Here is a 282,494-nt window from a genome sequence, read left to right on the forward strand (position 1 = left end):
ATAGGGCTCTAGTTTCTTGAGGGCCCACACCATGGCCAGGCACTCCTTCTCGATGGCCGCGTAGTGTCGCTCCCGGGGTAGCAACTTCTTGCTCAGGTACACGATGGGGTGTCTCTCCCCCTTTTCATCCTCCTGCATTAACACCGCCCCCAGTCCCGTGTCGGAGGCGTCGGTGAACACCACAAAGGGCTTGTCAAAGTCTGGGTTTGCTAGAACTGGGCCACTGACCAGAGCCTCCTTCAGCGCCCGGAAAGCCTCCTGGCACTGCTCGGTCCAGACCACCTCGTCTGGCTTCCCCTTCTTGCATAGCTCAGTGATGGGGGTGGCTATGGCGCTAAAGTGGGGCACAAATCTTCGGTAGTATCCTGCCATCCCAATAAAGGCTTGGACCTGCTTTTTGGTGTGGGGAGCGGGCCAGTCTCTGATCACCTCCACCTTGGCCGGTTCTGGCTTTAGGCGGCCGCTCCCCACCCGATGGCCCAGGTAAGATACTTCAGCCATCCCCACCTTGCACTTCTCCGCTTTGACAGTCAGCCCAGCCCCCTGGAGTCGGTCCAGCACTTGTCTAACCTGGGACACGTGGTCCTCCCAGGTCTGGCTAAAGACACAGATGTCGTCAATATACGCCACGGCGAAACTCTCCATCCCCCTCAGGAGCTGGTCCACCAGGCGCTGGAAGGTGGCCGGCGCTCCCTTGAGGCCGAAAGGCAGGGTCAGAAACTCATAGAGCCCCAGAGGGGTGATAAAGGCCGATTTCAGCCGGGCATCTGCATCCAGCGGCACTTGCCAGTAGCCCTTTGTAAGGTCCATGGTGGTAAGGTACCGAGCTCCTCCCAGCTTGTCTAGGAGCTCGTCCGGCCTGGGCATGGGGTAGGCATCCGATACAGTGATGGCATTGAGCTTCCGATAGTCCACACAGAACCGGACTGACCCATCCTTTTTGGGGACCAGCACCACCGGCGAGGCCCAAGGGCTGGCCGATGGCTGGATCACCCCCAAAGCCAGCATGTCCCGGACCTCTCTTTCCAGGTCCTGAGCAGTTTTCCCTGTGACTCGGAAGGGGGAGCATCTTATCGGCGGGTGCGACCCTGTCTGCACCCGGTGGACAGTCAGATTAGTGCGTCCAGGCTGGTTGGAAAACAGCTGTCGGTACGGATGCAGCACCCCCCTGACCTCGGCTTGCTGGGCAGGGGTGAGCTGATCCGAGAGGGGGATTGTTTCCAGGGGGGAACCAGCTCTGGTCCCAGGGAATAGATCTACTAAAGGGTCATCTCCCTGCTCCTCCCACTGACCACACACAGCTAACACCACATTCCCCCTGGCATAATATGGCTTCATCATATTCACATGGTACACCCGGCGGTGGTGGGCCCGGTTCGACAGCTCCACCACATAGTTTACCTCATTGAGCTGCTTGACGACCTTGAACGGGCCCTCCCAGGCGGCCTGTAGTTTGTTCTTTCTCACGGGGATGAGAACCATCACCTGATCCCCGGTGGCGTAGGCACGGGCCCGCGCCGTGCGGTCATACCAGACCTTCTGCTTCCTCTGGGCTCTGGCCAGATTCTCCCTGGCCAGGCCCATGAGTTCAGCCAGTCTCTCTCGGAAGGTCAGGACATACTCCACCACTGACTCTCCATCGGGAGTGGCCTTCCCCTCCCACTCGTCTCTCATCAGGTCCAGGGGGCCCCTCACCCTCCTTCCATATAACAGTTCGAAAGGCGAAAATCCGGTAGACTCCTGGGGCACCTCCCTGTACGCGAACAGCAGGTGAGGTAAGTACTTGCCCCAATCCTGCGGGTGCTGGTTCATAAAGGTTTTCAGCATCATCTTTAGCGTCCCGTTAAACCTCTCCACCAGCCCATTGGACTGGGGGTGATACGCTGAGGCCCAGTCATGCCGGACCCCACATTTCTCCCACAAGCACCGGAGCAGGGCCGACATGAAGTTGGAGCCTTGGTCTGTCAAGACTTCCCTGGGGAACCCCACTCGGCTGAAAATGGTCAGGAGCGCATCTGCCACGGTGTCTGCTTCAATGGAAGCTAAGGGCACTGCCTCAGGGTAGCGGGTGGCGAAATCTACCACCACCAGAATGTATTTCTTCCCCGACCGGGTCGTCTTGCTGAGAGGCCCCACGATGTCCATGGCCACCTTCTGGAAAGGCTCCTCTATGATGGGCAAAGGTCTCAACGCCGCTTTCCCCTTGTCCCGGGCCTTCCCCACCCTCTGACAGGGGTCACAGGATCGGCAATACTGCCGGACGGTGGTAAAGACCCCGGGCCAGTAAAAGTTCTGTAGCAACCTCTGCCGGGTGCGCCGGATTCCCTGGTGCCCTGCGAGGGGGATGTCATGGGCCAGGGACAGGAGCTTGCGGCGGTACTTCTGGGGGACCACCAGCTGCCTCCTGACCCCACAGGACTCCCCTTCCCCTGGGCCAGGAAGCACTTATCAAAGCTCCTTGCAGTCTTGGGTCCCCCCTCACTCACCGCAGCCGGGGCCCCACTGCTCCTCAGCTTGGCCAGCTCCAGCTCATGCTGTCTTTGTTTCTCCTTCTCCTGCTGCTCATGTTGACGTTGTTTCTCCTTCTCCTCCTGCTCATGTTGACGTTGTTTCTCCTTCTCCTCCTGCTCATGTTGACGTTGTTTCTCCTCATGTTGACGTTGTTTTTCATGATCCTCCAGCTCCCTCATTTTCCTCTCCCTCTCCCATTCCAGCCGCATCCGCTCCAGGGATGGGGAGCTCCGCTGGGAGGATCCCCTGCTGGCTGCTGGGGTCAGGGGGCTCTCGGTATTCGCTGGGCTTCCCACAACCCCTCCCCCAGGCATAGGTAGGAAGGGTCTCGGGGTGTCCTGGGCAGCAGTCTGACCCCTCCCAGCCTGGTCAGGCCCCAGGGCCCACGCTGCGTCCGCCGGGCGGCTTCCCTCAGGGACAGGGATCGGGTCATCCAAGCGATCCCTCTCCTCCAGCTGGGCAATCAGCTGTTCCTTGGTGGACCTCCCGACGCGCAGCCCCCTCTGCCTGCACAGCTCCACCAGGTCGCTCTTAAGGCGTTTAGCGTACATCTCCCGGCTGGCCACTCGCAGGCCGGGCAGCTGTCCACGGTTTCCAGGAAAAGCCCCTAGTGTGCCAGTCCTTCTTGAGGTCACCACCTCTTTGCCAGGGTCGAGCTGCAGACTCCTCCGCCCCTGGGACCGCTCGCTGCAATCCCCCGGGGGACCCTGTTACTGCAAAAGTCCTTCTCTCTGGTCACACACTCCCAGGGGTTAACCGCCCCCTGAAACCGTCTCTCTCTGAATCTTCAGCACGCCTGGTCCCCGTCAATCCCCCTTCGTTTTACTGTTCCCCAGTCACTTACTGCAGGAAGCGCCGTTCACGGGGTGCAGTAGATCCCACCACTGCCACCAGTTGTCACGGAGTGTGGGGGAGTCCAGGCCCTGCACCCCTCTTCCTGGGATTCACTGAGACTCTCAGCCAGCCAGTAAAACAGAAGGTTTATTGGACAACAGGAACACAGTCCAAAACAGAGCTTGTGGGTACACCCAGGACCCCTCAGTGAAGTCCTTCTGGGGGAGCAGGGAGCTTAGACCCCAGCCCTGGGGTTCCCTGTGTTCCTCCACCCAGCCCAAACCTGAAACTAAACCCACCGAGCAGGTTCCCTGCTGCAGCCTCCCTCCACATTCCTGGGCAGAGGTGTCACCTCCCCCTCCCCCTCCTGGCTCAGGTGACAGGCTCTCAGGTCTCCCGTCCCCAGGGCACATTCCCAGGTCAACACTCCCCCCCTCCCTGCTGCGTCACATCGTCACACCAGGAAATTGCTTCTCCCACCTCACTCCAAGGCTTACTGGCTGGGCCCAGCTCTCCTCTAGCCCCCACCTCCCCGACAGCCACTCTGCTGGCCCCTGCCCAACCCTCCCCTCCCCACTGACCCCTGCCCAACCCTCCCCCCTCCCCTGGGCTCTGCCCCACAACCCTCCCCTTCCCGCACTGGGTTCTGGCCCCTGCCCAACCTTCCCTTCCCTCCTCCCCGCCTCCTCCCCTGGCTTTCCAGGCCCACGCCCACCAAACCTCACCCCCGCCCCCAACACTCACTGTGGGTCCTGGCCCTGCCTTCCAAGCTCTGGGCTCCTGTCAGTGGGTTTGTGCTTAGTCTGGGATCCTGGGCAGGGTGGGAAGCCCCCACCAGCTGATAACCCTGCAGCCAGCCTGAGCATGGGTGCCAGCCCTGTAAAGCTGCTGGGACTTTCCATGCCTGGTGCGGGGCTGGCTGAGCAACCTGCCCAGTGAGTCACAGCCTGTTGCGGCCCCTGCCGGATGGGCATCGGTTTGTTTTCAGGAAGAAGGCACCAGACATCCACTGATACCCTTCCCCCTCCAGTCCCGGGCCTGGGCAGGTTCCAGCGAGTCACTTCCAGGCCCAGAGGTGAGTGCCCAGGGCCCCAGCTTCTGGGGTTGCCCACCCTTACTCCACCCGGGGAAAGCACAGACCAGCAACGCAGGGAGCACTGAGCTGCCCCTGCACAGGAGCCGGGGGGAGGAGGGGGTCAGCTCTGCTTTCAATTCGGTCACATCCAAGACTTAAATTAGTCCCCAGTATTCATTCCATGGCAAGGGCAGGAACAAGTGACCGGGGGCAGGACTCTGCCAGCACAGCTCGGCTGGGGCCGGCCTGCCCCTTCTCCAGGGAATTACTTGGGCACAGGACACCCCCTGACAGCTTCTGCCCAGTTCCTTGACTTTATCTCTTGTTGACGTGGATTTTCTTTGGCTATGAACCTGCAGCACTGGGTGCAGATTCCCAGCGCCAACCTGCTCCCAACGGACCGGACAATGCCTCTTCAGAGCAACAGACCTGCTGAGGCCAAAGACAGCTCATGAGCAAAGGCCGATTCCACCAGCTGGAAAACTGATATCTAAATATAGACTCTGGGAGAGGCGACAAGGGCCAGGACTTTGCCCTGCTACACACACAACCTCGAGTCAGCTCCCGCGGGGGTACCCGACCTTTTGGTTCCAATTGCATCTGCCCCTGCCACGGACTCCTTCCAGAAGGCAGCATCCTTTCCCTGTCCTCCTGTGGCAGGGCAGCTGGGCCCTTTGCATTCCTGCCTCTCTCTGGTTAGCTACCCAAACTTCAGATAGGAAAAGCCAAGCGAGGGGAGGAGAGCAGGACCTAGGCAACCCCAGTAAGTGGGTTTGAATTGCCCTGAGCCCGCTTGCTAAATTCATTAAGGCAGCCCAGAGGGGAGTCTAGTTCATTTAACAGTAATTAGTTAGCAAATATTATCATTAGCTAAGCACTAACAAAATCAACCACATGCATTGACATCAGCCCAGCCCTCTGGATTGCATTTCAAGAGCCCCCCAGCATCTGCTTGGTTCCTTGGTCCATGAGGTATTTGGGACTGTCCAGAAATAAGGGATTGGGAGCAGCTGATTCTCCCCAAGCTCAGGGATGGGGGATTTCCCGGCCTCCAGCCCCTCCCAGAAGAAAAGCCACACCGGAGGCTGGGCAACACCACAGGGATTTATTGTCAGTTACAGACACAGGGGAAGAGCCCTGTCCCCCAGCTCTGCTATTCCCTGCAGCATTCCAGAGCCCACTTTAACACGCAGCCCCAGCCTGCTGCAAGGCGGCCTGTGCTCCCAGGCCCAGCTGGAGCAGAGAGACTTGCTCAGGAAGGTGCTGGCTGCTCCTTCTCTGTACACGGAGACATGGCTCACTGAAGCCCCTAGCACTAGGACCTGGGGCACCTACGGTCTGACCTCAGTGACGCTGAGCATCTCCAGCTCCCCTGGGGCTCAGCATGACCTACCCCACCACAAACACCCGTCGTTAGGCACCCTCTCCTTAGCAGAGACCCAGGCAGGGCTTCCCCACCCCTCTCCCCAGCAAAAGGGCTGAGACCCCTTTTCAGTTATGAAGCAGCAGCAGTGGGTGTGACATGTAACCAATTCTGATCGGTTTCCTCAAGGCAACATGGGGTATAAATAAGGTACAAAACCACCACCTCTCCTCAGCGAGTGGGGAGAGCCCCCAGCTCGGAAGAGGCAGCGTCCTGTTGCAGCACAAGAACAGAACGAGTCTGCCCCTGCTACTGCAGGACAGAGCCAGCAATACAAATAATTGACATAAAATGTCTACAGAAGATAAGTAACAATACTTACTGATACAGTGCTCCAATCCCCCCCACTCCAGCCCTCCCCCGGGGGCTGCTGGACTAATGCACTCGCAGCTGAGCTGGCCACCGGGGGATTGGAAAACCTGCCCCCACCTGGGACGAGCAGAGGCCCCAGGTGGCAGTAATCCAGCCCAGCTGCTTTTAAAGGCTCCCACGTGATGGGGGAATTTTGCAGATCGCCAACAAGGCAGGTCTCCTGGGCCGTGCCACCCAGCTGCCCGTCCCTTTAAGGCTCTGTGCAGAGGTGTGTTGTTTCCGGGGGAGGCAGCATTTTTGGCGAGCATTTTTCTTCCTGAGTTTGGCCACACAGGCACGCACACAAAGTGCCTTTTTCAGCAGAGATGGCAAGCCCTGGAGTGAGGCCCCTAGAACAGCTGCCATCTCCCTGGGGTGGCTTAGAGTCGCTAAGCAGACTGGGGGCAGGCGAGGGACCCGGGTATGGGCAGTGGGGAGCCCCAGGGGATGCTGAGCCCATAGGGAGCACGAGAGGAGTCGCCCCTCTACTTCATCAGGTGCTCGTGTTGTCGGGTCAGCACTGAGCACAGGATGAGGCCCCTCAGCTCAACTCTGATCTGGCTTGGTCCTGAGCCCCTCCTCCAGAGAACCCTGGGCATTGACACTAGGACCAGCCCGTTGCTGGCAGTGTCTCCTGCCCCCGACGCAGGTTCGCAGCATCCCGCACAGGGAAATAGGGCCAGAGCGGTGAGCTGACTGGCCCAAGGTCATGCCCTGACTCAGCGGCAGGGCCCAGGGGACTGCCTGGTGCCCTAACTAGCCAGGAGACACACTCCCTTCCTTAGCCAATGGGATCTAGGAAGCTGCCCAAACTACCAGCCGTGGCGGTGAGAGTTAGCACTAAGCTGTCAGCAGGTGCTCCAGCCCTCCTGGGCTTCTCCTGCAGCCCCCGCACTGGGCTGCTCCGTGGTGCTCAGCCTAGCTATGGCTGCTTAATGCAAACCAGTGCGGGAACGCTCCATGCCCTGTTCCTGGGGCTGGCTGAGCAGGGTTTGATTTGCAAACCTAGCAGGATGGGGGAGGGGCTTTCCATCAAGCCCCCGATTCCCGCCTCAGAGGGAAAGCTGGGGTTCCGGGAGAGGGCCTGTTGCGTCCTGCCACTGGGCACGGCCAGGGAGGGCGCAGAGGGCTCTCCAGGGCCTGCGTACTGGGGGGCGGGGGTTCTGGAGAGGCCCGTTTGGAAATGGAGCCCAGCTGGGGCTGAGGGCCGGGCGAGGGAAGCGTGACTCAGCAGTACAGAGGCAATGATGCTGAGACCGATCCTCTGCCTGCCTTGGTCGGCTGCCACCACCAAGTCTGTGGCTCCAGGGGTGCATTGCTCCCCCCGCTGTCCTTCGCAGGGTGACCCCCGGCACAGCTCTGCTGCCATCCGCATGCCCGGCGCCTCGCGGGCGGAGATGTGAAGCCAGGTGGCACTTGCAGGCTTTCCTTACAAGGGGAGGGAGTGGTGCTGCCCGCTGTGTGTCCCCTCTCGTCCCAGTGCCGCCATTGTGCAGAGGGGCCTGCGCTGGCCCCGGGCACAGCACTGCTCTGGGCATTCAGAGACCTGCCCTCCCGCTCTAGGGGCCAGGGACGCAGCTTCCTGGCTGTAGAGCAGCAGCCAGACCTGCTCCTCCAAGCGCCAGGCCACAGCAGGCCCTGCCCACAGCGACAGCAGGGCTGGCTTCGCTGGCCTGGGAGAGGCCGTCTCCTTCCCGTCCCAAGTCAGAGCCCATGGCGGGGAGCCAGGGAAGCCAGCCCTGGCTAGCAGCCTCAGCCACTCGCTGCTGGGCAGGCTCACGGGCACCTCTGCAGCCGCTGCCTCAGCTCCTCAGCGCAGCCGGCCAGCTCCATGCGCTCCAGGGCCGAGAAGATGGACTCCAGCGTGGCGTTCTTCTGCTGGTACCACCTCTTCAGCATCTCGTACTGCTGGTCCCGGACGTGGGTGAACTCCAGCTCCACCACCTCGATCTCGCCGTCGTGCAGCTCCAGCACCCGCATGAACTCCTTCCAGCGCCGCACGGGCACTGTGTTGATGATGTCGTACAGCTTGCTGCCCTGCGGGAGAACGCCAGGGAGGGGCCCTGCGGGACAGCGGAACAGAGCGTCAGCCAGAGCCCGGGGCACAGCAGCCCTGCAGAGAAGGAGGGGCTGACGGGGAGCCCGCGATGAGCTGTCTGATAAGCCTGTGCCTCGGGTGGGGGGCTTGGATGTTGGCAAGCCGCCAGGGCGGCTGTATGTGCCGTGGCACAAGGCACCTTTCTGCAGTGCGTGGCTCTTACTTGCTGCGTCCTGGGGCTTGGCGGGCGACTCCCAGGTGTCCTGGCTGCCGAGGGGCCTGACTGGACAGGCGTTGCCGTTCATTTGCGATGCCTCTGTGATCTGAAGGTGGAGCAAACCCTGCGACTCCAGGGGCTTTTCTGCAGTGCCAGATGGACACGCTGAGACCTGGAACAGAAAGAAGCCACCGTTTGCGAGGGAAGCCTTGATCTCTTGGCAGGCGGGGAGCCAGCAGCCTGGTGCGGCAGGGCAGGGGAGAAGTCTGCCGAAGGGGCAGCTCCCTATCGGGCCGGGGCTGGGGGTGGGGGCTTCCTGGCTGGGCAGACACCCTGGGCCAGGTTAAGTTGCTCTGAAATAAGAGGGAGAACGTGCCTCATCCATTCAGTCCCCAGCCCCTCTGCTGAGGCTGCCAGTGAGGGGGCCTTGAGCTGGGGGTGGGCACCTGCTCACTGGGAACTAGCTGAGACCCATCGAACGCATCTCCTAGTGCCAATGACCAGCCTGCAGGGGAGAACTACAGCCCTTCACCTGCATCCAAACTAGCCAGAAATGGCTGCAAATGCCCCCAGCCTCCAGGTCGCAGCACGAGCAGGGCCAGCAGCCACGACCATCCCAAGCAGCGTGTGGGGGGGGGTCAGCATGCTCAGTGCATTTAGGCCCAGGCCAGATCCTGTGTGCCCGGCCTGGGCTCTCACCTGTTGCAGCCTCGAGTCTTTAACTGCTGCGGCCTCACCTGCCAGGAGAGAGACGGAGCCATTAGTCAACTCTGAGCACAGGGCCTCCCTTAGCCCAGGCCAGGGGCTCTGCTGTGCAAGACTCCGAGTCGAACGCGCGGGGAAGGCTAATTGCTAAGACATCGCGGGGGTGGGTTACCAGCTGCTGGGGAATCCTTACTGAGCATCTTCCTCTTGCGGTAGATGACGAGCGCTCCCAGGAAGAGGGGCCCCATGAGGCCCAGCAGGACGTACTCCAGCCCGAAGCCTGAAACAAAGACGCAGGGGAGGTCCCAGCTCAGCTGCCTGCAGCATGCTCTGCTCACCTCCCCCTTGAAGCCCTGGCGCCAGGGACAGCCTAAGCAAGGCTGGGGTCGCTCCTCCCGGTGCAGCTGCTTTGGGGTCTTGCCCAGCAGAGCCGGAGTTCAGCCTGGCCGCAGCTCCCGGCACACACTGCCCTGGACACCAGCACAAGGGGCTGCCTGGCTCAGGAATCACAGGGCACTTACTCAGACCAGGCCCTGCCCCAGCGAGCCGCAGGAGGGGGCGGGATGGAGCCGCAGCGAGGTTAGCTGGGGGCTGGTGACGAGCATGTGGGTTCCGGGGGCTCGGAACCACTGCTCCTGGCTAGGCAATGGTGCGAGGAGGCAGGGCCTCCCCTGAGCGCTGAATCCCTGCAGTACCCGCCCCAAGCCACACCCCCCGCACCCCCCCGAGTAGACCTGCGTTCGCCCCTGTACGCCAGGCAGAGCCCGCAGCCCCTTGAGCACATTCTGGACCAGCGCCCGCCCCTGTCCTGACACGCCCCCCGCCATGCCATGCCATGCCAGCACCTCCCCATGCGCCACCCTCCCACCTACCTTGGCTGCTGCCACCACATGGCCTGCCGCACACTTCTCCGCACTTCTCGGGGCTCTGGCTGCAGAGGAGAATGGTGAAGAGAAACAGAAAGTGGGTGTCTAACCTGTCCTTTCCCAGAGCGCCGGGAGAGCGAGCGTCTTGGCACTAGCTCCGGTGTGGCTCGGTCAGGGCCAGTGTCCCACCGCCAGCCCTGCCACGTTCCATGGGCTGCTTTGGAGATACCTTCCCATGCCCCCTGGGGCCCAACACCAGACAGCTGTTTGGTTTGACTAGGGGCTTGTCTACACATGACAGTTAATGCAGTTTAAGGCAGGGGGTGAATGGCAAGTGTACTAGCTGTGCCTGACCAGCTCCATGTGTGGCCACTCCGATTCCAGACCAAGGAGTTGTGATGAAGCGGGACTGTTCTTAATGTTTCCTCTGAATAGTATGGGGGTGCCTCAGTTTCCCCTAGGCAGTTCTTAAGTATCTAGGTAGTGGGATAAGGGTGTATGATCATTGCAGAGTCCTAGAGGGCAGGTGTGTGCAGGGGTCTGGACACAGAGAATGGCCGACACCCTGTTTCCTGGTAACTGATGGCCTGGCCCTTCCCCCCTGCAAGGTGAGAGCTAAAGGGTTGGAGAACAAAGGAATCAGGTGACCTCCTGGCCCGGGGAAAGGAACAAAGCCCAGAGGAGGAGGGGCTGGAGGGGGAGTCAGTTTGGGGCTGGCTGGGACATGGAGTGAAGTGCAGACGTGGTTGTCTGGCTCACTGCCCCCCAAAATGGACCCAGCTGAGGGATCCGGTTCTCTGCACCTACAAGCTCTGTGTTAGACCATGTTCCTGTCGTCTAATAAACCTTCTGTTTTACTGGCTGGCTGAGAGTCCCGTCTGACTGCGGAGTTGGGGGGCAGGACCCTCTGGCTTCCCCAGGATCCCGCCTGGGCGGACTGGCTGTGGGAAGCGCACGGAGGGGCAGAGGATGCTGAATGCTCCGAGGTCAGACCCAGGAAGGTGGAAGCTGTGTGAGCTGTGTGTCCTGCAGACAGTCTGTTCACAGAGAGGAGACTTCCCAGAGTCCTGACTGGCTTCGTAGGGAGCAGTTCCAGAGCATCGCTCGGGGACTCCGTGACAGGAGTTAATCAGGAACAATGTGACATGTAGACGATCCCCATGTTATCTGGAGTGTAGCCCTAGTGTCCGTTCTCCAGCCCGTCACCCTGGTGTCTGCACATGGCTCCATGGCTTGCACACACAGGCTCTGCTGGATGGGTCACATCCGTTTCACACCAGGGGGTTTTGCGAACCCCAGGGATTGGTATTTGCTAGTGACAGTGTGAGTGGTCAGCCAGTCACCTGAGAGTGCTTCTGCTCTTGGATGGGATGACTGAACTGTGGCAGGTGATCATCGCAGATAAGGCACTTCCCAGCCTGAGTTTGCTGACAAACCATCACTGTGAAATTCTGGGGCTCATAACTATTGTCCCAGCCTGCAGGAGGGCCCCTGCCCAGCGGGAGGCATGGAGAGCACCAGGGGCACAGAGCTCGCCACATTTACAGCTGGACTGGCATCTGCAGCCAGTGTGCTGAGATCTGCCGGGTGAAGCTGCCCTGCAAATCCCCTAGGATGGTGTCTAATGGGAGAGCTGTAGGGGGAAGCAAACCAAGAAAGCCCAGGGTAGTTACGTGGCACATGCTCGGCACTCGCTGCCCTCCAGGTAGAAGCCAGGCTGGCAGTCCCCACACTGGGCATCCTCCTCTGAACCTGAAAGACATTGCACATAGCTAGCGCCTGCCAGCGAGGAGAGGGGTGTGGCCTGGGGGTAAGGGAGGCAGGCCTGTCCTCGGGGGGGTGCTCACAGTAGGTAGGAGGGGGTGCCTCTTGGGACGGGCCTTCCACCAAGTGCCTAGTCTCATGGCATGGACTTGTTGGCGGGAGCCCAGGGCAGCAGGGTGCTGACGGGGCAGGCCCAGGGGAGCTGGTGCAGCAGCAGCCGAGTGGCCCCGGCACGGGTGGCCGTGGGTCTCTGGTGCGGCTCCCTCGCGCTGGGGATATAGAGGGGCGTGAGAGCGGGTTCGCTGGCAGGCTGCAGGTCAGCACGGCTGGCGTTCGGCACGTGCTCCTGGGCTAGACGGGACTGGGTGCTGCTCAGTGTCGGCCCAGACACCGGGCGCTGAGCTCACACCACCAGGTGCTCGCCTAGGCAAAGCTTTTCCCTTGCCCCTCGCGTGGGCTGCAGGCCGAGCGGGCGTCGGAGAGGGCAGTGGATGTTCTCCCACCACTGAGCAGCACTCCCTCAGCCAGCTGGGCCATGGCCTGAGCCGGGGGGGGGCAGGCACAAAGCAGCGAGGCTGAGGGAAAGCAGGGCGGGTGTAGCAGCTTGAGGGGCAGTGGGGCAGCGGGGGGCAGTGCAGGGGGCAGCGCAGGGGGCAGGCGGGGGGCTGCACGGGGGGCAGGGGGCAGGCACAGCAGCAGGGGCCAGTGCCAGGATCCAAAGGCAGGAGGCAGTGCTCTGGACACTCACAGTTCTGAAGGGTGACCCTGCCCTTGCACCTGCGGCATTCCTGGCAGGTGAAGTCTCTGCAGGTCGGGTCCGTGCACTGCCGGAAGTGGCCGGCCCCACAGCCGCACTCAATGTCGCTGGTTGCAGTGCAGTTCTTCAGCACGACCTGGGAAGCTGAACACAGGACAGGCTTCCTGAGCAGGCCTCTGTGCGGAGGGGAGGGGAAGGGGGCTGCTTCCTTCTCAGAGTGTGGCCCAGGTTCCCCAGGCTCTCTCCTGCCCCTCGAGGGCCCGGCAGGTGGGGTGGGGAAGGGCTGGCCGAGAGGCTGGCGGCTCAGTGCTAGGGCGGCTGGATTCCCATCCCAGCGAGGGGCCTGCCCAGCGCCTTACCTTGTGCGTGGCACTCGGAGCACTTTCGACATTTCCGCTCCAGGTTCTGGAAGGAGAGGTAGGTGCCGTGCGGGCAGCTCTCGCAGGCCGTGTCATAGCCACGGCTCGTGCAGGGAGCCCTCATAAACGTTCCTGCAAACAACACCAGCCGGGGTGAGCGTGCAGGTTAGTCGCAGGTGCTGTGCAGGTCGGGGGTGGCCCGGGATACCCAGGGGCTCGGGCTGGCTGACTGGGTCGGTCCCTCCAGGCCAGCAGCAGCCTCTGCGCGCCCCGTGATTTGGAGCAATGCCCTGCCCCTGCCCCGCCATTCCTTCCTGGGGGGGGGGTGGGCCCTCGTGCCGTGACTAGAGCAGGGAGCCCTGAGTCGGGTCCGGGCGCTGCCCGTGGCGCCTCTGTAACCTCAGCAAATCACTGGCCCAGTTCCCCGGCGCACGGGGCCGGACTCGCTCCTGTTTGCAGAGCGCTGAGTCGGGCAAAGCCTTGGGGCTGGGCTGGGGGTGTGCCGAGCCTCACCTGCCGGGCACTTCTGGCAGCAGATTTTGTCTGCTGAGTACCAGAGCTGGTCAGCTGCACAGTTGTTTCTAGCCACGTGTCTCTTGTGCCGCGGGTGATGGTGCAGCCCCAGTGCAGAGTCAGCCGGGCTCCTCGCCCTCCTGGGCTCGCTGGCAGCCCCGGCCGCTCGTGGCTTCGGGGTGCCCAACAATGGGAACCCACTGCCGGTCAGCAGCAGTGCAGCCAGAAAGCCCTAGGAACAGAGAGGGGAACTTTGCCAGGGACTGGAGCTGCTGCACCCGCCAGCCCCGCGCCCTCTGGGAGCCCAGAGCTCAAACCGAGGGGCGGCCACAGGTCAGCAGCAGCAGCCAGGCCCCAGCTCGCAAGAGGAGCCTTCAGCTAACGCTTCATTAGCTGGCCCTGGTTTGACATTTGTAGCTCGTGCCCAGCCCTGCACCGAGCGCTGGGGCGCTGAGGGTGGGACAGGCTGACCAGAGCCCACTGCCTTGTCCCACCCAGGCTCCAGCGGAGTCCAGAGCAGCAGGTGCTGTGATCGCTGCCCTCCGGGGGACCCTGTCGCACGGGAGCCTGGGGGAGGTGTAACCAGAAGGAACCTTGGAGCATCCCCCACGGCAGTGCAGGAGTCAGATGCACTCTCGACTCTCCCAGGCCAGTGGGGAGGGCTGGGGCCTGGGACTGAGGGGGCCTAGGTGCTATTCTTGGCCCTTCCACACCTGCTGGGTGACCTTGGGCAAGTCACCGTGGAACCAGCTGCACCCTGTGCCTCAGTTTCCCCTCCCACCCTTTGTCTGCCTCGGCTCTGTGGGGCAGGAGCTGTCTCTCACTAAGGGTCAGTGCATGGCCTGCTATAATGGGTAGGGGGCCTGGGGGCTGATCGCAGCTGGTGTACGAGTAGCAAGTGATCAGCCCTTGAAACCAAACCCACTTGGCTTAGGTGAGGGTGCCCCAGCTCCTCCGCTAGAGGGAGTCAGTGCATTGCAGCTGCAAGGGGCCTGTGTCCTGGAACAACCATGGTCCTGAACCTCCCTGGGAGATGCGGCAGGAAAACCCCGCCCCCGTGCCTGGGGCTAGCATGGTGCTTAGCCCACCCAGCCACCCTTGCTCCCACCCCCAGGCTTGCCCTGCCTGTCAGCCTGCGTGCTGTCAAACGCAGAGCCTGATCCCGCTGCAGGTGCCCAGCTGATGTAAGGGCAGGGCTAGCTGTCCTGTGGCGTAGCAGGGGTGCCAAATACCCCACTGGGGACCACTCAAGGGGTCAGGAGAGAAAGCCGGGCTGGGGCCATGGGTGATACGTGAGCCCAGCTGGATTTAGGGCCTGAGTTTGACTGAAACATCCCTACGTCAAGTCCCAGCCGCTGCAGCTGTGGACTGCAGTTGGGGCTTGTTTCCAGGCGCTGCCCCCACACCCAGCAAGGCAGGACACTTGCTGGGTTTGTTACTGAAAGGTGAGCTGCTCAGCAGTCACTTGATTCTAGGAGCTGGAGCTTTAAGAACACACCAAATAGCATGAGGTTCGTGCTAAAATCACCCAAGTTGACAACACTGCTGGGGCCAGCACCTGCATGAGCCAAGCTGCCAGTGAGGAGCACTGCACGGAGCCCTTCCCGGCAGGGCGGCTGTGGAGCGCACTGCATGACTAACCCACCAGAGCATTCAGCCCCCTCCCCCTGGGAATGCCCCCTGCCATCCCCTGCTGGGTATTTTCCCCTGCCTGTGTCAGCCACTTGGCGTGTGGCATTTGCGCAGAGCAGCCTCTGGCTCACCGAGCCACTGCAGGGAACACTGGGTGCGGAGGTGCCTGGCCGGAAGCAGGGGCGACCTCAGGCCAGGCTCCTGCCATAGGTGCAGCTTCTGGTAAAGGAGGAGAAACGGGCCGTGTGGTTAACACTGAAAGGGCACCGAAAAGTGTTGCATAAGCATCCTGGGGCAGTTGTTCCTGTAAGTGGCTCTGAGCTAACCACTTTCCTAGGAGTCAGCGGGCACGGTGCTCGTGGCAGCAGGCTGCTCAGCAGAGCGGAAGTGGGGCTCCCAGCCCAGCTAGCGTGCTGAGGCTGTCGGCAGGGCCCCGCCCCCCCACTGCCGCGGCTCCAAGAAGGATACTGCTCAGGCAGGATGCGCCCGCCCTTCTGGGCCTCCAGCACTCCCTGCATGGCCGCCCGACAGAGCCGAACTCAGTACCGGGGTGGGACCAGACCCATCTCCATGGGGGTGTGATATGGAGCAGCGGGGCAGGGTTGGGCACAGGCAGGACTGGGCTGGCAGCGGCCAGGCCAGGCCACGAGCAGCCTCCTTTCCGCTGGGAGCCAGGCAGCAGCGGGGCCGGCCTCACGGGTCCCATCCCAAGAAGGACTGCATGTGGTCTGGCAGCAGGCAGCTCCCTGGCATGGCAGCGTACTGGCGCCCGGGTTGGGACGCTCCCGTGTCCTGGTGTGGAGACAGCCCCCTGCAGCGCCTGCAGGCCCAAGCGATGACCAGGGGGCGCTGGCAACCCTGCTCAGGGATCCCCTCCCACGCACAGGGACACCACCCAGCTCGTCAGCCCCCGGGGTCCAGCCCCCTGTTGCCACAGAGCCACAAAGCCACTGCGAGAGCCCAGGGATCCCCCAGCGCAGGCCCAGGGCCTGGCCCATCCCCGGGAGGAGCCCTGGTGACGGGCAAGCCCAGCAGAGAGCAGGTGGTGGGCCCCGTCAGGCAGGCACAAGGCAGGGCCCTGCAGCCCCAGCTCAGGGCAGGTGCACTGGTGCCCCTGCACTGAGCTCAGCACCAATGAAGGCCAATGGCATTTTGGGATGTATACGTAGGGGCATTGGCAGCAGATCAAGGGACGTGATCGTTCCCCTCTATTCGACATTGGTGAGGCCTCATCTGGAGTACTGTGTCCAGTTTTGGGCCCCACACTACAAGAAGGATGTGAAAAAATTGGAAAACTTCCAGCAAAGGGCAACAAAAATGATTAGGGGACTGGAACTCATGACTTGGGAGGAGAGGCTGAGGGAACTGGGATTGTTTAGTCTGCAGAAGAGAAGAATGAGGGGGGATTTGATAACTGCTTTCAACTACCTGAAAGGGGGTTCCAAAGAGGATGGATCTAGACTGTTCTCAGTGGTAGTAGATGACAGAAAGAGGAGTAATGGTCTCAAGTTGCAGTGGGGGAGGTTTAGGTTGGATAGTAGGAAAAACTTTTTCACCAGGAGGGTGGTGAAGCACTGGAATGCGTTACATAGGGAGGTGGTGGAATCTCGTTCTTTTGAGGTTTTTAAGGTCAGGCTTGACAAAGCCCTGGTTGGGATGATTTAGTTGGGGATTGGTCCTGCTTTGAGCAGGGGGTTGGACTAGATGACCTCCTGAGGGCCCTTCCAACCCTGATATTCTACCTCAGCAGCTTGAACCTAGCCAGTCTGAGCTGGGCATCTCTGGCTGCTCCTTTACTTCCTGGCCACCCTGCTCTACCCAGATCAGGGCAACCGGCCAGCGCCGCGCCCTGCCTGAGTCTGTGGCCAGGCCACGCTGCGTGGGGCAGTCCTGAGACACAGCCTCAGCGAGTGCGAACCAGGCCCCATGGCTCTGCTTTAAAACGAGAACTCGATACGCTATTATGGCTCGATGGCTATTAGCCAGCACGGGCGGGGATGGTGACCCCAGCCTCTGTTTGCCGGAAGCTGGGAATGGGCGATAGATGATGGCTCACTTGATGATGACCTGTTCTGTTCATTCCCTCTGGGGCACCTGGCATGGGCCACTGTCGGAAGACAGGATACTGGGCTAGATGGACCTTTGGTCTCACCCAGTCAGGCTGTTCTTATGTTCTTTCACCAGCAATGTGGTGCCATGCAGAGATGGTGCCCAGGCCCCTGCCCCTGGGGCACCATGGGCAGCTTCTGGGGCTGCTAGACTGCTCTCACATATGCCCAGTGTGTGCCACGCAACCACAAGCAAAGCCCCGCCTTGGCCCCCCTTATCCCCCTGGAACAGGGCAGGGATGTGTGTGTTGCTGCCCTCCCTACAGGGCTGGAGAGCTGCGGGTAGCATCGTGGCCAGGTCCTGCCCAACAGCACTAAGTGCCTCACCAGGGACAGGCTTTGCCTCTCCCCAGGGCCCTGTTCCGCTGGCATTGACTGCCCCCCCACGGCCCCATCTCCTCGCTGAGGCGGCTCCACCTCCCTGAGCCATTGGGGCTGCTCCCAGCTGTTCAGCTCGCTGTGGCTGGAGCTAGAGGCACCCCGGGGCTGCAGGGGCACCTGGGGGGGCGGTCTCGTGCTGCCAGTGATTTCCCGGCCCCCCCCCGGGGCCACTTTGGGGAAAGGGGGCCTCTGCAGCTCTGAGCTCAACCACTGGCATGGGACACTCAGCGGGAGTGACAGCACCAGCCAGCATGTGTGCCTGGCATTGCGGGATAGCGTTGGGTGGGCCAGCCCCCTCCACACGGCCACTTCCACTGGCCCCAGGGGAAGGAGGCGTCGCCCCGTCGGCCTGGCCGCTGGCCTTCAGGGCTGGGCAGCAGGGAGAGCCCAGGGCCTCCCATGGGACATGATTGTGTCACTCGCTGTGCCCATGGGCTGGGGCACTCGGGGCTCCTTGCCTCGCCTTTCCCTGCCCCACCGTACCCAGCCCCTGCCCCAGAGCTGCTCTGCTGGGTTAGGCTGAGACCATGGCTGGGGGAGGGGGCCACGCTGGGGCGGGCAGGGCAGCAGAGGGTTAATGTCAGTCTCCTATTTAATCTCTGCCGTGGTGCTGAGGTGATTTCCTCCCTTAGAGGAAGCCGGGCCCAGCTCCCCCTCGCCTCTGATGGTATCGCACCAAGTACGTGCCGCCCAAGTAGGTCAGGGCTGCACACCACCTCCGGAGCCGCCGGGGAGCGCCACACCCCGACAGCCCTGCAGGGAGGGGAGCAGCATGCCAGGGCCAAGGCCACTGGGCCCAGCTGTGGGCTGGGCTGACCCCTCCGCGGGGCACCAGGGCACTGGTGGGTCTCGCGCCCTGGTACTGCTCAGTGTTTAGTGCCCAGGGGCCACCCTGCGGCTCAGGGCCTGTTGTGCTGGGGGCTACATGCACGCACACACGCACCCACACACACACATGAGCGCACAAGTGCGCACACACGCACCCCCACCCCCCAAGAGCTGACGGTCACCAAGCCCTCAGTGCGAGCGCCTCGAGGTAGAGGCTTTGTGTTGCGCAGGCAGAGCCTGGCGCAGTGGGGCCCTGACCAGGGGGGCAGAAAGGAGGGGGCTCCAGGCACTGCAGACCAAAACACAGCCATACGAGCCAGCTCCACAGCGTGGCCCACCAGCTCCCTGAGTGGCTCCGGCGGGGCAGCCAGCCCACACTCCAGCACCGGGCGTGGGGCCAGCCGATGGGCTCTGGCCCTGACTCCCTTCCTCCTGAGATGCATGCCCAGCCCACCGGCCACGGCCCCTGAGTAGGAGGGAGCCTGCCCCAGGCGAAGGCCACACGCCCGCCCCCCAGCCACCACAGAGCCTGATACATGGTGTGTTGTCACTCTGGGCAGGGACGCCACAGACATGGGACAGCTGGGTCTGGTCCTGGCCCTGGCGCCCATGGGCTGTCCTGCCCCGGGTCTGGTGCCCAGGATGTAACGAGACCCTGCTGGCTGCCCGCCCAGCGCCTGGAGATGGTGGCTGAGCACAGGCCCCGCTAGCCCACGGCTCTCCCCGCCCACGCACCGAGCTCCCGTGGCACCAGGCGGGTCAGCGTCAAGCCCCCTTGCTCTCCCACGCGCAGCTCTCCAGAGCCTGGCCCCACAACCCCCGTGCCAGGGCAGGGGATGCCCTTATCCCCAGAAAGGCCCTCGGCCACTCCACAAAGGGGCTGCAGGGCCCTGCCAGCCCCGCCACGTGGGTGTGGATTCCTGGAGATTCTGGCCCGTGGGCGGAGTTCCGGGTGAAGATAGCCCCGATTAAAGGGCTGCATCATTTTCTCTTAAATCTGTCACAGCTGTGCTGGAACCTGCCCATGAACTCACCCATTTGCATAGCTCCATGATCAGATTGGGCCTGGCGCTGGCAGGCTCGGGAGGAGGCCTGGGCCCCTCCTCCCGCCCCCCTCGCTGAGTCAGTGGTGCCTTGCTGAGTCGAGGTGCGATCTTCCCCCGGGCAGCTGCTGCGGCTCCCACTGCCTGCCTTCGTGTTTCCCCTCTGGGGAACGGGCCATGTGCCCGCTCGGTGAGGGACAGGGCAGGGCCCGCTCCCCCAGCCAGCTGCACCCATCTCACACACTGGGCTGCCCTGAAAGGAGCCTCGCGCCACACGCCATGGCCACGCTTCCGCAGGCTCACACCTGTGCCCCCTGTGGCCTTGCAGTCCCCCCGTGGCTGCACAGTCCCACCCCTCAGCCCCTGTCACCCCCTCGCACTCCCCACTCCGTCACCCCAAGGTGCTGCTCAAGTGAATTTCCAGCGGAGAGCCCCGGCCTGAGCTCTCACCCCACTGCAGGCAGTAGCAGGCCAAGGCCCCCACGCCCCTCCCAGCCGAGTGCTGAGGGGACGGGGAACCTGTCTCCTCAGCCTCCCTGCTGAGCTGGCGCCTGGTGGAGCCTTTTCGGCCAGCTGCAGCTGGCCTTGTCCTGGCGACGCCAGCCAGCTCGTTGCCCCACAGGGTGCCAGCATGTGCCCATGAATGAGCCACGCTGGGGCCCAGTCAGCCACTGTCTGTCAGAGCCAGATACAGAGCCGGGCTCCTGCTCTTCTCCCCGTTCTCTTGGGGCAGAGAGCTGCGGAGAGGGGAGCTGGGCAGGTGCTGCCCTTTTAAAGAAAAGCACTTTCGCCTAAGCAGGCCCAGCAGGGCGGCAGGAAAGCAACCGGGCCGGAGCAGGGCTGGGCGGAGGTGAGGAGCAGCACCCGTGGAAGGGGCCTGGAGCGTCCTGCCCCGAGAACAGCCCTTCCAGGCTGGTAGCAGGGGCTGAAGTCACAGCCTATCTGTCCCCCCAGCGCGAGCGGCTGTGGGCCCAGTGCGCAAAGCAGGGAGGGGCTCCAGGCCAGGAAACGCAGCTGGTAGCCCCAGGCCCTATCGCCCAAGCAGAGGCTGGACAGAAGCACCCTGGGAAGTGAGCAGGCCCCAGCCACGTTCCTACAAGCAGGCAGCCAGTGGGGCAGAGCCGGCTGCTTCCCTCCCCAGCCCCAGGCAAGTGAGCCCAGGGTGGCCCCCAGGCTCCACAGGCACATGGCTCGGCCGGCACGGGGAGCACGCCGGCACCCGAGCCAGGCTGAGCGCAGCCCCCTGCACCAGGTGACCCCGGTCCCACCCCACCGTAGCTTGGTCTGAAGTGACCTTTGAGCAGGACACTTGATGGCAGCCCGGCACGCAGCCCTGACGGCAGCCCGGCACGCAGCCCGCTGGCCAGAGGTGGCACGGGTGCCTGGCCAGGGTGTGAAGTGATGTAAGGCACTAAACCCCAACTTCCTGCCAAGCCAGTTAGAGTGCAAGCCCTCGCTGCAGCAGGATGCAGGACTCCACCAGGCCCCCCAGCACAGCCCCCTTTCTTCGGCTGTAAGCGCAGGACTCGGGCCTCAGCCCATGGGCTCTGACAACAGCAGCTGGGCTGCCCACGAAACACCCCATCCCGTGTCCTCAATAGCGCCTACAGTCGCATTATTGCTCATGTGAACCATGATGGCACTCAGCAGCCAGGGCAGGATGGGCTGGGTGCTGTGCACACATATGGGGTGGAGACACGGCCCCTGCCGCCAAGAGTTTGTTCAGCCTGACACACAATACAGCAAGCTTTGCTCTCTGCTGGCTGGCTCAGTGTGCTTGTGCACTGTTCAAATGCTACCACAGCGCAGCCCAGAGGTGGCTGCATTTTAGGGTTGGGGAAGTGATCCTGGCATACCTAGTTTGTAAAGAGCTCCAGGGCCCTCGGGATGAATGAATTTATGATTATTGTTAACTTGGGATGGCTCCCCCACACTTTCATTTTCTCTCCTCCCTGTCTTCCCTTTCCTGGAAAGGCCCTGGGGCTCTAAAGCAATGCCTGCATCAGTGAATTCAGCTGCCTTCCTGTAAACTTCCCAAGATCTCATGGGGGCATCAGCAGTCCACTGACTGGGTCCCTCATGCCTGCGATACCAAGCAGCAGCTCCGCCCGAGAAACCAGATTTTGGCCTGTAGGAAACAAACTAACCGATGCAGAGAGCTGGCCCTCATCCCCAGCCAGATCTCCTGGCCTCTCCTACTTCCCCCTAGCTTCCCAGAGCAAGGCTGCACCAGCCCTGGGCGCTTCCTGCTTCACTCTAGAGCAAGTGAGGAACATCCCAGAGTGAGCAGGACTTACCCCAGCTGCCTTCAGGGCCCAGCTCTCCATCCTCGAGCCCTAGAAAGCCAGCTCATGCCGGGGCGGGGTACGGGGGTTACTCGCGGGAGCTGGTCACAACCCAGCGGCAGAGCGAGGCAGCAGCTAATCCATGCTCTCAGTAACCCCCTGGCGACGAGTGAGCTCACACCCGCTCAGCTGAGGCTTTTACACCAAGCCCTTGTGGGAGGAAATCCATTTCTGGAAATGAGTCCGGGGGGTGTGAAACCACGACAGCTACCGAGGGCGGCGCGAGCGCGGGGAGGGGCCTAGCTGGCATGGAAGCAGATGGGCAGGGGGAGGGGCGGCACAGCTGCAGGGGCTGGTGCTCCTGCCCCTCCCTGCCGGGAGCCAGCCCCCTCCCACATGTCCCATAGCCGGTGAGTCCCAGGCCCAGAGCCTTCTCCCAGCGGGGCCGGCCTGGGGCTCTCCTGCAACCCGCCTCTCCAGGGCAAGCACTGCCAGGTGGCAACTAAACATCTTCACAGCCCAGCCAGCCCCAGCCCCAGCCCCAGCCCCAGACAGTGAGGGCCGACCCTGATTCCCAGAGAGCCTACGGACACCTCACCTTGGGGCTGTGGAGAAAGGGCAGCTCCGTCCCCAGCAGAGGGCAGCGAATGCACCCGAACACTACCCCTCAGCCCAGGGCTCCAGCCCATCACCCTGGCTTCCGGCACCACAGCCCGAGGTGGGGCCGGGGCCCAGCCCCCTCCCACCTGTTGGCTTTGCTCTCCAAGGCCTGGCCTGGGTCCTAGCACGCCGGCCTCTGCCCGCCTGCCCTCACTAGCGATGGCCAGGGAGGGCTCTGGTCCCCATTTTTGGCTGGAAACTTGGAGCTTTCTGTGGAATGCAGGCACATGTCACAAAAAGGGGTTGAGTTGAAACCCCAAATTTCAGGTGGGGGATGGGGCCTCACACGAGGGCTGGGAGTTTTCCCAGGGAGCCATTAAACCCCCCAGGCCAGCACAACCACAGCTGCCCTGCCACTGCCCCAGCAAGGGGCTCGTGCTGCCATGGAGCCAGGGAAGGGGGAGACTCTAAAACTCAAGAGAACCTGGCAGTTTTATCAGCCTGCCTCGTCTCATAGTCCATCAGCCCAGAGCCCTGGCCCCGTGCTCCCGCGCAGGGCTGCAGAGAAGCAGCCGAGGGTTCATGCCCTAGCCTCTTGCCAGGGACGCTGGCACCATGGGTATAGTTTGGGGGGCAGGGGCATTGCCCCCCAAAACTGCAAGCCTTGGGCAGGCATGGAATCCCCCCCCACACACACGCATGGCCCAATTGACCTGCCTGGTGCTGCTGCCCCGCCCCCAAGTATAGAAGTCAAACCACCCCTGTGGCCGGCACCTGGAGCAGAGCCGTGGGCGGTGTTCTCCCGCAGCAGGTGAGCGAGGCTGACCCCCCGCACTGCAGGCCAAGCTGGCACTAGCCACACGCCACCCCTACACCAGCTTCTGCTCCTTGGGCCTAGCGCCATGGAAAAGCACAAAGGCTCATGGGAGAACGGCTGGAACTGGACCCCCAGGCTGGGGCCTGCCCCATGGTGCCTAACCCCAGCTCTGCCACCTCCCAGCATTCACGGGACCCAGGCAGCTCAATGCCTGGTGCTCTGGAGCCGGCGTGCCCGAAATAGCAGGGGCTGGATTCCAGCCATGCCAAGATTTCTCACCCCTCTGACCTGTGGAGGGTACGGGGCTGGAACAAGGCTCTGCACCTCACCCCGTGTAAGGGGCAGGGCTGGAGGGCATATGCGATGGCTGCTCTGGTTTCCCGGGGGGCCAGGTCAGCTGCTCTGAGCTGGACTGCGGCAGTGCAGTGTTTTGCATGGCCCCAGAACACAGCCAGCCACCCAAGCAACTGCCAGCCAGCAGCTGCAGGGCCCCCACCGCACCCGCACCCTTGTTAAAGGACAAACAACAACTGAGCGCACACGCACCGTCTTTAATGGTTCACCTGGGAGGCAGTGGCGGCAGGATGGGACAGCACAGCGCAGGGATAATGTTCAACGGACAAGATGGACTAGCCCCAGAGCCAAGAGAGGACTCCTGCTTTGCACCCCCCAGGGCAGCCCGGGGCCCAGCCATTCAGCTACAAGTGGCAGGGAGGAAAAGGAGAGGCAACGCTGCTTCCCTGCCGCAAACCAGCCAGGACGCAGCTTCAGAAAATCAACACCAAGCTTAATAAATATGCAACTTTATATACACACATCCATGGGTGAGCGTGCCTGCCCGCGGGGCTGGGAACGACCGGGCAGAGGAATCTGCCACCCAGCCGCCGTGTCCCTTCCCACTCTCTGCTGCCGTTCTGCAGCAGCCTCCACAGCCTGCTGGCAGCCAAGTGTAATGAACTCCACCGAGGCCAGCAGTGCCCTGCCCTCTGCCATCCAGCCAGTACTGGCCCCAGCTGCCGAGGGCCTAGGCTTAGTGCAGGGAGCCCAGCCAGGAAGGAAAAGTGGTCCCCCTCCCTGGGGCTGCAGTGGGAAGCGTTGGGGTAAGAGCTTATTGCCACTGGGTGCTCGCTGCACAAGCCTCCTGCTGCTGCTCCAGAGACCAGCTCTGGTGGCCAAAGCGTTGCCCCGAGGCAGGGGTCTGAGTGAGGCCTACGCAAGGCCCCCATGGCACTGCCCCCTCCCCAGCACAGTGTGCACTGACCAGTGTGGGAGAGTGGCAGGTCCAACGCTCCCTTCCCACCTGTGGGAACACTAGCCAGCATAGGGTCCTCCGTGGCCCCCCGCTCCCCACAGGCTCCTTTGGTCTCTCCCACACACCTCCATGCTAGCCACTCCATACACAGCCCTTCCTGGCCTGGCTGCCTGCCCAGGATTCCCTGTAAGCCACCAGCTGCCCGGAGGACCCAGCCCCCCAGGAGGTGGGGAGCCCCCAGCCGCACCCCTGCAGGAGCAGCGCACCCTCAGCCGAGCAGGGCAGCCAGCAGGAGAGGGACCCTGCGGCCCAGCCCCCAGCACCACTGCCCCGCCTTTCCTTCCCGCGAAAGGTGAGGCCGGGAGCCCAGACAGCTGGAGCTGGGAGGTGTGGTGCTGATAGGTCCAGCCATGCCCCTCCCCAGTCTGACATCACCCCCACTCCCCGGCCTGCCCCCCCGGTTTCCTCCACCTTCCTAGCCCCTGTGACCTTGCCACGCCCATGGCCAGCAGGACACAGTGTCCATGGCAGCACCCCGCTGCCAGTGCCTCTCACTGTAGCTCTCCTCCCTCTTCACCCACTGCCAACGTTTGGATCCCTTCCTCAGTAAGCCCATCGCCACTTCCTGGAGCCAGTGCCTGAGATACCCAGCCCACTGCCTCGGTGACAACGCAGCCCCCCAGGGCGTTATCCTCAGTGGAAAACCACATTTCGGGGGCTTTAGTCATGCAGGAAGAAGCAACTCACCCCAGCAGGGAGCCGACAGAGCAGCCGTGGTGGCTGGCGGTGGGCAGGGGCTGCCCTGGTCTGGCTCCTTGCTGCAGTACTGGAATTTAAAGGGGCTTTTGCTTCTGGCTCCTGCAGCACAACCCCCTTCGGGACACAGCTGCCATCCTCGGGAGAGCTCCCAGGGTGCCCAGGCCGCAGGCCGCAATGGCATGTGAGCTTAGAGGAAGGGGAAAAGTTCTGGCTATTCCCCTCTGCCCCTTCCCTTCCAGCTGTAGGTGCCATGTGCCGCTGCAGGAAATGCAGCTTACCACAAATAAAGTGCACTCCGAACCCCCTGCTCCTGCTCCTGGGCAGGTTTCACCCTGCAGCCCTTGCGACAAACAGCTCTCTGCAGAGACGGTTCACAGAGAAGTGGGAAGCTCGACGATGGGGTCCCAGCAGGCGGGAGGTCCCAGTCTTTGCTGTAGTGTTTGGCTTTTGCTGAACCTGATGCAACGTGGCTTGTGTGTCTCCCCCATTGCAACAGGCCAGCGGTGCATGGAAGGCTGCAGTCACACCTAGCTCACAAGCCCCAGCCTGAGCTGCCAGACCCTGGGGTGTGGGGTTGTGAGTTCGGAGCTGGCCGCAGGCCTGTGGTAGGACAGGCGAGTTCGGAAGCCCAGCAGAGCCCTCTGGACCAGGGGCGCTCCAAGGGTGAGGTGGTAGCATTGGTCCCTGCTCACTGACTGTCAGGAACTCTCCGAGCACCGCCCAGGCCAGCAGTGTGGGGCTGGGCTACAGCGACCGACGTCTGAGAAGCAGAGGTCCTGTAGGGGGCGCCCTCTGCCCAACTTCGGCTCCAGAGTTCTCAGGCGTGGCTGCAGGGGCTCCAATGCAGCCGGCTCCCGGGATTCAAAGTGCAAAGGAGCAGCTCCCGGCCAGCCCCGGTCCTAGGAAGGGCTCCCTGGCCAGCCCAAGCGCGTCCACCTTCAGGGAGGAACCCAGGCCACGGCTCCATGGAGTCTGTCCCCAGGCACGCCACACTCCCACAGACGCACACACACGTACATACTCCCCACACGCGCACCCACACGTGTACATGTGCACACTCCGCACACGTGCACACACACACTCCACACACACACGCACTCCCCACACGCGCACCCACACACACGTGTGCATGTGCACACTCCCCACACACGCACACTCGCATGCACTCCCCACACACACACACTCCCCACACGCGCACCCACACACGTGTACATGTGCACACTCCCCGCACACACGTGTACATGTGCACACTCCCCACAGAGACATGCACCGGCGCACGCACACCCTATGTCCATACACCTGTGCCCTGTCTCTCTCCCATCCACACGCAGCCTTGACACGCTCCTGGCCGCTGCTTTTGGGGCCTGCAGCCTAACATCTCCCAGCGCCCTGGGCGCTCATGCTCCATCGTTGGGGGTTGGCGGAACTGGCAGCCCTGCTCCTCTCCTGGAGCCCCTGCAGCTCTCAGACCTCCCTGCAAGAGACAGGCAAACAGAGGCACTCTTAGCCGGCTGCTCTCGGGAGCACACACAGCCCCAGGGCACCTCCCCCCACCGCTGAGCCACGGGGCTGCCACTCAGGGAAGGAGATTGACGGGAAAAGCCAGACTTTGCCCCATGCATGTGCCCTGCCACGTGGGTGAGGGAGATCTGCAATGGCCCAGCCCCTGGGGCTGCTGGCGCCAGCTGGCTGCGGCCCAGCAAGCGTCCTTGTGACTGTGCAAAGAGGCCCATGGGCTCCCCCCACATGCCCACCCCGGCTAGCCCAAGCGAGCCCCGTGACACTCACGAGGCGGTCAGCGTGGAGTTGAGGAGCAAAGTGGTCCTGATCCTGTACAGCTGAGCCAGTGTCAGCTTGCGGTGCTGGGCCGCCTGCGGGTCTGACAGTGTCCGGTGCGCAAGGGGCAGCTCCTGGCAGCACTCGGGAGCCCCCTCAGGCCCTGCTGGGGGAGCGTCCTGCCCAGGCTCCGCGGGGGAGGCGTCGCTGCTCTCGGCTGGGCAAGCAAAGCCCTTGGCGCACGCCAGCTCCTCGGGCTCGGAGAGCTCTGACGAGGAGCCCCCGCTGCTGCTGCTGCAGGTGCTCAGGCCCAGGCTTCGGCAGTCCGACCGGCCACCCTGGCTCCGGGCGCCCGCCCTGCTAGTCCTCTGGCAGCCAGCCGGGGCCTCGCGCCGTGCACGCCCTTGGCTGGGGCCTGCCAGGAACGTGGCCGGGCCCGGAGCCGTGAAGAGGTCGCAGAGGCTCTTGCTCTGGGCAAGGAGGGGCGAGGCTGGGATCAGCTGCAGCAGGCTGGCCTCCGACTTGGACTTGAGCGCTTTCCCCTTGCAGGGCAGGAGCTGCACGGGCGTCCTGCGGCGCAGCTTGGGCGAGGGGGCACGCTGCGCCTGCGGGGGCCCCCTATCCTCCGCCCCTGGCGCCAGCTGCTGCGCCTCAGCAAGCTCCTGGATGGAGGTGGGGGAGAGGGTGCCGTAGGCACTGTCGATGGACGCCGACCTGCAGCCGCTGGGATCCGGCGTCAGACAAGTAGAGCTGAGGGGTGCCCGTGTCTCTGCAACCTCCCCGCCCTCCTCCAGCAGCTCCCGGGTGGGGGTGGTGGACGACGCAGTGGTGCTGATGGAGGTCTCGTCCGACTGCGAGCTGAACGGCCCCACTTCCAAGTCCGGGAAGGAGCGCTCCTCGCTGGCATCCACCACCACCACCGAGATGGTCTCCGTGGAGCCGCCGGAGGGGCTGCAAGAGCAAGGGGAGAGTCAGCCAGGGATGGGGGCTGGGAGGGACGGCTGGCTCCAGGCTGCGGCACACTGGGGCGGGGCAGGAGCGAGGGGAGCAGCCAGCACTGGGCGTGATGAGTGCTTGGGGCCATGATGGCACGAGGTGCCAGGCTTCTCCTGCAGGGCCGTGCAGCACCTGGCATGCCGCATTTCCCGGCTGGACAGTCTCCCCTGGCCCGCACTGCGAGTGGCCCCTGAGCTCTGATGGGGGGGGCGGGGGGGGTTGTACCATCGTTGGGAGTCCAGGCTGTTGCTGCTCCTGCGCAGGATGGTGGGCGAGCTGGCTGCCGAGGCCCCACTCTCCCCGTCCTCTCCCTCCTCCAGGCTCTGCAGATGCTGCCCTTGGCTACGCTGCTGCTCCTGGAGACGCAGCTGCTGCAGGAGGTTCTGTGGGGAAGGGGCAGGACACAGCGTAGGAACGGGAGAACACGGCCGGCCCCAGCTGGGGCGCCGATCCCCATCCTAGACCAGGGGCTCCACACCGCTCAGGGGCTGTGTGCTCACCGGGACTGCCCCGGCAGGGGCCCGGTTCCCAGCAGCCTGCACACAGCCTGAGACATGCTGCCCCTGCCCACATGGGTCCGCTGGCTGTGGAGCAGAGACGCAGCACTGCCATTACCGTTCCCCTCCCCGGGGCTGCCAAAGGAGGGAGATTCACTGCAGGGCATGACAGCTTGTGGCACTGGCCCTTCCAGGGGGAGTGTGCACTGTCCGAGGCTGTCTCCGCTGCCGAAAGCGGAGAGATCACAGCGAGATAACCAACGCCTGGGAGTGACTGTGCTTCAAATGCTCCTGGGGACAAGGTCACCCTGGGGGGAGAGAGGTGACACCTCGGGCAGTGGTCGGGCTGCCTGTGTCCCTGTGTGCACCCAGTCTCTCTGCAGGTCTGCCTGCTGCTGGCAGAGCTAGGAGTGCACAGGGCAGGCCTTGGCTGCGTCTCCATTTCCTTGTCTGGCCCCCTCTCAGAGAAGGGCACGTGCTCTGAGCTGGTGTTGGAAACCCCAGGCTGGTGCCGGCACTAGATGAAACGCCCACCGCCTCTCAGATCGGGGATGCTGCAGCGGCTCAGCACTGGCACTGTGGATCCCAAGGCCTGGCGGAAAGGTGCTTTGCCTGGAATGCAAGTGTTTGCTCCTGAATCACCTGTGCATTGTACAGTGCCTCGATCCAGCCACGGCACAGGGACTGCCCGCTGGCCTGGAAGGTGTAGGCTCCCACGGCGCTGCGCAGCTCGTTGAGATAGATCAGGAGGAAGGAGCCTGCAAGGGGGACAGGAGGCAGCAACCAAACATGAGCAAAGGCACCTCCCACCGGCCCGGGCGAGTTACCGCAGACACGGTGAGTGCCCAGCACGGGGAAGCAAGGAGACACGCCAGCTCTCGGGACAAGGCCGGGAAGGCACCAGAGCAGCAGAGTGAGCAGGGGCTCAGGGTTCGGCCATGCGTAGTCAGAAGGGGCCTAGTGCCCAGGCCCCAGGGACAAATCACGCTGCAGCCTCTGTCCGCGCCAGAGCCCCGGGGGCGACGGTGCTGTCGCACTGCAGGAGGGCAGGGTGCAGAGGCTGTAACAGCCCAGACACGAAGGGCAGGAGCCGAGCCATTTGCTCCCCACACTCCCAGCCCTGGGGTTCCTGGGGCTGGGAGCACTAGGGGGTCAGTCCCTGTGGGAATGGAGGGAGAGCCCTGTGCCCTGGCCGCCTCAGTCTGCCAGCAGGGAGCGGGATTCAGTCTCCTGCCCACAGGCTGGCAGGACAGGGGGAAAGAGAGAGAGAGGAAGCTCCTCCAGCTCGGAGGGGCTGCGAGGGGCTACGGGAGACGCTCTGAGGAGAGGAGCCCAGGGGAGCTACACAGCCAAGGCCCGGCTCTTGGATCCCAGCCCCGCAAGCTCACCGGGGTCCTTGAGCTCCCGGCAGACAATCTTGTCCACGAGCAGGGGCTGCCGGATGACCTTGGTGCGCTCAGCCTTCTTCACCGGCTTGGTGATGAGGAACAGGTCCGTGAAGAGGAAGCAGTAAACGTCCATCTGGAGAAGGCAACAGCACAGGGCTCATGGGATCCTGCTGAGCAGCCAGGCTCTGGGGCAGGGGGGCAGGTGAGACCCTGGAAGTCATGTTACCAAGCCATGCCCACAGGAGCTGGTTCCCAAGGCCAGCCAGCTGCGGGGCGAGGACGGACGCCTGCTGCACCCTCCACCCCCAGCTCATCAGGCAAAGGAAGCCCTGGCTGAGGTAACTGCCAGGCCGGTCCCGGGGGCTGCTTGGGAGCTCTGCTCTGGCCGCACTGCTCACCTTGCTGTCTTTACCTTCCTTCATTTTCAAGCTCCCCTCCAGGAGGAGCTGCCGCGTGTCCTCGGGGGAGGTGCCCAGGATGGGGGCCGTCAGGTCCAGGCGCAGGAACTCCTTCAGGAGCTGCCAACAAGAGAGAAAGGACGCAGTCAGGGGTCATGGGGCAGGGGCCAGCCCGGCTTGCACGCCCCCTGCCACCACAGTCCATACCTTATCCACCTCCTCCGTGCTGCTGTCCACCACCTCGTAGGAGTCAATCCGGCTGAGGATGGCCACCAGCCTCTGCTGCTCCTGCCGCTGGCGCATCCGCGAGTTCACGTGATTGATAAACCGCTCCACGGAATTGATCTGCCACAAGGGGAGCGGTCAGAGGCGCATAGGGGAAACTGGTGGCTGGCAGCCCCTGGCGCAGCAGGCGTGATGAGGAGCCCTGCCCCAGGCCCCGTGCCCCACGCCCTGGTCCAGCAGGCTTGGCAAGGAGCCTGCGGAGGCAGGAGGCAGAGTCTGGGTGACCCTGCCAGGCACAGTCAGCACTGGCTGCAGACTGGGGACACGGCTGCTTGCTGGGCACCGGTCGCCCCGGCCCTGGGGAAAGGGCGCACGGGAGCCCGCGGCCAGCACCAAGGCACGGCAGGGACGCAGGCTGCACGCCCTCTGCCGCTGACTCGGCCGGCAGCCGTCTACCCGGGGAGGCATGGCCCATCCGCCCGCACTCCCTGGCAGGTTACCATGGTGATGACAGCGTCCCGGGTGCAAGGGTCGTCCGTTTTCTTCAGCACCGACTTGAGCAGCAGCGGGTACTTGGTGAGGCGCTGGTGCGGCTTCACCAGCATGTCGCTGAGCTTCAGGCGGTTGCACTGCTTGTGCTTCTCTGCCCACTGGAAGCAGAGACGGGGGCGTGTTAGCGACTCGGGGGCGGCGCGCGCCGGCACCCGTGCGCCCGGCTCCAGGCCTTACCGTCACGTAGGCCCGGAAGAGGTCGCTGTCCCGCAGCAGCGTGCGCATGTACTCCAGGCAGGCCTCCTCCTCCATGCAGTAGTGGATGTAGGGCTTGAAGAGGGAGCCAAACTGCAAGGCAAACCAGAGCGCCCGTCAGAGCCCAGGGCGCCTCCCCGCCAGGCACAACCATGGCAGAGTGAGCGGCACCTGGGGCCTCACACCCACCATTTTGAATCCCTTCAGGAAGTCCACAGGGTCCAGCAGCGCCTTGGTTTTCCTGGCCTTCTCCAGGACGGGGGCCATGACGCTGCCCCACAGGGCACGGTGCAGCTGGATAATCTCCTGGATGTTGCTGAACAGACGCTCAGCTTCCACCTGTAAGCACAGCAAGGGGGGCAGTCGGGCTCTGGTGACGCCCTGGCGGTTCAGCCCTGGCAGGACAGTCAGGGGCAGGGTTTGCCAGACTGAGTGGCTGGGATCCCCATGCAGCACTGGGATCCCCTGCTCCTGGGCCTCCAGGACAGCTGCCCAGAGCGGCACAGCCCGCGTTGCCCTGCCCCGGGGAGACGGGCTCGCTGCAGGAGGCACCGGGCACACCGTCGCCACACGCCCTGCGGTGGGTGTGAGGCCAGGCCACCGCGCAGCTCAAGGACCGTCCATTAGCTCGAGCAGAGCTGCTGGTTCAGGGTCCAGAGGGCCAATTCCTCCCATTAACGGGCGGGGGAGTCCCTGTGTCTCTGCTGCAAGCTCCCAACCTCACCACACGACACCTTCCACCCTAGGGCTCCATGTCAGCCCCAGTCCGACAGCAGGGCGGGGCCACCCAGAGAGCTCCTCCCAGCGCAGGGCGGGGCCGCCCACAGAGCTCCTCCCAGCGTGGGGCGGGGCTGCCCAGAGAGCTCCTCCCAGTGTGGGGCGGAGCCACCCAGAGAGCTCCTCCCAGCGCGGGGTGGGGCTGTCCAGAGAGCTCCTCCCAGTGCAGGGCGGGGCCGCCCAGAGAGCTCCTCCCAGTGCAGGGCGGGGCCGTTTGGGGGCCGGGGAGCTCCTCCCACCGTGGGGCCGGGCTGTTTGGGGGCCGGGGAGCTCCTCTCAGTGCGGGGCGCGGCAGCCCAGGGCCCCTCGCTGGCCCAGAGCGAGGGGCAGAGGCTGGGACTGGCTTATGCCTGCGAGGACCCTGCAGGCGATGATGGACTTGCTGCCCCCGAGCCCCGGGGGTAGCTGGGCCCTTACCTCACCCAGCAGCCCTGACTCCTGCAGGTTCAGCAGGCAGCAGAGGAAGAGCTGCAAAGAGAACAGAGAGCAGGCAGTGCAGAGCCGGCACATCCGACCCTCCCACTGCGCACGCCCATGCCCCACCGGGCCACCAGCAGGGGAGGATCTCAACAGGCCGCAGCCCTGGAAGGGGGTGTCCCTCCCTACTGGGGGCCGGAGGCTGCATGATGTGCAGGCCGTGATGGACACCAGTCCGACCCAGCCCAGCTCCAGGCTGTGGCTGCGAGCCAATGGCTGGGCACAGCTGAGACCAGCCAGCCAGGGGCTCTTGGATGCTGCACTGGTGAGCGCAGCGTACAGAATAAACTAACTGCTCCTGGCAGAGACGGAGCCAGTGAAAGCTGCCCTGGCTCAGCCCTCTGCCCCCGGAAGGGCACGTCACAGTCTCCTGGCCTCCAGGAGTCACTGGCCTAACACCTGTCGTGCCCCCCACAATGGCTTGGCAGGAGCCTGGCTCTGCCCATTCCCAGGGCCACGAGGCGGGCAGGGGAGACTCACGTCTGTGATCACTTTCAGCTTCCGGATGTAGGTGGCTTCTGTTTGCAGCAGCTCCCAGATGGCCTCCTGCTGGTGGCACTGCCGGCGTGTCAGGGCCTGGCGAAGGGCAGAAGGGTCAGCACCATGGGGCTGCGGGGGCCGGGGTGCTGAGACCCCTCAACAGTGCGATGTTCCCACCGAGAGCAGGATGGACAGGGAGCGAGCCTCCTGCCTGCAATCGTCTCCCGCGCACGAGGAGCCTAGCGCCTCCCCCAGCCAGGACGCGAGGAGAGGCCCTGTCTCATGGGCCCAGCAGAATCCCAGTCCCACAGGGCAACATCCCAGAAGGGGGAAAGAGGCCAAGGCACTGAAATGTGTTTGGGGGAAGGTCTAGCTCCCTCCTGCCTGGCCACCTGGGGGAACAGGTGCAGTGGGCCCCGGCCAGCAGCCCGTGGCAGGGAACAGGAGCAGTGTGGCTGGAGGAGAGTTGCTCTAGCCCAGCCTTTTGGGAAATCTCACCCCAGGACCCCAGCACCCTGCTGGGATGTTCTGCACCAGCCAGAGCCCCCTCCCGACACACGCCCAGCATTACCTCCGTGCCCTCGATGATCTCCTGCCAGCTGTCTTCCAGGCCCAGGCTGGTGTCGTCCTCCTCTTCCTCCCAGGAGTCCTGGTCAAAGCGGAGCTGCTGGGGGAGCTTGGGGAGGCCGAAGACGCTATAGCTGTGCAGCTTGCTCTCCAGCTGCTCCATCTTATCCATCTCCTAGCGGAAGGGAGCACAGCTGGCTAAGAGCGCACAGCGGTGGGCGAGGGGGTTGCTTCCACTCGGAGGGTCCCTCTCCCATTGCCAGCGCTGCCCGCTCAGGAGCTCACAGACCCAGCTTCCCGCTGGGAGAATCCCTCCCGCCGAGGGGCTGCAGGGCCTGCACCAGCGTCCTGGAGCACAGCACCCGCCCGGCCAGGCAGGAGAGGAGGCTAACGGGATGGGGCAGGCGGCTGAGGCCCCAGCATAGGGGATTCCCGGCCTTTGGCCATCACTGGGCCTCGTGCCAGGATGCTCGGCAAGGAGCCCCAGGCCAGGCAGCTGGCGTGCAGCGGCAGGCCCCTGCAGAAGGCCTGAGTGACTCACAGTGGGCACCTGCGGGAGCCTGCCTCAATCCAGCCCTGGGGCTGAAGGCCACAGAGAGGACAAAGGGCACGGAGAGCTGAGGCAGACGGGAGGTTGCCACTCCCTCCCCAGCTGTGCCCCGGCTCAGCAGCAGCACCGAGCTCTCAGGCAGCAGCCCCTCGTGGGCTCCGGACCCTGCTGCTGATCTGCTGAGCTCTGCCGCAGCCAACACACCCCACCACACCCCTTTCCAAACCCAGGCAGCTCCTGGCTCTGCACAGGTCTCCTTAGCTGGGCTGAGAGCAGCCAAAGAATCCCACCAAGTGGCTTGTCCAGGATGTGCCTGCCGCCAGCTCTGGGGTTAGGCCCATTTCTGCCAACTTCAGCAACCTCTGACCTCCTGTCCCAAACTAACCCAGCGCCCCAGCAAAGTGCATGGACCGGCCTTGCCCAGCGGGCAGGGGACACAGGCCAACACCTGCCAGAAGCTTGGAATGATGCTGCCCCTCCCAGACACAGGCGGTCAGCGCCATCCCCCCAACAGCCCACAGCTCTGCCCTGCAGAACCTGGCGCCCAGGAATTCCTCCCTGGGCAAACAGCCCCAGATGGCAGCCAGCAGAGACTATGGGGGGGGGGGCGCTGCTCCTAATTCCACTCAACAGCAGAAATTTGGGAGCCAAGAGCCCCTGGCAGCAGGGACAGGCCCAAGCCTAGTGCCAAGCAGCTGACATACCCGTCCGAAGGGGCCGGTGCTAGCGCCGGAGCCAAAGAAGCCACTGAAGCGACTGGCGGCCCTATTCTTCCACGTATCGATTCCATTGCTGGGCAGGGAGCAGCTGAAGTGCTGCAGGGGGTCCTGGCCCGGGATGCTGGAATCACCCAGAAACTCGTTCATGTTCTTCCGCTTCCGCCCGGGGGCCTGGAATTCCAGAGAGAGACACCTTAGGGGCTGCTGAGAGTGGGGAGAACTCACACAAACAGCCCCGGGCAGGGGCCAGAGCTGCCCCATCCAGCCACCAGCCTGGCCTCTGCACACCTCGGTGAGCCAGTAACCCTCCAGCAGCAGGTGAAGGAGGCGGGCGGCAGCTCAGCCTGCCAGGAAGAGGGCGCAGTGCACAAAGCCCCCAGGGCTGCCCCATCCCTCCCCAACCCACAGCAGGGTCTTGCTAGTCTTGGAGCAGGATGGCCACAGGGGCTCAGGTGCCACCTGAGTGACACCCTGGCTGACGGTGCACAGAGCCCTGCACCAAGGCCAGGCGTGCGGGCACCAGCCCCAAGACAGCCAGGCGTCCTGCCAAGCAGGGCTGACATGATCCCAAGGGCTCTGGGAAGGGGGCTGTGGCTGCAGCCCAGCGCCCTGGGACACTGGCTACATCTGACCAGAGCCTGCGGGAGCTGCATTCGCTACCAGGAATCCAGTCACCCACCGGGCAGAGAAACGGGCCAGAGAAGAAAGCCAGGCCCAGAGCTCTGCTGCCATGAGGCTGTGGGAAAGGACTGGGTGGAACTGGCCCTCCAAGGCGGGCAGCGAGACCGCTCACAAAGCAGAGCGAGGGATGGGTGAGCAGATGGGCTCAGGTCTGCGCAGTCAGCCAGTGCGAAGCTTGGTCCTCCGAGCCCCTCACAGCTCCGAGACCCCTCGGACACGGAGCGAGCAGCCCAGGGGCTGCACAGCCTCACCTTGGCCGGAGCAACCCTGCGCTCATCCCAAGGGTCTCGCATGCAGGACAAAGGCACCGAGTTCCTTCCAGAGCAGCAGCTGCAGCTATGCAGGCCAGAGAGCAGGTGAGGGGGAGCCAGCCCAGGGAGCTCTGAATGCCCAGCCCCATGACTCTGGCTGAGTGGGGAGAGGGGGAGGGCTGCTCTTGTGTCAACAGTATGCAAAAAGCCTCCAGTCGTCAGGAGCGATTGCATTGCTGAGTGGGGAGTTCGTGATGCCCCGGCAATGAGACATTCCTCTGGCCGGCACCTCCTGGAAAGCCAGGGCCTGCAGCCATCTGCAGGCATAGGACAGAGGTGCTAGGAAACCCCTGTTTATCCCACCCCCCCAGTGCATTCTCAGCCTGCCTCTCAAAGCTGGAGTTAGCTCAGACCAGCCCTGAGCAATCATTAGCCAGAAAAGAGCTGCCAGGGCTTGTCTGTCTCAAGCAAGGCTCCATCCTGGCTATCAACTCCTAGAGATTATCCCCAAGGAAACTGCCTGGGGCCAGCCCCGGTAGGGCCCGGGAGCCTCAGCCGGCTCCCTTCCCCATGCCAAGCCATGTCTGAGCCCAGCTCCGCCTGGCTTTCCAATGCCCCCAGCAGGTTCCTCTCCCAGCTGCAGGACCTGGCTACACAGAGGGGCGAGCTCAGCCGGAAATCGGCCCCCTACCCCTGAAAGCTCAGCTGGTTCCTCATCCTTCAGACCCTTTGAATGCCTCACTGGGGTGGCCAGCGGGGCCTTCCCGGGCAGCCGCTCTGCCTCCTGCGCAGAGCACACCCCATGCGCCCAGACAGACCTGGCCTCTTTCCCCTTGTCTGCTCCCGGTTCCCTCGCTCAGCAGCAGAGCACGCAGGAGCCTACGCGCACACGGGCAGGGGCACATGCGTGTGTGCACAGAGGGCACGGGTGTGGGGCCACGTGCACACACACACACACATCCCCCAGTGGTGCTCGGGTGGGCTGTGTCTGTTCCATGCGTTTGCTCCCACACCGGCTGCTCCTGGGGTACGTCCGAGGAGTCAAACACTCGTCCAGACCCTGGGCCATCTTTTCATCACCCTCTGGCAGCTCTGTTCTGAGCAGCCCAACTCAAGCTGCCGGGGGCCTGAAGGTGCCGCATGCCCGACGGCTGCCCGGGGAGCTGCAGGTGCTCAGCCCTCTGGAACCAGGCCCCAGGCGGCTGGAGCTGGGCTCCAAACAGGCACCCGAAGGTAGTGGGCACGTGGGGAAGGTGGCTCCAGCTGGCTGGCTGTGTGAACACCCTGGTCTAGTCTGTCGTAGGCTCTCCTCACTGGGTCCCTGCTCTCAGCAGGGCGGAGACTGGGCGCTGCACCCACACTCCCTGGGAAGGGGGGCACTGCACCTCAGCAGCGCTTGCAGAGCAGGGTTCTGGGCATGGCAGGGACTGGAGCCTGGCCTTGGCTTTCTGCTCATCAGAGGAGCACTGGAAAGCCAGCAGCGTGGCGCATGGGGGGGCTGCTCTGCAGTCCCCTAAAGCCCCACGGCAGCCATGAGCTGAGCTCCCTAGAGGGCTCTGCTCCCTGCATCTGTGACAGCCCCACGCAGTGCAGAGCAACAGCTGACAGCGAACCCCTCTGGGGCACCAGACTCCCAGCCGCCTTCCCGACCCAAGGGAGACACCCAGAGCTCGCCGTCACTCCCGGGCACGCACAGTGGAGATGGCAACACTCTGGCAGGCTGCAGGCTCCCAGCCCTAGCACAGGCCAGGGGTTAGACACAGGGCCAGGCGAGTGGCCAGACACGAAGCCTCAGCCAGCTCAGATCAACCCAGCGCACTTCAGGCTCCTTCCAGTCCCAGCCACCTCCCTAAGCTAGACCTGCAGCTCCCCCAAGTACACAAGCTTCTCTATCCTCCTCCAACTCTCCCTGCAAAGCCACCGTCCACCCACCCCTTTGCTGGTTTCTTGCAGCTTCCAGCAGCCTGCCGTCCCTGCCGGGCCAGCCCTGGTATGTCTGGTGCTGGGAGGCCACAGGGGCACGATCCAGCCAAACGTCTCGGCAAGTGGGGGCCAGTTCACTCCGGGGGCCCGGCTGCCCAGCTGTGGTAACTGCACAAGCCCTGCTGCCTGCCCCTGCCACATTCCCATCTCCCCGCACACAGACACAGGCCCAGCCAAGCCCTGGATCAGCCCCTCCAACAGCAGCAATTGTGACAGCAGACCCAGGGCAGAGTTCTGCACATGGGCCAACCCCCAGCTTGGAGCGTTCAAGCTATGGCCCTGCCCATTGGGGCGGCTCACCCCGATACGTGCCATTGCAGCCAGCCCGGTGTGTGCCTGGCCAATACACGCCCAGCAAGGGGCACCGCTCAGCAGAGCCCTGCCCCTGCTCCACAGCCATGCTCCTGCAGGGGCTCTGGGGTGCCAGGGGAGCCCGTCCCTGACGACAGCTGGCTGCATTTCCTCCCCCTGGGGCAGACGTGCCCGTCACCACAACGTCTGAGTGTCTCCACAACCCAGCTGGGGCGCTGAGGGGCCACCCAACGTCACAGCGAGCCCGGGGCAGAGCCAGGAAGAATTGTTTGTTTTGGCTAAGGCTGACCCAGGACTCCTTTGCACCAGGTGCTGTACACACAGAGATCCTGCCCCAAAGACCTTACAGACTAAGTAACCCAGATGTGCTGAGTCCCCAGGAGCCCACCCTCCCTCCTGGCAGTCCCTGAGCACAGGGCAGGGTTCCTGCTGCTGCTGCGTCTGGCTCTCCGCTGGGGTCACTGCAGCCCTGGACACTCTGCTGAAATCCAGGCAGATACCCAGAACATCAGCACCCTGCCTGCCTGCCGCCCCGGGCACTCACCTGGCAGCCCACGTCCATGGGGCACACGGACACAACGGCCACGTCCCTCTCACTCCCAGAACACAGGTGGGGCCAGCTCTTCCCAGCCATGAGTCGGCCAAAGGCCATGCTGATGCTCAGGGGCTTTTCCTTCATGCCAAGCGGTGTGGGGCAGGGGCAGCCCAGTCCACGCAGAGGGCCAGGCAGCGCAGGAGACGATCCCCTCTGGGGACCAGGGCTCCCTCCTTAGCACTGAGGCAGAATGGGAGAGGCCCAGGGAGGCCCTGAAGGGCAAATGATCCAGCCACAGGTCCACAGTGCAAGTCTCACCGACAGCCCGACCCCACGCAGAAAGCACCCACCCGTTCTGAGCATGAACTGCAGGGGCCGGGGCTGCCTCTGACAGCCACACCCTGTCAATCAGCCTGTTAGCCAGGGGAGGGACACCTGCCCTGACAGGAGAAGCCTCTGCTGCAGGGAGAAGAGCCGCCCAGGGAGCGAGGTGCAGGCCCGGGCCTGCAGTCGCAGCAGGAAGGGGAGCTCTGTCCTTTCTTGCTCTAGAATGGCCCCTGGGGCAGCCAGGCCAGGGCGCCCCCGTGACCACAGCACTCCTGGCCCAGCAGCTTGTCAGCTGCTGCGAGGGCTGTGAGAGAAAGGATGGAGAGCCACACCTAGGCAGCATACGGGGAGCAGCCCCCGCTGGAATTTCCCAGCCTTCGGGACAAGCCGGACACACCAAGGCACCTGCCCATCCAGCCGCTTGCTGGCGGAAACCCCATGGCGCATATGAATGGCACACACAGGAACTAAGATCCAAACCCCACCTCCTCGCCCAGGGATCAGGGAGGGCTGCTGCCTGCCGGTACACAGGTCTGTCACCGGGGCAGCTGGCCCCCCACCACAGCACTGGGGCAGCCTGCTCCCCTCTACCCTGCTCCACCCTCCCACCCAAGCACATTCCCTACCAGAGGTTGCTCTACCAAGGCATGCAACAGGAGATCAGGGAGCCGTCCTGTCCCTTGGCAGTGAACGACTTTGTAACAGGTCACCCCAAAAAGCATGGCCCAGGGAACAGAACCAACCCCGTGGCCATGCTCTGAGCACACGGCTGGCACCGGGACGCCTTCACTCAGGCTGAGCTGAGGGCATGCCAGCTAGGGCACTTCTGAGCTTCAGGTGGCATGTGACCAGGAGTCCTCATCGAATTTGGTCCGTTGGTTGGATCAGCAGCTTCGCGGGCCCAGGCTGGGCACTGACGGGGAGCACGATGTGAACACTGACCCATGCCCCCCGCTCAAACCACCAAACCAAGTGTGGTTGTGTGGCAGGGGGCTGGCCCCGGGCTGCGGGGCCCTGGCACATCTCAGCCAGAGTCGGAGCTCCTGACAGCACTGACAGTCTCCACGCAGCTCGTGGGCGGGGTATTCCTCGGGCAGGGACCACACTTCAGAACACAGGGGCGTGGCTGGGAAGTGGGTGCTGCAGGTGCAAGGGGAGTGCCAGCGATGTGGCAGGGGCGAGAGCAGGCGATGAGGATGCCGCAGGGGGAGCCCCAGCAAGGCGGCATGGGGTGGGGGGGACCTGCAGGGAGCTCAGTGTGGACTCGGGGAGCAGTGAGCTCCCTGCAGAACCTCATTTAGGGTGTGACCTCTGCCTATCATCTCCCATGTGTCCCATGTCAGCAACTGGCCGCTGGCTCTTGCAGGGGAACCGTGCTCCTGCAGACACCCGGTGAAGGGGCCAGGACTCAGCCACCCGCTCACCCTCTGGCCCAGGTGGGCAGGGCTGCATCCCAAGGAGGTCACTCACTTTCTCCACGCATCCTGGGGCCTCCAGTCCCAGGTGACCTCCAGCCGTCCAGCAGTGCACTGACTCTGGCCCTTGCATCTTCACCCTCCAGCCTGGCCTGGGGCTCTTGTTAGTGGCTTTGCTTTGGTGCCCAGCCCCCTCCTGTCCCGCCAGCGCCTGGCGACGCCAGGCTGTATGTGGCCTGGCCATCGGCTCTGGGAGGTGAGCCTGCCCCAGCTGAGCATTGTAGTGGTGGATCCTTGCAGCCACGAGCCCTGGAGGCACAGCCAGCTCTCTGGGTTGCGGGGTCAGCGGGGGCTGACGCGGGCGGGGTAGCTCCTCTCTGGCAGCTGGTACTGGCCTTGGGTGGAGGACTCAGCCCAGAGTCAGGTGCAAGGGCGTTTTGCTCCTGCTGGTGCCTGGCCCCGCAGGGAGAGGCAGGAGAGTCCTGTCGTGCCCAGACTGATGGCTCGGGAGAACGTGAGCAGCGCCTGGCTCACACACGCCGGGCTTGCCTGGGAGCAAGGTGTTTTCCAAAAAAGGCCCCAAAAACAAGCTGCAGAAACATCTTCAGGCTGAATCCACGTCCCCCGTGGCAGCAACCAACTAGCCGCTCGTGTCTGGGAACGGAGGGGCAGCACCTGGCTGGGACATGCTTGCTCGAGGGGGGACAGCAGCAAGCCTTCTGCACAGAGATCTCACTTGCCGGGGCAAAGGTCTGGGAACGCGGCTCCACGGGTGCAGCTCACCTTTGATACCGAACCCAACCTTGGGAAAACCGGGCACAGACCTGGAGAGACAGTTCCTGTTTGCCCTGGTCTACGTCAAGTCTCAAGACTCCGGGGCACGCCCACGAAGGAGAAGTCACAGCACAGGCCCGCAGCAGCCCCGGCGAGGCCAATGGGAGCTCAGCTTATCTCGCACACTGCACGCCTGCGGCATGGAACTGCCCTGGCAGTGCACGCCCAGCTTTATGGGGCTGCACATACGCATGCACAGAGGTTTACGTAGCTACACACACCAGTTTATGTGGCCATATGCCATGAGCCATGCAGATAAGCTGAGCCCAGCCCACAGTGATGGTTGGGGTGATGAAAGGTGCTGAGTGATAGCGCATTACCCTGCAGGGTGAACTTAGAATCATAGACTATCAGGGTGGGAAGGGACCTCAGGAGGTCATCTAGTCCAACCCCCTGCTCAAAGCAGCACCAACGCTGACTTCCACTACATTCCCCTTGAGGGGGTGTGGCCCCGCCACTGGGAGATGTTTTGTAATACCTGGGCCTATCAATTTAACCTCATTGCAGCTCAGCTGTAGAAAGGGAGTGAAAGTTCCTAAGAGGTCACAATAACCTGTAACAAATGTTGATGGGAAAAGGGAGACAAGGACAGAATTAGTCGGCTGCTGGTGGAACTCCGGGGCTGTGTTCCAGTCACGCCTGGTGGTGTGTTGGGAAGGAGATCGACCTGGTGACCAGCATAGTGAGGGGATGGTTAGTCCACCCACCCCTCCCTTCTGGAGCTCTTCAAAGAAAAGGAAGACTTGGGGGGTGGGGGGGATTATCCCAAGGAGCTGTCTGCCGACACTCACTGCCGTGAGCTGACCGACCCCCACCCTCATCCCCGCCGCCTCCTGGGACCATGAGATTTCCCATAACACCTGCGTCTTTGTCATCCTAATCCTGAGAAATGACTTGGCCAGGCCAGAGAGGGACCCAGATGACATCACCACCTCCGCTGGCTCCCACTCAATCCCGAATACCCCCTGGGATTTGAGACGGTCGTTCCCACCCCCCACCCTTGTGTGTTCTGTTCCTTCCCACCTTACTTTTGTTCTCTCCTATCCCTCGTCTTTTTCCTTCTGTGTAATAAGAGTCTGGCTTAGTCAGCCAAGACTACGTTCGGCACCCCGCAGCAAACCTGGGACCCAAGAAGCAAGTAAAAGCAATGCCCAGAACAGCCTGAGACTGGTACAAGTTTGCCTGGGCTTGGAGTGGTGGATAAGGCCGTGGGCTGGGCCTGTGGTTTTCCAACAGCCAGGCTGCGAGTGCAAATCAGCACCAGAGCCAGAAGCCACGTTTTGTTTCTTTGCTGGGCTTTTGTCTCCCCTTTCGCGGTTTGTCTGGTTTGTCTTTTAGGAAATGGGAACAGACTTTAACAGAAGTGACAGCTCCAGCCCATCTCAACTAACTTCTTCTCTTTCCCCAATAGGACGGTCATCCCATCTTTAATGCCATCGGAGAGACTGCCAGGCGGGGGTTCCTTTAAAAGGTCTCCAGTTAACAGGACAGGGAGCCAGGGCTGCTGTCACAATGACAGTTTTATTTAACACTTAGCATGTTGAATGCTTTACCTCTTTTCCCTTCTGTATCTTTAACAAGGGCTAAAGGCTGTTCACTGGGGTGTTTGCCATGGGAGCAAGCAGCTGAGCTCCCCGGATACCAAACGCCAACCTAGTTTAACATTGTTTCATGTTGGACAGTGACTGGGTATGTTACCTCCTTTGACTATCTGCGCCCATTTACTCCATCGTATGTTCTCCCATTCCTCGACACGCAGCCCTGGGAACTCACTGTCTGATTTCCCCATGGAGCCTGCTGATCAGCGGCCCAGATGTAGCGTGGTTGGGGCTGCACAGAGAGGCAAGACCACCTCTCATGGCAGACTGAAGGCAGCCACTTCCCGTCACTCCCTGCTGGCCTGGGATGCACTGGAAGGGGCAGGCTCCGGTGCCACGCCCCACTTCCAGCCCCTCCAGGACACCCCGCCCAGAGGTTCCTCCCTTTACTTAGTACAAGCCCCCTCCCTGCCCCATGTGACTTGTCTCAATAACACCCCAGAGGGGCATGTGCCTGGCCTGCTACCTGCCGATATTAGCTGCATGTGAACTGACAAACCCCTCTTCTCCATAGCCCCTTCAGCCTGCCCCAACTCCTTACACTGTATCCAATTCATGTCACTCATGGCTCCTCCCCATGAAATCCTCCCTCACCCCCCCAGCCAGCAGGACAGCTCCCCCCTTGGGCACTGGCATCACACCGCCAGGAGCAGGCTTTGGTCCAAGGCTCAGGAGCAGGAGGCAGCCCCGTGCTGAGGTCAGGTGCAGAGGAGCCGTGGGGGGTGGGGGGACATGCTGGGGTTTATTCATAGGGCGATTAGGGGTGGGAAAGCAAAGTTCCCAGAATCAGGGCCAGCCTGTGCTGGGAAACAGGCCCCGAGCCATGCACCGTCCAGCGGGCTCTAGCCGCGTCACGCTGGGCTGACTCTCTCACCATCCTGCGCACGGCGGCTCCAGCCCCCCTGGGAGCATGCACCTATCGCCGCTCCCGGGTGCAGGTTTCCCAGAGGAGGTGGCACTAGCTGGGGGGGTTTGCTTTGGCAGGGACTGGGAGAGCCAGCATGGGGGCTGCCCCAGAGGCCTGAACCCCCACAACCCAGGGGACACAAGGCACACGGCCAGCTGTGCTGGCATGCAGAGCCCAGTCAGACATGCCCCTGTCACCGAGTCACACTCACACATGGCAGAAATTACACACACTCAGGTCTCAGTGTGGCCAGGAAGAATGGCTGGGACTGGGCCCCCACCCCCATCTCATCCGACTCACTCCTGAGCCCTCCCAGGTGCTCCCCCCAACGGAGGCTGTGCTGGGAAGACCCACTGACCAATGGGGCGCTGGCCTAGACGGTCGTGTGCCCCAGCACCACACGGTGCCGCACGGGCCCCAGGCTAGCCAGGAGGCAGAGCCCAGCCCAGATGTGGGGGAGACGGAGCTGCATCACCAAGCTCTTGGGGGATGTGACCACAGACACACGCTTCCTTCTCAGCTTGGAAAATGCCAGCTGGGTTAATGCCACGGCTGAACCGGGCTGGCTCCTCGCTGCCCTGTGCCCCAGCTCTTGCTGTTCCCCCCGCCCCACTCCCAGCCCTGCCCTCACCCTTGGAACTTGGGAACCTCTGCTGGCACTCACACTGGCCCCCCTCAGCAGCGCCCCCGACACTGCAGGGGGAGCAGGTGCAGACGCCTGCCTCAGGCTCCTCTCAGCAGAGCCTTCGCTCAGCAACCTGGTTCCTCCTGGGACTGTAACTCTGGCAGCAGCCAGCTTGGGCACTTGCCTCTCTGGGCTGCAGGGAGAGGAAGCTGCTCCAGCCCAGCTCTACCCCAGATTCCCAGCAGAAGTCCCAAGCACCTCACACAAACCCAAACATCCTCCCCAGCCCCAGCATGGCTGTCGGCTGGAGACATTATCCTGCCCCAGCAGGAATCTCTTGCATCGTGTTGCTGCTGCATCCCTGCCCAGAGGCAGCCGCATTTCAGGGCTCAGTGTGCACAGAGGCTGCGGAGGTCTGTTAATGACCGGAAAACAAGCCCATATGTCAGGAGGTGTCTGCGCCCTGGAAACCATGAGCTGATCCACGTGAGCATCATACCGCCTGAGCAGCACACACCTAGCACTACTGCTGGGCGGGAGATTTTCTCCAGAAGTTTTTCACCAGAAAAAGCTGATTTTCCTGGACAGGGTCAGGTTTGACGAATTGACATTTTGAAACTGCTGAAAGATCCTGTCCCTATGTTTTCAAAATGAAAAGTTCTGGTTTTCAGCTCAAACTGACGTCCCATTTCGGAACGTAAGTGCATTCATAATTTTTAAAGTGCTCAAAAAATGAAAAAGGTCAAAATCCTAGCAACCCATTTCCACCGACAGGCGCCACAGCCATTCTGACAGTCCATTCCGATTCCCACTGAGAACCTTGTCTGAAATCTCCAATCCTCTCCATTTCCTGCCCAGCTCTGCCTGGAACCCTGGGCCTTTCCCTGTGCCGGGCAGGGCCAGCTCTCCCCAGTCAACAGGGGACAAATGCTGCTGATTGCTGGATGGAGGAGCTGTTTGTTGACTGAGATTCCCCTTATCAGGCAGAAGGCTTTGGATAAGCTGAAACCTTTGCTTGCCAAACAAACAATTGCCCATCAACAGCTCCATTTATTGTCTATATCTGATCTTATCGCTTTGCTCCCTGATAGGGAGAGACATCCCCGAGACCCAGCCACAGTGCTCAAGGTTCAGCAGAGAGGACGCAGCACCCCAGGCCCCAGGAGACAAAGAGGGCCCACCGTGATCCGAGCACCCGACACGGGCTGGGCCACTCCGGTGTTTCCCAGCAAGAACCCCACAGCTCTACAGAGAAGCCCCGTTGTCCACGGAGAGGTGAGCCCCGCCGTCTCAGTGTCCTGCAGCGTCAGCTCCTAGAATTCAGCTCCCCACTGCTCAGTACATCGGACGGACTGGTCTCAGCAAAGTGCTTGGTACGGGGCCATACACAGTCACCTCCCCACCCCACCCAGGTCCCAACAACTCCGCTGAGCCCCCAGCCCGGCCGCCGCCCAGGTGCCACGCTGGCCCTCGCTGCTGGTCAGCCGCCTCCCAACTCACCAGGATGTCTACGCTCTCCCGGCGGAAGGGCGGCTGGTCCAGCCTCTCGCCAGCGGGGGTGAAGAGGAAGGTGGAGGCGGAGCCTGAGGAGCGCATGATGGGCAGACTCAGCGATTTGAAGTCTTTCACGTCCTGCTCCACCTTGAGCTCATCGCCGGGTTTGGCTGTGAGGGGAGCACAGGGCAGGGGGTCAGCCGACGGGCACCAGCCTCAGCACCCAAGCGATTGCTATGGGTAGCGGAGCGACCCCCCTGGCTCCTGGCCCAAGGGGAGCACGGCTCACGCAGTGTCCGTGGCACGTGCCAGAGGCACACATCCTGGGCACACGGCTCTGCAGGCTGCAACAGCTGCCCAGTCCCAGCGGGTCCCCACCATGGCTGGGCCTGGCAGACCCTCCTACCTCCCCGGGGGCTGCAGGAAGCCCAGGTCTGTCCCAGTCCGTTAGCCTGAAGCCTAGCCGGACGGCAGCACAGCATGCCCAGCCCTGGCAGGAGCCCACTGGGCACTCGCCCTCGCTGCCACACAAGCAGAGTGCCCTCCAGGGGGGCTTCATCCTCTCCAGGCGCGGACGCTGCGGCACTGCTCAGACGGTGACCCCTGCTGGACACTGCAGGAATAACGCTCTGCCCTGCCTTCCTCCCCGACTCCCCCAGGGGATATGGAAGGGGACGAGCAGCCGGGAGCCACTTTGAGTGAGGCCTGGCCCCCGCCCCCAGGTGCAATCTCAGCCGCCCCCACCCTGCAGGCTGGAAAGGCTGCTTGCGCTGGCCCAAGGGAGCTCAGCACCGCGAGTCCTTCTCTTGCTCCCTGGGCAGAGGCTGGATTTGAACCACGCCAGCCCTGACTTGGGCTGAATGGGAACCTGCGTCCCAAGAGGGGAAGGTCCCAAACCCCATTCCCTATGCAGCCCAGGACGCCATGGACCTAGAGCCTAGAGGGCAGCAGAGCCAATTCAAACATCCCCCCAGAGCCACTTCCTGCAGCGCCTCCTTTGCTGCAGGGCAGTGCGTGGGCTCTGCGCTGGGGGCATCCCCCCTCCCGCCGAGCCATGGGACACACGGGGCCGGACGGGGCGCACCTTTCACTCTCAGGTAGTGTCCCCCAAAGCGGTACGCTTCGAAGCTGAGCGACAGAGGCGTGTTGGACTGATCCAGATAAATATCCACCTTCGCCAGCTCGATGCCTTTCCTCTCGAACCCCGGCAGCAGCACCTCTCTGGGGGCAGCGAAAGAGACGTCGGCCCAACTTCCTCCCTGCCCTGGGGCTGGGCTCAGGGAAGAGGATCCCCCACCCACTCCGAACGGGAGCGCTGGCCAGGCACACTGCGTGGGGAAGGAGCTCGGCGGGCAGCGCTGGGGACACGCACAGGGCTCCTGCTGCTGCCACCACTCACCAACCTGCTGGCCTGAGAGCTCAGCGACGCTCTCCCCAAAGCAACCTGCCTGCGAGCAGGCCTGTGCCGAACACTCAGCTCAGCTGGGGGCTGGGGAGCAGCCACAGCTCCCACACAAGGGCACCGCTCTCGGCTCTGGCCAGCAGCTACTCGGCCTCAGCAGCTGGCTAGAGCCACAGACACCCCACTCAGAACACATGGGAGGAGAAGCTGGCAGGGGACTCTGCAGGGTAACCCGTCACTGCTCCTGGGAGAGGAGGCTGTGGAGATGGCTCTGAGAGATGATGCCCATGGGGAACAGAAGGGTGGCAGGGACCCAGGTGCGGCACGGAGCAGGTTTCTCCATGAGCGCGTGGCCAAGTCAAACACAGCAGCCTCCCAGGCACCCCAGACAGGCACAGTGGGTGACAACTCCCTGATGCAGCTCCAGGACACCCCCCAGCAAAGCACCACAATGGGCGGTGCCAGTCCTGGGGCCCCTCCATTGCTCAGTGCAGGGTGAGCCAGCGAGCCCTGGGCAGGGCACCTATGCGCTCACTAGTCAGCAGCACCCGCCTGCGCCCAGGGAAGCCAGGGCAAGAGGCCAAAGCGAGCAGGGAGCTTCGGGGAGGCGTGGAGCACTGGGCAGTGCCAAGGGCACATCAGCTCCTGGATCAGGGTTAGAGTCCACAGCTGACCACCCCGGGACCCCGAGCCTCTGCACGGCACCTGGAGTCACAGGCCCACTCTTTGCCCCACCCCAGGAGCAGTCCCAGGGTCTCAGCCAGTCTAGCTTGGTGGCCACAACTCACCCCAGCGATTTCTTCTTCATGGCTGGGACGATCTCTGTTTCTATGTCCACATTCAAATCGAACTTCAAGGTGAAGCACTCTTTACTGGGGTCCTGGGGTAGGGGGCAGGAGTTAGCAAAGCCATTGCCCAAGTGCCATGGACCCAGAGCCAGCCCTCCATCCTGCAGGGTCGGTGCCCCCAACTTTCACCTGCCTGACCATCAACCCCACAAATCTGGGCAACTCCATGGCCCCCTCCTTAGTCCCGGCCTGTCTCCTTTCACAGCTGTGCCAGAGCTGGCGGGGGAATCCACCCCTGGTAGGGGGTCCCACAGACAGCACGGTTGGCACAGGCCTAGCTATGCAGTGAGAGCCACTCCAGCGGGAATCCGGGGGATGGAGCCCTCGCTAGAATTGGGGATGGGGGCCTGTCACTGGGGGGGTCACCCACACTCTGGCTCTGTGAGGAGCTGGGACAGACAGACAGACTGAAGCAGGCAGGCTACGCTCCCCTGCTGCCCTTCAAACCAGAGCTGCTGAGCGTCGGACCTCACAGCATCCCAAACGGCTCTGGGCAGCAGCCAAGCGAGGCCCCCCTGTCCCAGCACAGGACACTTGCTCCAAGGCTCTGGTTCCATGCCCAGGCCCAGCAGCCCATGCCCAGAGCCAACTGCCAGGGCCCCATGAGTCACAAAGCAAGAGACAAAGCCGGGCTCCTTACATCTGTGTGTCTGCGCCGGGCTTTCTTCTTGGGGAGCTTCAGCGCTGAGCTCTTCTTGTCCCTACACGGCACAAACACAGTTACAGGGATCGCCTGGCACACGGAGCCTGGGCCTGGCACACAGAGCCTGGGCCTGGCAAGAGCAATAGCGGTCAGAGATCCCCACCCCACGCCGGGACCCAGGGGCTGAGCAGACTCCAAAGCCCCAGGGAAAGCAGCAGCTGCTCCTCCCTATTACTGCCACTGGAGCCCGACTCCCAGCCACATTACACCAGGCCCCTTCACCCCATGGTCACCCCAGCTACAGCCAACGGGAGCCGAACTCCCTCGCCTGGAGTAACGTCCCATACGGCCCCGGCACAGGGCTCTGACCCACTGCGCAGGATCCACGAGTTAGGGATCAGCAGCAGCGAGAAGGGAGGGGGAGCAGGGCAGGGCAGCAGTTGGGGCTGGAGAAACGAGCAGAGGGTCTCAGGTGACCCCCTGCACAGAGCAAGCCAGCGCTCTACAGTGGTTCATTCAGTCTTTGAGACAAGCCCCCGGCCCTGGGGAGACATCAGCGCATCCAGACCATACTCTGCAGCCTTAGACCTGGTGTCTTGATTGTTAAGTGCAGCTGCCCAGTGTCCCCGTACCCAGGTCCCCCTGCCCCTTGGGCCCCGGAATCCTGCTGCCTCTGGGACCCATCTTGTCTGCTGCCCAGGAGACGGAAGCACCACCGCTAGCCCTTCACATGAACATACTCACCCTTTCCCATCCACTAGCCCTTCGTCCTCCTCCTCCACATCGGAGGCAGGGCTGGTGCGTGGGGGGCATGACCGTGTGGATACGTTCCGGGCCAGAATGGAACCTGCAACCAGGAACAACGGATGAGTCACCCAGGAGACCGAGCCCCGTCAGACCCCGGGCACAGGTCGACTCCCTAGTCCCTAGGCTCAGCACTCCTGCCCGGCAGCTCTAGGGCTGGGAGACTGGGGCCTTTGCAGCCGCATGGGGAAGCCTCTCCTGCTGCCTCTGCCAACAGGCCCATCACTGCTCCCTCCGCTGACAGGCCGCGCCATGCACGAGGATCCGTTCTCCTGCCTGCCTGGTGCTCTGCTGGCAAGAAGCCCTGCGGAGGGGCATTTGGCGTGGCAGGGCTTGAGGGGAGCATTCTGGGAGGCTGAGCCCTTGGGAACAGGCCCCCAGGACGAGAACAGGGCAAATCCCCGCAGCGGGGAGGAGGAGCCCCTGGGACGAGGCCAGCTGAGGAGGGAGCACCATCGCTGACCGTGCCCCACGGGGAAGGAGGGTTATGTTCACCAGGCCCCAGCCACCCCCAGGGCCAAGGCTCTCACCTTGGGGGGGCAGGTCGAAGCGGATGTGCCCGTCAAAGTGCATGGTGCCGTGGAACTTGTGGTCACAGGCCTCACAGAGGTTCAGGGGACTGCTGTGGTTCACCTGCTGGCACTCGGCATGGTGACATACCTGCAAGAGGTGAGAGGCCATTGGACAGAGCCCTGACCCGCTACCAGCGGGCTGGAGATGCAGGGTGAGCCAGAGACCAGGCTGCTGCTGGTTACACCAGGTCCCTTCACTGCTCCCTGCAGTAAAGGGGCTGCAGTGCCAATGGATCCAACCATTGGGATTTCCCCAGCAGGCAGAGCCAGACATCTTCCCTGGCATACCCCCCGTGCCACCCCCGTACAGGTCCCAGGCTATGACCAGAATGGGCTCCAGCTACCTCCCCCCCATGCCCGGGGGGCAGGGCAGCCAGGCACAGCCCAGAAGCGGTTCTAACTCACAGAGAGGGTGCTGGGACAAAGAGGTCCAGCTCCTGGGCCTGGCAATGAGAGTGGAGTCCAAAGGCCCCTGTGGCTGCCACCTACAGCCACTCCCAAGGGAAGGAGCATCACGCCCTAGTGGAGCAGGGTGGCAGGCCTGGGGCCAGCCAGCCCTGGTTACTAGGAGCCACACCTGGGAGAGGTCAGGTGATTTCCCGACAACTGCAGCAAAGGGGAAGTGTGCACGGAACAAGTCAGGGCTAGCCGAGTCTCCTGGGAGTTAGGTCGGGCCTGGGAGTGGCCTGCCAAAGGAAGGGCCCTGAGAGACACCTTGTTTGGGGTGGGCTGATGGACAGACTTGATTCTGGGATTTGGAGTTAGGTTTGGGGTTTATTTTATATTAATCAACCCAGCCCCCAAGGATGGGTATTTTTGACCACAAAATCCTGGGTGAAGTTTCATTTCACAAGTCCAAGGGGGGAAAATGAGGCAGGCTGCCTGTAGCATGACCCGAGTGGACGCTCAGGAGGCCCACTTACACCAAGCCACAGGAGCTTTCTGGGCATCTGCAGTTAGTCATCTCAGCTCTGTCTGCCCCCACAGCCTACACTCACATGAAGCCTCCCCCAGGGTCAGGTCAGGCTGGGCCAGGCCAGGCCACCTGCAGCCAGCATGGGAGATCAGGGCATAGCTCAGCCCTCTGCTCACAGGCCAGCAGCGACCACAGGCAAAGGGAACTTTTCTCTCTCGCACAGTCAAATCTCCCGAGCTGTTAGAAACTGCCCGTCCATACGACACCAAGCAAAGGCCTGGGCCATCCCCAGGGCACTGAACCTGAGACAGAGAGACAGACTGAGGAGCAGGGCATGGGCTGTCCCTCTGCAGAGGCTACTGCCTCCTGTAGCCACTGGGCTAGGAAGTGACGCTGCCTGGTGTCACGGAGTCCCTGGGCGATGCTCTGGAACTGCTCCCCATGAAGCCAGTCAGGACTCTGGGGCAGTCTCCTTTCTATGAGCAGCCTGTCTTCAGGACACAAAGCTCACAGTTTCCACCTTCCTGGGCCTGACCTCGGAGCATTCAGCATCCTCTGCCCCTCCGTGCGCTTCACACAGCGAGTCCGCTCAGGCGGGGCTCCTGGGGAAGCCAGAGGGTCCTGCCCCCCAACTCCACAGTCAGACGGGACTCTCAGCCAGCCAGGGAAACAGCGGTTTATTAGACGACAGGAACATGGTCTAACTCAGACCTTGTAGCTGCAGAGAACCGGACCCCTCAGCTGGGTCCATTTTGGGGGACAGTGAGCCAGACAACCACGTCTGCCCTTCACTCCATGTCCCAGCCAGCCCCAAACTGAAACCCCCTCCAGCCCCTCCTCCTCTGGGCTTTGTCCCTTTCCCGGGCCAGGAGGTCACCTGATTCCTTTGTTCTCCAACCCTTTAGCTCTCACCTTGCAGGGAGGAAGGGCCAAGGCCATCAGTTGCCAGGAAACAGGGTGTCGGCCATTCTCTGTGTCCAGACCCCTGCACACACCTGCCCTCTAGGGCTCTGCAATGATCATACACCCTTACCCCACCACCTAGATACTTAAGAACTGCATAGGGGAAACTGAGGCACCCCCACACTATTCAGAGGAAACATTAAGAACAGTCCCACTTCGTCACATCTCTCCCCCCTTCCAGATCAAACTGAGCGGGGTCGTTTTAGCCAGTGACCTGGGGAAGTTCGAAGCCACCAGCGTTCCCATGGATGCCCCAGCATCTCTCCCATTCTTTGGTAGGAGTTACACCAGGCCCTTCCAGTTTCACGCCCTCCCTTAGGTCAGGGGTGGTCGACAGCACTCGCAGGCCGCATGTGGGAAGGTTTATGCGGCCCGTGACCTATGGCCACCCCCAAAACCCCAGGAGGTCAAACTGGGATTGGGTCTTCTCCCCAACAAGCTGGCCAAACACAGCCACTTGGTTATAGGACTGTTTAACTTTCTTAACAGCTTTCACTGAGACCTTCTCAAAGCTCTCCACACTGGATCTTTCAACAGGGAAGTCAGTGGATCCATTCACAACAGAAAATTTCTGGCTGTTAGGAACTGAAACTTTCTTGATTAAATCACTTTCACACCCTTCAGTTGCAGTAAACTGCTTGCAAAGACTCCATGAGGATTCCTTTCCCTAGGGCTTTTCTATGCAACAATTCACCCCTCACAGAAATTCTGCTCTTACCCTCTTTAACGAGGGCTTGCTCTAGAGGAACACTTTCCTGAGCAACAACAGACTCTTTCTGGGTCTCACTTACATCCAGAATCACCTCTGGCCCATCCAGCGGATTCCTACACAATCCCCTTTCAGGCAAACTGACAGACTTCCTAGATAAAAGGTCAGAAGCATTCTCCTTCTCTTTGCCACACGTTCAGGAATCTTTTCCTTCTTGCTACAGGTTTCCACACCCTCAGTAGGTAACACAATCACATCATCTTCATGCTCTCCTTGTGCCCTGGCTAGGATCTCACCCTGATTAGACAGAGTTGCGACATCCTTTCCCAACAACACACTAGCAACAGGCAAAATACAAGCACCAGAATTGTCTGGGCTCTGGGATTTTACATTGACACTAACTGGATGCGACCTAGTTACAGGGCCATTCTCCCGAGCAGACACAAACTTAGGACCCTTCCCTTCCTGGGCTTTAGCTGAATCCAGAACAAACTCTGAGACAACTGCACGACCCTCAACCGTCACAGGCTGAAAGGCCCCTTCTGTCTGCTCCACAGACAAAGAAGAGCCGGACACACTTTCTCCTTTCCCAGACACACAGCTTGGGATCTCTTTCCCCTTGTCCCAGCACACAAGGCTGGTCACAGACAACTGCTTGGAGATCAGGGTAGCTCCCTCCATAGGCAAGTCAATACCCCTGACAGACACAGGCACGTTTCCTTCACTGTCCCAATTCTCCACCCAGCTAACAGGTAAGGTCCAGGGACACTCCTCTTCCACTCTCCTCGCCTTCCCACCCTGCTGACTGGACAAAGCCATCAGCTCACAAGGCTGCCTAGGCTCATCCAGACTTTCCTTACCAAGCACCTTGCCACTCCCAACAGATCCCCTGCCCTGCCTGTGTCTCCCTCACTCAGCTGGGGTCTCAGCTCCCACTGTGCTCAGCGCTGCCCTTGCTGTCCCAGTGGGGGTAGGCAGCGAGCTCCCTGCTTTCCTCACTGCATCAGAGCCAGCGTGAGACCCCCTCTGGTGTGCAAGGGGGGCGGGGAGCATCTCTCAGTCCCACCCAGCCCCAGGGGTCTAGTTACAGGCAGGCAGGTAGCCTGAGCCTAGCCAATCCTCCCCCCTGCCAGCCAGGTCATCTGCATTTTCACTGACCATTTCCCTCTCCGCGGATTGGTTCCCTGGATTCAAATTCAAACCCTTGGCAGTTACCGGAGCAGGACCTGGATCCTGTCCCAAAGAGACACAGTCACCCCACATCAGGGTCTCGCAGCCGATATCCCGGAGAACCCCAACAACCAGCCAGCCCCACCCCTCCTGGGTCTGCACAGGGATCTGGGCCATAGGCAGGGCGAGGGGCTTCGTCCCAGGACCCTCACCCAGCTCACACAGCCCCTCAGCATCTGAGGCTGCACCACCCAGGGCCTGACAACAATTCTCTCTGTCCCCGGATCTCGCCACCCCAGGAATGTCTCCCCATTGACCATCACCTTCTGCTCCCACTGGAGGTCCGAGGGGCTTGGCCCCAGAAAACTCCACACAGACATATAGGTTGGGGTCAGGAGTGGGAGCCTGTCCACCCCACCACCCATCGGGCTGATGGAATCTATGGCCTTGGGACCCAACAAGGGAGCTAGACACCGGGGCTTTTCCGCAGGGTCCTTCTGGTTCAAATCTCCAGCCTGCTCAAAGGCAGTCAGGTGGGCATCCACATCCTCCCCTCCTCAACCAGGGGCAGCAATTTAGTCTCGAGGTTCCCTGCGGAACTGGCACCCCGGGGTCTATCCCCACGCACCCCTGGGAGGTCCCCTAGGCCTCTCCGCTCCCCCATCGCCAGTTCATGCTGCTGCTGCTGCTTCTGCAGCTCTTTCTCGGGCTCTCGCTGTCTCTTACAGTCCTCTGGCTCTCTCGGACTCAGCTCCAATCCCATCCATCTCCGATCCCCCGATGGGGAACCCGATCATGAAGACCCCCGTCTGGTCGGGGACAGGAGTCTTGGCGATGCCTGGCTACTACTCCAGCTGCTCCCAGATCCTGCTATAGCCCCATTTGGGGTCAGGAATCTGTTCCTTAGAGCGGTCATCCTCCTCCAGCTGCACGATTAACTCTGCTTTGGTGAACTTTCCAATGCTCAACCCTCTCTTTCTGCACAGGGTTACAGTGTCCTTCTTAAGGAGACGGTGACAGACCATCACTCCGCTCTTCCCAGATTGTTGTGGACTCACAGGCCTGTGTGCTCTCAGCTCCCCACGGTTTCCAGGGAGAACCCCTCGTGTGCCAGCCCTTCTCGAGGTCACCACCTCTTTGCCAGGGTCAAGCTGCAGACTCCTCCGCCCCTGGGACTGCTCGCTGCAATCCCCTGGGGGACCCCATTCCTGCAAAAGTCCTTCTCTCTGGTCACACACTTTCAGGGGTTAACCGCCCCCTGAAACCATCTCTCTCTGAATCTTCAGCACGCCTGGTCCCTGTCAAGCCCCCTTCGTTTTACTGCTCCCCAGTCACTTACTGCAGGAAGCGCCGTCCACGGGGTGCAGTACATCCCACCTCTGCCACCAGTTGTCACGGAGTCCCCGGGCGATGCTCTGGAACTGCTCCCCATGAAGCCAGTCAGGACTCTGGGGAAATCTTCTTTCTGTGAGCAGCCTGTCTGCAGGACACACAGCTCACACAGCTTCCACCTTCCTGGGTCTGACCTCGGAGCATTCAGCATCCTCTGCCCCTCTGTGCGCTTCCCACAGCGAGTCCGCTCAGGCGGGGCTCCTGGGGAAGCCAGAGGGTCCTGCCCCCAAACTCCGCAGTCAGACGTGACTCTCAGCCAGCCAGTAAAACAGAAGGTTTATTAGACGACAGGAACATGGTCTAACACAGAGTTTGCAGGTGCAGAGAACAGGACCCCTCAGCTGGGTCCATTTTGGGGGGCAGTGAGCTAGACAACCACGTCTGCCCTTCACTCCATGTCTCCAGCCAGCCCCAAACTGAAACTCCCCCCAGCCCCTCCTCCTCTGGGCTTTGTCCCTTTCCAGGCCAGGAGGGCACCTGATTCCTTTGTTCTCCAACCCTTTAGCTCTCACCTTGCGGGGGGAAGGGCCCAGGCCATTAGTTGCCAGGAAACAGGTTGTCGGCCATTCTCTGTGTCCAGACCCCTGCATACACCTGCCCTCTAGGGCTCTGCAATGATCATACACCCTTATCCCACCACCTAGATACTTAAGAACTGCCTAGGGGAAACTGAGGCACCCCCACACTATTCAGAGGAAACATTAAGAACAGTCCCACTTTGTCTCACCTGGTTTCTGCCCCCTCTCTCCGAGCCCCTGCTCCACTCAGCACTAGAGGGTGAGACCAAGGAGCCATCCCCATGGCCCAGCATCCCTGGGAGGAGAAATGTGATCAGAGGATGGGAGGGAGGCAGACGGACCCTTGCTGGGAAAAGAAGTGCTGGCCCATCGCACTCTTGTCCTTTCCATCTCACCCCTCAGCACAGATCCCAGCCCCCCCCTCCCTGCCTACAGCTCAGCACACTCCTGCTACCCTCCCCACCGTACTCACGGCTCCCAGCTGCTGGGCCAGGCGCCCCCCTTGCTGCCAGCTGGACGAAGCCCTAGATCACCAGCCTCGCTTTGCTGGGCCGATAGCTATTGTATCCCATACACCCAGCACGCAGAAGCAGCGGCCGGCTCGCTCTGGAAGCTGCTTTGTGTTTGAAATATCGGTGTCCCCATAGCAGGACTAAGGAAACAAGTGTCTGCAACGAAACAATGCTCGCGAGCCGACCCATTTCCTCCGATTGTGCGCTGGGCCTGAGCCTCCTTCGGGCCACGACACGGCACGGCGAGAGGGGTTATTTTTAAACACACGGCTGAGGCCTGACCATGCCACGCAGTCCGGGTCCCTCGGAGCCAGCGCTCACTTGTCTGCCAGCTGTGGGGCATGGCACCTAACATGCTCAACATGCGCTTGGGCTCAGACCCAGGGACTCCTCTGTGCGAGGACCCTCCTGCCGGGGGCTGTCCAGCGAGCATCCTACCCTCCTTGGGGAAGCACCCCCAGCCACATGCCGGGTGTCCGGACTGGCCCAGCCCCACGGTCCCCCCCATTCAGCAGAGACAAGCCAGCCCGACCTGCCGCACATGGCATCTCTACTGCTGTGTGGGGTGGGATCTCTCCCCTGCCCCCGCCCTCCCCACAGGGAGCAGAGCAGCAGGAACAGGCTCTCCTCCACTGGCCACAGCCTGGACAGCCCCAGCAGCACGCAGGCATGTCATGCCAGGGCATCCCACCGTGGAGCAAGGTGCACAAAGGGCTCAGGCCTGCACGCTGGGCGACGGGCTCATAGTGCTGAGCTCCCTCTTCCTGCCAGCAGCTGCAGGAACAGCCTCAGCGGCTGCAGCCAAGGGAGACCGGTAGTACACAACTCACAGTCTGCGGGCAAGGTCAGGCTGTCCGCGCAACCCCCGCTCAGCCCAGACAGCAGCGACAGGGGTAGGATATGGCTGGCGAGCCCCCAAGCACCTCCAGCCCCGGGCACTGCCCGAGACACCGGTGTAGGGAGGCAGGCTGCAAGGGGCTGTGCAGAACATGGCCTGGGCTCAGGGCTGGGGTACCCAGCAGCACCCTGTGCCTATGGAGTTAATCCCTGGCATGCTGGTATATCCCAGAGAGCTGCTCAGAAGAGAATCCGGTGGAGGGAGAGACTGGGCCGGGGTCTGCCTGCAACAGGGCCAGGGGTCACCCTTTGGGCTGGGTGCCAGGTCTGAGACATGCAGTCAGGGCTTAATCTGTGCCAGGGCTTGGCAGGGCTGAGCCCCGCAGGGCACCTCTCGGCTTGCTGCATTCTTAATGAGCCCTGGCACCTCTTTCATTACAAATTAACCTCTGCCTGCTGCTATGGCCAGTGCTGTGCCCCGGCGGAGGGACCCCTCCCCATGTTGGGCTGGTCTGAGCCCCTGCAGCCCAGTTACCTGCACAGCAAGGAGGTCCCCGTTGCAACCAGCTTGCTCCCCTCCCCCACCCTAAGCTCGTCTGGGGGATCCCCCAACAGGCCTTGGAAGTGCCACCAGCTTTCATTTCACGAGAATTCACAAGAGAGCTGCAGGATTTTCACCATTCTTCACTACAACATGCAGATTTGACACCTGGGGGAGAGGAGTCAGGCAGTCAGAGGTGGAGTCTGCCTACGTTCATGGCCGCTCGGGACGTTTTTGGCCTCAGAGCCGTTCACGCTGGGGCTCCCGTCATGACAGCTGGAGAAGATGACACACAGCGAGGGAGGCAGGCCCAGGCAGGGGCCAGACAGAGGACACATATGGCCCTTGGGAACACGCAGGATAGCAGGAATGCTCAGTCCCATCTTCCTGAGGCAGGACTCCCCGGGGGGAAGCAGAGGGGGCCTGTGGGTCTATGGAGTAAGGCAGGGGAAGAGTCCACCCCACACACCTCCAACCCCACCCCAACTTCCTGCCCTCCTTCCGATCCCATAGGTTCCCACCCCACCCCCCACCCTCCCACTGACATCAGGGCTAAGGTGCTTTCACGAGTCCAGAGGCTGGTGCTGTGATGAAGTGGGACTGTTCTTAATGTTTCCTCTGAATAGTGTGGGGGTGCCTCAGTTTCCCATAGGCAGTTCTTAAGTATCTAGGTGGTGGGGTAAGGGTGTATGATCATTGCAGAGCCCTGGAGGGCAGGTGTGTGCAGGGGTCTGGACACAGAGAATGGCCGACACCCTGTTTCCTGGCAACTGATGGCCTGGGCCCTTCCCCCTGCAAGGTGAGAGCTAAAGGGTTGGAGAACAAAGGAATCAGGTGACCTCCTGGCCCGGGAAAGGGACAAAGCCCAGAGGAGGAGGGGCTGGAGGGAGTTTCAGTTTGGTGCTGGCTGGGGATGAGGAGTGAAGGGCAGACGTGGTTGTCTGGCTCACTGCCCCGCAAAATGGACCCAGCTGAGGGGTCCTGTTCTCTGCACCTACAAGCTCTGTTTAGACCATGTTCCTGTCGTCTAATAAACCTCTGTTTTACTGGCTGGCCGAGAGTCATGTCTGACTGCGAAGTTGGGGGGCAGGACCCTCTGGCTTCCCCAGGAGCCCCGCCTCAGCGGACTCGCTGTGGGAAGCGCATGGAGGGGCAGAGGATGCTGAATGCTCCGAGGTCAGACCCAGGAAGGGGGAAAGCCATTTACAACACACACTTTGCTTCTCTACAAAAGAAAAAGGACACTAAACTTTCTAAACTACTACATGCCACAAGAGGCCACAGCAATGGTCCCCTCAACCCACCCAACAATGTTGTTAATCTATCCATCTATACTGTTAGCCCAGCAGAAGCAGCTGTCCTATCTCAGGGCCTCTCCTTCTGCCCCTCCACCCCCACGAACATGATACAGTTCTGTGGTGACCTAGAATCCTATTTTCGACGTCTCTGACTCAAGGAATATTTCCAACACACCTCTGAACAACATACTAATCCACAGAGACCTCCCTACCAACACTACAAAAAGAAGGATTCTAGGTGGACTCCTCCTGAAGGTCGAAACAGCAGACTGGACTTCTACATAGAGTGCTTCCGCCGACGTGCACGGGCTGAAATTGTGGAAAAGCAGCATCACTTGCCCCATAACCTCAGCCGTGCAGAACACAATGCCATCCACAGCCTCAGAAACAACTCTGACATCATAATCAAAAAGGCTGACAAAGGAGGTGCTGTCGTCATCATGAATAGGTCGGAATATGAACAAGAGGCTGCTCGGCAGCTCTCCAACACCACTTTCTACAAGCCATTACCCTCTGATCCCACTGAGAGTTACCAAAAGAAACTACACCTTCAGCCCCCAACTAAAACCCCTCCAACGCATCATCAAAGATCTACAACCTATCCTGAAGGACGACCCATCACTCTCACAAATCTTGGGAGACAGGCCAGTCCTTGCCTACAGACAGCCCCCAAACCTGAAGCGAATACTCACCAGCAACCACACAACAGAACCACTAACCCAGGAACCTATCTTTGCAACAAAGCCCGTTGCCAACTGTGCCCACATATCTATTCAGGGGACACCATCATAGGGCCTAACAACATCAGCCACACTATCAGAGGCTCGTTCACCTGCACATCCACCAATGTGATCTATGCCATCATGTGCCAGCAATGCCCCTCTGCCATGTACATTGGTCAAACTGGACAGTCTCTACGGAAAAGAATAAATGGACACAAATCAGATGTCAAGAATTATAACATTCATAAACCAGTCGGAGAACACTTCAATCTCTCTGGTCACTCGATTTCTGATCTCAAAGTGACTATCCTTCAACAAAAAAACTTCGAAAACAGACTCCAACGAGAGACTGCTGAATTGGAATTAATTTGCAAATTGGATACAATTAACTTAGGCTTGAATAGAGGCTGGGAATGGTTGATTCATTATAAAAAGTAACCTATTTCCCCTTGTTTATTCCTCCCCCTCCCCCCCCAACTGTTCCTCAGACATTCTTGTTAAACCCTGGATTTGTGCTGGAAATGGCCCACCTTGATTATCATACACATTGTAAGGAGAGTGATCACTTTAGATAAGCTATTACCAGCAGGAGAGTGGGGTGGGGGGAGAGAAAACCTTTTGTAGTGATAAACACCCATTTTTTTCATGGTCTGTGTGTATAAAAACATCTTCTGTATTTTCCACTGAATGCATCCGATGAAGTGAGCTGTAGCTCACGAAAGCTTATGCTCAAATAAATTGGTTAGTCTCTAAGGTGCCAGAAGTACTCCTTTTCTTTGTGTGAGCTTTGTGTCCTGCAGACAGGCTGCTCACAGAAAGGAGACTTCCCCGGAGTCCTGACTGGCTTCATGGGGAACAGTTCCAGAGCATCGCCCAGGGACTCCATGACAGGTGCATCCTGTCCGCTCCCTTCTGTGGCACCACAGCCTGGAGCATCCCCTGGGCTTCCTGGACTATCTGGGTTTGCGACTCAGTGCTGGCCAGTCCAGAGAGCCCTGCCCCAGCAGGAGCTGCACCGTGCTCTCTACGGGAGCTGCCTTCCTAAGGGCCGAGCTGGGCCATGCCAGGAGCCTTCCTCAGTGTTGGGCTGATGAGCAGGCCGTGCTGAGCTGGGCCAGGCCAAGACCCATCTTCCCCAGGCGGGGCACGAAGCTACATGGAGCTGGGCCAAGCCAGCAGCAGTCTCCTCCAGGCTGGGTTGGAAGGTGGTGCCATACAGAGCAGAGCCAGGCCAAGAGCCGTCTCCCCAGGCTAGGCCGGAGGGGAACGGTGCTGAGCTAGTCTGGGTTATGATTCAACTCCCTGAAGTCTCTTCCTCCAGCATGAACATCTGTTCCCGCAAGTTCTCCTTTCCAGGCTCTTCCAAAGCTCAGAGCCTTCCCCGAGCTCTGCCAGTGGCAAGCTGGAGAATCAGCTCTCCTGGCCTGCACTCCCATGGGTATAGCCTGAGCCTTCCCACACAGCTCCAATCTGCTCCCATGCCCTGAACGCCAGCTCCCATGCTCCCCACCCTCAGTCAGCGCACCAGGGAGGCGCTCAGTTCTGGGGAGGTGCAGTCACAGAGCAGAAAGCACTAGGCTATCTCGGAGGTCAGTGCAGGCAGCTCGCAGGATGCTCCCTGCAGTGCACTCAGTCCCACCGGGGTCAAACCCGGGGCCCTGCATTCACTGCACTCCTGTGACGATGGGCTCATAGCAAAGGGCCGCAGGCCCTGGATCCGCACCAATGACGGGCTCAGAAGCGCTGTGGGTACCACTCCTGGGCCCGTGATCACCCCATGGTGCCACAGAGCCCACCGCTGCAGGGTGCATATCCACCCTGAGAGGTGCTGCCACGTCCAGAGAGCAACAGGTCTAAGGAGGGAGGTGGAAGGGGGATGCACAGCACTGCCCTGCACCGGGACACCCACTAGCCCACGGAGCCAGAGGCTGAGCCGGGGTTAGTAGTCCCGCAGCACCTGGGACTGGTTCCCGACGCCACACTGGGGCTCTGGGGTGGGGCATGTCTCTCCTCACCGAGGCAGGCAGCCCAGCAGGATCTCTGAGTACAGCTTGTCCTGCCCCTCCCTGCCGTGGCAGCTCACATGGCTGGTGAGAGACAAGACGAGCAGCTCGGCACATCTCCTGGGACAAGCCAGCCAGATGGCCTCTGCGGCCAAGGGCCTCTTCCGCGGCAAGCACCCCTGCGCACCGCCTGTGCCAGGACTGGGAGCACCTCTCCTGGATAACTCCAGCGACCACATGCACCCAAACGGGTGCCTGCCTCGCTCCCAGACGCACCCACAGCCTGAAGTCAGTGGCCCCAGAGTCGGACTGCAAGTCACTGAAACCTCAGCCCTGGTAGTTTCAGATAAAAAGACCAAGCTACACACTGTGGTGACCAACTCTGAGCCTGGGCCATGGTGGATTCCCCATCACTGGCCATTTTTAACTCAAGACTGGATGTTTTTCTAAATGATCTGCTCTAGGAATTGCGTTGGGGCAGGTCTCTGGCTGGTGCTATCCAAAAGGTCAGACTAGAGGATCACGATGGTCCCTTCTGGCCTTGGAATCGATGACATCTCAGAAGCATCAGAGCCCGGAGTTAGCCAAATGGTATCCACAGACTGCTGAGCCTCCTGTGCCCTGCTGGACCAGCCTGGCCCACAAATGCAGCTCCCAGCAGAAGGTGCTGCATATAAAACACCCCTCTGGGATGGTCTGTACACGGTGTTTGCACCAATTTGGGGGAGGAAACATTTAAATTGATGCAAAAGCTGTGTGTAGATCAGGCCTGATTGGTCCCTTGGAGACCAGCTGGAAGGGAAGTAAGCTAGGCCAGCGCTAGTCAGTCAAAATGCCATGCAATACATGGGTGCAAACAGAGCTCCCAATCTGGGTCCCTATGTATTCAAAGCCATAAGGGTTTGGCAGCTCTTCCTTACTGAACAGTTCTGCTCTTATGCTGAACCCTTGCAAATAAAGAGCAGGGGACTTGCCTTAGGAGCTCATCACATGCTGTCTGGTGCGGGGCTGGGTTGTGAGCACATCAGCACAGTGGAAACCACAAGCACAGAGGCCCAGCTGGGCTGCTGATCTGGTACTTTTCCCTGGTGGCTGCATTTTATACTTCAGAATGTAACATTTCATTCATAAAAAATGAAGACTCAAGCCCTCAAGGTTGTATAGAAAACCTTCAAAATGTGAACTGAATGCAAACTAACCCAGCCATATCTGCAGAAAGCCTACTATGAGAACTGCCTCTATTTGCCTCAGTGTTCATTCTGAAGACTAATGATGGCTATTATAATGTCAAATTTGTTAACTCTTTCTCTGCTGATTGAAGCAGGAAAGGACAATCACTGTAAAAAGATCTACACAATGAAGATCTACATGATTTTGGCATCATGAATGGGTGGAGCTTGGATAGTGGGCAGAGCCTGGGAGAGTACCACCATTTACTTCCCCCCCCCAATCTGATGCCAGGGTCACTGGCTTGTGAGTGTGCACACCAGTTACCTCCCCATACACACAGAGTTACACTGGGGGCTGATGTACACACCCATACACACACAGCTCACCTGGAGGTCACCTGGTGATACACACAGGGTTTTCTGCACACACACACACACACACACACAGAAACACACACACAGTTACCGGTGTGCATGCTCAGGGATCTCCTGCCCCTGTAGCCTGCTCAGGGCAGCACTAGGGGTTTGCAGTAGCAAGAGGAAACCTGGACATGGATAAAGCACAGGACTCCTGGGTGACATTCCAGGCTCTGCCACAAATATCTTGTGTGCCCCTAAGGAAGTCATTTAAACATTCTGCCAGAAGGGGACCATCCCCACAGCACCCCCTGCCCATGGCAGCTTCATTCATTAATGCTCAGAGCGCTCTGAGCTCCTGGATGGAAGTGAGCAGAGACTGGCAGAAGCTTCTCCTTATCTAACTCCCCCCTTCCATCCACAGCTCAAAGCCCAGGTGCAGCCCTAGGAAGTAGTTTAGCCATTGCAGACCTGGGGATGTAGCTCTGAGCCTTCCCCTCATCCCGGCCACAACTTTCCACAATCCAAAGTCCCCCAAACACAGCCAGGCTCTCTGCCATGCAGCCACATGGTTCTCATAGAGTGGACCAAAAAAAATCTGTCTGTCAGATGTGAGACCCGGGCTGCGCCTGCAGCTGCTGCCAACTTCCCAAGACAACACAATCTCCATGCTCCAGGATGTCACCAAGAGCCAGGTCAGGCGTCTAGCTGGGGTCATCAGAGTCAAGGGGAGTCAGCCCAGCGAGCAGCTAGGAAGCCACATTAGCCCTGATCGGGCTGATAGTTTGGTGGCCAGGGAACATGCAGTATTTGCAGCATTGAACATCTCCACACAGATGGAAGGGAGTCAGGGAGGGAGATGGCCTGCTGTAGGAAGTGAATGTGAGTTTGAGTGCGGCTGGGATGTCTCTGCAGGGGGGCCAGACACACACACATACACACACACACACACACACACAGAGGAGGTGATGGCAGCACACAGGTGTCACCTCCAGCCAAGAGGGTGGAGAGCACAGATCTGGCACAGTTCACGGCAAGTCTAAGCCCTCTGAAACTCAGAGGCAAGCACAAACCCCGCCTGGCTGAAGCAGGGGGAATGAGGCAGCAGCAGCTCCAGCTCATTGCTGAATTTTTAAAGCTCGCAGCAACTAGGAAACCTAATGCCAGTTGCCCATGGCCCGAGCAGCAGGAGCAACCGAGTATCCTTTGCCAAGGCAGACTCAGGGCTCATGGAAAGACAAACCACTAATCCCCTGGCTCCAGACTCACCTCTGGCCACAGCAGCCAACAACAAATGCAGCACCTTCAGCTTAGCCAGCAGCGACCACCCCACAGGGAAGCTCCACGATCCACAGGGCCGCCTGTCTCTTCCAGAGCCGGAGACTTTCCCGCAGTCTCCCGAGCGAGCCAGACAGCCTGTGTCCTCCACGCAAACCCCACTGACTCATCTCTCTGGGAGGGTTGGGTGGAATCTCAGCCATGACAGAATGGTGACTAAGCAGGTGAGGCACCTCTTGGATTTGAAATGAGTAAGATTTTCAGTGTGCTCTCCATCTGCTCTTCCTTGTTTGCCCAGACAGGCTTCCACTCCCAGGCCCACAGCCCAGCCTAGGTACGGTACTCTCGCTGCATGTGGGGGGGTCTGAGTCTCTCCCCCCACACTCTCCGCTGCTCCAGCTCTTCACTCCCTCTCACCCGTCAGCCTGCACTCACAGCTGGAACGTAAGCCTCGCAGGCTCCTGCCAAGCGACACCTCCTCCAAGGAGAGCTGTGGCACCAGTAACTACCCCGTGAACATCGGGTTTCTGACACACTCATCTGCACACTACGGTCAACCCTGCAGCGCAGCCGCATGCATGGCAAGTGTCTGGTTTGCTGTGCAGTCCGAATGTGGCCCCCGCTCCTAGACTCCACTGAGTGGGATCTGGTTACTCCTCGGTACATGGCCTCTGTGTACAAACACCCGGCGTGTTCATGCCCCAGAGAACTGACAGCCTCACCAATGACCCCGAGGGGAGCGATTTCGCCGGAGGAAGTTGAGGTCGCCTCACTTCGCACTGGCCCTGAGCCTGCTGTCCTGGGGCGCTCTACACCCTGCAGCCCTGCTCCCAGCCGGCTGCAGGCGTATGGCCCGAAGGAAGAGGTTACAGCCAGAACTCACAGTCCCGCCGCACTGAACCCTGCCCACAGACAGATGCTCTCACTCCACTACGCAGCAAGGACTGAACGAGAGGCTGCAGGGAGCTCGCTGGGCACCCCCCGCGGTATAGTCCCCAGCTCACAGCCCGGTAACTCGAACCAGCCGGAGAGGGGAAAACGTAAACTTAGCCCATTTTGTGAGGACTGTACTGGCCTTTGCACAGTCCATTCGACTAACTGACCTAGAGCCCCCCAGTCATTAGTGGGGGGTTGGTTATGGGAGCAAGGACTGCGTGTGCATTTGATTCAGGCCACGGTCTCCTAACGGCAGACATGAGTGCAGGCGATTGAGCCTCACTGCTAACGCTCCCGCTGCTCGCGTCACCCTGACACCTGGGCAGAAGCGGAGTGCCGCTCCGCTCTCGTGAGACAGACACGTGCGGAGACAATTCGCTCTTGTTCTTGGGCTTCCTAGGGTTTAGTTAGTAAAGGCCAAACAGCTGAATTTTAAAGACCACCAATATGGGGAAGACACCAGAGAAATAAAAATCTATGAGGCAGAGGTAACTGATTTTTGACAAAATTATGTCACCTGCAGCCTCTCTGAGCCTGGTATGTGCTGGGCCTTCCCCCGTCAGCCCCTCTTTGCAGTTAGATTTAGCTGCTCCACAAATGCATCACACGCTGCCAACGATCACCAAGGCCCTGCCACTGCCAACACTCTGCTCCCTGTGGTCGGTACACAATAGGATCTGTCTGGGAAGTCCCCACAGTTGGTACTGGAGACCACATCAATACACCACTGCCAGAAGGAAGCCGCATACCAGCATACCCCTGCCCCCAGCAGCCAGAACCTCACCCCCACCCCAGCACAGACCTCACCCAGCTCCTGGGGCCCTTGGAAAGCAAACCCTGAATTGTACAATGCAAATGTGCAAAGCCGGTGGGAGCCACCTGGACCTTCACATGAATTCTCCCTTTCAGCTCACAGACCTAGCCCGACAGAGCTTAGGTGGGAGCCTCTGGCTGGAGCCCCAACGGGAGACCGTCCACCTCCTCTCCCAGGGACCCATTTCTCTCTCAGTTGTGCAGGTTCCATGCCCACCCCCCCTTTCCGCCAGCTGCTGCACCAAGCTTTCCCCAGTGCCGGCACAGGAACCGTTCTCCCAGCAGAGCCCAGCGGTTGCTGCAGACGCTCGCACTGGCTCTCCTTCCAGTCAGCACACTGCCTCCGAGTGCCGGGAGCAGACAAGGGTCCATGGGATGCCAGGCTGGGGGGCAGGGAGACTTGTTCGTTCCCTGATAATGCAGCATTATTCCAGCTGTGGCTCGTCCCTGGGCGCTGGGGAGTCACCCTGAACTCACTAAGCACTGACCTGTTTCTAACAGGGGAGGGAAGTCGGACATGAAACCCGCCCTGCCCTCCCTCACCTCCAGCCACTTACCTTGCTCTGCAGGACACCCCGAGCCCACGAGACTCCCCTCCTGAAGCTCCTACAGCCCTTGGGGAGCAGGGCACTGGCTGCCCCAGCAGGGAGGTGGCTGCAAGAACAGCAGCAGCAAGGCCGTCTGCTTGCCTGTGCCAGCGGGCAGCAGCTCACCTGCACCCCAGGGCCGCACCAGCACACCCAGCCGAGGGATCAGGACACATCAGCTGGCGCGTCTCTCTTGCCAAGGCCTTTCGCGATTCTCCTTTCCGTCCACAGAGCAGCTTGGCAGCCCTGAATGCAGCCCCGCGCAATGGCCGGGAATCCTTGTGGAGCGGCCCCTCCAAGAGATGCCCCCCGGAGGCCAGGCCCCATCGCAATGCCTAGACCTGCTCCTCCAGCAACTAACCAGCCACTGGAATTCAGCCTTTCACGCCCCAGCAGGAGCCTTACATAGCCATTGCCGTGGAGATGCGCAGGGCAGCTGCTGCACATGGTGCTAAGGGCCAGGCCAGCCGTTGTGAGACCGGCCAGAGAAGGGCAGCAGGAACCACCTCCCCCCGCACACCCACGCAGCAAAGCCAAAGCCCAGCTGTGCCCCACTGCCACGGCCTCAGCGCGGCCCAGTGGTTCAGAATGGGAGCCAGGACTCCTGGGTTCTGGGTAAGCTCTGGGAGCAGTGTGCTTCGGTGGTTACAGCAGAGGCTGGGACACGGGCACGTGGGCTTGGGGCCTACACTGGGTACTCCCCTGCCCCCCCGTCCCCCGTGGGGCTCAGCATCCCCAGCTGGAAGATGTGGGTGATTTCACACCTGGGCTGGAGGCTTTGCTGATTAATGCCCATGGAGCTCACCAGCTGCTGGACAGTGCTGACACGTTACACACAGGGCAGCCTTCGACTCCAGGCCACGCCTGCCCCTCACACAGCAGCACCCCACACGGGAGCTCTTCAGGTTCCTCTGGGACTCGAGGGTAGAAGCAGGGCCATCTAGCCCACCAGCTGTGGGTTTCACCCCAGCCCAATCCCCTGGCCCTCCATCAGTGCTGCCCCCAGAGTTGCTCAACAGTAACTGTGCCTGTGGGGCTGAGCCAAGCCAAGACACAGAGAGAAAATAGTTCACTTGGGTCGAGGGGGCCTGTGCGCTCCTGAGCTCTGCAGCCATCTGCCCTCCTGGTACCTGCGTCACTGTCTCCCACGTGGCTAGACACAGACACGGCTATATGCTTGGGAGCACCTGGATTCTTGCCATGGGCAGCCTGCTCTGCTAGTACGTCACGGCCGCCTTGCGTGCCAGGGCCTACTCCCAGTGCTCGTCATCCTGAGGGGGTGGTGGCTGTGGCAGGTAGCAGCAGCCCCTCCCTGGCCCTTAGGGGCTGTGCTGCGGGGGCAGAAACGTGCCCCTGTAAGCAAAGGCAGGTTCCCAGAGGGCGGCTCTCCCCAGGGACAAACCCGTGGCCAGCAGCGTCAGGAGGGGAGCCTGTGCCGTGGCCTCGGTGGGAGCTACCTTCTTTAGGGAACAGGGACGCCGCAGGTCTGCAGCTGCCTAGATGTTTTAGGACATGGACTCTGGCTTCGCCCAGGCCCCTCCACGCCCACAGATCAGCACCCCCCATTGCTGGGCACACTCAGGCCTCTGTGCCTAGCCAGCCTTGGACACAGGCCTCTGAAAGAGAGCCCTGCAGAGCAAGGACCCCGGGCGTCAGGTGAGATCTGACACCACAGCCCCTCCAGGCCAGGATCCTGAGGTCCTGCTCGGGGGCCCGCCCCAGAGCCCTGGCAGAGCCCAGACACGCTCGTTAGTCCCTGCTCTCTCTGAGTCACCACAGGCATGTTGTAACAGATACTGCAGGCCAGCCGGCTCGAGCTGAATGATAAACCCACAGCAGGAAGGCTGGGGCTGGGAAGCACCCGTCCCAAGAGGCGCTCAGCTCCGGCCTCAGGAGACTCCCCCTCTGCTCCGTGTGGCCTGAACTGCTCTGGGAAGGAGCTCCACGCTGCTGGCATGGGGCAGCTGGCCAGGCCTGTCCGTGCGAGGCTGCTGAGCAGCTACTGTGGGCCTCAGCCCGGCTGTGTGCATTGGGGCAGAGCAGCTTGCCCCACCTCCGATAGCACTTACCACCCATCCTTCCCTGCTGAAGGGCTCAGTCAGCTTGTGTCCCTGCCTCCTGGGGGTGCAGCAGCTGGGCAGGTGGGGCACTTGTTTGCTCTCTGCCGGAGCATCCTCTAAGGCAGAAAGAACGAGCCCCAGATAGGTTACAACTGACCCCAGGGCTCAGCCAGGCCCCTGCTCAGGCGAGACTTGGCCCCCTCCTCCCCACCCCAAGGAGAGGCCAGACACAGCCTGAGGATGGCGGGCAAGGCAGCCCCAGATAGCAGTGCTGGCCAGAAGCAGAGACAGAGCAGGGGGCAGGCTTCACACCACCAGTGCAGTTACGTCCTGAGCTACAGCACCACTGTGCCTCGCCTGCCCCCCATGCACCCCCCTCCTCTAGGGACCCAGTGGGCTTTACACGGGCAGGGACTAGCAAACCCTCAAACTTCTCTCCCGTCCCCCTCAGTCTGGACTCAGCTGACAGAACCAATCTGAGTTCTATTCACTGGCTGCGCTCTGAGCTCCCAGCTGTGGGGCGTGCGCCCTCCCATCCCTGCGGGTGCCTGGGGAGGGACGTGGCTGGAGCCCAGGCTGGGCCTTGCAGAGCCCACGCTCCCCAGCCTCGAACCAGCATGTGCCCCCGCGGGGCTCCGCCCCCGAGGGCTGGATGCACTTGGCCTGGCTGGCTGAAGGCAGCCCTGTGTCCCTCCGCCAGCGCCCCTTTGCTGCACTCCAGGGAAGTGGCCACTGCACAGGGCGGTCGGTAGGAATCCCCTGCACGGCCACTCCACACAGGGTGCGCAGAGAGAGACACTCGCCACTGTGGCCTCAAGGACACGGGGTCCAGCTGGACAAGGAAACGGCTGCTCCAGCCTAGGCTGACAGTATCCAGCCCTGTGGACAGCTGCCAAATGGGTCAGGCTCTAGAGCCCTCAACAGGCTGCTCTGCTGTGCGGGTGGCAGCTAGCCACCGTGTTCACCATCAACAGAACAAACCGGGCCCTCCGGCACCCTGCTGGGACTGCTCCGTCTGCCGGGGGGGGGGGGGGGAGCCACATTCTCTCGGGCCAGCTGGGAATTAGAGATCGCAGCGCCAGCCTGCCCTCCAAGTGCCCACGTCAGCAGCTGTCACACTTTGTGCATGAATGACCCAGCACACAGGAGGAGCTAAGGGGCCCAAGCGATGGCCCGAGGGGTAAACTGGCAGAGGGAGCACATGCCTACCAAGGCCAAATCAAAGAGCCAGGGATGGGAAATAATCCCACTGCATGTGAGCGGCTGATACCATATCCGGTGGTGGAAAGGCATGTGCAGATCCGTGCTACATGGAGAGAGAGGCATGCATGTCCCGGGGTGTCCCTCAGCACTGCTCTGCTCTAGCCGTGGGTCCCCTCCATCCTTCCCCCCTGACATGCAGACAAGACACCATCTCCAGCTTCTGCACCAGTGAAGGAGAGCTGTGGATCTTCTCAGTGCACAGTCCCTCGAGCCTGACCCAGTCCCCTCCCCGCACTGCAGGTCACAGCTGGAAGGAAGCTGCTCTGGAGCTTTGGCTGCGTGCAGGAAGTGCGGGGGCGGGATCGCCCCCATCCAGTCCCAGCATAGGGCTGCTGGGGGTTAGGAATGTCCCAGCAACGGTAATTTGCGGTGACTCCTGCCTGTTCTCTCAGGGATTAAACACGCCACGGTTGGGCTGCATGGACAGTTACGTCACCCCAGAGACTGACGATGGGCATTCAGCACGAGCCCCTTTGGAGGGGTGTGACGCAGAAGGGAGCGGGGAGTGTTGACCTGGGAATGTGGCAGGGGAGTTTCATTGGGGATGGGAGACCTGAGAGCCTGTAACCCGAGCAGGAGGGGCACGGGGGGGGGGGGAGACACCTCTGACTGGGAAACTGGACAAAGGCTGCAGGAGGGAGCCTGCTGTAGAGGTTTTGGTTTCAGTTTTGGGCTGGGTGGTGGAACACAGGGAACCCCAAGGCTGGGGTCTAAGCTCCCTGTCCCCCAGAAGGACTTGACTGAGGGGTCCTGGTTGTACCCTCAAGCTCTGTTTTGGACTGTGTTCCTATTGTCCAATAACCCTTCTGTTTTACTGGCTGGCTGAGAGTCACAGTGATTCAGAGGAAGAGGGGTGCAGGGCCTGGACTCCCCCACACTCCATGACAGGGGTGCAGTGCACAGGTCAGGCCCCTTAGGGCAGGGGGCCACCTCCGGCTGTTTCCCAGTAGCCTGCATTCTGGGCACGCCCAGGGAGGCAGTGGGCGGGAGAGCACACTCCCAACTGGATCCTGTCTGTCTCTGAGGGATGCTTTGCTGCAGAGCTGCACTGCATGGAAAATCTCCACGGGCAAGGTCTGCACAGTGGGGTCAGTGCATCAGGCACCCTGCCTCGTGTGTAGCCTGCGCAGAAAGCAGCGGGCAGCAGAAGGGCGAGGAGGCTACTCTGGGCACAGCGTGGGGACCTGGAGCCTCTGGCCGCAGCATGCAGCAACCCCCATCCCTCCCTTCCCCCAGCTATAGGAGGAGCTGTTGGCAAGAGCGACCCATCAGCATCCAGGAATGCTTCAATGTGCATTGTGGCTGTACTGTGCGAACTCCCCCGAGGCAGCGGCGAAGCCTGAAATCTTGCATGAAGCTGGGGGAGCACATGACTGGCAGCTTTGCAGCAGAGGCTGGCTGTGCCGAGCTGGGTTCTGGGCAGAGGCTGCGGGCTCAGTGCCCTGCCCGTGGGAAGCGCGCTCCCTGAAGCGCCACAAGCATTGCCTTGCTTTACCCTAGTGCTGCCGCGTCTGCTGCCCACACGGAACCGGCGCCAGAAGGTCAGAGCAACTTAGAAATCAACCGCTCAGGCCCCAAATTCCACCCCCCCACACACAGAATATCCCAACAAGCAGGTCAGAATGATCCCCAAGAAACCAAACGCAGCTGGTCATCCAAACTGATCCATACACACCCTGTCCTCCCCGCCCAATGGCGAGCCTCTCTCATGCAGCCCGGCTCTGCGTCAACGCTCTCCGCGCACACAAGGTGTCCGGCACTTCCCTCCTGATGCCAGCACACAACCCACCTTGCTAATTCCAGAGCTTCCTGAGGACCCCTGAACATGCCACTGCTGAGTGGCAAGAGCCAGTCGTTGTGTATGCACCTTGAAACAAACCCTGTAAGTGAAAACCATCGGCGCTGGCCTTGGGGCCAGGGTCTGGTCCAAAGAGCAGGAGCGCCTTGCAGCGACTGCCTCTTTCACAGTTCACCAGTCTCTGCATCAGACTTTTCCAGTGATGAGATTTATAAACACATCCCTGGTGCTAAGGTAGTGGACCCAGTAGAGGGGGATGCAAACTAGGCCTGTGTAAGCAGATGCAGATACCCACGGGGGGTGGGGGTTGCAGTGGATGCAGCTGTGTGTCTGAGCTGTATGACTTGTCTCAGACTGCAAGCTCCTCGGGGAGACCAGAGCTCCACGGTGCTACAGCCAGCCCAGCTGTGACGCTCACCAGCCCAACAGTCACCTCTTGCATCTCATCTCTAAGAACAGCCTGGAAAACGCCCCTAACATCCAGCCAACCTGCCCAAGGTGCCTTATGCCACAACTCACCGAGAGTGCTGGAGACGACCTGCCTGATAAACCCAAGCGCAGCTTAGGGAAGCTTTGTCCACAACAGGCTAGAAAAATAAGGAGTCGGCTGTTGCCAAAGGTTCTGAGTCCAGCTGGAGCTAGCTGCAGCTTGTCATTTAAATCAATTGTGCACTTGGAACCAGACCCCGTTGTTGCTAATTAGTCAGGAGGATCTGCTGAAAGGAAGGTGGAGAAGGGAAGGGGCAGTCTGGGGACCGGGGAGAGCCCTACGGAAAGGCAGTGTGTTAAAGCCATCCTGCTTTCCCACTTGCTCGGAGTTTGCTGTCACCGACCACTGGCAGGAAGCAGCAGATTGGTTTTATTCTCTGCAGAGGCTGGATTTCCAGTTACGGGGCTAAGGCAGGAGAATCCACAGCTCAGCTGATGGCAGCTCATCTGGCGGTTGCCCTGAATCCGCTGGACTGAACGTATGTTTCCCCCACATTTGAAGTCCCTCCCAGCCACAGCCTCCAGTGTTAATATTTACTGAGCCGGGGCTCTGTGCTCAGCGGTGCTCCGTGCTCAGCATTCAGCCCCAGGGCTCTTGGGGGCCCCAGGCATTGAATCTAGGTGGTCACATTTCCTTTGCCCCAGCTTTGTGGTGTTAGCCAAGCCCCAGCTTACCCACCTGCCACGGGAGGACAAGGACCCAGTGCCTAAGCCCTGGCTGCTGCATGTGTCAAAGGAGCTCCCTCCTGCATGGTGCGCCTTGACCCTGTAGCTGACCCGTTCTGTGTGCTGCCCAGGGATCGGCTGTGGCAGGGATGCCCCCAGCTCCAAGGACCCGCTCTCTGCCCTTCCCACACGCCAGCCGCTTGGGAACCCCACAGAAAGCCCCATGCTCCAGCCCCGAGATGAGTGACTAACACTGGCCATTCAGAGACTCACCAGTCCACTGGGATCCCTGGGGGGAGCCCCTGGCTCCTGCCCTCCGCGCAGGCCCTTGCCTCACTCGCGCTCTGCCTCATCACAGCCCTGTGCTTTGCGGTGTCTGGCAGGCAGCGCTCGGCTCGCTGCCGACCCTGCGCTGTCCCCGGGCAGCTGAGCCCGTCTCCCCGCAGCCCAGGGGGCAGGAGCGGGGCTGAATCCGGAGTGCCGGGGGCCAGTGCTGCCCTGCAGCGGCTGGCGTCCCTGCATCCCCTCCCTCAGACGCACCCGGGCGTATGTGCAGGGGAAATCAGCGGACACAAAGCCATGCTAAAGCTGGCAGCCGGATAATTAGGGCGGTCGGACTCTACCACCCCCTCCCAGGAAGAGGCAGACAGCTGGAACGTACCATTCATCCGCCGGCATCTGCCCGCGGCACAATGACAGGGCAGGAAAGAGACACAGGCCCGTGTCACAGAGCGAAGTCAAGTCTGCCAAGCGGAGCAGCCCTGGGCCCGGGAGACACAGAAATGCACAGAAAGCCCAGTGTGCATTGCCCAGAGCCACCCCCGCCCCCACCTCCGGCTGCAGGCAGGGGAGTGCCGGACTCAAAACCCAAGTCCCTGGGCCAGACGTCCCCTGCAGGGAACAGCAGCCACAGCCCTCGGGAGGGCCTCCGCCCAGCACAGCGAGCGCTGTGGCTGGAGTCGGGGCAGAGGGCAGCAGGAGGGGACACCCAGGCTTCCCCCAGCCCATTGCTGTTTGTGTGGCAGCAGCATCCAAAGGCCACAGCACGCCAGGCATGGTGCACAGTGCTGGACTCCTATAGCTTCAATCAGTCACTGGGGACGAGCCCCATCTCAAACCCAGCCCCAGAGCTTTGCCCCGGGCTCACAGCCAACCGCAGAGCTTCCAGCCACCCCGGGGTCAAAAGTCACCTGTTGCCCCAAACCCACACAAGGTTGGCTTTGAATTATCTTTAAAAACAAATGCTGGGATTAGTCACATGACTCCTGGAGCTGAAGCTTTAAGTAAACCGCCACCGACTATCAAGCAACTCGTGCTGCAATCTCGAGACCTGCCTCCCCCCGCCGCCCCCTTGCACGCTGCCTGGCGTTATGACATGTCAATTACCTGGCTTCACGTTCCCTAGGCCAGCAAGGAGCGGCTGAGCCCCGTGCTTGCGAAAGCCCCCTCCCAGCCCGAACGGCAGCCCCAAGTGGCCCAACGGGGATGCAGTCCAGCTGCTGCACTTTTCACTGCCTGAGCTCTTCACAGGTACCCGCCACCTAATGCTCCCTGGCCCTACGGCACAGCCACCTTGTCATGACGAGGCAACCAAAGCCCCCTGCTCCCAGCCCTGTGCTCAGCCACTAGGCTGGGGCTCTCTCCCCTCTCCATACCACGGCCCCTGTCCCAGAGGGGCCTCCCAGATCCCCTGCCATCCAGACAGGTTCCCCCGCCCCACTTAGTCTGGGATGGGCAGGAGAGCTGCGCCCCCAGGGCAGAAAGCCCCTGCACTGCCCCTGGAGATGCTGCCGTGCCCGTCACTACAAGGAGTAGGAAGCAGCGGAGGCTGGCTTGGTCAGTGAGTCCTGGGAGGCCCTGGGATTTTACAAGGGCACCAGACGCAGCATCCAGGCTCATGCCCCATCACACTGCAGTCGCCATCGGGGGGGAAGAAACCTGTGAGCAAGGGGCTCCATGCAGCTGGGCTGGGAGATCCCCACCCTCATGCCCCACTGGAAGGCTGTGAAAAACCAGGCACACTGAGAGGAGAGACACCAGCCCGTGCTAACTACCTGGCCAAGTGCCTCCTGGGGTGCAGGAGTCAGCCTCATGCTGTGGGCAGGCAGCCCACAGGGTTCACCCCAAGCACCCTGTGCTCTGGGAGGATAAACAGCCTGAAGTCAGGATGCCTCTTGGAGCTTGAGCTGAAAGTCCACCAGAAGCCATTCCCGTGGGAATTCCTGAGGTGCCTGCTCCTGGAACGGCCCTTCTCCCAGCAGGACGTGCAGCTCCTTGTCCCTGACGCCCGTTGTATCTGCCCCCTGCCCCGAGACGAACAAACAGAGACGATCTGCTGAGCTTCCCCTGCAGCATAGGGGCAGCAGAGGCAGATTACGGTTTTGTGGGGCCCTGGGCAGGAGTAAATGGGGGCCCCTCCCCACCGCTTCCGCCTGCAGTTCCCTCTGCTCCCCCCGCACTCCTGCCGGGGAGCAGGTTGAGGTGGGGGGTGCCCATTTTTCCAGGGCCCCCAGGCACGGGCCCCACTGGCCCAGTGGCTGATCTATCACTGGGGGGGCAAGCACTCTGGGCCTTGCAGCCACACAGGTTCCCTGGCCGCTTTGGGATCCAATTGCAGCGAAAACAGCTTCCCCTGTGCCCAGAGCACAGCCTTCCCCGTTCGGCGCGGTGCTCATTCCAGGCTGCTCCAGCCAGCGGTGCTTCCCGGGGGGAGAGTCTCAACGCAAGAGAGGTTCTGTCATCCCCGTACCGCTGCCTCGCTGAGCTTCCCACCGCGGCCACAGGGATTTTACTGCAGCCAGACCCATCCCCATCCTGCAGCCAGGAGCCCTGCTGCCGCGCTGCTAGACTGGGACTAGCAGGCAAAGAACCTGCTGGTTAGTGAGTCCGCCTTCACCCCAGCTTCTCCCCCTGCCCAGCTCCGCTCCCGCTTTCTCAACCGTGTCGCTTCCCCTCCACGCCAGGGAACTAACCCACTACCCTCTGCCAGTCCCCTGTCGGCCCCGTTTCCCCAGGACACTGCTGGCAGAAGGGGCTGCAGTGTGTCCCTGGGGAAGTTTTGGTTGGGAGACTGACTGGAAGTCACGTCTAGTTAAATACAAAGCAAACTAACTCCCGCCCCAGTTTCTCCTCAGACAGGAAGCTGCCTGCAGCAGGAAGTGCATTTCCCAAGTGTTGTCAGTGCCTCACACAATGGGGTGCGGACACGGACTAGCGGCTTGGTGCATGGCTGCAACACAAGCAACGGGGAACATCTCCAGTCTCCTGGACACGTAGGCCAAGCCCTGCCTAACCCCTGCAGGAGTTTCTGGTGCTGTCCAAGTTACAGGAGAAACATGGAAGCGAAAGAGAGAGGAGGATTCTAGTCATGTCCCCGGAGCAATGCAGGATCGATCCCTACAACCGGCAGGGCTGCAGCGTGAGAATGCCCCATTGCAGCCGCCCACCGGCAGCCAGGAACTGGCCCCACGCCGTAGGGAAATCAAACCCCCTGGGCAGCAGCACAACGGGGTGTCTGCCATGGGAGAGGCAGGAACTCGGCGCTGGTGGCACCGAGATGAGATCAGAGTGAGACAAGCCCAACCTCCGCCCACCAGAAGCACAAATTAGAGGGCACAAGCCATGAAGTTTCAGACTAACGCAGAAAAATTCCAGCGCCAGCAAAACGCTTCCCTGAGCTCCGTGCGCCTCCCTGCAGCCAGCCCAACCCCGGACAAGGAAACGACGGGGGCCATGTCACCAGGGCTCCTCGCAGATGGGGCAGCACACATCAATGCCCTGCATGCCAGCTGCTAGCGAGCGCTGCCATCTGCTGGGATGCTGCTGGAAATTCATTCGCTGAGCTGCAACAGGCCTCATACTGCATCATCTAGGAGCAGGCCGAGACAGCGGGGACTCCTAATCCTGCCGAAAAATCACAAGGGGCCCGTAGGGCCTGTCCTGCCAACCAGCACAGAATCATCCCTCTGCTGCACGAGGTTTGCAAGCTGCATTTCAGAGGGGAAGCAGTGCCTGCCCCCCGTGCTTCAGATCATTGCTCTTTGTTACTTCCAGCCCGACAGACAGAACCCTGTCCTGACAGAGGACAGATGGTGGGAGTGGAAGGGTTTTCCGGCTGCGTCTTCTTGGTTCTCATCTTGTGTTGGGGTGACTCCTGGCCCTTTGCCTCTGTTCTGTGAGCTTGGCTAATCTGTTTTTTCTCTTGTTCCTTGTCTCTCACATGTGCTCCCCCATCTCTGCGTACCTCTGTGCACCAATCCTGATGTCTGTGATTATCCGCACAGCAGCTCCCCTTCACACCAGCCTTGGGCAAGAAGTGGCAACCTTTCTATATAAACATAAATAATGCACTGACCCTACTAGGGCGAGTCTGGCTGTGTCGGCCCACATACCGATGTGTCCCGTCCCCCCAGATACCCAACCCCAGGCAGGCACTGAAGGCCCTGAAGCAGGAAGGTTTACAGCCCTTCTATTCTCCTCTTCCAAAGGTAATCAGGGCAGTTCTTGTGAACCACATTCACGGCTAGTCCTTTTTCGAATCTTGCAATGAGTTCCAGTGGGCAGTTATGTCCTGCCAAAAAGGTATGTTCATTGATCAGTTTTACATTTATTGGTTCTCAATTTCAGCAGCTAGCAGGGAGTTACGTGCCAGGAGCAGCGTGCATCTGGCACTAGCTGCACTGACAGAAGCCATTCCCTCCCTGCAGAATGAGCAGGCTGTGCTCGGAAAAATGCGACGGACTGATGGGTGCTGGTCCTGCCATGGCAAAGCAGCTCTGTGCATCATGCACGACACAGCTCTGCCAGGCTGCCGCGAGGATACAGCCCCTGGGAGGAGCTGCTGTCCCAGGCTTGGGATCGAGTTTCTAACTGCTTAGCCAGGACAGATGGGAAACTTTCCATGTAACCCTCCCCAAGGCCGCTCAAGCCAAGCGCACAGCGACAGTGCAGGGGAATTAGGGCGCCTTTAATCTCCATCACTCCAATTTGAGCTGGAGCCCAGGACATGTCAAGCTGAGTTCTGTAACCTCCACTGAGCCCTTTCTGCCTCTCTCGGTCCCAAGCATACAACCACCCTGGAAGAGTGGGGCTGGTGGTCTGTTCCGCGCCAGCCAAGTGGTCAGCTCCTTGCGTAACCACTCTGAGAACGAGTTCACCCGTCCCTGTTGCTGGCTCACCCGGGGCACAGTGCCCCACTGCCCAGCCACCACGGCCAGGCTTGCTCCTAAGGGGTCCAGGCAGGCGACGCAGCGCACACAGCAGCCAGCGTAGTCGGAGTTCTGTCCTTCTTCTCGTCTGGAGCCGCATCTCCTGCCTCCACCCCAGGGTACCCAGAGCAACACGGGGCTCCCACTGGAGGGGCAGTGCCCTGTGTCCACTACAGCCTCCAGCAAAGAAACCGTCCCCCCCCCCCCCCCGTCTCCTTTACTGCCTCTGCAGGAGAGGAGCTCGACCCCAGCGTGGCCACCAGGCTTGGCTCACACCGTGGCAGTTACAGGGGCCTGGGACAGTCCTGTCCGCCCTGAAATGGCCCCTTCCTAGGGCCTGTCACCTGTGGGTTACAAAGCAGGGCTCCACACCCCATTTTACACATTGGTAGCCGAGGCTGCACGTGCCCCAGTGAGTCAGTGACCTGGCGCCTGGGCTCCCAGGTCCTGTCCTAACCATAAGTATGGCTAGGTTAGGTCCCCGAGGTCATGGAAGTCACAGAATCCTTCAGCCCCAGGGGCTGCGGGACTCCAGGGACTCCAGCTCGCAGCCAGCGGGGCCCTGGCAGGGTTCCAGTGACAGGCAACAAGGGGCCCCCTGCAAGGTTCCAGCGATGGGTGACAGACTCCTGAGGGGGCCCTCCTCAGGGCTCCAGAGATGGATGACAGCCTACGCCTCGGGTGACTGGCTGGGGGTGTCCCGTTTTCTCTTTGGGAAATATAGTCACCGTACAGCTCCCAGCCGCCGTGGGCAGAGGGGGAACCCCAGAGCTCCCAGCCATCACAGTGGTGGGGGAAACTAGGGAGCTGCAGCAGCAAAAGTCACAGACAGGTCACGGCTTCCATTAATTTTTGTTTATTGCCTGTGACCTGTCTGTGACTTTTACTAAAAACAACCATGACAAAATCTGAGCCTTAACCATGAGACCCCCAGCCTCCCATTAGGAGAAACGTCCAAATGGTTTCACCAGGTTGCACAGTGACCCCGAGCCCTATCCTGTCTGTGCATGCCACCTGTGCAGAACACACGTTTCCTCCTGGCAAAGAGGGCAGGACTCTCCAGAGGTTCTCAGTGCAAATCCTGTACATCAGATGGGGACCTTGGACCATCCTTCCCACCCCTCGACTCTCCAGGGCTGCCAAGTTCCCATCACAGATAATTCCTTCGGGACCCGCCTCGCTACAGCTCTCGGCTCTTTATCCCTGACAAGTGACACAGAGAATTTGCCTACACACTCTGCAGACTAGGCCCAGCGCCATCTGTAAAAGCCCCCCAGTGTGGTCCTCCCCGACTTATTTACATCTCCACACCAGCAATATAAATAATGGCCATCACATGCCCCTCTGGAGTGAAAGCATTCTGGAAACTTGCCCTTCACACTCCACAAACACAAGCGATATATGTTATCTGGGTGCCCAAATTAAACAGTGGATACTTCTGCAAACTCTTAATTACCAAGTCTCATAACAACCTTGTTCAGCACAGCTGGTGAAAAACGACGACAGGTCTGCAAGCAAATTCTAGTGTTAAGTAAACAATTACTTGGGTCAGCATTCTTCGGGCAGATTAATTCTTAGCCAGAGATTTGGTGCTGCAAATCATGTTCTCCTAGTGCTACTTGATCAAGTAACTGTGGGATGAGTAATAAAGGGGCAGGGTTATTTCACTTATCCTGATGTTAGCTCCCGGAGGAGACTCGTCGGAGGCTACTGGAGTAGCCTCTCCTGAGAAAGGAGCATGCCCAGAGGCCTGAGGTGGCACTAGAGGCTGGTCTCCTCAGGTTTCTGGCACCAGCACCTGTTCTCCAAACCAAAGAACCTCAGCCTAGGCTGGCCCAGGCTCTAGCCTCAAGGCCGATGAGAGCAGAGCCCTGCCAGGTTAGTAACTAAAGGCGCTTCTGTAGCCGAGTTCCCTGGCACAGGCTGGTAAGGAGCCCTCCTGCATTCTGCTCTGCACAGAAGGGCAGCATGTCACACAGAGCAGCTTGTATTGTTGCTCCCCGTAAGTCCCATCTCCAGAAACGTCCAGCACTTCCATGCGGGTATAAACAGAGCCCTGTCGCAACCTTCAGGTGGGCTGCTCGCTCAGCCCCCGCACTCTGCATCACGTTGGTGCCCAGCTGGAGATGCACAGAGAGAGTCTGGAAAGGGGCAGATACAGAGTGTTGCGGGGGAGACTTTAACGGGTCTGTGGCAACTAATCAGCTGTAAATCCAACTGCCAGGAGCAGCCTCCTCCCAGGCTAGGGCAGGCGAGAACACCGGCAGCCGCTCTCTCAGGCTCTTGGTCTCAATTGCCAAATGCAGCAGAGTACAACAGCCTAACTCAGCTGACTTCGGTGCCAGCGGCCCACACCTCCTGCCTTATCCTTTGAGCGCTGCCTGCCAGGGGACAGAGTGGATCAGCCCAGATCTCAGATCCCTAATCCCATCCGAACCGTGTGTTCGCTGCATGCTCCCAGCCCAGGGTCGCCGTGGACCCATGCAGGTGCAGTGAGACCCGCAGCAGGTCAACCAGTGCCTCCAGTGAACTGCAGCAGGATTTGGTAGGTCTTTGTCTATTATGAGCCTGGCCTCCTAGCCTAGAGGTGCAGAACTCACTCTGCGGTGGTGACAGCACAGTGACGGGCCAGCCCTTCCCCGCTGCTCCTGCTGCCAGACAAGACACAGTCGAGCTCTCCATGGACGGACGAGCTGGGAAGAACAACCCACATAGCGTGGAATCCCCAGGGCCTGGAAACACACTCCGCTCCCAAAGGAATCCCATCGCTCCCCTCCTGGCACTTCTTCTGGGGTCATGGCATGCCCAGGAAGCCTAGGGCACTCCTGGGGGTGAGGCACAGCATCCCCGACACTTCTACACAGAGCAGAGGGAGCTGCAGCTGCAGTCATGCCGATCCACAGAGTGGCCCAACCAGACCTTCCCATATTCCCCAGGAACAGCACTCTGACGGCTCAGGGCTGCCATCACCTCACCCTTCCACCTCAGGTAGCATACCCTGCCCTCACCCTCCTCCAGCGCCCTGGCAGCCCGTCACTCAGGCCAACACGTGATCAATTCACTCTCCAGGTCTCACGTCTGAATCGTAAGGAGACATGACAAAAGAGACACTGAAAAGCTGCAAAATCCAACCCATGTCCCCACTCTGGAGCTCAGATCCCCTAGAACTGCACAGCCACCTAGGAGAGCATCGCAGCCCACGACACCGGCTCCCCACTGGCGCCCTGCCTCCCCCCACATCCCAAACTGACAATTAACAGTCCACCAGACAGAGCGGGACACCTACGCCAGAAGCCCTTTCCTTTGCTGCCGGGCCTGACTGGCACACACACGAGCTGTGCAGGGGTCTCCCATGCTGCTATTCTGATGCAGCCCAGCCCAGCTGCAAAGTCTTGCCTGTCTGTCTATCCCGATACGTCTAATGCTCCCGTCGCCATCGCGTCCAGGCGCCGCATACAGCCCTGGAAGAAGATCCACTTGCTACCTGCAGATTCTGGGGAAGTCTCCTTTCTGTGAGCAGCCTGTCTGCAGGGCACACAGCTCACACAGCTTCCACCTTCCTGGGTCTGACCTCGGAGCATTCAGCCTCCTCTGCCCCTCCATGCGCTTCCCACAGCCAGTCCGCCCAGGCAGGCTCCTGAGGAAGCCAGAGGGTCCTGCCCCCCAACTCCGCAGTCAGACGGGACTCTCAGCCAGCCAGTAAAACAGAAGGTTTATTAGACGACAGGAACATGGTCTAACACAGAGCTTGTAGCTGCAGAGAACAGGACCCCTCAGCTGGGTCCATTTTGGGGGGCAGTGAGCCAGACAACCACGTCTGCCCTTCACTCAATGTCTCCAGCCAGCCCCAAACTGAAACCCCCTCCAGCCCCTCCTCCTCTGGGCTTTGTCCCTTTCCCGGGCCAGGAGGTCACCTGATTCCTTTGTTCTCCAACCCTTTAGCTCTCACCTTGCAGGGGGGAAGTGCCCAGGCCATCAGTTGCCAGGAAACAGGGTGTCGGCCATTCTCTGTGTCCAGACCCCTGCACACACCTGCCCTCTAGGGCTCTGCAATGATCATACACCCTTACCCCACCACCTAGATACTTAAGAACTGCATAGGGGAAACTGAGGCACCCTCACACTATTCAGAGGAAACATTAAGAACAGTCCCACTTCGTCACATCTCTCCCCCCTTCGAGATCGAACTGAGTGGGGTCACTTTAGCCGGTGACCTGGGGAAGTTCAAAGGCACCAACGTTCCCATGGATGCCCCAGCATCTCTCCCATTCCTTGGTAGGAGTTACACCAGGCCCTTCCAGTTTCACGCCCTCCCTTAGGTCGGGGGTGGTCGATAGCACTCGCAGGTCACACGTGGGAAGGTTTATGCGGCCCGTGCCCTTTGGCCACCCCAAAAGCCCAGGGGGTCAAACTGGGATTGGGTCTTCTCCCCAACAAGCTGGCCAAACACTGCCACTTGGTTATAGGACTGTTTAACTTTCTTAACAGCTTTCACTCCATCTGAGACCTTCTCAGAGCTATCCACACTGGATCTTTCAACAGGAAAGTCAGTGGCTTCATTCATAACAGAAAATTTCTGGCTGTTAGGAACTGAAACTTTCTTGATTAAATCCCTTTCACACCCTTCAGCTGCAGTAAACTGCTCGCAAAGACTCCATGAGGATTCCTTTCCCTAGGGCTGCTTTATGCAACAATTCACCCCTCACAGAAATTCTGCTCTTACCCTCTTTACCTAGGGCTTGCTCTAGAGGAACACTTTCCTGAGCACCAACAGACTCTTTCTGGGTCTCACTTACATCCAGAATCACCTCTGGCCCATCCAGCGGATTCCTACACAATCCCCTTTCAGGCAAACTGACAGACTTCCTAGATAAAAGGCTAGAAGCATTCTCCTTCTCTTTGCCACACGTTCAGGAATCTTTTCCTTCTTGCTGCAGGTTTCCACACCCTCAGTAGGTAACACAATCACATCATCTTCATGCTCTCCTTGTGCCCTGGCTAGGATCTCACCCTGATTAGACAGAGTTGCGACACCCTTTCCCAACAACACACTAGCAACAGGCAAAATACAAGCACCAGAATTGTCTGGGCTCTGGGATTTTACATAGACACTAACTGGATGCGACCTAGTTACAGGGCCATTCTCCCGAGCAGACACAAACTTAGGACCCTTCCCTTCCTGGGCTTTAGCTGAATCCAGAACAAACTCTGAGACAACTGCACGACCCTCAACCATCACAGGCTGAAAGGCCCCTTCCGTCTGCTCCACAGACAAAGAAGAGCCGGACACACTTTCTCCTTTCCCAGACACACAGCTTGGGATCTCTTTCCCCTTGTCCCAGCACACAAGGCTGGTCACAGACAACTGCTTGGAGATCAGGGTAGCTCCCTCCATAGGCAAGTCAATACCCCTGACAGACACAGGCACGTTTCCTTCACTGTCCCAATTCTCCACCCAGCTAACAGGCAAGGTCCAGGGACACTCATCTTCCACTCTCCTCGCCTTCCCGCCCTGCTGACTGGACAAAGCCATCAGCTCACAAGGCTGCCTAGGCTCATCCAAACTCCTTACCGAGCACCTTGCCACTCCCAACAGATCCCCTGCCCTGCCTGTGTCTCCCCCCACTCAGCTGGGGTCTCAGCCCCCACTGTGCTCAGCCCTGCCCTTGCTGTCCCAGTGGGGTAGGCAGCGAGCTCGCTGCTTTCCTCACTGCATCAGAGCCAGCGTGAGCCCCCTCTCCGGTGTGCAAGGGGGGCAGGGAGCCCAGGGTTCTGGTTACAGGCAGGCAAGTAGCCTGAGCGTAGCAGCTCCTTCCCCCCTCCCCCCCCCCAGTGCCAGCCAGGTCATCTGCATTTTCACTGACCATTTTCTCTCCAACGATTGGTTCCCTGGATTCAAATTCAAACCCTTGGCAGTTACAGGAGCAAGGCCTGGATCTTGCCCCAAAGAGACACAGTCACCCCGCAACAAGGTCTCGCAGCTGGTATCCTGGAGAACCCCAACGACCAGCCAACCCCACCCCTCCTGGGTCTGCACAGGGATCTGGGCCATAGGCAGGGCGAGGGGCTTCGTCCCTGGGACCCTCACCCAGCTCACACAGCCCCTCAGCATCTGAGGCTGCACCACCCAGGGCCTGACAACAGTTCTCTCTGTCCCCGGATCTCGCCACCCCAGGAATGTCTCCCCACTGACCATCACCTTCTGCTCCCACTGGAGGTCCGAGGGGCTTGGCCCCAGAAAACTCCACACAAACATATAGGTTGGGGTCAGGAGTGGGAGCCTGTCCACCCCACCACCCATCGGGCTGATGGAATCTATGGCCTTGGGACCCAGCAAGGGAGCTAGACACCGGGGCTTTTCCGCAGGGTCCCCCTGGTTCAAATCTCCAGCCTGCTCAAAGGCAGTGAGGTGGGCATCCACATCCTCCCCTCCTCAACCAGGGGCAGCAATTTAGTCTCGAGGTTCCCTGCGGAACTGGCACCCCGGGGTCTATCCCCACGCACCCCTGGGAGGCCCCCTAGGCCTCTCTGCTCCCCCATCGCCAGTTCATGCTGCTGCTGCTTCTGCAGCTCTTTCTCGGGCTCTCGCTGTCTCTCACAGTCCTCTCGCTCTCTCGGACTCAGCTCCAATCCCATCCATCTCCGATCCCCCGATGGGGAACCCGATTGTGAAGACCCTCGTCTGGTCGGGGACAGGAGTCTTGGCAATGCCTGGCTCCCACTCCAGCCGCTCCCAGATCCTGCTATAGCCCCATTTGGGGTCATGAATCTGTTCCTTAGAGCGGTCATCCTCCTCCAGCTGCACGATTAACTGTGCCTTGGTGAACTTTCCAATGTGTAACCCTCTCTTTCTGCACAGGGCTACAATGTCCTTCCTAAGGAGACAGTGACAGGCCATCACTCCGCTCTTCCCAAGTTGTTGTGGACTCACAGGCCTGTGTGCTCTCAGCTCCCCACGGTTTCCAGGGAGAACCCCTCTTATGCCAGCCCTTCTCGAGGTCACCACCTCTTTGCCAGGGTCGAGCTGCAGACTTCTCCGCCCCTGGGACCGCTCGCTGCAATCCCCAGGGGAACCCTGTTACTGCAAAAGTCCTTCTCTCTCCCAGGGCCAAGCCACAGGCTCCTCTGCCCCTGAGACTGCTCACTGCAGTCCCCAGGGGGACCCCATTACTGCACAGTCCTTCTCGCTGGTCACACACTCCCAGGGGTTAACTGTCACTCTCTGAATCTTCAGCACACCTGGTCTCCGTCAATCCCCCTTCGTTTTACTGCTCCCCAGTCACTTACTGCAGGAAGCGCCGTCCACAGGGTGCAGTACATCCCACCTCTGCCACCAGTTATCACGGAGTCCCTGGGCGATGCTCTGGAACTGCTCCCCATGAAGCCAGTCAGGACTCTGGGGAAATCTTCTTTCTGTGAGCAGCCTGTCTGCAGGGCACACAGCTCACACAGCTTCCACCTTCCTGGGTCTGACCTCGGAGCATTCAGCATCCTCTGCCCCTCCATGCGCTTCCCACAGCCAGTCCGCCCAGGCGGGGTCCTGGGGAAGCCAGAGGGTCCTGCACCCCAACTTTGCAGTCAGACGGGACTCTCAGCCAGCCAGTAAAACAGAGGTTTATTAGACGACAGGAACATGGTCTAAAACAGAGCTTGTAGGTGCAGAGAACAGGACCCCTCAGCTGGGTCCATTTTGGGGGGCAGTGAGCCAGACAACCACGTCTGCCCTTCACTCCATGTCTCCAGTCAGCCCCAAACTGAAACCCCCTCCAACCCCTCCTCCTCTGGGCTTTGTCCCTTTCCCGGGCCAGGAGGTCACCGGATTCCTTTGTTCTCCAACCCCTTAGCTCTCACCTTGCAGGGGGGAAGGGCCCAGGCCATCAGGTGCCAGGAAACAGGGTGTCGGCCATTCTCTGTGTCCAGACCCCTGCACACACCTGCCCTCTAGGGCTCTGCAATGATCATACACCCTTACCCCACCACCTAGATACTTAAGAACTGCCTAGGGGAAACTGAGGCACCCCTACACTATTCAGAGGAAACATTAAGAACAGTCCCACTTCGTCACACAGATGGCCTCAGTCAGGTCCTGCTTTTGGGGGGTTGTTTTGGAACCCAACTTTCTGGGAAAGGACAATGTTGCTAATTGTGCAGCAGAGTGAGGGCTGTGCAAAGGGGCGCGTCCTGCATTGCTCTCTGACCACCAGACACAATCGCAGAGGGCAGTTTGTTTCCTAGCAGAGAAATCCAAGCATCCCCTGCAGTTCTGGTCATGCCTGTGTCCCCTCTCTGGGCTCTGCCAATACAGCATCCATCTGGCTCTGTTAGCCTAGCTTAGATACTCCCATGGCCCTCATTACGGAGTACCTGAGCACCTCACAATCCTCTGTAGAACATGGAAGGAAGTACTGATATCCCCATTATGCAGATGGGAAACTGAGGCACAGACAAACTGATCTGCATGAAGTCTGTGGCGGAGCAGGGAATTAAACACAGGTTTCCAAGTCCTAGGTTCATCCCCTAACCACTGGGCCATCCATCCTCTTGTTTGCCATCCTGGGTCTCTTGTGAGTAGAAACAGCCAGTCCTGCCAGGCTGTGACGAGGCAAGAGGATGAACATGGGGAAGTTGTGATCTTCACACTTGTTCCACTCCTCAAAACTGACTCTGAAGTGAATGCTGCGAAGGTGAAAGGCCAGGAACCCCTCCAAGCCCTTGCCCAAATGCTGCTTTACTAACGTAACTAACTTCCCCCTTTAAACTCATCCTTAAAAATAGCTGGGGAGTGAAAATCCTCAGAAATCTGTGCCAAGAGCAGCTCCCTTTAAGGGTCATTGCTTCATTCTATTAGTCTTGCTCCTCTCAAAATCCAGCACCTAATTCCAGCAAACAGAGCAGCCCCACACGTCTGCTTAGAACAAAAGTTCCTAGTGGTGTTGCCAAGGTTTTAAGACTAAACAACAATATCTCTTGTGGCTTTAAGAATTTCCACATCTCACCCTTCCAGCAAAGGGCAGGAGCCATTGCAAATGAGCCGCAAGCCTTAGTGACAACAGATTCTAGGCCCCTTGGAAAACCTGGGTGCTAATTGCCGGGGAATGTCCTGAGCAGTGAATTGTTCCATCACCTTCAGGGGGACGTCACCCCATAAATCATCCGAGAATCCAGGCAATTCAGGATGTAGCGGGAGGGAAGAAGGAGCACTCGGCTCCAGGGCTCCTGCCCAACACCGCATCAGTAGCAAACTGCCAGCTGCTCAGGGGAAGCATTAGCCAGGGCTCCCTAGAATGCATTTATAAAAACCTGCCAGACTTACCTGGAATAAAACGGTCACCAGGAAATAGCCAATGTCTGAAAAGCCAGCAGAAATTTTAGCTGCCTGTAGATTCAGTGCAGAGGGGGAGCAGAACATTCCCAGAGCAAGCTCCTGAACCAGCAGAGCTGGTTGATCAGTAAGAGATAAGATGTCCTAAATCCACTCAAGCTTTACATTAACGATCAATTAGATTAGGAGGTGAGATCCTCACTAGAACTATTTGTGTGCATGGGCATGTGGAGATCGACGCACTGACTGGGCCGGCCACTCTCCCAGACCCACTTGGATGCGGGACCAGTAACTCACGTGTTCCAAAAGCTGCTGATAAGAGCAAGTTAAACGTTTAAATGTGTAACACAAACTCCCACTGGAGAGAGAGGGAGAGACTCCCCCTCCGCAGCACAGTGACACAGGGTCAAGGAGACAGGGCTGTGCTGTCCCAGGCTGAGACTTTGTACCAGGAGATGGAAGAAGAATGCAGAGCTGCAAAGTCATAAACCTTCTTGCGCGGCATGCACTGTATCAAACACACCCAGTTAGCGGTGACTCTAGGTCCCAGCAGGCAGCAGCCCCATTCACGGAGTTGGGAAATGCTCAGGGAGTGGTGATGATGATGACGTGTGTAAGACACACTGGGATAAGTTTCATGGTGAAGACACTTCCACGGGTAGCGCCAGCTGTTACACTCGGCCTCCGCTCTGCACTGCACAAAGGCAAGAGCAGTTTGCCTGTAAACTTCCAGGAAGCCATTCCTAGACATGCAGCTATGCAATTCTCCTGGCCAACAGCCTATAAGGGCCTTGCCTCTGGGAGAGGTGGATCTGAGGAATCATGAGCTGTAGAGAGGTTAAAGCCCTTGTCGCTCACTGTGGCTGTGTGCGTCTCAGGTTTGGACTGAGAATTCCTTGAGACTTTCTGGGGTGCCTTAGGGAAGTGTGATAGGCCCCCGGGGTAGGGTCACCATGAAGGATGGGAATGGTTGGGAAGTTGGTAATGGGCTTTGGAGCTTTTCACTCCCAGTTCCCCATCTGTTTCTGAGGACATTTCTTTCTGGTGAATACCTAATAACACCATCTTCACTTCTCCCCACTGTCTGGGCAAAGGTCACTGGCACATTCAGAAATAATTTTGCAACTTGCCCAAATAAACCCAAGAACTAAACACAAATGGGGAAAGCAACAAGCCTCAACATACCATTTAGCTCTGCTGCTGACAGAGACCCTTGCCCCATCAGCAGTTCTCTCCCACACTCCCAGACCAGGAATCTGCCACCTCAACAGAGCCTGGCAGTCCCACACCAGCTCTGCTCTGACATGCTGCATGAACACCTGGCCACTACGGCCCCATGCCCCATTTGCACACAGACATGGAGCCTATCTAGACAAACACCTGTGATGTCACAGACATGGGGCTGCATTTCTGCTAACTCCAGACCCCTTGCGTGATTCCAGACTCCCGCTGCAAGTGATTGTAACACTCCTGTGAATGGGTGTCGGCTGGCAGCAGCCCAGACGGGTGGCCAGGAGGCTGGAACAATTTGTATAGTGGGGGTGCTGATGATGGGAACCATGTATTTGGTGTATGTTATTACTATTTCAAGCCAGGGGCTGCAGCACCACCCCCTAGTTCCAGCACCACTGGAGATGGCATGACACCATGCAAGGCAGACTCCTGCACCTTGCACCCCATTTTTAGTCTGCCAGGGGGCACCACCCTTCCAGAGGTCCCTCCTTTGCAGGCTGTGTCAACATGCAAACTAATTCTTTCCCTGCAACTAAACAGGATGAACAGGCTCAATTAGATTAGCTTGAATTATATCGGATCAGGAACAGCTGTGATGGTGAAGTTAAATCCCAGCTGGACTCTCCTTGGGCTGCTTGCTCTAGGGAGGCTGGAAATCACTGAAGAGCAAGCACAGCCCTCCAGTGCCTCTAGGGACTGCTGCCTAGGCATCTCCACTGGGCTCTGGGGCGACAGCATTAACACAGAACTCCCAGCCTGTCCCTAGAACTGAGCGCCTTCCTCCCGGCCAGGCTCAGGGGTGGAGCGTCCTGTGCAGAGAGCAGATGACCTCATCTCACATACTGTGCCTTTGATTGCTGCCCTTTCCTTTGTTCTTTGGTTAAAACTCACACACTGTGCTGAGCAGACAGTCTGTGGATAAATGAAGATTTCCTGTGCATGCTTGAAAGATGCATTAGCTCATTTTCCAGTCTCTTCTTTAGCACTGCTGTAAGTGCCAGAGCAGAAGCAGCAGCCCTCTGTGAAAGCTCCACCTAGCCCCGAGGAAGGGGCCCTGGCTCTCACAATAATCCCATTGTGTATGGGAGCCTGCGACCTAGGGCTCTGCTCCCCGTGTGGGGGGCTGCGCAGAGCTTGGCACACCTGGAGCTTTCCCAGGCACCTCTTTGGGGACTTGGGAACAAGCTACATTCGTGCCGATTTCCATGCCAGCCACGGAGCTGCAGGGCCATGTGCCATATTAACATCCCACCGGGAGCCCAGGAACTAAGGAATGGAAAAAAAATCACGATCATTCTGCTATGCAGAATAGGTTAAAAACAGGCTTCACTCCCATGCCCACTGCTCATCCAAGACAAACAATCGCCCCACCCTGCCGACAACAGAGACAACCCTGCCCATCCCCTGACACTGCTGCGCACAAGCCCCACAGTGCTGGGGGCTAGGGGCCTGAACTCACCAGAGCAGGAAACCCACTTCCTGACACATTGCCATCCCCATTGCATGCGCCAGGCTGGCATCTGTCAGAGCTACTGGAAAACTCCTACTGCCAAGCTGCAGGAAATCACAGCCATTGGTACCCAAACCACCCCATCTGCCCTGCAAACTGCACCTAGGGAGGGACACACTGGCCCCAGGTCTTTGAACTCTGCTGCTGGCAGCCGCCCCCCTCCCTCCCGTTGGGAAAGTCAGAGGCATGGATCTGTGGACCGTAGGGAAGGCAGCGCGGAGCGCTCCATAGTCAGAGCGCTGCTCCACGCTCTCCTGCCGGCTTTCCTGGGCCAGTGTAGAGGAAGGGCTCACAAACAACCATGGCAGAGCGTGCAGGCCTTCTCCTCAAGGGACATTCCTCACTGCAGAATGGCACCCTGGCCCTAAGGGACAGAGCACTCCTGGCCTGCAGGTCACCAGACAGACAGACAGTGCAGCAGCTGAGATAACCACCTCTGGGTTCCAGGAAGGAGAGCAGGAGATGCACCGTCACCCCTGGCAGGCAACGGTCCCTGCACACTCAATGCCCAACATCTGACTATTGGAGTTTCCCATCCTGGGGCAACGCTGTAAGTGACACGAGGTGGGCTCTCGGCTCACAAGCAGTTGATTGTGTACAGCATTCAGCAGCACTACAAGGGAGCTTGGCAGGGGATTTATACGGAAGCTGCTGACACTGAACTGAATCCGCTGCTACCCCAGATTGCTTTCAGGTTCCAGGGAGAACATGCAACTCAAAGCTCCCGGCAGATGGAGTGTCTGAGAGCTGGAAGGCCAGTGGCTGGCCGTGTCGTGCTCCTCGCTGAGAGGGTAAAATTAGCAGCCTGGCTGACGTTCCCTGTCTGGAACACCATTTGTTTCCAAGGTAAGCACCGTAAAGGCAGTCTGTGGTCTCAGCAGCCCCAGATCCCCAGCCAATGGCCTGGCTTTATGCTTTCAACTAAATGGCTAATTTATAAAGAGTCAGCAGCTAGCTGTTAAATGGCTTCTGGCCAGTCAGCTTTACTCACCAACTTTACTAGCATAGTGAGACTTAAAAGAGCCAAAATGAAAGTGCAGGAACTGATGTCTGCCCCTCGTTGTGGAGAGTACAGACAGACAGACAGACACAGCCTAGGTTACACTGGGGACAGCACTACAGACCATTCAGCCATTAAAAATCTCTCCCCTTGTCACTTGCAAAACCCACCCCAAGGTGGAAAATGCCCATTCCCTGTGTACGAGCTGAATGCCCAGCAGGGGCCTGCCACAGACGGACATTTCCAGAGAGCAGGTATCTAGGGGCAGGGAATACTTTCAGACACAAGAGCATGTGCCTGTTGCCCAAACCCCTCTAGACCCAGATGCAACAATTAAAACCAGCTAGCCAAAGTGTCTGCCTAAGAAACTCTCCCCAGACTCACAACTCTCACTGCCAAGAGCACAGAGTGGCATTCCACAAGTACTAACCCCAGGCGCTGGAAATGCTGCCATGCACCCATTCTAGCCAACAAACAGAACCTTCCGTCCCGATGCCCAGAGCACTTCTGGATGCCCAGCTACTAAGATAGTGTCTTGCCCCAAGGAGCTCATCTCCTCTTTAGTGGCCAGTCCCAAGAGAGAAGAGATGGCTGAAAAAATGGGAAAAACACTGCCAAAAAAATTCCAAATTGTTTCTGGTTTGTAGGGGTAAAGTGGACGCATTTTTCACAATATTGTAACTGAATTTTTTATTGAAAGTTTTTGACATTGTAATTGAAATTTTTCTTTATCCATAAGCATATGGTTTCAGTAAATGAAACATTTCCACAATAACTTGAATAAAACGGTTGATTAAAAAAATGCAGAAAATTGTATGAAAAGCAATAATGTCAACAATTTGTTGTGCTAGGTTTTGCTTTAGAAAAGAGCCCATCTTTGGACAAAAAAAGTGTGTGAAAACACACACACACACACACAGTGCTTGTCCTCCACAGATCACACACACACACACACACACACAGAGTGCTTGTCCTCCACAGATCACACACACACACACACACACACACACACACACACAGAGTGCTTGTCCTCCACAGATCACACACACACACACACACACACACAGAGTGCTTGTCCTCCACAGATCACACACACACACACACACACACACACGGCTTGTCCTCCACAGATCTCAGAGCAGCGCAAGGGTGAGGAAGATTGGTATCACTATCAGCATTTTGCAGATGGGGAAGGTGATTTGCCCAGGGTCACACAACAAGTTAGTAGCTGAGCCAGGATCACATCAGGGTCTTCAGACCCCCAGCCAAGATGTCTGCACTGCCTCTCTCTGTTTTATTCTGATTGCTAACCCCAGACGGGGTTCCCTGCTGCAGGCAAACTGGAGAGCACATATGAAAAAGCCAACCTGTCCCTGCTCACATGTGGATGCGGTGCCAGTGGCCCATACCAGAGCACTACACCAGTTTTATGGTTTGAGGCAGTTTCTCTCTCATTGCAGCAGGGGCCCCAGGAGCAGAGAGAGATAGTCCAGCTGTTGCCAGACACTCAGACTGGGCTGAAGCAAGCAGTGTGACCTCAGGGTACTTGTCTCATGCACCTGCTCCACCCCATTCTCCCACACAGGCTGCCATGGCAGAGTGGCATGTGTCACATGAGTCGGCATCAGACAGCTGCCAGGGAGACGTGGGTCTCAGCAGGTAAGTACAGCAGCAGATACCCTGGAGCTACTGTATTTTCCACTTTCTCTAGGATCCCTGGCTCTGCACTCAGACCCAGCTACTCACATGGGGTCAAACAGCTCCATCAACAATTTTAGAGAAGGCACCTTAAAAGCGAAAGCAAACGGAAAATGACAGCCGGCCCCGGTGCGAACATTCTGTGGGCCCCTCTGGCTCCAGCCAGAGAGGATCCTCAGACAAGGAGCCAAAGAAAATAGCCCATTTGAAATGACTCATTTGCCTGCTGCCAGTGCCTGGCTCCTGTGACTGTCTGGAAACGCGATTCTGTTGGCAAGGGCCACAAGGAAGAACAAAGTGACATAATGGGGCTCACATAAAACTCACTGACACCTCGGTTTGCAAGGCAGGGAGAGGGGGTGGGAAAGGGTGGTAAGTGCTGTCTCCCCAGACTCCTCTTCGCACTCACTGGCTATAGAGACAGACACTTCCCTCTGTCACGCTGCCAAGAACACTTAAGCTCCGTAAGAAGCCACTGAATGATCTGGCAGCCCTAAATCTCCATGGAGAAACCTCTTCCTGATAAGATGGCTGGGCTTTGCTAGCTCCTGGGAGCCATTCATCCAGACGGAACCGGCGGTGTCGTCACCATCTCTGGGAATGGGAACGCTGGCCGCACGCATAGGTGCCCACCTCAATCCAAATGCTTGTGCGGCCTGTGACTCCACCCTCAGCCCACCTCGCCCAGGAGGGGCAGGAACAGCTCTTATGCTGGGGATGGGAGATGAGGCCAGATAGCCAGCTGTGTCTTTAGCACCCACTTTAATAGTTATGGAGCATCAAGGCAGCTCTGAGCTAGAAATATTCCCTGCCTCCCAGGGAACCCCCCCGAATCCCCAATAAAACCCCCCAACACACCCACCCACACACCCCAGCCATAGTACCTTGAGAGCCCGTCTCTTGTCAATGCAGTCAGGGTTTTGGCAGCGCAGAACCTTGTCCTCTGTTAGAGTCCGATCATCTGGAGAAGAAGGAGGAGGAAGTTAGCCATCACAGAGCGGGGTGGAAGGGACAGCCAATGGGCAGTGCTGTGCAGTCATTCCCAGTCTGGATTAGAGCTAGTGACCCCCAAGGTCACGGTCCCTGGAGCCAGCGAGCCCCAAGGGTCACACTGCTCACCTGCGGACAGCAGATCTCTGCCGGAGAGAGACTGTGCTGTGAAGCCCAGCTCCCGTGGCTCTGTGCTGCAGTGACTAGGCAGAATGGCTTTAAACATAGGCCGCGGTTAGACCACCGTTTGCAAACTAGTTCCAGCAGAGCCTGGCTCCGTTCTCTGTGGCCAAACCCAGCGACCCACGCCCTCGGCAGTGGGGGCGCCCACACTGGGTGCAGTCCTGGGGGGAAGTGCTTCTCACAATGGAGCTAGAGCCCAGCATGGGAAGCGCCTTATGCTTCTCGTTGGTCACTGCTCAGAACTGGGAGGAAGGGAGCAGAAACCCACAGGGAACATTGTCGGAAGAGCGGAGCTGCAGCAGCAAACCTCCCTGAACTGGCTGACTGGAACGACGTGTAACAGTTACACACCCACACGCTTCCTAAGGGCCCACGGCCAGAGGCACCCACACTCGTGGGCACATTAGAAAGTGTAGGCTTACACCATTTATTTTCAAGAGGGAGGGGGTGGGGGCAGCTGAAGGAAGGGGGAGAAAAGGAACCGGACGCACGAGTACACCTGCCGGGGAGCTCTGTTCCTCATCACCAAGCAGTTTGCAAAGTGGGGCAGGAGCAATGGAAACTATTATCCTGCCTTATGAAGTGCCACTTCCCAACCCGATAAATGACACTGGAGACCCTCCAGAAACTTGAAACAACTCGGTCAGCTGCTCCTGTATTCGGAGCTCAACGTAAGGATTCTGAGCTGCCTTTAGCTACTGAGGTGGACCAGAAAGCGTCCACAAAGCACAAGTGATCCCCAAACCTGGACAGTTATAACTTCAGGGATAGATTTGTGCTAGCGGGACTGAGCCTGACTTCCAGCAGGGAGCCAACAGGATGGGAGTTCTCAGCTAACTAGGTATGACTGCAGCCTGCGCCTTCCCAAACCTTCATCTCTGTCCATCACTGTAGCACAGGGTACTTTCATGCCACCCATTACCCAGAAGTGAGCCCAGATTGCAGCTCCCGGACTGTGCTCCAAAGGCAACTGTTGTCAATGCAGTAACTGGGGAAAAACAACCCTCCCCAAATTCACAGGGCAGAGATTAATCCATCTTTCGCTCTGAGCCTCCAAGATTGGCAACATGCAGAAAATTGAAGCCAAGTGGCAAAATTTGATCAACATGGCAATGGGCTGACAGGCTGCTCCAGGTCGGTCCCTCTGCGGCATTCTTTGGTACTGGAGCACGATCCAGCTTATAACCCTCAGAATTCATTGCTGACTGACTTCAGAGACTTTACTGGCTACAATACTAAGCCCCTGATTATACAGAGACGAGATACCATAAACAAAGAGCGTTTAAAAGGCCATTATCCTCGGTCCACAGGCAGCGTCGGGCCAAGCAGCCGATTACGTCTGCTGCTGTTCTGCAAGGACTGACACGCCACAGCGCCTCTCCACTTAGAACACTGACAGTGGCCAAACGGGCTCCCATTTAAGGAGTGAGATGAAGCATTGCCGCCTTCTCCTTTTAGCCCCATCTCTGGGCTTAGTGCTCCGTTCACCTACTCCGCAGTGCAAGGCCTAGCCCCCAACATTCTCCTCGCCCCACAATCTCACGCCTTGTTCTCCCCTGCCAGCAGCTTCGCAACCAGCTTTCCAGCTCAGAATTCCAGTTCTAGGTGGAGGTTGTATCCAAGTGGCAGGCTGGGAGCTAAGGAGCAGTGAGTGCCCTCTTCCAAGGGAAAGCAAGTATCTTGACCAGCAACTTCAAGAAGGGCGAAGGGGGCCCTATGCTTGTGTCTTCAGGAAAGCCTCTGCATTTGGTCTATCGTCTCTTTCTGCACATTGTCACTAATCTCTACACAGCCACTCATCTTTGCTTGGGGTTTGTGCTCTGCCCTCTGCCTCGGTTAGCCTAGTCCTTCTGCTCTGCCACCAGCATCGACTGTCAGACGTGCCTGCCCTCGCACTCGGGTCTGCTGCCGAGTCAGGCAGGGGTTGCGTCCCTGCCACCTGCCTCAAGAGGACGGTTTCTGTGCACCAAGGTGGGCAGAGACCTCATCCTTACTGTGCTCTGGTTCATTTCAATGGGCGTCTCTGCTCCCCCCACACCCCAGCTGCAGAGTCCCCTGTAGAAATCTGATCCTGCTGAAGGGTGTAGACCAGCAGGTAGATCACGAGGTCAGAGGCCTTAGAAACACCCTAGGCAGATCTCTGTCCCTGCCAGTCCGTCAGGTGGCAAGGATGGTGGTCGCACAGCCAGGTGCTCCAGCTCTGTTCCAGATCTACCCCTTCCCCTCTCCCAGAGCAGGGAGGGCTGGCCTCTGTGCGGGAGCAGAGACAGCGCAGCGAGATCGCAGCAGCAGTCAGGGTGCCCGGCACAGCTGCGGACTGGTCAGGGCTAGTACTGAGGGCACATGCGTAAAGGCTTCACGGGACTCAAAAGGTCGCTCTGACCAATGAAGTGCGCTCGGTCCATCAACCCCTGGGAGTGTGGGGGAGTCTGAGCTTGTGCTCAACTCCCCAGAACACACCAAGGGGCGAAGCAGCAGGCGCTGACCCCTCCAAGCTGCAGGCTGGCGCTGTGCCAGGAAAGGTGCCACCTTACAGCTGCTGGTCAGTGGTTAACGATGCTCCACTGTCCAGAGCAGGTCACCCCACTGGCGCGCCTGGCAGAAGTCACAGAGCTTCGCTATAACCCACTCCAAGAATGCCACGGGCTATCTATGCAATGGCACCGCCAGCTCAGCCCCGGCGCAGTGCTCAGCCCAGATCCGGGCACTCGCTCAACCCAGCACCCTGGGACCAGGGCAAGGAGATTTCCAAACACACAACAACACTACCACCTCTCAGCGAGCAGCCTTTGCTGCTCGAAACCGCCCAGGGCAGCAGCGTGTCTTGGACTACACAGGATTGGTCTCTTGTAGGACAGACAGACGCACTGGGCATTTGTGACTGTCAGACATTTTCAAGTAATGACCGTTCTTTACAGATCCTCCACAGAGATTTGTCGTCTGAGATTCAAATCCTGGATTATTACCCATGGCTAGTACCCAACTCATCCTTCGGACACTCGTTTAGAGAGCAAACACACTCTGCTTTTAGGCATAATGAATCTTTACAGATAAATCAGACGGGGATGGAACCCAAGCCTAGGGTCCAGGGAAGGGTCCCCGGAAATTTTATCTGATACCATCTAGGCAGCTCTTGTGCTAAAAGCAACTCCCTGCTGCTGTACTGGTCCTGGGCCCCAGTTAGAGAAGGCTGCAGGGAAGTACAGGCAGGCAGGCATTTCAGTCACTCACCAAGACAAAACAGAAACCCTCCTTTCACAAACCTTTTCCAGAAGGCGCTCCAAGCTCCAGGAGGCTGCAGCTCCCCTGTGAAGCACCCCCATAGCACTGAGATCATTGGGTGGGTTTACGAAGCCAGAAGAGAGAGACTTTTTTCAAAGCTGTTTTGGGGACTCGGTACTGTGCCCTGAGTTTCTCCAGTTGCGTCCCTTTCCCACAGAACCTCCCTCAGTGGAGGCTTTGCAGGGAATAAGGCAGTAGCAGCTTCTTATTCAGCGTGGTTTGCAGTTTGTATTGTTATACAAACGTGGCAGAGGCAGCCAAGTGTCAGCCCCAGCAGCGAGGGCAGATCCTGTCTCCTCCTCGGGAGGAGAGCTGCCACTATTCTGTTTCCAGCCCTGAGGAAGAGCCCAGCACTCACCCACTCATGAAGGAAGCCGTAGGGATGGGGTCTTTCCTGCTCCGTTTGAGCCAGGGCACTGAGTAGGAGCCGCAAAGGAGCAGGAGGAGAGTTTCCAAGCCGAACACGTCAGGAAGGAGGAAGCGGAGCTGGGAGATGCAGACACAACAGTGCACTGAGGAAATGTGTTTATCTCAGACTGCGCCTGGGAACACAAGAACTAAGCAGCAGGAACTGAGCCACGGCTCCCCGTGCAGCTCTGCTGGGTGACAGACCTGGGGAGGAAGGCAGCAAAGGGAGGTTGTGACCTCAGAGGAGACACCAAGCTCAGGCAGCTCCAAAAGGAGCCCCAGAGGCATGCATCAGAGAGGGAGAACAATGGCCAGGCTTTACTATTACTAACAATACGTTAAGTCCCACCTACAAGCTCCATGATCACAAGCCACAAATAAAGCCAGTCTGTGCCCCAAGGCGCTTACAGTCCCCGCTCCGATCCTGCAAACATGTCTGCAGGGGAGTAAGGTGGTGCACACAGTCACCCCATGGAGCCCAGTGGGACTGCTCAAATGCATCCAGCTTTGCTAGGTCTGGGACTAGAAGACAGGCCTAGAGGAGACAAGCCTCCCTGGGAGAGCCAGGGGAGGGCGGGGGCAGGCGGTCAAGGCAGCAGTCTGTGGAAGATGAATGGGAAACCCTTATTTATCGCAGACAGAGACGGGTGTCTGGGAATGCAATGCTGGGCACTCTCCTGCCACCTCTGCCTCAGCGCTGGGGACCTGCCCGAGGAAGTGACGGGGGTTACGGGCGGGATAGGAAGAGTATCCAGGAGACACAGCTCAGGGGCTGGAACTGCTCCCGCCTGGGGATGGGAACACTGGACTTTTCTCAAAGAGCAGCAAGATACTGAAGACCATTTCTCCCCGAGGAACAAGGTCGCGAAGGAGTCAGCTGTTAGAGACAGTAAAGCTGGTGACAGCAGGGCTTGCCCACCCTGGGCCCACAGCAAGACTGAGCGTGAAGCTAGACCTACATTAAATCCTGCTTCCAGTCAGGGCTCCTGGGCACCAGGGTCACAAGTGGGAAGGACCAGATCTCTTCCCCAGACCCAGTGCTAGGCTCAGGCGAGCTGCTCCCATTTAGCTGGCCAGCCCCATCCAGCTATGTCCTGTATCAGCAACGCATGGAGCCTCCCTGCAGAGACCAGACCTTCCTGCCAGGAGCCCCAGGAAGCGGGATTCCCATGGAACAGGCGGAGGTATTGGTCCAGACAGCAGGACTGCCAGCTGGCATCACGGCAGAACCCGAGCAGCGGGCCCTCTCCCCCGTCAGCACCAGTCACGGACCACGAGAGCAGCAGCATAGTTTTTGGGCTGGCTTTTGCCACCTGCTTCAAAGAAGTGGCCAGGCGAGTGCCCCCAGCTGTTTGACAGGGACTCACACACCCCTCAGGCTTTGCACACCAAACCCCTGGTGCTCCCCCGGGGGAGACAGAAGATCACTGCACTGCAAATCCCAGATCAGCTCCTTGTAAGCTGCCTTCTACAAGGATTCCACTTTCCCAGCTCACACAGGGTGCCTGAGCACCAGCTGCCCGAACGCATGGCCTGATGCTCTAGGGTTGCACCATCCCCCTGGGATGCCGCAGCCCCCGCACCGGCCTGCCCCCCACACAGTGGAAGCTGCCCCGTGGTTTCGTCCTCCCATTTAGCCCCAAGCAAATGGAATGCTTAATACAAGCCCGCTTGACGCGGCTGAGCCGCAGCCTGCAGGCGCGTTCCTCGGCTGAGGCTGTGCAGTGCCTGGCACCTCACCGCCCTGGCGTCTGCCCACACGGCGCCCGGCTCCAGCTGGCGCCATCAGCAGCGCGCTCAGCGCTTCGCCTTTACAAAGGCTCCAGCCTCGCCGTGGCGAGACTGGCTGCTCAGGCAGCAGGCGGAGTGAGTGCCGTTCCGCTGCAGAGCGGCCGGGGCTAGCCGGGCTGCGTGGTGCTCAGCACACCCCCGAGTTCCTCATTTCAGACAGGCCAGCGCTTCCGTGCTGAGAGCAGAGCTATCCGTTTCATTCTCCTGGACGAACAGGCCCCAGCCCCTTCGCTAAAGGGCCATCTCCCTGGCACCTGCTGCCTTCCCTTCTCCCCAGAACAGCACATGGGAAAACCAAGCCTCATCCGAGCTCCCAGACTCAGGCTGGCGTGCGAGGAAGGATACCACAGAACCACTCCCCGCTCTGGAAAGCCAAGTCACCCTCCCACTGCTGCTGCACAGACAGCCTGTGTTTAGCTGCCACACGGCGAGGCTGAGGTAGGGAGAGGGATGGTTAAATCACTCTCAGACCCGGGGGCAGGGCCTACGCCTGGTCACTGGGACTGTACCACTGCAAAGCCCTAGGAAATGTCCCCTTGGCCACTGGGAAATGGACTGAAGGGGCCCTTCCCATCCCTGACATCTCTGGTTCTCCGCAGAGAGTCCTGTGTGAATGCACCAGGGTGGCTCTTCTCAGCCAAACTCCACAGCTAGGCACTGCTGGCTCAGGGCTCAGTGACCAGACAGCACTGCCCCCGAGGCACATGGATGTGTTTGAGAGGGGCACGTGGCCTTAGCTGGAGTCGCGTGTCTCCTTCTTCCCTAGCACAGCCCGGCACCTTCTGTTTCTCACCCGGTGCGTGCGGGAGGTCACAAAGTTTCAGTTATCAGGCAGCAGGACCTTTGGGGCAGACAGAATTACCCTGAGGTGTGAACGAAGTGCTGGAGGTTGCGACAGTGCCAGCCTGGGGGAGACATGCTGTGTCGGATGCCGCTCCCCCTCCTTGCCCAGCGTGGACTGGGGAAGGCAGCCAGAGGCAAGGAGCCTTCAGACAGGAGAATTATTCAAATCCGTCCAGGTACTCTGTCCTTCCCCTGGTCCAACCTACAGAGCTGCTGCATCCACTGAAACCCACTAAACCCGCCCCGGTACAACTCAGCTTCCGAGCTGCGCAGTGAGTGGCTCCTGGGAACTGGGGGCTCTTTTAGTCTGGTTTTGTATTTTAGGGTCACCTGTAGGTGCCTGATTCTTCAGTTGAGGAGAGTTTCTGCAAAAATATGACTCTGCATAGGGATGTGGCAGCCAGTGGCTCTTCGCTGGTTAGCTGGATCTGGGTTTCTATGTTCCAGAGACCACTAGCCTCCTGGGCACTCTGCCTAGATGTCCAGGCTCCGTTTGGCTGAGAGAAAGGCCAGACGCTTCCTTTGAAAGCACGTTACACAGAACGGAGAGAAAGAGGGACCATGTAACTCCCAAGGGAGCGGTAAGGCCTCCATTCGCGTGCAATTTACCCTGTTTATGAGAGTTTTATATACACATGTGCATGGATAATCATCATAGAAACAAACAATATGGGAACAGTAGGAACAGATCTAAAGGGACTCTCTGAAATGGAAAGAATGGCAGTAAAGGAGAAGGGAAAGGAAACGGCTGTCTGGAATCTGGTATATCTGTTATACAGCCCTAGACTATAATGAGTATTTGCATGGCTCTTCCTCATATGTATCATTTCTAAAAACTCCTCCCCGGTCTCCTGGACCTTTGTCAACTCATCAGCCCACAAGCATCTCACCACCTCAAAAGCAGCAAGATTTCCTGTGCACTGAAACTAAGCTTTGAATATCAGCGGAGTCAGACTGCAATTTACAATTCAGACTAACAACCAGAGTGACTGGAATTGGAATTCATGCTGTATTTCCATTAATCCTTTAGAGGCTGCAGAATCGAGAGATTGGCATGCTAAGGATTCATTTGCTGGCAGTCTGGGGAAAGCCAGTGATTTAAGGGTTAAGCCAGCCGTCTAAATCTAAGGTTTTACTACAGAAGGTTTAAGTTGAGGTTTAAGAATTCTAAGAGGATGTATCAAATGTTGATCTAATTATTCCATGGGGGAAGCCAGGCCCAGAACAGTAGCATGGACTCAAAGGGAATCCACCTCCTGTAGAGACAGTCCCACAAGGTCTCTCTCCAGCTTGTGGCAAACCCAGAGGTTGTGCAACTAGAAGAGTGGCATTAAGGAACACTGAGTGTCTTCTGGGTGAACCTCCCCAGGGAGAGCGATACCAGCCCGCACGCAGAACTGCCCAGGGTTCATACATGGCAGGGTTCCAAAACCCAGACATCAGCTCCCTGCTCCTCTCCCACCCCTGGGCCCTACCACCAAGACAAACAAATACGTTTCTTCTCCTCTCAGGCTGATGATGGAGGAAATATCTGACTGCAGGCTGAAAAACTGTTTTTCAAACATTTTGAAGTAAAAGGCCGAGAGGAGCAGAGCAGAGAAGTCCTTTCCAACTCCCAGGGGGAGCTGCTGGCACGGAGCTCAGTGAGCCGCAGTGCGTCGGAGCACACAGGGCTGCTGTTTGGACAGATGGCAGCACTGCCGCTGTTGGGTTCAGGGCAGGTTTGTATTTAGCACCTAACCAAGTGCATTACAGCCTCTCTCCTCCTGCCAACATCACACGGGGTACACGGAACTTGACCGTAGCTTGGATTTCCCTTTGACCTGCCGCTCTGGGCACTGCCAGCAGATGACTCACAGCTGGAGCTCCAAAAATGTCCAATAATCTCAAACACAGAAATGGGCCAAAGCTGCAAAGCTTCCCTAATATGGAGATTTTATCAATGGGTCGCAGAGCAGTGGGAACCACAGCTCAGTACGGAGAATCTGTATTTACTCACAGGTTAAGGAACACAAAGGAGCCCAGAGAGAACAAGACATGGACATCCTTATTGCAAAGGGACGTGGCCAGTCAGCCGTGGTCAAACGTGGCTCAGGCTGCAATGTGAAATTGGACGCAGTGCCAGCATCCTTGCCAAGTTCCAGCTCAGGTGATTACATCCTGCTGACCTAAATCCCTTTTCACTTCTACTGGATGCAGGAGTCTTCACTGCCTGTCATGAACCATCACACAGTGATGCTGTGCACCGTCAAACAGCTTCTGTGTTACGCCACAGAGGTGACTTTAATTCAGTGGCATATCCCTTACCTACCTTGCTGGGAGGCTCAGCTCATCAGGGTTTGTAAAGTGCTTTGAGATCCTCAGGTGAAAAGCACTAAAGACAAAGGCTTATCAATGAAGCTGTCCCACTAACAGCAACAAGCTCTCCATATGAATCCACTTGTGCCAGGCAATACACAAAGCTGGCTCTGCAAAGGGGAGCATGTCTCCATGGGTCTACTCTGTCCCCTTTCCCGCAGCTCCAGGCTTTGAGACGTACACCCCCACACCACATCTCTGCCCTTCAATGGGAGAAATGCTGTTTCCAAAGACAATCAGTCTGGGTTACACTCACTCGCCCACATGTCGCTTGGAAAACGACAGGGAAGAATGGCCCATAACAATGGGCCTCTAACCAAACCCTCGAAGAACACCCTCCATAACCAGAAGCTTTGCTCCAATTCATCATCTCATGGGACCCCTGAATGCACAGGAGACTCACTGTAATCAGACTGTCACCACCTCGATGAATCTCTCGCTATCTCCCGGCAAAGGGCTGCTGAAACCACCTAGGCGCATGCTGTCATTTCTGGCCAGGGCAGAGAAACCAATCCTGAGGCTGCAGCTGCCCCGGTCTGAGACCCCAGACAGCTGGTCTCCAGGAGAGACGGGGTGAAGGAGTGGAAGCGACTGATTGGTTTCAGCTACTAGTGAGACGGTCCAGTGTCTGCGACTAGGGAAGGTGAGGTGAAGAGCCAGGCTGCTGGAAGGGAGTTGAGCCTGGCAGAGACAGGCGAAGCAGAACAACAGAGGCCAGAAGAGGCCCCAGAGCTGCGTCAGCCAGGCCAGGAGCAGACGGAGAGTGGAGCAAGCACTGGGACAGCGACAGAGTTGCGGAAAGCGCTTTGCTCATTACCAAAGGCTCTGGTGGATCTCACAGGTTTCCCCTATGTCCCAGGACAGAATCCCCTCCTGCCAGAGGACTAAGTGTGTTCAGGGGAGGCAGCACCCCTAAAATTTCCATGTTCAGCTCAGATACACAAAGCCAGCACCGACCCATTCAGAACGGGGCTTTCCTGAGGGTCCTCTTGACTTTATCACCCTGTATTCTATGGCCCCAGTGGTGTGCTGGGCAGATGCAAAATAACACAGCCCCAGCTGCCAACAGTGAACGATCTAAACTCAGACGGGATGAAGAGGAGGGAGCGAGGGATGGGGAGGGAGGTGAGATCATCGCAGGGTTACTCAGATGGAAGCAAAACATGGAAAAAGTTAAAGTTAAGAACTGTAAAAACAATAGCTCCTGCCCCTTGTTGTGGGCACCGCACAAAGAGTGAGCATCTGTGAGACTCAACAACAGAGAGAGCAGGGAACCAGGCTATAAGACAGGCTCATCTGGAACGACCTTCATCGAGTAGTCAATAAATACAACAGGCACTTTATATGCAGCACTTTCCATTCACAGAGCTCCATGCCCATCAGGGGGGTTAGCACCAACAGCCCATGTACAAATGGGGAAACTGAAGCCTGGAGTGACTGGCCCAAGTCACACAGGGAGTCAACTGCTGAAACGCGACTGGAACCTAGATCTCCTGAATAACAGTCCCGATTCCACTGGACGGTTCTGCTGGCCCACTGGCATAATTCCTTCCAGCCCAGAGGGATCCAAGAGTTTTATACTGCTGGAAAAGGGACTGTGGTTTGCACAGTGCTTTGTGTTGCTAGGATGAAAGGCGCTCTGGCAACGCAAAGCAGATACAAACGGAGTCTCGTTACTTGGCCAGACTGGGATGTGCCTGCCCTGAATACAGCTACCAAAGCAGACGGGGTGGTGGAGCTCAGGAAATACTCGGAGGGATCTACCTGCTGCCAAAGTAATAGTTAAGTAAATAATGAAACCAGCTCCTTAAGAGGGTCAATTCACATCAGGCCTCCTTCCTTTCTCCATCTGTCCCTTTCATCTCCCTCCATCCCTCTTTCCTCCCAGCCCATGACCTTCTCCTGCCAGGAATCAGGAGCCACAGAGCAATTGCCCAAGAATAAACAACTGCTTGTGCCACTGTCTGGACAGTGGCAATTAGCTAGTAACGAGCAAGGAAGTGGGCTAGCTAACGCTCTGGGAGAACGCAGCTCTTGTGTCTGCAAGATGCAGTAGGAATCAGGGCCCCCCAGCCTCTGGTGGAAATCTCTTCAGTGAGTAGATTCCATGGGGGCTCCAGGTAACTTGCTAGAATGCAATTATCTTGGCCCGGTCCCCAGCCCAGCCTATGGGCTGCTCAGGAGGCAGCCAGGCTTTGCTGTTACATTAGTTCTGGAGGAGGAGAAGAAAACAAGCTTTTACCCACTTAAAGCAGCTTGGAGGAAGCCAGGAAAGATATCGGCACAAAGAGCAGAGACCAGGCACGCTCGAGGATGCCAGCACCCAAAGGGCTAGAGAGAGAGGCGCACAGGCACTGCCAGGAAGGAGCAGACCTGTGGCCCATCTAGCCCAGAATTCCACCTGTAAAATGGCCAACACCAGGTGCTTCAGAGGTAGGGGCAGGAAACCTCCTACTCCCTCGTAGCTAGAGATTGATTGAAGCCCTGAAGCAGGAGGTTTGATCTCTGGCAAAATTCATGCTTTCATTGACTCTGGTTATTCTTGTTATCCCTGGGCTGGCCCATCCCTGTCAGAGCCATGGGGCAGGCGGTGAACTTCCCTAGAAGTTTAGATCACACAGCAACTCTTGTAATCTGAACAAGTCTAGGTCATGTAGCGACATCTGTGTCCCAGGGCTGGGGCTCCTCGCCTGCAACTCAGACCCATCCGGGCTACCCCCTGCGCTGTACGGCACCAGCCCACCTACCAACTCAGTAAATGCCCCAGCATTCAGGGGCCCAGATACTCTTGAGATAATGGTACAGAGCCAACGGGAGATTTCTGGGGAAGACTTGGAGACTTTAAGGCCAGAAGAGGCCAGTCTGGCAGGCCACAGGGTTTCATGCTGAAGGGGTTGGGGTGACCTGGCGTCAGTGCCCACGCACTCAGACAGGTTTCAGCACAGCTTCAGCATTTCAGCCCTCTAGTCCTCTCTCAAAACGGCCCACACTCTGCAAGGGCTTGGGCATGCAAAGGACCTTTCCCAGGGCTCCATGGAGTCGGCACTATAGAGTCAGAGAGCAGGAATCAAGCCCCTGCGGACAGCCCTGCAGCCTTGGTGGCACTGCCATCAGAGACATGGCTATCAGCACACGGGACAAATGGGGCTGTTGGAGGGGGGCTTCGCGCTGTCTCTGGAAGGTGCAGGGAATAAGGGAGTCAGACATTGGAGCAGAGACCCACGCACAGTTCTGATGGAAGAATTTCACCACCAGGAATAAAGCCTGGGTAACACAAAGATTCCTAAATCCACTGGCAAGCGAGCCCCAGAATGGGTTTACAATCTGCTTTAATCCAAAGCAGTTCAATTGGTCTTTAAGACAAATCCTATTGTGAAGCTTTTCTTATGCGCCATGATGTATAGTTTTAAAATGGCAGCCCTGTGGTTGTTCATTCCAAATAAAGTTGTTTCAGACACTGAAGCAGGCTGCCCCTGGCTCAGCTGGTGCCCAGACACTGGCCACAGGTGAGTGGGTCAGTGGGAGGGGCAGGGGGATGCACAATATTGCTCAGATCCTACTACCACGGATCTGCGGCGAATTAAAATGATGTGTCTGTGTAATAGCAGGTCCCTGCCACATCCTGACAGCCAGGCAGGGTACCTGTCAGCATCAGCCTTGAGGCTTATGCTAACATGGGTTTAGGGCAGGCTGGAAGAGCAGTGGCAGCTCATAACAAGCAGCTGGCAGCGCCAGCATGCTGCCCTAGCCAACCCCAGAGGACCTGAAAAGGCCAACGTCTCAGCTGCAACCCAGAGCACACCAGGATCGCTCCCCTCAATCCTGCCAAGCAGAAGGAACTGTGGCGTCTCATGGCACTGCTGCTGATGGGACAGCAGGAAAGCAGCCCAGGGGGAGTTGGGGTCACTCGGTGGCCATGTGAGATGACAGGATGTGGCTGGCAGGAAAAGGAAGCCAGAGGGAGAGAGATCCCAGTGCTGACAGCCTGAATTCCATGCTCGGCAGGCTCTGCAATGAAGAGCCAGGGTTGACATAGCAAGAGCTACAGTAGGCCAGGATTGATGGCACCGGTGGTGGGATGCAGAGGACACAGTGCTGGAACAGCAAGACGTGCCCTGGGCCAGGCTGGAGCCTGAGCAGCGCCCGCCCACACGCTGGTGGCTCAATCTGCCCAACGCTGACAGTGTTAGTGGAGGTGGAGAGGGTGCAGGCAAATCTCTCCTGCCTGTGGCAGCAGGCTCCTCAGGGCAGCAGTGTCACATAACCAGCCTTCCAGGTCAGAGGGACCCCATTCTCTGCCACAGGGCTTTGCCGCTGGCTTCCAGCAGCAGAGGATTTCAGGGGCACGTCCTATGCCAGGGTGGAGGGGAAGGCGGGCCAGTGGCGTCTCTTGGAAGGGGTCACACACTGCAGCACCGGAAGAGCGCTAGACGCTCAGACCTGTTGTCAGGCGGGCCACATGCCAGCCACTTAGGGTTATTAGGCACAATCTTAATCTGGGCTGAGCTGATAAAGTTAAACCGCCTGCCCAGAACTAATCACCCTAAGTAACGAGCCGTGTCACCGTTACTTAGCCGGGATCACACCGAACGGCACCGTTCAATGAGGCCTTCTGTGAACCAGGTTGCGCTGCCTGACAGGTATGGAACGGGGAGGCTCTTCCCCTTGGTCTTTCCTCCTCAGCTGCTGCCTCTGCGTGGCACTCACTGCGCAGTGCCCACGATTGCGTTTGCAGTGCCAGGGTCGCCGACGGTGCTCACAGAGGAAACAGTAACAGTGGCAATAAGTAGCAGACCTGGGAAAAGCGAAATACAAAGTGCCTGTCTCATAGCAAGAGGGAGGGACAGGTTCTAAACTCAGTGCAGAAATGTGGACCTGATATAGCAACCGCAAAGGTGGGACCCAGTCTGACTCCCACGGAAGCCAGCGGGAGCTTTGCTGTTGACACGGAAAGGGAGCAGGATCATTAGAACATACCTAACCCCCTGGGAAACAGCGTGGAGAGGAGCCAGCAGGAAGTTCATGTGGCAGGATGAACTCTCCTATAACTCAGCCGAATGGCGCAGTGGAGATGACTCCCTGTATATTTCACTTAGTGGGGTGGGCGGGAGGCGCCAGCCCCACACATTGCTACAGATCCCTGTTCTGTTTCAGTTGGCAGGCACAAATCTGACCGTTTTTCTGGGGAAAGGGCCCCCTCCAATGCTTATTCGGGCAAGTCCTGCTCCTCCAAGAGCTGGAAACCTCACACCTGTACTCCAGAAAGGTACCAGTCCCCTCCCACTTCACACATCCCATACCGGGAGACCTCTCCATCTGTGCAAGCAGTTCTCTCCTCTCTAAAGGGAAGCAGCGCCCCAGAGAGGCATGGGATTAACTAGTGTCAGTTAACACTGAAGTATTTGGGGACATGGGCAGCAGTTAGGACAGCCTGAAATTCTGCAGGAATTCTGGAAGTTTGCTGGGATTTCTCCTCTTTTGCCTATGTTGCTAAAACACAAATTCCTCGTTCACCTTCATTTTCACCAATAAAACCAGGACTCTGCATGAGCCAAGAGGGAGTGGGACACGGGCCAAGACCAGGGGGAGATTTCATCAGCAGAAAAACTGCCTTTTGTCCTTTCAGAATATGCACAACTGCAGCCAAAGGCGGCCGCCATTCCACTCTGTATGAAGCCAGTAAAAACCCAAGACTGCAGTTTCCACTAGCAGGATCCATCCATCCCCCCCCCCCCCAACCCCCCGCCTTCCAATAGCTTTGAGACTTAGATAAAATCATTCATTCATCATTCAGCCCCTGAAGTGTGAACAGACAGAGGACTTGTGGCCCCAGGGCTGTCAATCCAGCACTTGTAAATTCTCCCAAGAAAGAGAAACCTCTGGGAGCTGTGCTGGGAGTTAAGGGAAAATGTAACAATGAATACTCAGGAGAGACAAGCTGTGCGCCTAAGTTCTGCAGAGGGGGTAGCCCTGCTGGCTGCACACAGCTTCAGAAATCGTTGCTAGGTATTGGTGCGGAAGAGACTTTACAGGCCTGAACCAGCCACCGATTCCAGATGGAAAATTAAAATGTATTTCTCAAAGGGAATTTGCTGCCATGACTGGGCCTTTTCCAGTGGGAACAAATAGCCCCTTCCTATGGAGGGAGCCACGCGGGAGTAACAATCATTGTCCACCTAAGTCAAAAGACTGGCATGGTCAGTAGTTAAAATGCATGAACCAAATGCCCTGCAAAAGCATAATTTTCAGGCTTGAAAGGGACAAGAAAGCTCTGAACTCTATGGTTCCTGTGAGCAAGTTTCAGCTGGTTGCTATTAGGAGCAAGTTCCTCATTTCATTGGAAGAAAATGATCCACCACCTTTGCACACCTGTCTCCTTCCAGAAATCGGTCTCTGCAGGAACAAAATCTTACCTTGGCTCTTTTCCTATTGCTGCCTCTTGGCCCCAGCAGTCAGCCAATATCCTGGGCCTTGCTGAGTTGTTTCCATTAGGAGAAGAAACAGATTATATGAGTCAGATATTTCTTTGGTGCCATCCTGTTTAGTTACAAAGCATAGACATCAAGTCCTTTTTTCCTGGACACAGTAGGAACACACGGCAGCAAGGGGTTTCCTTGCTCAGAATCCCATGCTGCCTTTCCAGCGAATACTGGGCCCAAAAGAAGCCCAGCTTCCATGCTCATCACTACGACTCTACCTCATCATCTCTAGGCTTCCTAATGTGTCTGTCTCTCTTTCTATCACACAAACAATGCCCCAGCCTCTGCACTTGCAATCAGTATCCAGGGAAACCCTTTAGCTTCTTGTTCAGGCCCTGCCATGTTGGCCCATGCCTTGGGCAGTGGCTTCTATCAGTTACAAAGGGGCATTTAATTGCTCCTTCATTTAGCCTTCATCATAACATTATAAAGTTCGAGGGAATCATTGATGCTAACGAGAGAAGAAACAAGAGAGAGACAATGTCCTCCTGAAGGACTGAGGTCTCTCCAGAGGCTGCTAGGAAAGCGGAACACAAAAGAGGGTGACTAACTCCAGGGCCAGCAGCTCAGAATTCCTCCCACTCTCTGCAAAGGGAATCTCATCTCTCCTCCAACAATTACTCCAGTGGCCCAGAGCAGATACATTTATTGAGCAGAACTGAGCTCCTAGGCAGCTTTCAGTGAGCTTGCGGAGAAGGAGCCTTTGCGATCAGTGATGGCATGACTGGGAGAAGAGAAGAATGGACTCAGAACAGGCTGCTGGGACAGCCTACGAGAGTCACAGGCCATAGTCACTCCCGTGAGGGCGCCGTGGGGAGTCTGTGCCACGTATGAAAATCCTTCAGCTCAGCTCCCTGTGGGTGTGGTGATGCTGGGTCCACATCTCGTCCTCCCAGAAGGGCTTTCTGAGTAACATCACGCAGACTGAATCCCCTGGGACCCCTGTTTGAGAGGCAAGGAGCAAGGCCATTTCTGGCCACACACAAGGACCCAGTTTATTCAGATTTACAGAGCCTCGTACTAAGTTTCAGGAGGGATGGGAAAGCACAGTGTGTAGGAACGAGTCTGGGATGGACATGGGAGCCTAGCTCCCAGCTGGGTGCCTCAGGAGGGTCAGACTAGCATGATTACTGCTTGTCTAGAAAGGGGCGGGGTTCATAAACCTGGCTGATATCTAGTGAAAACCAAAGGCCTACTCCCCACCTGCTGCCATGGCCATGATGAAGCAAGAGGAAACATGTCTCACAGTAACGTCCTGCCCAACACTGAGGCACTTACAAATACCTGAGTCAGTTGCAGGGCAGCACACGCTTGCAGCACTAAGTCCACAATTAGCAATAATATTACTGTGCCTGCAGGAGATAGATGGACAGCATGCACCTTTCCGGTTTAAAGGGCAAGCTGTCCTCTGCAGCAGTGGTTGTCAACGCACGCCTGGGGGTACATCGACTCATCTAGAGATTTGCCTAGTTTTACAACAGGCTACATAGAAAGCATCAGCAAAGTCAGGACAATCTAAAATTTCCCAGACGACTTGTTTATACTGCTCTGTATGCTATACACTGACATGTAAGTGCAATATTTATATTCCAATTGATTTATTTTATAATGACATGGTAGAAATGAAAACCTAAGTAGTTTTTCAGTAAGAGTGGGCTGTGACACTTCTGTATTTTTGGGTCTGATTTTGTAAACAAGTAGATTTTAAGTGAGGTGAAACTCAGGGGGCACGCAAGACAAACCAGAGTCCTGAAAGGGGTACAGTCATCTGGAAAGATTGAGAGCCCCTGCTCTGCAGGACTAAGCTGGCCACACCCTGATCCCAGGCTTTTGCCCAGCCAAGGCCTGCTTCTAGGACTCCAGAGTCCTGTGTCCATTTTGTCGCAGTGGGAAGAGCTTGTTTATGGTTTCCAGCCTGGGGCAGCAGGGTAACATCACAGACTTGAGTCGGGAGACCAGATGTCCCAATTTTATAGGGACAGTCCCGATTTTTGGGTCTTTTTCTTATAGAGGCTCCTATTACCTCCCAACCCCAGTCCTGATTTTTCAAACTTGCTATCTGGTCACCCTAGAGCCGAGGATGGGTCCCGATTCCAATGAGAAACTGTAGAGCTGGAATTAATTTGCAAACTGGACTCCATCAGATTAGGCCTGAATAAAGACTGGGAATGGATGGGTCACTACAAAAAGTAATTTTCCCTCCCTTGGTATTCATCCCTTTTTGTCAACTGTTGAGAATAGGCCACTTCCACCTTAATTGAATTGGCTTGTTAGCACTGACCCCCCACTTGGTAAGGCAACTCCCATCTTTTCATGTGCTATAATATATATTCTGCTTACTGTATTTTCCACTCCATGCCTCTGATGAAGTGAATTTTAGCCCACGAAAGCTTATGCCCAAATAAATTTGTTAGTCTCTAAGATGCCACAAGGACTCGTCGTTGTTTTGCTGATACAGACTAACACAGCTTCCAATCTTAAACCTATCACAGAGCTGAGAAACCTATTTGCATCTATAAATAAGCCCAGACAATTTGCTTGCAAGGTGCAGCAGGAACTCCTTTAGCTTTGTCTGGGTTTCAGGTTCCTTCCCTCACCTGCTAGCTCCTTCAGAGAGTCATCCTCACATAGAGATCCCCCACAGCTGAGGGGAAGAATGCATAAACACAACCTAAGCACTACGCTCTTCTTGTCAGAAGCAAATCCTCTTTCTGCAAAATTCAAACTGTAGCCCAGTGGGCCAACTTACCTGTATTATATTCATTGCTTTGTTATTCTGCTTTATTATATTTAGTAGTAATGCAAGGAACCTACAGGCTTTTATCCTAAAGATTTGGCTTTAGTAGACCGTGAGGCTTGAGGCCTATAACCTTTGGTGTAGATAAAGGCAAGTAACTCATAAGTTATAGGGAACTGAAAGTAGCATGCATGAAAGTAGAGGGGGAATTTTGTCTAGAATATCAACATCAACCACCCATAGAACATAGCTGACACCAGCATCTAGAAGGTTCCGGCCAGAACGTCCAACCACAAAGGCGCCCATGGCAACAAATTGAGGTGTATGCTAATAGGGTAACATGGTATATATACACTAACCTATAGAAAACGGCCACCTTAAGGGGAGGAAATACAAATAAGGATCTCTACTGAATAGGCATTGGACATGGTAACGTCAGCATAACCTACTATAAAAGTAACATCCCAGGGGCAGCAAGAAGCGAGATGTAGACCTTGGGAGGGGCAAGAATGATAGCCACCAGGGAAGAGGAGGACGGTGATGGTGATGAGAAAGATAATAGTTAACATTCCGGGGTGGAAGAATGGCAGTCCCAATGTACCTTCTGTATTATCTCTATCTGCCTTGTTGAGTTTAAGCGTGTGTATAACTTTGCTAAATTATTAATAAATCTTTATCATATATTTATATATAGAAAGAGTTCCTACAGTGTGAGTGTTGCACCTGTGCACCTCGGGGTTCCCAAATTATATGTTAATTTTACAATAATCTAACTGGGCCTGATCTTGGGACAAGAACCTGTTAATCCTCAAATTACATTTGTACATACCCAACTTTGGGTCAGACTACAAAACAGGATTTGCTGGCTCCCGCCAGCAGAGGGGCACAGCGTCATGCTCAGGTCACAGACTAGCAGCATACTCTCTTGGGTGCTAGAAACTGGCGGTTATGAGCCTTATAGAAACCAGAGAGGTAGTTAGTTCCCAGGCTGTGGAGATGTAACTAATCAGCCTAGGGAAGGTACTACAGCATGGACTATGGATCATTTTCTGACAGCTCCAAGCCCCACCCCTCTCAGTGGCGACCAGTAGAAAGCCTGGGCTGAAAATGGCACAGAAACGACTTAAGTTCTGCAATGGAAAGAGAGTCCCTCGTCACCCAAGGAAAACACTGTTCTGAAGAGGCTTAGCAGCAGGGTCAGCTCAGGGAAAACAAGGAGGCTGACACATCTGGATGCCAACAGGCAGGGTTTGCTTTGGGTGTGGAGAGGTTATGTGCACTGTTAAGCGGAATTGCATCTCTGAGATGGGACTCCTTGTTTGGAAGAAGTAATCTGGGGCATCTTCGCCCTTGGCCCGTAGCAGTGGTTCAGCCTAGAGCTAACCCATTCCCTACAGCGGCGGCACCAACTCCCCTCTGCCCCCAGAACCTGGCCTGCTCCCTCTAGTCCCTCAAAGCTCCACATCCTCAAACCAGAGCCCAAATATTTGTTCCATCACAGCAGAACCATCACCCATCGGTGGCTACTGGAGGGGAGAGGAGGGTACGGAACACACAGGAATGGCGACAGGAGGCCAGTGGACGTGCCTTGGGGCTCTGGAGTCAGGACTAGGGCCAGCAGGTGCAAAGCCCTCAGGGCCAAGCAAACACGAGACTGCTGCTGACGGGGCCCGGTCCAATTGCTGTACCGAGAAGGATGAGAGAAATGTGCCTGTTGTGAAGCTTTGCTGCCCACACTTTGCAATCATTCCCCAGAGAACACAATAGCCGCTCTGTGCACGCTGCATCTCCAGGCCCTCTGACAGCCTAGTAACAGCCTCTCCATTGGCTGGCCCACCAGAATTACCAACTCACTTGACCTATCAGGAATAACGATGGGAGCAAGGCAGGAATCCTTTCCTATGGGTAAGAGAAAGTTGCTCAAAGAACAGGGAAAACTTGCAGCCCTGGGATAAACAGGGAGACTCAGAGACCTGTTTTAACCCATCTCTGCCTTGTGAGCAGGAGAAGGGAAATTAAAGAGTTTCCTTCCTGCATCCCAGCCACCTGCTGCCCCAGGGATTTAATTCTGCTGCTTTACAGGGAACAGAGGAACTTTGACTATTAAACAGTTTAGAAAATGAATTTATGATCCCAAGTCAGCAGGATGAGCAGGGTGCAACTAGGACAGGGAGTTACACCCTAAAAGTCAGCTCCCTTGCGTCGGTCACGTGCCAAGTTCCAGTCAGGAGTCCTCAGCAGAGGACCTCTCAGATCCCAGACAGCATCCGTAGTCCTGGTGGCTGCTCGTTTGTTGGTTATCATAACGAACTGTTTCAGAGCTTGAGCAGAGAACCCCAAACTCCGGTCTTGGCAGGAGAGGAGGTTTTCCTGGTCCCCACTTAGAGCCCCTCACCCAGGGTGATACAGACAAGCATGGCCACTGGCTGCGGGCAGTTCCCTAAATACTAACCGAGGGCAGAATGCGTCCTGAGAGCACAGTGACCTGGAAAGCATTTCACCATCATACAGCTCCTGTCCCAGGGATGATGATTTTTCACCTATTGTTTGAAAGCCTAATGGCTGTTTATTTTATCACACCCCTGCTGTCTTGGTGACTCAGCAGCGAAACGATGGTAGGGCCACCGAGCGCCAGGTCCTCCGCTGCCCTGGGAGGCAAAAGCATTTGTCATGACCAACTTTATTTACATCACAGCACACAACAATAACTTACTATCAGCTAAATATTTGTTTGAACTGAACGCGAACATTTATGCAACAAGTTGGACGGGCACAGAGGCCAAGAGCAATCTGTCTCTATTAACAGTAGCCAAGTGTGGGAATGGCTGTATTTATCACTGCCTCTGGAGAGAGGTCTGTGCCAACTACGTGGCATCGACAGTGAGAACAGGATTGGAGGAGTGGGGACACAGCAAGGGCAGGACGAGGGCGTATCACCACCTGGAGGTGGGAGCTAAGAAGAGCAGCACACAGACAACCTGCAGCACACCGGGAAAGGTGCAGCCCCCACCGCTTGGAGACTGAGGTTCCCCACCTACCACGAGAGGAGGTGTCGCATGGGCACTCCGGAGCTGGTACTGCAGCTGTCCCCAGGCTGTCCTCACCCGCGACCAGGGAGTAACACATGCCCGTGGTTTTAGGCTCCTAAGTCACTTCTGAATATGGGACAAGGAAGGGTTTGAGAATTTTACCCATGGTGCTTTTGCCATGCAGGACATCTTTCCAGCTCAGACACTCCAAGTACTTTCCTATAGGCCACACAGACACTGGCTTCTAGTCATTATGGACCTGGTCCGGATTCAAATCAATACTCAGGTTAGTCCATTTTCTGATCATTCCCTTTTCCTTTGGGCTTTGCCACATGCTCTGGAGATAACATTCTTTATTTGCAGTTGAAACGTCATTTTGAAAACCCTATAGACCAAGATCGCTCCATCCAACAGTATCTACAGGGCGCCTATCGTGCCCGCTGCACACCAGGTCACCTTCAGCGCCAAGCTGGATCCTGGGCAGGAGTTTCCAGATTCCAGGCTGCCTGAACCCCAGCAAAAACTCACGAACCCCAGCATGAGTCTGCTGCCTCATTTCACTTTCTCCCTTCCCCTCCACCCGCTGAACCGAGGCCGCCTGGCTAGCCCAGCATTGCCGTTTGAGGCTGCACTGCCCAGGACTGGGAGGGAAGACTGAGGAGACGTGATCTGAAGCATTCTGTGCCCACCGCACTGAGACGCACGAACAGCCACAGCTGCCACCGCACACCAAGTATGTGAGATGTTCCACGGAGAAACCGCCTTAGGGCCAAACCCGCACCCTTCACACAAGCCATCGATCAGTCCATTAGAAGGCAACGATTGCCTCGACCATCCTGAGCCCAGACTGGCTTTAAAGACCTAGAGGTGAAAGGCTCCATATACAACCCTCAATGTTAACGACCTGCATTGGGGAGTGACCTTTGCCCTCCCCAAATTATAGCACACGCAACCCTTCCAAAGCTTCAGAAGATGCAAGAGTTGGGAAGCAAGCTGCAGCCACACTTCTACACCTGCAGAAAGTTATGTGAATTAGTAACACTGCCTAGAGCTGGGACAGAAACTCCTGGGCTCACCACCCCATCTCAGCTTGCGGTCTCTAACAACCTGAGTATTCCCAGCATTAGCCAGAATTCATGTTATCAGGGAGGCATATCTTGCTGCATCACCACAAGAGTAGAATTCCTTCTCCTCTGTTTAGTAACATGAGCCCAGCAACCAGCTTGTTTAGTTTTAGGACTTTTCACCCCCCTACAACTGCACTGAGACACATCCTAGAAGGGGAAAAGCATCGTTACTTTTCAGCCTGCCCAGTGATCATTTCATCTGTGAGCTGAAAAAATGTCTGCACAGTTGCTGGCTGGCTGTGCACAATCAGAACAGCGGTGCACACACTCGCTGTGTGACCTCAGCCCCTGCCTAGCATGAGCCTTCCACACACACAGCAGATTTGACCTACCACCAAGATCCTCAGTAATATCCAGAGTGGAGCTCCAGGAGAAACATTCCACAGCCCCATACTCCAGCTCCCTCAGAGCAGTCGGCAGAGTTTCCAGCTCATATGCGCCCCGCTTTTTCCAGTACAGAAACATACTGGAGAGAAACCTGGAGGTCTGCTGAAGCAGTCAGTATTTCTGCCTTTACTGCTTGGTGACCAGGAGGGGGTTAGCGCTCAGCTGCGTGGAACTGTGCCCGCAACATGTTTCGTGGGACGAGCAGGAGGAGGCCAGGCTTCAGCTCTGAGGAGCAGGTCCTGGTGTAAGGACAAGTGCCGCATTCATCCTGAGCAATGGGAATTCTGGGGTGGCGGAGGGTGCTCCTAGAAACAGACCAATGCTCTGGGAAGTGGGGCAGACAAAGGGCCTTTCTTGAGCCTCCCACAGACATTTCACAAATTTCACTTTCCATCATCTATGAAAGAAATTCAGCTGAGGAGACAAGACACATTTGTGATTCTTTTAATCACTAGAAAGAACAGGGCTGTTCAGCAATTCTGCTGTTACAAAAAGTTTTCAAAGGGAAGAATGTGTCCCCCCCAAAACCCTACTACGGCACCTTCCTTCCTCAAAGGAAGCTCACTCTACAAACTCAACAGTATCGTCATCGCCTGACGGGCACAAACAACGGGAGCTTTGACATCCGCTTCACTGCAAAAAAAAAAAAAAAAAAATCACTGATAATTTGTAGCGATTTGAAAAGTTGGTCTGGTGCCAGGCTAGTGGACTGCAAGCAGTAGCTTATATGACTAATGGAAGCATCAGTGACTGAAATGGACAGATTCCCAGCAAAAGGGTTTTCCAGATGGAGACAGCATGCTTAGCCTCTGGAGAGAGAGAAAGGGGTTCTAGCATAACTCACCCTCTGGCTCATCCCAGAAGAATCAGCCACTAGCTGCTCTGGAGACCTGCCCCACCCTGGCTACAAGGAGGGTGCCTGGGATCAACCGGAATCCAGACACGCAGAGAACGTGCCCGTGACCTCAAGCAGTGAGGTAACTGAACAATCAAGGGGACAGGCCTGCTTTTCCACTCTGGTGAACTGGTTCCATGCCCTCTTCTGGTTGTGCCTCTCTCTCCGCAGCTCATCTGAGCAGTTAAAGCACCTCAGGAAGGATGTGAGAGGGAGGAGGGAGCACAGCCTCTTGCTTTTGTTTGGTTGCTGAATTTTCTGCTGGACCATGAAGCTCAGCAATACACATTTCCTAATGGCTCCTCAGAGGCAAGGGGGGCAGAGTCACGCGGAGTCCCAACCTGACAACATTCCAATTTACACCTCTTTGGTGAACAAGTGTGAGGCTGATACCCTTACAACTGGGGCTCAGACACCATGGAGATGAGCTTGGCATACACACTGGCACAGAAACAGGTCAGATCTGTCCTTCAGCTTGTCTTTCAGAGGAGAAGCAGTGGGCCTTGAGCTCTAATGACAGCTGTGCCACTGACTCCCTGCGCGACCCTCGGACAACTCACTTCAACTCTGTGACTTCGGTGCCCCTCTGTAAGATGGGGCCACGCACACAGGTGTCAGGAGTGCACCAAGATTTACCTCATGAGTCTCAGACTTTCCAGACAAGCAATTAAGGAATTGCACGTACAACACATTAGGATAAATAAAACTGGATATTCCAGAATCTTATCGCAAACTACAGACTATTTGCATTTTAAAAAGAACAATTCACTTGTAAGGTACCTTTAAATATAATTTTACATTTGTTCCAATTAAATAAGTGTATAGGAATTTTCCATTTTATATAAGCTGTATCCCGTAAAGAGGTGCATATCTAAAATGACATGGAAGCTCAGAGGCTATCCCCGGTGCAGGACTTGCAGAGGAGAAAGCTCTTGCATTGAAGTCAGAATGTGCAGAGGGGCAGACAGCAGGTCAGTACTGGACCAGCAGAGACAAGGGCTGAGAGATCTGCTGGACCAAGTGCAAGGAGGGTCTGAAAAGTGAGGAGAGCCGTTTTGAAATGGATCCTGAAATGAACCAGGAGGCAGCGGGGATATCTTAAAAAAAGAGGGTGACGTGCTCTCATTCCTTTGAACATTCAGTAAGGTGAGGCAGGCAGCAATGTGCGCACACGCCGGAAGCTACTGAGAAGGGAGTTTGAACAGTCAAGGCAGAAGAGGCTCCTGTCAATGGAGCCAGAAGATTCCTACTTCCAAGGAAAGGGAAGAGCTAGGAGACTCTCAGACACAAGGCAATTAAATTCATAGCTAGAATATAGCACACACATACTGTAGCGTGAGAAATAACAAGCCAAGCTGCCATCTGATTCAATTTGAAACAGCTGAGTCCTAAATCCCTCAAACACGGGTTCATGGTGGAAAAAACTGACAATCCTTAAGTCATAACTGCCCAAGTAGGCGCCAGGGCATTGGAAGAGCTCATGGCAACGCGAAGCTGCCCCAAGAAAAACATTGGACGGAAGATCCAGTGCGTGAGGTTATTTCAAATAACCACTTTCAGCCGTGATGACGGAAAGGCAGTGGCAGGCACAGCCTGGCACTGGGCAGAGACGTGCAGGTTTGCGAGTCACTGTCAATGGGGAGAACCCGGAAGAACAATGGTTAAACCAGAGGCTTTGGGAGCCAGCAAACGTCACCAGCGCTCCTGATGCCCACCCTGAACTCAGACACCTGGTTACGAGACAAGTATTAAGACTGTGGTAAAAAATTGTTCCAATTCACCCTGGTGCACACAATGGAATTCCCCCACCCCCACCCGAGCAAACAGGAGAGGTTTGTACAGGGTTTAAAAACTGCAGCAGCAAAGAGAAAAAGACTCAGGTCCACAGACTGCACCTTTCTGCAGGGAGACCCCCTGGAAAGTGAAAAGGCAAGGCAATAAGAATCCCAGGTCACAGGGTCATTTATCTGAAGATGCTCAAATGGAAATTGAGAGGAGGGGACATTTTCACACTTAAGAGCCCTTGACTGCCCCTTAGATCTCTGGAGTGCCTGAAGTTTGTACCCTTCCCTTCACACCTAAACGTATTCTGTACCACTCAATGCTCCAGAAACATCTCGGAAAAGCAATTTAAAGAAGCGCTCTAGAGAGCCCCTCTGAGCATGTGATGGGGTGGAGCAGAGCTGGGCGGAAAGCACAGCCCCAAGAAGCCAGCATACCTTTCAAAATACAGTCCCCATGTGACAGAGTCACTCCCTAACACTGCCCCAACTCTGGCTGTGAGCCTCTCTCAGGGGCCTGTGCGTCATTTGCACTGCACTGTACTGTACCTGCTGCTCCATTCAACGGTACAGTCCTCGTAGCTGGGACCTGTAACACAGGCTGTTTGGCTCACCTCGCCCATTGCATAGCAGCCTGCTCACCAACGGTCACAGACCTGGGTGTGAGCGGTCAGGCCGAGTGGTCAGCCAGCACCGAGGGCCAGAGTCAGGAACCAAGCAGGGGAGCAGGGCTGGAGCAAGGTTTGGAACAAGCCACTCACAGGAGCAGTGTAGCTGACAACGATGAAGAGCACTTTTCACTGCAAAACTACCTTGCAAAACCTGACCTCCATCTACAGCCCCCTCCTAGCGATGCCGTGATGGGAACAGCTAGTCAGTGCAATGACCAGTTCCGCACGTTGCAGGCATCAGTAGCTCCCTCCTAGGTGGGTGTGAGCAAGGAACCCATAATCGGACAGTGCACTTGGCCTGCACCTACCCTTTCACAATAGCCATGCCCTGTGTCTGGCAGCTGGTTCACACATTCAGCAGGGCTGTTGCTGGGCATGCTGGATTTCCCCTGGTTTCCTGAGTTTCACTGTCAATGCAGATTTTAAACGTTGCCAGAAGAAGAATAAATGGTTTGGTAGGCATCATTGCTCGGGTCAGAGAGTGGCTGGGCCACTGGGAGGGTGCCACAGCAGTTCAGAGGGAACAGGCTCCACAGGGCTGCAAGGGGCAGGGTATTTTGCAACTGACTCACTCAGCTTTACCTCTCATGCACAGGGTCAGCCTGTGAACTAAGGCAGAAGAGGCTCCTGTCAATGGAGCCAGAAGACTCCTGCTCCCAAGGAAAGGCAAGAGCTAGGAGACTCTCGGACACAATACCAGCTGGGTGCATTGTCTGGGAAGGACATCGAGGCATCTGACAAAAGGGCTGAGCAGTTCAGCGGAGCTCAGCACCAAGTGCCACGCTGCTAGAACCCCAGTCCCGGCTGAATGAAAAGATGTTTTCGCAGATGCCTACCCGCCTACAGCTCCATATTGCAAGACTTACGAAGGGTCACAAGACAGTCCTAGTGCAACAGAAAGCAACCGAGCAAGGTGTGTGTCTTCGTGGTACAATCGCCTGTGGGGCGAGGGGCAATCAGGACAGTACAGCTGCAAGGTGAACACACCAACTGAAGAGAATACTGTGCTGTACCACAAGGGCTGGCGCTTCCTTGGTGTGCAGACACCCCTGAGCAAAGCTGAAAGGATTCGTGAGCATATCCAAGGCCTCCAGAACGTACGTCTAGAGCGTGATGTGCGACGAGGGCCCGCTTGGTTGTGACCCACTATTGGATGGAGGCCCTCCAGCACTCAAAGCGTGAGCATCGACAGCTTGAGCTACAGGATGACGTCCTGTAGCGGGGAGCTGTAGCCTACTCATGTCCTCTGTGGACTGGCAGGCACAGACGGACATGTAGCACGTACCGACATCCTGCAGTCATCACTACTGCCCTCACCCCCTCCTCTCCAGCTGCTCTGCCCTCCCAGGGGTGGCCACAGCCCTGTTCAGAGAGACTGTCTTGTACTAGCACCACTGCACATTCGGGACGGTCAGGCCGCCTTGCAGCCAACCACGCAGAAACTGCTCTCTGCCATGTCAATTAGTGGTCGACCTGCAGCAGGGCCTGTTCTGAGCGCATCCTTTGAAAGGGAAGTTGGTGCAAAGCACACGTAACCGTCTATCAATGCTAGTCCCAGAAGCCAAGTCTGCAGCTGAAGAGATGCTCCAAGACCAGGGTTACCTAAAAATGTAGCTCATGGGCCAGATGAGGCCCACAGCTGTCCCCTCCTTATAACCACGGGGCAAATACCAAGCTGATTAAGCTGTAGCTTTTTGCTGACCGGGGACTCAGCCAACAAGCAATTTCTATCCAGGAACAAGGAAGCTCACATACAAGCAAATGCAGTTATTCGCGCTCAAGACTATTATGCATATACATGTAAATTAGGCACAGACCTCTGGCTTCTGGCAAGCTGCCAATCCAGCCCTCAGTGCCAAAGTCTGGGCATCTCTGCTGTGGGCCAACCGTATGAAAAGCAGGCAAAAAATACAAATTCCTGGAAAGTTTCAGGTGGGAAGAAGGCCAGTTTTCTAATACAGCCTTTGACCTAAGAATATCAGACCATCCTGTCACGACACCTGGGCAGAGCTCCCCCCCGACCCCATTGCCTATGGAGCTGAAATGCTTGCAGCTGAACTTAAGTCACACTTCCTTGATCTTCTCTGTTTTTCTCATCATGCTGCCTGTAATGTGCCCCGGTATCTGTGCCAGCTCCAAACCCTCATCTTAGAGAAAGTACATGGGACCAAAGGCAAGACTCTGAATGCTACTGGGCAGGTGAATGGATTTGCTTACCTTCAGCTGGAGGGAGTCAGACACAAAAACAACCAAATGTTTAAAAAAAGAAAAGAGCCTCCCCACTTCCATCTTTGCACGGTCCTTGTTTCGGCACACCCATCAGCCGTGCATTACACTGCTGTCCTGGCTTGGGGAGCCGGGGTATCACCAGGGTCACTCCCAGACAGCCATAGATTAGTAGCAGTTTACATAAGTCCCAAGGAAAGGACACACAAAGTGTCAGCTTCAATGAGGAATTAATTTGGTCTCGGAGGCTAATCAGCTCAGCCGAGTTAGATTTTCCTTCACTTTTAACTCCTCCACATGCCCTGCACTGTGCCATCTCAGCCCAGGGTAAGGAAACTTCCTCTGACAAAGTGAGCCAGACACAATACTGTGCACGAGGCGAGAGCCAAGCACCAACCTGTGCAACATACAAGCCACTTTGGAAAACAGCCGACACTTCGTGCTTAAGACTCAGATCAGTTCTGACAAGCATCCCTCCTCCCCAAGCCAAGGTCGGTTCTGTCCCCACCTGTACATTTGCTAATATCCCTTCTCAGGTCTCACTAGGCCTCAGTCTAGCAGGATGGCCAGCTATGGTCTTCACTGTTTGTTCTCCAGCACTCCCACAAGGCCAGAGTTTGCACTTTATTCAGGGACCCAGCCAAGCCCAAGGAAGCCTGAAAGCACAGGAGGGTCTCAATGGCCAACAGCCCACAGTGACTTAAAGGGAAGAAGAGAGGACTTACCAGACCAGAGGATGTGCCAGGGGGAGTTTGGGGTGTATTGGAAAGAGATCCCCTAAGGTCTGGGGCTAGTATGGGAATTCTGGAAGGTGTGACTCTGAGAAGCCCTGCACAGTTTACCCACACTCCTAACAAAACCTCTCCCCTTCCATTCACCGTCCCTTCCTTAAGCTTCCCACAATCCGGCTCTCTTACTTCCGCCATACCATGGCCTGGCTGCTTCTGAGGATTTTTCTATAATCACCTTCATATCCCTTTTCTGGTCAACCATGCCGCATAGCTGTTCCATTTAAAATGTACTTGATTTCTGGCTTACTGCCCCAGACTTCTTATTGTAGGTTTGTCTCCATCAAACCACATTTTCCATATACAGACTCAGCCACTGAAAAGAGCCAAATCCCTCTCAATTCAATCCGCCTAGGCAGACTTCACAAGCTTTTCTTTTAGCTTGAAGTTCTCTATTTGTTAATAGTCTCAGCCAATCTTCAGGCCTTTGGTTGGGGTGTCCCTTGTGTAAATTCAAGCATCTTCAAATTCCTGGAAGACATAAACTCAAGGGGTTCAAATACCCAGAAGGACAGAACCAAAGTACAAAGCGACCAGGAGGAGTTAGGCAGGAGCAGAGTAACAAGGGAAGATCCTGAACTAATTAAGGTGAAGCCCTACACCCAGGAAGATGAAAAACAAAGTACCGAGGGGGTGGGAAGGAGAGGATAAGGGAGGACATGATAGCCGTTTTCAAATACTTGAAAGGCTGCCATAATAAAGATGGAGAAAAGTTGTTCTCTCTTGCCACAGAGGGCAGGACAAGGGGAAATGGGTTAAAACTACAACACAGCAGATTTAGATGAAATCTCAGGAAAATCTTCCTGACTGTAAGACCAGTCGGCCAATGGAACGGACACCTGGGGAAGCCATGGAAACTCCTTCACTGGTGGTTTTGGGTGGGTGGTGGGTAGCCATCTCTCTGGGATGGTTTAGACACAGCAAATCCTGCATCTTGGCAGGGGGTTAGACTAAATTAGGGGCGGGCAAACTTTTTGGCCTGAGGGCCACATCGGGTTTCGGAAATTGTATGGAGGGTCAGCCGGGGAGGCTGTGCCCCCCCCATCCACCCCTCCTTGCTTCTCGCCCCTGATGGCCTGCCCCCCCCCGGACTCCTGCCCCATCCAACCCCCCCCTGTTCCCTGACAGCCCCCCCAGGACCCCTGCCCCATCCACCCACTGTCCCCTGGAACCCCTGCCCCTGACTACCCCCCACCACCCCATCCAGTCCCCCCTCCTTCCTGACTGCCCCCCCAGGACCCCTGCCCCCATTCAAACACCACCCCCGTTCCCCAGCCTCTGACCACCCCAAGCCCATCCACACCTCCGCCCCCTGACCACCACCCTGAACTCCCCTGCCCCCTTACCGCGCAGCCCAGAGCGCCGGTGGCTGGTGGCACTACAGCCGTGCCGCCCAGAGCCTTGCGCCGGTGCAGTGTAGTAAATTGCTCTCCGTAACTGCTACCAGTAGCACATTCCTACACGGAGCAGGTTAATACACGACACTGGCAGCACGGCGTGCTGCGGCTGTGGGGGAGGGGCCGGGGGCAAGCCTCCCGGGCCAGGAGCTCAGGGGCCGGGCAAAAGGGTCCCGTGGACTGTAGTTTGCCCACCTCTGGACTAGATGATCCTTGCCGTCCCTTCTCACCCTGTGGTTCTATGACTCTCCCCAGCAGCACACTCACTGCATTAAATGAGTTAGTGTTCAGCTTGCAGTCTTCTGTCCTAGCCTGATGTAAGCCCGTAAACGAGCCCGCTGGCTACTGCTGAGAAGGTGTGGGATCAGCAGGGAAATGTTCACAACTGGATCTCCATTTCTACGGTCTAGTCCAAAATCGGAGTTTGATGACCACAGGTCTATGGTACTAGTGCAGGGGCACTAACCAAACTAAGGCTATTTGCTTACCAAGGAGAAGACTAATGTTAAGCAGAGAGCCCGTCCTGGAGTTTGGTCCCCACTCTCACAGCTGGATACCTGGCAGGACAGTACTGCTCTGGACTGTCGCCACTTCTCTGTGAAGTAGAGTCCCAGATGGCTGTGACTGGCCAATGTACGGGCGAAACTGTTAACTATGAAACTACAGACTGTGCGAGTTTCACAAGGAGAAACTGAACTAGGAAGAAGAGGGGAGGCAGAATATGACAAACTGATCACTACTTCACAGGAATTATGCCAAAGTCCCTCTCAGGGGACAGAGATGCGAGTTACCCACTGTGACCACATAGGAAGAAGAAAGTATTAAATTCAAAGTGCCTAATGCAGCCACACGCCCCCTGCCCAGGAACAGCCTCCTTCGGAAGACCTTTAACTTAACTGCGTAGAACCCTACGCTCAGCAGCTTCCAGTCTGGGCGACTCCACTGAGCATGTCCTTGCTCCATCAGCGCGCTGGCAGGGTTCAGGATCAAAGAAACCAAGGTGAATCACCACATTTAAGCAAGATAAGATGATGGAAAACTGTAAGTGCCCTTGCATGGGAGCTATAGACTAGAAACGTATACTCCTGCCCTGGCCTCTCCTTGAGGGCAGGCCTGTGACCAGTCAGCTGCCCACAGACTGCACGGGCAGAAGGGACCATCGTGATGCTAGTCTGACCTCTTGGATCACAGGGTGATAGAACTTCCCCAGAGCAGAGCTTCTAGAGAAACACTCCAGCTAAATCAGATCAATGGGGCTGAACACATTCATAATGGCGTCACCAAGGAAACGGAAGCCAGCTGCACCTGGCAGACCACGTCTGAATGAAAAGGACTCTCCCAACTGCACCTCCTCAAAATAAATACTCCCAGTGCTCATTCTGACCCCCAGGGGCTGTCCCATCAATGTAGTATGGAGGAGGATGGCCTAGCTTCTGCAACAGAAAGAGGCCCTTTGCCAATCATTCAAGTTATTCCCTGTAGCAGATTCTCTGTTGGAAGCCAGACATTGTATTTCTTCCTGCTGGTCAATGCTTGTTTCTCACTCTCAAGATTATCCTTTAAAAGGAAACTGACAAACCCCTCCTTTGGGCAGCCTTTATTCGTATTATATCAACATGCTGACGCCTCCAAAGCCAAGTGGGATAGTCCGTCTGTAAGGGCAGAATTGATCCTTTACTATTTAACTTTCAAAGGTCACCAGGCACTGGTCCACATCAAAGACAACTTCTCCCTGAATCAGAGATTCATCTATTGCAAAAGGCCATCCATCCCTACAAATCTCTTTTATCTGCTTCAGAACAGCCCCTAGGCCGAGAGTGATTGTTGGCTTAGGAGAAAGAGACCATGGCCAACAAAAAAAGATGAAGGGCAGTTATCACAAGGCAACAGTTCACATGGACACCCACTTTTTTTTCCCTGTGGCATTTCTTCCCTCACCACCACCAGACATCCAGCTGTGCCCCCTCCTGCCCAATCTGAGAGGCAGTGGGGGCTCGTGGTTAGAGCAGTGAACTTTAAGTCAAGATTTCTGGGTTCTATCACAGCTCTGCCATGTGGGAAGCCACTTCTCCCTGCCTGAGAGTTTGCCTCTGTGGGATGCCTGTGATTATATGGAGGGTTGTGAGGCTTTACTCGTTATCATTTCTAAAGTCCTTGGAGACCTCTGCTGTGCCAGAGCGTTGGGATGAGACAGCGGTGTCCTCTACCACCCAACAGGCTGGGGAGGGCTGCAACAATTGGAATCAAAACATCAGAAAGAAACTGGATGCTCTGTGGCTCTCCGACACCCCAACATACCTCTTCCCTGACAAAGGTGTTAAAAAGTGGAGCCCTTCGTCCCCAGGATTCTTCCCATCCGTTTTTTTTCCAAGCAATAAAAAATTCCAAAGAAAAGCAAAATGCTTAGTGTAGCCCCTGTACAACTAGGCTGTGAAAATGGTCATGAAGACTCTGGTTTATGCATCAAGCCACAATCTGGACAAAATGTTGGAGAAGGGGATTTTTTTTTGAGTGAGAGAGGGGGTGTGGAGAGTTCTCCAAGAACCGAGGAGGACACCAGGGTGACAATAACATTTGCAGTTATATAAACACACTCCATTGGTATTTGTAATTATATAAACTACGGTTTCCTCAAATAAGCCCTTCTCCTATTTACACAAAATCCTCTGCAACGAACAGCCAGCTTGACATCCTCACTCTCAGAAGGGCTGCAACGCAGGAGAAGAGAGGTACTGATGGAAAATGCATGCAGTTCTAACAGCAGAGGTTGAGTTTACTGGGAAATGCTACAGTGGTTTTAAAATAAAATAAAAACCTTTGGCCTACCTCCATCGAAATCAGCCTGAGGGAACCCTGCAGCAAGGGACAAGCTAGACTCATGCAGGAACTGCAAAGCCTCCTGTTTCTTAAACACCAGACTTGTTCCTTTCTGCCCAGGTTACCTAACACAGCATGAAAACACCCTCCAATGTGACACAAGCGTCTCTAGTCTTCCTCCCTGTCCTCCTCGCCTCGGAAGCCTGATTTAACTGAACAAGGGAAAGGTGTGTCACCTGTTACCCCCAGCTGGGTGTTACCTGAACTCCCCATGGGACGCTGAAGGGACTTGCTTCCGTGAGGGAATTCTCTGAGACACTAGTTCAGAGAACAGGGAATTCTTGTAGCTTTATGTATCTGCATGAAACCATGTTCGTTTACAGTGTCCCCCCGAGAGGGCAGAAAGGGGCTTTGCTCACTGTACATCTTACGAACCAGCACCTTAGGTCTGACTGGTGATAGGTCAAGCTGGTCAGAACTTGGGATTTTCTCTCCAGAGAAATCTCGGCATTTCAAGTTCGTGTTCTAACTGGAATAAAAACCCGGAACATTCAGAATTTCTTGAAGGTTGAAATTTTTGAAAAAAGTTAGTTTTGTGTCAGTCAAAGAGTTCTATTTTGATACAAGCCAAATGTTTCATTCTGATTTTGACTTATTTTAATTTAGAACATACGTTTCTAAATGAAAAGACATTTTGAAATGAAAAAAAACCAACCACCACTCCATCCAGTGCAGTTCAATTGCTCCATTTTGACTTACTGAAACACTTCAATATTTTTTCCTCAAAACAAAATTCTGTCGAAGTCACCACATTCCCGTGGAACGTTTAGATGAAACACCATTTCCCAATGGAACAACTTTCTGTTGGGAAGTTCTGATCAGCACTAGCATTGGCTGCGTAACTAGCTGTGTGGCTGAAGCAGTAATCAGCAGCTGTTTAGGCCTACGGGGTGGTAGGAACAGCCTTAGGCCTCATTTACACACGGCAGCTGCACTGGTTTTAAGTCAGTTTAAGGACTAATATAGCTAAACTGGTGCAAGACCTGGTGTAGATATATTCATCAGTTTAAACCTGGATATATGTGTGACAAAGTGGGACTGTTCTTAATGTTTCCTCTGAATACTGTGGGGGTGCCTCAGTTTCCCCAATGTATTTCTTAAGTCTCTAGGTGATGGGATAAGGGGGTGTAATTGTTGCAGAGCAAAGGGCCAGTGTACATAAATGGCCGACACACTGTCTCCTGGCAACTGATGGCCTGGGCCCTTCCCCCCTGCAAGGTGAGAGCTAAAGGTGTTGGAGAACAAAGGAATCAGGTTACCTCCTGGCCTGGGACAGGGACAAAGCCCAGAGGAGGAGGGGCTGGAAGGGGAGTCAGTTGGCGGCTGGCTGGGGACAAGGAGTGAAGGGCAGACGTGGTTGTCTGGCCCACTGCCCCCCAAAATGGACCCAGCTGAGGGGTCCTAGTCTCTGTACCTACGAGCTCTGGTTTAGACCATGTTCCTGTCGTCTAATAAACCTTCTGTTTTACTGGCTGGCAGAGAGTCCAGAGAGTCCCAACTGCGGAGTTGGGGGGCAGGACCCTCTGGCTTCTCCAGGACCCTGCCTGAGCGGACTCGCTGTGGGAAGCGCACGGAGGGGCAGAGGATGCTGAATGCTCCGAGGTCAGACCCAGGAAGGTGGAAGCTGTGTGAGCTGTGTGACCTGCAGACAGTCTGCTCCCAGAAAGGAGACCTCACCAGAGTCCTGACTGGCTTTGTAGGGAGCAGCTCCAGAGCATCGCCCGGGGACTCTGTGACAATATGGATCTCTCTCTCTTGTAATTTTACAGGTCTAAGCTAAACCACTACAAACCAGGCTTAAACCTATTGAAGAGCATCCACACAAGGGTCTGTACTGGTGCGATTGTGTGTGCAGCCCAGGCATCGCCCTAGCATTTACAAGGGCAGCTAAGGGAACTGGGCATCTGTCTCCTCTGAAAATCCCACCCAAGGCAGCATTTACTTTGCCAGACCAGAACAGGTGCTGAGTGGAGTCTGCTTATGCATTCCCCAGGTTCATCTGTTTTGTTTGCAGGGCTGCTGTAGGCATGTTGGTCCCAGGGTCTTAGAAAGACAAGGTGGGGGAGGCCATAGCTTTAATTAGATCCATCAGCCAGTTCACTAACACGCTGAAGCAGGCTGATTTAACAGTCAGAGTAAAAAATACAAAGTTACTGAGACTCGGAGCTCTGCTTGGGTCACAAAGACCAGCTTTGTCTGTGCCTTTAGCCACCTTGGTCAGGTCCCCGTGTCCTGCATGGCTCAGCAGGAGCTCCGCACAGTGCCTTGCGCAGGTGTTAGGAAGCTGCTTTGCTGGCCTTGGGAGGGTTTTCTCAGACATGAATTTTGCAAAAGCTTTTCTGATCACTCCTGTAGAGAGTTCCTCAGCAGCCAAGAGCACCAGAGATGTTATATGGGGCGGGATAAGAGTTACTACATAGAGTTCTTTCCTGGGTATCTGGCTGGTGAATCTTGCCCACATACTCAGGGTTCAGATGATCGCCATATTTGGGGTCGGGAAGGAATTTTCCTCCAGGGCAGATTGGAAGAGGCCCTGGGGTTTTTTCGCCTTCCTCTGCAGCGTGGGGCACGGGTCATTTGCTGGAGGATTCTCTGCACCTCAAAGTCTTTAAACCACGATTTGAGGACTTCAATAGCTCAGACATAGGTGAGAAGTTTATTGCAGGAGTGGGTGGGTGAGATTCTGTAGCCTGCATTGTGCAGAAGGTCAGACTAGATGATCATAATGGTCCCTTCAGACCTTAATGTCTATGAGTCTATGAGAGTGTAGCTGGGAATCAATACCCTGCTGCAGTTACAGGCTGCTGCTCACCTCACTGTGTTGGCTCATTTCCTTTCTGGTCAGCACGGAGGAAGCCACTCTGTTCCTGGGGTGCTTACACCTTGGAGTGGCCTGGAGGACTCTCTGGTATACTGGAGCCAGAGGGCACACCAACTAGTGAGAGGCAATTCCCAAAAACTTTGATTAAGCACCCCAAAGTTTGGATGTTTACCTGAATTTCTCTAGCCTCCAAACCTTGCTAACAGCCTCCTTCAGGCATGTCAGTAGCACCAGCCCAGCCAGAAAATGCAGCTATGAACACTGAATATGTTTTAACCTTCTCACACACCAAAAAAGAGTTCAAATCACATGTCCGATTTCACCTGAGCTGGTGCATTCATCCCTAAAGAGATGCTTTGTTTTCTAGTACCTGGTGAAGGAAGCACTATCCTAACTGCAAAGCTTAAGTGCATGAGTCAAACCTCCCTGGCCTCTTCCAAACTTCCAGAGCAGTAGAAATGAAAGCTGAACAGCACAAATGGCCCTTCAGTGTTTTGCCTTTTTGCAAGAGGAATGTCTGGCGCCAGCCAGGCCAACATTACTTTTAAAATGGAAAACTTCTAAATTATGCATCTTGCAGTGCAGCCGTATCTGCTCTGAGCCTCCTCTGACTTCAATCTGTAGGACCCTGGACAGATTTAGTGGCCCAGATTGCACAGCTTCACACAAACATGAATGATTCTCAAACTTGGAAGACCTTATTGTATTGATTTGGTATTATTTTTGAAATGTTTCCATTCTGAAGACTGACACAGCACCTTCTTATTCCACAGCTTTGCTCCATGTGGCTGAACTCAAAGTCCTACATGCTGAGTTCAGTGACCATAGCCAGTTTTTACTGCTTTTTAGTCCATTAATCCTTGCCCAAGCCCGGAAGCTACACAGTAGTGAGGCAGCCCCACAGCCCTAGCCGGAGTTGGCTGGCACAGGCCAGCTGTGGGTATCTAGCTGCTGTGTAGACATATCCAACACTGACAGGCATGCGGAGCTGCTCCCCACAGCAATGCCACCAGGGTCACTAAATCAGCCACTGTGGGGAGCTGTTTCGAAACTGTCCAGTTAAAGGGGCCAAAGAGCTGCGGAAATTTACACCCAGAGTTAAAACAGAGGATTTGTTTCGGGTACAAAAGGTTGAAAGGCATTTGCAAGGAAGTCATGGAGTGATATGGGGAGGGGCAGTGCCTGGAAGGCGAGTTATGGTGCTTGCAAGGGTCAGAAAGGCAAAGATTTCCAAAAGAGCTTTTACGTTAGCAGCAACAATAACTGAATGATCCCTCCCTCTGCAGTGCCAGGAAATCAGTGTAGAGAAAAGATGTGCTCTCCAGAGAGAGTCCAGCCCCGGAGACTGGTTTGAAAAGGAAACCTGGGAGACCAGGACTGACCTGGGTCACTGAGTAGAAGTGAGGCTCTGGGGACATTTAGGGGAGAGGTATGTAGCCTGAAAACAGGGCTGGGCTGTTTCTATCCCAGCTGCAAGCCCAAGGAGGACACATCAGTTAATTGCCTCAACTCCAGCCCCGAGGAAAGTAGACAACGAAGCCGATGGAAATGGGCAAAAGGGAGTTTGGGAGAACACTGAGCTAGCTGGGACCATGGTGTCAAGGTTTGTCTAGACAAACAGCAAGCGGGGTTGTAAATCAACTCCCACAAACCCACCGGGCACTATCTATCTATGTGGCACCTGCTGTCACGCACTCAGAGTTCCCTAATGCGCACTGATCTCCTCCCCTTTGAAACAGTGCACACAAGGGAACTTTTAGTGGACAACGCACAGTCCCCATAGTGTGCGGCACAGTCAAGCGCCACAGATTTACACCCCATCTTGCCACACCCTGTTAGTCTAGATGAGCACCCAGAAACTAAACTCCACACAGCACCAGGCCCAGAGCAGAGATTCTGGAGCAGCTTCCAGTGCAGCGTGCATTACAGACAGGAACTGGCATTTCCACCTGAACGCCATTTTGGATTCCGGCTGACAGCTCTGCTCCTCCACTCCGCTGCGAGCACGGATTAGTGAGAGACAGCGATGTTCTATGCCAGTCATCCCTGAACCTTCAAGGAAGAAAAGGCAGAGCCGCCAACAGTGCACAAGTAAACAATGTGTCAGACTTTTTTATTCCCTTCCCAGTGGTGCGAGTAAGCGGGTACGGTCAGGTACACTGCACCATTAAGACATTTGCTGCCGGTACGCCATACTGGAAAGACATTCCTTACCTGCTGAACACCGCAGGGCTCTCCCGGGAACCGCAGTGGCGAAAGGAGCAGAACATGGGGCCGCCGGGCAGCCCCACACCAGCTCCTCCGGTAGGCTGTACCGCCCCCAGACAGGAGAGAGAGTTGCGTGGAAGGGCTGGGGGCAGTACAGCCACGCCAGAGGAGCTGCTGGCGTGGGGCTGCCCGGCGGCCCCACGTTCTGCTCCTTTCGCCGCTGCGGTGTGGCAGACACCGATTTCTATCTGTGGATATCTGTGGATATCTGTGGATATCCGCATCCGCAGGTATCAATCTGTATCCGCACAGGGCTCTAGTGACGGAACAATTTTTGTGAAGGAGGGGAGGGGCACAAAGGGCAAGTGCCCCTCCCCAGGCTCAAGTGACCCCGCCGGCCCAGGCGGGGAGAGGGGAGGAGTGGGGCCAGAGCCTCTCCTCTTCCAGCCACGCTGCCCGGTGCGGTGCAGTACTGCTGCACTGCACCGGGCAGCATCCAGGAGTGGCTCTGGGGCCTGGCCACTAGGAAGAGCAGCCGAATGCCAGGGGGAGCCGGTGCAGTGGGAGGACAGTGCCCCCCCCTTTAGCTGGTTCCCCCCTTTGTGTCCCTCCCATGAGTCACCGTGCTGGTAAGAGTTAAATTCTACTTCCACCACTGCCCCTTCCCCACCTAGGGTGGGATTGCTCCTCTCGTCTGTTAGTTACTCTGAGGAGGAGAGCAGCTTTGCTCTGCAGGCTGCAGCCAGGAATCAAGATGTGCTCTGGGTGGGTGATGCTGACAATTCGATTTAAAGAATAAAATAGTGGTTCTCATTTTTAGCTTATCCACCCGCTAGTTAAAACCAGATGGTGCTGCTTTCAATTCCTGCTCCCTCTCCCCCACCCCAAAGGGCAAGCACGAGAGCCGTCTGCAAGCTGGGGAGGGTGCTCTGCAGAGAAAGTGGCTGCAGTTGACAGGAGAGATCAGTTCGTCTATGCCAGGCCCCAGAGACCTTGCATGAGAAACATCTTTTCATGCGAAACTGCGGGGACCTTTGTCTTTTTTTGCTTGTTAAAGAAGGGGCAAACACTTCTAGGTTTTGCTAAAAGATCAATTGTCCCATTCTCACTGCTACAAATTAAACTCCTGAATCAAAACAAAAGCCTTGAAACAACAGAACACACCACGAGGGAGCTTAAAAAATGATCCAACTTGTAACTCGACGTGCCTCCCGGTTGTTGCCTGGCAAAGACCCAGAGAGTAGTTTACTTTATTAGTGTTTAAGGAACAACATTTGAAACATTGCCACAATCTGGAAAAAAAAAAACATCCCTGAAGCAGATCATAACAACACTGAAATGATTCTTCCCACAAGGACTCTAGAAACAAGTTCAAACAACATCAGTCTCTCCTTGGCAAAAATTCTCTCTGTCCTAGCGTTCACATTGTTGGGTGTTTGCAGTTTGTGCTAACAGAAGGTAGACACACACACACGTATAAACTAAAGGAAAATTTCATTTTTTCCTATTTTGAAATCGCTAAAAAAGACATTTAAGGCAACTGGATTCCTGAGTCACATTAAAAACTCTGTAGCTCCCTAAAATAGGAAAAAGCCTGGCAGGAAAAGTGGATTGGGCGAAGAATGTTCCAGTTCGATAATTTATCAGCGTCTCCACTGTTTTCTTTTGAAACAACACATGCTTGGAATAGCTTTGTTGTTCTGTCTGTACTGTTTGACAAAAGGGGAGCCCAAACTTCATCACTATCCACTTTTATTTCTCATCTAAGCTTAATATATACTAAAATATTTCACACTGATTAGTTTACTACACCACAGAAGTTGTTAAAGTTCTAAATGATCTCTCTGTTTTATTATAAATGTGTTGAACCAAAACTTGATGGAGAGCCTGACTGAGGTACTAACGGCTTAGTTTTTGGGGATTTTTTTAAAATTAATAAATGGTGCAAGAGAAAATGTAAAGATCATTAAGTGTCTGAAAATTACATCATTGCAAGCTCTTTCCATTTCCCTGGCTACTGCCCACACATCTCCTGCCCCATTAGCAGCAGCCAGGTGCACAGGGAGAATATACACCTGGACAATGTCATCTTTTCAGCCCTTGCAAAGAGCATCTTTTCAACACAGGTTGTTATGAACACAAAAAGACACCAGAAAGTTTTATTCAGATAAGAAAAAGGACTTAGTTAAGCAAAGGCAGATTATGGATAAAAAACCACATAAGCTTACATAATAGCTAGATTATGTGTGGCCATTACTAACTCCTGTCACCTTCAAATCAGCCAAGCTAGCTAGTGTTCCTGACTGCACATTAATTCAGTAACACTGCCCTATATTTCATCTGTGCACTTGTGAGAGTTTGCATATACTCACCCAGCATCCAATGGGGAAAATGAGTAATTCTGTAGCATATTCATATTGTCTCATCAGCATTTTTAAACTTTTTTTTTTAACCTTGACTAACCACAAGTTAACATAAGTCAATGTCCAGAATGGTTTCAGGTTTCTAAGCTTTGGAGTAGCAGGTCTTTGCGTTTCTGCTTATATGTCTGCTGGCTAATGATTTAGGGAGAATGATATGGTGAATTAAATGCACAGTCCTTAGCTAAGCTGTGTGATGAGAGACAGGGTTACTGCATGCAAGAACTCGAAGGAAAACACCGAGGAAGGGAGAGGAATCACTTCATAAGGTGGGCACAAACGATATGCATTTTAATACAAAGAACCTCAGTTATGAACACCTCAGGAATGGACGTTGTTCGTAACTCTGAACAAAACGTTATGGTTCTTTCAGAAGTTTACAACTAAACATTGATTTAATACAGCTTTGAAACTTTATTATGCAGAAGAAAAATCATGCTTTTAGCCATCTTAGTTTAAATGAAATAAGTAGTTTCCTTACTTTGTCAATTTTTTTTAAACTTTCCCTTTTTTTAGTACTTTATGTTAACACAGTGCTGTCCTGTACAGTATTTGCTTTTGGGGGGTGTCTAATGCCTGACTGCATACTTCTGGTTCCAAATGAGGTGCTGGATCAGTTTGCAACTCTGAGGTTCTACTGTATGGCTAAATGTAAATGGATACAAATGGAAACAAAGAGTGTAGGCCGTACTTTAAAGATGGACATCTCTATCCTGGGAAGCAGTGACTCTGGTAAAGTTTTGAGGTGGTGGTGTATGGCTAATCAGCTGAACACGAGTTCCCAATGTGACGCTATGGCCAAAAGGGCTAACGCGATCCTGGGATGCATCAACAGGAAAACCTGGAGGAGTAGACAGTATGCAGTGGTGTTGTAGCCATGTCGGTCACAAGATATTAGAGGGACAAGATGGGGATATTTTTTATTGGACCAACTTCTGTTGGAGAGAGAGAGAGAGAGAGAGAGAAAGATTTCAAGGAGAAATTACTTTACCTCTGTATTTGTCACTGTTGCAAACGCTGCTAGAATCCTGTGTCCAGTTCCGGTGTCCATAATTCAAAAAGGATGTTGGTAATTGAAGGGGGCTCAAAGAACAGCCACGAGATGAGTTAAAGGGTTAGAAAACCTGCCTTATAGCAGGGATTCTCAACCTTCTTCTTTCTGAGGCCTCCCTCAACATGCTAGAAAAACTCCAGGGCCTAGCGAGGGCGGAACACTCGGGGCTCCGGGCCATGCGTGGGACCCTGAGGCATAGGCATAGTTTGACTTCTATTTTGGGCAGGGGCAAGGGCTGGGGGGGCTCTGGCCAGCTCTGCACAACAGGGTCCAAGGAAGCAGCGCCACCTCCACCCCCTGGCTCACCTGAGCAGACCACCCAGCTGTCTGGGGCTATGTGCCAGTGACTACTCCCGAAGGGCTCTGCTGTGCCCAGAGCCGCCCGGGCAGCTCTGACTGTCTGTGTGAGCAGTCAAAGGGGGCTCGGAGCTGAGGAGCAGCCACAACCCCGGGCACCAGCAGCAGATGGGGGAATGCCACGGCTGTCCACTCCATGGCCCCACCAGCCAGAGGAGTAGCTGCCCCACACTGCCTGGCTCCAGCTTCCTGCCTAGGACCTGGCAGAGGGTGGGACCTGAGGGAGAGGAGGAGGATGTGGAGGAGGACTGCCCTACTCTGGGTGAGGCACTGCAGTTTGGGGGAGCAACACCCTTTTGCCCCCTCAACTCTGCCCACTGGCTCAAGGTTTCTTCCCATGTCAGGTTTTCAGCCCTCCCCACTCCGCTCCTGGCTCGTAGAGGGGGAACTCGGGGTTTCAGCCCCATGCCACTCCCGGCGGCAGGGAAGGGCAGGGGGAGAGCTCGGGGCTTCAGCCCCACTGAGGGAGAGGGCGCATCGGGTCTCGGGGCTTCAGCCCCACACTGCTCCTCGCTTCAGCCCCACTCAGGGCACCAGGTTTCAGCAGCAGGGCTCTGCAGACCCCCTGAAAGGGCTCACGGACCCCCGGTTGAGAACTGCTGCCTTATAGTGACTAAATTCCTTGAGTCTAGCTACTCAGCTTAAAGCGAAGGGTAAGGGGTGACTTGATTATAGTCTATAAGTACCAACATGGGGAACAAATATTGAATAATGGACTCTTCAATCTCGCAGAGAAAGGTCTAACTCAACCAATGGCTGGAAGTTGAAGGCATAAATTTTTAACAGTGAGGGTAATTAAGCATTAGGACAATTTACCACAATCACAAGGAGTAATGGTCTCAGGTTGCAGTGGGGGAGATTTAGGTTGGATATTAGGAAAAACTTTTTCACTAGGAGGGTGGTGAAACACTGGAATGTGTTACCTAGGGAGGTGGTGGAATTGCCTTCCTTAGAAGTTTTTAAGGTCAGGCTTGAGAAAGACCTGGCTGAAATGATTTCATTGGGGAGTGGCCCTGCTTTGAGCAGGGGGTTGGACTAGATGGCCTCAAGAGGTCCCTTCCAATTCTATGATTCTATGGTGGAATCTCCACCACTGACAAATTTTAAATCAAGATTGGACATTTTTCTAAAAGAAGATCCGTTCTAGGATTTCTGTGGGAGAAGTTCTCTGGCCTGTGCTATACAGAAGGTCAGACTAGATGATCATGATGGTCCCCTCTGGCCTTGGAATATATTAATTACTGAAAGTGCATCTAAGAAGGTACAACTAGGAGCAAAGAGATGAAGTGAGGAATGGAAAACCCAGGCTCTGAATTTTCAGTTTCCTGAGAGGCCTATTGGACTTCAAATCAGGCCCGCAAGGAAAGTACTAGATGCTGCATTGTTCAATCCAATTAGAAACAGTAATGGAAAAGCACTTGTGACAACACTGCAGAAAACATTCTTACATGGGCTGGGAGGTGGATGAAATTATCGAACAGATCTTCTCCACTGGTAGCTCCTGCTGGTTTTCAGAGTTGCAATGGACACAGCAACTTAATTGCAGGTAAGAAAGTTCAAGATACAGGACTGGGGAAAAAAACCCTGAAAAGGACAAGGAGTTAGAACTGAGTGTTGCCAGAGTCCAGTGGGCTGGGAAACAAGGGGCAGTCCAACGTTCAAATGCTATTCCATGGCCTCACCACCAAAATGTACACATCCGGGATTCATACAGTGCAGAGATTATCCACACGCAACACTCCGTGTCTCAGCTTTCATTAGCAATACTATTTATCCCAAGCATGAGGGAGGCCCTTACCTAGATGCTAACATCTGCAGGCAGCTGCATATAATTCCAGCTTTTACTATTCCAGACACAGTGATGCCAGAGAAACGTGCAGTAGAAAGTTACAGAACTCAGCTTCCATCAAGGAGAGAAGCCCTACATGGAATTGTGGCCTCACACACCATGCGCCTTCATTACATTTTCCATTGCATAGTTAAGCTGCAGACTATTATTACGGGTTAGTTCCTTGCCAAGTGCCTTTCTCCTCCCAGCAGTTCTGGTACTAATGCAAGAACGTTTATGTCGAGATAAATGGGGACATTTTTTTCACGCTCCTGATACTCAACTTTTTTAAGTCACCTTGGGGATAGACCAAGCCTGGAAAAGTTACAAGCACCTGAAAGTGACTGAGTTAAAACAGAAACAGACCGACGGACAGTGCTACCAACATGCAGCTACTCGGGGGGTGGAGCACCGCAGCTGACTAGCACAGCACCTGCTACATGCCAACAGAAGGAGGCAATGTTTTGGCTGAAGTCACTGGAACAGACCCCTCCTTTTACAGTGCCCTACAACAGTGACCATCCACAAAGAGTAGGCAAGACCTTGGGATTCCCAGAGCCCTCACCCCACGGTCAGTAAGAGTCACACCTGCAGACTGCTGTTACCGCTGTCTAAGAGATGGATCACTTTCTGCCACTGAAAGAAAAGGGCCTGGGTTTTGTTTTCTTCTTTAAGGTCTCCCTGGAACACCCCCCACAGAAAGCTGCAGGGAACTCCAGGGCAGGTGCCATGGAGCCATGAAGGGCAGACTCTGTCCGGCCTGGAGGACTCCTTAAAAACAACATAGGAACATTATTACAGAGCATGAATCAGGCTAATGGGCATGAAGCAGCCCTGCAAAGAAAAGCTTTAGCTTCCAGGGTTGGGAATTGGTTCCATCCATTATGCTCAGAATGTGCTGAGAGACTTAGGGACTGGAGATAAATTGCCAACAGAAACTAAGTACAGTACTTTCATTTGGAAAAAAAGTAAATAGCAGCATTCGCTTCATTTTGAAGACTGAAAAAGCAATAATCCCTAGCTCTTATCTAGCACTTTTCATCAGTAGATCTCAAAGTGCTTTACAAAGGAGGTCAAGATCACTATCCCCATTGTACAGATGGGGAAACTGAGGCACAGAGCAACATGACCTGCCCAGTGTTACCAGGCGGCCAGTGACACAGCCAGGATTTGAACCCAGGTCTCAAGTTCCCGTCCAGTGCTCTATCTTCTAGGCCAGTGGCATCCAAACTTTATTGGTTCACATCCCATCTTCTTAAACTACTGTTGGGAAGTGAATGGATGGAACATCAAGCTCACGTACCACCAGTGGGATACGAGTCCCTACTCTACACCACTCTAGATACCTAATGCAGTACTTTATAGAGCTTGAGTTGACCTCAAAAGTTAAAGAGGGTTTCCCGCTAATACCCGTCCCCCCCCCCCCAAAAAAACCCCACCACCCTTTAACTCCTTAAAATTTGAGGAGGGCTCATTGATACAGCAGGTTCTTTTTATTTAAACAGCTTTAATGGATTATGTTAAAGTGAGGCCCTAACACAAGTTGCAATAATTTCATATTTAGTTTTGAACAGGGCTATTTTTAAAGAAAAATGTATGAAAAAAAATCACATTTTAAATCTCTTTTTACCCACCCTGGGGTTGATGATGCTCCCCTCTGTCCACGTGGGCTGAATTCCGCTCCCCCCAAGTTCACAGCCCGTTATTCAGCGTTAAGAATCAAGTATCAGAGACTTATTTTCTGCCTGGGGTATTTCACAGCGCAAGTTAAGATGTGGCCCTTGCACCAAAGAACTTAGCGTCTAAGCTCACAACACAACAAGGGAGAAAAGGTGAGACAGGCTCAGAAGAGGCAAAACAAGAGTGACAAGATGATCAGGTGGCCACTCAGTCAGAACTGTGCAGGTCTTGAAAGTTCCCTGGCTTGTAAGATATCTTCCCTCCTCCCTCACTTCTGGGAGATGAGGCAGCATTAGTGCATTGTTAGGAGAGCCTGGGAGGTGGCTTAGCAAGGGAGGGGATCCCAAGAATAAGGGGCAGCATGGAAGACCACACCTCTGCATTGCCCCTCATGTTAGCCCCAAAGCTCCCAGGGTTTCCAACAAACTGGGGTTCCCTCACTTATTGTTGAAAGTTACTTGCATCGAAAATACAGTCACAAAAGCAGATGTCAGGTTTCAGAGTAGCAGCCGCGTTAGTCTGTGAGGACTTGTGGCACTTTTCCGGTGAAGTGAGCTGTAGCTCACAAAAGCTTATGCTCAAATAAATTTGTTAGTCTCTAAGGTGCCACAAGTACTCCTTTTCTGAAAGCAGATGTGACCAACATGGTATTTGCACCACATCTCACCTTGCCATAGCCCAGATGTGGGACATGGTATGCGATCGGAGGGCACTATTATTCATGGAGAAGACTTTTAAAATGCAGATAATTCCTGCATTAGCATAAGAACAAAAAGGGAGGTGCCTACAAGAGCAACTGCAGAAGCTAGATTTTAGCTACACTAGCCCAGGGGGCTTCTGAGACTGAGGAATTCCACCATGATTTCAACAATTTCCATCCCACCATCAACCTCAGCCTGGACCAGTCCACACAAGAGATCCACTTCCTGGACGCTACGGTGCTAATAAAGCGATGGTCACAAACACCACCCTATACCGGAAATCTACTGACCGCTATGCTTACCTACGTGCCTCCAGCTTTCATCCAGACCACAGCACACGATCCATTGTCTGCAGCCAAGCTCTACGATACAACTGCATTTGCTCCAACCCCTCAGACAGAGACGAACGCCTACAAGATCTCTATCAAGCGTTCTTACAACTACAATACCCACCTGCTGAAGTGAAGAAACAGATTGACAGAGCCAGCAGAGTACCCAGAAGTCACCTACTACAGAACAGGCCCAACAAAGAAAACAACAGAATGCCACTAGCCGTCACCTTCAGCCCCCAATTAAAACCTCTCCAACACATCATCAAGGATCTACAACCTATCCTGAAGGACGACCCATCACTCTCACAGATCTTGGGAGACAGGCCAGTCCTTGCTTACAGACAGCCCCCCAACCTGAAGCAAATACTCACCAGCAACCACACACCACACAACAAAAACACTAACCCAGGAACCTATCCTTGCAACAAAGCCCGTTGCCAACTGTGTCCACATATCTATTCAGGGGACACCATCATAGGGCCTAATCACATCAGCCACACTATCAGAGGCTCGTTCACCTGCACATCTACCAATGTGATATATGCCATCATGTGCCAGCAGTGCCCCTCTGCCATGTACATTGGCCAAACCGGACAGTCTCTACATAAAAGAATAAATGGACACAAATCAGGCATCAAGAATTATAACATTCAAAAACCAGTTGGAGAACACTTCAATCTCTCTGGTCACTTGATTACAGACCTAAAAGTTGCAATATTACACAAAAAAACCTTCAAAAACAAACTCCAATGAGAGACTGCTGAATTGGAATTAATTTGAAAACTGGACACCATTAACTTAGGCTTGAATAAAGACTGGGAATGGATGGGTCATTACACAAAGTAAAACTATTTCCCCATATTTATTTTTCCCCCCTACTGTTCCTCACACGTTCTTGTCAACTGCTGGAAATGGCCCACCTTGATTATCACTACAAAAGGTTTCTCTCTCTCCTGCTGGTTAATAGCTCTCTTTACCTGGTTTCAGAGTAACAGCCCTGTTAGTCTGTATTCGTAAAAAGAAAAAAGAAAAGGAGTACTTGTGGCACCTTAGAGACTAACCAGTTTATTTGAGCATGAGCTTTCGTGAGCTACAGCTCACTTCATCGGATGCATAGCATATCGTGGAAACTGCAGAAGACATTATATACACACAGAGACCATGAAACAAAACTTCCTCCCACCCCACTCTCCTGCTGGTAACAGCTTATCTAAAGTGATCATCAAGTAGGGCCATTTCCAGCACAAATCCAGGTTCTCACCCTTCCCCCCCACACACACACACAAACTCACTCTCCTGCTGGTAATAGCCCATCCCTCTTTGAAACCTCTCTTTACAATGCGCATGATAATCAAGGTGCGTCATTTCCAGCACTAATCCAGGTTCTCTCACCCCCCCCCCCCACACCCCCTTCCAAAAACCACACACACAAACTCACTCTCCTGCTGGCAATAGCTCATCTTACAATGTGCACAGCAATAATCCAAGTTTAACCAGAACGTCTTGGGGGGGGGGGGGGTTGTAGGAAAAAAACAAGGGGAGATAGCCACTCCCAGTCTCTATTCAAGCCCAAATTAATAGTATCCAATTTGCAAATGAATTCCAATTCAGCAGTTTCTCGCTGGAGTCTGGATTTGAAGTTTTTTTGCTTTAAGATAGCGACCCTCATGTCTGTGATTGCGTGACCAGAGAGATTGAAGTGTTCTCCGACTGGTTTATGAATGTTATAATTCTTAACATCTGAATTATAGAATTATAATTAAGAATTATAACATTCATAAACCAGTCGGAGAACACTTCAATCTCTCTGGTCACGCAATCACAGACATGAGGGTCGCTATCTTAAAGCAAAAAAACTTCAAATCCAGACTCCAGCGAGAAACTGCTGAATTGGAATTCATTTGCAAATTGGATACTATTAATTTGGGCTTGAATAGAGACTGGGAGTGGCTATCTCCCCTTGTTTTTTTCCTACAACCCCCCCCCCCCAAGACGTTCTGGTTAAACTTGGATTATTGCTGTGCACATTGTAAGATGAGCTATTGCCAGCAGGAGAGTGAGTTTGTGTGTGTGGTTTTTGGAAGGGGGTGTGTGTGGGGGGGGGGGTGAGAAAACCTGGATTAGTGCTGGAAATGACCCACCTTGATTATCATGCGCATTGTAAAGAGAGGTTTCAAAGAGGGATGGGCTATTACCAGCAGGAGAGTGAGTTTGTATGTGTGTGGGGGGGGGGGGGGGAAGGGTGAGAAAACCTGGATTTGTGCTGGAAATGGCCCAACTTGATGATCACTTTAGATAAGCTGTTACCAGCAGGAGAGTGGGGTGGGAGGAAGTTTTGTTTCATGGTCTCTGTGTGTATATAATGTCTTCTGCAGTTTCCACGATATGCTATGCATCCGATGAAGTGAGCTGTAGCTCACGAAAGCTCATGCTCAAATAAACTGGTTAGTCTCTAAGGTGCCACAAGTACTCCTTTTCTTTTTTCTCTTTACCTGATCACTCTCCTTACAGTGTGTATGGTAAAACCCATTGTTTCATGTTCTCTGTGTATATAAATCTCCCCACTGTATTTTCCACTGAATGCATCCGATGAAGTGAGCTGTAGCTCACGAAAGCTTATGCTCAAATAAATTGGTTAGTCTCTAAGGTGCCACAAGTACTCCTTTTCTTTTTGTTGATACAGAAAGTATGTATGTGCCTCCATCTGTCCCTTTGTCACTAGGCACCAAATCTGGAACAATGGCCTCAATAAAAAGGCTATCAAGGGGGAAGCAGTAGGATGAAAAGGGGCCCGCCTGTTCTTAGTGCAGGAAAACATTTCATATACACAATTAGATCCCACACCATTAGCTTAGCCAAAAGCTTGTGTATCCCAAATCTGTGGTCAGGCCTGGGTTGTAGAGCAAACCCCACCATGACTCAAAGACTTCTATCCAAAGGCCTTTGTGGAGAAGTATTGCATTGTACACCGCTCTCCAGGCTGTGCATCAGGAACCCTTGGTATGACAAGTCAAATAACTAACCTTAGTGCTGCCCCAGTTGCTGCATGGCTTCAGGATACTGCTCAGTCCATTTGTAGGTCATATTTCATGTGTGTTCCCAGTCAGATGGGCTAGGATGAACGTCCCAATGAATGGGTAGGTGAGAGTGATCTGTAGGTCTGTTTAAACAGGTTTGCCCCAGGTAGCCCTTTCATCAAGGAAAATTCACATGCAGTGGGTTCGTGAGGGTCCAAGCAAAGCTTTGCCCCCTTCCCCCTCCCACGCTGCACTGATCAGAATGCCACTTGCAACTTTTGCACATGAAGATCTGAATAGTCTGTGCTTTCCTAGAACTTTTAAGCACAAAACAGGTTGGTAAAGTGCACGCAAGGATAGAACTAACCAGGCCATCTGAAAAACAAAAGTGAGCTTCTGTCAGTTATTCACCCTACTGCTATTCTGATTCTCTCTGAATCACTATCCCTGCCCTGAATCCAAAGAACGTCTAAGTTACTGACCTGCTAAAGGCAGATGCAACTGCCACCCATGCAAAGAAAAAGAGACCCTCCAGCAAGATATATCATCAGTAAAAGTGATATACCACCCCCAGCCTTTCCTTGAGGGCAACCATTTTGGCTTGTGCTCATGCAGGATAAGGCCCAGTTCTCCCTTATGCACTGTGCATGCATTATCTGAGAAGGTTGTTGCATCTTAGGTAGTCCAAGGTCATTCAGGAGATGAGCCAAGAGAATTTGAAACATTTTTGAAAGATGTTCTATATTACAAAGGCTCCCAAATCTCACAGCTTTCCCCCTTGTTCCTTTGCATGGATTTCCCTTGGCGTGCGGACATGGGGCCATATACTGGGGTGGCTGGGAATTCAGCTCTTCCACTGAACTGTATAGCACTACTCGTTGACAAGGCAGCGCCTGCCTTTAAGCACCAACAATTATGGTTTGCTTTGTTCTCTCCCTAAGAACGGCAACAAAACCAGCGGTCTCTGCTTCCCTCCTTCCTACTGGAAAAGTTCTCCATAATTTAGAGCCAGACCTTCTCATTAGCACATCACTGCTAATTCCCTCACAGTCCTCTGAAGCCCTGCAAAGCTCTCAGCTCCTACACCATTAACTCATTACCACACTGATTAACAAGCACACCTTTGGAGAAAACTGAGCTATTAGCAGCTCACTGATTAGTTCACCTCTGTCCGAGCTGAGTATTACTGAGAATGGCAGCTCCCTGCCTTGTGCTGCTCACACGGAGCATATGTGGAGCTTTGGGTTTTGGTGCAGAAGGGAATTTACTCACTCATCCCCAGGCGTAGATTGAGCCAGCTCCGAGGTGGGGAACCATACTTGGTCAAGACCGAGTTCATAGTCTTCAGTGTGTGGCGGGGCAGCAAGGGACCCTGGCTGCACGCTCCTGCAGTTCCTGCAGGAGAAAGGACCCCCGTTAACACAATAAGGGGTACTGCACACAACAGACTCCTCGAAGCAGAGCGGATGCCCAGAGAGCTGCTCAGGGATCTGCTCACTGCAGGAAGAGTTCACTCCACTGCTCTCCTCCCCAACCCACACTGGAGAGAGCTTGCTTTCTTGAGCTGCTCCACTGACACGAAAAGCAACATGTGTTTGGCCTCTGCCAGTTCGTTTCTTCCCAGACCTGGAGCCCCTCGGGTGCTGTATATTTTAGTGTCGGCTTCTCAGAGCCACGCACTTCACTTGCCTTCTCATTTGGGTTTCCTGATTTCCCTTCTCCACCAGTTGTAACGCCCCCTCCCCCCACCGTTCTCTCCCCCTCTGCAGTTCAGCCACCATCAGCCTCCAGACCGCACAGCCTCTCCCCACTTGCCAGGTAGGGAGGATTTGACATTTCGCAGCTGAACTTCGCCAAACCTGCTCCCCCCAGATATTTTCATCCTCCACTGAAGCGGAGCCCCAGCCCCTTTCAAAAACCCAAACCACAGACCACTGAGCATCACAACAGCAGTAGGATGGGTTGCCACAGCAACCCAGCTGCTCAGAGGCAGAGAAGCAGCATAGTGCCCCTTGTTCTACCCTCCCTCCATTCAGACATGAGGCTCAGTCAGCTCTGACATCACAGACACAGAGCAGACGTCCCTTTCACAACTGCAAGTTTGTTTCCTTTCTGCTCCCCTGCCCGCCCTTGTTTTGCTAGCAAGCCTTGGCTATACCTTTAACTTGGCAGGGTCGCTCTGAGGAGGCCCTGTGCTTCACAGGAGATTTTTTCCCTTGCTGCACAGATGGCCCCCATATTTGTTTTAGCCACTGTTCAGGCTAGTTTGTCATCCAAGTCTTTCCTGTACTGCCAGACCCAGCCATATGGGGAGAATTAAGACTGGATTAAGTTAAAGCGTTAACTCTTTAACAGGCAGCAGCTCAGCACAGACTGTCCCAGGCCCTTTTCGGATCCATGTTTTCCAGTAAAATCAATCCTATTTCATTCACAGGTACACACACATTTCGGAAGTGTTACTGTCATATGTGAATTTCCTAAAGAACTAGATGAAAGCATTTCTTGAGTTATTCATAGCTGCTATGTTATCGCAGCCCAAGAACCTGAAACTCTGAACAATACCACATCCTTCCTCCTTTAGGAGCCTAAGTGTGACCTGAGTCAAGAAGTTTGCAAATCGGATACAAGTCCCAAAGATTCCAGATTTTGCTTCTCAGAAAGACAACTTAGTCTCACTGAGGTCACATAGGACTGGAAGGCACCTCTTGGGTCACCAAGTTCAGTCCCCTGCTATTGCCCATAATCCCCTCCTTTAATCAATGTATTGTCTCCATGCTTCCCAAACACCAAATGGAGAGTTAGGAGGAGACTGTGGGCTTGCCTGTACTGGGAAGTTTACTGTTGTTACCAACAGGTTTAAGCCAAACCAGTCCTAAAAACAGTTTAACTGCAAATGTAGACAGGGCCAACCTGTCTTCAGCACCTTTTGAAAAGATGCAGTTGAAAGCCACAAGCAATTTTTTTAGTGTAGACAAATTAAGACCCCATTTACCAAAGATTGTTCCTTAGACACTGTTTCTAGATCCAGTAAACAGCTCTCCAAAGTGAGATGACAAGTTATTAGCCAGCATTTAAGCTTTTAAGTCTACTGTAACCAAACCTTTACTCAACAATCTGAAAGAATTAGCACCCCAAATTGAGGACCATGAAGTATTTACTCTACCTTCAAACCATATCATATTCCACTAATTGCCCATGGTCCAGCACTTCTCAGAGGAAGCAGAACTTAGCGGGACAATGCTGTTACTGCTACTGGTACATCACAAGTTTACCCCTATTCCATTAACATTTTAGCCTCCAACATCAGCAGTTGATTTAGAAAGATGTGGGTAGTTAGATGCAGTAGAATCAAATCTCTCCCCAAAATACACATTTGGATACTTTCAGGCTTAAGTAAAAATAATACCCAGGCACCAAAGACAGAACAAACCAAGATAAAGGTTATTGTTAACCAGAACATTTTCTCAAAAGTATTCTAGAAGCAGTAAGTCTATTGACATTGCCTATCGCCACCAGAACAGTTCCAGCTTTATCCTGGAGTTTCACTGGATTGGAGATGCAAGCTGTCTATACTCTTAGCAAGCTTAGGTGAAGTCTATTAGTCACTTCTCTCCCCATTAGGTTTTCTATAGCACCCACCACTAAGTGCCCTCTCAATCTGATGTAGCTTTTGCTATGGCAATTCAACACGACAACATTTGACAAGTGACCCGACTCCCTCTAGTGGCCCTATTTGGAAAGTTATACACAGTACCTTGAAAAGCTACAGAAGTGTTTACAAGATGATACTGTTTTTCGTATAGAAATGATCCAATTTAATAAAAGACATGAAATTAGTATCCATAGAGGGATAGTTAAGTCACGGCAAACTCCAGGACTAAAGATCAGAAAGTTGGGATGCCACTAACTTATAAATAAGCAATTAGGTTGAGATCATCAGTACACTGGAATTAACCAGAGATTTTAAAAAGTATCTTTCCATGGCATCCTCTTCCTATGGCTCACAGTACAATGGAGACATTTATTCACAGCACATCACCCTCAGGATAACTGGGACACAGTGAGCCCAGCTACACATGGGTCAGTGTGGGATTTGAAAAAGAAACTGAAACTGAAGTTTTTAATAGATGTTTACTATAAAACACAAAGGTACATAATGGAAGTATAAAAAGTAAGCGGTTGGCAGGTAAACACTACACAATTTGCACCGGATGATAAATGCTCTTCCTCACAGTTCTGTGGGACCTTTGCTGGTTCCAAGAATGTGCCAAGTTCTCTGGGAAGCTCCCTGGCCCCTTATTATGAAACAAACCCTGTAATTCATTCTCTCAGAAGGCTTTAAATGGAGATTATCTACTGTGTTCTCTTCTCTTGAGGTGCTTCTTCATTTTCAACTTCCCAGCTCCCGAAATGTCATAATTGTATTCAGATGTCACATAGGGGATCTCCCCTTCAGTTCCCTGCTGAAACACACAAAGACAAACTGAAAGACACTGCCAGTCTGAACATTACTTTGTTCTGTTTCATTTATGCAGACTGACAGAATTTAGCGGTTTACCACTGGGCAGCTCTGAGAATCATGTACTGCAACACACAAGATTTTAAAAAGTAAGTTTAAAATTGAAAATAAAAATCGCCACTTAATTAGTTTGTTAATATATAGAGAGAGAGCATTTAACCGGCTTATGTACTGAATACAAAACGTTCCTATCTTGGAGCTCTAACCAGCAGTTAATACGCATAAGCCTCCCAGCTCACGCATGCCTTATAATACAGCTGATTTAATACAAGAAATAGATCTAATACCTTCTAATTAAAATACACGTCACCCTGCTGTGTAGGTAGAAGCTGTCTGAAGATCTTCATAAGTCACCCTTACCTGGTTTGTAAAGACACAATCTGGAACGGTGATATTTCCCAGCAGCAGACAGTTTACAAGTCTTAAGTTTTCTGGAGGTACTGGAGTCAGAATATGGTAAAGCTTCCTCTCCATGTCAATCCCTCGGATAATTCCTTTAAAATATATTTACAGTTCAGTCTTAAATCCTCTGAACTACGGAAGGATGCACAATCACTGCATAGTTGAAATTCTTTGCATGGGCTAGTTATTTCTTAAAGTAGTGTTTTAGGTTTAAGCAGGAATCATGCTCTAGACAGAGGCTGAAATATGATTTTCTTGCTACTCTTGTGATTTGTCTCCCCTACCCTCCATCCCCTTTTGGTCATGAAAAACCCAAATACCCCAGATGTCAACTCCAGGATAGTTTTTTCCAGGAGCAGCAACAGAACCTTCAGATTTTCAAGTAAAATTGCTGTGTGTTTTCAAAACAGATGTACAACACACATTAATGCAATGTGAAGTTGTATAGCTAAAAGTCATTAGAGGCAATGCAAATATTTAGATTCAAAACGGCAACACCTCCTGCTATGGTTTGTGATAAAATGGTATTTGTCATTAAATGTATATTAAAATAAAACTTTTTTAAAGAGAGAACAAAGGATATGTGCACAATGCAGTCAAGTAAAAGATGCAGGGGAACACCACTCTTTGCACTTCTGGACCGATTTTTCCTGTGCGACTTTAACATTGCTTCAACTGTTTAGGGAACTCCCCCCCCAACACACACTCCTTGTTTGTCGCTATGCTCCTGCAGAGCTCCAGGGAACCCTGAATGCTCAAGACATAGAAAGCAACTGAGAATTGTTGCATCAAAACCAGACTTTTTTCAAATTAAGTAGAGATGAGTGCTTAGTGAGGATTAGGCCCAAGGTAAGATTCAGACTTCAGGCGACTTTTGCTGTAGCCCTGTTCAGAGAAGTGTACTTATTTCTCCCCCCTACAATAAGAATATTTTACCCCCAATCCACACAGGTTGAGACATCCAAATGGATTTTGAGCACAACTTCCTGAAGTTGATCTTAAACATCTGAACCCAAAGGAAAATAATGTATCAAGTTATGAATAAATACAAAGACTACAATGGAAACTGTTTTGCGACCTTAACTAATCACTAATCACTAATTTAAGATAGAGGGCTCACAAGGAAAGGTTATAATGGAAAATAAAATCTGTAGAGAAGAAGCAGATGTTTATTCTTTTACTCTACTCCTATTTTTCAAGTTACCTTTAAAAGAGTGATTAAAACGGATGACTCCTTTATGCTGCAGTTTCAACATATGATCAGACGGGGCAATTTAGTTTACGCAATGCTAAAGTCTTCCCAGGATTCACTCACCGAAGCCCAAGCAATCACAGACTGGTGTCTGTGTAAGCAAGACTGGCCCATCAGTCTGACATCTGACCTCATCCAATATCCTGCAGAGACCGACCCAGCTGGCATTTACTGAATACATGATGTGTGTAGGAGCAACATCAGTATGAATAACCCTGAGCGCAACAGCATTGAAAGGTACCTACAAAATAAGCCCCGGATCATTAGTTCAACTTGAATTTAGTTCTGAATTGCAATAGACACATACTTTTAGTTATTTCTATCATCACTATATGCAGTGTTGTTGTAGCCATCGCTGTACACAAACTGAAATCTGCTGTACGCTGTGTGCCTACCTACATTAGTGACAACACAGTACTGTAATCACAAACGGCTGACCAAGAGACATGTAAAATCTTTGCTATATACATTTCAGGGACTGCTGGCATAAATGTTAATCTGATAGAGATGTTTTACAAGTGGGTTACTACTGCTCCTAGCATTTGGACAGGGTCTTTTTGTTGACAGTTCCGTAAAACATTTAGAATATAGTAATTTAGATTACTAACAATCAGCTTTCTGAATCCAGTCATCAAAATGGCATCTTCAGCTCTTTCACAAATGGTTAAGTTACCTGATAGGGAACCAGACTGTGTAAAGGAAGTACTGATCTTGTTTCCAGAGGCTGCAGCTGGCCAAGGTAACCTAACATTGCCATATCCCGGAGGATACTGCTGTGGACCCGTCTAGAAAAATAAGCAAACAAATCACGCAGAGATGAAAAACAATCATGTTCTAATTCAAACATAAGCACTTACTCAGACATTTCAGAATTTGCAGTGTGATATTTTTATATTCACTGTTTTAGAAGGTTTATTTTAAAATTTCTGTTGTTCAGACCTATTTAGAGCTATGTTTTATTAACCTTGTGGTTCTGAGATTCCACAGTTCAGTTGCAGGATGATATTATAAGGCTGCTTGCTTTAGGCAGCAGTCACTTTTTAGATTCTGGCTCTCTTCTCCAGTGCTGATAGCCAGGAGAATTTTCCATTCGCCAATTGTGACAAAGGAGAAGAAATGATGGTCTGAGCCAGTGACCCAAGTCACTCTTTATTAAACAGTTTTTTAGTGAAGGTTTCTGAGTGAAGTCAAACACCCATGCATATCCCCCAATATCAGAGAAATGGAAAGCAAGTGACAGGATGAGAGCCAAGGAGAGAGAGTTGCTGACGCACGCAATCTTTAGATAAATATCGGTTATTAAGTTTGCCCTTAAACCATCGTAGCTAAAAGGCATATTGAAAGGCTTCAGGGTTTCTTCCTGTCCACAGCTTTACATACTCCTGGGGAAATTATGCGCTACTGCATATGTGCATAATTAATAAGCTGCACATACTTTTATTTTTTGTGCAGAAAAAAGCGTCTGCCAAAATGTTGCTTCAGTTCCGCCTTTTGCCCATCAGAAGGCGCTGCGGCGCAAGAACAGCAACAGCTCCCAGCAGAAAATAACTTCTGCAGTTCTGCCTTTTGCCCACCAGAGGGCCCTGTGGTGAAAGAACACAGCAGCAGCTCCTAGCCAGATGGGGAAGAGAAAGAGCCTGCCTTCGTCGCAGCACCTGTCAGGACAGGTCAGGAGACAGGGGCTATGAGGAAACCGACAGCATGGGGCTGCTGGGGGGGTCAGACAGGGCCAAAAAACGTTTCCTGACTCTTTTTTGTCATCTGTAGTTAGACATACTTGCTAACAGGTATTTTGAAATAATGACCAAAAATAATTGAAACTGGTGTGATTATATTGTGTTATTTTGACAAATAAAACATGCAGAATTTTAAAATATTGTGCACAGAATTTTTAATTTTTTGGCGCAGAATTCCCCCAGAAATATTTACTATATCAAGGTTAGGGACACTGTTCCCTCTAATTTTTCCCACACATGTGCGGAATTAATTTTATTACAAGCACCAATGTGGAGGTGATGTGTGATACATCACCTCTATATTGGTGCACATAAGAAAATTCATGTGGTGGGGTGGGGCCGAGGGGTTCAAAGTGTGGGAGGGTCCTCAGGGCTGGGGAAGAGGGTTGGGGTGCATGAGTGCAGGCTCTGGGGTGGAACTGGAGATGGAGAGGCTCAGGATTGAGGCAGAGAGTTGGGGTGTGGGCTCTGGGGTTGGGCTGGGGATGAGGGGTTAAGGGTGCAGGCTGCCCCAGGGCTACAGCAGGGAGAGAGGACTCCCCCCAGCTCTCTCCCAGCAGCAGCACCTGGGCTGTGGTGTGGGCCGGGGGAAAAGGCGCCCTTCCCTGTTGCGGCAGCTCTGGTGCTGAGTTGGGGCGCCCCTCCTCAGCAGAGGGTTGGCCCTCCCCTGACCAGGTGGGTTCCCTGAGTGCCCACGTGGCATTTAATAGGCTGCTATGCGGCCACGCAGCTTACAGGAAACTTAGTCCTGCATGGCTATTAAATAGTTTCAGCAAAGCAAAAGGCTTTACTTTGTCATAACTGCAGTTCTCTGTTAAATCACTAGTGAAGGTGTGATTGCCTTGTTCCAGATACACAAGGCTACCATTGCACTACCAGTCTTGCACTTCTCTCATGAACTGATAAGCAAACAGGATGAAATATTTCAAAACAAGTTTTTCATCCAAAAATGGCTTTTGAAATTGACATTTTGCAAAAAAAATTAGCAATACTGTCAATGTTTTAATTTTCCATGAAAAATGTAGTTTGATATTTTTCAAAATCAAACGATCAAAATTATTAAATAAAAACTGGTAGTTATTCCAAGGTTTTAAATAACATTTTTTGAAAAAACTATTAGAATGTCCATTTAATGGATTTTAAAACCAAAAGAGACCATTATGATAATCTAATCTAACCTGCATAAAATATGCCACAGAACCATGCCAAGTAAATTCTGCATGACAGCCACAACTTCTGTTTAAGCTATGGATAGTTAGAGATTCTAGTCTTGATGTAAAGATGTCAAGTGTTGACAAATCCATCACATCCCTAGGTAAGTTGTTAGAATTGTTAATTATTCTCACTGTTAAAAATGTGGTTTGTTGTCTGAATTTCTCTAATGTCCATTTCCAACCACTGGATCTTGTTATGCCTTTTTCCACTAGATTACAGAGCCATCTACTATCAAATCTCTTCTCCATGTAGCTACTTGTAGGTGCTTCGACACTACGATGACTGTGCCATACAAGTACCTGAACAGATACAAGTGTGGCTCTGCGAAGGTAACATCAGATAGAGAGCTCTGCATTGTGCATTTACTTTCAGAATTTAGTGACTATGAATGACATGCTGAAATGCAGACAAACTGCTGGAAACACATACTCCATGGCAGGAGCAGTGGCTTTTGTACTTACGCTTCACCAGCATTCCCTGCTCCAGGAAATTTTGGTTGTACGCACAGCAATTTATGCCCTGTAGTCGATGTTTGAAAGTCGCTTTCTCCTTCATACTGCTTCCAATCCTCCATTCCACTCACGTCCATGCTCTTACACTTGCCCTGTAGTTTGCCTTTTGTATGTAGGCCAGCAGCAAGATTAATATATTCTGGGGTAAAGCGAGGCATATCCTTGAAGTCTTCCACACTGATCTGAACAATGTGACTGGGTGACAGCAGTCGAATGATATCAATCAGAAGCAGCAATCCAACACCTTTGGGAATTGGGGGAGGGAGAGAAAACACAGTTTGCACAAGGTAGTGCAGTCACACCAGGTAAGCATCTTGCAGAGCTGAACCTTGGTTATTAGAGACTCAGGAGTGTCTCTCAATGGTTGTTAGAGACTTAAAATAAACTCTCACAGAATTAGTCATATTTCCCAGTCTCAGAATAGTTACAAAACGTGCATTATGGCACGTATACTGTTAAGATACAGTATTAATCTTCTAATGCATCTCCAAAGACTAGATGTACGCTGGCTTACCTTTCACCCATCCCATTGTATTGATGACCAAAGGCACTTCTTTCTTGTAGGAGTTAAACACATACTTTACTGTGTCAATATATCTTTCGGTATCCTGATCACAATTAGCTTCTCCATAATACACCATTTTACGTGGCATTCGCTGATGAGTGAATGGTGGCCCTGAAAAAAGACACACCGAAGATTAACAGTAAATACTTGGGAGATTCAGTAATTCAAAGAAAGCGGCCACAAAAAGTTAGCAAAACCCCCAAAACTCCTGAAGCACACATGCTCAATCCCTTTCTATACTGATGGAAGTTATTCTTCCAGTTGTTTCATCTTTTTTGGAAAGACTTGTGCTTTAAGATTTTCTCCACTTGCTCCAATGAACCCTTCCTCTGCCCTGCAGATCATTTCCTTTCAACTCTGAGTATACAGTCAAAGACAGTCAGTCTGGACGTCTGGGTATCAGAAACCTGATAATTCCACTAATGTGGTATGGAACTATACAATTCTTAAACGTATGAGTTTATAAATTAATTTAGATTAACTACTATTCTAGAAGACAATCTGAGCAGGGTAGCAGTTTTTGGTCAGGAAGTAAAAAAGGAACCCTAAATTGGAATGACAAAAGGACTGTGTGCATTACAATTTAGTAGTGTAAACACATTCGTTTTTTTCCTCCATGATGACAGAGCAGCCCAAGGCAAGCAGCTGATCCAAATAGTAGACCACATCATTTGGTGCCTGGGAACCAAAGCTCTTTGGAGACACCCAAGGCCATACCTACTAGCAGGTTTTCTACTTATGATTTTTCAAAACTTACAACAATATTCTTCCCTCTTTTTCCCACCCCAAGCTTAACAACTTTACAATTTAAAACCAGGGTGAGATGTTGAAATTTTTTTTCTTTAAAGCACAAACCCCAGAAAGTTCTAGGGCCTTTTACATTTTAAAACATGTACTTCTTTGACCCACACCACTATCTGCATGTCTCAAAAACATTAATAAACTTATCCTAAAGTTTCAGTGAGGTATGCAAGTATTATTCCCACTTTCACAGATGGAGAACTGAAACAGAGATTAAATGATTTGCCCAAGGTGTCACATGAAGTCTGTGGCAGAGAGGGAAAACTAAGTCAGGTCTGCTATATCCCAGACCAACAGCATATAGAAAAGATCACCCTCTCCACCCACTCCCATAAAATATGTAAAAACCAACACGGGAGAATAACTTGCCTGGTAGTTCTGATTTCCTAGAGATAGCACCTTGGAGGATTTCACTCCCGGGTCTTAGCTCCTTACCACAAGACTGGCAGGCCTCCTTCACTTATAATGTTTTTTGAACTGTGAGTAGAGGTAATATGGTTCTGTTAAGACACAGGAGTGAGAATCCTGCATAGTACCTTTAGAGAATAAAAATATATATATTAATATTTTTTTTTCTGGTGATAAGAATATAGCAAAATACATACCAAGACATGGCTCTGACACATTAATTAAGGAGACACAGCCAGGTGGTGTAAACTCTGTCTGTCCCAGATCACATTCCAAATATTCAACACAAGGAAGCCTACAATAAAAGAATAACGATATTTTAAGAGGCACTGCATATTAGCATCTGTGTAAATAAAACAGGACAGCATTTTATTTAGAATATATCAGGAAAAGAATCCAACTCTGACAGCTTTAAACACAATTTTGAAAATCTCGGACACTGAATAAGATCACTAGCTTTCTGCCTCCTCCCTCTATTTGACAGACTGTAATGATCAGGCAAGGACAAACTATAACTAGGACTCCATGTGCATCACGGAGGTCGCAGATTCCATTACTTTGTGCAATCTCCTTGACTTCTGCAGCGTCCAGGGCCAGCTCCTCAGGTGGCCCTGGGGACAGCCACACCAGCCGCTGCTCGGGCAGCTCCTGGCAGCTGTCCCCGGGCAGCCGGCTGGAACAGCTGCCATCCGCTGGTCCCAGGCATTCCTGGACATTCTCCCCCCCCGCCCCCCGAGCAGCCGCCCCTGAAGTTTTAGTCACAGGTATAAGTCATGGACAGGTTACAGGCTGTGAATTTTTGTTGACTGCCTGTGACCTGTCCATGACTTTTACTAAAACTACCTGTGACTACCTGTGTAGCTTTGACTATAACCAACTACAAACACCAGGCAGAATGCATGGTCTGGACCAGCGACAGCCCAATAGCATTCCAGTCTTGAGCAGAGAGACTGCCAATCAATGCCAAATTGCACAAGTGGTACAGACAGATGGGGACTGCCAATAATATCAAGCAAAAATTGTAATTTTCAAAAATATCCAAATCCCCAGTAATTATTTACAAATAATCCCATCAATTTTTCTTGCCCAGATCATAGAAGATTTGAAAATTTGAGTCTTATAGGATAAAAAACTCACTGATTCAGCAACAGGTTAATGAGATATCTGTTAAATGTTGATTTTCCAATACTTTTTGGGCCACACACCAGAATGACAGGACAACCATCATCTTCCTCTGGAAAAATAAACATACCCTGAAATGGACCATTACTACAAATTAATCTCATGCATCCTACTCCACAAAAGTTTACAAAAATTTAATCTCAGGAGCTGAGCATTTTCATTGAAAGAGCAGTTCACATAACATGGGCTTATATTTGCACTTGGGAACCGAACAAGATAACTTTGTTTAAAGGTGAAGAGGGTATTGACATATATAAACACAAAATAAAAAGCTTTCTAAGAGGGCGGACTCCAACACAAAACCAAAACCTTGCACAAAACCAGCCTTGCAAAATTCTACTTGCCTATGGGAAATTATTTGGGGGGTGGGGGAAACTGATACCCACCCAACCCCCACTAAAATCATCATAAAGGCACATTAGTTTTGGTGGCAGATCAGCAAGGCAGCAATAAGCCTTATGGGCGAGATAAACACTCCCTCCTGCCCCTCTAAGTACATCAAAATGGGGTAACTCACACTCAGTTTGGTTCAGAAACTCCCCCAAGACTTGAAATTTGACCCAAGCTTTTCACTATTGTCAGGGCATGGTTTCACAAGCATGAACTTAGGAAAAAAACTCTGAGAAAGGAGCTTTTGCTCCCTTTATATCACTGCAAAACTTAACATACTCAGTTCCATCAAGTTAAGATACTCACCACAGCACGCTTGTATTAACTCTTCAATTGCCGAAACTGAACTCTCTGAAAAAATCAGGCCGCTTTCAGGATCACGTTTCCCAATACCAGTAGAAGCTAGAGCTGCATCTTCTGGTGTGAAGCAAGGACCCCTTTGTCTCTAGAGATCAACAAGCATATAGCAGAGAAAGGTTTTAGCAAATTCATACATAACAATACAGAATAACTCCAGAATAACTCCTACTGTCTTATAGCCTGGACAGTGGTACCAGGACAGAAGGATTTAGTCACACTATCTTCTCTGTTCTAGTTCTACAGAAGTCTTAAATCCAAGTGAGAGGAAGAAACTGATAGGAACAAGGTCTCATCTTCATTGACATTCTACTTACTACAGCAAATGGCACCTTATAAATACCACAGACAGATATGTCTAAAATGGGGAGAATGATACCTCCTTTATAAAGCACTTGGAGCTCTACTGATGAAAAACTCTGTAAGAGCTAGGTATTATTATATACAGGTCTACAGCGCTCAGACCATTATAAACCATGGGAAACCAGCCTTATAATTCAAAGGCATGGGAGCACACCTGAAAGTCACATGACAGACATAGGATGATGACATGATTGGAACATGGAACAAGGTGCTCTGGAAACAATAATGGGGCTGGGCCAGTCAAGTGGAGCTGCCACCAACTGCAGACAGAACAGGAAACACTAGAGGGCTGGGGAGTGTGGGGAGAAAAGTATTGGAAGACAGTAGCAAGAAAGTGACTGGAACAAAGGACTAAGAAGGATAAGTAGTAAAAGAGGAAGTGAAGTTCTGGCAATGGATAGATCCATGTGTCATATATATAAAAGAATGAATTACAACTTATGTACACGGTTATAATTCCATCACTGATTCAGCAACAGGTTAATGAAATATCTGTTAAATGTTGACTTGAATGACTACATACATGATCCAAGCTTTGGTCTTATGGTAAATATCCAGAATACTTCTATGGAACGGTACCCCCTTAATTCACAATTCCTGGAAATTAGTCTGAATTTTACAAACATAACACATGCTTTTTTTTCTGACCCATATATTTATTGCTCCATATACCACTGATCTTCTCCTGAAGCCATGCAAATTTTTCTTCCTCATAAAACAATTCCCATAGGGTAAGCTTGAACAAATGCAAGATTTCCATTAAGTAACCAAGTGGAAGACGCATTTCACCTTTACTCTGAAGATATGGGAGAACTCTGGGTGATTAAGAATGAATCTTGTAACCGAGGTATCCAGACCATCCAACAGCACCACGGAACACAAAGGGGCAAAATTTTTCATCAGTTTAATTCTAGCAGCTGCAAGATGACAACAGTTAGTCTTAAAACACTATATTTCACATAAATTAGCGTTCAAGTCCAAAACTGATACAATGGACAAATACTTTTTACATTATCTGACCTTCATAATACCTGTGAGGTAGGTATCTCCCCCATTTGACAAATGTGAAAAGAGAAGCAAACATCTTATGTGATTTGCCAAAGAAGTCAGTGATGTGCAGAACTAGAACTCATGAGTTCCTATTTTCCAGTCCTGTACTTTAAAAAATAAACTACAGAGCTCTATGGAAAATGAGGAAGTATATTCGTATCCTAAAGTAAGGCAATAAACTACACTCAGTCATTTTCATTGCCATAAAAAAGTGATAAAGACGATCTTGAGAGTTTGCCAATGACGTGTACAACTATAGACCAAATATTTGTGTGTGTGAATTTACTATGGGACAGATGATGGCTGGATAGCCCTAAAAACTGTAGTACCCACTGGACAGATACAGCATGAAACACATCTCTCCCCTCAGTCCAGGTGAGCTATTATGATCACCTATGTAATCACATTACCTCTTATGTAAAACAGGCCCTAGAATTTCAACCAGTGATTCCTGCTTTTAGCTCAGTTTGTGGTTGAATAAAGCACATCTTTTAGAAAATCATCCAATCTTGATTTAAGGACTGCCAGCAATGGAAAATTTACAACAGCATTTGGTAATCTGTACCAATAGTTAACTACCCTCACTGTTAAAAATTTGACTCTAATGGGAAGTTATTCTGCTTTGCCTCTACAGAAAACAGCCAGAAAAGGCATCAACAGCAATAGTGACAATGAGGACATGTCACTAGACTGGGACCACCCTAACTCAGTTCACAGAGGCCACTGAATAATGTCAGGTGAAGATGACTTCTGATCACAACTCTAGTCTACATTCAGAATGGTGACAGAGAGATAAAAGGCTTATCTCACTACAAGGTCTCTGGGATTCTTCAGTCTGCCCCAAAGCAATTGGTAAAAGGTAGCCCTACATGTAACCAGCCCTAATAGCATGGCTCTTCAGCCCCCCAAATAGCAGACTCCTCACCAAAGCACACTGCTCAGCCCATGCTTACCACGTGGCACATGATGGGCTCTGAGCATCGCCCTGGCTGATATCCTCATCTCCTTTTTCGATTTCTCCAGCGTCTCGTAGATCACTGTTTCGATGGTCAGGGCAGAGTGGGTCTGAGGGGAGAAGAGGTTGTAGGGAGGCTGCTCCTGAGTGATGGTAAATCCAAACACTCGGACTGCACCATAGAGGCAGGTCAGGCGGCATTTCCCAGTGAAGGTCAGCTTCTGCAGTGGGGAAACAGGAGACGAGATACTGACCAGGCTTGAACACAGGGCGGTGCTAGACAGACAAGGGAGAGACAGCCCCTGCCCTGGCTGTTCACACACAAGAGGCGCTGAGTTTCCCACCCCACACAGGAGCTGCCCCCCACCCAGCCACCCACCCCACCCCTGCTCCCGCACTCGGCTAGGGCCCAAAGCCACCGCGCATCTTCATCCCCCCCCAACTATTCCCAGCTACCCCCACCAACAGCCGCCCCGCCCAACAGCCGCCCCCCGGCCCCCCCAACGGCCGCCCCCTCCATCGCCCCCCGTCCCTTCCAACGGCCGCCCCCAACTCCCAACGGCTGCCCCCTCCAACGCCGGCCCCCTCCATCCCCCCCAACGGCCACCCCCAACTCCCAACGGCCGCCCCCGCGCCAGCCCTCCCTTCCCCCCCAACGACTGCCCCCCTCCAACGCCGGTCCCCCCGCCCCCAGCGGCCGCCCCCGCGCCAGCCCTCCCTTCCCCCCCAGCGGCCGCCCCCAGCTCCCACCTGGGCGCGCGGCAGGAGCAGCACCACGGCGCCCTCTGTGGCCTCCACCGCGGCGAGGCTGCGCGCTGCCGGGGCCGCCTCCCCGCCGCCCGCCGGGCCCGGCGCCCGCAGCAGCCCCGCGCGCACGAAGGAGGCGGCGTATTCCCGCCACGCGTCCCGGCCGGGCCGCTCCCGCCACTTCCGGGCCGCGGGGCCCGAGCCCGGGCCTCCCTGCCGGCGGCCGCGGCCCAGGCGCTTGCGCGGAGGCTGCGCCCGGCGGGCCGCGGGGAAGCGGCAGAGAGCGGGCGGCCGGGGCATGGCGGCCTCCACAGCAACTCTCGCGAGAGTCGCCCCAGCCGGCGAGAATCGGGAGGGGCCCACGGGATCGCGCGAGACCCGACTCAAGCGCCCCCCGCCCCCCCCCGCGGGGTCAGAGGGGCCGTCGAGGCCGAGGGGGGGCAGCGGGGCCGCGACACGGTGCCCCTCCCCCCCCTCCGCGCGCGCGGGGCCGCGACACGGTGCCCCTCCCCCCGCCGGGCCGCGACACGGTGCCGCCCCCCCACACCGCCCAGACCCCATAGACCCCTTCCCTGGCCTGGGGCACTAGGCGTGTGTTTGTGCCGAGGCTACTCCTCGGCCCAGGGAAACGGAGCCGCAGGACGCGCTCTTGCATCCACACTAGGGGAGAGGCCAAGGCTGGGCCCAGCAAGGCCCAGTGCAGCCCCCCTGAACTCCGCTCCCTCCTGCTCTGCGCCGGGGCTGCTCCACCTGCCTTCGTTTGCGCACCTGTAACAATTTCCAGCGGCGGTGCAGACACCTTTGGAAATCTGTTGTCTGCATCTGTCGTTGAATTCTGTTCAGCGAGTTTTCAGTCTAAGTCTTTCACGGAGCCCTTAGACGGAGTCCACGGACCAGAGACTGAGAACCACGGCTCTATGCAAACCCAGAGCGAGGGAAGGACACCGCTGTGACATGAAGAGCTCTCTGGACTCTTCCCTGCACCTGCTCATTAGTGCACAAAGTCTCCAGCCCAGGGACGGTCTGTACTGATGTGTCTTGTAGGCACCCCAAAAAGAAAAGGCCCAGCTGCACGCTTTCCCCTCCTCAGCCTGCACTCCCCATTATCTGCTCTTCCTCAGAGGCCACCCCAAAAGGGGAGCTCATCCATAAGCATCTGTTAGACCTGTCATAAACCCCAAAGCTTATGGTCAATGAGCAGCACTTATTTGTCAAGTGCCGGCAGTGAATGTGTCCCCTTCCCCAGCAAGCTTACTATCTCGAGCAGTGGTTCTCAAACCTTTTTTTTTCTCCACAGACCACTTGAAAATTGCTGAGAGTCTCAGCGGACCACTTAATGATCTTTCCAAATGTTGTTTGTACCGTTAGCTAACTATTGTAAAGCACTTTGGATAAAAGTGCTACATAAAAAAACCCCTTAATAATTAACTTTTTTTGTTCAACAAATAAAAGCACACAACTCATATTTTAATATCAGTAGTCTTACCTTTCTAATGCGATGGATGTGCCCTCTCTCCCCCGCTGCAGCAGCCCCTGCGCAGGGGTTGGGAAGGAGGGGGTCACTCCCTCTCTCCCCCCCCGCAGCAGCCCCTGAACTGGGGCTGGGAAGGAGGGGGGGGTCTCTCCCTAGCAGCTGCAGCCCTGGAGCTGGAGAAAGTCTCCTCTTTCTCTGGCCGCTGCAGCCCTGCACATCCCAAATTCCCCCCCACCCCCTCTTCTCACCCCACTGCCCTCTCCCACCTACCCGCTATTTCCCCCAAGGCCACCACCTCACCTTACATGTGCGTCTTCTCCAGGGTCCAGGCACCTAATTAGTGGAGCCATGCCTGCATAGTTCCACTAATTAGGTGGGTGGCCCTTCATTCTCTTGTGTGCAGCCGCCCAGGCATGCACCTTAGAGGGAACGATCCGCAGACCACCTGAATGGAGCTCGCGGACCGCTGGTAGTCCGCAGACCACAGTTTGAGAACCTCTGATCTAGAGAATACACATACCATATAGAGGAGGACACACAATGGTAATTTATCTTTTATTACCTTTGTGAGCCTCACTGAAGAAGTAGTTCATTAGCAGAGATTCTGATGTACATCACATACTGGCTTTCTTCTCTTTCCCCTCTCTATTACATGCAGAATATAGTGCAACATATATAGTAGTTATATCAGAACACTCCTAAATGCCCATAACAAAAGCCCCACACAGCCCACTCTACTTCCTAAAACACTCCCAACACCAGTGACCCTTGTTGAATGAAACTATAAAATAACTGCTCAGTTTAACGTGAGAGGGAGATGGTAGAGAACAACCCTAGAGAGAGTATCCTCCACGAAGATCATGACCTAGTTAATTCATGCCATTTCCACTGACCACAGGGTCTGGGCTCACCTGCAGAATATTACAATAGATAAATCCCTGGTTGGTTTGTTATTTTTACCTCAAAGCAAAACTTCCTCCCTTCCTGGGAAAGTGTGAAGTCCTAGTTCCTGAGTACATGTTGTATCTGTGGCATTTGCGTATGCATAAGCTGTCTATGTAAATAGTCCAAGGTACTTCAGGATCTGAGATCCTAACATTGTCTGAGAGGCAGTAAGTGTTGTGTCCATTATACGCTTCCCAGCCCCTTCTCCAGAGAGCTCTGTGCCAACAGCATGATGCTTTCTCCTCCATTCGTTTTATACTTGTATCTCTTGGCTCCATGTTATTGGGCGTTCATATGCCAGAACACGGGGCCTTCTTCTAACTTCAGGATGGACGGAGATTACACGATTGCAGGATTTTTCCGACTGCATAGCTACTCAACAACAGTGAAATCTAGACCGGAAGTTGACGTATGTGACAGGTAAGCGAGAAGGGTAGGGCTTGGGGCTGCAACAAATACTATGTATCAGCACCTAGATACTACAGTTAGTACGTCCAAGCAGGGGGTACGCTGTAATCACTGCTTAACATGCTGTCCACTATTATCTCATTGCTTCCTTGCGCTCGCGGTCTGTCTGCTAGATCCACCTGTTGCCTCTCATCTTAGCCTTAGATTTTAAACTCTTGGAGCAGGGCCCGTTCTGTATTTGTACAGCAGCTAGTACAGTGGGGCTCCTGCAACCTAATACAATCACAGTGACCAGAGCTTTAGAAATGTGGTTCGCCTAGATTAGACAGACATAAAGAAGGAAATCATATTAGCAGGAATAGAAACAGGAGGGGAAACGAGCAGGAAAAAGAGGTGGAACAAGAAGTAGGAAAGCAGATATTGGACAAAGAGACCCACTGCAAATAGACAGGAAGCTGCAACAGAGAAGACCCATGGTGGGCTGGGAGTTGGGGCATGCAAGGCTCACCTCTCATTAATAAAATGACAATAGTCCAAAATATCGCAGCTTAGCTGGTGCAACTGCGGCCATTACTGAAGAAAATCTCTGCTACAGCCAATATCCACTCTGTGCCATCAGAGATCTGGGGAGATGCAGGTGGTTTCTCCTCCTCTTGTGCCACCTGAGCAGGAGAAAGAGAGCAGAACAGGGCAGTGAATCTGCCCCATAGGATATTGCATAAAGAGTTGCTGATTAGGAGAGGGGCAGTGGGGATTTGAACTAATAGGTAAGATCTGATGTGTGTTGTGCAACAATAAATAGCGGCAAACTCAGTGTAAACATACAAAAAGAAAGATGCTTGTGCTGCTGCTCTCCTCATGAATCCCCTGTGAGCAATAGTATATGTAGCAGAGGGGGGCACAGACAGGTGAAGTGATTTGTCTGAGGTCACCTAGTGTGTCAGCATTAGAACTCCAGGCTGCCTGGCTCTTGGACCACATTGTTGTTATGCCAGGCATTGCCCAGGGTGCATCTCCAAGATTCAGTGAAGCCTTCACATCTCTCTCTTGCCTCTGCAATAACACTTGTGTTTCTGCAGAGCGGTCTCTGTAAACAGCCATGGCTACCACCTGTTCCAAGCCATGAGACTCGCCATCGAGAAGATAAACAACTCCAGCAGTCTCCTCCCCAATGTCACTTTGGGCTACGAGATCTACAACACATGCTCAGAATCTGCCAACATGTATGCAACGCTGAGTATCCTTGCCCAGAGCAGGCAGCACCATATGGAAGTGCTCAGCAACTTCACACACTACCAGCCCAAGGCTGTGGCTTTGATAGGGCCAGACAGCAGCCACTTTACCCTCACCACTGCAGCTATCCTGAGCATCCTCCTTATGCCAGAGGTAATCAGTAGCTTGTCTGGAGCAATACCAAATATACTGTAAGCGATACGTTATCTGTGGCAGGGTCAAACACAGGAGCTGATTAGGGTAATACTGATTAATCAGAAGAAGGACAGGGAGTGGGCTTGTGGTTTGGAGTGGAGGCGGCTGGAGGATCAGTGCTCCAAGCAGGTGTTGCGACCCCTGTGGTCCTTTGTGGCATGTGGGACTCAGTCTCAATGTGACTCCAGGAGAGGTTAGGCTCATTCCTAGCGCTGAAAACGACATGCAGCCATGCTGCTTACTTGGTTGTTTTTTGAATGTGTGTTGCTGCGGCCACCACTTCCACATGCCCTCCAAATACCAGTCCCCTCACGCCCACAAGAGTCACTGCTGACGCTGGTTCCTCCTACCGGTATCGTTGCTCGGTGCCAATCGCCCCCCTGCTCCTCGGGTAATCACTGCTTAGCACTGACCTCCCGGCGGTACCAGTGCCCATCCCCCTCTGCGCAGTTTCCCAGCTGGAGACACATTCTTTCCCTGATTCCCTTTTGCAGATTAGTTACGAAGCCTCCAACGAGATGCTGAGCCTGAAGAGCGCCTACCCCTCATTCCTGCGCACCATCCCCAGCGACAGGCTGCAGGTCGAGGCACTAGTGCTGTTGCTGCAGGAGTTCAGGTGGAACTGGATTGCGGTGGTGGGCAGTGATGATGCCTATGGCAGGAACGGGATAAAGACCCTGAAAGAAGTGGTGGCTAAGCATGACATCTGTGCTGCCTACCAAGGAATCATCCCCATGAAGGGGGGTGCCAGCAGCCCAGAGCTGAAGGAGATGCTTAGAGTCCTTGTGGGGACCGGCGTCAATGTCACCGTCGTCTTCTCCAATGTGGACAGTGCTAGAGACTTCTTTGACATGGTGGTTCAGGAGAACGTGACGGAGAAGGTGTGGCTGGGCACTGAGGCCTGGTCTCTAGCCTCGGAAGTCTGGAGCATCCCCGGCATCCACAGAATTGGCACGGTGATTGGGTTGTCAGTCAAGCAGGCAAAGCTTCCAGGATTGGAGGAATTTGAATCTGCCCATGTGAATTCAGAGAAAAGTAATGTAGCCACGTGTGCCCCTGATTTGGGTGCTGAAGGGAGCAGTGGTGGGAGCAGCAGCAATGAGAGTACCAGCCAAGGCTGCAATCAGATCTGCACAAGGTGCCACTCACTCACTTCAGCGCCCCAGACGTTTGACATTTGGGCTGCCTTTAATGTGTATTCAGCGGTGTTTGCTGTGGCCCGCGGCCTGCACAACTTGCTGGGTTGCTGCTCAGGAGCGTGCAGCAAGGACAAAGTCTATCCCTGGCAGGTGAGTGGGTCACTGGGAAAGGCCCCCCGCTCTCTTGTAGACTCTTGCGAGAGTCTCCTTGTGTGAAGCTGCATGGGGGCAGCCCAGAGCTCAGGGCAGGTTTGACTATGCTGTAGTGAGAGGCAGGGGGCTGGAAGTAGAAAGGAGCAGAAGTATAAGCATCTAGCAGGATGAGCAGGTGTCCAGCAGCTCCAAGATCTACCTGCGAGCTGCATGCTGTCAGAGCACCGATAAGGTTTCAAGGCTGGTGAATTGAGTCCCAGAACAGGCCAGCACGGCCCTGCCAATGGGCCTCACCCTGCTCTGGAGAGACCATCCCTAATCAGAAGAGAGGATGGATGGTAGCTGGGGGCCTCGGACACCTGGGTTCAATTCCCTGCTTCCCTATAGACTCCATGTGCCTTTGGGATGCCACTGATGCTAAAATTTTCAATAGCCCCTAAGTGACTCAGACGCCTCCATCTCTTGAAAGTCAATGGGACTTAGGCATTTTTGAAAAATATACCACTAGTCTCTGTGCCTCCGTTCTCCAGCTGTAACATGGGGATAATAGCACCACCCTGCCTCCGGGTGGTGGGGGAATTCATAAGGAAGAGGAAAGCAGCAAAGACATGGACCCTCCCACCCCGTTAAGGCCCTAACCTATCCCTGACTGGGGTCTTTGCCCAAGTGGCTGAAGCTGTGTGTGAGAATCTTGGGTCTTTTCTGTCTGTGGCTTTTTTGTTTTCCAGCTCCTGGAAAAAATCAAGCAGGTGAATTTCACTCTGCAGAAGAGCAAGGTGCTTTTTGATGCCAATGGGGATCCCCTGACAGGCTATGACCTCGTCATGTGGAAGTGGACTGGCCCGACCTGGTCTTTTGATGTAATTGGGTCTTTCCTCCAAAAGCCAGACAGACTGAACATCAACCGGGATGGAATCCTGTGGCATACAAAGGATAATCAGGTACCACGGCATCTGAGCTGCATACTGGGAAAGGAGTGGCCTCAGGAGAGTCGGGCAGTAGCACCAAACGGGGATTTTCTTAGCATTACAAACAAAACGAACCTCCCCTTATTCCTGAAACTTGACCCTGCATAAAGCTTTGTGTCCCCAGGCTTGGGGAAGCAGAATCCTGCAGGCCGGGAGGGGCCCGCCTCACCACTCCTCCTCCTGCACTGAGTCACATTTTCTGGTCATGGTCAGGTCTGCTGCATCTCCACGGGTCTTTCCCTTAGCAGAGTGAAGCTGGGGCGCTCAGCATCTCAGGGTGCAGGCTCTGCAACAATCAGGGCTGGCAGTACTGGGAACAGAGAGCTGACAGGCTCCTGCTTGCATCTTAATTTTCAGAAAAAGCTCTCTCAGGAAGAACCACCCCAGGCATGCCCTTGTGCTGCCCCTGCACACTGCCTCTGCATCCCACCCGCAGTCCTGACCCCTTTCCTGGACTTTAAGATGCCTAGAAACATAAGGAACAGCCCTCTGGTGAGCAGCCTGCGCCGGTCCCAGGAACCCAGCTCTGCTCGGTCAGTGCTGTTTCCTAGCTGGCCCTAGCTGTGATGGGGGCTTGCTCTTGGCAGGCCTGACCCTTGCTGTGCTTTCATGTAGGTGCCTATGTCAGCTTGTTCAAAGGTCTGCGTAAAAGGAGAGAAGAGGATGCAGGTGGGGCTTCACCAATGCTGCTTTGACTGCGTGGCCTGCCCCGCAGGAACCTTCCTGAACAGCAGCGGTCAGTAGAACCTGAGGTAGCTCCTCACAGGGGTCACAGCCAGGGCAAGCTGGTTAATCTTGTTCTGCCATTCCTGTGTTCCTATCCTATGCACCTGGCTCCATGCTCCTCTTGTACACGCTTACTCCAGCCCTTCTCTTTGCTCCTTGCTTTCTCCTTCTCCTCCATCCTGGCTGCAGCAGTTTTCTCTTCTCCTCCTCCCATTCCCTTTCCCCTCCTCTTGCGGGGCCTGATGACTAGCGTTTGAGATGCAAATGGCCCAGTGCAGCTTACACTCTGACTTCTCCATTTGTATAGCTCTCAGAAGGGCTGCTGTGCTGTGGGTATGTAAATTCCGGGTCTCCCCCCGCCCCCCGACCCCCCAGCACCGAGTGCTGGCTCCAGTGCACTCCTGGCTAGTGCTGGGAAGCTGTGGTTTCAGATGGTTGCCGGGAATCAGATGGACAGGTGAGCTGAAGCTGCCTGACTCCTCTCACTGTGACCTTTGGGTGGGGGGAGGCAGGTGTGACAGCTGCTGCCTGCCCTGGGAGGAAGAGCCTGCCCACTGTTGTTTTTGTCCTGTTGATGGGGCAGGCAGACAGACAAACCCAGAAAGAATGAGCAGCCCCAAGTGGCAATAAACACCAGGGTGGAATTTGGTTAGTGGCTACTCGATGGTGCTGGAAGTGATATGAAAATGCTTGGGTGCTGGGGGCCAGGTGGTGCCCAGGGCTGACTGCAGGATTAGCTGATCCCCGCTGTGCCAGCCACAAATGCAAGCCTATGGCAAGAGAAAGTCTTCAGCCGCTTCACTCTCGCTCAGTAGATGCCAGCAAACTCCACGTTCCACTAGAGCATGAGCTTTGGGCAGCCACCAACAGTGAAGAGCCTCAGGAGTAAGTTACTCAGTGGCCTGGCTGGGTGAACAGCCCTGCACCTAACTAGCAGTTGGAGGAGAGAGCAGCTGCTGCAGACATGCCAGCCTTTGTGGGGCTGTTGCATCTGCTGGAGTCCACATCACACGTCCCTGCAGACTAGCTGCATGAGCTGTGTACTTTACCTCAACCAGGACTCCAGCTGGGACCCAGGTGGTCTGTAAGCCTTAGTTCACTCAGCTAAGCCAACAGCAGCTACTGCCCCTGACTAAGCTGGGGGGAGCCGTGCTGAGGGAGGCCACTCTATAGACGAGAGCTCTCCCATTCCAATTCCTTTCCATATCCTGCCACAGACACCCCAGTGGTCTCATAGGACCATTAATGTCACGGGAATTGCACCCACTCACTCTAGGGCTGAGGCCTTAGGGTTTGTCACCTTTTATACTGTCTCATTAAACCTTGTTTGGAGGTGGTGCACATTGATCCCAGGTCATTAAAGACCCTAAGGCACTTTACATAAAGGCTGGGTTGTTATCCCCAGCATCTGTGCTCCACCTCAGAGGTAGCTGCATCCCAGTGGTGAGTGATCCCTGTACACAGCTTGTTAAGTGTTTTGGGATCCTTTCAGGCATGAGGTGCTGTAAGGTGGCAGATCATTATTACCATAACAGCATGGTGTGTGAGCAGCATCTCAGCTCTTCCATTCCCTTCCTCTGCAGACCTCTACAATTGCCAGCCCTGTGGGACAGATCAGTGGGCCCCAATGAAGAGTGAAATCTGCTTGAATCGGACCACCGAATTCCTGTCCTGGGCTGACCCCGTCTCCTGGGCCCTGCTGATTGCCATCACCCTTCTGCTGCTGCTGCTGGCAGGGACAGCTGCCCTCTTTGCCCAGAACCTCACCACGCCAGTGGTCAAGTCGGCAGGCGGCAGAATGTGCTTCCTCATGCTGGGTGCTCTGATCTGTGCCTGCTGTAGCCTCTACTGCTACTTTGGGGAGCCCACCTGGCCCACGTGTCTGCTGAGGTTGCCCATCTTCTCCATCGGCTTCACCATTTGCCTCTCGTGCATTGCAACCCGTGCCTTCCAGATCGTCTGTATCTTCAAACTGGCGTCTAAGTGGCCTGCCTTCTATAGAGCCTGGGTGAAGCACAACGGACCCAACCTGTTCATCGGAGCCTGCACAGCCACCCAGGTGGCGATGTGCCTGGTCTCGCTCAGCATCAATCCCTCAGTGCCCAGGAAGGACTACACGACCTCTGTGACGATGACCATCTTCCAGTGCTCGGAAGATGATGCTGTGTGGGGGCTGCTCTACAACACAATGCTCAGTATCTGCTGCTTTGTCATCAGCTACATGGGGAAGGACCTGCCTGAGAACTACAACGAGGCCAAGTGCATCACCTGCAGCCTGCTTATCAACTTTGTCTGCTTCGTCTGCTATCTCACCACCTACATCTTCTACCATGGCAAGTACCTGGTGGCCATCACTGTGCTGTCCAACCTGTCCACCCTGTCTGGGATCTTTGGAGGCTACTTCCTCCCCAAGGGCTACATCATCCTCTTCCGAGCGGAGCTCAACACCACCGAGCACTTCCAGATGTCTATCCAGAGTTACACCAGGAAGAGCAGCTCAGACTGAGCCCACAGGCAGGGGAGCAGGGAGACTTTGGGATTTATATGGGGTGGGTGGGAGGAGGTCCCTCACAGCTATTGAATTCTGTGCTCTCAGCATCCCACTGTGGGGGAAGAGGGCGTGACAGAGATCTGTGCAGGGAGCTGCAGGGGGGCACTAGTGGGAGCTGGGGATGAGATGGGGGGTGCGGAGGGGTGGAGTGAGATGAGCTCAGGCCTGTGACTACCTGCCACCAGTAACTGATCCTGCTGGGCTGCGAGGTGAGAGTAGCTGTGTGGGAGTTGGGGTGGAGGGGGTATTGGGCAACATACCCTGCAGGGGGCACATGGGAGCACGCAGGCCACATGGGGTCTGTGCTGTGGGAGGTGGCAGCAAGAACAGGACAGACTGGAGAGCTCCCATGTGTCAGTTAGAACAGGCGTTGACAAAGCTGGGCCCGAGGCCTTGCCTCACTCCCAGCCAGCCTGTGGGGTCAGGGACAGCTCATCTGCCATGCTCTTCATCTTCCCTGTGAGTGGAAGGCCGGCCCTGTGACAGAGCCATGTGCAGGGGGCCTGTGCAGGGCACAGAGGTTGTGACCCCACAGCCTAGTGGGTGAGGGAGTTTAGGGGCAGTGAGGTCAGCCCGGGGCAGTAATGCTTTGCTCTCCCCTTTCGTGACTCCTTCCCACCTCCAGCCCTCCAAGGGACAGAGCTTCCCAGAGCCGCATCCACACCAGTCCTGCTGCCAGCGCCAGGGCTGCACTTCGTGGCAGCACAAGACTGGCTGCATGAGCTAGTGCACATCCTTAGCCTGGCTCCGTGGCTCCAGCATTTCAGGAGCATCCGATGAAGTGAGCTGTAGCTCACGAAAGCTTATGCTCAAATAAATTGGTTAGTCTCTAAGGTGCCACAAGTACTCCTTTTCTTTCTTCTAACTCCCACTGTTATACCCTGCATGGAATCCTCATAGCCACAAGATGGCAGCCCTGCATGCCACCTGCCCAGCTGCAGCGTAAGTTGCAGGTCACAGACCTGGAGATAACAGTAGGTCCCAAGGGGGCCACATCCTCCAAGACAAGACTGCTGTAGGGCATGGGGAATGGAATGGAAAAGAGAGGCATAAAACCAGATGGCACAAGTCATTATACTCTATCCTGGCTCTTAAACACCTACCATCAAGAGACAGATCTGGGCTTCTCTTTTCTCCCTACAAAATGGATAGAATACCTGGTGACTGGGGTTGAGTGTGGGACGGGATCCCCATGAGCCCAGCACCTCGGAACAGGAGGCTCTTGACAATTTGCTCACGCCCCTGGAACTGAGTGGCCTGATGGTCTCTCAGGCTGGTTACCCAAGAGACGTGAGAACAGCTTCCTGGGAGGCTTGGACCACTGGCTTTGTCAGCTCAAGGTGGAAAAGGAGGGGCTGAGCACACTGGCCAGCCTAGGATAAAAACGCCCCTTTTCTCTCGGGTGCTGATATGGGCAGAGAGGGGGGCTGGGAACATGCTGCTGCTTCTCAGCACCAGGCACCCAGCACCCACGCACAGGCTCATTCCCTCCCACGGGACACTATGGGACACTGAGCAGAGGTAACTTACATAGCAGGCACTCAGATCCAGTCCTCATGCTCTTCTCCCTCAGCATCTGAAGCCATTTCACTGTGCCTTCAGCCCCTCCCTCTCGCCTGCCCCACAAAGTTCTGACCTTAAGTACTATTTTGTCAGATAATTTTTATTGTTAAACTGCCATTAAAGATAACACAGGAGAAAAAACACAAATGTCTCTCCAGAAACAGGTGGCAACAGCACCCAAACAGCCAACAACAGTCAATCAGACTTCACTGGAAACTCACTCACTGCTGCATTACAGCCTACAGTGAGCCCCGCTCCTACCCCTGGGGAGTTACAAGAGGTGACTGGCTGCAAGCTGCGATTCCCAGGGCCTGCTGGATCTGCCCAGGGAGGCTGAATGCAGAGCTTTGCTCCTCTTTCAGGGTGAGTCACTCAGTTGTCAGTTTCAGCTGAGAGCATCCAGGGGAATAACATCTGCCGCCATGTGTATGGGGTTCCCTTCCAGCCAAGTATGCCAGCAATGACCAAGGGGATGGAGCTGTTCTGCCTGGAGCAGTTTATAGCCTGTCCCTCAATGACAAGGGGCTCTTTCTGCCAGGGCCTCCAAAGCCCCGCTGCGTTCCCTGCGGCTCTGGGACAGGCTCCCACCCTGCACTCAGCAGTTTGCTATTTGTTGCCTCATGCTCCCCGAGTGATGCAAACTGCAGTGCCTCCTGCAAACTCCAGGCCTAACCGCCACTGTGCTGGGAAAGTGCTCCTCTGTGGATGGGCAGGAAGCCGACCGAGCTTTCTGAATGAGATACGCAGGCTGTTTGTCTTCCTTGGATGTCCAGAGCACACTAGTCACCTCCTTGCTCCAAAGAGCTCCTATTCTTAGCTCAGTGACACAATAAGGTCATCACCAAGGTCTGTGGTGGGAGGGAGCCTGGGGAGAGGAAGGACGATGATGCCCATAACACAGTCATACTGGGATGCAGAAAGACGTGCACACACCTGGAACGGGCTACTGAGGGAATTTGCACAAATATCACATGCTCACCCCCCCCACCGCACACTCACCTCCCCCATTTCACACTCACTTCTCACTCACATAGGTCAATGGGCTACAGGGTGTCTCTCTGGATTCACTGCCAGGCTTATGGCTTTTTCAGGGAACAGTTTTATTCTTCACTATAAAACCTAGGCCAAACAGCAAAAACCACCAAACCCCCACCCCCAGTTCTGGCCACCGTGGGCTCCTGCTCCCAGAGGCTTTTCCCCTTGGGTCTCTTAACACTCAGAGGGAACAACACACTGCACTGCAGCCTTCAGCAGGAGCCCATCTCCATCCTTCCCAACTGAGGCCAAGTCTTCACTACCACTTCAGTATAACTTATGTCACTTTTTCACATGTAAGTTACACCGACCTAAGCGCCGGTGTGGACAGTCCTATGTCGGCAGGAGAGCATCTCCCAGTGCCTCTCGCAGAGGTGGATTCATTGTGCCGACAGGAGAGCTCTCTCCCGTTGGCCTAGAGTGTCTTTGGCAGACGCGCGGCTGTGGCTTGGTTGCAGCTGTGCCGATGTAGTGCTTCTAGTGTAGACTAGCCCTGAGTCACCTGGTGGCTTGATAATCCCTTACTCCCTTCCCAGATGGGCCTGATAGTTGAACAGGGCTACTTGGCACAGGCGCCGACTCCGTGGGTGCTCTGGGGCTGGAGCACCCCTTGGGAAAAATTGGTGGGTGTTCTGTACCCACCGGCAGCTCCCTGCCCCGCCCCAGCTCACCTCCGCCTCCGTCTCCTCCCCTGGGCACGCCGCGTCCCTCTTCTCCCCCCCCCCCCAGCGTTTGCCGCCGCGAAACAGCTGTTTCCTTGTAGAAGTTCCTGCTCCTAGTAAGTGGAATTACTGAGCCCTGAGACTGCCAGAGCAAGACAGGCTGCAGATTTTATACAATGGACGAGATTCTGAGACTCCCACTTGTATTAAGTAGCACCTTACTCAGCAAACAGTCCTACTGACTTAGATGGGCCTTGTCATGGAGCAAAGTGCTACTCAACCTGAAATAGGAGAGCAGAATCTGGCCTAATAGCTGCACAGATTTTGGAATAGTACCAAGCTCATCACATGGAAGGATATTTTAATGACGAGTCCTTGTAACATACTTAAAGGCTCCCCATGTCCAGCCCAGAATCCTTGGCAGGAAGCTTTGTGCTCTCCCATAGCTGAAGCTTATTTTATTCCTTGTCTATTAAGCTGTCATTGCTAACTATAGCTATTGCAAACATTCCTGTGCTTCAGAATGCAAATGGTGGGTTGTTACAATGTTTCATGAGCTGCCAGACTCAATAAAAAGAAATCATTAATGACAGTCAGCCCGTTTAATTACAGATTCTCCTTTTTTAGGTCACAACTGAATATTCACTGAGTCAACCAGAGGGAGCAGGGCTGCAATAACTAAGTCACAGCAAATACCAAAGGTGGTCAGTCCCTCCATACGGACGTCAAATGCTAGCAAGTAACCGACTCCCCACGAAAACAGCTCTATGCATAGGCCTGGAAAGGCGTCCATGGTGCTAAATGCAGGAGTCTAAATAAAGCCTCCAGCTGATTCCCTGCTGATTCCCCTTAGCAACAGAGACCCAGGTCAGGCAGAGTCCACATGCTATAGCATGTTGCGCTCAGTGAGGGGAGGGCTTGATGCTCTGAAGCCTCTGGCTTTTGAAACACACAAATCCACGTTAATTAATATCCACATGAAAAATGACAGCTATTGTGATAGGAGTCCCTGAGAGTGATCGAGGTCCTGACATGGCCTTCGTGCCTGCCTGTCCGAGCGCCTCAGAGTCATTCATGGATCTTTATACTCACTACACTGCTGGGAGGGTGTGGAGCATTAGCCCCGTTTACACTGGGGTAGATCAGTCACAGAGGCACAGGCTAGATCAGCACAAACAACGAGGAGTCCTTGTGGCACCTTAGAGACTAACACATATATCTGGGCATAAGCTTTCGTGGGCTAGGACCCACTTCATCAGATGCATGGAGTGGAAAATACAGGAGCAGGTATAAATACATGAAAAGATGTGATTTGCCTTACCAAGTGTGAGGTCAGTCTAACAAGATAATTCAATTGACAGCAGGATACCAAGGGAGGAAAAATAACTTTTGCAGTGGTAATGAGAGTGGCCCATTTCAGACAGTTGACAAGAAGGTGTGAGTAACAGTAGGTGGAAATTAGTATTGGGGAAATTAGGTTTAGGTTTTGTAATGTAGATTAGGTGACTGCTCCCAAGTGGCTGAGCTGAGAACTGAAGTCAGGTCTGTTGTGTGGCAGGTCAGTGCCCCATCCTCAAGGCATCCTTTCTAAATGACACACAGCACCATCCCCAGACTTAATAATGAACTGTACTGAAAACATGCAACAACTTCTGGCATCTTCACCAACACCAAAAAAAGGGCTCAATTAAATTTTTTTAAAAACAGTGATTTCAGCCAACAGAGATGATTGCACAGAAGTGTCTCCTAGCACAGGGCCAATGCCACACAGACTGTGCAAATCAAGAGAGGTAGAAACTTACATAAATGGCCCCTTCTGGATGAACAAAGCAGGCATTTGGTGCCCAGACCAGTAATAGCGCGCACAATAGCATTCCCATATCACCATTCAGAGAGTGCAATTTAGTCAGCAATGCTTCAAAGTTTGGCCCAAGCAGAAGGGAGAAGTCTGATGGGAATATACATAAGAGTCAAGCACTGGAAGGAAAGGGCTCCTGAAGGAGAACCTTGACCCCAGAAGTAAAAAAACAAAAACTAAAAGTCCTGGACCAGGGGACTCATGCCCCATAAGAGCTGCCCTGTGGAGACTTTACTGGCCCATTGCAAAAACACTCACCAAAGACCCACCCCAGGCAGCACTGCTCACTTTGCTCAGCTGATACCAGTCCTTCCAAAAGCAGAGCTGGAGGCTTCATAGTACACTGGCATCCTAAAAGGAGGCTCTTCCTGACTCCCAGGATATCTGAGAAGGTAAAAAAAAGTCAGGGATGGGAAGGGCTTTGGCAGTGCAGTGAGAATCCTCTGCCCATCTCTGATGCCCTCCACCCGAGGATCTCAAAGCAACTTATAAGTATTAATTAACCAACACTCCCAACCCTCTCTAAGGCCATTGTGGCTAGCATTACTATCCCTCTTTCACAGATGTGAGGAACAAGACGGAGAGGTTACGAGACTTGCCCACAGCCAACAACAAGTCAGTGCTGGGAACAGAACCCAGGCTCCCTGACTCTTGGTCCTGTACTTTAGCTAATAGACGATACTTCCTCTCTGAATAATGTACCAGGGACGAGGACAATAAGCACACACAATGCCCTCTCCTCTTCAGGTGACAGTAGCCAGAGAGGCTGTGTTCACATGCAGCATATTCTAATGGAGAAGGTGTCTAGTTACTGTTGCCCAGCACACTCCTTGATTTATTTAGTGCTGCTGGCAGGACCCCGGCAACAGGCAGTAAAGCTGTTTTCCACACCATCAGGCTCCATGTCAGGATCTAATACCCTGGTATTGTCTACAAGCCATGCACTGGGTGCAGCACACCCAGTCCTCTGGAGAGAGAAAACACCACAGGTGTTCACAGGCAACCAAGGCATCCAGGAGTGCCAACATAACTCTCCCTGAGGCCTTGCATCAGTTTAACTAAATGGGTTTAATATCACTGACAATATGCTGACAAGATCTAAAGTGGAAGCCTGCCATTTGAGAGAGACATCCATTATCATACATAAATAAAGGAGAACAGTGGCACTGCAGGATTCCAGCCAGACTCCAGAAAGTTGCTCGGTTTCCCTTGTGACAACAGCTCTGTGCATTATTTCACTGAACTCCTTGACGCAGAAACACACACACACAAAGCAAAAGGTAATTCTGATCCATATCAGAGGTCAGAAGACAGTGATTCCTTCCAGACCTTTCAGGCACCTACTCAACCCACAACAGCAAATGAGTGTTCATTCTTCCCACAGCTGAGAAGATGAGGGGTCGGATTAACACCAGCAGTGAGCAGCTCAGGAGGCTCCTTCACAGAGATACCAAGGACCAAAAACCACATCCCCAAACTGGAGAAAGCAGACATCCTGATCATAAAGTGAAATGAACCATCAAAGCTATGCACGGGTCTCATTGACTGTTGGTGAGAGTTGGTGCAGCTATTTTGCCTTCAGTGGAGCTACACCAGTTAACACCAGAAGAAAATTTGATCCCAGAACTTGAAACTTCAGTTTCTGGGCCATCCATACTGGGTGTCACAAGCCCTCTCTGAAAAGATTCTCAACTTCAGCTATGCTATGGTTTGCAGCCTCTCGCTAACACATCGCTAAAACCCACTTCATCGGATGCATGGAGTGGAAAATACAGGAGTAGGTATAAATACACAGCACATGAAAAGATGGGAGTTGCCTTACCAAGAGGGGGATCAGTTGGTAAGGCAACTCTCATCTTTTCATGTATTTATACCTGCTCCTGTATTTTCCACTCCATGCATCCGATGAAGTGGGTTTTAACCCACGAAAGCTCATGCCCAAATAAATGTGTTAGTCTCTAAGGTGCCACAAGGACTCCTCCTTGTTTTTGCTGATACAGACTAACACAGCTCCCACTCTGAAACCAGAAGCCTTTTAGATGGTCTCTGGGGAATCCCTCCCTGGAGTTCACACCTGCTTCTCTCTTGTGCTTTCTGACAAATCCCATGAGCCATGGTCCTCCTTTAAGTCTGGTTCCCTTTCAGTGGCATCGAGAGCCAGCACCCCCCACCCCTCCATGAACCTGCAGGACCCTCAAGAATTTGTTTGCTCTCCGGAGGGGCTGGGGCTGCGATCACTCAGGGCTTTCTTCCCGTGGAGAGCAGGGTTACATCATCCACCCTGCTCAGGGGCTCCGGGCACAGCACTAGGCCAAAGCCAGCTGCCACAGGCACGGCCAGCGGCTCCCTTCGCCATCGCCCGGCAGGAACAGCGCAGGGACCACAGCGAGCCCGGCTGCAGCACCCCCCAGGGCACGGCCTGCTGCTGGGGGGCGGGGGGGGCAACGGGTTTGCCCCTGGTCATGGGGGGGGAATTGGGGACAGGGCTCAGCTGTGCCCCCCGGCTCACAACCCAGCCAACCCCCATGAGCCTCCCAGGCCCCGCGCTGCCCCCAACCCCACAACCCACCCCCCATGACCCCCATCCTAGCTCCCCCCTTCAGTCCCCCCCATGACCCCCATCCTCGCTCCCCCTTCAGTCCCCCCAGACCCCCCGTGACCCCATCCTCGCTCCCCCCTTCAGTCCCCCCAGACCCCCCCGTGACCCCCATCCTCACTCCCCCCTTCAGTCCCCCCGCCCCCCTGTGACCCCATCCTCGCTCCCCCCTTCAGTCCCCCCGCCCCCCCGTGACCCCCATCCTCGCTCCCCGCTTCAGTCCCCCCAGACTCCCCCGTGACCCCCATCCTCGCTCCCCCTTCAGTCCCCCCAGACCTCCCTGTGACCCCCATCCTCGCTCCCCCTTCAGTCCCCCCACACCCCCCTGTGACCCCCATCCTCGCTCCCCCCTTCAGTCCCTCCACCCCATGACCCCCATCCTCGCTCCCCCCTTCAGTCCCCCCAGACCCCCCCGTGACCCCATCCTCGCTCCCCCCTTCAGTCCCCCCAGACCCCCCTGTGACCCCCATCCTCGCTCCCCCCTTCAGTCCCCCCAGTGACCCCCATCCTCGCTCCCCCCTTCAGTCCCCCCAGACCCCCCATGACCCCCATCCTCGCTCCCCCCTTCAGTCCCCCCAGACGCCCCGTGACCCCCATCCTCGCTCCCCCCTTCAGTCCCCCCAGACCCCCCCGTGACCCCCATCCTCGCTCCCCCCTTTAGTCCCCCCACCCCCCTGTGACCCCATCCTCACTCCCCCCTTCAGTCCCCCCGCCCCCCCGTGACCCATCCTCGCTCCCCCTTCAGTCCCCCCAGACCTCCCTGTGACCCCCATCCTCGCTCCCCGCTTCAGTCCCCCCAGACTCCCCCGTGACCCCCATCCTCGCTCCCCCTTCAGTCCCCCCAGACCTCCCTGTGACCCCCATCCTCGCTCCCCCTTCAGTCCCCCCACACCCCCCTGTGACCCCCATCCTCGCTCCCCCCTTCAGTCCCTCCTCCCCATGACCCCCATCCTCGCTCCCCCCTTCAGTCCCCCCAGACCCCCCCGTGACCCCATCCTCGCTCCCCCTTTCAGTCCCCCCAGACCCCCCTGTGACCCCCATCCTCGCTCCCCCCTTCAGTCCCCCCAGTGACCCCCATCCTCGCTCCCCCCTTCAGTCCCCCCAGACCCCCCATGACCCCCATCCTCGCTCCCCCCTTCAGTCCCCCCAGACGCCCCGTGACCCCCATCCTCGCTCCCCCCTTCAGTCCCCCCAGACCCCCCCGTGACCCCCATCCTCGCTCCCCCCTTCAGTCCCCCCGCCCCCGTGACCCCATCCTCACTCCCCCCTTCAGTCCCCCCGCCCCCCCGTGACCCATCCTCGCTCCCCCCTTCAGTCCCCCCGCCCCCCCGTGACCCCCATCCTCGCTCCCCCTTCAGTCCCCCCAGACCTCCCTGTGACCCCCATCCTCGCTCCCACTTCAGTCCCCCCACACCCCCCTGTGACCCCCATCCTCGCTCCCCCTTCAGTCCCTCCTCCCCATGACCCCCATCCTCGCTCCCCCCTTCAGTCCCCCCAGACCCCCCCGTGACCCCATCCTCGCTCCCCCCTTCAGTCCCCCCAGACCCCCCTGTGACCCCCATCCTCGCTCCCCCCTTCAGTCCCCCCAGTGACCCCCATCCTCGCTCCCCCCTTCAGTCCCCCCAGACCCCCCATGACCCCCATCCTCGCTCCCCCCTTCAGTCCCCCCAGACGCCCCGTGACCCCCATCCTCGCTCCCCCCTTCAGTCCCCCCAGACCCCCCCGTGACCCCCATTCTCACTCCCCCCTTCAGTCCCCCCGCCCCCCTGTGACCCCATCCTCACTCCCCCCTTCAGTCCCCCCGCCCCCCCGTGACCCATCCTCACTCCCCCCTTCAGTCCCCCCGCCCCCCCCGTGACCCCCATCCTAGCTCCCCCCTTCAGTCCCCCCAGACTCCCCCGTGACCCCCATCCTCGCTCCCCCTTCAGTCCCCCCAGACCCCCCGTGACCCCCATCCTCGCTCCCCCCTTCAGTCCCCCCAGTGACCCCCATCCTCGCTCCCCCCTTCAGTCCCCCCAGACCCCCCATGACCCCCATCCTCGCTCCCCCCTTCAGTCCCCCCAGACGCCCCGTGACCCCCATCCTCGCTCCCCCCTTCAGTCCCCCCAGACTCCCCCGTGACCCCCATTCTCACTCCCCCCTTCAGTCCCCCCACCCCCCTTTGACCCCATCCTCACTCCCCCCTTCAGTCCCCCCGCCCCCCCCCGTGACCCCCATCCTAGCTCCCCCCTTCAGTCCCCCCAGACTCCCCCGTGACCCCCATCCTCGCTCCCCCTTCAGTCCCCCCAGACCCCCCGTGACCCCCATCCTCGCTCCCCCCTTCAGTCCCCCCAGACGCCCCGTGACCCCCATCCTCGCTCCCCCCTTCAGTCCCCCCAGACCCCCCCGTGACCCCCATCCTCACTCCCCCCTTCAGTCCCCCCACCCCCCCGTGACCCCATCCTCACTCCCCCCTTCAGTCCCTCCTCCCCATGACCCCCATCCTCGCTCCCCCCTTCAGTCCCCCCAGACCCCCCCGTGACCCCATCCTCGCTCCCCCCTTCAGTCCTCCCAGACCCCCCCATGACCCCCATCCTCGCTCCCCCCTTCAGTCCCCCCAGTGACCCCCTGTGACCCCATCCTCGCTCCCCCCTTCAGTCCCCCCAGACCCCCCGTGACCCCCATCCTCGTTCCCCCATTCAGTCCCCCCAGTGACCCCCCATCCTCGCTCCCCCCTTCAGTCCCACCAGTGACCCCCATCCTCGCTCCCCCCTTCAGTCCCCCCAGACGCCCCGTGACCCCCATCCTCGCTCCCCCCTTCAGTCCCCCCAGACCCCCCCGTGACCCCCATCCTCACTCCCCCCTTCAGTCCCCGCGCCCCCCTGTGACCCCATCCTCACTCCCCCCTTCAGTCCCCCCGCCCCCCCGTGACCCCCATCCTCGCTCCCCCTTCAGTCCCCCCAGACCCCCCCATGACCCCCATCCTCGCTCCCCCTTCAGTCCCCCCAGACCTCCCCGTGACCCCCATCCTCGCTCCCCCTTCAGTCCCCCCAGACCCCCCTGTGACCCCCATCCTCGCTCCCCCCTTCAGTCCCCCCAGACCCCCCCGTGACCCCCATCCTCGCTCCCCCTTCAGTCCCCCCAGACCTCCCCGTGACCCCCATCCTCGCTCCCCCTTCAGTCCCCCCAGACCCCCCTGTGACCCCCATCCTCGCTCCCCCCTTCAGTCCCCCCAGACCTCCCCGTGACCCCCATCCTCGCTCCCCCCTTCAGTCCCCCCGCCCCCCCGTGACCCCCATCCTCGCTCCCCCTTCAGTCCCCCCAGACCCCCCCATGACCCCCATCCTCGCTCCCCCCTTCAGTCCCCCCGCCCCCCCCGTGACCCCATCCTCGCTCCCCTCTTCAGTCCCCCCGCCCCCCCCGTGACCCCCATCCTCGCTCCCCCCTTCAGTCCCCCCATCCCCCGCTGGGACTCACAGGCCCCGCCCCGCCCCGCCCCGTCACGTCACGTCCGGCGCTTCCCCAAGATGGCGGCGGCCCGGCTCCCGCAGTAGCCGCGCTCGGTTCCCTGTCGGGGCCCTCGGGCGCCCCCTGTCCCACGCCGGTGCCGGTGCCCGCCCGCCCGCCCGCGGAGGTGAGGGGACCTTGGCGCGGGGCGGTGTCCCCCCCGGGGCGGACCGGAGGGGTTGGCGGGGGGGGGAGGCGATGTCCCCCCCCCCAGGGGTGGGCCGGGCCGGGCCGGGCCGGAGGGGTTGGCGGGGGGAGGCGATGTCCCCCCCCAGGGGTGGGCCGGGCCGGGCCGGGCCGGGTCGGAGGGGTTGGCGGGGGGGGGGAGGCGATGTCCCCCCCCCAGGGGTGGGCCGGGCCGGGCCGGGCTGGGCCAGAGGGGTTGCGGGGGAGGCGATGTCTCCCCCAGGGCGGACTGGAGGGGATGCCTCCTGGGGAGGGTGACCTGGAGCCTTCTCCCCCTCCCCGGCTGCTTTCTTTTCTGCCTCCCCTGGCAGCCCTTGGCCCAAGCCCCGCTGGCTCACCCCTGCCTCCTCTCCCTGCAGACCATGGATGGCTCCTTTGTCCAGCACAGTGTCCGCGTCCTGCAGGAGCTGAACAAGCAGCGGGAGAAGGGCCAGTACTGTGATGCTACCCTGGACGTGGGCGGGCTGGTCTTCAAAGCCCACTGGAGCGTCCTGGCTTGCTGCAGCTGCTTCTTCCAGAGTTTGTACGGAGATGGAGCCTCCAGCAGCATCATTCTCCCTGAGAGCTTTGCGGAGATCTTTGAGCTCCTGCTGGACTTCTTCTACACTGGACACCTCGCACTTACCTCAGAGAACCGGGAGAAGGTGCTTGTCGCTGCCAAGGAACTGTGTGTCCCTGAAGCTGTGGAGCTGTGTCAGAGCTTCAAGCCAAAATGCTTTGACGGCAGTGATCTAAAGAACCGGTGCCTTCACGAGAAAGGTCCTAGGGAAGATCTTAATGGTCACTTAAAGCAGCCAACAGACTCAGACGGAGAAGAAGCTATCAAAGCCTTGTCTAAAGCTAATGTTGCTAGTGAAGCCAGCCCCAGCTGCTGCACTAGGAGAGCCAAACTAACCCAGGGACCAAGTGGGAGCCCATCTCTTCTTAGGGAAAGGCTTAAAAGGGCTGTTAAAACAAATGCATTGAGCAATTCAGGTGAAGTAAAGAACACCCAGGAATGTAAAGAAATAAAAAGGCCACCTAAAAGAGGAGGCACTGAAGACAGAGGCATCAGCAATGAGGTGGTGCGTGGAGCATGTCCTAACAGGGTTTCTTTTATGAACTAAGAAACTACTCTCCTTAGAACTAAAGGTTTAAAACTTAAGCAGGGAGAGATTTGCTCCTGAAAACTGAGCATCAAGCATATAGGATGTCTGCTAATCTCAACAGAGCCAGTGTGATAAGAGGGCAAGGATGGTGGTTTAAGTACAGGAGTGGGACTCAGGAGATGTGGGTTCTATTCCTGACTCTGCTACAGAATTGCTATGTGTCCTTGAACAGGTCACTTAATCTCTGTGGACCTTAGTATCCCCCCATTTGTAAAGGAGGGAAAAGGTTGACCTATATCTCAGGGACATTGAGGCTTAATTGACTACTATTTGTAACTACTTTGAGCTCCACAAATGCAGGCTATTACAGAGTACAAAGAATTTGATACTTTTCATATTAATTGGGTTAATTATTTTCCTAGAGCAAAGCCAACACACCTGAAATTCGTAATGAGTTTGTGTATTCAAAAAGGAAGAAACTGGACATCTTAAATTAAAGAAGTACTTTGGCTCAAAGACATGATAAAATTTCATTATGAAATTATTTTAAGGTCAGGAACTTCAGAACCACTGAACAGAAATACCTTCTTGTGCAGTGTATATTGGCCCTTTGAGAGTCAGTATTTCAGGAGGCTAATGAGACACACACTGGCTGGAGTTTGAAGAGGGCTGGGTAACTCTGATGGCTAATAACTATTTCTATATGAGCTAAGATAATAGGTTCAGGGTGTTGCTGGCAAAGACAGGGACTGATTCCTGTGTACAGCAACAGAGTTTAATTTCGTTAGGTTTTAAAAAAAATCAGACTAGCCAGGAAGCAGTTTACATCAGCTGCTGCAAAAGATGCAGAGATGCTTGTCAGGAGGTGTGTGACTGGGTGAGTGTTTGGGGGGTGGGAAAGTTATCCCCTTACAGCACTGGAACAAGCTAAACATGTACAGTAGACAAGAGTCAGACTCTGCCCTGTGGGAGTTATTGGGAAATGTTCTTAGTCAAATCCACTGAGTTTGTTTTATTTTCCTGAAAGCTTCTTGTCATCAGACAATGGTGCTGTCCACAAGCTCCAGAATTTAGCTGACTTGTAAGATATTGCAGTACCGCTGTAGATATGATTTCTTGTTCTGTCTAAAGTGCTCATTGAGTTAACGTAATGGCTCCCTGTTCCATCGCAGTGGGAAATGCAGGTTGTTCAAGTCTCTGATGACGTGGCAGCAGAAGATGATGGAGAAGTTCATGAGGAAACAGGTGAAGATTACATTCCTGAGAAAAAGACCCTGAGGACCAGAAAGAAATCAAATTTGGCAAAAAAGCCTCTCAGTTTGGAGCCTGCAGGGAATGCTGGGCTGGTAGAGGCTGGGACTCCTGGGAACAGAAAAGGTACAGCTGTGCCGGTTGAATGCCCCACATGTCATAAAACCTTCCTCAGCAAATATTATCTAAAAGTGCACAACAGGTAAACATTCTGATTTTTATTCCTGTACCTTACCCACAGTAAGAGGGACCTATGCCCTGACTGGCTTCCCACAGGGCTGGGCTATACAGAGCAGTCGTGCTGAGTAACTGAACTTGAGCTCATTTCTGAACTTAAACACACGGGTTTAGGCTATGAAATAATAGTACTGGGAGGCAGGCGAGACCTGAGAGAATAGTCTCTGCCTGTAGGATCTCTTACTTGTTTAGAGAAAGCTCCAGTTCCAGGATGGAAAACCTCCTGGGATACTGAGGATCTTTGCTAGAGGAAGCACCTAGTCCTAGCATTTCCCAGCTGCCTTTTTACGTTTTGCTGGATCACATTTCCTGTTTGCAGTTGGCCAGGGGCAGATACCAGTAAGACCCTCCATATAGACTCTTGGAGTCACTTTTTGGCATTGTGACCCTTTCAGCACTGACTGGGGTACTGAACCCAGCCAGCTGTTAGGGCTTCAGTTGGGGGTGAGAGAAACAACTTCTTGAAATGTGCTGAATTTATGAGTGTCTGAAATGTCTCTAAAGCACATCCAGCCTGTCATCTGATTTAATCCGACGCTCGAGCTCCCACTGGGGAGCAAGGTCTGGGGCTTGATCCGCTCCAGCTGGGCAGTGGGGTCGGGGGCCGCTCCGTTCGCACGTGCTGCGGCTCCAGGAAGCAGCAGCATGTCCCCTCTCTGGCTCCTATGCGTAGGGGTAGCCAGCGGGCTCCGCACACTGCCTCCGCCCCAAGCCCCTCCCCTGCAGCTCTCATTGGCTGGGAACTGTGGAGCAGCGCCTGTGGACGGGGCAGCGTGCAGAGCTGCCTGGCTGCACCTCTGCGTAGGAGCCAGAGGGCAGACATGCCGCAGCTTCCAGGAGCTGCTTGAGGTAAGCACTGCCTGGAGCCTGCACCCCTGATCCCCCTCCTGCGCCCCAACCTCCTGCCCCAGCCCTTATCCAAGTCCCATCCTCCAAACCCCTCAGTCCCAGCTTGGAGCACCCTCCTGCACTCCAAACCCCTCATCCCCAGAGCCTGCACCCTCAACCAGAGCCCTCATCCCCTCCCCTCGCACTCCCCAGAGCCCCCTCCTGCACCCTGAACTCCTAATTTCTGGTCTTACCCTAGAGCCCTAACCCCCGGCCAGAGCCTTCACCCCTTCCTGCACTCCAGCTCCAATTTCGTGAGTATTCGTGGCCCACCATACAATTTCCATACCCAGATGTGGCCCTTGGGCCAAAAAGTTTGCCCACCTGCTCTAAAGGTTTGAGTAAATAACGCATCTCAAGCCTCTTCCACTCTCACAAGTCTGAGCTGGAGATCAGTATAGCTCGAACGGAGATAAGAGCTTGTCTGTGTCGAGGGGCTGTTACAGGAGATGCAGCACCTGGGAGCAGATCTCAGTGCAAGTGCGGAGGAACTGCCACCTGTTAAAATTTGATCAGCCTCTGTACATGGAGCTGCCTAGACTTGCTTGTTGTTAAAAACAACCTTAAAACAATCCTAGAGCCGGAGGGTGAATGGAGCTCTTAGCCCCGTAGCAACAAGGGAGAAATATGGTGTAGGACTTCAGAGTGGTAACTAATGCTTAAAGGGAGATCTAGCCCACAGTAGCCGCAGGAGGAGGGAGCTCCAGGTTCCTTCTTTAAAATGCAGACACAGGTCTGTGACAGTCACCTTAGTTTCACAGGTCAGCATTTCCTACCTTAAACTGCAGCATGTTGGTGGGGGACAGAGAGCATGACTGAGATGATGGCTGTCTTCTGGAGAAGCCAAGGGTGAGCATTCTGCAGGAGAGCCTTGGTGAACTGATGCTCTGAAATACCATGGGAGCAGCAAACCGGCTTCCTAAAAGACAGCATTCAGAAGGGTCTCTTAGGATTTTAAGCTGTATTCTAACAACTTTGACCACAGATAATGTGTTGGTGTGAACAACATTTAACTATGTCTGAGTTTATAAAGTTTTTATTGTCCCCTGGCTCCAAATAGCTGGCTGAAAATGAGCAGTGCTTCACTAGCCTCTTTTAAACTAGGCTATGATGGGGAGTGTGGACCTAGAAATGACACTGAGTCGAGTGAAGGTCCTGTAACTGTTCATGAAGCCTCTCAAGCCACAGGACAGATTTGGTTAATTGTGAAAATAACCCATTGTCTCTGTGAGTCTGCTTCTCCAGTGTAAAACAGTTCAGACTACTAGCATCCTGGCTGTAACTTGGGATCCTGTTGTGTGAGTGGCTCCCTAATCTGTCCCAAGGAAATATTTGTCTTTGCTGTTAAAGACTGAGAATTACAGATACTCTGTTTGTATTCCTTTTAGGAAACACACTGGAGAAAAGCCATTTGAATGTTCCAAATGTGGTAAATGTTATTTTAGGAAGGAGAATCTGCTGGAGCATGAAGCTAGGAACTGTATGAACCGTTCGGAGCAGGTACTTCTGGGAACTGTCAAGGGAGGAGCAGGAGACAGCGGCTGTTAAATTGTTAAAGCAGCAGCTCAAACATAGCATGTCTACAGCCACTTGCTTTGTTCGCTTCTTGCCTAGAGCTGTAACCTGAGCTGTCTATCCAGAGAGACTTCTCTGGGGGTGCCATGTGGTAAGAGTTTGGGTCCAACACTGGGAGGCTGGAATAAAATAACTTCTGTTTAGATTAAGGAGTTTCTATAAAATGGGACATTGTGTGCATTGATGCTCTGTGCAGTGCTGGGTCTGTTACATCCACTGCCTTTCTGTGCTGATGGGAAGTTAACACAAACGCTGGCTAGTTTAGAGAAGGATGTGTCCCTCTGGCAAACCAAGGCCATCTCATCAGGAAATAAACACTAGGCATAGCAGTAAATCCTGTGAGTTTGTCCATTTTGCTGGGCAGTTGGGAACATGAGCAGAATTAGAGCCTCCACTGCAGCGTCCTAGAACCAAGATCAACCTCAGCCATTGAAATTCAGAATAACATTGAAACTACTTCATCTGTCCTCTGCTGTCTGCCAGCTGAGCTTCCTGCGGAAGGGTGTACCGGTCCCGTGTGGGCCGTGGACAGTGACTTGCAGCAAGAAAGCGAGGGTTGGTGCAGCATGTGTAGTCCCCACTTGCTTTGGTTTGGGTTTTTGGGACAAATATTGGAGTTTGGTATAACCAGAATATTCCGACTGTGTATTATAAAGAGGACATAATGTTTACAGGTCACATGCCAAACAGTGTCCTAACCGAGCTCTCAAACTGTGAGGAGTCTGCATTCTGACATGCCCCTGTTTCCTATGCCAGCTTTTTGCTTTATCTTCTGTCCCCTTTGCCTGTGTCCTTCCTTTCTTGCCTCTCCATAAGCAGAGCTGCTTCTTCTTAAGGGTCTCGCTGACTATCTCCTCTCCTCCTGTCTTTCAGGTTTTCACCTGTTCAGTCTGCCAGGAGATATTTAAGAGGCGAATGGAATTACGGCTGCACATGGTGTCACACACAGGGGAAATGCCTTATAAGGTCAGCACAGTGGGCCCTTGAGCATTCCTGGGAATGACTGAGAGATGCTGTCATGAAAAGAAAGAGGGGCATGTGTGCAAAGATGCCTTTCTATTCTGGGGTTGAGGGACTGACCACACCCAGCCAGGCCTTGCACTGAGAGCATGCACCACCTTGTGGCAGTGACTCAAGGAGTTTGGGCTGGTGCTGTGGACGTGCATAGGTCACTGGGCTGCTGCCTACACCTTAAGAATATTGTTTTGGTTTATTCCCTTCCTTTTATGGCAGCTGCATTTATCCTGTGTCTTAAAGTACTGATCCCACCGATCCCTTCTTCCTGTCACCAGACCATAGATGTGCTCCATGTATCACTCATCTCCTTGATAAAGGGCGTGTGTCTTGGAGGGGAAAATGCAGCACAGAGCCCAAGGATTATAGCCTGGGTGTGAGTGCCAAGGATGCACCTGGAGCTTTGGGGGCTTGCATGGGGTTACATGTTGTAGGCAAGTGGAAAGGCATTGGGGAAGGATTTTATGTCTTGCATCTTTTCTCTTCTTTCTCCTTGGCCAAGCCCCTTTGGCCTCTCTGCATTAGTGAAACCGTAAGCTCTTCTAACTCAGTTACGGTAAGTTATCTGGAAATGGCCGGAGGCTGACTCTTGTCTCATGTATTTCAGTGTCCCTCCTGTGTACAACAATTCATGCAAAAGAAGGATCTTCAAAGCCATATGATAAAGTTACATGGTGCTCCAAAACCACATGCGGTAAGGAGGGGCAAGGCTAATGTGGGGTGGGCAGAGCTGACATTTTGGGAGTAAAACATGGAATGGGTCGATGGCAATCTTGAGTTATTACAGAGGGAGGAGGGATGCTAGTGCAGTGGCATGAGGCAGTGATGGATAATCAAAGGATCCTAACTTTCATCTGGTCCTAGTGTGGTGGCGTGCCAGGCAAAGAACATCAGCTGGGTTGACTCTGTAATTTAGAAGCTGGCAGCCTCTAATCCTCATCTGGAGGAGACCTGTGTCCACCAGAGGCTTGGCCTGGGCTTGCGCTTTTGCTCTTGGCTGTAGTCTCTGGGAAGTCAGTTCCCTGAGCATGTGACAGAACTCCTGCCGTTGGCCTCTGATCCTAATCCCTCCCTGTGGACTTGTAGTGCTCTGCCTGCTCCAAATGCTTCCTGTCTCGAACGGAGTTGCGCCTTCATGAGGCATTCAAGCACCGAGGAGAGAAACTTTTTGTCTGCGAGGAGTGTGGGCACAGGGCTTCGAGTCGCAATGGCTTACAGATGCACATCAAGGCTAAACACAGGTAAGGCACAAGCGTAGGCATATCCTTCAGCCCATCTACTGTCTGTCTTCCTTGCTGACCTGCTGATCTCTGGAACACACTGCAGGGACCAGTCCTGCAGAGGCCAGGAGATGGACTAGGCGAGACAGGGATAGGCATCACCCCCGTTGAGTGGTCTTGGCCCTGGAGGGCAAATTATAAAGGCCCCTTGAGAAATAGTACCACGGAAGACCAGCACTTGGTTCGCAAGAACTGGCCAGCACTGCCTCTTCCCCCAGAGATGTAGCTTACCCATATGCTGTTTGCAGTTTGTGTGGCTTCCGTTGGCTCAGTCTGTTCATTGTCTTTGGAAGTTGATCAGGCAATTACTGTATCTGGCTTCATGGTGTTCTTTAGGTCACCGACACATTTCAGCACTGTTTTGTTCATGCTCCCTGTCAGTATGGGGTCCCCAGGACTTGCTGTAACATCTGAGGGCTAAGAGACTCTGGCTTCTGCTCTTTGTACCTATAGACCGGTCTAGGATATTAATCACAGTTCTTGGACCTCTTCAAGTCCTTGTTTTTGAGGGAGGTTTGAAACAGGATTGAATTCGGGAACTTTGGAACAGCTGTGAAAGCTGACTTAACTCCCAGGGGTCTAACCCTTCTAATGGAGAGCTGTGCGTCGGGGTTGTTTCCCCAACCAAAGAGACTCTTCAGGACGGGAACAAACTGAACATGGTTCTCATTGTCCTTCCAGAAACGAGCGCCCCTATGTGTGTGAGTTCTGCCATCACGCCTTCACCCAGAAAGCCAACCTCAACATGCACCTCCGCACGCACACGGGCGAGAAACCTTTCCAGTGCCATCTCTGTGGGAAGACTTTCAGGACACAAGGTACAGACAGGATCCTTTGCTTGGCTTGCCAAGCTGGCTGTCGTTACAGCTCCTCATTCCAGCCCTTGGAGAGCTGCAGTACTTGGTGCACATTATTCCACTGCCAGGGCCCAAGCACTGAATGTGTTGGTCTTAACTCCAGCCCTGAGTGTTACCTGAGCAGGGGGTGTTCTAACGGGCCAGACCACAGGTCCATCTGGTACTCTGCCTCTAGCAGCATCAGTACCTGATAGCTTCAGGGGAGGGTCATAGTAAGCAAGCCCTAGTGAGACGCTGTACAATTCTTTCCTGCCCCCTTGGGGCTCATACTATGTGATACTGCCTCAGGAATAAGAAAAGGAAAACATAATAGAAGCTAAAACCTTACACCAGCTGGGAGGGAGAAGTGGCCTGTGGTAGCCAGACAGTATGGCAGCTGCTTTTTTCCCAGACTTAAAAGGCCAGCTACCGGAAAAGCATGCTGGGAAAGAGCAGCTAAGGGAAGAGTTGAAATCCCCCTCCCACCTTTCTGGATGTTGAGGTTCTAGGAGGGAAAATGTATCCCAGTGTTTTCAGAGCTGAAACCTGGTATAATTTGAAGACTTCTTTTTTTTTAAACGTATCAAAAGTAAAACGTTCAGCTGTTTTCCAGACATCAGCTGTGTCCTCTGCTCAAAGTTCACCGCATGTCATGGCAGCGCTGAAGTAGATTTTATAGGCCTATCCTAGCGCCTAAATAACTTGTGCAGATGTTTTAAGATGTTACATATTTCTGTCCTTTTGAAATACAACATTTGTCTCCTCCCGTCTGTCCCTGCAGTGAGTTCCATAAGTTACTGCACGTAGCTAACAAATTAACTTATTTCATTGAGCATCCCCTTATTCTTTTATGCCTGGACACTGTGGAGGAGAGAGACTGACCACTCTTCCAGTTAAGGTATTCGGAACCATAAAACAGTGAATTCCCATTTGCATCTTTTCTAAAAACGTTAAGAAAATAGTGTGTGCAGGCTCTGTAGCGGGCATAAGAAATGGCAGGCTCTCTGTGGTAAAGTTTCTGTACACGAAGGATAAATTTCTTGTCTTTCATCTGTATTAGCGAGTCTGGATAAGCACAACCGCACACACACTGGTGAACGCCCCTTCAGCTGTGAGTTTTGTGATCAGAGGTTCACGGAGAAAGGGCCCCTTCTGAGGCACATTGCTAGCAGGCATCAGGAAGGAAGACCACACTTCTGCCAGATCTGTGGGAAAACATTCAAAGGTAATGCCCATTACAGCAATGCTGCTGCATCCTCCTGCACAGGAGTTATGAGGCCTCTAATTTGCCTTGAGCCTCTTTGTCTTAATTCATAGTGACCATGCAAGTGCTCGTCAGGGAATTGGGACATTCTGTTTGCCTGCTGTGGCAATCAGAGGCAAATACATGTCTGACTGTACTCCAACTCTTAAACCTGTTTGCAGAACAGAAGCGGATCCAGCATTTCTGTGTTTTGTCGAACATTGAGTCTCTTGCAGGAATTCTTATGTCCATTGCTGATGCAATATTCAGCAAAACTGTGTTAGTGAAAGCAGAGCAATGGATGGGCAGGAAGGGGAGAGAACCCTTCTCCTTCAAGCTTTCTTGTGACATAACTGGCCAAGTTTGAGGCTTTAGCACAACTCTTCAAAGAGGAATCTCCCTTTCACCATGTCCTGAGATAGCAGGATTGTCATCATGTCCCTTGCCAGGGTAACATTTCCAATATAGCTCAGGCCTATGATTGTTTAACTCAAGGACTCTTTGTTGCAGTGTTCAGACCATGAACACGTTGCCATGTTCAGCCAAGTGGCTAATAAATGGTTTCTAACTTTCCCTTCTCAGCTGTTGAACAGTTGCGTGTCCATGTTCGCAGACACAAAGGAGTGAGGAAGTTTGAATGCACTGAATGTGGTTACAAGTTCACCCGACAGGTATGGGGTTTTCCTAATTCCACTTGCAATGAGCAAGTCTAAGCCCGGTTGAGTCACCAACTTCCTATTTGCAAAGAGATGAACAGAATTAGTCTTATAAAGTGGTGTATTTCTTCGGGAGGGAAAACACAGGGGTCCTAAACTGAAGCATGTTCACTGTCTATTGTAGACAAGAATGAAGTAGAGCAGCACTTGGAGTGTCTGAGCTGCTGACTGCTCTGGCAGGGGTGAAAAGGGCAGTGCCAGTTAGTACCCTTGTTCCTTTGACCAAGTTTTCCCTCTGTAACCCCACCAAAATCTCATCTCATTTACTAAAACCAAAGTCTTTGGGGGGGAGAGAGGAAGCAAAGGAAGAGATTTCCATGGACAGGTGACAGCACATTCAGATTAAAAACCCCAAAAGAATGAAATGCTTTAATAAATATTTGAGGCAACCATAGTAAGAAAGCAGGTCACTAAACCTAAATCTAGTGTGAAATATGGGCCTCTGCTTTTTGCTCCCAGCCCTGGTAGTGGCTGTGATGGATGATAAATTAGTGAGGATTGAGTCCCTGCTAGAGCAGCCTGGAAGACTTCAAAAATGGGACTCTCTTTCCTCCTAGCTCTATCTGCCATTCCCTCTGTACAGCTGGAATCCTGCTCCATGGCACTGCTTTGCTGCCCTAAAGAGAAAAGACTAAGTTACCACCTTTTCTCTTATAGAGGAAGTGTTAGAGACAGAAGTTTCTATGGAAGAGCTACTCCAGCCTTGTCGTCTTACCTGTTGCCATTTCCCCCCCTTCCTACAGCCTTTTGGGAGGAGGGGGTCTGTTCTCCTACATTTGTGAATTCACTGTGTGCATTTATTTCCCTGCGTGCTTTCTTCACCCCTAGTGCTAATTAGACCCAACTTCTTATGCCACCAACATTCCTGCACCCTGGACCTTATTCCTCACCAAGAGGAGACTCTGCTGTGCATGTTTTAGGTGGGTAATGATGGACTCTGATTGCTCTTTTAAAGGCCCACTTGAGGCGCCACATGGAGATTCATGACAGGGTTGAAAACTACAACCCCCGGCAGAGAAAGCTGCGGAACCTGATCATTGAGGATGAAAAAGCTGTTGTGGTAGCACTCCAGCCCCCCCATGAATTAGAGGTGGGGCCCGCAGAAGTCATTGTGGAATCCCTCTCTCACAGCTCCCTGGGGGAAGCGATCCCTGTACAGAGACTATGTTCAAATGAGACCTTCTCTATGACGGATGTTATTGAACAATCTCTTATCATTACTACAACGATCCCTGAAGATTGTGAAACATAGCACTTATGTCCTTGTACACACCTTTCCCTCTCAAAAATAAATAAAATGAAGTGTTAGGTTGGACTAACTGTTCACAAGGGCTTGATGTCTGTGGTTCAAAGCCTACGTTCTCAAATGCCTCTTGCTTTAAAAATATCATACTTGTACTGAGCTTTAAGGGGTGGAGAACAGTGTTGAGCGGCACAAACTAGGGACTGGACAGCTTACCTGTTAATGAACCAAATGTAAGTGAGCAGAATAAATCTCCCCAGCTTGACATATAATTTTGTATTCCCCTGTGCCTATTACTGTCAGCTACCTTTTCAATAGAAGAACCTGACTTTTGGAAAGATGTTGCCTTTTACAGACTTGTTTAGAAAAAAAGTAGTTTGTTTTGGGGGGAAATGCAGGCCCCCCCATTACTCCAGCACTGTGGCAGTAACAAGCAGAATGCCTCCTGTAAACCATCCTTCTGGTAGGCATCAGTAGATATAGTGAAACTTCACTCCTTACAACTGCCATACTTGATGTTAGTGTCTATGTATTGGTCACACGTGTGTACAAGTCCATGGCTCTTGATCTCCCTGAGGCAGCTGGGTTGAAGTCTGGCTTTATACAACCCACTACCATGAACAGCATACCAAACTTAGCCTTCATGTAAGAACTAGGTAAAGTTGTTCAGTAATCCTGTTTTTGCTAAGGTGACTCCAGCACCAGCTTTGGATAGTTTAACTGAGGCTGCATTTATCAAAATCACCTAAGCAAATTAAGTACCCAGATCCTACTGAATTTTAATTGGAATTAGGTATCAAGCTCCATTGAAAATCACAGGTTTAATGACTAATAAAGGAACAGCAAATGCATGAAAACTCAAAGCTAATCAGTCTCTCCAAGAGTGCACTTGCTTCCCTACCACTGCCTTGTTAGATCAGTAATGCAGAAAGACCCTCTAAAATGTTAGCTCTCTGTGGAGAGATGAGCCTAATGCCTGCTATGAATGAGATTGCAGGAGGAAAAGTGTGATTGTGTATAGTCCATGTATGCAATATTGTAGCTGTGTTGGTGCCAGGATGTTAGAGATCAACTTGTTGGTGAGAGAAACTAGCTCATACAGAGCTCTCATTACCTCACTCCCCCTCTCTCTCTCACCTATATTCCACTATCTTATCTCCTTGGCCATTAACTTTTTATCTGGCTTGGAACCATATGCAGGCATGGTCCGTGAGCCTGCACTATAGCTACAAGCTGTCATTTTGGTCAGAGGAGAATCAGGCCGGTAAAGGCACATCCTCCTGCCAGAGCTACTCCCTCTCCCTACCCTGCTGGTGACAAAGCACACAGCTGGGGCTTTTTTACACTGCTGCTCTCATTTTGGGGTGTTGGCAACCAGCACAATTTCAGAGCTAGAAGGGAGAGTGGGCCTGGCTCACAATAGACAACATGCAAGGTAAGGGTTGAGCTCATCTATCACTCTGAGAAAGTCCTGGAACAGACTTGGCACAACAGCTGTTTGATTGCTTCATGTAAGGGCAGTTTGAAATGTCTTAAGTGAAGGCTTCACATTGTAAATCTTCAGCAATTTCTTTAAAACAGGTGGCTTTTACATGCTGGTGCTTTTAAACTCAAAATCACTATGTGTACTGATCAGGGACAGACAGTTGAGATGATTTAAGTTATCACACCTTTATCAATACTGAGTTACTCATTCCAACCACAAAAGGATGCATAAAGTAAAAACCCACCAAAAAAAAAAAAGCAAGTTCTCAGCTGTTTAACAGTTATGGTAGGAGGCCGATGAGCAACTTTGCAATCTAGCCGTACTTTGTCTACAGGGCTTGTATCCTTAAGACAGGCATGGTCAACTTTTTACATTAAGGGCTGTCTGCACAGCTTGTGAAAAGTCATGGTGTGTGCTTAAGGGTACCAGACTCTGACCATCTCTGTCCATTAACTACAGCTGTTGACGAAGCACCTAAATTTAAGACGCAAGTTCTCCAGTAAGAGATACCTAGTACATCAGCTGTGAGGCAATTTAAGGGAACTGAGAATTTTAATAACTGGACTACTTGAATCCCTTGGTTCCTTTATAAAGGCTGAAAGTTGCTTTGGCTCTGAAGTAGATGTAGTTTAAGAAGCCTGTCAGTGCACAAATCAGAATTCAACCAATCTATGCTCGAGCATTTCACAAGCAGCTGATTAGATTCCAGAATGGAGTACAGATGAGAGAACTAACTCTTCCAGGGTTCGTTCTTAATTGACGCTATACAGTACCTTGACCCCTCGGCCTGAGTTTCTGGTTATCGTAAACTGCTACTCTTAGAATACTAAATTACTCAAGTCACTTAAAGTGGGACCATATATGGCAGCAAGACCACGTAAGGGTCTGCGGTATTAGCAGTACTCAGCCTGTGACCGCCATGCAAAAGACATTTTAGCATAGTTCATTTGTGATAGGAAGGCAGGAAGCATTCTAAAAATGGCAGTGGAACAAAAATGGGATGAGTTATAAGTGTACTTAATAGTGACTAACAAACAGCTTGGAAGAGAACTCTTAAATCATACTTCCTCTATGGGTGAAGTAAAATTACCCTTCAACGTCTTCTCTTTGGAAAGTGACTATTTAGTTTGATAAACATGCATCAGAGAGAAAGCCACCAGAGGCAAATTAACCCTATCAGATCTAGAACCCTCTCTGCAGTCACTGAGAGCTGAACAAAACCTTTACATTTTACATGTTTTATTTAGCTTGATCATTTCAAAGAAGTTTAAAAACGAAAGTATGAGAATAAAAATCCAAAATCTGTCAAAATGTAAAATGCCTTTGCTTCAAAGGATGGTATTTAAACAGTATTTAAAGGTTTGGACACAATGAAAGTCTACAAAAAAGTTATAAACACAAACCTAATTATTCAGCTGGTTTTGGAACTTCAAGATGACACAGGTCCAGCAGAGAGCACTACAGTAGGAGAATGTTCTACATAAATATACTTTAATAGTTCAGCATAAATACTTTACCATTCTACTATGCAAATTAAGTTATACTAAATTACAACATGTAGGCAGCAGTGCTCCACATCTTAAGATGGACTTGAATATATGTCTTAAATAACTGGCACCCTATTGAGCACCACATGGTTGTGTGTATCACTCCCATTACAATAACTGCACAAGCTCAGTGGAAGAGAGACTGACTTGAGGTTTCAGTTTAACTTTTGTGGGGACACAAATTGCTTGCTGGCATAGTATTCTACAGCCAGAAGTGAAGAAATTGCATCAATTCACTGCATTCTTCCAAGGAAATAGGCAAGCTTCACCAAAATGAGCCCTGTATCTTGCTTAACATTCGCTTGAGAACTGAGCACAGGAGCTAAAAGCATATTAAATATATTTTCAGGAACAAAAACATGTTTATAGAGCTGTAAGCCTCAAATAAGCTATCCCATGTTCTTGCTTGCACATCAGCTAAACAAGAGCTAAGGGAGAGGGGAATACATAACAGAACTATCCTTTCTTTGTAGAAACAACAAGGGGTCCTTGTGGCACCTTAATTGTTTTTGCTGATACAACCTAACATGGCTACCACTCTGAAACCTCTCTTTTTAGGTTTCCAACTGGTTACTATAAATTTGTGATACTAAAAAGCCTGACTGAAATAACCAAATGGTCCACTGATTGGTATTCCCAACTCCCAAGTAGGAAACTCATTGAGGTTACCAAAACAAAACAGAAGTTAAAGTTTGCCAAATCTATCAAGTTGATTTATTCAGTCACTTTGTTCCACCCACTGTGAAGTCTTGGTAGACTGAAGTCTACCAACACAATCTAGTTGTTCTATAACCCTGTCTTAAGCTACAGTCTGGTAAGGCACTGTCAATTACCTATCAAAGTTTAAAAGTGGTCCTAATTCAGGATAATGGGAAGAATCTCTGCTAAAAGTTTGCAATAGAGAGAAAGGTTTCAGAGTAGCAGCTGTGTTAGTCTCTATTCGCAAAAAGAAAAGGAGTACTTTTGGCACCTTAGAGACTAACAAATTTATTTGAGCATAAGCTTTCGTGAGCATGAAAGCTTATGCTCAAATAAATTTGTTAGTCTCTAAGGTGCCACAAGAACTCCTTTTCTTTTTGCGAATAGAGAGAAAGTGTTCCAGAGAGAATAGACTCAAGAGCTCAAGAGAAAATGCTTTCTCCCTTGGGAACTTAGGACATTTCAGTGAGTTAGGATATCCTACAGCATCTTCCAAATGACGAAGCCTAAAGATTTGTGTGATTTAATATCTGGGTTTGTCATGAGTAGGTGAAGTTTAAATTCATACAGTTTTCCCACTGAGAAATGGCACAGCTACAATCTTACCCACTGTTTCACTTCATCATACTTTCCTAAGAGACATTAATGCTTGTTTTCAACTAGATCATGCTGGATTTTGAAATTTAAGAGCTCTGTAGCAACAGCCAGACATTCAATCAAGAAATTAGTAGGAAATTTCCTCTTCCATTGAAATCTGCTTGCTCAGGTTAAATACAGGAAATAGAATTAAGCCTGCCAGATCACTTAAATCTGAAAGCAGAACTTACTGATTACAAAAGCAATAGAGATCTAAACAAAATTCAGTCTCTATGAACTAAAGGCCCTGATTAGCATTTACCAACTGCTCAAAAATTCCAACAGCTGCTTTAAATTATTTTGATGAAGGTCAATTCTCATGTGTAATATTAACATTAGTAGGTTCTATCACTCAACAAATTGATCCATTTATAAACCGTAAATTTACCTTAGCTTAGCCACAATACTTTATCAAATGTTTGAAGCAGCATAAAATTATTTTTCTATGTACCAAATACTGTGTAATAAATTACTTTGCTCAAATCCATGGGACAGTTCCCAAGGAAGCTCTTCTATACTTCCTCTCTTTAAATAAGTTCTCCCCTAAAAATACCATTCTGATCTACTTCCTTAGTGTCTAAATGGTGAGAATACACCTCTGTGTCCCCAACTACTATCCAGGACCTATCTGCTCAATCTAGCACAAATTTTGCCATTCTTGATATAAAAAGAGTCAAGTTAAAGTCTTTAGAGCTTATGGAACATCAATAATAAATAGCAAATAACCTCACAAGACAAGACCATACTGCAGAGATTTCTCTGCCAAGTTCAACTGCAGACTAAACAATTTGATAGAAACAAAAATGTTATCCAGATTTGAATGTCGATGGAGGTTCTTCTCCAAGAGATCTTTGACATGAGTCCCCAGCCTCTAAAGTCTCTCCCCACTCTTTTTCTCAGATGGATATTTGCTTAAAAAAAGAAATTGAAATGTGTTTGACATTTCCCTCAATCTAAGTTTGTGAATGTGAATCATTTTTAAAATGAAAAGTTTCTAAAGAAACATTTTTCTAGTAAGGACCAATAAAAGCTGCTTGGAGTAATGAAAATTCTGTATAAAAACTTACAGTACTGTACGGGTTTAACAATTAATTTATCACACATTTAAGGTAGCGGGGGAGGGAAATTTCAAACTTCATGACTCTCAACCTTAATATCCTTGCATTGACCTTTTTAGCAATTTAATAGGTTCTTCATGAAAGCATGAAGAGTGACCAAAGTTTATTGTGGCTTTCGGCATATTTAGGGCTAGATATTTATATCGTCATATCTGCACATCTATAATAAACCCAAACTTTCCCTCAGACCATATTGGCAAGGACCTGGGCAAGTGGTCTATCTTCCTCTGGAGCACTGAGCGGAGTATTAGATCTGAAGGCATATCTTACCAAACCAATCTCTCCCCTTTCAGAGAGTCTCTGGTATTAGCAAACTTTGGTCCTTCCTCTCTTCCATGTTCCATAAACCCCCCCACAAAGAATGGAATTTGGTGGCAAATATGAAATGTTAGGATGTGGAAAGATGCTGCCTGCAGGGTACTATTGACAGCTGTCTGATCAAAAGCTTCGCAATGCTGCCTGCAATAGTGGTGCTTGAGTAACAAGTGATTTTTTAAAAATATCTGTTTTTTCCAGAGTTCTCATATCAGAGCTTTTCTGTGGTTAATGCTGCACCTTCTCCATCCACAGAAAAGTGCTGAGGGACAATGCACCCAAAGAGGCCTCTAACTTTCTGCCAACTATTCTTCCTACAACAACATTTTAATCTTTCAGGGTTTTTATTTCCTCCTGCTTGCAATTACTGATCAATCCATTTCAGAGTTTCCAAGCACCAGTTTGCCTCCTGCCCTCCCCCAAATCGACACTGGTTAATTGTAATGAATTCACTTCAAGCCATAGAGATAAGTTTTTCTACTGTTAACGTAACTCATTAAGATTCTGATTATGCAGATTCTGGCGCTGCCTGTTTAGGTTAATGGCATTATCCAGAGCAATACTGTCGTCGTCTTGTGTAGTTTGTGGCATGAACTGTCGGAATATGCTGACACTTCCATGCCAGAAGGTAGGTTCAGGCAGCCGTCCCACTATGCTCCATGTACGAGTTTCTGGATCGTAAGCTTCCAGCACATCTGAAAGTTCAAATGTGTTATCGTAGCCACCAGAGACATAGAGCTTCCCACCAAGCACAGCCAAGCTCCCTCCAACGTGAACCTACAATTAAAAACATGTTATTAGAGAGGACCACCCTGGCTTAACAAGGAGATCTTCAAAGACCTGAAACTCAAAAAAGAGTCATACAAAAAGTGGAATGTAGGTCGAATTACGAACGAGGACTATACCAAAAACCAACAGAAGCATGTAGGGACAAAACCAGAAAAGCCAAGGCATAAAACAAGATAAAACTAGCTAGGGACTTAAAGTGTAACAAGAAAACCTTTTAAAAATACATTAGATGCAAGAGGAAGATCAAGAATAGGGTAGCTCCATTACTCAATGAGGAGGGAAAGACAATAACAGTATAACACAGTAATGACTGAAGTGTTAAATGCCTTTTTTGTTTCAGTTTTTACCAAAAAAGTTATCAATGATTGGAAAACCCACATAGTGAATATCAGTGTAAATGGGGTAGGATCTGAGGCTAAAATAGGGAAAGAACAAGTGAAGAATTACTGAGACAAGTTGTGTGTCTTGAAGTCAGCAGTGCTTGATGAAATACATCCTATAATATTTAAGAGATCTCTGAACCATTAGCAATTATCTTTGAGAACTCATGGAGGATGGAAGAGATCCTAGAGGACTTCAGAAGTGCAAATATAGTGCCTATCGATAAAAAGGGGAATAAGGACAACCCAGGGAATTGTTCTCCTTAACCAATGAGGACAGGACATGAAGTAATGGGTTTAAATTGCAACAAGGCAGGTTTAGGTTGGACATTAGGAACAACTTCCTAACTGTCAGGGTGGTTAAGCACTGGAACAAATTAGCTAGGGAGCTTGTGGAACCTCCATCACTAGAGGTTTTTAAGAACAGGTTTTACAAACTCCTGTCAGGGATAGTCTAGATAATACTTAGTCCTGCCTCTGAGCAGAGCACTGGTCTAGATGACCTATCGAGGGACCTTCCAACCCTATATTTATATGATTATGCCCATTTAGGTAGGTACACTGATATCTAGCCTAGCAGATCGTCCCAAATTTGTGGGTCCTCTGCTATTGCTGGCAATTGCGGCTCTGGAACAGGTGTAGTGCTCACAGGCCCCAGCAGGTGACACAGCAGACACCATACCATCTCCAACAGATTTTCCTATCACCTTATTGAATTTTGCTTGTAATACGCTGCCAGCACAATTGTAACAGAACTGACAAGTCCCAGCCAAATGGTCAGCAGCATTAACTCCAACTAAAGGAGCTATAATCCAAGAACCACAAGATACAAACAAAGATCTCTGCTAACCTATGCAGTTGCACCACATGATGGTTTGGGCACTTATGGCTTGTCTACACTGTGCATTAGTCCACAGTGGAGAGGAACTGGCCCACGTGGACCCTGCTAGCGTACACTAAAAGTTCCCAAGTGCATTAACGTAGTATTGTATACTACATTATTGCACACTAAACTTTTAGTGCAGGCCAGTTAGTGCGTGACACCCTAGTGTGCACTGGAATTTATACCCTTCTAGTGGCACCTTAGAGACTAACCAATTTATTTGAGCACAAGCTCAATGCTCAAATAAATTGGTTAGTCTCTAAGGTGCCACAAGTACTCCTTTTCTTTTTGCGAATACAGACTAACACGGCTGTTACTCTGATACCCTTCTAGTGTGAACTAATACACAGTGTAGACAAGCCTTCATCGTTCTCTATTTGTTATCTAAACTACAACTGCTCTGAAGCAAGGACTACCTTTTGCTGTACATGGATGAACATATTGTTAGCATTCACTGAGTTTATTTAGTGTTGTGTCAGTGCTTAAAAAATTAAGTCACTACCCTACCCCAAGAAGTTTATAGTTTCCAACGGTTTTTTAAATGAACTCATTGTCAACATCCTACCTGAAGCATAGGAGGGATTTTGTCCCATTCATTCTTCATTGGATTGTAAACATCCACTTCGGCGGAGTCATCTCTATAAAAGAAAAAAGGAAACCACTATTCAGAGAGCTGTAAAGGCTCCCCCCATTTCACCAAGCACAGGTGAAAGTAGTCCAGGCAAGTGTCTGAAGTGCTACATTAGCACTTTTGCTTCCACCCTGTTACATTCACAAACCCATGTGCACACTGATCAAATTGCACTTGCACCAAGACATGAGATATGGTCCACATTTCAAACTCCTACATGTGGCTCCTATAATGCAGCATCAATGGCCAGCACAGAAATCAATGGATCTGCATAGCCCCAGGTGCTGAAGAGCTATGTATTAGAGTGGGCTGCATCATTATGCATAGGAATTCTCCTCACTACTTGTGAACTGGTGCTTGTGTCCAAAGAATGTGAATAGCACTTCTGTGCTTCTCCAAAGTCAAAACTGCACTTAAAAAAATAAATTCTGGTGGAACGGATTTTGAAAAGATTACCCAGCTGGACAAGCTAGTTGGGTGCAGTGAACCATACGCTGGAGGCAGAATGAACCCAGAACACTCAGGCGGTGTTTCTGCCTTCCCCTGCCTACAACTGCCCCATGGTTATTCAGCCCTGGTGCCTGCCCAAGACAGGATGCAAAATTATTTGTATTACAAATAGTACCTAGAAGCACCACTGTGCTATGCTGATAACTGCTGGCCAATCCTAAACATAAAATTTGCACTTGTGGGTCCCACTACAGATAAATTTACTGCAAATTTGTACCTGATAAAATAATCTGGCTTTGGTGATACAAGTGCACAAGAACATCTTAGAAAAATAACTGATATTTTGGGGTGACTTAAACCTCTCCCCACCTAAAATTAACACTAAAAAGGATCCATGTTGGACTGAGACTTCAGCCAATGCCAAATTTAAACCGGGGTGGGGGTGTCAATAAAGGGTGGAGAGAGGTCTGTAATGGAAGAACGAACAGCAGCACTATAATCCCACAAGGCTTCTTTTACCCATTCCACTCATGAGACAGGAGTGTGACAGCAACAGGTGAGGGATTATTGTGACACAGAAATGCAATTTGCTGGCATACGAATGTGGAGATTACAAGGTCAGGGTAGTCATAGCAGTACTTAAAGTAAATCCAAGAAAGTACTATCAAGAATGAAGTTAGAAGACTACCTAAGAATACAAAAGAATCTTCTACTTAGTTCAACCACTAATTAATTTGAGCTTCCATTTTAACTGAATCAGTCTCAAGAACTAAGTTAATTGAATTTAAAGTAAAAACTATGTACTGTATTAGAATCCATTTCAATTGGTATAGACATCTTTTATTGGATAATTCAATCTCTGGCTATAAAGTCCTTTGATTAAAGTTAAAAATTTGAATGAGAGAAGAAAAGTGAGTCCAAGACAATTAAAACTGAGTATTGTATTTTTCAGACATTGTTACTGACTTTCCAAGAACTATCATGTCCTTTGCAATCTACGATAAGCACTCTAGTGATGACAGAGAAAACAAAATCATCTGCTTATTCCAATCAAAATGATAGCAACAGAGTGTCTCGAAATAAGAGGAAAGCGAAATAAATAAGAGTCTTTGCAGACATCCCAGAGCACCACCTCTCCTGATGGCTATTCATTTAGAAGCCATCAGGCTTATGAAACGATCTGCTTAGAATACAGCAAAATCCAGGTTTCTGAACTATAGTTATAATTAGTTAAAAACAGGATGGATTTATTTAAATCAATGTAATTTAAATACTTGATTTTAATCACCAGTCAGGAAACCTTGATTTAAATCAAGGATTTTAATCTTTTTTTGCATTTGTACTTTAGTTATTTTCTTAAAGAAAGTTGATTCTCACTGGTTGGTAATGATTAAAACATTGATTTGCAACTGAATATAACCTTTACACTAAATTTGGTGCTTCTTTTTGTTAACCAGGAGGATACACTATATTGATACACTTTAAGCAAATATAAAGCTTAACTTACATTTATTCAGACTCTTAAATTTTACTTTTTTATTATGTTAGATCATTTTTTACTTGTGATTTAGTGTCAAGCTCAATTTGGAAATTCTGATTCAATAAAGAAGTGCACAAAAATCAGCACTTTAATTTTTTTATTAGTTAAGTAAAATTACCTTAAATGTGCAGATACGTAAGAAAAAAAAAGTACATCAAAACCTGTTCTGCATTTACTGATTTATGAAAACAAAGTGTTATCTGTAGTTAGTGAATTGAACTGATTATTTCTGGTTCTCATTGTCCTTCAAGAGTTTGGAACTAGTTTATCTCAACCTCTCACAACCAGTTTTTATGTATAGATTGGAAGAAGAAAGCAAGCTTTTCTCCTTTTTCCAGTGTACATTTTTTTCTTTAACTTTGACTGAACTAGTTATAGAACTGATCTGAATATACTGAAACAAAAAAATATTCTTTGTGTATCTGCAGAAGATCCTACTACTGTCAAAAGCTGATTAAGCATGTCAACAATCTCTGGTTATAGGTGCTTAGCCAGTGACTTTCACCAGTTCAGTGGTTTAATTTTCTGTAAAACTTCAGCAGCAAACATGTGCTACTTATTATTTTAATTTAATACAGTTTTAATATATTATTGTAAGTTTAGACCTTAACATAGGTTGTCAATTTCAAAGTTTATTTTTTAAAAATAAGCCTGTATTTAATTTAAAACAAAAAAACCCCTCAGATTTAAAATAAAAAAAATCTGATTTTTAAATATTTTCAAATCAATTTTTATCCACTGTGGTTTTAAAAAAAAACAATGAATAAGTTTCCTTATGGCTCCCAAGGTACATGCTTCATAACCAGTTTCCTTAGTTTGAACTACTTTGGGAAACAAACAATCTCGGAGCAGAGGTGTCTATGCAGAGGAAAGATAGTCCATGGGAGTCAAGCATTTAAAAATCACACTGGTTTAATTCAATTCTATGAACCTGAAGATTCTAAACATCTTAAATACACAGAGATCTCTTCTTCCACCTGTTGTCTACCTCAAACAGAGCATTAATAGGAGTTTCAGGAATTCAAGTGAAGAGCGAAGACAACCCTTTTAGTGATACTGCTTTAAAAATCCTAAAGTTGCTGTTAAGCCACTTCTACAGAGAAGAGTTATCATAGTTTACAATGTTTGTTGTCACTAACAGTGCTGCATGAGCAAATACTTCCAAAGAATGAAAGTGAAAATATACTGCTTGCAGGCTGGGAGGGAAAACAGGAGCAAGAATGATTCCACATGCTCGTCCGAATAAGAACAAGGCATTCCCATCTCAAGGTTGTTTCTAATACAGAAGTAACCAAAGAGACTAGTTTTGCTGTGATGCCATATTTATTACTGTAACTAGGGTTGGCTGTAAAGAAGAGAGAGATTTTATTCTCACTTGAAGAAAAAACCCACCTAAACTGAAAGTTAGCAGCTTTGGTTAGTAAGTTACCCTTTGATCCCATGTATATGACCTATTGCTTTGAGACTGTCCTTATAAATTATCAGAAAAATATCCCTTTTGCACCATTTTTTTGGGGGAAGCGAGGAGGGGGTGAAGAAGAGGAAGAATTTTCCCTTTGCTGTGTCAGGTAATTTTCTCAGCTACTTACCCAATGAATCACCAATGACTTCCTACTGCTGCAGCACCCCCACGACAGAGGTGTGTATGGGCCAACTACTCAACTATTAGAAATTCTAAACCTTGACCTACCAGTCTGCTGAAAACAGCAAGTAAAGTTGGCTCTGCAAGCATACAGGATGGATATTCTGATGAAAGAACCTTTTCAATATTAGTTGAATACTGAAAGAGGGAGAGGAATAACTTCAAACAGCTGCTGGAAGCCAAGATGTTGGACTGAGCACGAACAAATCCAAATGCAGCAAATAAAGATCTTTGATACAACTTACTGCTTTAAGGAAACCCAAAGGTAATAAAACAAAATTTCTGGGGACTATTTTTAATGTACATTTGCTCACACACAAAGACAGTATACTCCACTAGATGAAGTGTTTCAGTGATGGAAAGCCTTTCAGTTTATTTTTTAAGTGGATAAGTATTTGAACCATTAGAACTCAACACACAATGGTAAATCCTGGTTTAAAAACAACAAACCATTTCATCTCATGTTCTCTTATCTCATTACACATGTGCTATCCGCTGTACAATTTAATATTTTCTTGGAGCGTGCGCGCGCGTGTGTGTGTTTAAAGTAATAGTAGAACTGAATTAAAAGCCAATAGAACTCAAGGATTCTACTTTAAAGTAGATTTCTCCTCAGTCCAGATTTGTAAAATTGCCTCCATTTCCCAAATTGTGGATTTAAATCCAATCCTTCTACACTATTTCTCAAAAAAAAAAAAAAAAAAATCATTCTATAGTGGGATGGGGTGGGGTGGAGGAAACATTATTACTTACCTTATAAAGTATATAAGTCCATTAAGAGTCACAGTTTTTGGTGCAAAAGACCACGGAGGCAGCTGTCCACAGTTCACGAGGGACCAGAGATCAGTTTCAGGGTCATAGCATTGTATAACCATGGATTCTTTGCCTGCTAGAGAGCCAATAGCAAAGAGTTTGCCACGACAAGATGTGGTAGAACAGTTGTCCATTGGGTACAACATAGGCTGCAAAGCCTCCCAGGCGTCTATGGAGTGGTCATAACGTTCTGTGCTGTCTGAGGCTATAATATACAACAGTCCATCCAAGACTGTAGAGCTGTGGTATTCTCTTGCTTTCAACATTGGAGAAACTTCTGTCCACTCATTCACACTGGAGTTGTATCTCCAGACACAGTCATAGAGCCTTGACCCATCTGATCCTCCTACAGAAGAGAGCACATTTCATAAGTAAATATTTTGCAATATAGCCCATTGTATGGGGGGGAGGGTGGAGAGGAAGACAGACTAGGGGTTTTATGTAATAACGCAGTCCTTTATTAGGTATTCAAAAATGTTATTACTTTCCAATACTATAACAAATTTTGCTACTTCCCCAGCCTACTTGTTATTAAAATATTCAGGTACAGGAGAAAAATGGCAGTTTGTTTCACAATTTCAAGGCTAATGGTACCACTCAATCTCAAATTTGTTTGGAAATTTCAAAAATGGGCCTGTAACTTTGTCTCCCATTTACTCCCAGAATCTCAGAGTAGATTCCCTCATGTGATGCTCAGATGAAATCTGATGCATTATCAACTCAAAACATGTATCCCAGGTTTGGCTAACTTCCTAACCATTTTCTCCCTTCCCTATTTACAACCCTCACCATATCCCTGACGAGAGGGCTTGGAGCTGGTGACCCAATACAGAGCAACTTTCAACAATGATTAATTAGCCAGCAAAGGTACTGATAAGAGTCCAACTAACACTTCTACAATAGTTGACAACGATATCAGTGGAGCAAATCTAGCATGCAAGCTCCATAAACTAAAGAACAACCTTAGACACCTGACCCCACTTCACTACTGCCTCATACAAAAATCTGCTTCTAAGCTTTCCCTTTACATCTCTTTTCCTCTGAGCTATAACTGTAATGCGAAATACAAAACAGTTATCCATGCATCTTCAATGACAACAGACCCTGTATGCAAATACAAGACTCTTGGAAGAAGTCAGCAATCACAAGGTGTGTGACAAAATGCTTGGCATTCAGAATTCCAGGTCAATCAACCTTGCATTGTTTTTGAATACTACCATATGTGACTTTCTTTGGATGCAGAAATAATACAAAAGTATTCCATTTTAGCACATCATCATGTTTATGACATTACTTAAATCACAGGCATGCTTTTTGTTAAGTCAGAGATTGAACAGCTTTCTGTTCACTTAGGCCGGGTCTACATACAACCTTTATCGGTATAACTATTCACCACTGTTCAAGGTGTGAATTTTGTTGACATGGTTATACTGGTAAAAAGGTACATCATACAGTATAGCTTATTTCTGTTTGGGTCCCTTTACACTGGTATAACTGCACCCACATTGGGGGTGAGGGTGAGATGGGAGGTCGCTGCTTTATACTGGTATAGTTAAAGTGGCAAACTGGTATAGTTAAACTTGACAAACTGACAAGAGCCAGGGAGTACACTAGAGAAAGAAACACAACTTTTGCCCTTCAATACCATAAACGCACTACTGTGCCAAGGTTAAATGACATTGAGAGTCATCGAAGTCCAGAGTATCAGAGGACTTTCTGGTATGTTTCTACCTTGAGCACTGTGATGAGGTGGGGATTTTCCCTTGTTATGTTGTATGTGAGTCTTACTATTGAGCCTATGTGAGTTTTACTGTTTTGCATGAATATTGAGTATGCTTCAGTTTCCCTGTGTGCTGCACCAATACCTCAGTGGTAGGAATAGGGGTGTGTGACTTTGGCTGAGACCTTAGGGGCAGGTGAGGCTGCTCTAGCTGCCTGAACATATGCTATGACCAGTGCCCTTTGTAACCCGAGACCCAGGAGGGGGATGCAACCAGATGACTCTTTGCCCGGGAAGTGAGACAAAGACAAGGAGGAGCAGCAACGGGGGTGCTGGCAGTCTGCTTGGGTGGACCGGAAGAGGGGGAGTCCAGGGCTTCTGGCCCAGGACTCCCCAAGACGGACTTGGCTGAAAGTCACTGATTTCTGTGCTAATAAATTCTGTTCTACGCTGTGTTCCTGTCACCTAATAAACCTTCTGTTCCAGAGCATCACCTGGTGACTCTGTGACAAGCATACATGGTGTACTTTGTGTTGCACCCTGTTATTTACTTTTCTCTAAGTTCTGCTTTTCTTAAGTGTTCTCATCACAGCAGGAATTTGAAAACGATCTGAAATCAGACTCCTACCCTGTTGTCTCGGGAAGTTACACCAACATGTGTCCTGAAATGCTGTCTACATACTCACTAGTATTAGTCATTATGAATCAGCTGCCTGTCTGAGATCAGCTACTAAATCCATCCCAAAACGAGAATAACTACAGAAAAGGAATCCCTGTTGCAAAATGAAAACTCACATTTATGCCAAACATCTGAATAGAACTTTAGACATGGTCCATTTGTGAAAAACCAAGAACCACTGTTGGAAACCTAAATATTTTCATTACACATTTAAACATTAATGTAAGCACAAAGTGGAAGAGTCTCCTGGATGATGGACCCCACACATTAAAAATAAAGTGTTCAGGAGGTTCCTTCTGCACACATTCAAGTAATATATAAAGTTGCATACATATTTATTTTCCTGTTCACCTCTGAGTTCCAAGCCTATTAGCAACTCAGAACAAATCTGACCCATAAAGTAGCTTATAACCCCAAGCAGAACAACAAAACGATTCCAGGTTTACCAACACACTGCACTAGCCTGTACTTAGAACCAACCACAGAGCCCTGAAGTCTGTCACAATAAAAGTGTATACAAATACCTTTACACAGACTTGTACACAAGCCTCCACACAGAACAAAGTGTTACTGCACTGTGGAGAAGCCAAAGTCCCTTTGAAACGGGCTGTTGGAATGCGTGTCTGCTTACAACGTATGCAACACACTCGTTCAACATTTTCACAGAAACCAGGGGATCATTTCCCCTGGCATTTAGCAGAACAGAACGGTTTCTGAGTCTTTGCAAGAGACACCCTAATTATGAAGGCAGATCTCATTTCAAAGAATCGTTACTCAGCGAACCCAAAACAAGCCATGCTTAGCCCATCCTGGGACTAATGGCAAAGAAAAGAGGGAACTTTTTATAAAAATACTAGTGCTTTGAAAAGTCAGGGATCTCATTTCTGGCCTCTCCTACAGCTTTGCCGATGCCCCTTGATCTTTAAACCTAAAGCCGTCCCCCCCATCCCTTGACAGACTTGGGCTCCCTCCAGAATAATGCCCAGCTGTGGCCCTTTCCCCAGACAACACTCCTCAGGGCATCAGATCCAATGTGCCCCGTCCTTACCTGTCACGTAGATGTCATTGCCCAGCGCCGCTATGCTGTAGCCACCACCCAAGTGCTCGGGAAACTCAGCCAGGTAGCGCCAGTGCCCCGTACGTGGGTTGTAACAATCAACGGTGACCAGCTCATCGCAATCACGGTCGCAGCCACCAATGAGCACAAGGATCTCTGCCAGGCCGGTAGAGGGTCGTGGCCGCATGCGAGCACATGGCCCCTGGTCGTGCCGGTCATAGCGAGCAGCCTGGAAGTCGCGGGCCTCCCGCAGGAGGCGCAGACAGGGCTGACAACGCGCCACCAGGGGCTCACCCTCCACATGCGCCAGCAGGTAGAAACGGCGCACGAAGGGCAAGCGCACGTGGGCCAGGAGCTGCGGCAGCAGCGGGGCACGGGCAGCTAGGTCAGCACGCACCCAACGCAGTGCCAGCTGGAAGGCGGCCTCCTCCTTGGGCACACACAGCTCATCGTCCTGCAAGTAGGAGATGAGCCGCGCCAGCGGCAGCCGCTCCAACTGCGTGCTCAGCTCACCCACATGGCGCAGCACAAATCGGTGAGCGGCAGCCGCAAGGGCTGGGCAAGCAAAGGCCTCTGCGAAGTCCTGCATGTCCAGCGCGTTGGCCGGCTCCAGCTGCCGGGCCAGCCAAGTGCCACATGCCTCCTTCACGGCTGGGAACTGTAGTAGGTCGGCGGCGCGCAGCAGCCGCTCTGCGATGTCGGGGCCCAGCTGCCCCACCCGACCAGTGTAGGCAAAGTCGAGCAGCAGTGCCAGGCACTCAGGGTCCACCCCATGTAGCCGCACCCGCTCGGCCCGGGACTCCCGCAGTGACCCGCCGAACATGGCACGGAAGTAGCCAGAAGCTGCAGCTAGCACAGCTCGATGTGCCCCAAACTCACAGCCCCCGGCCACCACTGTCACATCAAGCAGGCTCCGCTCAGAGCGCAGTGCACTCAGACCCCGCAGCAGTGCCACTGCGTGTGCTGGTTCGCCTGGACCCCCACCTCCTCCTGCCGGGCTCGGTTCCATAATATGTCTGTGGAGGAGGCAACACACAGCAGGTTAGCATGAGGCTTCTCAGGCACTCACAGCCCCTATAAGGACCAGACCCGGCCCATACCACACATGGCTCCTGCCCCCACCCCCTGGTCATCCACCCCTTTAACTCCTAGAAGCCCAGTGGGCCTAGGCGGCAATCAAGGGCAGAGCCCACAGGTTAGTACACCCCCTCCCCCACACACTCATGTCAGGGACAGCTGCTCTAGTTTAGAATATTCCCAACAATAGGGGGAAGGGGCCTCCCTAATGGATTCCATCCCAGCAGGGAGACTCAGTTTATACAGGGTTCTGTAGAAGCCACAGGGATTCGGCAAGCTTTCCTCTGCGGTGAGGGGGTTGCTTCTGGAGAATTGCTTTGCCGTCACAGATGCACCTAGCAGAGCCTCACACTTGAAAATCAAGGCAGGTGAAAAGACCCGTTGTGACCTTTTTTTAAAAAAAATATTGAGGATGTCCAAGATTGTTTGAAAACAGGTCTGGCGCATAGTTTTCAGTTTATCCACACACATGGTCTCAATTTTCTACACTACAAACTTCGCTGGGGAAGAAGAAAGGTTAGCAGGATAAATGCACAGCACATGAATTTATCACTTCTAGTAGCCTTTCTTGGTTTCAAATAAAAGTTTTGCTCAAATGCAACTAATTTCTTTAAAAAGAAAAGGAGGACTTGTGGCACCTTAGAGACTAACAAATTTATTTGAACATAAGCTTTTGTGAGCTACAGCTCACTTCATCGGATGCATTCAGTGGAAAATACAGTGGGGAGATTTATATACACAGAGAACATGAAACAATGGGTGTTACCATACACACTGTAATGAGAGTGATCAGGTAAGGTGAGCTATTACCAGCAGGAAAGCACGGGGGGGAGGGGGGGGGACGACAACGGGGACACGGGATGGGACGACGACAACATGACGACCTTTTATAGTGATAATCAAGGTGGGCCATTTCCAGCAGTTGACAAGAACTTCTGAGGAATTCCAATCCAACCCAACCCACTATCTAAAGACACTTTTGGGGACTGGTTGTTATTGTCAGAATTTAGTAAAGGAAGAAATAAACATTACAGTAAGTAACAGTTATTTAAATGGGCACTGAAAACAAATGGAATGTTACAGAAGAAAAAAGTGGGGGAATTTCTTATTCCATTTAGAGAGAGCACCTGCAATCTGCACTTGCAAAACACTGCAGTCTACAAAATTGAATATTTTACTTTACTTCACAAAATGGACAAGTTGCAAAGACAAACTCAATTACAAGATACAGTTTCTCACTGAACTGTAACAACAGGTCAGCACATACTGTTTCAGTTGCTTTTATAAGTACTCTGGTACAAGTCATACAAGCAATAAACATTTTAACAGAATCAATGAAGAATGCTATTGCCTACAATAATGGCAATCCCATTACCTGACAAACATTTAATAATAAAATACAGAAAGTCAAGCTTGAGCAATCAAAGTATATTACTCATCGGTAAGCTACGTTTTAGTCATGGGTATTTTTAGTAAAAGTCAGACAAGTCACAGGCAGTAAACAAAAATTCACAGTCCATGACTTGTACTATACCCCTAACTAAAGATTAGGGGGGTAGCCCTGGGAGGTGCTGTGGGGGTGGCGACGGTTGGCGGGGCTGGCAGACCCCCCCCCCCCCCCGGGCTCCGCACAGCTCCCCGGAAGCAGCCGGCATGCCCCTGCAGCTCCTAGAAGGAGGGAAGGCCAGGGGGGCTCCACGCACTGCCCCCGCCACGAGCGTCTGCTCCACAGCCAATGGGAGCTGCAGGGACATGCCAGCCGCTTCCGGAGAGCCCTCCTGAGGTAAGCGCCACCCTGCCCTGCAACCCTCTGCCCCAGCCCTGAGCCCCCTCCCACACCCAAACTACTGCTGCTGCTGGGAAGGCGTGGTGGCCCAAGATTGCCCCAGTAGCGGCTGGTGTGGCTGGCCCAGGGGCTGCCTGAGCTGCTCGGGCAGCCCTGAAGCCAGCTGCACTAGCCTCTGCAGAAGTCATGGAAGTCACAGAATCGGTGACAGCCACACAGCCTTACTCATTGGCAAATACATTTGTTTTCTTATTTTCCCCATTCACACCTTCCATTTTCCCTCTTCATTTGGGGATCTCTGACAATCTAGTAAGAGAGTTTTTTGAGTGCTCAGTTGCAGGTTTACAAATGGGATAATTATATAGTCTTAGAAAATAAAATAAGGAGTTCTGTATGCATTCTACTATCTGCACTGCAAATGTATACTATTAAAATTCCTTGCTAGATTCATTCTGCAGGACAAGTATTTTCACAGAACTGTAACAAAATTAAACCTTTAAATGCCTGATGCTGCATTCTTTGTGCACTCCAAACACCCACTGTATTCAGGGAAGTGAAGAGCTCCGTTCACACCAGATACTCATCTACAAGGACTGCTGTGCACATGCAAGAACTAACACAACCCACAGAGATTTAGTATCTTTCACAAAATGCAACGTATGGTCTTCATGGGATTAAAGGGACAAAAGCCCACGCTAGACGCCTTGGGGTGGCACAGCAACAACTCCTTGTTCTGGCTTCAACATACCACGAATGGGAATCTACCTTAGGACATTAACAAATAATTACAGCCATGTGGCAAAATGTCTCCACAAATGAAGTCCCTCTCTGCAAGAATTCTAAATACTACACAGACTAATTAACAATCTAGTCTATGAAATGTCTTAAAATATAAATATAATTATAAAATAGCTTAGTTAGTTTACTCTTTTCTGGATCTAAGCAGGACTATAGTAACTATGGAACAACCTTAGGAACAATTTAAAGGGGGGGGGCAATAAAAGGTTCATCAAATGGAAACTGTCCTCAAACCAGGGAAACAGGATGAGATGAACAGCCTTTAAAACATTCCTACCTACATTCCTCAAATGTGGAGCTTTAGCAAGATGAATTATGTAACGTGCTATCAAACAACTGCTCAGTATTTTCTACACTTCAGTCTCATAATAGATATTTTAGAAAGAGAATCCAGATTTAAAGTTCATAAGAATAAGACTGAACTGGATTTGGACTGTATATTGACAGAGCAGGGTGTATTGATTTAAATCAAAGCTTTAAATAATTGATTTTAATCTTGTTTTGCATTTGTACTTTTTAGTTATATTCCGAACAAGAAGTTGATTAATTGCTTGGTAAGAAATAAACACATGGGTGTGCAACTAGATATAATCCTTACACTAAATTTGGTACTTTCTTCTAACCAGGGGGGTAAATAAGTGTGTACATGTAATGTAAGCAATTATATAGTTTAACACATTTATTCCAATTAATGTTTGCATTTTGTATTATGTTAAATGATGAATGATACATTTCTTATTTACCAGATGATTTTTTTTTACCTGTGATTTGTGTCAAGCTCGATTTGGATGCAAAAAGGACATGAAATTTGAAATGCACAAAAACATTTTAAAATGGATAGATAAATAAAACTAGCTTAAATGTGCTGGATATATGAGAAAAAATTAAGTATCAAAACTTGTTTGGCACTTAAAAATGATGAAACAAAGTATCTGTAGTTAATGAATTGATCGGATTGTTTCTGGTCACTTTTGTGGATCTGGGCCCATGTCCTTCAGAAATTTAGATCTAGCAGATCTCATCATCTCATACCTCATTTTTAATCATAAATTGGAAAAGGAAAAGAAGCTTTTCTGACTTTTCAATCACAGTCGGCTTCTCAACTTGGAAAGAGCTAGCAACTGAACTGAACGGGATGAATAAACTGAAAATAAAATATACCCTCTGCACCTGCAAAAGAGGCTACTGCTATGAAAAGCTGGCTTAGCACTTAAAATCTGGTTCCAGATGCTTAGCCAGTGATTTCCTCTAGGTCAGTGGTTTGATTTTCTTTAAAACTTTGGCAACAAACGTGTATTGCCTGAACTTTTTTTTTTTTAATTTAATGTAACCAATTAATAGATTTTAGTAAATTTAGATTTAACACAGATTGTCAATTTCAATGTAATTTCAAATATTTTTTAAAAAAAGTATTCAATTTAATAAATCTGATTAAATATTTTTTTTTAAATTACTGGTTTTCCCACCCTGTTTGAGAGAGCATATGTACATAAGCTTCATAATTTTATAAATACCACTACCTAGTCCTGCATCCATGCCATCTGGGGCTGGGATTTTGTCAGATATCATATGTAAGCAGTATTAGGCCTGGTCAATATTTGCATAGGAAACCACCATTTGCAGCCAAAGCAAAAATCCAAGTGATGGCAGAAGTGATATGGGTGATTTAGTACGGGATGCTCTTCCCTCCGACTCAGTGGCTGGGGCCTAAGCTCTATGAAACTGTCAGCTGGAAAGGCAATCTCAAGCTCAAGACCCTGACCACTTTTAGTCATTGAAGGCCTGTGCATTTTTTGCACAAGTTAAGGTGTTAACCCTAAGGTCCTGGCTAAATTCCAACTCATATTTACATTGTCTTTTTAAATCCTCCCATGTGTATTAAATTTGTTTTTTCTTTACTAAGAAAATTCAGCTGTCATACAATGGCTGCTGCATTCCACTCTGGCGAGTTAAGTGATCCCTATTCATACTAAATCTAAAGCATCTTGGGATCTTTCTGGATAAAAGGGTCCTATATAATGTATAGCATTAAATATATTGCTTATAGGATACAAAAGTAATTAGGATGCCTTTAAACAAACAGCATACTAACTTATTATTACATTAATTGAAATGCAGCAAAAGCATAGAAAATAATTTAAAGGAAGGAAAGTTAAGTTCCTACAAATACTAGGCACTGCAATTTAAGATACAAATAATAATAAAACCCTGCTCACATAGGAATCCTAATGGATATCAGGGCCACATTATGCTAGGCACTACACAAACAAAGGCTGAGACAGTCTCTGTCCTGAACAGTTTATAATTTAATAGAAAAGATAAAGCATGGAGAGGAGAGAGATAGAACAAACTAGCAGAGTGAACAATATGATGTTCCGCAAGTGTCATGCTAGCGCCACAATATTTTTTGGGAGGTGGGGCAGAGGGGATTATTGGGAAGGAATCAGAGAGAGACACAAAGGAAAGGAGAGAGGGCACTAAGGGGGCAGGGATAAGTGAAGGAAAGAAAGCGGGGGAAGAAAGGGAGCATTGGGGGGCAGGTGGAATAAGGTTGAAGTAAAGAGACCGAAAGAAGGAAATGGACAGTTAATAAGCAAAGCGGAAAAACTGTCTAGAGGATTTTGATGGAGGCATTTGAGGTTGTTCGTTAAGGGTGGTGGGCTCATCTAGGATATGCTATTAAGTGGACCATATTGCAAAGTGGTTTGGGCAGAAAACAGAATAAAATATTATGGACATTTGTGTTTTTGTTATGTTTTACATATTTTTAATATCTTAGATCGAGGTCTTTAATACATTTAATGAAAAAGACAGAAAGCCATGTCTCCTTTACACAGGAATTGTTAATCAGTCCAAAGGAGGAATAGCGGTAACATATAGAATGATGGTAACTGATAGCGGGGCATTAATGCAGGGGTAGGCAACCTATGGCACATGTGCCAAAGGCGGCACGCGAGCTGATTTTCAGTGGTACTCACACTGCCCGGGTCCTGGCCACCAGTCCAGGGGGCTCTGCATTTTAATTTAATTTTAAATGAAGCTTCTTAAACATTTTAAAAACCTTATTTACTTTACATACAACAATAGTTTAGTTGTATATTATTAACTTATAGAAAGAGACCTTCTAAAAACATTAAAATGTATTACTGGCATGCAAAACCTTAAGTTAGAGTGAATAAATGAAGACTCGGCACACCACTTCTGAAAGGTTGCGGACCCCTGCATTAATGCAACAGACTTTGGCATTATAACAGTTTTTCTCCAGCTCCCATTTGGCAACAGACTTGGTCTCACATTAGAAGAGATTAAACGTATTCTGGAAAAGTCTATCAGAGTAGAAGATATGACACTGTAGAGCTGGCAAAATAGGAAATGAGACAAGTCAAACAGCAAAAACATTTTAAAATAATAGCACTTTCTCAGTATTGAACTAATCCCAAAGAATTAGAAAATTAAAAAAGAACCAGTGAGAGAAAACATCTTACAGAGTTACATAAAACAGATATGCTGATAGTTTTTCTGGAAGAAATTGAACCCTGTAGAAGAAAAGCAGTGGAATTACTAAATGGGCTAGCCTGGAAAAGTAAAGTAAAAGGAAAGTGTGGTGCTACTGAGTTTCCATATCTATATAATATTTAACAGAGTGCAATTTTGTTTCCTAATTTAAAATGGATTGTTATGTAAATGGAATTTTTTTTATACGTTCCTCTGGTGGTTCACAGTTTACTCTATCACCCTAAGAAGATAAATAAAACAATTAAAATAGCCACTTGATGATTGTTGTATAGCAACTAGCAGATACGGTTTTCCAGAGCTGTGCATATTCATACACATATGATCACTGTAGTTTGCCCAAGTTCCGTTCCAAGGGGAATCCCCTGTCCCCCAAAAGGTGAGAGAGGAATTCAGCCTTTATGGCTCATTCAAACATTGACCCTTCTGCAGACATTGCCAACAGAGAGACCAGTTACTAATAAAGTTGTTTTTTTTTTTTTCCATCCTGATATCCACAGTGGGAACACTATTGTGACCCCCAGCTCTTTTGTTTCAGGCCACCATGTACACATCAAATGTGAACTGCTTTCAATGACTACCTCAGCTTTCTTTAACAGAGAAAACATATAATTTCAGGTGTAAGATGCTATCTGCTCTGAATCCTGAAGTGTCAGAGAACGAACTTCAACTAATAAGACAGCTGTAAGAAAAGCTGATGGTGGCAATAAACCAGAGCCGATGTTGCTAGATTTAGGATTCAGAGTAACAGCCGTGTTAGTCTGTATTCGCAAAAAGAAAAGGAGTACTTGTGGCACCTTAGAGACTAACTAATTTATTTGAGCATAAGCTTTCGTGAGCTACAGCTCACTTCATCGGATGCAATAGGATGTAATCCCATGTAGTTTATCAAGACCAGCAGCACAAACTTTCTCACCTAAAGTATACATAAAGTTGCTGTACTTGTGATGGAGCCAGGGTTAGAGGTCCTCTCCAATCAGCATGGCATAGCCAGTGCACTGAGGGTATTTGCAAAAAGAAGAACGTGAAATAACATGTTTCTTTAAAAAATGTAAGTAGGTTTTCATCATGACTCAAAAGGAATCAGTTGCCTTTTACAAATACTAGGACATTTGTCACATCTCATTTCTAAATTAAGTTATTTTTCAAAAGTACTTTGGCACAAGAGTGGATTCTTCAACAATATCTGTACAGTAACTATTGATCAAAACTCAAGTTGCACACAATGCCTGCCTTTCCTCCCTGATGATCTTACACATTAATTACCAGACTCACCACCTGATTTCCTAAATTCCAGAGCAAGGCAAATACGCAGGTACACAGGCAAAAAGGCAGTACTGTTCCTTGCCCATAGATGGGCTGGACACACAGCTATTAGCAGCAGCATTCCCAGCTCTAAGTAGGTGCCGACACACTACTGTCACAGACAGGAAGTGGCAAGAAAGCTAGAACAGTCTGGAACTTAAAGTGCAGAAGGCTACAATCATACAAGCTTACCGCTCAGAATTTCGCATAAAATTTGAATGATACATGCAACATGACTCACCGTCTGTTCCTCATTAACATTATAATTTAGTACTACACTAATATGATTCATTTGCTCTTAAAAAAATTGTGTAAGCTGAAGAAGTCTAAAATTAGACCTATCTGCTCTGTTTTGTTTGGTGAGCAATCAATCACATGCTCCTTGTGTGTCCTCTCTTCTATGCCCACCCCTTTCTACTGAACAGGCAAAGGATTCAAATGTGCAAGAAACAAACTGAGGAAGGGGCTCCTCATCAAGCTTCAGATACAGAAAACGAAAAACAATGAGGAGTCCAGTGGCACCTTAAAGACTAACAGATATATTTGGGCATAAGGTTTCGTGGGTAAAAAACCCAGTTCTAACTCTGCCACTACAGGGGAAAGGGATTGACTTAAGAAAAAAAAGAGCAAGAAGATTTAGTTTGACACTTTGAAGAAAGTCCTTCTAATTTAAAGTTTCGCTGTTGAACCCTAAAGAACCTGTTTTGCACCACTTTATTTTGTTGTTCACAGATTACTAACACCAGGGCATGGTTCTCAAGAGACTGGTTTGGTGAGATTTTATTATATGCCACTCGCTTTGTGTTCGGTTACAACAGGGAATTTAATTTGTTTTTATTACAAGTAAAAGTAAAATTCTTTAAAAAAACAAAAACAACTATTGAAAACTGTGTGCTAAAAAGAAAAAAGAAAAGGAGTACTTGTGGCACCTTAGAGACTAACCAGTTTATTTGAGCATGAGCTTTCGTGAGCTACAGCTCACTTCATCAGATGCATAGCATGTGTGCTAAAGATGCTCATTATCTCCACATAAAACAGGGGACAACAACTAATTAGCGTTTTGGAAAAGAGGTATCTATACATTAATAACTCACGAGAGTGTTCCTTAAATCCTGGATTATATTTTGGAATAAGATTTTCCTTGGCTGCCAGGTGCTCAGGCTCTTTAGCTAACTGAACAATTTGCCCAGAGACACTTTGCAGAATCTGATTTTGTCGGTGTATAATTTCAGTGGATAATACTGATTTTATTCTTAAACCTTTTTCAAAACTTTTGTTGATTTAAATTTTCACAGTTGTGCAAAATTATGGGGGAGAATCAATTAGTTCACGACAGGCCCTGAGAGTCAAAAAAAAAGCTTTCGAGCTGTCAAAACGCAAAATGTCAATTCGCATGTCAAAATATATAAAGTAAATAACCTTAAAAGCAACTCTGATAAACGGTAAAGCAACATGTTTCATGCTTTGCCTGCCCATTTTAATGATCGATGGCAATATTGTGAGAGAGAGAGTGAGTGTGAGAGAGAGAGAGTGTGTGTGTGAGTGTGTAGGGGAACACCGGCACAAACCTAGCCCTCCCGACCCACTCCCCCTCGCCCCACAGACAGAATCCCAACCGCACACCGGAGGGGCGGGAGAGCACGAGGCAGCGGGACACCGAGAGCGGAGGACAGCGGTTCCCGTCCCCCGGAGTCCGAGCTGACCGGACAGCTCTGCCCCGGGTCTCCCCCCTCCGGCATCACCCCCTCGGCCGGGCCCATGCGGCGGGGCCACGGGCTTACCTCTGGCCCGAGCCCCGCGGGCCGCGCGGCTGCTCTCGGGGCATCAAGCGACGCAGGCGCCGGCCTCGCGCAGGGTGGGGGAGGGGAGGGTCTGAGGGAGGCGGGAGCGCGGCGGGCCCGGCAGCGCCTCTCACCGGGGCGCGGCTTGGCGCGCGGAGCCCGTCGGCGGCAGCGGCCCGGCCCGGTGGCGCGCCCCGCCTCGGAGAGACAGGCCCCTGCGCGCCGGCCCGGCTGCCTCGTGACAGGCCCTCGTGGGGGCAGGCCCAGGGGAGGAGCCTCCCCGTAGCCCCACACGGCCGCGGGCGAAGGGAACAAGAACCCGCTGCCGGCCCGCGCTTACCGCTCCGCGCGCCGGCGCCACCGCAGCTCCCCCAGCCGGCGGGCCTGAGGGAGCGGGAGGCATGCTGGGGACTGTAGTTCTCTCCGGGACTACAACTCCCGGCAGCCCCTGCAGCGAGCGCCGCCGGAGCCGCTCGCGGGGAGGGGGAACTACAACTCCCAGCAGCCCCTCTGCCTCACACGGCGCCCGCCCCCCTGCCCCTCCTCCCTCCCACCGGTACCGGGCGGTTCGAGGTGTCGGCGCTGCCGGGCGAGATCGAACTGATTCGTCGGTATCGGGCCCGCGCTCCGGGCAGCCCCTGGCCCCACCTGCCCGACCCCGGCCGCCTGCGCTGGGACATGGACCCCGACCCCTGCGCCTCCCCCTTCCCCCCTGAGGTGAGCCCGGGGCCGTCTCCCCCCTGCCCCCCTCCTGCCGGAGCCCGGGACCTGCTCCGCGGCAGCCGGACCCCCCGCTCAGGGGTCCCCGGGGCCCCTCAGCGATAGCCGAGCCCCGGCCCCTCCCCCCTCAGGGACCCGCCCACCCCAGGGCCAGGGATCCCCCACCCCCACCCGAGATCCCCGCCCGGCCCCTCCCGCCCCGGGATCCCCCACCCCCAAACGAGATCCCCCGCCCGGCCCCTCCCCCCCGGGATCCCCCGCCCGGCCCCTTCCCCCCCCGGGATCCCCCGCTCGGTCCCTCCCCCCCCCAGGATCCCGATCCCCCACCCCCACCCGAGATCCCTGCCCCTTCTCCCCCCCCGGGATCCCCCCCACCCAAGATCCCTTGCCCGGCCCCTTCCTCCTCAGGGATTCCCCCCCACCCGAGATCCCCCGCCCGGCCCCTCCCCCCCAGATTCCCCCCCCCACCCGAGATCCCCCGCCCGGCCCCTTCCCCCCCCTTGCATCCCCCCCTTCACCCGAGATCCCCCGCCTGGCCCCTTCCCCTGCCCGGGATCCCCCCCCACTCGAGATCCCTCTCCCGGCCCCTTCCCCCCCGGGATTCCCCCCACCCGAGATCCCCTGCCCGGCCCCTTCCCCCCCCAGGGATCCCCTCCCCTCCTGAGATCCCCTGCCCAGCACCTTCCCCCCAGGGATCTGCCCCGCCTGAGATCCCGCACCCGGCCCCTTCCCCCCCAGGGATCCCCCATCCACCCGAGGGCCTCGGCCCCCCACACTCAGAGATTCCACCCCCCACCCCAGGGCCCCGCCCCTCAGAGATTCCCCCACGGAGTTTCAGAGTAGCAGCTGTGTTAGTCTGTATTCACAAAAAGAAAAGGAGTACTTGTGGCACCTTAGAGACTAACCAATTTATTTGAGCATAAACTTTCCTGAGCTACAGCTCACTTCATCTGACCCTCCTCCCCCCTGCCCCTCCCAGCTCCCTTGCCCCCAACCAAACCTTCTAACCCCCATGAGTCTTCCACCCTAGGCTCTGACCCTCTTCCTCCTCGGAAATTCTCCCCCTCCCAGTGCCTGGAGCACCACTCCCACCCAGAGAGCTGCCCCTCCCAGCTCAGAACCCAGGGCTGAAAGCCCTTGCTGAATTTGGGGCTCTGATCCACATCTACACCTCTCCAAACCCTCTTAGAGCATCATTTCTTGCACCCTCTTAACCCATCTGAGCACTCCCATCACTGGGATTTAATCCCCTCTGCCCAGGAGTCAGAGCCCCTTGTCCAATTATCTGGCCCCCTTCAGAGTCTTCCACCCCATGTCTGCTGTCTAATCCTCCTCCCCCATCACAGATGGAGGAGACTTTGCTGTTGCTTCCAGTGCTGCTCCCCATGCAGGAATGGCTTCTTTAGACAGTGACTTTCTCTGGCAGCGTCCAGTGCCGACAAGGAACTAGGGAAGATTGCAGGCAGGGAGGAGAGAATTTCTCAGTAGTTTGTCTTGCTTTTTGACAGTTCAGTTCAAAGTGTGGGTTGGGACTAGATACAAATATATTCCGTATTCGTTTGTATTTCGATGGGGGTGGGGATGGAAGGGTTATCATGAAACTGGGCATTGGCTAGTGCTTTGGGGTCTCAATACAAAAATATAAAGAACTGTAAGCCCTGAAGAAGTATTCTGTGTCCAGGCAGACTCTCCATGTGTAGTTAGTCTGCTGTTTCCAGGAGCTTTGAGTTCTGGGTAGGAGCCATGATGTAGACTTTGCACTAGAAAGAGAACAGCAATCAGTGAATTTAACTTATTAGTTACATTAGCAGGGTGTACAGCCTTCACAGAACACAAACAGCTATTTTAGTGACTGGTTAAAGACATGCCTGTCTTTAATAGCTGACTTTAAAGAAGCATTTGTGTTCAATACAATATTAGACTGCAAAGCCATTAGAGACCACCACTGGAGACAGGCATGTGGGAATACCTAGAAGGGGAGCCAGACAAACCTGAGAATTCAATTTCAGCAAAAAGCCCTGACAAGAATGTTAAATCACAGGATTGCCCCAAGGTGCCCTCTCTTGCATTTTGATTATATAAGAGACACTCTGAAACTATCAATCTCAGAAGTGGATATCCATGTGTACAAAATCCTTATGCTGTCTCTGATTTGACATTATAGCTGGTTTGTTCAGAAATCTCATGTTAATATTCCGGTTGCTGTCTCTTTAACAGGATTTTTCTCCCAGCTCCAAGAGACACAGAACTGTGGAAGATTTCAACAAGTTTTGCACCTTTGTCTTGGCATATGCTGGCTACATTCCCTACCCACAAGAGGTAATGGTGCAGCAACTCGATCCTTCTTTTATTTCAGGTTCATGTTGCTATAGCTAGTGCTGTTGAGAGGTTAAATGTTATCAGAGTAACAAGCATGGTATAAATACCTAGACAGATAAAGTGGATGTGTGTGAAGGGTAGGGTCCTGTAAAAGCTCCTGATGGGACAAAAAGGAACCCACTGGCCTGTAATATTCCGAAACAAATTATGGAACTTGGCATGTAACTGGATATTGTCAGCCTCCCACCTGAGCCACAAATGTCCCTACACTTATAAAGTTAAATGTACTCCTCAGGCTCCTGGAATATGATGTGATCTCTTCTTTAATCAAAAGTGAGGCAGTCCAAACCCCTGTCTTGCTTGAGGGGACAGAAAAAAGTTTAAAGGTCAGTAAGTACCATTTCTGTTTAAATTATTTGATTGGTGAATGATTTCTGTGCAGTGTAAAAATATTATGTTAGAGGTATTCATGCCAGATTCCCCTCCCCTTTGTATCCTAGGCCTAGGCAGCCACAAATTTCAGATTGCCACACAACCTTTAAAATGAGCCTATTGTTTTCCTTGGCTGGAATTCCCAGCAGGGGCTTAGGATACAAAGCACTTGGAAGAAATTGGGCGTCTAGATGCCCGGAAACACTTTACTGAAAACTATTTAGTGCCTTTAACACTCAGCTGTACCTGTCCTGGGCCGCAGGTAAGGATGAGAGAAGGTAAATAATGTAGGCTAGTGACTGAATGGCAGCTGGATAAGTGGAGATTATCTGATTTTTAGTTAGACGAGAGGAAGCCTATTTTGACAGGTATAGATCCTTCCCCGTCCTTCCACTTCAAAAAGGTGGGTGTAATAAGTGGTTGTTTAAGAGGTTTACTATCAGCTCTAAAATGATATTCACATCTGGTCTCTTAATATTTTCTAGGAGACCCCCTTGAGGAGCAGCCCCAGCCCCCCCAATAGTACTGGAGGTACCATCGACAGTGATAGCTGGGACCCCCGATTCAATGACCTCCCTTCTGCTGTTTCCCTGCCAGTCAAGAGCAGAAAGAGCTTTAGTCAGCTCAAGCGAGCAAAACCATGTGTTTCCCTATTCCAGCGGGCAAAACCGAGCAGCTTTCTGCCAGAGCGAAAGCAAACCGATAAGATCAGAAAAAAGAAAAAACTGAAGAGAAGAGAAACAGAAGCGCCTGTGGAGGAAGAATATGGGGGGAAGCTGCTGAAGCTGGAGGCAGAGGATTCTTGTGTTGAGACCCCCATGAGTCCCTCATCTGAGGGCGATCCTCAGTCTGTGACTGACCATTGCTCAGTATGGGACTCTGACACTCCTTCCAATGTCTCGTACCCTCCTGAGACTTCTGAGCAGGGTATGGAGATACAGAGCGTGGGCAAACGCACGGTCATACGGCAGGGCAAGCAGGTTGTGTTTCGGGACGAGGATGGCATTGGTGATGATGAGGACATTATGGTGGATTCAGGTAAATGACCCTGCTAAGGGGAGATATTTGTGAGGTGTTTGGTCAGATTGAGATCTGACTATCATCTGTCTATCTAGTATGTTATTAGCGCTCAACTCCTCTATAAAATGGGATAGTGCAGATCTGTCTCCCGGGGGGGTTAAGGACAAAATTAATTAGTGTTTGCAAAGCACTTTTAGATCTTTGGATAGAAGTGGGTAGAGAAGAGCAAGGAATATTTATTGCTTAGTGACCTAGCACCTGAATTAAGCTTTCCAGACTCTGAGGTGAGGGTTTTTTCCCATAAGCTGTGTTTTCTGAGAGGCTTAATGTAAACTGAACAAAAAGTTGGAAGCTAGTTTTGGGAGTAGAGCCCTTTTCTTTCCATATCTACTCTCTGGGTTTGCTGAGATTCTGTCCTAGAGCAAGTGCAGGAGGCAGTAGAGGGTGTAGACTACAGCTTTTGGCATGCCCTGGAAGGGGCTTGTCAACGTCCTCCTGCTGGACATTCACCAGGCTGCTGTATTTGAGTCCCAGCACTGGGCCCATGAGCTCTTAAGCTTTCCTGACTCTGAGCAGAGTTCAGGCACTGTTTCTAGGCACGCTTTCAGGGTGCATATTCACTTTCTAGCACCCTTTTCTGAAAGCAGAGATTCTGCGATCCAACTGCCTAGGCCTTGAGATGAGTTGTGTCTTTCCCGAAACTCCACAGTTGCTTCACATCCTGCCTAGAGCTCTAACTGTGGGGGCATTCTGGCTTCCAGTTTACTTCTTCAGGGACACATGATCATTGAAGCAAATGAACACACAGTTTGCAGAAGGTTTCTAACACAATTACTCTACATACTGATGTAGGCAAAATAAAAAACAGCTACAAACCAGTCCCTGCTTCACTTTTCTTGCCACTCTTGAGTGTTCTTTGGGATTTGGGTCAGCATCCTTTCAGGGTGTCCAGGATACTCTTCCTACAGCTCACGGCTTCTCCTTCATAATATGGAGTATCTTTCTCTCCTGCAGGCAGCTTCCTGCAGCCTTAGCTGGTACTTACCTTCAAAAAGTTCCTTCTGTTACAAAAGCATGGCCCTTTGTTATTCTCTCGTGCCCCAAGCTTCTTTTGTCTGTCTGACCAGCCCAGTCTCTGTGTTTTAAAGGGCTGTACCCATACCTCATCTTTGTTCCCTCCACTGGGGAAATTCCATTCCTTCAAACTCTAACCTTTTGCAGAGAAGTTGGAGGAAAAATGGCTTTATCTAGGATGCAGTGACTCTTTTGTTCTGTACAGGCAAGATCTGTTCAGGTGCTGGTGGTCTTTAATGACTGACCTATTCATAGACAGATATGCAGGGTCCACTCCCATCTCCTGGGCATAAGAAGCATGAGGCAAGAACACAGTGCAGTTTACCATAAGGGCTTCAATGTACAGAGTTCATAATTACAAACAGAACTCATTGGCTGTACAGTGACAGATTCTGCAAATCATCACAGGCCTGTAGGGACTGCCTTTAAACCAAGGAGTAAGTTCGTGCTAAAAGGGAGAGTTCAGCATGCAGCAGGAGGAAAGAAGTAATAGTTTTAACTTGCTGTTTTTTCCTTCCAGATGATGATTCCTGGGATCTCGTCACCTGTTTCTGCATGAAACCTTTTGCTGGACGGCCAATGATTGAATGTAATGAGTGTCACACCTGGATTCACCTCTCCTGTGCCAAAATCCGCAAATCAAATGTCCCAGAGGTCTACGTCTGCCAGAAGTGCCGGGACTCCAAGTTTGATATTCGCCGCTCAAACCGCTCCCGGACGGGTTCACGCAGGCGCTTTCTGGACTAGTGGAGGGAACTACCATGCTGGCATTCTGCTTGGGCAGATTAGCCATGCAAAACACAGAACTCCAGCCAGGGGGGCAAGGAGAGCTCCTCTGAACTGCAGTTGCTCAGGCAAAAGTGTCTGTCTGTGTAAACAGACATAAGGTATTCAATGTCTTTGACTGCCAGAGCTGGAAGAGGCCTGCTGGCCAAAACTTCTGCTAGAGACTGATTAGCTAAAGCAGGGACACACTAAGGACCCCAGGTTCAGTGGGGTTTTGTCCAGTTCAGACTATGAATGGGATGATGATTTGGGAGTGTATACTTTTGCCACCTATCAATTTTCATCCCACTGGGAAAGTGCTAAGAAAGTGCAAGTCTTCTAGGTGCTGAAGAAAAGAATTATCCTCCAAAGCAGGAGCAGGAGGAGAGAAATCTCTGAAGAGTCTGAAAATAAACAGCCATATGTTTTATTGTAATACTAGACCTGTCCATTTGTCCATATGTATCAATCTTAAGAATTTCTGAAGGCTCCTTCAGAGTGAGCTTGAATGCACGTTTAACTTGCATGTGAGCTGCCTCCCCTTCAGCTGGGTAGTAGGAGAGTATCCATTGAGTTCTGTGATTTGGCTTTGTTTCTGGTAAAACCAATTAGTTCCCAAAGTTCTATGGACTGTTGTCTTTAAAAGAGAGATACAGACCTTTCTTTTTTCTGGGTGGGGTGTGCTTGAGGTGGCCATGTCAGTTTTCTTCCTTAATTGAGCTGAGTCCTCTTAAAACCATTTTCATGATTTTGTTTTGCATGAGTGGCTCAAACATGAGGTCGTGGGCTGCCATCTAGTCTGTTCCACAGCCCTGTGTGGTGTCTCATTTCATAGATCTCTGCTGAAAGGCATTGTTTTAAGAGACACCAATTCCCTTCCCTCCTCCAGCCCAGAAGTAACGCTTGGGCTGCACAGTTGGCCTTGATAAATTAAAATCTAGGAATTTAGACAGGCCTAGTTTGGATTTGGGCTGTCCCCATCTGAGTACTTGGGCTGGGTTTACCTGCATTTTCATTAATGGTTTCCTGGGTTGGATTTGTAAATGGGAAGATTTTATAATCTTTGAACTGGTGGATGCACATATACAAATGGGAGCAAATGCATGCATTAGGGCATCCAGCCCAACCTGGATAGATGGCCTATGCAACTGGCAAGGTCGACTGCAGTTGAGAGAACAATCCAGAGCTGCCAAGGATAAGGGAATGCATTGGGACCAGAAAATGTTTGTACCTTGTGACTGCCCTTTTCAGGAGCAGTTAGCGCAGTTGTCACTGGTCTAGAGAATGCTTCAGGGAAACAAGACTGATATGTGAGGCCACTAAGGTGCAGGCCTTTTAAATGACCAAAGTGAGAATACATTGTATTTATTGCACAAACTGGATTTTTGTTCTTGAGAGAATTCTCCTAAATCATATGATGCTTAATGAACAATGGACATCCTGTCCTGTCAGAATATTAGATGAGCGGGAGTCACTAACTGATGTTCATTTATATCTGAAAGAAGATCGAACTGCCAGGAATCAATGCAGCAGATGCTTTGTATCAGACTGCCACATTATTTGAATACTGATTTATCAGGAAAAACATCCTGGGAGTGTCAAGGACCCCCTTTTGGACATTTAACACTAGGCTGCGCAGAGCACTGGAACAGATTGTATAGCATAGTCGTACAATGCCCAGGGGCTTGATTAGATGGGACCTAATGATGGAAAAGATCCATTACTTTTTATCATTATGATAGAACTGCACTATTTTATTTTACTGTCCATTTAAAAACTTGGTGCAGTTTGAAAAGCCCATAACATGAATTTGATTTATAGCTGCAGCAATTGAAATCTGGTTTTATAAACAGCTCCACTAATATCTAAGACGACCATGATACACTACCTACCAGAAGCTAAATGGAACCAGGAGTTTGCCAAAGATTTGCCTCTTAGGGCTGTCTTCTGCAGCCAGATAAATAACCAAAGTTCGCAAGTGTTGCTGTTTTCACTGCAACATAAAAGGCTTTGGAAGAAGATTCTGTTCACAGTCTGTGTAAGGGTTTGACCTGATGCAAGTGTTGGCATCTTTGTGGCTACAGCATGTCTGCAGTACGACTGGACCACTGTAGGATAAGTTCCTATTGTTTTATGGGAGAAATACAAGAAACTGCCAAGTGAGCTGCCTCTGTTTCTTAGAGGTTCAAGACTACTTTTAACTCTTTTGACTATTGTTCTGTTACCTTTGCAGATTTACCCCCCAATAGATGGTGTCTGACAACCCCAGCATGTTACAATGTTAGGCAGAAGGAACAAACATCTCCATGTGTTTTGAGTTAATCATTTTCATCCATGTATGATTACAAGTTAATTCAGAGCTTTATTTTTTCATTAAAAGTCGTTATTTTAACAAATGGTACTTTTTTTCTTAAAAATATGAAGCATCCATTAATATGATCATTTTCTCCTTGCTTTTTCCTCCCTGGGTTGGAAGTTAGGCTTCTATTGTTTCCATAGGGGACAGAGGCCCTAATAAGTGTCCAGTAGGGCTAGGTAGAGCTTGCAATATACAAAATCAAATGAAATAGGGGGCGGGGGGGGTGATGCCATCAAATATATACAATTTTATATATCTTGTTCTTTAGCCAGTGTCTGTCCCCATCTCCTCCTCTTATGACCTGGCTGACACCTTGGATGCATGGCAGAGTGGACCCTGGAGAGAAGGCCTACAGCTCAGTGCAGGGAGGCCATCCGACTGTGAGAGGGGCAGAGGGGTGAAGCTGGCAGTCGGGCGGGCATGGGGGGCAGAGAGGAGGGAGGGGTTTTGAGGTAACAGGCACGCGCGCAGGCGCAGGCCGGGGACAGGGGGGCAACGCCCCCGCGGAGCTGAGGAGAAGCAGCTTGTGGGGGGAGGAGAAGCGGATTTTGGCGGCTGTATTTTCTTTGCCAGGGAGGACGGGCTGAGGGCAAGCCGGGAGACCAGGGGCCCTGGCAGAGGGAGGGTGGCCGGACTGTCGGGGCTCTTTTACCGCCCCAGCTCCTGCCGCCCTGTAAGCGGGGGGCCTCCGCTCCCTCACCAAGCAACGCCCGCCCCGCAGGGGGCCGGGGCGGGGGGCGCTGAGCCGCCCAGGGGGTCACGGGCGGGGCAGGGGAGCCGGCGCTCGCGGGCGTTTCTCCGCGGAGCCCCCAGCTCCCCACGGGCGCGGCCCAGGCGCAGCAGGGGGCGCGCGAGTGACCCACTCCTCCCCGCCCCTCAGGCGGGGCAGCGACTGCTCGAACTACAGCTCCCAGCCTGCCCTGCGGCCCAGAAACTACAGCTCCCAGCCTGCCCTGCGCACGACCCGTGACGTCCAGGGGCGCTGGGAGCGGGCGTGAAAGAAAGGAGGCGCGATGCATGCTGGGAAAGGCTGTCATTGACGGGCGGAGTCTCGCTCTCTGCCCCGGAGGGGGGAACCAGACCGCTTGGCCCCCGCGCGGGAAATCCGCCCCGCTAGGGGGCGACGAGGGTCCGAGGAGGGGCGCAGCCATCTTTGTTGGGGGCAACGCGCGGGGCGATGCCCAAATCGTGCGCGGCGCTTCGGTGCAGCAACCGCTATAGCAGCCGCCGCCGGCAGCAGCTCACCTTCCACAGGTACCGGCCGGCCCCGGCCCCGGCCCCCTTCCCTCAGGTACCACCCGGCCCCTCCCCGGCCCCGGCCCCGGCCCCCGCCCCCGCTTCCCTCAAGTACCGCCCGGCCCCCCATCCCCCTTCCCTCAGGTACCACCCGGCCCCCGCCCCCGCTTCCCTCAGGTACCGCCCTGCCCGCCCCGGCCCCCATTCCACGGGTACCGCCCGGCCCCCAGCCCCCCTTCCCTCAGGTACCGCCCGGCCCCGGCCCCCTTTCCACGGGTACCGCCCCTCCCCCACCCCGGCCCCCCTTCCCTCAGGTACCGCCCAGCCCCCCATCCTCCTTCCCTCAGGTACTGCCGGCCCCCAGCCCTGGCCCCTCCCCCTTCCCTCAGGTACCGCCGGCCCCGGCCCCCCTTCCCTCAGGTACCTCCCGGCCCCTCCCCCACCCCGGCCCCCCTTCCCTCAGGTACCTCCCGGCCCCTCCCCCACCCCGGCCCCCCTTCCCTCAGGTACCGCCCGGCCCCTCCCCCGCCCCCTTTCCACGGAACCTCCCGGCCCCTCCCCCAGCCCCCCTTCCCTCAGGTACTGGCCCCTCCCCGGCCCCCAGCCACAGGTACCAGCCCCCTTCCCTCAGGTATCAGGGTCCACCCCCCCCCGCCACCCTTCCACAGGTACCAGCCCCTCCCCGGCCCCCTTCTCTCAGGTATCGGGGCCTGGCCCCTCCCCACCCCCCTTCCACAGGTACTGCCTGGCCCCTGCCCTCCCCCAGGTACTGGCCCCTTCCCCCTGCCCCCCTTCCCTCAGGTATCGGGGGCCGGCCCCTCCCCCACCCCCCTTCCACAAGTACTGGCCCCTCCCTGCCCCCCTTCCCTCAGGTACCAGGGCCCGGCCCCTCCCCCGGGCACAGCCTGCCTCACCCCGCTGTCTCTGGCAGGTTCCCATTGAGCCGGCCCGAGCTGCTGGCGCGCTGGGTGGGGAATATCGGCCGTGGCAATTTCCAGCCCAGCTCGCACACGGTGCTCTGCTCGCAGCACTTCCAGCCGGACTGCTTCAGCGCCTTCGGCAACCGCACCAACCTCAAGCCCAACGCCGTGCCCACGCTCTTCGCCTTCCCCCGCACCGTCAGGGTGAGCCAGACAGGGGCCGAGCTCTAGGTTGCCAACTCTGGTTGGATGTATTCCTGGAGATTTCATCACATAACAATCTTTAATTAAAGATTAATTCCCGGAGACTCCGGGCCAATCCTGGAGGCTCAGTAGCTCTACTGGGTTCTAGCCCTGGTTGTGGGAGAGGGGTAGGAGCTACTGGGTAGAGCAGGGGCTGTGAATTGGGCTGTGCGAGACACTGGGGAGCTTATTGGCCTCTGCGCTCCCCCCTTTCTCCTTCTGTACCATGGGGACAACATAACTGACACTGCTCACAAAGGGCATCACTTTATTTCACATACCGTGTGAGCTGTTCTTCAGTGTCCCAAGTGCTTTGCCCCTTGCATTAGCCAAGGAGTCACTCCCTGTTATGGATTTTTATGATAGTCAATTCCCAACCACTGTTAACCTAAGCCTGCTCCCACTGAAATCAGTAGTAAAAATGCCATATCGAGTGGTCTGATCTAATCATGTGTTTAATGCACTTGAGCTGCTCGCAGTGCTGGGAAAATACTAAGTGCTCCTGTTAATAATAATTAATCTTTAGCCTCTCTCCTTACACTTAACTTGTCAATATGCTGCAACAACAGATTCTGATTTCTAACCTGTGAAAGAGGTTCTTGAAAAATGGTATCCTGCACACAGATTCCCTTGTCCTCAAAGTGAATTCCCACACATTTATTCATGCAAACCATACATGTTTAAAATACTGACATATGAAGGAAGCATGTTCCACTCTCCTTGTAACAATTTAAATAGTACATAAGACAAAACGATCATCACTCTTGGCTAGAGTAGCCACAAGTTCTCTCCCCCTCAGTTCTAGCTAAAAACGTGAAATGAGTGCTATTACACCAACAGTCCTACCGCTTTCAAAAGTAAAGGGGGAGAAGGTCCTACCAGGTCTCAGGGGGCTGCTAGTTTACCTGGAATTGATTGTGGGTTAGTTATAACTGACCTTACATAAACAGAGTTTATGCATGTATACGCATCACCCAGTCTTATTCCCATTTTGCTTAGTCAAACAGAGGAAGTTTTTGTTAAAACCTTGTGTGAAGCTTAAGGATACAATATTACATTGTCTTGAGAACTGTGATCATTTTTTACTGCTGTCATTTTTCCTTGTAGAGCCAAGAATGTTGCATGTGTTTGCCTTCCAAATGGGAGTCAGACTTGGGCAACAAGTAACACTGGGATTCTCAGAAATGTCACACTAACCTCAGGGCCTTGTCCTTACTATAGCAGATCAGGAAGGAAAAGAGCCCTCTATCTGATGCTGAGGATTCCAGATTGCCTAAGGTATATTTGTCCCTTCCAGCCTTTTTCATCCTTTTTTTTTTTTAACCTGAGGGCAATGCTGCATTTTGCTGTAGAGCACATTATGATTCTGTCTAGGATTTGGGGTCCTTTCTCACTGAAATACCCCCTTTCTGTAGATACTTGTCTAATATGCGAAACTGTGCAAAGTGAGTATTTTCACTGGATGGCATTGGAGCAAGCTAAAAATTTCAGTCCCAATTGCTTATCACTTCTATTTTAATTCCAGTTAGTAATTTTGTACTTTATGTTGAAATAAAAATGAAGGCCTAAAGGGAGTGTAATGCTCATTTACACTGACAATCTCTTCTGGAACAGAGATCACTTGAAACTTTAACAACAGGGGTGTTGAAAATAGGAGCTGCTTGAGGTTGGGTAATTCTCCTGGTCTCTTTAGGACTTTACAAGGACAGAGGATGGAAGGAGATTAGATGTAGAAACTGTTCTGCATCAAGAGCCCCAACCCAGTACAACAGAGGAACCAATAGAAGAGGTAAGAGTTAGTCACTTTACCTCACATCTTAGGCAAAATCAGTTGACAGTTACACACAGCTGAGCTTGAAGCACTACAGAGATAGGGAAACAGAAATGAGTGAATGTTTTGTTACTTCGTATGGAGAAGAACTGGCTGTAGCAGACCTGTACACTCTTGTCTTGAAAACTTAATAAGATTCTTACAGAACTGGAGAGCAGGCACCTGTTGAGCTTTGGTGACTTGACCTTGCTTCAAGAATAATTCAGTTTTCATGAAGTATATTCAGGGGGATTGGGTAAGAGCCCAGCCACTGCTAGTTTCTGGGGATTTGACTTCAAACACAGAAGGTCCCATGTTAAGAGTTCAGTGCTGAGCTTTGGGGATATCTGTCCATTACAAAAACTACTATACAGTTTGCTGAAAAAAAATTCTCTAGGGGTCACAGCAGGAACTGGGGAGTCAGGAGACCTGGATTATATTGTTGGGTCTGCGACTGACTAGCTGTGTGTTGAGCAAATTGCTTCCTCTTACTGTACATTGGGGAGAATGCAAACCTAGCCTGTGAAATATGGAGACACTTCAGTCTCAGAGAGACAGGCAAAGTAGCGTGACGAGTAGGAAAGCTTCTGCTTGACTCCCTGGATTGGAATCGGGGCTGCTCAGGATGTGGCACATTAGTCATGTTGTGGAAGAAGCTTGCATAGTGTCTCCCTGTATAATACCCATCTAGCCAATCTCTGCATCCCTCACTTTCACTCCCTATATTCTTTTCAGGTTAGTACAACTAAGGCAACAGAAGTGGAGGCCTGGCTGCTGCAATCCAGGCCCCCAGTGCAGACACACCACCCAGTTCAGACCTCAGATCACAGCTATGCTGTCAGTGACCGTGCTTCCTTAAAACAAAAACTCTTCCAGGCACTAGAGGAAAATGAAAAACTGCGAAAACGCCTGAAGGTTAAAAGCATGGCACTGAGGAGGATGTTTGTGCGGCTCCAGGCCTGCAAAAAGGAGCAGCAAAAACACCAGGCCAGACAGCCTCCTGGGAGGGAACAGGGCCTGACTTTCTGAACACTCGTCTACCAGCAAGAACTGTGGTTCGACAGGCTGCCGACTAGAGTATTTTAATAGTGAGTAACCTACTCACTACTGTTTCTAATGAGCATAGCTTAAAGTTCACATACATCATAACTACCCAGCATGCACATGGTCAAATGAGAACTAGGGAAGGAAGCTTGGCTGAGAAATAGCATGTAAAAAATTCCCCAAACCCGCACTTCTTGCCTCAGCATTTGTAATCTAAATGCCTTTATAATAAAGAAAGAATGCCAGGTGCATATGGGTGTGTGAGAAGAGACTCTGGGAACTTTTCTGGCAATTACATTTAGTTAAGCTACTGTTAATTATAAGAAAAAATGACTATGATTTAACAGCAAATGTTTTAGTGCTATTTTATACCTACCACTACTTCGCATCTCAGCCTTCACTCAATTCCCACACAATCCTGTTACGAGAAATTCTGTTACAGTAGCCATAGCAACATCGTTCTAAGCACCCTACAAACACAGATGAGACAGTTCCTTCCTAAGAAAAGCTTACATCTGAGACTAAGATACAATAATAAAATAAAAAGCTGGTGAGAAGTGGAAGAGTTGATGCACATTTGAGTATTTTATTGAAGATGCTGGCATCCTGCCCAGCCATCATCACTTAGCAACTTACTGTAAAAACCACCATTCACAGTGGGTCTTGAGGAAGGATTTGCAAGAGGCCAAGCTTATATTTATAAAAATATAACTAACTCACCACCCACAGCTTTCAAAGAGGATTTATTATGACAATACAGTGTTTTCTCTTCCACCAGCTTTAAACAAGGTTACGTAATCAAAGTGTGGAAGATCCATCTGCAGCAAAGGAAACACCGGGCAGTTTTCAACTGAAAATTGATTGAACACAAAATTTATTGCACAGTTGACACTTAGCTTCAGATCAAAGAACACTGTGAGATGGTAGTGAATGAAATGCATTCCTAGAACAGGCGCTGTTCACGCATAAAAAGGTGAGATTTTTCTGATAAAAAAACCTGGCAAGCAGCACTTGATTGTAAGAGCAAGGAGGGGAGAGATAATCATCAGCTTTCCTGGAATAGCTGTGATAAACCTGCTCTTGGACAAGGACTATTGCAAATGAAATTCCCTGATGTGATTTCACGCTTGTGAGGGGGAGATAGGACTGACATAAGTAAACAGAACAGCAGTTACACTACAGAAATAAGGGGCCAAGGTGCATGTCAGGAAGTTATTTACTCCAGTAATTAGCAGTAGCAACAATGCCTCTGTCAATACATGCTTCTTTCTAAATCTCTTGCATATAAGTGATGAAGGCCCACCCAGGACTGGCCAAGAGTAGAACTACATTTCAGTGCCTGCGTAATAGCCACTACTCTCCCTTTTATATAAATATCTAAAAGTACTAAGATGCCAGATACTTAATAGTGCTATTTCCAGCAGCCCTGCTGCTTTCAGCTAGGTTGGTAGAGCAAGAGTGCACCTCGCTGGAGGTCAGGTAAATCACAGGCAGGGATTGTATCCTAAGGCTATTCGAGGGAATCTAGCCACTCAGACAGGTGGCAGTCTCTGTTTCGAAGTTTTCAGTTCCCCCTCCTATTTGGCACATCTCTACACTTAAAACAACATGCAGTCCTTGGGTGAGGAAGAGCAAAATTAATTTGACATGGACAGTGGTTATAATCTATAATTAATCTGGAGTAGTACTAGTGCTTGGAACAAATGCTACTAGCAGCTGGATGGAAGCATGCTGAAAAAGGTCCACGTGATTAGAAAAAGCAGAGAACTTCATTCCAAACATACTTGTCCTTAAACAAAAAGTACATTTTAAATACAGAAGTGGGGTGAACAGCACATCCTCTGTCCAGTAACCAGATTGACAGAGAGGATTCTTAGGAGGTGGCCACAAACTTCACTTTCCCCTTAGGAGCAGAAAGGGTTAAATTAGCTACTTGTTTTCAGTTAACTTAACCCCAACTCTGTAAGCTTGAGGGAAAGTGAGCGCCAAGAGCCTCCTCCACCTCCCATCTTGCTGACAGGGAGAGGAAACAATGAGACTGGACAAATGAGCTGCAGTTAACTCACAGCAGAAAGGGCTTGGACACATGACAGCTAGGGCTCTCCCCCTCACACCTCCCAGGCAGGGGATGGGCACACAGAGAACACTGCATGTTCTCAGCCATGTTCCCTATTGGCTGCCAAGCCACAATCCAGGGCAGTATTGCCTTGGAGGTACCTGTAAGAGCAGGTTTTCTCTTGTTACCCCTTAACATAATTGGTATGACACCACCTTCTATATGGATCATAAAAATAAAAACATCTCTGTTTCTGTTTCAAACTTGTAGAATCCAGGGGGAAGGTTTTGCAGCTTCTGTTGATTCAGGTACCATACACGACACCCTGTTTTCTCACCACATTAGCCATCCGCATCAATCCTGTGAGCTGTTAAGAACAAAGGGACTCAGTTCATGTTTGTTAATAGAGATGTCCTAATTCTCAGCAACATTTACCATAGTGTTATTTGCAGAACAGAATTACTAGCAGCAAAGGAAATCACTGAATGCAAGACTCTCACCCACTATCAAAAGAAAGAGATTGATGACTCAGAAACCATAATTTTTCAAAGGACAGCACACAGTCTGAGGTGCCAAGACTGGTTTAGAAAGGACTTGTACTCTTTAGCCAAATCACAATGCAGCTATTCATTAGAGAGACATCCAGAACAGGCAAAGAGTCCTGTGGCACCTTATAGACTAACAGATGTATTGGAGCATAAGCTTTTGTGGGTGAATATCTGACAAAGTGGGTATTCACCTACGAAAGCTTATGCTCCGATACATCTGTTAGTCTATAAGGTGCCACAGGACTCTTTGCTGCTTTTACAGATCCAGACTAACATGGCTACCCCTCTGATCCAGAACAGGCTAACTCCTCAGAGCTAATGGTACCAGTGTCCCTGGAAGAGCACTTGCACAATTGAGACATCCCAACCAGCAACAGCAAGGCATCACTGATGCCAGATACTGCGGTGGAGTGCACCCCAGTGAATTGTGGGGGGGGGCCTGAGGAGATCCTGTCCTCTCTGCTGGAATTGGGGCTTGGTGACTGAAGGAAGGAGAAAGCAATCCTTGCTACTTACATTGCTTTGGTATCCTAAGGGCCTCGCTGTCAGCAGACATCACTTGATGTAGAACTCCCCGAAACTGATACAGCACTTTCAAACTCTTCTCTTCGCCCACACAAGGGTCATAGAACCCAGGCAGGCCAGTCTTTAACAACAAAGACAACACACTGAGCACTCTCACAGCTCTTCCACTCGTGCTTTTAGGTTACAATAGAGGGAGTTTTAAAAGGAGTTGAAGCTGGTCTCCTTCACAAGGGGCACCATCAACACCAACTAACTAATGTAAAACATTAGTTAAAAGACACTTTCAATTACACCTGCCTAAAGGCTGGTTTTATAATTTAATTTTCCTATTTTATTAAGTATTTTTCTCCCTCTGCAGCTGAGTGAGAGACTCTCACAAACAACAAGGGAAACTGACTGTGTAGGGAAGTCAGCAGAAGTGACTACGAAGTGCAGCCAAGGTAAAGTAAATTCAAAGTAAATAAAAAAATAATTCCCCTTCTAATCTTTCTGCTAGTGGTTTTAGGCATTATTTATAACAATAGCAGGTAAATAATTTTCAGACATGTCATTTTCAAGATGACAGTGTCCCTTTAACATCCAACATTAGCTAAATGCATCTGATTCTCCCACTCACCTAAGCAGTTATTACATATCTGATAATATAATTGAGCGAGGCCTTCTGTTCCCTATACAAGCCATGGACATTCAGGAAGAGAGTCAGCTCTGTTAAGAGTTTAAATAACCAACATGAACACCTATCATTTAAGAGTGCTTTAGAGCAGCTCCTTCTGTGGATGCACTTGTTCTGGATTAGAGTTTACTTCTGGTTTGTTTGCCTGCACTCTGCCAGGGGAGGATGCTGTTGTGCAGGACTGAGATATGCAGGGCCAGCAGCAAAGGTGAACACCCACAAGGCAATTCAGCACATGTCATTGCATACCTTGGAGGCCTCTGTGAGGATAAGCTTAGAGTCCTTCACCAAGCACTGCAGGGGCACAGTCACATCTATGACTTTCACCTTCTCGTTCTTCCTGCTATTGTCATTGACAAATTTCCCATACCAGGCGTTCACTACAATCAAACCTGCATTCCACACAAGAACAAAGATATGGCAAAAGGCTCCCCCAGGTACCTGTAGAGAAGCTGATGAAGAGATCAGCCCACCCCTTTTCCTAGCATTCTTCTCATACTGCCTGAGGGAACCGTTTTCAAGAAACAGTGTTGGAAGGGCAAATACAGAGCTTGCCTCAAAAAATTTCAAAATCATGCACAATGCTAGGCCAAGTCCAACCTGGGAACGAAAGGAGTGTTTCAACTAGGACGTAAGGAAAATTCCTACACTGACCCGATCCCCTGTAACACCAAATCAAATGAGTGGTGAACCTCCCCCAGGGACTGAGGCACATACAACAGTCCCCAAACCCCACTTCCCCACCCAGGGCCATCCCAAGGTAGAGCCACAGTGCCACTTTAACAGTTGTCATTAAGATCTGGAGTTAACCTAGAATGGACATAAAAGTGACAACTCCCACTTCTCAGAGATCATTTCAGGCTGTCTGCAGACTCAGGAAGATGTCACTACATCAATTATGCTCACTTCACTTTTGGAACATTATCTTTGCAAGTGTAAACCCTAGGACATTAATTAAAGAATTAAGATTCTAGATCACGGGTGAGCAAACTAGGCCTGCGGGCCACATCTGGCCCGCCAGCCGATTTAATTTGGCCCTTGAACTCCTGCTGGGGAGCAGGGTCTGGGGCTTGCCCCACTCCCGCACTGCAGCTGGGAAGCAGGGTCGGGGGCTGCTCCACGCACGCGTGCCACGCCTCCATGCAGCTCCCAGAAGCAGTGGCATGTCCCCCCTCCAGCTCCTAGGTTGAGGGGCAGCCAGGGGGCTCCACACACTGCTCCCGCCCCAACCGCCACCCCCACAGCTCCCATTGGCCAGGAAATGTGGCCAATGGGAGCTGTGGGGGCAGCGCCTGCAGACAGGGCGACACGCAGAGCCGCCTGGCCACACCTCCGCATAGGAGCCAGAGGCGGGACATGCCGCTGCTTCCGGGAGCTGCTTGAGGTAAATGCCCAGAGCCTGCACCCCTGAGCCCCTCCCGCACCCCAACCCCCTTCCCTAGCCCTGATCTGAACCCCTCGATCCCAGGCCGGAGCACCCTCCTGCATCCCAAACCCCTCATCCCTAGCCCCACCCCAGAACCTGCACCCCCAGCCAGAGCCCGCACCCCCCCTCCCCCGTGCCCAAACCCTCTGCCCCAGCCCTGATCCCCCTCCTGCCCTCTGAACCGCTTGGGCCCAGCCTGGAGCACTCTTCTACACCCCAGATCCCTCATCCCAGTCCCATAGCCCACATCTCCAGCTGGATCCTGCACCCAACCCCCTCCTGCACCCTGAACGCCTCATTTATGGCCCCACCCCTGAGCCCGCACCCCCAGCCAGAGTTCTCACCCCCTCCTGCACCCCAACCCCAATTTCGTGAGCATTCATGGCCCACCATACAATTTCCATACCCAGATGATGTCCTCGGGCCAAAAAGTTTGCCCACCCTTAATACCTACCTTCCACTTCTCTCCCCAGCCCTTCAATCTCTATAGGGATCCCACTCCCCATTCCTCTCCTCAAACCCTTCAGAACAAGTAAGTCATGCTGCACTTTTTACCCATCCTGGCTTCCTCTGCCTCAATTATCCTCCGGACGGACTCTTGCATTAACCGAACCTGCCACAACACAAAGGACAAAATAAAATTCAGCAGTCAGATTCCATTTAAAAAGAGATATGAACTCCAAGTGGGAACAGTTTCCTTTAGCTCAGAAGGCTCACGAAGGACAAGTGAATTAGGAAGACACCTGCAGACCAGGGCCTGGGCATTGTCTCAGAGCTCACCTGAGCATAAATATGAAAATGAAGATGAGAACAAAAACACAGGGAAGGGGGAAATGCCTCAAACTGCCCTGGGGTTGCGGCCACGGGGCATGGGAACGTTAGGGACGACAGGAAGGCTCCAAGTCCATGTCTGGAGATCACCCAATCCATGGGTAGAGTGTCCCACAGAAATGAAAGATTGCCAACAATCGTGGCTTGTGGGAGGCTCTGAATTCTGTTGCCCTCGCCAATGACAGCAGCACACTCAGCTGCTGGGGTGAAGGGCAAGACTCAGTCTTACTTCCTGGGCTGGGGGGCGGTGAGAGGTTCTTCCTCCCGTGCCGCCGCCCCCCAGCCCTCCGACTGGGTACTGCCTGGCAGGAGATGGGAACAGGGAGGAGCAAAGATAACATCCTGTGGCTCACCATGGGGGGGGAGGGCAGGCACACAGAGCTGCCATAAGACACTTGACTCTTTCTGCCCCCCGTCTCTCCTGTGAGAATGGCACTGGGTCCTGAGGGGAGGTGGAAAAGCTCTGCCTGCTGCTGCTGCGGCAGTCATGATTGGCTGCTCTTCCCCAAGAGGCAGACAAATGTGGAATGCAGCCAATCAGGGAGGGGATTCTTCCCCCAGGCAGGGCTAAAATTTCCAAGAGGGCTGGAGCTCCTCACATCATCAGTAGACTGGCTCCAGCCCTGGCAAAAATCACACCATTCAAAATCTCAAGAATTCACAACACTGCAGGCGGTATGCGTTCTGCAAATGAAAATGGGGACACAGCTGGAGAACAAAGCGTGTGGCACATGCTGTATGGAACAATATAACCAAGGATGAAACTAACAGGCAAGACTGGGGACAGAGGAATGGATGACTTACTGCAGCTTCCGCCTCCTGCTTCTTCTGTTGGACATCACTGGCGGTACTTTCCCTTTGTTTCTCCAACTCTCTGACATGAGGAAGTTGAACACCACATTAGTTATAGGCATTAAATACGATTCAGTGCAAGGAGGCACTTCCCATGTCAGTGCCTTAATGCTCCTACCGACCTCAGTCAGGCTGGTTTCAAGGCCTGCGTTGGAGAGTCTTTACAGCGATCATCCTTCAGGCTCCCCATTTTAACTCCCAATACAGCAATTGTACTGCAGAGAAATGCCCCTAAACCTGCCACCCCGCTTCCAAAAGCAACTGAATAGGAGAGCCCAGCTCCGTATTTAGAACACATGACCTCAGACTTACTTCTCCTTTTGTGCCCTGAGGTAGGGTTTGATGATTAGCCTATGCATGGCAAAGTAGATAACTAAGGGTCCCACGGTGGCATAGAAAACAGCACTGGGTAGCAGCTGATCTGTCAGGTGGACAGGAAAGAAGTAGGTCTGGCTCGCCCTGTTCAACCTAAAACAAAGAAGAACAAAGCAGCTTATCAAAGCGAGTCTGGAGTTCTAAAGCACACAACAAAATATGTTTAATGCCGGCCAACAGTGTAGGCTCCAACTCAGCAGCAGCAACCACCAGAGGCAGTGGGATAGTCTGAACTCTGAACCCAAAGGTGAAGAGCTCATGGACTCAGTCAGAACAGCAGCAATGGAGACATCTGAAGCCTGGCAGAGCCCTTACTTTTAAGGAGCAGGTGTCTCCTCTGGAGATACTTGGTTGGAGCTGCAATGATGTTCTGGGGTCTATTTAAAAAAATCTTGAGAGAATCTCTTGTGGTCCCAAGACTCATTGGGGAAAGACACAATCACCCCTTCCAGAGGGAAATCAGGAGCAGTTGCTTACTGTGAAAGAATCTACTGCTGCACTGTTCCCCACCATCGCTTCCTGGATTCCTATCCAATAAAGCCAGGAACGTTACTGGTCCCTGTACACATCATGAGATAACCAACGTTCAAGGTTACATAGGAACAGAGGAATGCTCTCAAAAGAAGGATCATATTCATGCACATGCCTTGCAGGAAGGAGAATATTAATGTTCATCAGATGCTTATGGTCAAATTTATTTGAGCAAGTTTGTCATGATCTGAAGTTTTATCACCAGGGGAATCTCCTTCCTTTAAGGTTTTTAAGGTCAGGCTTGACAAAGCCCTGGCTGGGATGATTTAGTTGGGGATTGGTCCTGCTTTGAGCAGGGGGTTGGACTAGATGACCTCCTGAGGTCCCTTCCAACCCTGATATTCTATGATTCTATGACTGCGATCTTAAGTGTTTTTGAATAGGTTCTGCAGTGTTGTCATGCCCTCTGCTGGCAAAATCAAAATATGCACGAGAGTCTGTCAACACAGTGTTCTGTTAGTACCTCTTTGAAAGCTGCAACATGTTAACTCCTAGGGAAAACTGATATATTCTTAACTCTAGCAATCTAGGTTGGTCTGAATTTTTGCCTGTGTGTAAAGCTGTGGTAACTGGAATGCAATTGAAGATATTTTCAAAAACACCTCAGTATCTATCCACTTACAGTAATTTGCTAAGCTTGATTTTTAGAATGCATCCTCAGATATTTTTAACATACTTACACACTAGTGCCAGATGAAATGCTCAGCCTCCAACAGAAGTAGGCTTAGAGGGCCACATCCCTCTATTGAAAGTGAGAGCAGCTGCAACCTGCTCCATTTTATGGCATGTACATGCATCACAGCCTTTGGGTTCCTGTTGCCAGTATGCCTAAAATACCTTAGCTTGGGTGCCCCAATTGAATGCATCAGACACATGAGTGTGTGTTACAGTCATAGCCACCAACATCACAGTTATAATCTTGAACTGACTTGATTTTCAGAGACACTCCCTGTGGAACACCAACACTGACAGTGGCTCCCAAAATACTGTGTCTGGAAATCTTCCTCTCTGCTCCATATTCCACTATGGTCCCAAAGAAACCTGCCCTAGAATGACAAAATGAGAAAACAATAAGACAAGAGCAGTGTCTCCAGTTTCACTTTTAATATCCAGTTCTGTTTATTGTAGTTCACCATGTATCACAAAGGAGAGGTTACCAACCTTGTGCAGTAACTGGAGTTCTTCAAGATGTGCGTGATCAGCAGAGTACACGGGTCCATGTCTGCGCCCTAGATATCCTTGTGCTCCGGTGCAAGGGTGTATGGGTGGGCAGAGGGGATGGAAGAACTGCCTCCACTCCAATTCCTTCTCAGCCACGGAAGTCTAGCAAGATTGCAAGGCAGATGGGAAGGGGCAGGGGTAGTGGAGCACCAAAAGGGACACATCTTGAGGAACTCCAGTTACCATACCAAGTCAGTCACCTCCCCCTCTTCTTTGAGTAGTGTCCCTAAGGGGTCTCACTTCAGGAGATCCTGAGTGTGGGAGGAGCGTGCTGAGGAGGCTGATTTAGTATGGATTATAGAACAGGGTCACCAAAAGCCACGTCAGCTCTGGAAGCAAGCACAGGAGCATAGTGCTAGAAAAACATGCACCAAAGATCAGGTGGCTGCTTTGCAGATGTCTGAGACAGGATGTTTTTCTGTAGGGTCACTCTGAGATTGAGCCCTAGTGGAATAAGCTATCCTTTTAAGAGGGGGACAAACCCCCGAGGCTTCGTAACAGCTTAAGAAGCATCCTACAACAGTCTTTGGGTGGAGAATGGATGTCCTTTTATTCATTCCATGACAGAGCTGAAAAGCCTTGGGGAAGCCCTAAGGGGGTCAGTTCTGTCGCGGTAAAAGGTGAGCTCTTCTAACATTCAATGTATGGTGGCTCATTTCTTCTCTTGAAGAGTGAGGCTTGGGGTGAAACACCGGTGGGTGAATCTCCTGATAAATGTGGAACTCTGAAGAAACTTTAGGTAGAAAGCGAGGGTGTGGATATAGTGTCACCTTGTTACGACAGAACACCGTATACAGTGGGTCAACCATCAGGGCTCCTATCTCCCCAACACCCTTCCTGGCTGAGGGACAAAAGAAGGAGGGATCAGCTCCCCATAGGTTCAAACTGAGGTTTCTTCTGCACATTGAAGACTAAACTGAGATCCCATGGTGGAGTGGGTTTTTTGACAGGAGGAAAAATGTTGAACAGGCACTTAATAAACATCATCACAGTCAGGTGTCTGAAGAACTGAAAACTCCTCAATAGGGGGGTGAAAAGCTGTGATGGCAGCAAGGTGAACCTTAACCGAGCTCAGCAATAATTCCATGATTTTTAAATTTGGCAGATAATTGAGAATGTGCATCACATGAGACTCAAGAAGAGGTATAGATCAGTGGAAACATTTCCACTTCTGTAGGTAGGTTTTCCTTATAGTAAGTTTTCCACTGAGAGCTATATGTGGTGTGATATGCACCAGTTGCACAGTTTTTCTGACTCAGAACAAAAGGATCTTTCTCCTCCTTACCAAATGATAGAATGCATAGCTGCTCTGTTGGCCAGCATTATTATGACTGGGTTCCCCCAGATGTGGGTAAGGAAGGGCTGGCAAGTGTAACAAGGATTTCCTCAGCTGGTCCATTTGTCCTGAGCTGTGAAGTCCTGGAAGTGCGCACCCCAGTCCAACAGGGAAGCACTGTGGTGATGATCCTTGTGGGAGAAGGCTGTGACAATGGAACTCCCACACATACCTCTTTTGGATCTTTCCACCAAACTGCCACCCTCACCACTACAGGCCGCCAGCCCTGGAGCTCCCAGGCGCCATGGGAGCTGGACCCCTCCCCACCCCTCCCGCAGCAGGACTCCGACTCTCATTCCCCATCAGCCCCATTTTGTCACAGTTATTTTTAGTAAAAGTCAGGGACAGGTCACAGGCTTCTGTGAATTTTTGTCTATTGCCCGTGACCTGTCCCTGACTTTTACTAAAAATAACTGTGACAAAATCTTAACTTTAGTAATTAGTAAAGGGACGCAGCACAAGGCTGCTATACTTAAAGGGTCCTTGGGTCGGGACAAGGAGCAGTGGGTGGGACTGCACCCCCTGCCCCGCCCCACCTTCCCAGCCACTGGAGGAAGTGGCTATGCCCTAAGGAAAGGAATTAGAACTCTGGCACCCCAGGGAAGGGGGCTACACTGGGACTGACTCAGCGGGGAGCTGTGGTCAGAGAACTGAGTCCAAGAGGAGTGGCTTAGCAGGAAGGCTGGGGGTCACTGAGGACTCAAATAGAGGCAAAGATTCCCCAGGGAAGAAGCCCTTGGGGTGCTGCTCAATTCCAGAGAAGGAATCTTGAAACCTAGCCAGACCACGCAAGGGTACCGTGTTGGGCCCTCTTGGGCTGGTTAAAGACTGAGTCTAGGAGGGCTACAGGAAGATGCACCAACAGAGAGGGTACTGTGATAGGCTGCAGTTGGACTAATTAGGGGCCTAAGCCTTGGGAGGGCTGCAGGTTGACGCCAATGGAGAGGGTACCACGATGGGCCCTGTTGGACTATTAAAGGCGGAGCCCAGGGAGGGCTGCAGGAAATTGAGGCCATTTTTGGACTGTGTACCCCAGAAGGGATTTGTTTGTTTACTTAGCTGGGGAGTCACTGAATACCCACCTGACAAATGCATTCATTAACAGCCTTGACAACAAGGGAGCTGGGTGTAGGATGGAAGAAAAAATATACTCCAAGCCTCTGGGTGGTATATAATATTTTTGTCAGTCTGTTTACACTTAGGTAGCATGGTAGCTGGAATTTGCCGAGCCATAAAGGCTGCGGCCAGCAGACAGTCATTGATTTGGTATCTCACATGTTGGTCAAATAGCTGGTATAATATAAAATTAATATGGCACACATTAAATGGATTAAAAACTGGCTAACTTATATGTCTCAAAATATAACTGTAAATGGGGAATCATCATCAAGTTAGTGTGTTTCCAGTGGGATCCCGCAGGGATTGGTTCTTGTCCTGTGCTATTTAACATTTTTATCAATGACCTGAAAGACAACATAAAACCATCACTGATAAAGTTTGCAGATGACACAAAAATTGGGGGAGTGGTAAATAGTGAAGAGGACAGGTCACTGATTCAGAGCAATCTGGATCGCTTGGTAAACTAGGTGCAAGCAAACAATGTGTTTTAATACATCTAAATGTAAATATGCACATTTAGGAACAAAGAATGTAGGCCCTATTTACAGACCGAGGGAGTCATGGTGGACAATCAGCTGGACATGAGGTCCCAATGTGTTGCAGTGGCCAAAAGAGCTAATTTGATCCTGGGATGTAGAAACAGGAATCTTGTGTAGGAAGACAGAGATTATTTTACTCTGCTTTTGGCACTGATGCAACTACTACTGGAATACTGTGTCCAGTTCTGGGGCCCACAATTCCATGTGTTAAATTGGATGTTAAATTGGAGCAGGTTCAGAGAAGAGCCACCAGAGTGATTAAGGATAAGAAACATTCAGTGTAGCGATAAACTATCTAGACTGAGTTCTTTGAGTCCAACAAAGAAAAACTTAAATGGTGACTTAATTACAGTCTATAAGCATCTACATAGGGAACAAATATTTAATAATGGACTCTTCAATCTAGCAGAGAAACGTCTAACACAATCCAATGGCTGGAAGCTGAAGCTAGGCAAATTCAGACTGAAATAAGGTATACATTTTTGACAGTGAAAGCATTTAACCATTGGAACAATTTACCAAGGGTCGTGGTGGATTCTCCATCACTGACCATTTTAAAATCAAAATTGGATGTTTTTCTAAAAAATCTGCTTTACGAATAATTTGGGGGAAGTTCTATGGCCTGCATTATACAGGTCAGACTAAATAATCACAATGGTCCCTCCCTTCTGGCCTTTGAATCTATGCATCCTCCATTTGTCTGCTTAGGGCAAGGTGATTTTGCCCTAAGCAGACAAATGGAGGCTGTCCAACAGGGAATTCTGGGGATCCTTCATCTCCTCCAGTGGAATTTATAAAGTCTCTTGGAAGGTATCCATTTCAGAAGATCTTGAAAGGCCTTGAAATCATAGATATTCAGCATAAAATGGCAGGGAGGCACAGTAGTGTTATCTGGTGAGAAGGAAAATTTGTGGGAAGGTAATCTCTCTTCTTTCTCTTCTGGCTCTTGGTCCTCTGAGAGATCCTCCTGTGGAGCAAGAACCAGGGTGGCGGTTGTTGATCCTCACATGCCCTCTTACAATATGGGACCCGGTATACCTGGTCACCACCAGGGGCCCACAGATTCCAATAACCCCACTGTGGTGCAGTGTAAGGGAGGGTGCAGAATCCCAGGGTTGCCAGGTATCTCTCCGGTTGGAACTTATTCCTCGGGGTGCACCTCAAGGGAGGGAGTCTGGAACAGGAAAGTAGAGGAGCCTTATATGGACACCTCGGAATCAGATGAGGTGTCATCGCCGTATCCACCAGTGCCAGTGCTCGAGTCAGTACTGGAGGCCAGAGAGGCCCAATAATGGCATCAGTACTGGATACCAAGACTTGTTTGGCTGGTTAGATGATACCAGAGGATGTCTCAGTACTGGCTGGAAATCCTTCTCAGTAGCCTCAGAGTCTGTGTGAGGCTGGTGACCATGATGGTACTGGAGGACGAGTCACCAATGTCAATGGCAGGACCAGAGGTTAAGTAGACTCCGGGAGGTAAGTCAGCACTGGCAGAGCGTCTCTCTAGGGACCCCTCAGCAATGGTGACTCAGATGCCTCCCAGTCCTCATGGAACAGAAGCCAGTACGGTACCAGGGACTCTGGACAGGGGCCCCCACAAGTCAGGTGGTAAGAGCAATCCATGCATCCTTCTCGGCTGGCTGGCTGGCAGATACCAACCATGATTTCAGCTTGTCCTTAGAGTCCTTGTGCTTCAAAGGCACCGAGTCCAGTGCCAATGCCGATGCCACTTGAGGTTGTTTACCTGACAGTTTCTCAGTACGCAGTGTTGTCTTTTTAGCCAGTGCCAGGATCTTGGTTGGGGGGGCGGGTTGGGGGGTTGTTGAGTGTCGAGAAAGAGCCTCGGCAGTACCTGTGTTGGGATGTGAGGTCTCCTGAAGCCTGGACCCAGAGGTGACTTTTCTCTTCTCTTAACCCATTCTCCAGAATGGGATATCTCCTTTTTTAGGGTCTGAATGGCTCTAAAGGGGCCCCAGGGTCTTTGCTTCCTGCCACAGCAGTGACGGTGGCCACAGCTCTCTGCGCAACCGAATCTGACATATAGGGCGTGACTCAGACCTTCCAGGTCTCGGAAAACACTCCATCAACACGAGTTTTAGTCTGTTCTCCTTCAGTATTTTAGACTTGCTTTTAAATCCTGAGTAGATCTTACATTTCGATGGGATGTGAGTTTTTCCCAGGCAGTTGACGCACCTGAATGTCTGTCACTGCAGGGAAGAGACCTATGGCAGGTCTGGCAGGGTTTGAAGCCAGGGGTCTTGAACATAACCCATTACTCGAGGCCACGGATTGTGGCCCAAGAAGAAAAGAAATACCCAGATCGGGCAAATGAAACAGGGGGATGCTAAAGTGTGCTAAACAACGGGAAAATATATAAAGAAAATCACTAAGAAGAAACAGTAAAAGACATGCAACATGCCATATTGCTACCTATAGCCAACACAGCAATGCTCTGTCTCAAGCTGCAGGTAGTTGAGACAGAACTGAAGTGCCAGCAGGACCATACCCCCACACTATGCCCTTACATTGGAGCAAAAGGATACCTAGGGTGCAGGCGCAAACTCTGCTGGGGACAGTCTCCAATGAGGAGCACACAGGAGCATGCACATTCTGAAGTGGAGCTGCCACAGGCAGACTAGTCGAAGAAATATCAGCAAATTAAAACAGGAAACAATATGGAACAAGAAAAAGACGTGTTTAGGGACTGTTCATTAGTGAGTGATTAACTATGTAAATACAGGACCTAAATGGAGGAGGCCTTTTTCAGTTAGTACAGTAACAAACTGGCAAGGCTTTGTTGGTGATGATACACAGATATCAAAATAATACAGGTACAATCTCCCCAGTTGAAGAGGACAAAGACTCATCTTAGCCCCAAGACTGTGACCCTTCATTTAGTCACATTAACAGAGAAAATTAAAAATCAAGGGAAGCAGCTCTTCCACCAAGAAATACACAGGCATCAGAGCACAAACTACACAGAGGTACAGCAGCAGCAGTAACTGGGTTTCCTTGCCAGATGCTCTGATGCAAGCCCCACAGGAGCATTCCCACTTATACTCACTTGAGGGAACCTTTAACTCGGGTTTGATCCTCATCCTGAAACTTATGCTGGTAACTGATCATCATGAAGGAGTGGGGGATTCCGAGCTGAAACACCAGAGAGGCATAAGTTCATGGACAAGCTGTATCAGCCACAGCTGAGTACTCCCACTGATTTCCTTTCCAGTCCCTTCTGCAGGGTAGACATCACCCCAATAGCTACCACCTGCATGTCACAACCCTCCACCTGTGCTCACAGTGTCACTCACTGAATTTTAGACTGTGCCCTGTGAAGCCTTTACTTGGGACTGAGAACGAAGCTGAGTGGGGCTTTGGAACAAGAGAGGGACTCTCTTACAAAGTGATCTGCAGAACAACAGTTGGAGAAGTGCTGCCTTGAAGGAACACTGTCAGCTGGTTTAAGATCTCATTTCATTGCTGTTCCTGGGAAATTTCCAGGCACCACTAGTTAGCAAAACTGATAACTGCCATGTGATCCCAGACAAATGGGGCCATTCTGAAACACCCTGCTCCCCACCCAGACCCGTAAGTCTTTACATTAGTGTGATCACATCAGAGCAGCAGGTTGAGTGTTCATGCCAACACTCTGGGAAAGCGCACGCATGCAGACAGGGTGGGTGGATGCACTCATTGCAGTGCTCAGAGCACTTTGCGGGTACATTCAGGAATGGCAAGTATCTCCATATGGCAGGAAGATTAGTGTCGCTTTCCACAGAAGAGGCAGAATCAAGGCTGTTCTCAAGTGTTTCCTGGAAACACTGGACTGGGCAGCAAGCACATCAGGTGATCTAAGCACATTCCCAAGCGACTGGGTCATTTCTGCAAGGAACGTGCTGCAAGATTTCTGGCTCTGGTGAATTAAGTGGCTGCTGTAGGAACATTTCTAACTAGTATAGGAGCAGCAAGAAATGTGACAGGTCTATAGCCCTGAAACTGTGCTTTGCTCTTTCTGCAAAACATTTAAGTAAATGTGTTCTTCCTGCTGAGAGAGACATTTCTGCTTCCATGGACACCTGGACGTGGTGTGTTTTGCTGCTCTGAATGCTGAGGGGAAGGTTACGTGTTCTGCTGAGCAGAAATCACATAGACTGTCAACGTGTCATTCAGGAGTAAGAGTGCAGTGGCAGAATCTGCTGCTGGAATTCAGAGCAAACAGCTGCTTTTCAATGCATTCTGCAAAAAGGGAGCTGGAAAAATTGTTTTGAGTAGAGACAAAAATTTTAGGGTGCACCAACCTGACAACTTCCCTTTAAGCTCTTTTGCTCCTGCCTCTCTCTCGCCCCCCCATTGAGGAGGCAGGAACACTAACTTCATGGAAATCAGTGGCAACACTGCTACGTCCCTAAGCCAGCTGAAGGGACTGAGTAAAGTAGCATAAACTATGCTCCAAGAAATGAAACAGTCTCCCAGCCCAGGGAAGCTGAAGCCTGACACATTGCTCTCCATATCTCCAGCACATGAACATTATGAGCTGTGTCCTCCAGCTCACTACTACAATACTAGCCATCTGTTCTGGGCAGGGGGCTGCAAAGTGAAGGGCTAATCCACAAACCCATCACACTAACTAAACTCAGACAGGTGCTAATTACATAAATTACTGACAGAGGTTATAATGGAAAAGGGGCAAGCTACCTTCCAATGGGCACTATAAGAGGTAGCTCAAATATCAAGAAGGAGCTTGCTCTCCATTACGCACAACCCTCCGAGTCTTACCTGCAAGGCCACTGTGAAATGGCTGGTTTTGGTATCCCGGACAATACTCGTATTCATGGCTGACTGGATGCCCCATCGCCACTGTAAATAGCCCATCGTGTTCTTATCTAGGTTCCGTGCCAGGACAGTCGTGAGGCCTGGTCGGATTCCACGGGACGAAAACTGAAGAGCACAGTTTGTGGTGATGAAGCTGCAAGAAATAAGGAGAGCATCAGCAGCAGTAAGAACAGAGACTCTCTAGACAGCCTCAAACTTCCTGTCACCCAGGAGCTTTGGCATGCAGGACTCTCAAGAGACACTCGCTATCCTTCAGCTCCAATATCAGCTGCAATCAGTTCATACATTAGACACTGGCAGCACTGTAAGCCCCCAATTCAGTCAATCGTGATAACATTAGGGCCAGCCCAACAGGAGTGCAAACACTGGCAAGGAGGCTTGCCTCACGCTTACTGCGCAACAAGTATGGACTCAGTTCTGTGGAAACAGCACCACCACCTGCTATGGAGGCCTCCTATTGCTGCCCAGCAGCTCCCCACCACCAGGGTGAGAGGCAGCAGCAGTACGCTCTCGAGGGGCCCACGTCACAATCTGGGCTCTGAGAATGGGATGTCTGAAAACCAGAAGGGCTCAAAGGGAAGGAGACAGCACTGTCATCAATGAGAAAGAGGCTCTAATCCAAAAATGCAGTCAGCATCTAGCTTGTACTTTTCTGCACAAAAGGATGGTTCTGGTCATTTGCAAATCACCACCTGGCAAAGGGCAAACCGTGCATTACTTCTCTAATCTCCTTTCTTAATGTCAGAACCTCTCCTGCACATGTGAGTCCCAGAAGAGCCCTGGATGCAGAGGCCAGGAGTCTGGAGAATGTCACTGAGCATTATTTCTGCACAGCATCATAAGGCTTGTGACAAAGAGATCTCCTGAGCTTCGCTCCCTCTTCTCCCCACTTCATAGAAAGCCATTCCTGTAATTTACAGCTTAATGATATCCCACAAAGCAGCCTCTATTTCCTAACCTACCTGACCTTCAAGTTCATCCTCTGAAAAACCCAAGGTGTCTAGCAGTTCTACTTTCCCCCTTCCTCCCCTTTTAGATAATTAAGAGGAGACTTAGTTACACTAGCCTTGTTCCCTTCTTGGGAGCCTGTGTCACTTGTACATGCCAATACCAGCCTGCCTCCTTTACCCTCCAAAGGGAAAAAAAACAAACAACCCTCCCCTAGTTCTCTCAAGTATCCCAAATTGAGCTACTACCCCTTCTCCCAGGTGGGAAAGGGGAACTGAGTCACAGGCTTTGGGTTCACTTGGAAAATAAGCAAACTGCTCGCTCCAAACACTCCTACTGGTGACAACACTGAACACAGTGGATCAGATGTGAGACAGTCACAGACACGTGCTTTGTCATGCTCTCATTTATTTCTGGGTTGTTCTCTTTAAACAAAAGGAAATGAGGAATTTAATTCAAACTTTTTAAATTATGCTCTCAGAACTGACTGCTCCCTTACAAATCCTGCCTGAGAAGTGGCTGTTTTCTACTGAGCTACACAATCCTGCTGATCACTCAAAAGAAGAAATGAAGAAGTTGCCTTTGAAAGTTGTTTCAAAAAGTGAAAAATGTGCCTCCTTCTGGTTACAACATCTCAATAAAGCTGAAGCTGGGTACGCAAAGCTTCACACGCCAGATGAAATAGAAGAACTGAACAGCAACCATCTCCACAGTACTCAATCCCTAAAGCAATAACCACTGTCACAAAAGAATAATAAAAGTTGTGAAAAAGCATCCGTTCGCTCCCTCCATTAAAACCGGGATCAACTCCTGTTTTTTGCCATGAAATTAACTGTGACAGAAATACTGCACTCAAGGAAATTAAGAGCTTGCACGGTGAAGTGGAGAAAAAGAAGTTTTGACATAGAGCAATGAGCTGCTCCCTCTGGTTCGTGTGTGTGTGTGGTTTTTTTTTCCCCGCTATGACTAAAGATAACACTGTCTAGAAGTTTCCTCCCAGTCTGGTTTCTTCATCCGCTTGACTCTGGAGCAAAGTCAGACTCTTGTGTTTAGGAGATCACAAACGGTCATAGAATTGACTGTGAGGACATAAAACCGGCAGTGTGACCTCCTTACAAGAGCAAATATAGACCAAAGATGGGAAAGGACGCAATCCTTGCTAAAACCTGCAGAGTACAATTAAAATGCATGGTACCAACAACAAAATAAAATAAAATCTAAGCATTTTCTCTCATATGAAAGTCCTCTGTAAGGTTTAAATTGGACTGCCATGTTCTATGTGATAAACAAATCCAAAGTGAATATGAAAGGGCATTTCAGTCTCGAACATTCATGAACAGGGCTATAGAGTAGTAGCTGTTTCTTATATTTACCATCTTGGTGTAAGATTACGAAATATCTTCAGACCAAATAGAGGTCCCTGAAGGTCTCCAGCTCCAAACTCTAACTGTTTAAATATAAGAGACAAAACAGTTAGAAGGGAACATCTTTCCCAGTAGTTGCACAGTACTGTCTCTTCTATTTACCATTGCCTTACGCTATAGGCACATTAAATACCTCAACATAGTATAAATCATTCATGTCTGTTCACTTTAGCAATCTGTCTTTTCTATTAGTGTTATTCTCAGGAACACAAAAGGTCTCAATTTGTATACTCTCAATGACGATAGCAAAAAAACCCTGCCAATTATACAGTCAGAGTATTATAATCAGAGCACTGCCTGCTCCAATCACTACAGAAACAACATGAGAACAAGCAATCGTTTGGCCTTGAGAGGCCTCCTTTCGTTTTTAAATTTTGATGTTTACAGGTTCAAGATGTTTTCATATTCCTGTAACTGAGACCTCCAACTCACTGAGTCCACTGAACAGCAGGTAGATGGTGATCACTACAACCCAGGCCAGATTGGAATGGGTGATAGAGAGCTGGAAGACTCCACATCCTATTCCTACCCCCATGCCACTGTCTGATCTGGAGGTTCTCAGAGAGACACCTCCTTACAGTTCTTAGAACCTGTGACGCATGACCAGAAGGGTTAAACAGCCTGCAAAATAAATAACCCTCAAAAGACACGTGGAGGGATAATGTTTGTGTATTTACATATGTGTAAATAGGGTCCACAATGTAATCAACAGTCCCTGTCTATGCTGTATGCTGATAGTTCAGAGATCAAAAGAACATCCTAGCATTTAAATTAATTGTAAACATGGGATATCTCAGTATTCATCTTTCTTTGAAATGTACTGTGAATGGTGGAAAAACAAGCAAATTGCCTTATGTTAATTCTTTAGCTAAGTACCAGTGATGGACCTCCTTCAAAAGTCATCCTAATTACCTTTTGTTCCCGGAGGAACTCCCAACTTGTCAAAGAGGACATGAAATTGTATAAAAGATCCTTGGATCCTGATTCTGTCATCTCAGATCTACTTAAGCTTCATCAGGGGAAGTTTGAGTTGCAAGATTGAGGTCCCAGTTATGCTGGTACACCCTGAATATGATATTTGAACATTGGACTATAACCTCTGAACTGAATTCTAAAGGAACTCTTTGCAACAACAAAGCTCACCATCTCTGCTATGAATCTAAACCTCAATGAACTGAACTCATGTCTGTACGTATTGATCTTTCAACCATACTCTCTGTCTTGTTTGAACCTTTTCTTTTATATGATGATATAAGATTTTCAGGAATATTTGATATAGGTATCTGGATGGAAACCTGAGGCTGGATCACTTTAAGGGAACTAACAAATTTATTTGAGCATAAGCTTTCGTGAGCTATAGCTCACTTCATCGGATGTATTCAGGAGCTTATGCTCAAATAAATTTGTTAGTCTCTAAGGTGCCACAAGTACTCCTTTTCTTTTTGCAAATACAGACTAACACGGCTGCTACTCTGAAACCTGTCTTTAAGGGAACTGTGTTGTTTAGACTTCTGAGTAACCAGTAAGGTAATAAAGAAGCTGTTTTATGCTGGCTTGGTAAATCTAAGTATTGGAACATCCACCAACTTTATGGGGATTGTCTGCCCCATTCTTTGCAGTTTACCCTAATTGAGGAACCATAGCTGGTCCCCATTGGGACCCCAGTCACAACACCGTTGTCTCTAATGCTGCATTATAGGATTAGTATATGACAAAATGCTGAAAAACAACATATGGATCCTTGGATTCTAGAGGAAGCTGGTATTCCAGAGACAGGACAGTGATCTTGTAGCCTGGATTAAATATTTCTTAGGTCTTTCCTTTTGAACCACTTTGGGTCACTAAATGTTATTGCTACAAGCTAGATCACATGGGCACAATTTGCACTGAAAGGTACTAAGAAACTGGGAACTTTTTGTGTCATTTAAGATAATGGTCCAGTGTCCTGATGTACACTTCATCTTAAATAAACAAACATAGACTTTAAGCCATCTGAAGCCAGCCAACCCAATCCTAGGGTTTGTGACTTCGAATGTACACTGCGCATCTTCTAGAGGCCATGGGTGGCATTCCAAATTAATGGCCATTGAAACTCACAACAATATATATGCACGGATTCACCCAAACTGGTCAAGCCAGCGTTACATTGAGCTTGGTATAGCTTTGCCCCTCCAGCTTTCCTTCTCCCTGCGCCCAAATGGAGGAGAAGTAAGTGTACATTATTATTCGTAGCTAGCGCTTCACAATCTGAGAGCTGTACAAACTAAATCAATCCTGACACACCAGGAGGTAGCTAGGCAGGCATTGTTCCAGTAGTGCAAGCAGGGACTCATACACCAAGGGGGGGAAGTGAATTGCCCATGGCCGCACAGCAAGTAAGTCGCAGAGCCATGATAGCAGCTCAGAAGTCCTGTCTCCCAGATCCATGCTTAATACATTACTCCATACTGTGAACACAGCAGAGCTTGCATTTGGGCACATACATGCAGTGCCTTGTGTTACAGAAATCCTCACAGACTCCCAACCTGCCAGTCCATTAACTTCCACCACACAAACCTGCATTTGGAATTAGCATTTTAGTTTTGAGGAACTCCAATTCCAGGACACATTTGCTTTTGTTCCTAAGAGAGTCTTTAGCAAACTCCATGACAGTGCTTATGAATCTAGGTCTCACTTTGCAGTTCAACATCCTGAGAACACAGTGCTTCCTATAGCGACTCGTGAAGGCTGGGCACTCGAGAGAAGAAGCTGGCTGCATCTCTAAACGAATGGTGTTCTGCTGGTGACAGTTTAGAAACAGCTATTCACTCCCCCCGCTTACTTGAATCTAGGTTTTCTGCCAGGTGGCACTCCCTGGATAAGAATGACAGGCCTCCCAGCCTGGGGTGACAGGCTTGGGCTTGCACTTGCACTAGGGCTCAAAAAATAGTTGTGTAGACAGTGCTTTGAAGCCCACCCTCTCAGAGCCTAAGCCACAGCTTCAAAGCACTCTCTACATAGCTATTTTTTGAACCCTAGTGCAAGCCCTGCAAGCCCAAGCCAATCACCCCAGGCTGGGAGACTTGCTGCCAGGAGCTATGTAGACATCGCCTAAGTGAGTGGAACTAAGAACCAGTGCCAACATTGCCACCACCAGCTAGAAGAGGCGCTGCAGGGACAAGAAAAAGGGAGGAAAACAAACGGTGTTAAAAACCATCAAACCATACTTTCCAAGCCAGATCTCAAAGCAGGAACACGGGCCCTGCAATGTGCACAGAAGCGGCTCAAGATCCTCTTTGAAAGCGAAGATGGTTTGGGAGCAACCTGATGGAGGCACCATCTCAGAGAAGGGAGTCCTACCTCTCAATTCCACTCACACACCAACATCCTCAGAGCTAGTACAGGGAAGAGTTCACTACAAGAGGTAACACTCCATTGCAGAACCCCCAGCTACTAGCTCCTTCTTTAAAGGGGTTATCTGTTGTCACTAGCTTTCATTCCAACTTTGTTTTTACTTCTGTGGTCAGCCAAAGGACCTCATTCCCAAACTTGTGAAGAAGGGCTAGAAGCAGGAGGATTCCCTGAAATAGGTGATGCCATCCAAGAACCGGCTGCTGCCCTCTGAAGATGCAAGTCCTTGGCTTCAATGCTTATTTCTTTGTATTTGCATTTTGTTCCACTGCATTGTTTATAGATCTCACATGTGACTGGAGGGAGTCCTCAGGAGTCTCACGTTAAACCCTGTCAGCACATCTGTTACAGCACAGTATTGCAATCTGTAGAATGCTCTTGCTGTTTCATTTACTAGTCTGGGTGACTTTCAAGGCTGCAATTCAATGTTAATTTGGCACTGTTCAGTCTCATCAGCAGAAACAGTTGTTAAATTGGCTACCTTTCAATAGGGAGAAATTCCAGAATCAGTTCTTGTTCCTTGAGTCCTTGTTCTCTTAAGTAGGTTTATTATACGTTTATTTACAGGTCATTTGTTTTCCATCAGATTCAGAGACAGTGACCAGAGACAAACTCTGTCAAGTACAAACTCACTTTCCAAATAAATCCCAAGGGAAACGGAGATAGATGGGAGGAGGAACTGCATGTGACTGAAAAGATGCCATCTATACAACTGGACCCTTATGTCATACTGAGGACTATAGCTATTGCTTTTGGATTCCTATGTGTACTGCTTATCACAGATTTTCTAGGACTGTGGAGTACCACAAGCTGGAGTCTGTTACCCTAATTTTAAACACATTTAAGGTACTGGATTTGTCTCAGTTTGTCTTCCTCACCTTCTGAAAAGGAAAGAGGAGTAAGGTCACTGAGTATTGGATCTTGATGTCTCATAGCTCTTGGAACATGCAACAGGAAGGAGTCTTGGATTTTGTACAAGGTGGGAATTTGTAAAGTTGGAGGATGAAATAAACTAAAATCCCTCAACCTTTCTGTGACAGATGACAGACTTGGGAATTGTAAAGAGTTCAAAGGACTTTAATGAAAATGTGCCAGACAAGCATGGACTTTTGGGACAATACATATTAAATGGGCTCCCTGGGGAATCCCCGTGGAGTGCTTAATGCAAATGCCACAAATCTGGTTATGCAAAAAAACTCAGCCTTTGGAAGCTACACCTGAGGAGAGGGCCATCAACTGGTGATTACCTGTTCCTGCATACTAGAGATCAAAGGCCTAAGCTGTATAAAGCAATGCTGAGCTGCTCAGTCTGGGTTCTGGTTGCTGATCTAAAGACTGATATGAACTTGTAACCACAAGTTGTGGAGTTTGAAGGACTGACACCTACTAGAGCCCTTGTTGGAGTTGGGGGTTCCCTCGGGGGTAAGTTGTTTAGCATGCATATAGATTCTTTGATTGTTTTTAGATGCTTTCTCTGTAATGCTTTTACCTTCAAAATAAATGTACTTGCTTAGAAGGAGCTGAGTGGTCATTTGTAACTGCTCACAATACACTGGTCAGAGGCCTCAGAGGAAAGCAGAATGCAGGCCCTGGCCCTTTAGGCAGTCTGGCTTGCTGGGAATATCACAGTGTGCATCAGTGAGCTGTGCAGTCTTAAAACACTGGTCAGAAAGGAGTGACATACAGGTCTGCACCCAGGAGAAGTGCTAGTGGGGAGCCAGAAACCTTTACATGGGTGACCCTGAGGGACCACAGAGGGGAAAATACAGCCGCAGTTACCATAAAACTCTGACACTATTTCTCCAGAACAGCCAGCATCTTTGATAGCTGCAGTGTTGTTGTAGCCATGTTGGTCCCAGGATATTAGAGAGACGGGGGGGAGGGGGAGGTAATATCTTTTACTGGATCTACGTCTGTTGGGGAAAGAGAGAAGCTTTTGAGCTACACAGAGCTCTTCTTCAGGTCTGGAAAAGGTACTCAGAGAGTCGCAACTAAATACAAGGTGGAACAGATTGTTTAGCGTAAGTAATAAACACATATTCTAAAGGACCATTTAAGGTGACCCCCCACAGTCATAGGACAAAAAAAGGGGACTAGTGGGTTACAGATTGTTGTAAGAAACCATAAATCCAGTGTCTTTTTATTAAGACCATGATTTTTAGTATCCAACAAAATATGAATTTAAGCTACCAGACTCCTCTTTTGAAGGTATCATGCAGGTTTCCATTGAGGATGAAGACTGAAAGGACAGATATGGAGCGATCATTTTGCGAAAAGTGTTCACCCCAGAGTGATATAGTGTTTGGTCTTTTATCATTTTTCTGTGAGAGTGCATTCACCTTTGATAAGCAGGTTTAAACAATTTTCTTGACTAAACAAATCAGACCCTGCTAATCAAACTGACCTAGTGGATGTAACCAAGCCACGTAGATGCCCTGAAAGATCAGGAAGGAATGCAGCCATCTTCAGCTGAACCTGCTGCTACCACACCCTCTGCTGAGAGATGCCTCATATCAAAGCCACTTTCTTCAGTAATATTTAACTTCTGTTCTCATAGAGAGAGAGCTGGTAACTGACAACATGGGGCTTGCAGCTATTTATATCACATTTGACTGGAGTCAAGTTGGTTTTCCCTATAGCTTTATGTGAACAACAAAAACCCGGTCTGTGGTCTCAGGCAAGTAGCATCCAGTGCTCTGAATAACTAGTCAACCAAGATTTCTCAAACTCCAGCACAGTTTCTTCATTTTGGTTTACAACTTACTGCATAAATGGGGATAAAGAACTCATACAACTGGCTAGAAATAGGCTGGTGGGAAGAAAAAAAAACATAGTTGATGCTCCTACCTCTCCCCATCCCTTGGGGGATGTGACCCGTCTAAGAGCAAGGTTAATTGATCCACCTCCATTCCCATTCTGGGTGGAGAGGCTACCGGAGAGTATCGCTGTGTCTGTGGCAGTCAGTGGAGCCTGGAAAATAAATTTATTGTGAGTGGATTAATCTGAGTTATTAGCAACCTCAATTACAAAAACCTAATGAACACATTGCAAGGACATAGCCAAAACTGCACATGATTGGAGAGTTTGTAAGCATATAGGGACATGTAATTATCGAAACAGTGTTACCTTTCTCTCAATTCCTGTTCCTGGGTATTTGAACTGTGTGTAGCCACCAGACTAAGTTCTACAGTCAAACTTTACAAAACAAGAGTGCAGCATACAGATAAGTGGCACTCTTACAGCACAAAACAACATTATTTGCACATTTATGCAAACATACTTACAACCCTACACTTTGCACTGCGATCCTGTCAGATCTCACAAGTCATACAGGGTCACACTGGATTAATACCTCAGTGGGAGACCTTTAAGGAGCATCAGAGTGAAGCAGCAAGTAATCATGATAATTAGCATGTGGCACTCTTCCTATTGGTCAGTACTGACCAATATGGGCTGGATGAATGGACTATAAGGTGGATAGAAACTTGGCTAGTGTGACCCAGCAGGGAGGGGGGAGTGTTGACCTGGGAATGTGGCAGGGGAGTTTCAATGGGAGACCTGAGAGCCTGTCACCTGAGCCAGGAGGGGGAGGTAACACCTCTGCCCAGGAATGTGGACAGAGGCTGCAGGAGGCAGCCTGCTGGGGGGGGGGGGGGGGGGGGTTAGTTTCAGTTTTGGTGCTGGGTGGTGGAACGCAGGGAACCCCAGGGCTGGGGTCTAAGCTCCCTGTTCCCCCAGAAGGACTTGACTGAGGGGTCCTGGTTGTACCCACAAGCTCTGTTTGAGACTGTGTTCTTATTGTTCAATAAACCTTCTGTTTTACTGGCTGGCTGAGAGTCTCAGTGAATCCCAGGAAGAGGGGTGCAGGGCCTGGACTCCCCCACACTCCATGACAGCTAGATTGTCGGGCTCAACGGGTAGTGATCAATGGCTCCATGTCTAGTTGGCAGCCGGTATCAAGTGGAGTACCCCAAGGGTCGGTCTTCGGGCCGGTTTTGTTCAGTATCTTCATAAATGATCTGGAGGATGGAGTGGATTGCACCCTCAGCAAGTTTGCAGATGACACTAAACTGGGAGGAGAGGTAGATATGCTGGAGGGTAGGAATAGGATACAGAGGGACCTAGACAAATTAGAGGACTGGGCCAAAAGAAATGTGATGAGGTTCAACAAAGACAAGTGCAGAGTCCTGCACTTAGGACGGAAGAATCCCATGCACCGCTACAGACTAGGGACCGAATGGCTCGGCAGCAGTTCTGCAGAAAAGGACCTAGGGGTTACAGTGGACGAGAAGCTGGATATGAGTCAACAGTGTGCCCTTGTTGCCAAGAAGGCCAATGGCATTTTGGAATATATAAGTAGGGGCATTGCCAGCAGATCGAGGGACGTGATCGTTCCCCTCTATTCGACATTGGTGAGGCCTCATCTGGAGTACTGTGTCCAGTTTTGGGCCCCACACTACAAGAAGGATGTGAAAAAATTGGAAAACGTCCAGCGGAGGGCAACAAAAATGATTAGGGGACTGGAACACATGACATATCAGGAGAGGCTGAGGGAACTGGGCTTGTTTAGTCTGCGGAAGAGAAGAATGAGGGGGGATTTGATAGCTGCTTTCAACTACCTGAGAGGTGGTTCCAAAGAGGATGGATCTAGACTGTTCTCAGTGGTAGCAGAGGACAGAACGAGGAGTAATGGTCTCAAGTTGCAGTGGGGGAGGTTTAGTGTGGATATTAGGAAAAACGTTTTCACTAGGAGGGTGGTGAAACACTGGAATGCGTTACCTAGGGAGGTGGTGGAATCTCCTTCCTTAGAAGTTTTTAAGGTCAGGCTTGACAAAGCCCTGGCTGGGATGATTTAGTTGGGGATTGGTCCTGCTTTGAGCAGGGGGTTGGACTAGATGACCTCCTGAAGTCCCTTCCAACCCTGATATTCTATGATTCTATGAATGCCCCAGTGTCCTTTTTACTCGGGTCAGAAGTGAAACAGAAGTCTTTGACCATTAAGCTTATTGAAGTGCAACCTGTTGCTTTGGATTTGGGTTCCGATGCCTTCAGGAACTGCCAGGCAAATCAACCAACTCTATAAATCCAGGTAACAAGGTAGTGAGACTACCGCATATTAACTCCTGGGAAGGCGGGGGATGGGACCCACACTGGAGCACATTCTTAAATACAAAGGCCAGTGTTTGTCCTTGAAATTTGTGTTTACATTTTAAACATCGCTTTGAAAATGTGTTTGAGAAATCGACGTTTCGCCCAGCAGCCAGCCTATTCGAGCGAAGGAAACTTGCCAGCAGTGGCGGCAGAGCCTTTGTAGCACACAAACTGGAGCCAAAACTCCGGCATTTGTGTCCTCAGAAATGTATGAGAGCGTGTCAACACATGATCCCACTGTAACTGAGTCTCCACGCCCCACTCCCCTAGAGCAGGTAATTGCATCCCTTCCCTTCATAAATAAAGATGAGAACCTCCCCCGCCTCCCCCCGAGCCGTGTTCCATTTTGTGGTGCTGTGTGCTGTTATGCCTCATTAACTCAGAACCTTCTTTATACTCGCACTGGTGTTTATTTCACTTTACCTCAATGGACTGGGATATGTGCATTTTGTTAATTTCAATCTGGGGAAAGCTGCTCCCTGGAACATCTTCATATTCTTCATCATAACGATCAAAGAGGTCAGTGGCATCTATTCCAACACTAATCGTTCCCTGGAGAGAGACAAGCAAAACAAGTTCCTAGCACTAATATGTTCAATGTATGTAAGCTAAAGGATTCCTCCTCCTTTATAGACGTATTACAACTTAAAAACATCAATTCCCCGCCCCCCCCATTTTAAAATGTTTTTCCACACTTCTGCTGTATGAAAAGGCTCCCACAAACAAAGCAAGAAACTGAGTGATTATGCAGAGAGATGGCAAAGCATTGTCAGAGGCACAAAATAAACAAACTGAACAGACTGAAATATTTACTGTGTTTTTTATAACAATAGCAGATAAAATATTTATTTAAGATGTTACACACATTAGAAGTAGGAAGAACATTTTCAGACAGAAGAGGGATTTTTATTTCCTCAGAATTGACTGTCCCCCTTCAATGTTGTAAAACCAACCCACTGATTTTGTAATTAATCTTCTCTGAAACTGAGCTAGAAGTTCACCTCCTCTTCTGAAATATTTGAAACAACCTAAATTTGAGCTGTGTTAGCTGGTTACCACTGATCATATAAGTCACATGCTATTGGCTCTGTTCCATGATTGAATGAATTTGATTCGTATAATCAACAGGAGTGCTTGAAGAAGGTAGCATTTTAGGATATGTTTAGGAGGTGTTAAAACCTTTTCCTCTCTAGGCCACATAGGCCCTGCCTGAGAATCAGTCCTTTTGGCTGGCTGCTATTGCATTCGTACAAATAATTGTAGGTTTCAGAGTAGCAGCCGTGTTAGTCTGTATCCGCAAAAAGAAAAGGAGGACTTGTGGCATGTTAGAGACTAACAAATTTATTTGAGCATAAGCTTTCGTGAGCTACAGCTCACTTCATCAGATGCATTCAGTGGAAAATACAGTGGGGAGATTTATATACACAGAGAACATGAAACAATGGGTGTTACCATACAGACTGTAACAAGAGTGATCAGGTAAGGTGAGTTATTACCAGCAGGAGAGCGGAAGGGAGAGGGGGGGAAACCATTTGTAGCGATAATCAAGGTGGGCCATTTCCAGCAGTTGGCAAGAAAGTCTGAGGAACAGCCGGGAAAGGGGGGGGGGGAAATAAACATGGGGAAATAGTTTTACTTTGTGTTGCCAACTGTGTCCACATATCTATTCAGGGGACACCATCATAGGGGCTAATCACATCAGCCACACTATCAGAGGCTCGTTCCCCTGCACATCTACCAATGTGATCTATGCCATCATGTGCCAGCAATGCCCCTCTGCCATGTAATTGGCCAAACTGGACAGTCTCTACGTAAAAGAATAAATGGACACAAATCAGACGTCAAGAATTATAACATTCAAAAACCAGTTGGAGAACACTTCAATCTCTTTGGTCACTCGATTACAGACCTAAAAGTTGCAATTCTTCAACACAAAATCTTCAAAAACAGACTCCAGCGAGAGACTGCTGAATTGGAATTAATTTGCAAACTGGATACAATTAACTTAGGCTTGAATAAAGACTGGGAGTGGATGGGTCATTACACAAAGTAAAACTATTTCCCCATGTTTATTCCCCACCCGCACCCCCTTTGCTGGTAAAAGCTCACCTTACCTGATCATTCTCGTTACAGTGTGTATGGCAACACCCATTGTTTCATGTTCTCTGTGTATATAAATCTCAGTGGAATAAATCAACAGCTCAGTGGAAAAGGGCTGTGGGAATCTTCTCCTGCTGCTGTGTCAAGCAGCGTCCCATCTTATGTGAAATATACCACTTCCAATAGACCATCAAGTATATGAGATTAAAATTAACCTTCCAAGACAATTTGTGAGAGAGAAACTCAATGGTTGGATGTTTACAGAAATCAAAACACAGCAGGAGCACGTATATGGAAGTAAATTCTTTTTTAAATCTGTGCAGATACTCAATTGTTTTGCTGAGTTATCTATACTGGAAATGCATGGAAAATGGCAGTGTGTTTGAAGGTCTCAAGATGGTGTGTTTCATCCTTCATTTATGCGGTTCTCACAACAAATTTTTGTGGCCTCAGAGTCTGGCCACCAACTGTTGTTGGTGGCTGCTATGACAGTTTTTCCTAAAATACTTAATTAACGTTAGGAAAAACAAATAAATATGTCCATACACATGTCCAAATGTCAGTAATTTATTTATGTAGGGTTTGCTTTTTTTTGGAGACTAAATAATAAAAATAATGTACAGTTGTGTCCATTCTTTACTGGACCTAAACAGAATAGAAACACAAATAAGGTGCTTTGTGTGTTCTTGTCTTTTTTGGTTGTTGTTTCTTTTTCTTTTTTTTAAGACTTCCTGGCTAGTAAGTCTGCTTCTGTGAAAAGGGTTATTTGTACATTTGTTAATATCACTTTTCAGAGAAGCAGACTTGTTACCTAGCTGGGAGGCAGTGAAAGGGGATATTAACAAACACACAAATATCACTTTTCACAGCAGACTTACTCAGTCCTGTCAAGCCGGGGACCAAATTAAGCCTTGGATGGAGATGTGAGTAGGGAGGCAGTGGGGGGATGGCGTGAATGGGTGAGGGGCCTGGGGAGGCAGCAGGGGCCAGGGGCGAAGAGGGAGGGGTGGGGAGCCTGAAGCCCTGCAGCTGGGGGATGGAGCTCACTACTGCGCAGCCAAATCCTGGAGCCAGAAGCCCCACGGTCGGAGCCTGCTGTCACGCGGCCACATCCTGCCACCCACCACCCCAGAGCTGAAGCCAGAAGCCTGAGCCCCACCATCCCCAGGAAGATGGGAAACTCACCCCGGGCTGTCTGCTTCTCCAGCATTTGTCTCTCCAGAGGGGGGCAGGGCCCAGCCACAGGGAAGGGGCCGCTGCTCCCCTCCTCACACCCCCAATCACCACTCAGGAGGCTGTGGCCACAGGAAAAGCCCCTGGTGGCCACATCTGAGAAACACTGATTATGAGTTTGCATTTCAAGACTTAGAAAGGATGGTACTAATCTTTTATCTCTCTTTAAAGCAGCACACACTATGTTCACAGTGTAATGCAAACTGCTTATATAAACATTTGTGATGAAAAGTGAAAGATGCTATGCAACTGCTCTGAGAACTAAATACTGATGTCTCCTGATGGAATGAAAATCCAAAAGTATCAAGAAGGCTATTTTCTGTCACTGTACATTGTATTTACTGGAAAGCTTCATTAGGATTGTTGAACTTCTTCCGTGATTTAGAAAAGTTGTGCTAAAATTAAACCCAATGCATGCATTGTAACCAGAGTGAAGGGTTTAAGACAAAACTGAAATTAGCCTACTGATTTCAAGATCTAAGAGAATTCATAATCTATTCCTAGTTTTTGAGTGGATCTTCCACACAGCAAAAGAAGAGAAACATTTTAAAAACAGGAAAATGTGACTGTAAAACGATAAAAATTGCCAGGACACCTCAGGTACAGTACCCAAACCATTTTTAAATCATTTTTTTAACCTGACTGGATTTCAAGTTGGTGTCCCTTTAACAATAGTAAATAATAAAATTAAAGGTTTCAGAGTAGCAGCCGTGTTAGTCTGTATTCGCAAAAAGAAAAGGAATACTTGATGCATCCGATGAAGTGAGCTGTAACTCACGAAAGCTTATGCTCAAATAAATTGGTTAGTCTCTAAGGTGCCACAAGTACTCCTTTTCTTTTTAATAAAATTGAAACTAGCTTTACTTTGTTTACAGTAGCACAAAACATTTGCTCCCAAACTTTACTTGGGGAAAAATCTACTGTTTAGGAACGCTCCTCAGATAAGTCACCTTTGAGTGCATCAGCTTTCCAAAGTCTACAAGTGTTTCTCAAGTTTCCATCCTCTCATACCCTGTGCTGCTCTTTGAAACAATGCCAAAGAGTTGGTGACTAGGGAAGCTCTGCAGCACTCTGCTGCTGCTCCAAACCTCTGGGAAGTGAATAAACAGAATAGCCAAAGGAAGCTAAGCAGAGATTTCAGGCTTAAGTGCCAACCACACTTGACAAAATTCCAGAGAGTGATTGATCAAGCGATATTGTATGTATGTGAGCACTGCTTTTAGCAATATAGAGAACTCTTCTGATGCTTTTCTGATGCTCTTCATCTTTTGCAAATGCACTGGTCATAGCTGCAGAATGGGATGATTGTCCACATCCAATGTCCAACCTCAGCAGAGTGGTTTTGCTACAGCTTGTAACCCACTTTCATATTCTACAAAATTTGCTTTTAAAAAACGGAGTTACCAAACTTCAGCAATGAAGAAAGAGTATTCTGTTGAATTTGGATTGTGAATAAAGACAGAAAGCTGCAGCAGCAAAAGTAAAGTGTAAATAAAAAAGCCATAAATTGAAGACAGGTTTCAGTGGTAATTAATATGCAAACTAGATACCATTAACTTGGGTTTGAATAGAGACTGGGTCATTACACATATTGAATCTATTTCCCTATGTTTAGTATCCTCACACCTTCTTGTCAACTGTCTAAATGGACCATCTTGATTATCACTACAAAAGTTTTTTTCGCCTGCTGATAATAGCTCATCTTAATTAATTAGCCTCTTACAGTTTGTATGGCAATTTCCACCTTCTCTGTATGTGTGTGTGTGTGTGTGTATATATATCTATATATATATATCTTCTTACTATATGTTCCATTCTATGCATCTGGTGAAGTGGGCTGTAGCCCACGAAAGCTTATGCCCAAATAAATTTGTTAGTCTCTAAGGTGCCACAAGGACTCCCCTTTTGCTTGTGAAATGAGACACATTTTGCTTGCTCAAACTTCTGTCTGATATTCAGACTGCTGTGTAGTCAAACTCCCGACAGAGTTTAAATCTGGCTTTACTTCCACCTACATTTCTTGAAAATGCACATTTTTCAAGTTGAAATAGATTTGCACTATAAAGAAAATCTTCTTGTAAAGTAATTCACTCCAGTGTGTTAACATTCTACTACAATGTAAAAAGATCCCACAGCACTGACAGTTCCTAACTGCACCCCGCATGTGCTAGTCCTTCTCTGCATGCAAGCCTAAGGCCTCATCAGTAGGGCCCTACCAAATTCACGGCCGTGAAAAACGCATCACAGATCTGAAGACAGCGCCGCCACCAGCAGCAGCAGATACCACAACTGCCCTACAATTTCTGACCGTGAAATTCACCAAAATGGACTGTGAATTTGGTCGGGCCCTACTCAGTAGCTACTCTTTACTGGGGAAAATCAACATTACGCACCTTAGTTTTTTCTCAAAATTTAGGATAAAAAATCAGAGAAAACTTTTGAACCTTAGTGGTTTCTAAACTTAAAAATGTAATTCTCTCTGGAACAAGATGATCATCTACCAGACATTTTTGAAGAAACCATCAAAACCCACATATTTTTATGAACCATTCACTTGATACTTATTGCTTTTTATGGACTCTATTTGCCTTTTCTCGCTCTCCTCCTTTGTCAATTATTATATTGATATTATTTAGCTCTCAATGTCCACTGGCCCACTCCAGTAACATCATAATAATTTATGAGGTCATTTTAAAGAAAAAGCGAATCTATGAATGAAAAATAAATCTGAAGAAGAGCTGCAGTACTCGGGCTTTTTCTTAAAATAGATACAGTAGAACCTCAGAGTTACAAATACCTCAGGAATGGAGCTTGTTCATAACTCTGAAATGTCATAACTCTGAACAAAATGTTATGGTTGTTCTTTCAAAAGTTTACAATTGAACATTGACTTAATACAACTTTGAAACTTTACTATGCAGAAGAAAAATGCTGCTTTTAACCATCTTAATTTAAATGAAAGAAGCACAGAAACAGTTTCCTTACTGTGTCAAATCTTTTTTTTAATCTTCTCCTGCTATTTTTTAAAATAGTTTATGTTTAACACAGTATTGTATTACATTTCCTTTTTTTTTTTTTTTTTTGGTCTCTGCTGCTGCCTGATTGCATACTTCCAGTTCCAAATGAGGTGCGTGGTTGACTGATCAGTTCGTAACTCTGAGGTTCTACTGTATCTTTTACCTGTCCTCACCTTTGTCTAATTATTAACTATTGTTAGGATATAGATATTCAGGCCTGTCTGTAAAGGCCTATACTCTAAGAATTTAGGTGTATTCTTATCACTTGGCTAGTTATAGAGCTACAAAAGAGAATCAAAATCACTGTCTGCCGGTGTAAGGGCCTTTTCTTACTGTGACAATCTGAGGCCCTGTGCTTAGGCTAAGGCCTTTGGCTAAGCAGCAGAGGCAGCCATAAGCTAGGAAGCGACCGGTCACATCCTCACATTCCAAACTAGTCACATTGAAAGAAGGTGCTATTGGGCTGTCCTGAATACAATCCTGTCGTGATAATTCCTATCACCTCCAGAGAAAGGGAAGTGCCTAGAAAATGTAAAAGGAAACTTAGTTTGATAGCATCCTGTCTGGCAAGAACTCACTTATCAATACTGGGATGTGAAATCCTCACTTCTGTATTGTTTTGTCATTATAGTTCCCACTTTGTTATTGTTTGTCTGTATAATCTCTGTCTGGTTCTGTGATTGTTCCTGTCTGCTGAATAATTAATTTTGCTGGGTGTAAACTAATTAAGGTGGTGGGATATAATTGGTTACATAATCATGTTACAATATGTTGGATTGGTTAGTTAAATTTCAGGAAAATGATTGGTTAAGGTATAGTTAAGCAGAACTCAAGTTTTACTATATAATCTGTAGTCAATGAGGGAATGGGGGTGGGTGTGTGGATGGGTGGAGATGGGAACAGGGAATGGGTGTAAGGAAATTGGAATCATGTTTTGCTAAAGGGGGAGATGGGAACAGGGAATGGGAGTGGGGAAACTGGAATCCTGTTTGGCTAAGGGCAGGAATGGGAACAGGGACACAGGTGTAAGGCTCTGTGGTGTCAGAGCTGGGAAGGGGGACACTAAGGAAGGAAACTGGAATCATGCTTGCTGGAAGTTCACCCCAATAAACATCGAATTGTATGCACCTTTGGACTTCGGGTATTGTTGCTCTCTGTTCATGCGAGAAAGACCAGGGAAGTAAGTGGGTGAAGGAATAAGCCCCCTAACAACTATATAGATTGAGTCCTGAAAATTACTGTATTTTTTTTCTCATTAGCATTGCTTTGGACATCATCAGATTTGTATTTGGGGTTTCTTTTTCTACACCAGTGGTAGCTGTAAAAATACTCACCTTGACGAAAAATAGCAGTATCTAAAGTTTCAAACCTAAAGCAGTCTCATTGCATATAAAGTCCTTGGAAGATTACAAGAAGCCACGTGCTCCTTATATCATCTTAACTGAGTATTCTGGAGTGGGGAGTTGTCCCTCAATGTTTTTTTTTTAAGCATATTTCAGCTCCTGCCTTCCACAAGATGCATTTCACTGGATTATGAACCAATGTAGTAGATTCCATAAAGAAATTTTCCCTACCACCAAGTAGGTGAAGTCACTCTCAAACAGCCTATAGATCTTGGCAAGGAAACTGGCTCAAATACAAGCACAGACAAAGCAGCAGATGGTACCGTTAAAAAACATCATCAAAGAATGACAGCACCCCCTGTGCCACCGGAAAGGAGAGAGAGAGAGGTCGCTGCTACCAACAACTCACCGTCAGCCACCTGTTCAGAGAATATAGGAGAAAAGAAAACAACATCCTGAAATGTGGGAGCTGCACATGAGCAGTAAGAATGAACTAAGAGTCCTACTAGAAAGTTAAATCTGCACACACGGCAGCATGCTGTAAAGTGCAAAAATTCAGTACGAAAGGGGGTTATTAACACAGCACCTCAGAGCAGCCTGCATTGCGGACTGATCACCTGAAAGTCTCTCTAATAAATACACGTGTTTTTGAATCTTATAAGCACAACACACGACTGCTTTTTAATGACCTCTTTTTTGTTAGAACTTTCCTTGAAAGTCAGCTTTAAAGTACTTTAGAGTCTTTTTCTCTTTCCATCTCCCCAAAAAATACGTCTCATGCAATGGCGCATCGAACAGAGCCCTCCACAGCCTCGCCTAGATTTGCAGGCTACCACTTGCAAGCTGGTTGAAAGTAGAATTAAAAATTAAAGCCACATATACTGAGTGCTGGAGCCAGCACAATACTCCTCACAATATCCTGGGGCTGAGAACTCAGGACAGAGCCTTGGAAAAGCTGGCTATAAGCATATTATAGAATACAGGGCACTTTCTAAAACAATTTATAACCATTCCACTGCTTTCCCACTTCCTGAGGTCATACTGTGTGGGCAAGTCAAGAACCTTTCAGACACCATTTAGATGAAACCAGGTACTCCAAACAGTGCTGGAAGCACTTTAATAGAGAGAGATTGCAGGGAGGAACTCTTAGAATCAAATTAAGACCATAAAATTGCTCCCAAATGGAAACCTTACACATCAGGTTTCTAAAGGTATTGAATATTTACGGCCAAGTTATAACCCCCAACAACAGGGTGTATGATGAGAACCGTGACATATCCTCCAATATAATGTGGATGACATATTACTACACTGAAAAGATCCATGCCACTTCTCCCAGTTAGACAGGATTAGGTCATCTCAGGATTTAAAAATATAGATACCTAAAATCAGAACCTTTGTCATGACTTGGCAGGACATTCCATCAGATGCAGCCTCCCTTTTAGATGGGCTCAGCAGGGGGTCATGCACCTGAGAACTCTCATTTCAGCAAAGCCACAGGAATAGTTTTAATTATACTCAACCCTCTACTAGTGAAAATCCAGAAAGACATAGAGAACTGCCCCACTTGACACGGTCTATCTCTCTTACTTGGAGAGTGTGTGGTGCAGATAAACATCCTCTAAGTCTAAGTCACAACACCAGATGAAAGTTTTATCTCTTCTCCTTCCTAGAGCGGGTATAATTAATTTAAATATATCAATTTCCAAGTTTATACAAGAGAACAAAACCAGCAGGATTAATTTAAATTACCCTGGTCTTCTGAATCAGCTGGGGGTGTTTTTGATGCCTAGTGTTAGGCTGATTAATGCACTATACTAGAGGAGCATGCAGCTGACTTTGGGCTGATAGAGACCTTATGGATTGACCAAACGCAGCACTCAGATGTCCTTCTCACCAAGCAATGGGGACAGACACATCTCTCACCCACTTAATGCCCCTACAGTACGGAATCCATTGAAAGCATATAAAGAGGGGATTAAAAATACATCTGTCAAACTCTATGATCCCTCCCCTATGGGAGTGATGGGATTTCACCGGGGTCACACTTGGGATTCCCAGCTACTCTCAAGACCCCATAAACTCTGTAGCAAGATTGATCTTAATTCTGCAGCAGGACCCCTGCATTGTGGTACCTTAGCATAGCTACGATTGGAGGTTTTTAGCGAATTAACTATGAAAATGAAGAATATAGTCAGAACAATATCCAATTATTTAATTTGATATTAAATTCCATTTTGTATGCTGTCCCATAATTTATAATTTTCAGTATGCTGCAAATTTTTACATTGAAAACAAATAACAGTATCAGAGAGATTTTTAGGGGGGAAAATGGAAATTTTAACATCTGACACAGGGACAACCGGGGAATTCTGGCACCTGAGAAAGTGCAGGAGGCACTTTGGGTTTGCAGGATATGCCCATGTGCTGAAGGTCTTGGAGGCTGGAACTCAAGTCCCAGCACTGTGACAGATGACCTCTGTCAACTTGGGCAAGTCATCTGGGGGAGATTTTTCAAAGGCACAAATTCCCATTGCAAATCAATGGGAAATGGACACCCTAGCTTCCATTTGGTCCTCTGAAAATCTCCCCCTTTCTCCGTGCCTCGTTCCCCTTCTAAAACTGGGATATTGATACTTCCTTTCTCCCACCCTTTGTTGGTCTTGTTTATTTAGATTGTCAAGTCTATGGGACAGGAACAGTCTCTTTTTAGGTTTATGTATAGCACCCAGTGCAATAAGGCCCTTATCTCAGTTTAGGCCACTAGATGCTACCATAATATAAACAAATTAGTGAATTCAATGTTAATTTTGAAATCTAATGAAAATGTCAATGTCAGCACCCCCAGAGATAAATAGAGCAGGTCACAACTTGCCCAGAGCTACTGTTTCAGGCTGTCTGCAGACTCAGGAAGTCATCACTGCTTCTGTTTAGACTCATTTCAGAGTAGCAGCCGTGTTAGTCTGTATCTGCAAAAAGAAAAGGAGTACTTGTGGCACCTTAGAGACTAACAAATTTATTTGAGCATAAGCTTTCGTGAAAGCTTATGCTCAAATAAATTTGTTAGTCTCTAAGGTGCCACAAGTACTCCTTTTCTTTTTGTTTAGACTCAGCTGATGTTTGAAAGTTGTCTTTACAATTATAAGGGCTAGACTTGTTTTGTTTTTTCGTTTATTTCAGTGAACGATTGGATTGTACAGCACAATCCTGCAGCAAAGGATGGATTCGTACATTCCACGGCCACAGAATCAGAGTACATGAGGTCCTGGTTGCAGTATCTGTTTACATAGTAAACAAGGAAAGATGTCTGAATGAAAATGCATTTATTTATATCAAAGCTTCTTGGTCTCTGAGGGTATGTTTACACAGCACCTGGGAGGGCGCCACCCGCGTACATACCCAGGGTGTCCAGTGGGTTTGTACTTGGGCAGCTAGCCCGTACCACCCCCCACACTGTCATGGCCAGACTGCTGTTTTTAGCACACTAGCTGGAGCAAAGCTAGTGCATCTGCTCACCCACACGGGGAAGCACCCTCCCAGCTGCTGTGTAGACACATCCTAGAAAGGAAGGATGGCAGTTTCTGGAATTCATCTGCAAGGAGCTCTCTTTTATTTTCTCTCTTCTCATGTTTTACTATTATTATTTCCAGGAGAAATGACAAATTTGCTAGGGCAGTGCTTTCCAAACCAAAACATGCCAAGGACCCTGTCCCAAAGAGCTCATAATCTAAAAAGATTTTGTCAAGCTTGCTACCGATGTATTGCAATGGCTCCTATATATGAAAGCTTTACAATAGCTCAGATTGCAAGCAGCATCCACTTATGACGTCACAATCACTTTTATGGAAAACAGCTGAGATAATAAGAAAAAAATGTGTCTTCACTGCAGAGTCATGCAAGAGGAGGAAACTCAGTTTAGGTGAAAGCTTTATTCCCACACAAATATCCCCCAGCAATGTTTCACTTTTCCTTAGCTATTATTGCTAATTATTGCAAAGGAAATGGCTTTTTGCATAATTGTAGTGTGCCTGTTTTTCAGGGGTTTTCAGTGAAATTCCCTCTTCATAATTTTCCTTTTATAAAAAATGTGAGTGCTTTTTAATTAAATAATTTTGCAAGGAGCGTGCTTTACAACAATGAAGACACAATTTCCATCCTGAGTCTTCCTGTAAAATGTAATCTGTCCCGGGGAATCACAAAGATTGAACTGGGAAGGCAGCCAGTTCTATGAATAAAGCGAGCGAGAGAGTGAATCAGTGATCAGCTAGTCATAGAAGAAAATCAAGAAACAATCAAATAGTGAGAGTAGGAATGTAGTAATCTGTGTGGCAGGCATTGTCTTACAAGGTCAGAGAGATAAACTGGTGACAGAAGCCCCGAAAGACAGAAAATCAAGCACCAAATAACCCTAAACTTAATACTCTATTCCACAAGGAAACAGTGCAAGGTCATTAAAACTGGATTAATAAAATCAGGGGGTTTGATTTGGACCAGGATGTGTTCTGCAGCACTTTGAAATGGCTGCAGCGTTCAACTACCAGATTTAGGTATATTGATTAAAAGGGAATTAAAATAATCAATACATGAAATTACACTAGAACAAATTAACCCAGTTGCAGAATCTATGTCTAAAAACAGGCAAGAAATATAGATTAAGCATGCAAATAAAATATCTTATAAACCTGTCTGACACACTGGTCAACCAATGAAGGGTGGTCAGAATAAACTCCAGCATCACCTGTATCCTACCAAGTTGATCATCACACTTTTATGTAGCCTGGTTGGGAAAACTCCCTTTTCACTAAATTTTCCCAATTTTGTTACCCACTGGTGGGGTGGTAGCTTTGGTGGAAGTACTACTGAAGACAAAGCTCCAAGCAGGGTTAGATGGCACGAATGTTACAATGTCACCAACCATGCCATTGCTAACACTGGTGGAAGCAACCAAGAGATATTTTAGATCTAAAAGCTAATGCAGATACAATGTCTTTGGAGGGTCTAGTTTCGTGCATGTCTTTTCTGTTGTACCTCTCCTAAGATGGTGGCGCAGGAAGAAATGAGGTATTTTTCCACATCGATATGAACACAGTCACCATGCGATATTCTGTAATCTTCAGCTACGTGACAGCTGGAGTGTTTTACATATTATTAATGTAGGCCTTCTAGAACTATTTTATTATTTTCTTTTTCTGTAAAATTGCCCATCAAAATTTATTTTGTTTAAGCCAAACTGAAGTGGGCATCGGACTAGTATCTGAGTCAGCTGCTGGCTAATGCATTCAAGAAAAAGCTAAATTTTGATCCCAGTGGAGGCCCCCCCCCAAAAAAGGCAAAGGTACTCTGCTTGTGAACCAGAATTGTAACCACAGAGAAGGAGGTAGTATTCATAAGATGCAGTACTACAGAATGGCAAAAGAAGGAGCAGTGAAAACAGAGATGGCTTAATTTTTATTTATTCAGACATGTTAATTATACCCAGAGTAGTATCAGAGAAGAGATTCTTCCCGCTCTTTCTTGCTTCTATGCATCTGATGAAGTGAGCTGTAGCTCACGAAAGCTTATGCTCTAATAAATTGGTTAGTCTCTAAGGTGCCACAAGTACTCCTGTTCTTTTTGCGGATACAGACTAACACGGCTGCTACTCTGAAACCTGTTCCCTAGGGAGAACATTCCTGCAAGTTGACGCATGTGAAGAAAAAGGTGGTGGGAGCTGGATAACCCTCAAAGTATCTGTATTCTCCGACACAGGCAAATAAAGAGATTTGCTCTCTCCAAGTGTGAAGTATTTCCTCTCAAATCAAGTAGCTGACTTTCCAAACCCATCAGCACATCTCAAAAAGCAAAAACAGAACTCTAAAAGCAAATAACCCAACTTAAAATCTGCCAAACTGCCTATATCTGGGTATTGCTCAACATTTCTGGTTAGAAATGCTTTATTTAGCTGGAACCATTTTATAGAACTAATAAAACCTTAGACATTTTAAAATAGCTTGCATTCTTATGAAATGATCACAGCTGTGCTACCTAATTCCACAGGAACGCTGCCTAGAGAGACATTTCCATAGAATGCCAATAAGCAATTGCTGTAAACACCCAGATGGCTAATTTTATCGGATGACACAGAGGCTCAGGCTTACACTGCAGCTCTACTTTTTATTGCTCACAACTACTGTGAAACACCCAGAAAAAAGTGTCAAATTCCTGAAGTCACAGAGAAGCATTATATGGCAATAACCAACCCCCCACCCCCTGTCTGTTCCCCACACTCCTCAGAATATCCATTTGCACCAAACCACCCTCATTTTCAACCAGGATGTTTCCAATTTCTTTAGTTTTATCCATTTTCTGGAATCCATTTTCTGGTTGGAATGCCATTGATAAGAGATCATTAAGGTTGGATCAAAGGAGCCAACGGGCCTGTTTTCAATCACTGGCTGTCACTCCTGTTCTTTTGCACAGTTTGTTTTGATTACTGTGCTCTCTTCATCTCAGCTCCCACTCAGAGTGTATCTTTGGTCCCCACATTCACAGTAAAATAAACCCAGTTGCCTCCAAGCTCCTCTGAAGCCACACTGAGCTTCACTAATCTGCCTCCTGATTGTCCCATATTTCAGGTTGAGGCTAGAGAGACAAGATTGAGGTAAAAGAGCTATCTGGTCTCCAGAAGACTTGGTTTCGCCAAGGGAAATACAAAAGAAGGGCATCTCAAGTACATTAGGGATTCATTTAAAACCATTGTTTTGGCTCAGAGATATTTCCAGTGGTTTTTAATACAGAAGTTCTGATTTTATTAAGACCATGAAGGGAAGAGTTCTTCCATTTTACCCTTTGTGTATTAGCAGAAAAGCTCCAGTAAAGACCAAAGCACATGCAAGAAGAAAAAAGATTTCTTCTGAAGGCAGGGAGGAGAGGAAGAGAAGAACAGGAAAGTGAGCCTGTGGGCAAGTGGCACAGAAAAACATTGCTCAGTGGACTGACAATAATTTGCAGACTCCTGTATATTGACACAATTTTTATGGTTAATTTTTATTTGATTTTCCAGTGATAACATAGGTGGCACAGAGAAAAACTGCCACAAAAGAAAAATTAAATTACGTACTGTAAAACAGTTTTTGTCCCATGGGAATGAGCAGAGCATAAACTGTTCTTCAACAACATGAGATATGCCGACAGATAAATCTTAGTATTCATAGAACAATCCGTGTTTAGTTGTCCCTATATGGCAGAGGAAAAAGGACAGAAAGCTACATCCGGGGAGCTGAGGAAGGAATGGAAGCTGCAATATCATCTCAGCTAAAGTCTCAAAGACACAGTTTAGCGCTAACGTCCTTTCTGAGCGACAGGCGAGACACACATATTTATCATTGCAGCAGACTTATCAGATCAGGGTAGGTGGAGTGGGAAGCTGCATCATCTGTTGAACTACACAAGACCAGTATCTGCGTAGCCAAGTCTAATGATGGATTAGAGAAAGAGAAATGTAAAATCAAATCAAGTTCTCCCTACACACGCCTATATTAAGAGAGAGGAAATGATACCACAACAAGTGACAGGCACCTAGACTCAACCTCACACCCTGTCACTGCTCTCACTCCCCTCCCTCTCATTCATGAAACGTTATCCACCAGAAAGATCTATCAAGGTGAAAATCTTTGTTTGTGCTCTTCTTTTTTTAAAATCAGACCCATGCAAGTCTTTCAATATTCTCTTTGCTGGTGAATTATATCTAAATTACATGATCTCCACTCTACGCAATAAGTCAGAGAGAGACCAGACAATAAAGGACAGTTACCAAGCACCTTATTGATGGTATAAATATTTTCTTCTGTTTTTAAAGATTTAAAGAAATAAAACGTTTAATAAAATGTTCTGTTTGCTCTGCCTCTTTGCCCATCTTGGCCTGAGACAGTAATGGTGAGCTCCAGGTGTCCAGACACTGAAGCCAGCATTTGGTCTGCTGGCTGTTGTTAAGAGGGATGAGAGCAAGCCACATTGTGTATCCATAAGAAGAGGAGACAAAGTTAGAACATTAGGGAAGGAACTCTGGATAATTTTAGTATTATGACAAGTGTGGAATTGTGAAGAAAAGTAAAGTTTCGGTGCAGAAGAAGAGTTGTGTATTATAGTGCAATTAATTTACCAGACTCATAATAGAATGAAGCGGGCAAGGAAAATAACAGTGCAAAATATTAAACATGTTGAATATAAAGTATCAAGTGCAGAAAAAAAAAACAAAAAACAGTATTGCATTTTATCTTAACTCCTCACTGGATTCTTTCCATGCATTAAACAGTATCTACAGTTGTTCCTGATTTATTCCAGAATAAGAGTATTTTCCTCCTGTTTAGTTTAACGCACTCTGGGTTAAAGTAAACAGGAACAAGGAATTCCTATTTTGGAATAAGAAGGTCTACACATGAAGATGGTCTGAAACACCTATTGTGCTTTAAATTCACACACTACCTTAATCCGCATTAATTATCAAGTGTAGGAAACTTTTAAAGGGATACTACTCTGATGGGGTGCAAAACATTACCCACATCCATCTTAAAAAGTATATTTTCGTATCCCTGGTAATATAAACACTATCATTTCTCCAAGACAACAGTTGCACCAGTGTAGAATCTTGGCTGATGAGCTGGATGACCCAAGAAACAAGTTAAATCACAGGTTTCAGAGTAGCAGCCGTGTTAGTCTGTATCAGCGCACTGGGACTACATATGGTGATGGCGGCACTGCAGCAGCCTTCTTGTTACACTACGAGCTACCAAGCACACAAAACCTGCTCTTCACTGTTTCTTAATGCAGAGTTTGTCAATTGTGAGCCCCAAGCTAGCTTGTCCAACGCTGCATCTTGAAGACAGCTAAGTTTCTCTCAATAAAGGGGGCATTTATAAATAAAATGGAAGTTATTTTCTCATCCCGGGATTTCTATCCAATTGGAGAAATTCTCTTTGTCTTAATAAAGGAGTTTAAAATGTGTGCCCTGGGGCAGCAGGCTAGAGGGGGTGAAATCTAAGCTTATGATCATGATTACATCCCAAGTCTCACAGAACTTGATTTCCAGCCTCGGTTTCAAACATAGGCACATAGGGGTTTCTGTTATTTTATGCAAAATAGTTTAAAAGCCAAAAACTGAGTAATGTTTGGGAAACCTCAAGCACAAATTAGGCTAGCGCAGCTCCAAGAGATTGAACTCCTAGCTATTGTGTTACTTCACTGCATAACAAGTGAATACCATGTGGTTCAGGAAGCTTTTAAACAGCAATAGCTGGTAATCTCTGCTATACTCCTCAGCCTTGTCTTGCTAAGTGTGGCTGGATATCAAGCCAATAACCCATCAGGGCCATCAGGGTCCTGAACTACTGGAATGTCCTCCTACCCTCAGCAGGGAGAGGAGAAAAAGCAGTGAATGGCCACCACGTTTGACTTCATCTTCCCCACAACACACACACAAAATGTTGCTATGAAAACTTATCAACACAAGACTTTATATCCTTGAGTGTATTTAAATAACTAAGCTTCAGCTATGATGGGGGTCATTTAGGTACCAGTTTATTACAGCTCAAGCAGACCCAGAGCTAGGAACAATGCACTGGATAGCAGCTCTTGTAGTAAGAGTATGATAAAGTTCTCTCAAAATGGACACTAACTGTGCTATTGGCAAGATCCCAAAAATATTCAGGTTTATCAGAGAATCTAGGACTGGAAGTGACCTTGAGAGGCCACCTAGTCCAGTCCCCTGCACTCATGGCAGAACTAAGTATTATCTAGACCAGCAGTTCCCGGCCAATGGGAGCTGCGGGGGCAGCGCTCAGGGCGGAGGCAGCATGTGGAGACCCTCTGGTCCCCCAGGGCAGCAGGGACATGTTGTCCACTTCCAGGAGTGGCGCGGAGCCAGGGCAGGTAGGGAGCCTGTTCCCCGGCGTGCTGGGAGGGAGGGGAAGGAGTTGAGGAAGGGAGAGAGTGGGAGGAGTTTCTCAGTGAGGCCCGTGGATCCCCTGGAGTACCCTCAGGGACCGCAGTTTGAGAAACGCTGATTGAGACCCTCCCTGACACGTGTTTGTCTAACGTGCTCTTAAAAATCTCCAAGGATGGAGAGATTCCACAACCGCCCTAGGCAATTTATTCCAGTGCTTAACCACCCTGACAGTTAGGAAGTTTTTCCTAATGTCCAACCTAAACCTCCCTTGCTGCAATTTAAGCCCATTGCTTCTTGTCCTATCCTCAGAGGTTAAGAAGAACAATTTTTCTTCCTCCTCCTTGTAACAACCTTTTATGTACTTGAAAATTGTTATCATGTCCCCTCTCAGTCTTCTCTTTTCCAGACTAAACAAACCCAATTTTTTCAATCTTCCCCCATAGGTCATGTTTTCTAGACCTTTAATAATTTTTGTTGCTCTTCTCTGGACTTTCTCCTATTTGCCCACATATTTCCTGAACTGTAGCACCCAGAACTGGACACAATACTCCAACTGAGACCTAATCAGCGCGGAGTAGAGTGGAAGAATTACAACACTCCTGCTAATACAGCCCAGAATGAGGTTCACTTGTTTTGCAACAGTGTTATACTGTTGACTCATATTTAGCTTGTGGTCCACTATGACCTCCAGATCCCTTTCTGCATTACTCCCTCCTAGGCATTCATTTCCCATTTTGTATGTGTGCAACTGATTGTTCCTTCCTAAGTGGAGTACTTATTGAATTTCATCCTATTTACTTCAGACCATTCCTCCAGTTTGTCCAGATCATTCTGAATATTAATCCTATCCTCCAAAGCAGTTGCAACCCTTCCCGGCTTGGTATCATCCGCAAATTTTGTAAGTGTACTCTCTATGTCATTATCTAAATAATTGACGAAGATATTGAACAGAACCAGACCCAGAACTGATCCCTGCAGGACCCCACTCGTTATGCCCTTCCAGGATGACTGAGAACTACTGATAACTACTCTCTGGGAACAGTTTTCTAACCAGTTATGCACTCACCTTATAGTAGCTCCATCTAGGTTGCATTTCGCTAGTTTGTTTATGAGAAGGTCATGCGAAACAGTATCAAAAGCTTTAATAAAGTCAAAATATACCACATCTACCACTTCCCCATTCAAAGAAAGCTATCAGGTTGGTCTGACACAATTTGTTTTTGACAAATCTATGCTGACTGTTCCTTATCACCTTATTTTGCTCTCTAAACTCCACCTGGAAGATTTCTGCTACGCAACTGATTTGTAAGTTGTCTTTCATTCAGTTTCAAAGATGCATTTGAATGTATCTCAGCACACCTGTGACAGGGGAAACCTGTCAGAGAACTGTAGGGAGTTTCACTTTATTTGGAATATTTGCATAGGACTCAGAAGTTCCTGTGTTTGGAATGTTTTCTCAGGGTTCCAAGAAAGATTTTTACTTCTACATGTATCTCACCAATGAAAGCACAATGAATTCTCCATAGAGGAGAACGTTTTAAAACAATTCACTTTACTGTAAACCACATGCTAAATGTTTTTTTCCCTGCATTTCCCTTATAAGTTGCAGCATTATAAAAGGGTGGGAAAAACTGCAATAAATGACCCTGTTAGTTTCAGATCACTCCTCTAGCCATTAAACCTGTTATGTCTAACAGTTTAAGGCACAGGTGCCAACGTCTCCTGACACCGGTAGGTGCTCGACCTCTCCCCCACCCTGCCCCCATTCCAAACCCTTCCCTAAAGTCCATGCCTCAATTCCGCCCCCTCCCTGCCCCAATGGACTCCTTCCCCAAATCCTCGCCCCACCTCCTCCCCGCCTCATCCCCTGAGCGCTCCACATTCCCGCTCCTTCCCCCTCCCTCCCACAGCTTGTTATGCCGTGAAACAGCTGTTTTGTGGCAGCAAGTGCTGGGAGGAGAAGCGGGGATGCGGCACGCTCGGGGGAGGAGGCGGAGGCAAGGTGAGCTGGGGCAGGGGGAGTTTTCTGCACCCACCAATTTTTCCCTGTGGGTGCTCCAGCCCTAGAGCACCCACGGAGTCGGCGCCTATGGTTTAAGGCTTCATTCTTCAGACCAGATGTGTTTTCTACTTTACCTTGGGATTAGTTCGCTGCTGAAGTCTCCTTTCTTCCCTCTCTCTCTGCAAACGCTCAAATTCTTCTCTAATTTCAGCTGGAGTTCTCCTCCTCTCCACAACCTGTGCACAAAGGAATTAAGAAACCAAGGTTAATAGGTAAGAGAACATCCAGCCAACAATCACAGACAACTGAATCTCTGATGGGATTTAGAACACTCCAGTGCTTTTCACTCCCTTCTTAGATAAGATCCCCTTTCCTGTCACAATATGATTTTTTCCTGTGATCCATTGCGAAATCAAGCCACTGTGTTTTTATTACTTTATTTATTTAGATTTATAATTCAAGCACCTATTCCTGGCCCAAAGTACTTTTTACACAATTAAAACTATACAACACAAATAAGAAAAATCTCTCTATATATATACACATGTATGTATTTCAGGTATCTGAGAAGCAAGGTGGCTGAGGTAATATATTTTATTGGACTATCTTCTGTAGTGAAAGAGAGAAGCTTTCGAGTTACCTGAGCTGTTTTTCAGGTGTGGGAAAGGTACTCAGAGTGTCACAGCTAAGTACAAGATGGAATAGATTGTTTAGCATTAGGAGTTAATACATATTGCAGGAGACCATTCAACGTGAAGTGGGAAGTTAACACTTCTGCAGTTACAGAACTATGAGCGTTAGTGGGTACAGATAGTTGCAATGAGAACATAAATCCAGTGTCTTTATTGAGTCTCTGGTTTTTAATCAAAGGAAAGATATCAATTTAAGCTCCCAGGCTCATCTTTTGAAGGCATTCCTTTGAGGACAAGGACTAAGAGGTCTAATATATCTGGCAGTTCCAACAAGGTATAATGATATTCATATACCATGCCAATAACCCTATAACTGCCCCACACAGAAGAACCCTCTCACTCTCTCTTTCAATCAATTCCTTTCTCACATGCCTAGGAGAAAGGTGATCTATATGCCATGTGCCCATCGGGTTATAAATCTGGCATATTGGGATGTGAGGGGGTAGAGAGAGTTTCAAAGTGATGATGCCATCATGAAAAGTGTCCTGCCAGCAGCCCCCTTCTCCATTTATACCCAAGATGAGCATATAGCTCAATCACCTCCACTGATCACAAATGTAGTGGTACCAACATCGTGAAAGAAACTCTCTGAAGTAGAGAGGTCCCAAGTCACATAAAACTCAATAGGTTAAAACCAGCACTTTATACTCCACCTGGAAACTGACCAGCAGCAAATGGGGTTGAGATCCAGAGCTACATTTTAAACTAATGTAATCCTGTTATCACCACCAGATCAGTCCAAGACAGCAAATCTTAACAATCAAAATGAAATATTTATTTTAATGACTCAGAGAGACTGATCTACTGATGTGCTTACAGGTGAGCATGTGTAAGTGTTTGCAGGATCAGTGCCTAAGGGTCCTATTTTTCATTATGAAGTTCATCTTCAAAAGGAAGTTACATTCGGGATAACCACATAGTTCATTTAAAAGAAGAAACAGGGCTAAATCTGCTGACTTTTCAAAACAGACTGCTAACTCTAATCTGCCTAACACCCAGTTTTAAGCAGTGCTTCCACTAACACTTATACTGGAATTTTATCATGTGGAAGTTCATGGCTTCAAGCAGGATGGATAAAAATCAATGATAGGTTGTTATTTTTTAAGATTTTTTTTATTTAAATCAGATTTTTTTGATAAAATGCTTTTTGAGGAAAAAAACCTATCTAAAGATAGTTTTAATTAAGACACATTATAGCTCAAAGATATCTCATCATGGAATAGGGATTATAAATTCT

General features: G+C 51.6%; 9 protein-coding genes across 19 annotated transcripts in view; 4 read left to right on the forward strand and 5 right to left on the reverse strand.

Moving 5' to 3' along the window:
- Positions 1 to 7,449: 7,449 nt before the first annotated feature.
- On the reverse strand, positions 7,450 to 21,855 carry TNFRSF25 (TNF receptor superfamily member 25). The gene is made up of 10 exons (XM_074975348.1): positions 21,703 to 21,855; positions 13,414 to 13,645; positions 12,901 to 13,032; positions 12,533 to 12,685; positions 11,694 to 11,772; positions 10,027 to 10,085; positions 9,348 to 9,434; positions 9,149 to 9,186; positions 8,456 to 8,621; positions 7,450 to 8,257 (listed from the first exon to the last, which is right to left on the reverse strand). Exons 1-10 carry the CDS (start codon positions 21,730 to 21,732, stop codon positions 7,971 to 7,973), a joined length of 1,263 nt encoding a protein of 420 aa, XP_074831449.1. The 5' UTR covers positions 21,733 to 21,855; the 3' UTR covers positions 7,450 to 7,970.
- Positions 21,856 to 24,829: 2,974 nt separating this feature from the next.
- Positions 24,830 to 144,983, reverse strand: PLEKHG5 (pleckstrin homology and RhoGEF domain containing G5). Of its 5 annotated transcripts, none has more exons than XM_074975255.1 (22): positions 144,853 to 144,983; positions 93,798 to 93,874; positions 49,905 to 50,034; positions 49,315 to 49,417; positions 48,568 to 48,628; positions 47,868 to 47,959; positions 46,762 to 46,898; positions 45,684 to 45,847; positions 34,701 to 34,886; positions 33,451 to 33,621; positions 32,880 to 32,975; positions 32,340 to 32,390; positions 31,335 to 31,484; positions 31,128 to 31,238; positions 30,899 to 31,048; positions 30,381 to 30,518; positions 30,174 to 30,293; positions 29,776 to 29,908; positions 29,030 to 29,145; positions 28,116 to 28,273; positions 26,907 to 27,845; positions 24,830 to 26,592 (listed from the first exon to the last, which is right to left on the reverse strand). In XM_074975255.1, the coding sequence occupies exons 1-22, from the start codon at positions 144,917 to 144,919 to the stop codon at positions 26,583 to 26,585; spliced, it is 3,360 nt and encodes a 1,119-aa protein (XP_074831356.1). In that variant the 5' UTR covers positions 144,920 to 144,983; the 3' UTR covers positions 24,830 to 26,582. The 5 variants fall into 5 exon arrangements, with proteins under 5 accessions (XP_074831356.1, XP_074831360.1, XP_074831358.1 ...); XM_074975259.1 differs by lacking the exon at positions 144,853 to 144,983 and adding an exon at positions 97,350 to 97,407; XM_074975257.1 differs by lacking the exons at positions 93,798 to 93,874; positions 144,853 to 144,983 and adding an exon at positions 73,605 to 73,692.
- A 2,723-nt stretch (positions 144,984 to 147,706) lies between these two features.
- NOL9 (nucleolar protein 9) lies at positions 147,707 to 160,942 on the reverse strand. 2 transcript variants are annotated; one of them, XM_074975263.1, is made up of 12 exons: positions 160,803 to 160,942; positions 159,286 to 159,508; positions 158,072 to 158,199; positions 156,869 to 157,007; positions 156,128 to 156,224; positions 155,188 to 155,285; positions 153,731 to 153,892; positions 153,166 to 153,460; positions 150,427 to 150,538; positions 149,817 to 149,994; positions 148,460 to 148,593; positions 147,707 to 148,040 (listed from the first exon to the last, which is right to left on the reverse strand). In XM_074975263.1, exons 1-12 carry the CDS (start codon positions 160,854 to 160,856, stop codon positions 147,930 to 147,932), a joined length of 1,731 nt encoding a protein of 576 aa, XP_074831364.1. In that variant the 5' UTR covers positions 160,857 to 160,942; the 3' UTR covers positions 147,707 to 147,929. The 2 variants fall into 2 exon arrangements, with proteins under 2 accessions (XP_074831364.1, XP_074831363.1); XM_074975262.1 differs by having other exon boundaries at positions 147,712 to 148,043; positions 160,803 to 160,933.
- Positions 160,628 to 169,817, forward strand: TAS1R1 (taste 1 receptor member 1). The gene is made up of 6 exons (XM_074975260.1): positions 160,628 to 162,873; positions 163,941 to 164,247; positions 164,784 to 165,578; positions 166,310 to 166,522; positions 167,165 to 167,285; positions 168,859 to 169,817. Exons 1-6 carry the CDS (start codon positions 162,683 to 162,685, stop codon positions 169,779 to 169,781), a joined length of 2,550 nt encoding a protein of 849 aa, XP_074831361.1. The 5' UTR covers positions 160,628 to 162,682; the 3' UTR covers positions 169,782 to 169,817.
- Positions 169,818 to 181,144: 11,327 nt separating this feature from the next.
- Positions 181,145 to 192,787, forward strand: ZBTB48 (zinc finger and BTB domain containing 48). The gene is made up of 11 exons (XM_074975368.1): positions 181,145 to 181,153; positions 181,572 to 182,276; positions 183,473 to 183,753; positions 186,065 to 186,176; positions 187,125 to 187,217; positions 187,873 to 187,959; positions 188,352 to 188,506; positions 189,227 to 189,363; positions 190,442 to 190,606; positions 191,207 to 191,295; positions 192,296 to 192,787. Exons 2-11 carry the CDS (start codon positions 181,575 to 181,577, stop codon positions 192,590 to 192,592), a joined length of 2,118 nt encoding a protein of 705 aa, XP_074831469.1. The 5' UTR covers positions 181,145 to 181,153; positions 181,572 to 181,574; the 3' UTR covers positions 192,593 to 192,787.
- Positions 192,788 to 195,190: 2,403 nt separating this feature from the next.
- Positions 195,191 to 219,332, reverse strand: KLHL21 (kelch like family member 21). Its single transcript, XM_074934084.1, has 5 exons — positions 219,229 to 219,332; positions 208,960 to 209,984; positions 205,453 to 205,858; positions 201,002 to 201,074; positions 195,191 to 199,161 (listed from the first exon to the last, which is right to left on the reverse strand). Exons 1-5 carry the CDS (start codon positions 219,270 to 219,272, stop codon positions 198,868 to 198,870), a joined length of 1,842 nt encoding a protein of 613 aa, XP_074790185.1. The 5' UTR covers positions 219,273 to 219,332; the 3' UTR covers positions 195,191 to 198,867.
- Positions 219,333 to 219,779: 447 nt separating this feature from the next.
- PHF13 (PHD finger protein 13) lies at positions 219,780 to 227,842 on the forward strand. The gene is made up of 4 exons (XM_074934086.1): positions 219,780 to 219,945; positions 222,166 to 222,267; positions 223,185 to 223,737; positions 225,314 to 227,842. The coding sequence occupies exons 1-4, from the start codon at positions 219,907 to 219,909 to the stop codon at positions 225,538 to 225,540; spliced, it is 921 nt and encodes a 306-aa protein (XP_074790187.1). The 5' UTR covers positions 219,780 to 219,906; the 3' UTR covers positions 225,541 to 227,842.
- Positions 227,843 to 228,945: 1,103 nt separating this feature from the next.
- On the forward strand, positions 228,946 to 236,732 carry THAP3 (THAP domain containing 3). 5 transcript variants are annotated; one of them, XR_012642304.1, is made up of 6 exons: positions 228,949 to 229,171; positions 230,085 to 230,277; positions 231,538 to 231,594; positions 232,010 to 232,105; positions 232,862 to 233,214; positions 236,658 to 236,732. XR_012642304.1 is itself a non-coding variant. In XM_074975079.1 (5 exons), exons 1-5 carry the CDS (start codon positions 229,095 to 229,097, stop codon positions 233,153 to 233,155), a joined length of 714 nt encoding a protein of 237 aa, XP_074831180.1. In that variant the 5' UTR covers positions 228,946 to 229,094; the 3' UTR covers positions 233,156 to 235,820. The 5 variants fall into 5 exon arrangements, 3 of the variants coding, with proteins under 3 accessions (XP_074831180.1, XP_074831181.1, XP_074831179.1); XR_012642303.1 differs by lacking the exon at positions 236,658 to 236,732 and adding an exon at positions 233,949 to 235,797; XM_074975079.1 differs by lacking the exon at positions 236,658 to 236,732 and having other exon boundaries at positions 228,946 to 229,171; positions 231,541 to 231,594; positions 232,862 to 235,820.
- The window catches only part of DNAJC11 (DnaJ heat shock protein family (Hsp40) member C11), a 72,434-nt gene continuing 23,689 nt past the window's right edge, over positions 233,750 to 282,494 (reverse strand). Inside the window, exons 4-16 of one of the 2 annotated variants that reach the window (XM_074975077.1) lie at positions 280,700 to 280,801; positions 261,372 to 261,500; positions 258,645 to 258,767; positions 252,357 to 252,430; positions 249,979 to 250,168; positions 248,267 to 248,352; positions 241,917 to 242,033; positions 240,394 to 240,549; positions 240,034 to 240,103; positions 238,954 to 239,011; positions 237,222 to 237,364; positions 236,291 to 236,420; positions 233,750 to 235,593 (exon numbers count right to left, since the gene is read on the reverse strand). In XM_074975077.1, coding sequence (XP_074831178.1) covers positions 235,568 to 235,593; positions 236,291 to 236,420; positions 237,222 to 237,364; positions 238,954 to 239,011; positions 240,034 to 240,103; positions 240,394 to 240,549; positions 241,917 to 242,033; positions 248,267 to 248,352; positions 249,979 to 250,168; positions 252,357 to 252,430; positions 258,645 to 258,767; positions 261,372 to 261,500; positions 280,700 to 280,801 — 1,404 coding nt within the window. In that variant the 3' untranslated portion in view covers positions 233,750 to 235,567. The remainder of the gene's footprint in view (positions 235,594 to 236,290; positions 236,421 to 237,221; positions 237,365 to 238,953; positions 239,012 to 240,033; positions 240,104 to 240,393; positions 240,550 to 241,916; positions 242,034 to 248,266; positions 248,353 to 249,978; positions 250,169 to 252,356; positions 252,431 to 258,644; positions 258,768 to 261,371; positions 261,501 to 280,699; positions 280,802 to 282,494) is intronic. The other variant, XM_074975075.1, reaches the window with a different exon arrangement.

This window comes from Natator depressus, chromosome 18 (genome assembly GCF_965152275.1).
Source record: "Natator depressus isolate rNatDep1 chromosome 18, rNatDep2.hap1, whole genome shotgun sequence".
Lineage (NCBI taxonomy): Eukaryota > Metazoa > Chordata > Testudines > Cheloniidae > Natator > Natator depressus.

Excerpts from the sequence above, each read along its gene's own strand:
- TNFRSF25 (XM_074975348.1), bottom strand. The coding sequence starts at position 21,732 with ATGGAGAGCTGGGCCCTGAAGGCAGCTGGG. Across the intron at positions 12,686-12,900 it reads CTCCGAGTGCCACGCACAAG|CTTCCCAGGTCGTGCTGAAG; the intron begins GTAAGGCGCTGG and ends TCCTGTGTTCAG. Across the intron at positions 8,622-9,148 it reads AAGACTCGAGGCTGCAACAG|GTCTCAGCGTGTCCATCTGG; the intron begins GTGAGAGCCCAG and ends TTTCTGTTCCAG.
- PLEKHG5 (XM_074975255.1), bottom strand. The coding sequence starts at position 144,919 with ATGAACTCGGTCTTGACCAAGTATGGTTCCCCACCTCGGAGCTGGCTC. Across the intron at positions 34,887-45,683 it reads GGGAGAGCGTAGACATCCTG|GCCCCCGGGCGGAAGCGGAA; the intron begins GTGAGTTGGGAG and ends CTGGAATTCCAG. Across the intron at positions 33,622-34,700 it reads GCACCGGCCCCTTCGGACGG|GAGATGGATAAGATGGAGCA; the intron begins GTATGTCAGCTG and ends CCCTTCCGCTAG.
- NOL9 (XM_074975262.1), bottom strand. The coding sequence starts at position 160,856 with ATGCAGACAACAGATTTCCAAAGGTGTCTGCACCGCCGCTGGAAATTG. Across the intron at positions 153,893-155,187 it reads TGTGTCAGAGCCATGTCTTG|GGCCACCATTCACTCATCAG; the intron begins GTATGTATTTTG and ends GTCTTTTTTCAG. Across the intron at positions 150,539-153,165 it reads GCAGGGAATGCTGGTGAAGC|ACGGGTCCACAGCAGTATCC; the intron begins GTAAGTACAAAA and ends TTATTTTTCTAG.
- TAS1R1 (XM_074975260.1), top strand. The coding sequence starts at position 162,683 with ATGATGCTTTCTCCTCCATTCGTTTTATACTTGTATCTCTTGGCTCCA. Across the intron at positions 165,579-166,309 it reads ACAAAGTCTATCCCTGGCAG|CTCCTGGAAAAAATCAAGCA; the intron begins GTGAGTGGGTCA and ends TTTGTTTTCCAG. Across the intron at positions 167,286-168,858 it reads AACCTTCCTGAACAGCAGCG|ACCTCTACAATTGCCAGCCC; the intron begins GTCAGTAGAACC and ends CTTCCTCTGCAG.
- ZBTB48 (XM_074975368.1), top strand. The coding sequence starts at position 181,575 with ATGGATGGCTCCTTTGTCCAGCACAGTGTCCGCGTCCTGCAGGAGCTG. Across the intron at positions 182,277-183,472 it reads GAGGCATCAGCAATGAGGTG|TGGGAAATGCAGGTTGTTCA; the intron begins GTGCGTGGAGCA and ends GTTCCATCGCAG. Across the intron at positions 191,296-192,295 it reads GTTACAAGTTCACCCGACAG|GCCCACTTGAGGCGCCACAT; the intron begins GTATGGGGTTTT and ends GCTCTTTTAAAG.
- KLHL21 (XM_074934084.1), bottom strand. The coding sequence starts at position 219,272 with ATGCCCCGAGAGCAGCCGCGCGGCCCGCGGGGCTCGGGCCAGAG. Across the intron at positions 209,985-219,228 it reads CCGCGGGGCTCGGGCCAGAG|ACATATTATGGAACCGAGCC; the intron begins GTAAGCCCGTGG and ends CCTCCTCCACAG. Across the intron at positions 199,162-201,001 it reads AAATCCCTCCTATGCTTCAG|GTTCACGTTGGAGGGAGCTT; the intron begins GTAGGATGTTGA and ends TTTTAATTGTAG.
- PHF13 (XM_074934086.1), top strand. The coding sequence starts at position 219,907 with ATGGACCCCGACCCCTGCGCCTCCCCCTTCCCCCCTGAG. Across the intron at positions 222,268-223,184 it reads ACATTCCCTACCCACAAGAG|GAGACCCCCTTGAGGAGCAG; the intron begins GTAATGGTGCAG and ends AATATTTTCTAG. Across the intron at positions 223,738-225,313 it reads GGACATTATGGTGGATTCAG|ATGATGATTCCTGGGATCTC; the intron begins GTAAATGACCCT and ends TTTTCCTTCCAG.
- THAP3 (XM_074975078.1), top strand. The coding sequence starts at position 229,095 with ATGCCCAAATCGTGCGCGGCGCTTCGGTGCAGCAACCGCTATAGCAGC. Across the intron at positions 231,595-232,009 it reads AGGATTCCAGATTGCCTAAG|GACTTTACAAGGACAGAGGA; the intron begins GTATATTTGTCC and ends TGGTCTCTTTAG. Across the intron at positions 232,106-232,861 it reads CAGAGGAACCAATAGAAGAG|GTTAGTACAACTAAGGCAAC; the intron begins GTAAGAGTTAGT and ends TATTCTTTTCAG.